Source organism: Eptesicus fuscus, chromosome 3 (assembly GCF_027574615.1).
Source record: "Eptesicus fuscus isolate TK198812 chromosome 3, DD_ASM_mEF_20220401, whole genome shotgun sequence".
In the NCBI taxonomy this organism is placed as follows: Eukaryota; Metazoa; Chordata; class Mammalia; order Chiroptera; family Vespertilionidae; genus Eptesicus; species Eptesicus fuscus.
Genome location: NC_072475.1, coordinates 21449326 through 21737683, shown reverse-complemented (window position 1 = coordinate 21737683; position 288358 = coordinate 21449326). Strand labels below are relative to the sequence as shown.

Here is a 288358-nt window from a genome sequence, read left to right as displayed (position 1 = left end):
TTTTCAATTCACCAGTGTAGCATGAAGACTTAATAACCACAGAGCAGCATAATTTGCTGCCCAGGGTACCTCTGAGCCTGGCCTCTACCGTTTTACCCGGTGCAGCAGCCTAATCATCTCTGCCATTTCCTTCTCAATTAATTCTTTGGAAAAGCCAGCCATGGACTTGTGAAACATCCCACGGGAGAAAAAATAGAATCGAATCCTCATTGAATAAAAAGACTGTTTTAAATAAAGGGTAACAGGTCAGTTATTTTTTTCATCTCCCATAAGGATATTAGAAAAAAATTTTTAAGAGTAAGACTTTAAGATAGCCATAAAGATGAAATAAAATCGGTACTGAAATAAGTGTGTGTGTTCTTTCCATGTAATAGAAGAGACACGTCTATCTAGGGCAGTGGCTGGCAAACTCATTATCAACAGTACAACGATTGAAATTTCTTTTGAGAGCCAAATTTTTTAAACTTAAACTTCTTCTAACACCACTTCTTCAAAATAGACTCGCCCAGGCCGTGGTATTTTGTGGAAGAGCCACACTCAAGGGGCCAAAGAGCCGCATGTGGCTCGTGAGCCACAGTTTGCCAACCACGGATCTAGGGGAATTTGAAGAGAGACACTGAGGACTGAGTAACATGCTTTCTCGCTCTTTTCCGACATTTCAGAAGGTGCCTGGTCAGTTTTAAAGCCTATAGTGCTAAATTCACGTTGTCCACTAGATGGCACTAGTACATATTAACTTCCTTTAAGCGGTGGAGCATTTATTCCCTCAATGAAATAAAGTATGGGCAGATTTAATTATGTGTGTGAATAAAGTATGGGCAGATTTAATTATATATGTGATCGGAAAACCGTGCTGTGATGATCTAAAACGTTTAATAATAAAGAATTGTATCTGCACAGAAACTCCATTTCTTTACCCTCTTTCTCCTTCCTGTCTGTCCACTCCTTTCCTTAATCATTAAGTCCCCAGCACATCAGATTCTGATCTACATCAAACTCTCTTAGGAACAAAGCCTCAGGCCCTAGCCGGTTTGGCTCAATGGATAGAGCATCGGCCTGTGCACTGAAGGGAAGGGTCCCCGGTTCGATTCTGGCCAGGGCATGTACCTGGGTTGCAGGCTCAATCCCCAGCCCTGGTCAGGGTGAGGGTGGCGGCAGCCAATCCAATCCATGGGTCTCTCTTACATCAAGGTTTTCTCTCTGTGTGCCTCTCCCCCTCTCCCCCACTCTCTCTAAAAAGAAAATCAATGGGAAAATATCCTTAGGTGAGGATTAGCAATAAATAAAAAATAAAATAAATTTAAAAAGAACAAAGCCTCAGGTGTTTTGCCTCAGACACAGAGTTTCCCTCAAACTAAAGATAACATCTTGACTTCAGTTGTGTTCCAGCCCCAGGTGCATGGAAGTGGGAAGACCCTACGGGCCGCGCCCTCATGAAACCAGACAGAATGACGCCATGGCTGACATCAGGACCTACACAATAATCAACGACTCCCTACCCTGGCCCCCACCCTCTTAATCACCATGATTAATAATGTTTCCTGTATATAACCTGTCCCCGTGCAGGCCATCAGGGAGCCAGGTTTTAGAGCACTAGCTTACCTGTGCCTCCAAACTTGGCACTGTTTCCTGAACCCATAAACCCCTGATTTCTTTGCTGCATACTCCTGCTAGAATTTTATTGGGCTTTGATGCATACAGGCAACCGAACCCCTTTAGTATGGTAACAAAATTATTAGTTATCAAAAAGATGGAGAATTGAACTCTCCCATATGCCCCTCAAAAGACAGAAAAGGGACAGTGCCCTCGGCGGTCCCGGATCTGTCTCTTGCTTCAACAGCGTTTGGACCGAACAGACCCAGGGACGCCCCTTCTTCCAGCCTCCGGCCACTCTCCTGCTGCTTAGCCAGTCACCACCTTCAGAACCACCTCTGAGACCAACCAACATCATTGTTTTTTTCTACCCTAACTCATAGCTGAACAACCATGAGCTCCCAAAATCGTCAGAATTATTCCACTGAGGTGGAGGCTGCGGCCAACCGCCCATCCAGCCTGCCACTGCAGGCCTCCTGCACCTACCTCTCTCTGGGCTTCTGTTTCCACCGGGGCGATGTGGCTCTTGAGGACGTGGGCCATTTCTCCCACAAGTTGGTGGAGAAGAAGCACATGGGTGCTGAGCATCTCTTAAAGTTGCAAAAACAGCGTGGTTGGCTGCATTCTCTCCAGGACATGCTGAAGCCTTCCCAAGAGGAGTGGGCAAAACTCAGGACGCCATGGAAGCCGCCCTGTCCTTGGAGAGGAACCTGAACCAGGCCCTTGTGGAGCTGCAGGCCCAGGGTTCTACCTGTGCAGACCCTCAGCTCTGTGACTTCCTGCAGAACCACTTCCGGGGTGAGGAGGTGAAACTCACCCAGAAGATGGGCTGCACTTGACTCACCTCTGCAGGCTGGCCGCCCCCCAGGCTGGGCTGGGCGAAAAGGCTCACCCTCAAGCATGACTAGGAGCCTTTGGGGCCCAGAGGCCTTTGAGGGGTCCCTCTGCATTCTCCTGGTGTCTGGCCTTTACCTGAGCCTCTTCCTGAAACTACTAGCTATTCTTTTAACCACCCTGAAGCCCTTTCCGATGCATTGGACCAAGACCAAATGAAACAATAAAGCTTTTTGCAGCCAAAATAAAAGACAGGAAAGGAAAGGAAAAGTTATAAATCCACAAGGAAATAAAAAGTGGGGAGAACAAAAAGATCACATTTTTAGAAAACTGGCAACCAATGGCTGAGTGTGACTAACCTAGGAAAAAGCTAAACCCAAGCATCAACAGAGGGGCACAAGTGAGAAACAAGCCTATTCCACATCAGAATTCAGGGGGAGAAGGGAGTGGGGTGGTGACTCAGAGATCAAAATAACCCCCCACCCCAGCCCCTAACCCCCACAACTCCCTGCCTCTGGGCCTGGAAAGGCAGGGGCAGGGGTGGACTGAAAATAGAATAAAAATGGGAGAAACCTACTGGTCAATGTAAGAAATACCGAAACCTGTGGAGAATTTGTATGAGCGTATTTGAGCCAAACTGATGACATATGCCAGCAAGCACGATCTCAAATGCTCCAGAGAATACATTTTGCAGCTTCTTTAATGCAGCTGAAATTAAGGAGGAAATTTAAGGAAAATTACATGGCGGTGGGAGAAGCAAAGTGGGGACTGGATTATAAAATATTTAACAAGATTTTGTGCTCTTTTGTTTTTTTCCTAGATGTGTCAACCTGGATGCACAGAAATAACAGACAGAGGTTGCTTAAGGCAAAGATAAACCTTTTACTAAACAGGTATAGTCTTGAGGCATGACTCCTCACCGTACATAACCTGCACAGTTGGGAATTTATGATCAGATCACCCTGTGAGGTTACTCTCCATAGAACCCCGCCCCCCCTTTTTTTCACTCATACTACAAAACAGTATGTAAGGCCTCCCAGTCTTTTTGCCCACGCATTTCCCAAAAAGCTGTCAGACCTGGTTGACTTGCTCGTTCTAAAGCTAGAAAGTGGTGGATCCTCTGAGTGCTAACATTGGGCAAGCCCACGAGAAGTCTGCTCACTCCTAGCTTCTTAATCCTCCAGTAAAACTCACCACTCATTAGAATTCACCCTTCCCACCAAAATCAGATTTTTCAATGCTCACTCTTAAATACAGACAGCCAAGGGTCAGCAGATATTTTAGGAAAGACTCCAACATAAGAGACACAGTCCGAACAAAAAGGAAAAAAGTAATCTTAGAAGAGAAAGAGACAATGCAGACAGACAACAGGAGAAATTTCAAAGAAACTCACTAGTATCCTCTGAAAAAGAAGAAAAACTAGTGGACACATACCACTAGAATAAGGTGTTATTAAAACTTTTTTTTTCTAAGAAGCAATCAGAAAAAGAAAGGGCTTTTGGAAACTAAAAGTATAATAAGTAGAATAAAAACTATTTCAATAGAAAGGTTAGAAGGTAATTTTTAAGACTTCTCATAAAATAAATCAAAAAACAAAAGGGAAGAAAATAAGAAAAAAATGATAGGAATATTAGGAGATAAATCCAGGCTCCCCACCAGTACAGTAATAGAAGTCTCAGAAAGAGAAATGAGAATAACACAAAGGGAGAAAATTATTGAATAAATAATAAAAGAACATCCGCCCAAACTGAAAGAAATGAGTTTACAAGGCATATTATTGTACAATTTCAGAATATGAGGGATAAAGAAATAATCCTAAAAGCCTTGTGGAGGCGGGGGACACAGTTATACACATAGAACAAGTAATCAGAACATATGGGAGACTGATATAAACCACATTGCAAACTAGAAGTCAATAAAACAATGCCTTCAAAATATTAAGGATAAATTATTTTTACACCTGGAATTCTAAATCCAGCTTACCTCTCAGTAGAGTTTGAGAGTAGAATAAAGGTCTTTTCAAACATGCAAATTATCAGAAAACTTACCTTTAATGCACCCTCTTCCACAAGGAGCTACTGGAGGAAGTTTTCTACAAAAACAAGGAATTAAATCAAGACAGAGGGAAACCTGGGATCCGGGCCACATGGAATCCAACCTAGGAGAGAGGGCGAGGAAAGTCTCAGATGGTGATGAAGGGAAGTGCAGCGGGAAGCTGTGCAGATATCCCATGAGACACAACTTGTTTGGATAGAGACCTTTGAGAGGGCACCTCCAAGAGAAAAATAAAAGTGGAACTGATAGATTTGTTACCAGAACTGCCCAAGTCAAAAGGGGTTCTCCCCTTCTTGGCTCTTATCATCTTATGAGAAAGAATTCAGACAAGTGACAGACAACAGTGTTGAAGCAAAGCAAGAGAATTTATTAGGGAAGCAAAGCAAGCAGATTTATTGAGAATACACTTGGCAAAAAGCACAAGAGGGCAACTCGGTTAGTCTGAATGTTCCACCAGGTGGGAGTGCAAAAGTTTTATACCATTTCCCCCTATAGGTTTCAAGGTTCCCCTTTTACATTGTTGCAGCTTTCCTCAGAATTTATGAGAAGGTCTGGCTATTTTATCTTGGCAAGTCCCAAGGCTGATGACTTCTTTCTTCAATGAGTGAGATAAACTCCCCCCTTTCTCCCCACTTCCCCCACTCCTGCCCTAGCAGCTATTTATTCTGTCTATCATTACGCCCTTAAGTGATACCACTTTGGGGGTTTCTGTTATTTGTCCTCCAGACTTTATCTGTCCTTGGATGTAGCTGGCAGAAATGGCATTAATTGGGTCTTTGTTCTCTATTTTCCCAGACCAGAGTGATTTAAGCTATGTATTCTCTAGCTATGGAGGAGAGGTATAAACCACTTGCTCTCAAGTGTCCTTGGTTGGGGAAGATAAGGGCTTGTGATTCACAAGCTGGCTGCAAACTGTCCAAATTGTTTGGCCTTGTTTAATTTTTTTGTATCAGTTTCCCCATTCCACTTGCCAAGTAATTTTCCTAGCTTCTCACTATCCTGCCACAGATTTTCTCATTTATTTGATCTTCTGGGAGGATATTTTACTCTTCTCTTGGAAATTATAGACATGAGATAGTGTAGTGATCAATGCATTAAAAATTAATCAAACTTTAAAAACAAGATAACATGTGATCCTAATTAGATCTTGGATTTTTAAAGAAATTAAGCCATAAAAATGTACTGGAACAATTGGGGAAATTTGAATAGGGGCTATATACTAGCAAATATTATTTCAAGACAAAGCATGGCACTTTTCCAGTCATTCAACAAATATTGGATAAGGGCCCACTATGTGTCCAGCACAGTCCTAAAGCAGTGCGATTACCAGCAGTAACTGAAGAGACCAGCCTCCCTGCCTTTGAGGGGTACCATTTAATGGTGAGTGTGGAAGGAGGGATAGAAGAAAGGGGCAGATAATAATGGTGGAGAGAGCCTTCCAGGTAGAGCGAACTCCCTGCAGAAATATCCTGAGTGGAAGTACTCCCAGGTCTTTTGGGAGCATAGCTGGGAAGGAGACAGTAACAGAAGTTTCCAGAGTTCCTGAGAAGTCAGTTCAGGGAGGATTTTAGGACATGGTATGGATTTTGGATTTTATTCTGAATTTATTGAGCAAAGGAATGAATTGAGCTGATTTTTGGTCTTAAAAGAATCACTGTGGCGTCTGTGTTGAGAATAGACTAAAGGGGAACATGGGTACAAATAGGGAAGTCAATTAGGAGGCCACTGTGTCGCAGCTACTGGTAGGTCAAGAAAGATGAGGTGAGAGAATTAACCAGTATATGGAGGTCATCATGACCTTGACAAGAACAGATTCCAGGGCCTGGCAAGAGTGAGACCCAGTTTAAATGGGTCCATTAAAGAATAGAAAGTGAATTTGGAGGACTGTTTGGTTGTTTGCTGTGAAGGAGAGCAGAGAGATGGAGCAGTAGCTAGAGAACATGTGAGAGAAATTTGTTTGTTTTTTAATTTTATTTATTGATTTGAGAGAAGCAAGAAACATCCATTTGTCGTCCCACTTATTTATACGTTCATTGATTGATTCTTGTATGTGCCCTGACTGGGGATCAAACCCACACTTCAGGGTGTCAGGATACACTCTAACCAACTGAGCTACCCAGTCAGGGCTTGTTTGTTTTTTTAATTAGACAAAGAACTTGTTGTGTATTGATGAAAAATAATACTATATAATAAAAGGGTAATATGCAAATAGACCGAATGGCAGAACAACCAAACAACCAATCAAAGCATAATATGTTAATTATATGCTAAGGCTGCTCAACCACTCGCTATGACATGCATTGACCACAAGGGGGTCGACCAGTTGCTATGACATGCATTGACCACCAGGAGGCAGATGCTCTGACCGGTAGGTTAACTTGCTGCTGGGGTCTGGCCAATCAGGACTGAGCAAGATGAGCCGGACATGCCCTGGAGCCCTCCTGTGGTCCCTCCCCAGCCTGACTCTGTACCAGTGGGGTCCCTCAGCCTGGCCTGCACCCTCTCACAATTCAGGACGCCTCGGGGGATGTTGAAGAGCCAGTTTCAGCCTGATCCCACAGGCCATTCCCCTTGGGAGGGCACCAGACGCAGGGCTCATGGCTGGCAAGAGCTGCTGTGGCAGCATGAGCCTCTCCCAATCAGGACTCTTTTGGGCGAGAGCCCACGGCAGGCACAGTGGGGCTGGGATGAGCGGAGCGGCAGGTAGGAGCTGCAGGCAGCATTGGACTGCGGGTTTTGGCCCGATCCCTGTAGGCCACCCAGAGGGACCCCACCCATGCACAAATTTGTGCACCGGGCCTCTAGTTCATCTATAATAATAAAAGTGTAATATGCTAATTAGACCGGACGACCTTCCGGATGAAGCCAAGGCTGTGAGGGAAGCCCGGGTTCCGGGTGCCAGAGGGAAGCCGGTGCCAGCAGCCAGGGGAAGGAAGGCCTACTCTTGCACGAATTTTGTGCATTGGGCCTCTAATTGATTGATAATTGTATTAACTGATAGTGTTAAAGAACAAAATTCAAGCAAGTAAATTTGAAGATCTAATTAACTTTGTTAAGCAATTCATGAACCAGAGGCATCTCACTCAGCAAGTATAAGGGACCTCTGAGGGTTGAGCGGTTGTACAAAATGGACGGCTTTTATAGGCAGAAAGATGGTGAAACAAGACAGTGAAAAGACAGTGAAAAGGGTGTATTATTTCAGGCAATGCCATCTTTCCTTAGGGGAAGCAAGGGGGTTTATAGGACAGATTACTTCACTAGTATTGAGCAGGAAATTCTAGACTGATTGGTTTAAAATTCCACTTCTGGGAGAGGCTGAAACTTTGGTGGAGCTTAGCAAAATGACTCCATTTTGGATCTAGTGTTTCTTTCTAACTATTGGTAATTGATCTTGGGCACAGCAAAATGACCTCCCTTATCTGGGAATGTGGACAGTCCATGCACAGGAATGGGAGGAAAGGCTCAGTATTTGGCCCAGATGTGGATGGAATGGGGCCATGGTGGTGAAAGCAAGGAACATTCCATTTGGATTGCTTCTGTTTTGTTTTTTTGTTGTTTTTTGTTTTAAGAAAACCAAAAGAATGAGGAAGAGAAAGGTATAGGTTAGAAGAAATAAGAGATGATATGAAAACAAGTTATCTACAAGAGTGCACATGTTATCCAGAAGGGTTATCTAGAGAGGGTGAATGTTCCAGGGAAATGTGTAGTTGACAGATAGAAGAAAAAGTCCACAGAGGGTTGAGGTCATGCATTTAGAGTAAGCCCAGTTGGCATGCTGGAATGTGTTTCTGCAGCTCTGGTATGCTGAGTGGGTTTAGGTTGGGAGCTGAGAGTTATGCAAGGGAGTAATTATAATGACTGATCATGACATTCAAGCCAGGTAAGGGGAATATGGAGAAATCACGTGGGGTCAAAAGGACTAGGAGAAGGAGTTACCTGCAAAGATTGGAGACATAGAGTGAGACTGAGATTATGGCTAGGATGTGATATGACAAAGTCTAGAGCAGTTCCATGGGAGCTGAGCAGCTGTTAAAGGAAAGGGCATGAATTTTGGAGGACAGGTCAAGGATCCATGAGACCCGTCTATTGGAAAGATCACCCACTTGCATGTTGAAATAAGGAGTTGCTTCAGAGAATGGCAGTGAGCCCTCAGATAAAAATCTTCAAAATATGAGGGGGAAGAACCCAGGGGTCCATAATGACTGCATTATAAGAGGCATAGAATAAGGTATTGTCTGATGACCTAAGACTAAACATGGGAGGAGGAGTACAGAGGAGGGGAGACGTGGTCTGGAAGTGGCCAATAGGAGAAAAAAAATCCTCTCCCTACAACCCCTAACCCCTACCCATCCTCCTCCAGGCCCGGGGTGGCAGGAGGCCTTTGACCAGCCACACTAGGGAGACCTGCAGGGAACAGTGTCCTTCTGCAGAGCAGGGTTTCTGTGATAGCAGGGAGGTGAAGGGAGCATTTAGAGATGAGAGAGAAGAGAAGGAATTTGCTTAGGGCAACCAAGTTTAGCAATACCAAACATCAAAACATAATGTCCACGTTGTGCTGACAACTACAAAATTATCGATAATCATTGGGCTTCCTGAGCCCAAATATGCTTGATATCTCAACCTGTAACAAAATCACAACTCTATTTTCAAAGCATGTCATGTTGAACGTAATATTCTATAGGGTTATCTACAAACCATGCTGATAAAGACCTGTGAGCTCTGGTGATCCAGAATCATCTCTGAGGTGGAACCAAAGGAAACGATGGGGGAGAGGGAGAGACTAGCAGTGAGACACCTCTCAAGTTCTTGTTGGGGGTGCAGGGATGAGCCCACCAATAAAGGAGACAGGAAAAGAAGTCAGGAAGACATGAATACTTCAGTTAGATACAAGTTAAATTTGAGATGCCTTCAGACTAACTAGTTGGAATGTCCAGAAGCCACTGCAAAAAGGAGTCTAGAACTCAGGAGAGCAGTGAGGCTTGAAAGAGAGATTTTGGAGTTGAGTTGTCAAGTAGGTATGTGGAAGGAAGCTGAAGCAGGTGAGTGGGTGAAACTTCTCAGGAAGAATGCACAGAGGAGCCTCCTCAGTCTTGGGCCCCAGAGCTGATGCAATAGCAGCTCACCTGGCAGTGGCCGGCCCATGCTAGTAGCTACTGAAATGGGGGATGCCATGCTGAGCTATAGTGGATCCTGAGGCAAATGACATAATACCGATGCTATCTGTAGCGTTAAACTGGTATCTCTCAAAAATTCCACCCAGAGCCTCAAAATGTGACTTTATAGGGAAATAGGGTTTTGCAGATGCAATTAAAAGTTGAAATCATACTGGATTAGGGTGGCCCTCAATCCAACAACTGGTGTCCTTATAAGAGGAGAGACACAGAGAAACACAAGGAAGAAGGCCATGTGAAGATGGAGGCGGTGACTGGAAGGATGCAGCTTTGAGGCAAGGAACATCAAAGATGGCAGCAGTCACCAGATGCGAGCAGAGAGGCATGAGGTTTCTCTGAGAGCCTCTAACCTCCAAAACTGGGAGACAACATATTTCTGTCATTTTTAGACACCAGGTTTATGGCACTTTGTTACAGCAAACAAATCACTAATTATTTAAAATTCTGATATTTTATTATGTACTGCTTGACATTATTATCTTTAATATTGCATTAAAACACTTGTCTTGATTACTGAGTGTTGTGACGCCCCCTTAAATTTTGCAGCTGCAGCTACTGCCTCAATTGCTTCACCCTAATCCAGGTCCAGGGGCATGTTTTAACTACTCTCATTGAAGTACTAATAGACAAGCTTCTGCTCAGTCTGTTTGCAGAGACATATAGGTATAGCCGAAGAACAAACAGCAACAGCAAGCAAGCATGGTCTCTAAGTAAAAGAGTTGATCTATTCAATGAGGGATGACTTCATGTCCTCCCTCACTGCAGAAACAGAGCTCACTTCTTGGAAAGGACACACAGATTGTTGGCAAGCCGTGTTTCAAAACAGTAGGCACACGCTGGTCATTCCATCTGCTTCCCTTGAGAAAGAAAAGCCATCACATGGTTTCAGTAGCCGTGGCCCCATGCAAGGCATTTTATGAATATGCTGTATTCACTTTCAGAAAATATCTAAAGGGGAAATTTTGCCCTAACCGGTTTGGCTCAGTGGATAGAGCGTCGGCCTGTGGACTGAAGGGTCCCAGGTTCGATTCCGGTCAAGGGCATGTACCTTGGTTGTGGGCACATACCCAGTAGGGGGTGTGCAGGAGGCAACTGATCGATGTTTCTCTCTCATCGATGTTTCTAACTCTCTATCCCTCTCCTTTCCTCTCTGTAAAAAAAAATCAATAAAATATATTTAAAAAAATAAAGGGGAAATCTTTTCAAGTTGATCATGAGTGTAAGAGAATTGGATATAGAGTAAGTGGGATGTTTAGAATATGGCCCCAAGTCTCTCAACACTCCTCTCATGGAGAGATGAGGGAGAGGGTGCCTGTGGGCATGCTTCCTGACTATAGGCAGCCTCATGACTCCTTCGGCTAATAGACGGCGGTGGACCAAATAGTAAGGTTGGGTATAAAAGGAAAGGCAGCATCGGCTTATGCACTAGAACACTCTAGCTTGGAGCCCTGAGCTGCCACGCAAAGTCTAACTAGCCTGAGACCAGTAGCTGTTCAGAAGCCAAGCCACATAAAGAAGCCAAGTCCAAGAGCTCCTGTCAGCCACCCTGCTCTTGACCAGCCCAGCCCAAGGGACGAGACCTGAGACTTCAAGGAGGAAAGATAAACCATCCCTGACCCACAGAATCTGTTGGGTCAATTTATTATGTAGCAGTAGTAACTGCAATAAACTAGGAGGGTCAAAGATCTACCAATGTGCCCTAGCCGGTTTGGCTCAGTGGATAGAGCGTTGGCCTGTGGACCAAAGGGTCCCAGGTTCGATTCTGGTCAAGGGCACATATCTTGGTTGCAGGCTCCACCCTGGCTGGGCCCTGGTCAGAGCTCCTGCAGGAGGCAACCAGTCAATGTGTTTCTCTCACATAGATTTTTCTCTCTCTTTCCCTCTCTCTCCCACTCTCCCTAAAAATCAATGGAAAAATATTCTTGGGTGAGGATTAACAAAAAATGTAAATAAATAAATAAAATGTTCTATCAATGTGAATGAATAATTATTCAAAAATATTATAATCATTTGATGTTCTAATCAAATATTCCATGCAGAATGGAGGTTTACAATAATTTGGAATAAAAGTTTTTCCAAATAATCTGAAGTAATCTTTGCACGTGTGTGTTTTCTACGATAGCGTTAGCACTGGATGGTGTGGCTCGGTTGGCTTTGTCTCATACACAGAAAGGTTGTGGTTCAATTCCAGGTCAAGGTTGCAGGCTTGCTCTCCAGTAGGGGGCATGCAAGAGGCAGCCAATTGATGTAGCACTCTGGCACTGATGTTTCTCTCTCTCTCTCTTTACCCTCTCCCTTCCTCTCTCTCTAAAAATCATTTTTTACTTATTATAGCTTCAGAGCAGTAAAATATATAAAGCCTTGCTAATGCTTTGTTCAAATTGCTTAATTGTGAGAGCCTCTATTGTTGTATGACATAAGGATTACAATAAGCAAATATAGCCCTTTGAGCCTCCATTTTAAATTTTATCCCAGAAATGCAGGTGTTGTTAGTAAAATGCATTTTCAAGCTTTCCTGGAAGAGAATTGATTAGTACAACTTTTCTGGTTATGACATGATTTCTTATTAGTATGTTTAACAGTTCTAGCAGTAAAAATGTCAACATGATTGCTGACTTCTTAAAGACTAACAAATCATGATTTTTGTTTATATTTTAGAACCACAACAATAAAACAAACCCCCACAATGCTTTCTGTCCTTAAAACACTGTATATGGTAAAAAATAATAAAATCCTATAATTAGACAAAATGCTATTTGGACCAAGCAAGCTTTGTGCTTTACCATTCCAGGATCCAGGTTCCCAACTTTACAGTAAGGTATAAAATATATAGTTTTTTACTTCTTTTTTTCTTTCTTTCTTATTTTTACCTAGATGGTTCATGCATGGTTTGCTCCTGGGTCATTGTCCGCAAGAATCTGAGAGGCTATAGGAATATGCAGGACAGACTCAAGGCCCAGCTTTCTCTTCAATGGTGCGGAAAAGGCTGTGCATCATGGGGCAGAGCCCTATGCTCCCCCTGCACCACCTGGGAGCCCCAGGGAGAGAGACTTTCCAGGGTATCCACATTGCAGTAAGGTATCTATATATATAAAAGCCCAGTGACCAGAACCAGAACTACCAGAATGACCAGAACGACCAGTGGCTATGACACACACTGTGGTAGCCAACCAGCCTGATCTGGGCCCCAATCGCCCGCCCCCCAGCTCGGCCCTGATTGGCCCCCAACACCCCGATCGGGGGTGGGGCCGACTGGCCAACCGCCCACAGCCCCTCCCCCCCACTGGCCTGGCCTGATGGGCCCCCATCGGGGCAGGCCGGCTGGACCCCACCCATGCAGAATTTGTGCACCAGGCCTCTAGTAAAATATAAAAGTTAAAGAATCACTACCCCGGAAGGTAGAATTTTTGGAGAAAAAAAAAAAGAATAATATAGAATAATTACTTCTGTGAATTGTAGACTTCAGGGTAGACTTATAACATTACACAAACAGGGGAATAATTTATCCCAACATAAGTGTTTGGACTGAAGATCATAGAGTGTGTCATTTTTTTCTGTTTTTACTATCCAACTATAAAATGTCATTAAAATGAACATTTTTTTCTTCCCCTCTCCCAGATTTTTATTGAGATATAATTGATATATTACATGATGTAAGTTTAAAGTGCCCAATGTGATGATTTGACACGCATATATTGTGAAATGTTTACCACAATAAAGGTACTTAACACATCCCTCACATGATTACTATTTTATTGTTGTTGTTATGTTGAGAACATTTAAGATCTCTCTTATTGGGAAAACTGGTTAACCACATGCAAAAAAAAATAAAGCTTTCACCACTCACAAAAAAATGACCTGGAAATGGATTAAAGACTTAAACATAACACCTGAAACTGCAAGATTCCTAGGGAAAAAAACAAAAAACACACAACATGGGACAAAAGCTCCTTGACATTGGTCTTGGCAGCAACTTTCTGGATACGACACCAAAAACACAGGCAACAAAAGCAAAAATCAATAAATGGAACTACATCAAACTTAAAAAGCTTCTGCACAGCAAAGAAACAAGCAACAAAATTAAATGGGGAGGTATTGGTCAAAGGATACAAACTTCCAGTTATATGTTTAACATGTTCTGGGGGGTCTAATGTACAGTGTGGAGATTATAGTTAGTAATACTGTATATTGAATATTGCTGCGAATACATCTTAAATATTCTCACCACAAAAAAGAAATGGTAATAATGTGGCAGGTTGGAGGTGGTAGCTATTGCTATGGTGGTTATATTGCTGCCTATAATCACCACCATGTACATTAGATCCCCAGAATTTACTCCTCTTATAACTAAGTTTGCACCATTTGATCAACATCCCACCCCCTAGACCCTGGTAATCACTATTCTACTGTCTGTTCCCATGATTTTGGTTTTTTTAGATTCCACATATGTCAGATCTTAGAGTATTTGCCTTTTTCTGACTTATTTCCCTTAGCATAACGCCAAGGTTCCAATTATTTTTAAATTAAGGAATGTAGAACAGTGTAACTTCTTTCAATATTGGGAACTAGAACATAAACCAAACTTCAAGTGCTTTAGCAAAATACAAAACATTATTTCCAATCAATTTCTGCTAGTGACTGTTGACCAAGTAGAATAAGAAACAGAGAAAGATGAAGTGGTAATGAGAGAGCATACTTCAGTCAGTTGGTATTAGCACGTTTTAATGAATTCTATTATTGATTTAAAATTGGACATTAGCCCTTGCCGGTTTGGCTCAGTGGATAGAGTGTCAGCCTGTGGACTGAAGGGTCCCAGGTTTGATTCCGGTCAAGGGCACATGCCTGGGTTGCAGGTTAGGTCCCTGGTGGGGAGCATGCAGGAGGCAGCCGATCAGTGATTCTCCTCATTGATGTTTCTAACTCTCTCTCCCTCTCCCTCCCTCTCTGGAAGCAATAAAAATATATTTTTAAAATTAGACATTAATTCCTTATTACTAGACATGTTCACTCAGAGACCGGGGAATTGGAAATAGCAGCAGAAACTCTGCCTTCTTGGAGGTTTATATTAGGTTAGTGACTCTCTGTGCTTTATCTTCCCAAAGTGTAGCGAGAATAACATCCACTGGTGGAACTGAGAACAGGTGCCACCACATTGAGAAGCATACGGGGTGGCTATATAGCTTGGAAACACTGATATTTTATTATTTCACAGATAGAATCCCTGAATTACTTCTTCTGGGGCAGCTAGAGCTCCAGGTTTATTCCATGAAAAACCAAAATCATCTAAGGAAATGCCTCCCAGAGGCACATGCAGGGACTGATTGGAAATGATGTGTTTCTTACGTTTTATAGAATCTGCAGCTGTTATTTCTTTTTTTTAAATATATTTTATTGATTTTTTTTACAGAGAGGAAGAGAGAGGGACAGAGAGTTAGAAACATCGATGAGAGAGAAACATCGATCAGCTGCCTCCTGCTCACCCCCTACTGGGGATGTGCCCTTGACCGGAATTGAACCTGGGACCCTTGAGTCCGCAGGCCAATGCTCTATCCACTGAGCCAAACTGGTCAGGGCTGTTATTTCTAATTGAGTTTTGCATCTTTTAGAGTTTATACAGATTATTTATTTATTTATTTATTTATTTATTTTGGTTTCTGATTCTAAACAGCTTGCCACACACTCTCTTCTACCTCTATCTCTTCTTCACCATTCACACACACACACACACACACACACACTCACACACTCACACACTTTCACTGAGCACCTATGAAAACAGAAGACAGCTTTTACTTGAGGAAATTTTATATCCATCTATATCAGTGATGACGAACCTATGACACGCGTGTTAGCACTGACACGCATAGCCATTTCTGATGACACGCGGCCGCATGCTGAGGATGAAACATTTGCTGCTCCTAAGGATGAAACATTTGCGACTAGAGTCTTGGAATAAGTTTTTTCTTCAAAGTGACAGACTACCCGAGTTATGCTCAGTTTTTTGGCGAAGTTTGACACACCAAGCTCAAAAGGTTGCCCATCACTGATCTATATGAACTCCACCCATCCCCAAAAAACCTTAAGACACTAAAATAACCATTATGAAAGTAAACTTTTAAAATTATCCTATTCTATTTCCTTTTATGGTCATTTTTGGGAGAGATTTAAAGAAAAGGAAGTTTCAAAGGGGGGTTCAATTATCAAGAAAATAGCCGAAACAGGTTTGGCTCAGTGGATAGAGCATTGGCCTGCGGACTCAAGGGTCCCAGGTTCGATTCCGGTCAAGGGCATGTACCTAGGTTGCGGGCACATCCCCAGTAGGGGGTGTGCAAGAGGCAGCTGATCGATGTTTCTAACTCTCTATCTCTCTCTCTCTTCCTCTCTGTAAAAAATCAATAAAATAAAAAAAAATGAAAATAGAAAGTTAAAGAAACAGAGAAAACAAGAGGAGAACTCTGGACGGGAACCAAAATCATGGAAATGGGGGTGAGGGTGGGGGAGTGAGGAAGGCGAGAAAGGAGGCAATACCTGTCCAGGCCCAGCCTGTTCCAAAGACAGCCTTAGGCAGCTGGTGGGAGCACTGCGTGGTGAAAGCAGTGGCCTGAATTCCAGCCCTCTTGGGCAAGTCCCAGCAACCTTTGGGCCTATTTCATTATCTGTCAAATGTAAACAAAACCTTAGCCCTTGGTAAGTTTAATTCTTATTTTATTTCTCATACACCTTGATTTCCATTTGGGCCTTAAATAACTATAAAAACAATCACTCTTCTAAGCTCTTAAAGTGCTTTCAACATGTAGCCTTTCAAGATGCCACTCCCAGGTAATTCAAACGAAAACTACATTTAAACTAAATTAAAATTACATGAATACCCTCACGTCAGAGTAGATATTGCTTATTTCTGTCTCCATATACAAAAGCTGCCATTTTATGGATGCCATCCTTCCAATTACACGCTAAGAGAACACATAACAACAAACAAAAGCTCCCAGGTAACACCGAGTAATGGCGTATTTTGCAGTGTACTTTTTTTAAAAAACATGTTTTATTGCTTTCAGAGAGCAAGGGAGAGGGGGAGAATGAGAGAAACTTTAAGGAGAATCATCCATGGACTGCCTCAGCATGTCCCCCACCAGGGATGGCACCCCCGCTGGGGACCAAGCCTGTAACCCAGGCTTGTGCCCTGACGGGGAATGGAATGGTGACCTCCTGGTTCACAGGTCAATGCTCAACCACCAAGCCACAGGGCTGGGCTGCAATGTACTTGTTTTTTCTGTGTGTGTTTTTTTTAATTGACTTCAGAGAAGGAGAGAGAGGGAGAGGGGGAGAGAGAGAGAGAGAAACATCAGTGATGAGAATCATTGATCTACTGCCTCCTGCACGCCCCCTACAGGGGACTGAACCCAAGACCCAGGTGGGTGCCCTCCTGGTCAATGCTCAACCACTGCGCCACACCGGCCGGGCGGCAATGTACTTTAAACAGAACTCCCAGCTTGGAAGGAAATGAGCTAGGGCGAGGGCTGCCCTCCTCTTCACCCTTATTAGGAAACGGGCACAGTTCAAAGCCTTCTCTTGAACTGTTGGGAAATGACAAAAAGACCGGAAAGGACCGAGAAACCTCCCTATCCGGCCCGCCCCACGAGCCGCAGAGCCGGGCTCAGGGGGGGGGAGGACCCTGTTGTGACGTCACAAGAGGCCGGCGCCGCGGGGCAAAGGGCGTGGGCCAGCTACGTCACAGCGGACTGAGCGAGCCGGCAAGTTAGATCCGGCCGCTGGCGGAGGGAGCCGCTCGACCGCGGGCCCCCCCCCCCCCCGCACCCCGCACGGGAAGGGCTCACCGCGCGTGCGCAGGTGGCCTGATGGGCAGTTCTTCCGGCTTGTGAGCGGCCTTCCCGGCAGCCCCTGCGGCCTGAGAGGCCTGAGGCTTCCTAGAAATGACGGGGGACCGGCCTCCTCCCTCTGGGCCGTTGCGAAATCCTTTCGCCCTCTGGCAGCCCGGCCAGACCTGGCACGAGCTCCGTGGCAGGGCCGAGCGCAGGTGCCCCCGTGAGGCTTGCGGGGGGGGGGGGGGGCGGCCGCGCCTGGGTGTGGGCACCGGGTGGAAAGGGGAAAAGGACTCCCAACTGAGCAGCCCCCTGGGGTCCTTCTCCCCACGCTGCACCCTCCCGGGAAGCCCGCCCCGAAGGCTCCCTTTCGGCCTGTGGGGACTGATGGACCGCCAGGGTCCCTGTGTAAATGTTGCAGATGTCCTGATACCTGTGTCGTGAAATCACATCGAGCAAGCAGGGTGTTCGTGAGGTGGCTTAGTGAGAAGGAGCGGGGCCAGCCAAAGGCAAATGACAGCTTTGGAGACGAGCGAGTGTGAGAAGGGAGCGTCTCCAGCTTCTGTTTTCCCCGCAGCCACTTTACTTCTCCCTGAATTTGCTCAGCCCCAGGGAGAGACCAGGCTGGGGTGTCAGTGTCCACAGAGCAAAAGAAATCACATGATTCACCAACAACAACGCCTAACACAGCTCGCCTCCAGATCCAAGCTTTTACGTTTGAAGTAGCGGGTCGTCCCGCTGGGACTCGAGGAATGAATGGAAACTAGTGAGTGAACATGTGTTAAGAGGATTCTTACTTTCTGTTCTGAAAACTAGGGGTACACTAGGCCAGGGGGTCCTCAAACTTTTTAAACAGGGGGCCAGTTCACTGTCCCTCAGACGGTTGGAGGGCCGGACTATAGTTTAAAAAAACAACAACTATGAACAAATTCCTATGCACACTGCACATAACTTATTTTGAAGTAAAAAAACAAAACGGCAAAAACACCCGCATGCGGCCCGCGGGCCGTAGTTTGAGGACGCCTGCACTAGGCATTCTTAAATCTAAAGACAAACCAGTAATTCAGTCGACATCTCACGCTGATGCCTACTTCTCACGGGAGGGAGTAGCTGGGTTGTTTGCAAGGCTCCGGTGATCCATAGGAAAACACTGTACGCAGGAAAGGCAGGCTGTGTCAGCTGCAGATAGCTTACTCTCGGGAGGTAGGAGTTCGATTCCTCTGAAATGTATTTGTGACTAGAAACACATTGTACTGTGATAGGCCCAAGGTGTGGCAGATGAGCCATATCCGGGTGTGTGGTGTGTAGGTGTCATGGTCGCTGGGAGGACACCTTTTCCTTGAGGCAAAAGTAGACTGGGTCTCAGAGAGTTTAATGTCCCCAATGGACATGATTTTAGTCCATCCAAGTAACATGTCCTCTAAAGCACCCTCTGGTGGGGCTGGAGACAGTGTGTGCTTTCAGTTACAGAGTGAGATGAGTCTCATGGATTGTTTTCACTGATAACAGATGTTACACCCGTCCCAACAAATGCTGCGCCTGTCCTGTGAACCGGTATTGCAACAGAGCCTGGGGTGCTGCCATGGAAGGAATACCGACTGGGCATCAGAAAACTAGTTCTAGCCCTGGCTGGTCTGGCTCAGTGGATAGAGCTTTGGCCTGTGCACTGAAGGGTCCGGAGTTCCATTCCGGTCAAGGGTACATGCCCAGGTTCAGGCTCGACCCCCCAGTAGGGGGCGTATGGGAGGTAGTCAATCAATGATTGTCTCTCATCGTTGATGTTTCAATCTCTCCCCCTCTCCCTTCCTCTCTCTGAAACAAATAAAAAAATAAAGAAAAATAGTTCTAAAATCTTCGTCAAGTCACTTTATATCTCTGAACGTTCCTTTCCTCACAATGTGGTTTTTGCGACTCTCCTGGGTTCTGTGGTATTTTCCCCCTTTCTTTTAGCATTTCATGGACTCTGTTTAGCATTTGGTATACTCTGTTCAGTCTTCATCACTTTAGTCTTTTTTTCCCCTATCCTCAGATGTTTCTTTCTAATGAGTTGACCATTACATTTCCGAAGTTCTAAAATGGCCAACAGATCACAGAAAGACATTTCTTTAGGCTCCTAGCAGTTTGGTCTTAACACCAAGCATAAGTGTTTACTGGGTACGCACTAGAGGTTTGTGGGAATAATTCTATCGCTACAGGTTTTCATTATGGACAGTTCTTCTTCTTTGAAATAATGTGGGTAAGATCTGTTATTAAGAATGCTATTTATTGTGAAAGAATCATTCCACGGACTGTTTATTAATTACAAAGGTGTAAAGGGACCTTTTTAATGGATAAATCTAGTGGGCCCCACAGTAACCAAATGACCAAAATTAACCAAAAAATTGGACATTGTGTGCCCCTTGATGTGAAGCTTGAAGAAGGATACAACATCATTCCTGGGAAAATGTTTAACCTGAATCTCATCATAAAGACACAATTAGACAAATCCAAATTGAGGGACATGCTGCAAAAGAGTTGGCCAGAAATCATGAAAAGCATCATAAAAGACAAAAACCCTAGGGAATTGTTCTTGGGCAGTGGTTGGCAAACTGCGGCTCTCGAGCCACATGTGGCTCTTTGGCCCCTTGAGTTTTTAGCAAAGGCCAGCTTAGGAGTACCCTAATTAAGTAAATAACAATGTACCTACCTATATAGTTTAAGTTTAAAAAATTTGGCTCTCAAAAGCAATTTCAATCGTTGTACTGTTGATATTTGGCTCTGTTGACTAATGAGTTTGCCGACCACTGTTCTAGGGTAAAGAGACATGATAACTCTTTGCAGAGGACTTGATGAGAGGCTCTTCTATTTTTTTTTAATTGAGAATTCTTTTTTAAAAAATAAAGATGTTTATTGATTTCAGAGAGGTAGGGAAAGAGAGATAGAAACATCAATGATGAGAGTCATTGATAGGCTGCCTCCTGCACGCCCCCCACTGGGGATCGAGCCCACAACCTGGGCATGTGCCCTTGACGAGAATCAAAACCAGGATCCTTCAGTCTGCAGGCCAAGGCTCTGTCCACTGAGCCCAACCAGCTAGGGCGAGGCTCCTCTGTTTTTGTTTTATAATGTGCACACTGGCTAAATGTGATCCTCAGGTTCCCAGTTACTTCCTGTTCCTGCTGAGAAAACTAATTGTGTAGGACGCTTCAGAAAAGCTGGTTCTTATTATTCCTAAAAGCTTCTGCACTGAAAATCTGCTTGCATTGAATTTTTATTGTAAATAGAAAAGAGTACTAAACAGGGTCAGCTACTTCATTACTCAAAATTAACTTTCAATCCTTAAAAGGAAGATGGAATAATTTTCTAAAATGTTATTTTCAGGAGCCTGCTTGGTCCTTTCTACCTTTAATTGCCTAGCCCCAATCAGAGCAAAACCATAACAAAAATGAAACCACTAGAAAAGCTTGAGGAAGTTAATGTTCTTAATATTAGAGCTTCTTGTTGGGGTAATCACTACTTTACACCCTCCAGAGCTCCTGGGAGCTGGGAGCCCCCCAGAAATGAGGGCCTGTTTCTCAGCCCTTCATATTCTAGCTCTGCCTCCTTCTGCAGCCACACACACACACACACACACACACACACACACACACACACGCGCGCGCGCGCACACACAATATTCTATCACTCCGTAATATTCCTTGTGTAAGTCTTTTAGTTGAGTTTAAGAGTAAATGAATAAAAAGGAAGTTATTTGTTTATGAAACTGAAAATCCCAGGGATGGAATATAGGATATGGCTGCATGCAGGGCCATAAATGACGTCACTGGGTTGGGTTTCTATCTCTGTTCTGCTTTTCTTCTCTGCTGGCTCCATTCTCAAACTGGTCCTCTTCTCCATGCAGTCTGTAACTCTGAGCTTACATCCTCCTCTCAGCAATCCCAGCAGGAATAATTACTTCTCTCCCCAGCCCTGGCCAAGGTTCCAGCAAAAGTCCTGGACTTGTTTGCCATTCTGAACTAATCACTGAGAGGAAGTGAAGGGGCTGGGCGATGCTGATTAGTTCCTGAGCTGGGGAAAGGTCAGCCCCACCCAAACCACCTACACTAAGGACAGAGAAGTTATGGGTCCCCAAGGGAAAACAGAAGGGCGAATGAATATTGGGATAAAACAACAGATGTCCCCTATATTTCTCAATACCCCTAGCAACCTCATACCTCCCCCCTGGCTCCTGTTTCTCCTGCCTAAGATGCTCTTCCACATTTATTCCTCTGACAAATGCCCATGCAGTCTTTAAAAGCCAGATCACATATCACCTCCTTTTTTTTTTTGCCACATTGTTTGCTTGTTTACAAAATTAACCCATCCGAAGAACCATTTCTGTACCTTGAACCTACTTATATTATCAGACTGAATTGGGAAAATTAAAAAAAAAATTAATTGCAATTATAGTTACACACACACACACACACACACACACACACACACACACACATTATTTAAAAAAAAAATTCAAAGAGATGCCTGACCAGTGAGGTCAAAGTTTGATTCCCTGTCAAGTCACATGCCTGGGTTTCGGCTCAGTCCCCAGTGTGAGGCATGCAGGAGACAGCTGATCAATGATTCTGTCTCATCATTGATGTTTCTATCTCTCCCTCTCTTTTCCTCTCTGAAATCAATAAAAAAAAAAAAATATTCTTTTTAAAAAAATTCAAAGAGTAATACCACTCAAAGGGTGGCCCACAGACTGGCACCCAACTTTGTTATGAGTCCTCAGTGAGGTAAGTACGGAGATTGAGAGTAAATATCTAGAAGCTGTTATGACAATCTGACACAGTAACTGTATGGCCGCTGGATCTAATAATAAGCATTTCAGGCCTGCATTTGCAATATATTTAAAATTTTTATTTTAGTGACAATTCATCTTTATTGGATTATATAGAAGTACCATTCCGCACTGTGTTGGATATATATAGCGTGCTCCCTTTTATATGAAATTAACAATATGTATATATTATATAGAGAAATGTATGTATCTGGAAGGAGAGACATCATGCTGTTACCTTGGGGAAGGTACTTAGATAATTTTGGTGAAAGATTGGGGGTACAAATAGATAGGAATGGGGCCTTTACCTTTTACTTTGTGTAGTTCTCTATTGCTAAGCTTCTCAATTTCTTGGTCCATGTCAGTAGTTGGTCAACTTCTGACATTAAATATTATAGGGTGAATCCATTCAAGGACTGGCTTGGCTGGATCATTTGCCATTAGCAAATATTGTGTATCTACTATTTGCAGTGTCCTCTTAGGACTTTAGTGTCCTTGTATGAAAAAGAAGAGGAGAGATATTAACTTTAAGCTAGCTCCCAAAGCAAACCTGGGGTTTTGTTGGTTTTATAATTTAGCTTATTAAATTGGCACTGCCTTAACTCTTAGTCACACATGCCTGATTTCTGGACACACCTCCAAAAACCGTCCCAGAGCCTATGTCCACATTCAGACACAAAACTACTTCACTGTATTGCTTTTGGTGAACTCCCATTCCCCCGCAACTCTCTAGTTATAGCAACTCCAGCCGGCCTCCTGTTCTGCAGCCCGTGCCGGTATAGAACAGACGTGGGCTATTTACCCAGCCCACCGTGAGGACAGGGATTTGAGCAGAAGTGGGAACATGGCTGCTCTGTTACAACTGCTGCAAAGAGAACAGGATGCTGGGGACCTGCAGCTCTCTATTAGGGAGAGAGGGCTGTGTGGTAGGATGAGGGTGAAATGGGCCCCTGGACGGAAAGGAAAAGGCAAGACCAGGCTGCCAAGCAAGGCATGAGGAGAAAAACATACAACTCAGTGCAAAAGTTTTAAGTATCTACCATATAGTAGTGTCTACCAGGTTCTGTAGAGAATACAAAATAAACCCCAAAATGGCACTGTTTTAAAAAATCAAGACACACACCATGAAGTGGTCAAACAACAATGCATAATAGTATGGAATCGTGTGTCAAAATGTATACTAGAGGTCATAAATACTTTGAGAGCACCCAAAGACAGAAAATTAATGAAAGCTAGATTGGGTGGGGAAGGCTTCTGGCAAAAGGTAGAACTTCATCTGGATCTTTAAAAAATGGTAGGATTTGATTGACAGGAGAAGAATGTTGCAGGCTTGAGAAACAGAATGAGGGAAAGTGTGAAATCAGGAAGCAAATGACATGTCAGTGAGGAGACAGGTCTGGCTGGTGTTGGTTCAGGCAGAGACATGAGGGGGAGGGAGGGAGATAAGGTGAGGTGATAATGCAATAAGGAAAGGAATGACAAGGTAAGTTGAGATTGTAGAAAGCCTCAACTTCCAAAAGGTGTCTGAGCGCTATCTTTTATCTCCAGAGTTTTTAATTTGAGGAAGTGGGGTAAAGAAACTGATATTTTGATAGTTACCAATTTCCCAGGATGAAGGAGGGATGGGAGAGAATGGCGGCAAGATCGTTTAGAAAACTGTCGTATGCCCTGGCCGGTATGGCTCAGTGGACAGAGAATCAGCCTGCGGACAAAAGGGTCCTGGGTTCGATTCCAGTCAAGGGCACATGCCCAGGTTTCGGGTTCAATCCGCCGTGGGGGGCGTGCAGGAGGCAGCAGATCCATGATTCTCTCTCATCATTGATGTTTCTATCTCTCTCTCCCTCTCCCTTTATTTCTGAAATCAATAAAAAAATATATTTTTAAAAAAGAAAGAAAACTGTTGTAGTGGTGCAGGCATGAAGTAATGGCAGATATGGCAGAACAGACCGAACAGGCAGATTCAAGAACAATCTCCTTAGAGGAAGGAACAATAGGACTAAGTAACCAAAATAGAATGAAGAAGAATTAGGAACCAAAGATGAGTTTAGGTTCAAGATGTCTGGATGACCAGAATTCAAAAGAATTTTAGACCCTCAAGGGGCCCAGTGAAACTTCAAGGAATGAAAACTGGTTGTTGAAAGTCTTAGAACCAGTTCTCGGCAGACCCAGCAGCACACTGCCCAGGCAAGTGCAGCCATGAGATTTTCTGAGCAGTATATGCCAAGAGTGAATTACACAGATGTCATTTTCAAAACGACTATTTCTAATGACGAGAGCAACTAGACCAGAAAGTGATAAAATAACCGCCACCGGACTAAGTGAAAATTAGTCATGCAACTATATGAATAGTTCACAAAAAAGTCAGATACTCTGATATCTGCTGTGAACAGACACTTGATTAGTAATTTCTCCGGTTTATATAAATTCTCCCTGATGACATTAACCAGGATGACTTACCCTTTTTCTGCTTTTTGCACTTACTGGTCACCTTGACGTTTGTTTTTATGTGTACCATCCTCTTTATTAAGGTGAAGATTTGCCCTTAGCCAAAATTACAGTATTGCGCTATTAAATTCTGGTGGTCTACTGATGAATAACTGATTGTTGAAGAAACTAATAAAATTATTCCAATTGTGAGTTTAGAATTAAAGAACCAGAAAGTTTAGATAATGGAAAACATGCTCCCCAGAGAGGCTAATGGAATGAGAACTGATTTAAGCATCAGGATGCCCTATAGCCGGTTTGGCTCGGTGATTAGAACATCGACCCTTGGACTGAAGGGTCCTGGGTTTGATTCCGGTCAAGGGCACCTACCTCGGTTGCAGGCTCCATTCCTGGCCCTGGTCTGGGTGCATGCAGGAGGCAACCAATCAATGTGCCTCTCTCTGTCTCTCCCCTTCCCTTCCATTCTTTCCAAAAATCAATGGAAAAGTATCCTTGGGTGAGAATTAACAACCACAAGCATCAGGAATATCATTGTTTGTCCCTTTACTATCTGAAGCCTGCAGGTCTTGAAAGAGAAACACAACTTTAGTTATCATCACTGATTTCCTTTTAGGCCTGGGTGAACTAAGGGCCTACTGGTAGGACGTCTGTTGAGAAAGAATACTAGTACACAAATTCTATTACAGACTTTCCATTTCATTTTTTTCTTCAAGTGACAAAAAAAATTCAATCATTTACCTTCCCAATGGAAGAGTTTCGCTTGCCTGAATTCATTTCTAGTACTATTTTTAGACAATTAAAACATATGCTTAGTTTTCCTCAATTCTGGACCCTTTATAACTCTGAATAGGTCTTAGTATTTCAGTATTTCTCTCCACCCCTCCTTTTTTTTTTTTTGTTTAATCCTCACCTGAGAATATTTTTTCCATTGATTTTTAGAGAAAGTGGAAGGGAACGAGGTTGGGAGGGAGGGATGGAGGAAGGGGAGATGAGACAGAGAGAGAGAGATGGGAGAGAGGGGGGGGGAGAGAGGGGGGGAAGAGAGAGAGAGAGAGGGGAGAGAGAGGGGGGGAGAGAGAGAGGAGAGAGAGAGAGAGAGAGAGAGAGAGAGAGAGACATCTATGGGAGAGACATTGGTTATTTCCTGCATGTGCCCTGACCCTGCGGGGGCTCAAGCCTGCAACCCAGGTACATACCCTTGATCTGAATCCACCCAGAACCCTTCAGTCCTCAGGCCGACACTCCAACCACTGAGCAACCCGCTAGGGCTCAGCCAGCTTCTTTTAAAAACTCCCCAGAAGGTACAACTGTGCAGCCAGGGTTCAGAACTACTGGTCAGTCTTTACTAAGTAGAGTTGACAATGCTTTTTCAAAAGTGAGTTTTTGAGTATATTTTGCCTTACTGACATCATTGCCAAAACCGAAGTGTATTCAAACTCCCTTCGCCCTACCGATCCAAGAGTCAGGGCTCTTTTCATAATTAAACGAAGTAAGCCTTAAAACCTAGCTATGTACCGAAAGGGAACGGGGCACCTCATCCCCGGACAACGTCTCAGAAGTTCCAGAGTGGGATAAAAAGATGAAGTGAACCAAGATCAACTCTAGACGAAGCAGTTTGGCTCAGGATCATTGTTGTGACTTCAAATTTTAAGAACTTTTTGGGAATTGCTAGCCAACATTAGAGAGGAAAAAAAAAATATGAGACTAACTTCTCCCACTCGATCTAATTGCACTAACCACCCAGGAAGACACAGGCTCTCCGGGCACAATCAGATTACCTCGGTAAAATTCTCATCCCCAGGCTATTTTTGGAAAGAAGGGATTTTCCAGATTACCGAGGGCTGGGCGCTGCTGCCCTGTGGGCCTGAGTTTCGCAACCCAGGCAGCGAAAGCAGCCGCCCTCCCGGTCATCAAGCCTTCACCCTGCACCCTGCACCCTACCACGCGCTCCTCCACGACCAATTTTTTGGGGAACCGATGCGGTTCAGATTCCTTGTCTCCTAAAAACGCCATAAAGCACTCCTCTCCTGATTCCTCGCGGGTCGTTTTAAATTGCAAGCGTGTCTGTCCCTACACATCTGGGTTAGCCCTCCCCTAGGGCTCCCCTGGCACACCGCGCCCCGCAAATGCTAACACTCGGGAGAGGGCGAGTGAAGGGAGCCCAGGGACGCAGGTTCCACACAAATTACCCAAATCGCGCAGAGGTTGTAACTGTTGCCAAGTCTCACTTGGGGGGAAGGTAAGCTTGTACAACGCCCGCATTGTTATCGCGGCTAAAAACACTACAGACAAGGCAGTCTGGACCTATTTTAGCTAAAAAGACCCTGGGGCCACCCTGACCACTTTGGGGGCCCCAGCAGACAGGCCACCCAGTTCACTCCAGGGTCCCACACCTCTGCCGCAGTTCCCGGATCGCGGGGGAGGAGGCGCCGCCGGCGGGGGCGGGGTGGGGGCGGGGCCTGGGGGGCGGGGACCTGGAGGGACTAGTTGGCTCGCACCGCTGGGCGTGGTGACGTCAGAGCGGAAGCGCACGCTGCGTAAAGCGGCTCGGAACGCGGCGGTCACGGGCACATCCGTCGCGCCGAGGACGCTGGTTAGTTTCGCTCCGGGTTCCGGCTGCGTCGGGCGTGCGTGCAGCTCGCGGAGACTATGGCGTCCGGGCCTCACCCGACAGCGACCGCCGCCGCCGCCGCCACCTCGTCGGCCGCCGCCCCCAGCGCGGGCGGCTCCAGCTCGGGGACCACGACCACGACCACGACGACCACGTCGGGAGGGATTCTGATCGGGGACCGCCTCTACTCGGAAGTTTCTCTCACCATCGACCACTCGCTGATCCCGGAGGAGCGGCTGTCGCCCACCCCGTCCATGCAGGATGGGCTCGACCTGTTCAGCGAGACGGACTTGCGCATCCTGGGCTGCGAGCTCATCCAAGCCGCCGGCATCCTCCTCCGGCTGCCGCAGGTCAGTGCTCGGGCCCGGGCCGCCGGGCGCGCCTCTCCCCCCGCCCCGCTACCCACTCCCTCGGTATCCCCTTCCCACCAGATGCCGGCAGGAGGGGCGGGGAATGGCCGTCTCGGGCCTCTTCTCGTCGGGTCCCAGCCGGAGCCGGGGCGGGTGGGCGGGGAGGCGAGGCTCCCCCGGTGCTCGCGGTGGGGAGGGACGGGGAGCGAGCGGCGGCACAAAATGGCGGCGGCGCCTGGTGCGGGCCCGCCTGACCCTCGCGCTTCCGCTCTTCTCTCTTGTCTGCAGGTGGCGATGGCAACGGGGCAGGTGTTGTTCCATCGATTCTTCTACTCCAAGTCTTTCGTCAAGCACAGTTTCGAGGTAAGGACGGCGGGGGCGAGTGAAAAAGGATTTCTCCGTCCGGAAATGGGGGCGCGGGGGCGGGGGAGGAGGGGGGTCAGTGTTAGCAGCTAGCTTTCCCAGAAAGAAAGTGGTTCCTTTAAGCCTTTGTACCTAGTTCTCACTCCGCAGGAAGTAGTAGGGACTTTTGGAATATGTTCTAGGTCCTAGAATCCAGGAAATGGATCTAATCAATAATTAGAATTTTCAGCCGAATTCGAAAGTCCTATGAGACTGGGCTTGACTCTGGATTCAGAATGGAGGAATTAAGCAATTAAAATAAATCACAGTATTAACGTGGCCCCCGAAGCTTATGGCTTGGAAATGTCATCTTAATTTTATTTCACCAGAGGTTGTCCTAATTGTGTCCTCCTAAAGTTTTTTCCTCAAAATAAGTTCGTTAGATTTTGGGAGGAGCACTTTTTCCTAACTGCAGGAGATAGAGCCATCATCTAACAGCGTTTTATTGGATTATTCTTTCAGATTGTTGCCATGGCTTGTATTAATCTTGCATCAAAAATCGAAGAAGCACCTAGAAGAATAAGAGATGTGATTAATGTATTTCACCACCTACGCCAGTTAAGAGGAAAAAGGTAAGATTGGCATTATTGAGCACAACATCTCTTGCTGCTACTGTACTGTGCACACCAATCATCAAATCAAAACATTCTTTCCTCTCAAGTTAAAACCCACGCACAGGAAAACTTATTTAGGTGTTGAAATTCACATAGGAGCACACTGATACTTAACCAAAAAAAACCCCCACAATTAACCAGCTATCTAAAGTTTGTAGAGGCAGTTGCATTTATGGACAATCCTAACAGTGCTGTGAAGCAGTCCTGTGGCTTAAGATTAAACAAGAAAGGGAATTCGTTTGGCTCAAGTGTGAGTGTATTCTGTAAGTTGTTTCTCCTCATCCCTCTCTGGAAGACTGAAGGCTGGAAGTTTAAACTGCAGTTCAAGTTAATAACGTGGCACAGTTTTGTGTAGATTGTTTCTCTACTCGGAAGTCCCAGTTAACACTTGATCAATTGAGGTTGGCTTTTGTTAGAGTACTTCAACATTGAACTACGATATACCGGATCTGAAAGGACTGCAGGATGATAAAGTTTGAAGTCAAAGGGATTAAACAGGTATTTTGTCTTGGTCAGATAAGTCCCAGTGAGTGGGTTAGAAAAATAACTCTTGATTGATTGGGTTATATTTAGATAAGGCCCATTTAATTTCCTTTGTAAGAAAATAGAGACCAAAAGAGTGCCTTATAGTTGTTGTGGCTACATCATAACACTGTATGTGGACTTACATGTTCATATGAGGCAGTACCAAAAATGTTGGTTGCAGCACTTCAGGTGACTTCTAGTACATGCTGCAGAAGGAGATAGCTGGAATAGATTAGGTCTTTTCACTTTTTAAGAAATTGTGATGTTAGATAAACTTGTATGGAGTTTGAAAGGAAGTTATAAAAGGATTTTAAGTTGTTTTGGGGATTGGGTGTTGGTTAGTGCCAATTACGTAGCCTATCTGAGTGTTTCTTAATCAGCTGAATCTGTAGGTTGGCATAATAGAACTATTCAGAGACAAGCAAATAGAAAAGTAACCTTAAAGCGATTAGTTAAAAAGTCTGAAACATTGCTCTTCAGATAGTTTTCACAACATTTTTTTTTTTCCAGTTTTCTTACATTTTTTTTTCTGCCATCTTTCTTCATTCACCCTAACCATATTCAGGGATAGACTAATTTTTTATTTCATTTTAAAATGTCTTTTAGCTTCTTGGTGAGGAATTCCTGGAAATTGGGGAAGATTTCAATTTGGTATTTAGTATGGTCTGAGCTAAAATTTACATTTAGATACCTCGCTGATTCTTCAGGGTGATTAAAACACAATAACTCTAGTAAAAAGGCTCTTCAGTGAAAGGATTCTGTGCTGGCTTAAAGGAAATAGCTTTCTATTCTTTGAACCATTGAGCCAACTCTTATCACTTAATAATGATTATCTACTTTGAAATTTTTCTGTGAGCCTTAGAGCATTCTTCCTCCATCTCAGAGAGTAGTTCTTAACCATAAAAATCTTGGAATGTAAAACATTTCACCTGACTTGTGTCTGTAACTGGTTTTTTTGGGGGGTCATTACGGAGAGACTGATTTTTGTCTCGATCTTAGAAGTGACTATAGCATGAAATTTAAAAGGAGTTAATTGCATGGAAGCCTTTTTTTTTTTTTTAAGCAGGATGTAAAAGTTTCTATGCATATTACAAGTTTACTCAGACATGTAACTTGTATATGTTATTAACTTCAACTCTTTTTTCCCTTGCAACCGACTATACAGCGACCAGCTACATTTACCAAAGCCTGGGTGATGTGGAGTGGTACATAGCGATGAAGCTGTCGTCATGGCAACAGTGAGTGAAGTATGGAAAATCCCCAAGGAGAAGCCAGTGCTCTGAGAATAGGTCACTGGAATCGGGGACTAACAGGTTGGCCACTGCTGAACCATTTAGAAAAACTCCTGTTTCTTGTTATAAGCTTTAATCTTTGCTGTCCAAGTTATAATTGTAGCTTACTTAATATTTTCTTTTCATAGATTATTGTCATTAGAAAGTATTATCAGTATTATATTTAGTTGGTAAAATAATGTCAGTTTATTTTAATGTTAATTTATTTTAATGAAGTTTATGAAAGCTTTATTGTAGTGTGAGCTAGAAAATTACAAAGGAGGAATCATTTTTGTAGCCTTTAGATCATTGTTTTTCAGTCCTGGCTACACGTTAGGATTACCAGGTGAACTTTTAGAAAGTACCAATGCCCAAGCCACATTCTGTATTATTTGACTGTTTTCCCCCTTTGACTTTTTTGGTAGTTTGGTAATTGTCTTTTAAACTCAGAATAAATGGCTGAATTTAATAGTTTCCAATTATAATTTGCTTTTGGGGTGGAACATATTCACAGCAAATAGGGTTTTCTGTGGTTTCAAGGAAAGGCTCAATAAACGTGTAATTTACAACTTGCAAAGATAAGGCTTGTTTGTCTAAAAGAAGACATCTTCAGACTGGTGCAACCACTCTCATTGGTACATATGGTGTGGTATTTTCAACATGTATATAGATTATGGATGAAAGTTGGAAGGGTCCTAAGTCCAGCCTCCATTCACAGTTTTATGTTATGGCTCTTATGGTGGTCTTCATTTTGTTTTTAAACACTGCTAAAAAAAGAATGTTCCTTTGAAGTAGTATTGCAGATTTCTGTGTATTGAGCAGGAGTCTCACTCTTTGTAAACTATAGTATAGTTCTTTGAAGAACTAGTTTTCATACTACATGAGTGAAACTTAACCATGTTTGCATCTCCTGATCCTAATTTCTTTTTTTTCAAGGTGTATGCTAATAGAAATATAGCTGTCCTAAGAGGGCAGATAATAAACTTCCAATGACCAAAGCCCAAGATTTCCTACTAAGACTAAAATTTGAAAATTGTTCTTTTTATATAAATCAATTTGAAAAGTATGACAAACTTTTAAAGCTGGGAAGGTAGTGTTAGATTTGGTTGTTAGATGACAACAAAATTTTTTTTTCCTCTCTTAATAGATCATTTCTTTTTTAAGAGATATTTTAAAATGCCACCTCTTCAAACTTTTATCAGAAAGGAGATTTAACATAATTGGAGAGGAAGACATTCTAGCAAACCTTAATAAAATTTAATGTGCTTGTTGCTACAGAAAGTACTAATTAATACTATGTTAATATAAGGAAACCACTTGCTTAGACAGTTTTCTTGAACCTTTTGTTTATCCGAACACGTTTCTTCTACAAAATATAAGTTTTAAATTACACATTTATTGAGCCTTCCTTGATTTGTGAGGTAATCCCAATTCTGCACAAAAATGAAGGTGTTAAATTATACACCCACTAAGTTAACTTTGAAAACTGTAGGTATTAGTAAGCCTAAGCAAAAAGTTGAGTATGTAGTTGAATTAATAGTGGATAATGGATTTGGTTTCCTTAATCATTTGATGTTATTGGAATGATCCTTTGAAGTAGTATTGCAGATTTCTGTGTATTGAGCAGGAAAATAGAGGGAAAGTAAAGATTGTGGCAGAGTAGATGAAAATAACAGGTGGTTTAAGCAGAATTGATAATTAAGCCTGATTTACCACCAGAGAGTAGCCATAATTGGAACAAGTGTTTAGCTGGTTAATTATAAGAAAAATGAATTTTAACAGAATTTGAAGGAAACCTTTAAAGCAAGCTTAGTAAGATGTATAAATGAATTTACTCAAAAGAAATGGGAAATGAGACAAAACTGCTTTTATATGGTTTCTAATGGTGCAGTTTTGCTGTCCCAATTGCAGTGGGTTAAGAGTTAAAGTTCTGGGTGCCCCTGTAACACTGAAGGTCTTTCTCCTAATGCCTGTTGAGGGAGACATTAGTCTGAGGTGGATTTAACTTCTAAATTTCCTGTCATGATGAAATCTGAAAAATAATAAACCTTAAGTTGTTTGAGATATGCTTTCATGTATACATTTACTGCTCTTGGGGTAAATTGATTTTTCCCCCCTCCAAAGAATAGTTAATTTGTAGCCTATTGTCCTAATAAAAATGGATTCATTGATACTATGTTAGAAATCGGCCCACTCTGCAATTGATGGCCTCATTCCTCATACCTTTTATATCTGTAATAGGAATTGAACTGAGTGAAGGCCATTTTCAGCATTGTTAATCTTAACAGCTATTTTCCATTTTGTCAGCTTGCCAGCTTTTGTCTTGTTTTATATAATTTGACTAAAAAAAATTGAAATAGCCTAGCAAGCATTCTAGTTGTCATCGTTTTAAATGTGAGAAAATAAGTGATTTCTACTCTGATAACGTCACTACAGGGGTAGTTAATGCAGCTTTTTTCACATTGTTATCTAATCTTCAAGTGGATGTATTTAAATTGGTTTTTGATTTTAAAGTGTTAGCTTACATCTTTCTGGATTTGCTGTGTGTGGTAAAGGAGTTGTGAGTTGGGGTAATATTCAGAGTTATTATTATTATCTTTTTAAAGTAGATGTTGTGTTCTGCCCAGGACAGAAACTCTTGAATCTTTTGGCTGATAATTGAGTATGGGGAAAATATTTAAATATCCTACATATATATGTATGTATCATATAATCAATATTTTAAATAATATCTTAACAAAAACATATTTTTTGTTGGTTCAGTCTAAAAATGTGTCAAACAAAGGACACTAGGACATTTTATGGGCTTATAAATGAAAAGTCCAAGACTTGACAAAAAAAAATTCTCAGTAAGAAGCTAATTTTGAACATAAGATTTAAATAAAAGTAAGAAACCGGTTTTTCATTTCAAGACTTAAATAAGATAGTCTTTTAATTGAATGTGCTGTTTCTAAAGCATCGAACCCCTGATTGATAGATAGCCTTCTGTATCATAACTTGGGAAGCTATCAAACTTTAATCTGGCACAGAGACCTTGAGTGTTGTCCTCGTTACCTCATTACGGTCTTGCCCTTCTCTTGCATTGCTAAATATACTGCCTAATAGCTACAACTCAACCAAATTTAGGCATGGTTTTTATTGATCACTTTGAATTTTTAGTCTGATTTAATTTTACAAACTATTTTGGTAATTAAACTAAATCTGTAGTTTCCAGATTATTTTCTTTAACAGAAATAGAGTCTTAGAACAGTTTGCTTCAACAAATTGCCCATTTTCAGGAGAAATCTGGATTAAGCTACCCAACATTTTTCCCTTAATTTTAATTTTGGCCATAAAGTAACCAAGAGTTGGTATTTTATAAAATGAGTAAAATCACTATAATCTTGCAAGGTCTTATAGTAAATATTTTCAGGAGCACATTCGTTTGTCATTGCAGAGTCTGGAGACTGATGGGATTTGTGATAAGCTGTCACTGACGTTAAGCAACATATATACCCAAAGTATCCATATGAAAGAACCAAGGATAAATACAAGAGAAGTAGAGTGAAGTATTTTCATTGCAGGGTTGAGTTAGTTTCTATAGGAATTTAGTCTAGAAAGTATATACTTAATTAGCATAACTTGGACAGCACAAGATTAATGCCTTAACTTGTTTGCAGGAGTTTAAAAAGCTGGTTTCTGTTGCCAATAGTTGGTTGGAAGGGAAAACGGAGATGCCACAAATAAAATTTTTTGGATGTGCAAAACAGTTTTGATTTTATTTCTTACAAACTATAGGACTCCAAGCCCCCTCATCCTTGATCAGAACTACATTAACACCAAAAATCAAGTTATCAAAGCAGAGAGGAGGGTGCTAAAGGAGTTGGGATTTTGTGTTCATGTCAAGCATCCCCATAAGGTGAGTTACAGAGTACAGAAATTATATTCGTAAGTATTAGGGTTTTCTTAAAACTTTGATTTTACATGAATATATGTTTATATTTGAGAGTTAACCTTGGTTTTTAAATGCGACCTTTTGGATTTTGAAATTTATCAGAAAAATGGGAGTAAAAAAGACAGATTCAAAACTTTACTATTGTGTAGGCATTGATAAATCCTTTTTGCCTCTATGGTTAACCCAGTTTTCCCTACCTAGAAATGGAGTTTATGAAATCACTCATTCCAAGGAATAAATTCTATATATATGTGTGTGTGGGTGTGTATATATGCACAAAAATGTCTGGCATGCTACCTGTTGTATAGTAAAATGTTCAGGCTGTGTTGGCTGCTTACTGTTACTGTTTCTGAATGTTCAAAGGTTTCTCTAGCAAGTCTTGGCTTGCATGTGACTGACATAAGTAACAGCAAAATAGTTACAAGAATGGGTACCCTAAAAGCAGAACTATCTGCAATAGGAACTTGTCTCTGCCATTAGCTGTGTGACCTTGGCAGATATCTCTGTTCTTAGATCTCATATCTCTAAAATTGAAATACAGTTCCTAAAATACCTCATCTGAACTGAGGTAAAGCTACTTATAGTGTGATAAACTTCACTATAGAAATATTCAGTGTTTGATTACTTACTATAATACCCACTCGGAGTATTACAATGTATCATGCCCATTGTATAACTTTTAAAACATAGTGTTTAGGGTTTGGGACACACAGAATTGTACCTTGGGAAATTAAATGCTATAATCTTGTTTGCAGGACATAGTGCCTGCCACTTAGTAGTCATGAAAAATTAGTATTGTTTTTTATTGAAATAACTCCCAATTTTTTTCCCCTGTACAGTCTTGAAACATTTTAAAACAATTTTTATGGAATCTAGTAGTGTAACAACCCACATTAATTTAGATAAATTTTAGATTGGTCTGTATTATTTAAGTAGTTTATAGAAGAATTAAAACTTGAATCTAACATTTCAGTTGCTTATATGCATTGAACTCTGTACTCTGAAAGAACCAACGATGTGCTAAACTGAGTTTTTTTCCCCTTGTCCTTCAGATCATTTTTATGTATTTACAAGTCTTAGAATGTGAACGTAATCAAACCCTGGTTCAAACTGCCTGGTAAGTTGTTTTGGTGTTTTTTTTTACATTTTTTTCCTAGTCAGGAAAACAGAAGCAGAAATAAAGTAAGTTTCATTTTTCCCTTTCCAAAATAATGAGATGAGTTTCTTTTGGTGCTTTTTGTTTTTTTTGTTTTTTAATCAAAAGGTAAATAATGCTTATTTCTGCTTCCTGTTTTCTTGGCTTGACTAATTATTTTTAATGGAGAACTCAATTTAACTTTGTTCTTTTTTCTACTCTTTAATTAAAGGGTAGTCCATGATGGTAAGTCATAGAACTCTGCCCTCTGCACTTCAGCCCATGACCTCAGGATGGCCTGATTGGCTGCCCTGCTCTCCAGCCAATCCAGTGCAAGCTCTCATCCGAGATTCACTGAAGTGGTCCATATCCATCTGGCAGCATCTTCTAGTTCTGTCGGGGTGTCAAAAGGATTTGTATATTTGCTTCTAGAAGTAACTATTCAACATGCCTATGTATTGAATGTATACCTGTAACTATCAAAATGAATAGTTCATTTTTGATAGATTGTTATCCGACCATTATGAATTAAGTGATTTTTTTTTTTGTTAGGAGTTTGACTAGATTTCAATTTTCAGTATGTATAGCATGAATTCTACCAAAGGAAGCTACAACTTGTAGCTTAAAGTGGGCACCATTTCCATTCTGGATGAATTTCTAGCTGCTGGGCTATTGCAGACAATAACAAAATTAAGTACTTGATTTTTCAAAGCACTTTATAACTTGGACTTTTGAGATACAGATATGTGATTTGGAGTGCTAGCTTATTTAAAGGTAAAGTAAAACAAGGATTTGTGGTCCAGACATCACTACTGTCTCAAAGACAATAGGTGTACAGGGCTTAATTTTTATGTTCTGGACTTATGACTGCCATGCTTCTTTTGAATTCAGTAAATATTAATAATGGAAAAGTCTCACTGCTTTTATAAAATGCATGACACTTTTAATTATGTTTTGTAAAACAGATTTTAGCAGTTACAGTAAGGATTTTTAAGAAACAACCTTGTAGTTTAACCTTTTAAACAATTTGTAAAATTTTTTCAATACTTCAGGAATGTTGTGGGGGGGGTTCACTACTTAAGAAATCAAGAGTTTATTAACTGAAGTAGTTAATTGCTTTTATTTGTACTTAGTCACAAAAAAGGTATATAAACAAGGCTGTTTTATATATTTATTGCTCTTCACTTGCCTGTTTAGATTTTCTGAAGTACTTAGTTTTCTTAATATAACTTGGTGAGTGCTTACCTTTTTACCCCTGTCACAGTACTTTGAATTTTTTGAAAGAACTTGATTGACACTGCTTTTTATTGTGGATAAAGGAGAGATGGTCAATAATTAATGGCTTGAAGTATTGTTGGAGTGGTTTATCATTTCTGAAGCTAGTTATTCAGAATTGACTTTTAGAGCATTGATTTTCATAAAAATATAGTTTAAAATTTTACATGTATGTTCTATTTGGAATAATAAGAATTACTTTAAAGGAATTTAGTCATAGGAAAGCTGAGAATTGTTCTAGTGTTAAATTCTTATCTCTCTGATTTTTGAGTTAAGAATTGTTATTTGCTAGAATATGAAGAATGAGAAGAAAAAAGAATAAAGTAGATTGAGTCTCCAATTTTATGTAAGCTTTAAAACTGGTTTATGTCCAGAGCTTATGATTAAAATTTTTTTCAGGAATTATATGAATGACAGTCTTCGAACCAATGTATTTGTTCGATTTCAACCAGAGACTATAGCATGTGCTTGCATCTACCTTGCAGCTAGAGCTCTTCAGGTAGGTTTAGATAGCCTGTTTTGTTCTATGGGATAAATTAGTCCTAATAAAAAACAACATTTTATCCTAAACCACACTCTTTTCCTGTTTTAGATTCCATTGCCAACTCGTCCCCATTGGTTTCTCCTTTTTGGTACTACTGAAGAGGAGATCCAGGATATCTGTGTAGAAACTCTTAGGCTTTATACCAGGAAAAAGGTAATTCTGTTTACTCGTGTTTGTGCTAATACTTTCTCAGTGGTAACACTCTAAACTGTGAAGGAGAGATACTAACTTCATTTTCCTCCAACAGCCAAACTATGAATTGCTGGAAAAAGAAGTAGAGAAAAGAAAAGTGGCCTTACAAGAAGCCAAATTAAAAGCAAAGGGATTGAATCCTGATGGAACTCCAGCCCTTTCAACCCTTGGTGGATTTTCTCCAGCCTCTAAACCATGTAAGATTTATTCAGAATTGAAATGAGGTGGGCACTGAAGGTGTGTGGTTGTTAGAATGTTTTAGCATTTAACATTTGCAAGGAAACGATATTAAGAAGCCATTACTATTTTCTCTTGACAGTTAACTAAAGACATACTTGAAAGCGTGATACTTGAATTATATGTACGAACAACTTTTGACCCTCTGTTAAATCCAGTAGTTAACATGTCTTTATTATGTTTGTTTGTTTAAGCATCACCAAGAGAAGTAAAGGCTGAAGAGAAGTCACCGATCTCCGTTAATGTGAAGATGGTCAAAAAAGAACCTGAAGACAGACAGCAGGCTTCCAAAAGCCCTTATAATGGGTGAGTATACTTGAGTTAGAACTGGCCCCAGGAATCTTATATGTGATTAATTTCTAACACACTAAGTACGTAACTAATATACTGGGTTTTTGTTTTGTGTTTTTTGAAGTGTAAGGAAAGACAGCAAGAGAAGTAGGAATAGCAGAAGTGCAAGTCGATCAAGGTCAAGAACACGATCACATTCTAGATCACATACTCCAAGAAGACAGTAAGTAAATAGTCTCTTAGAAAAACAATCTTATTTGGAGTGTTCAAAAAGTTACTCTATAAAAAAAGTTGAACAAATTAGGTGTGAAAAAATTTTCTGTCTGATTTCAGTTAGAAAATGGACTATTTCATTAATCACTTATTAGTCAATAAATCAACCGTAGCCAAAGAATCTTCTAATTAGCTTTATAATTAGATTGTGGCTCTTTTTCATGTATGGAAAATACTTAATAAAAAGCATAGCTATCTAGAACATCCTGTAAAACTTGCTAATTACTCTCCTTGGCATATAGACATTATTTACATTTGTTTAAGATTTGTCTAATACAGGCTCGAGGGAAGGTAGTGAGGGAGAGAAATTTAATAAAAGTCTTCAGTCTGGCCTGTTGTCAATACAGGCCTGATAGTTTTGTTTTGAACCTGTTAACACCACCAAGATAATACGTTTCCAGCAAAAATTGAATCTAAATCTCAACTTTTTATTATCTAAGTTACAATAATAGGCGGAGTCGATCTGGAACATACAGCTCGAGGTCAAGAAGCAGGTCCCGCAGTCACAGTGAAAGCCCAAGAAGACATCATAATCATGGTTCTCCTCACCTTAAGGCCAAGCATACCAGAGATGATTTAAAAAGTTCAAATAGACATGGTCATAAAAGGAAAAAGTCTCGTTCTCGATCTCAGAGCAAGTCTCGGGATCACTCAGATGCGGCCAAGAAACACAGGCATGAAAGGGGACATCATAGGGACAGGCGTGAAAGATCTCGCTCCTTTGAGAGGTCCCATAAAGGCAAGCACCATGGTGGCAGCCGCTCAGGACATGGCAGGCACAGGCGCTGACTTTCTTCGGTTGAGCCTGCATCAATTCCTGGTTTTACCTATCTGCAGTGTGATGTATGGACTCACAATCAAAACATTAAAAGCAAACTGATTAGGATTTGATTTCTTAAAGCCCTCTAGGTCTCTAGAAACACTGAGGACATTTTCTCTTGAAAAGAACTATGTTATTTTTTTTAATTTTCTTTTTTTTTTTTTTGCACATTAAAATGCTCTAGCAGTATCTAATTGAAAACCATGGTCAGGTTCAATTGTACTTACTATAGTTGTGTATTGTTTATTGCTATAAGAACTGGAGTGTGAATTCTGTAAAAATGTATCTTATTTTTATACAGATAAAATTGCAGACACTGTTCTATTTAAGTGGTTATTTGTTTAAATGATGGTGAATACTTTCTTAACACTGGTTTGTCTGCATGTGTAAAGATTTTTACAAGAAAATAAAATACAAATCTTGTTTTTCTAAACTGCTTCAAATATTTTATTAAATAAATTATTTAAATGAGCAAAATTTTATTAGTAAAATGGCTGTACTGATTTTCTGGCAAACCTATTCTTAGCTAGTTTGAGATTATACAATTCTTAAGTCTTCTTTGTATATATGGAAAAAGAAAATGGAGTGTAACATTAAATGATAAGTCAGTTTTAAGGACTATGTCTAAAGTGAACTGTCCTCATGATCAAACCCAAACTTTAAACATGACGGTGAGTCAGACCCAACTATTGAGCTTCAAAGTTTTTTTTTTTTAATTTATGTATTTAGTGATTTTTGTCTAGGCTAGGATAATTCAATAATGAGGTGAGGCCCTCAGAACCTGGTTGGCTGATAAAGTAAAATCTGGACACCAGGAAAATGAAGTTTTGAAAATGCCATTGTTGTGTATCCAAATGAATATTTTTCAAATTACTTACATTGAGAATTATTTTCCCAATACTTTGGAAGCGAATTTAGAGATTTTAAAAGGCTGTAATAAAATGTTGCAGTATTTTATAGTTGCACTAGAGGCCCCGTGCATGAGATTTGTGCACTGGGGGTGGGGTTCTCTCAGTCCGGTCTGTGCCCTCTTGCAGTTTGGGAGCCCTAGGCAGACATCCTTAGTGCTGCTGTGGAGGCGGGAGAGGCTCCTGCCACCACCACTGTGCTCTCCAGCCTTGAGCCAGATTCTGGGGAGTAGAGCTCCTCTTGTGGGAGTGTGCTGACCACCAGGGGGCAGCTCCTGCGTTGAGCGTCTGCCCCCTGGTGGTTAGTGCGTGTCATAGCGACCAGTAGTTCCACAGTTTGGTCGATTTGCACATTCCTCTAATTATATAGGATTAGGTTTTCCATTACATTTTTTTCACCCACCTTGGTTACTTGTCCACTATATATGGCTCCAAATGATTTGTTGCTGTTTCGGAAAAATCAAATACACCCACAAAGGGATGAAGACTTAATGCCATTAAGGATGTTTTCTTCTTTTTAAATAAATAGTTACAGCTTCTGAAGAAGATTCCAAAGGTTTTCAAACTTTTTCACCAGTGGCAGGCAGTAGAGCTGGAAAAAGTAGAAAGCTTCACAAAGCAGCTACATTGAAGGAAACAAGATTCCTTTGGATATAAAAATTGGGTATGCTACTCAAATACGTTCTGTTTCAAACTAAAAACTAATTCAGCCTAGCATGAATGAGTAATTTCTGAGAGGGTAAAGTGTGTTTTACATGTTCTAATAGTATTTCTGTAGAGCTTAAACTTAGACTGCCTCTAAATAGTGAACAATTTTTCCTTTACATGGCAGTCATTGAAGAAGGGCAAAGGCAAATGTCAACAAAGTTCCTATTTAAGAGATTAATCTTTTAAAATATATATATATATATATTGATTTCAGAGGAAGGGAGAGAGAGAAACATCAATGATGAGAGAGAATCATCGATCGGCTGCCTCCTGCACACCCCCCACTGGGGATCGAGCCTACAACCCGGGCATGTGCCCTTGGCCAGAATCAAACCTAGGACCCTTCAGTCCACAGGCCAACACTCTATCCACTGAGCCAAACGGGCTAGGGCAAGAGATTAATCTTGAATTCTCAATTGTGATTTAAGTTTTTACCTACCTTCTTGTTTTGAAATAACTATGGATGTGTGAAATTCCACTATTATAAGATGGAAGATGTGGAGGTACACCTGCATGGGGGTTAAGGTTTATATGTCAGAGGTAGCTTTGCCAAGGATATCTCCCCCTGTGCCCTAATTTTTGTCTTGTGCTATTAGTTTTCTCGGTTCTTGTAAAGAGGTTTACAAACTTACACCACTCTACCTGAATTAAAATATATTTTTTTGGAAAGATAATTTTAAGCTTTATGCTGGGAAATATCAAGTAGAACTAGTAGAGGACCCATTTCTCAGCTCCAAAAACAGATCAAATCGTGGTCAGCCAGCCTTGATTATACCTCACCAATTCACTCCACCTCCGCCCTTACTTGGAAGAGAATCTCAGATAAATGACTTCATCCCCAAATATTTCAATTCAAGAGAACGGTAAGAACTTTAAACTTAACCATAGTACTTTTATTATTATTTAAAAGGTTAACAGTAATCTCTTACTATTCAGTTAGATTTTCCTTTTTTTAAATATATTTTTATTGATTTCAGAAAGGAAGGGAGAGAGAGAGAAACATCAATGACTAGAGAATCATTGATCAGCTGCCTTCTGCATCCCCCCACATTGGGGATGGAGCCCACAACCTGGGCATATGCTCTGACCTGGACTCAAACTGCAACCTTCTGGCTCATAGGTTGATGCTCAACCACTTAGCCATGCCAGCCGGGCTCCTTATTATCTCTTAATGATTTGTTTTTATAATTGGTTTGTTCAAATAACATCTATATATGTGGCTTTGCTTTTAGTCACAGATTCTCCATCTTTTTTACCGTGTAATTTAAAGAATTGGATCATTTGTCTTGAGGAATTTTCCATATTCTGAGTTTGCTCATTGTAACCCGATGGTGTCACTGAACATATATTTTTTGTCCCCTATATTGTAAACTTATATATCGTAAGTCTGCATCAAATTTAGGTTTGAAAACTTTTTATTGGTCCACCTTGACAGCCTTGTATATATGTTCCCCAATTGTATCGATATGTTCTTATACCTTTGTTTCCTACTACGGCTGTAAACCTAATGCATATAAGCTGTTGTTTAGTATTTGTCTTAATGGCTTCAATCTTTTTCTTTCCTTTTTTTTATTGATATTAGAGAGGGGAGAGATAAGCATCAGTTTGTTGTTCTACCTATTTATGCATTCATTGGTTGCTTCTTGTATGTGCTCTGACTGGGGAATCAAACCCACAACCTTGGCATGTTGGGGTGACATTAACCATCTGAGCTACCTGGCCAGGGCATGATTCTAATTCTTAATACAATTCCTTTAATGTTATAAAATGTTACCTTTGTCCTTTGCAATTGGTAGCTTTTTTGTTTGTTAATCCTCACCCAAGGATATTTTTCCCATTGATTTTTAGAGAAAGTGGAAGGGAGCGGGAGAGAGAGAGAGAAACATGGATGTGAGAGAGAGACATAGATTGGTTGCCTCCTGCTCATGCTCTGATTGGGGCTGAGGATTGAGCCTGCAACTGAGGTACATGCCCTTGACTGGAATGGAACCCATGGCCCTTCAGTCCACAGGCCTATGCTCTAACCACTGAACATACCAGCTAGTGCTAAAATAGTATCTTAATCCTTCAGGAAGACCAGTGAAATTCCTAATCAGTTTTCCATTTTAAAACAAAATGATCATAAAAACGAGTACCTCTTTATCGAAGTTCTAGGTTTTGCTTTATAGTTGCAAGTAATGTCACTGTTACCATCAGAAATTAACCCCATTATTAATGCCCACAACCTGCATCAAAAGTCTCATTTAAAAATTTGAAGTTAGCTTTCAGGAAAGTTTCCAAAACAAGCTAATTTTTTTAATAGTATGAGCTATTTCTTAATTCACTTTGGGCTGTAAAAAATAATTGTGAAGATTGGGGGTGGTGGTGTGTGTGTGTGTGTGTGTGTGTGTGTGTGTGTGTGTGCTTTAATCCAGATTGTTAAGAATTATGTTAAAAGCACAGGCATATTGAGATCTTAGTTTAGCTGTAGAGACAGAAGGTACATGGGGGTTGATAAGGAAAACCATCACTTAACCCACTGGGAAAATTGGAAGGGGCGGAGCCTTCATTGTGTGGGCCTTGATCCCCTTGTATCTCATAGAATAGCTATTTGTGTGGCTGGAAGTCACAGCTTGGCAATATTTGTAACCATTTGAACTTGGTCTGTTTCTGGGATGAAAAAACATGGACTTGCATGTCAGCTCAAGTCATTCCTCTACTAAGGTAACTTGGCAAGTCATTTAACCTCTTGTCTGCAAATTGGTCCTTACCTCGCAGCATTTTGTATGGTATATGTATTAGACAAATATAAGGCAGTTCTATTTTTACCCCTGCCATCCAAACAATTCCTATTAGGAAACATTCAAGTATTGCCGGTGTGTTCAGTGGTTGAGCATTGACTCGTGAACCCCAGTAGGGGGCGTGCAGGAGGCAGTTGATCAATGATTCTCATCCTGGATGTTTCTATCTTTCCCTCTCCCTTCCTCTCTCTCCAAAATCAATAAAAACACACATATATAAAAAGAAAACATTTAAGAACTTAAGGTTTAAATTGTTTCCTATAGACACAGTTCTAAACACAGCTGTTTCAGAATGCTACTTCAGATTAGATCTGACTTCTCACCAGTGTGCATTTCATCAAGCATGGCCGCACCAGGCACTTTGGTTCCAGGTGTCCTCTTGACCTTTCTGCTTTTGTCACCTCTGCACAGTATAATTCTAACCTAGTTCTAAGTACAGAAGAAATTCCTACCCAGCCTGCTTTTATATGTCATCAAATTCCTTCCCCCTGTATCAGCTATCACCTCAATAATATGTGTAGTAGCATTTCTATCTACAATTCTCCAGACAGTAGCTAATCTATTTAAAAACAACCACCTGTTCTTTTTTTTTAAATATATTTTATTGATTTTTTACAGAGAGGAAGGGAGAGGAATAGAGAGCTAGAAACATCGATGAGAGAGAAACATCTACCAGCTGCCTCCTGCACACCCACCACCGGGGATGTGCCCGCAACCAATGTACATGCCCTTGATCGGAATTGAACCTGGGACCTTTCAGACGCTCTATCCACTGAGCCAAACCAGTTTCGGCCCACCTGTTGTTCTAATACATAAACTTGATTGTTTCCCATTTCACTGCATAAAATACAAACCCCTGACTCTGGCTGTTTGTGAGCCGACCCTTGCTAGCCTCTTCTATCAACTAACCTCTCCCTCAAATTCTCTTCCTAAGTAGTTGCTGTTCTCCCTGGTAGGGATGCTTTTGCCCCAATCTTATGTGATAGCGTCATCATTCTGGTCCCCACTGTAAAGTCATGTCTCCAAAGAGGTCTTTTACACCCAGCCGGTATGGCTCAGTGCTTGAGCTTTGACCTATGAACCAGGAGATTGTGGTTCGATTCCCGGCCAGGGCACATGCCCAGGTTGCGAGCTGGATCCCCAGTGTAGGGCGTGCAGGAGGCAACTAACTGATGATTCTCTTTTATCTTTGATGTTTCTGTCTCTCTTTCTCCCTCTCCCTCTCTGAAATCAATAAAAATATAAAACAAAGAGGTCTTTTACACTCTTAACTAAAATAAGCCCTTTTAGACACCCCATCCCATTCTATTCCTTAGCATTAGTTTTTTCATAATTCTTATTATCTGAAGTTATTTTAATAATCGACTTTCTTATTCATTAGAATGTAAGCTTTAAGAGAACAGCAGGAATGCAGTTTATTCACTATTGCATGCCCCTCACCTAATCCTACAACAGTGCTTTGCTGGTATTTGGGTATGCAATCTATATTGAGGAATGAATTTCACATACGCTAATTTCTTGACACTTTCAAGCCCGCCTCACTCTTTCAAGTGTGAACAACTGCTGTTCTAGGTACCTGGAGCTCACAGTCTAAAGGAGGTAGATCAAGCATGTCAAACTCAAGGGCTAACACAGGCCAAATAAACAAGGGTTAAGTTTATGTGGGCTGCAAAAAAAAAAAAATAAAAGCTTCAATTTTCATAGAAATGTAAATTTATTTCAATAGAGACATGCTGAATACAAAGGGCTGAAATAAATGAGTAATCGTTAACATAAAATAATAGAACATTTTAATAAAAATTAATATTTTTTTCTTGAACATTAACTTACCAGACACTGAATAACTGCACAAATTAATAAGCACAATGCAAATAAACCTATTCTTCCTGTTCTCCGAAAGCGAAATATTTCCTGTTTTGCACGCCAAACAAGTCAGTACGAGACTAATGACATGGCAATCAGCTGCTAAAATATTCGCTGCTAGTATTAGTGGAGAGAAATGGTGCATCTGTGCATAAGGGAAATGAATGCAACACAATTATAGTAATCAGTCATTAGCAAACGTTGTAGTTCATTATTAATAACTAGTGGCCCTGCACACCAATTCGTGCTTGAGTAGCTCATTGCTGCTTGCTTCAGCTGGCCGCCCCGCCCACTGCTGCTCGTAGCTCTCCGCTGCACGTAGCTCACTGCCACAGGTAGCTTGCTGTGCTGCCCTCCTGTAGCTCTCTACCTCTTGTAGCTCACTGTCCCACCCTCCTGCTGATAGGTCGTTACGTGATGGCATCCCGACCAATTTGCATATTACCCTATTATAAGTATAGATTATGTATAACAGGATATTATAAAAATTAAGTTATGAAATTTTTATTAAAATGTTTCTTACATACCATTATATTGGCTGTGCCACAAAAATATTCATTGTGGGCACATGTGGCCTGCAGGCTGCCAGTTTGACATGCTTGGACAACAGCCCAGGAGTAACAAACTTGTGAGCTATGGGCCAAATCCTAGCTTGCATGTGCCTTTGGATGTGCAATGCCTGTTTTAAGTGAACTAGCTGCTAACAATTTAAAATTGGAAATAGTAACATAAAGACCTAGACTTCCAGCTTCTTTTTAAAAATGAGAAGACATGAGATCTATAATCAGTCCCTCAAGGCAACGATTGATGCCCCAAGTAGCCCCAGGTTGGGGGGTGTGCACTCCAGTGCATTACAGTTCCTTCTACTCCCTCATAATCAAAACACTGAAGGCAAGTGTCCATTTGCATTACCAGTGTGCTGATAAGGGTATTTTTCTTGAGTAATGCTCCTTTTTGTTCAGTGATGTTACCTGCCTGGCCCTTGCAGTAGACCCCTGACATCTCAGAAGACAATCAAGACTTAATGAACCCCTCATCTGTGAATGTGGTATTGTGTGTATTAGGCTCCTGGGTCAGTTAAAAATCAAATTGGTTCTTTGCCCTACATCTCCTTGTTAACCACAGTATAATACAGTTAACCTTTTCAAACTGTTTGAGTAGGCAGCTAGGTAGATAGGAGCTGGGAGAGGTGGTAGGTAGGGCTTGGAGGGGATACGTGTGAGATGAGACAAACCAAAAATAGACAGTGGAGGCACCAGGCCCCTGGGTGAGAAGAAAAGATGATTCAGAGCCCCTCCAGGATGTGGTCTAACCAGTGGCATAACATCTAGGACAGTGGTCGGCAAACTCATTATTCAACAGAGCCAAATATCAACAGTACAACGATTGAAATTTCTTTTGAGAGCAGAAAACCGACTTCTGCGCATGGGCCACGAAGTTTCAATTGCACTCTACGTGCGCGCCTGCACGTGGTATTTTGTGGAAGAGCCACACTCAAGGGGCCAAAGAGTCGCATGTGGCTCGAGAGCCGCAGTTTGCTGACCACTGGTCTAGATGAAGGAGCCTTTTATTTTTGGCGGGTGGGGGTGTGTGTGGGTGGTGGAAGTAGGAGATGGGGAGACTCACTGAGGGGCGTTCCAACTTAGGGGAATAGATCCTCTGAACTTCCAAATAGCGTGGCACTTCATTTGGTTTTGGCCAGCTGAGTTGCCTCCTCAGGTTCTGAATGTATTTCCTACCTACAAATAAATCCTTGCCTGCTTTTGCTATTATTTGTTGTTTCTTGTTTGAATTTTTTCCTATAAGTAGGACAAAAATTAGGGGCTCAGAGTGCTGTCTCTGGCCAGGGCTATCTTTGGCCAGAGACCACTCCAACCACCACTGACAAAACTGGCATTTCTCCCTCGAGCAGCTCTTGTATTGCTGGAGCACTTGCAGGAAAACTCCACAAATGGACTCCTCCTGTTTTTATAGAGACCATATGACACATCAGATCTTTGTGCAGAAAACAAGGCACATCATAAATCTAAGCCACCAAGAGGTTTAATATTTCACGCTAAATTATAAAACTAATTTTCTCAGTATTTATTATTTTCTTGGCTCTTATCAAACAAACCAAGTTTTATTCACTTGATAATTACTGCAACATAGAGTAACAGTGAACAGAGCCATGCTGAAATTTATGAGCCAGGCTCTCCGTTCCTAGCTGACCACATTTTATGCACAGTTAATATTAAGAATCAGCAGATTCACTTTTGACTAACTCGAAAATAGTCAAATTGCAAATGTTAAGTGTCTACTATAATTGCGTGTAACCTGATGTGGGCTGTCATGGAAGTGATCTACCTAGAATAAGTGAGTTGTGGAAGAAGTGAGCCAACTGGGCTGTTTGGACTCCGGAACCAAGTTACAGAGGCCAAAGAAGGGCCCTAGGAGCTTAGGAAAAAGAAAGGCAGAGAGAATGCAGGTGGGGGAAGAGAGAGTGTGTGTGCACCTGGGGCACGAAGGGGGTGGGGAAAGGGGTGGGCTTGAGAGACAAGAGAGAATGAGAATATGAAGTGAACATTTAAAAAGAACTTTAATTTTGAGTAATTTATATATATATATATATATATATATATATATATATATATACACACACACACACACACACACACACACACACACACACACAAAGGCCTACGCAACCGTTATGACCGAACGACCGGTTGACCAGTCGCTATGATGCGCACTGACCACCATGGAGTAGACGCTCAACACAGGAGCTGCCCCTTGGTGGTCAGTGCACTCCCACAGCCAACCTCCCGCAGCTGGCCAACCTCCTGTGGTCCCTCCCCCCAGCTGGCTAGCCCCGATTGGGACTGGGCGAGATGGCCCCGATTCGCCCTGATTGCTGGCCAGTCCAAGGGACCCCACCTGTGCACGAATTTGTGCACTGGGTCTCTAGTTTCAGACATAAAATAGTTGCAAAAATAGTACAAGAAACCTATATATCCTTCACTCAGAGTCCCCAAATGCTATCATTTAACCACACTTGCTTCATCACTGTCTCTCCAAATATCTGTGTGCGTATACGTCTTGAGTTTTCTGATATTTTTGAGAGTAATATGTGGTCAAGATGTCCCCATTACCTCTAAGTATGTCAGTGTATGCTCCCTAAAAACAAGACATTGTCTTGCATATCCACAATGTACCCTTTTTTCCGGCGTTTAAGATGACTTTTTAACCCAGGAAAATCTTCTCAAAAGTCGGGGGTTGTCTTATATGCCAGGTGTCATCTTATAGGGCGGGTATATCCCAAACTCTATATTTTAACTAGAAAAGTTGGGGGTCGTCTTATACACCCAGTCGTCTTATACGCCAGAAAGTATGGTAATTATCCAAGTCAAGAAATTAACATATTGACCAAAACTATAATCTACTGACCTTTTTCAAATACTGCCAATTTTCCTACTAACGCCCTTTTCTGGTCCAGGCTTCTATCTAGAATCACATGTTGCCTTTAGTCAGTCTCCTTTGATCTGAAATAGTTCCTCACTTTGTCTTTCATGACCTTGACATTTTTGTTTGTTTTTTGTTTGGGGGAAGTTTATTTTTCCCAATATTATAGTTTAATAAATTTCAAATCTCTTAAGGAAACTGCGAGAGTAGCACAACCAATACCCTTATATTCATTACCTAAGATTCATTAACAGTTAACATTTTGCTTTATATCTCTTTTGATATAAGTATATATATGTGTATATATACACTGAGTGGCCAGATTATTATGACCACCTGACGTTTGTAGGCAAATTAGTCGTACACTGCATCGTATGGGATATGGAAGCCAAAGGCCTGTTCGAACACCTTTGCTGTCTGCAGTTACCAAGATAAAACGTCTACAATTCGCACAGGAACAAAAGGATTGGACAGTCAAGCATTGGGAAAAAGTCATGTGGTCTGATGAATCACGTTTCCAGTTGCATCATGCAGATGACAGAGTGAGAATTTCGCAGAAACAGCATGAAAGCATGCACCCCACATGCATGAGTACAGCCCTTCAAGCTGGTGGGGGCAGTGTTATGGTTTGGGGCATGTTTTCCTGGCATGATTTGGGCCCTTTAATTCATGTGGAACAACGTCTGAATAGCACAACATACCTAAGTATTGTTGCTGATCAAGTTCATCCTATCATGTTGGTGGCGTATCCCAATGGAGATGGCTTCTTCCAACAAGACAATGCGCCATGCCACAGTGCTCGTATTGTGCAGGAGTGGTTTCAAGAACATGAGGGAGACTTTACCTTGCTTAGGTGGCCCCCACAATCACCAGATCTCAATCCAATTGAGCATTTGTGGGATGAAGTTAAAAGAGCCATCAGCCAGCTGGTTCCACAACCATCAAATCTCACAGAACTGGACAGTGCTATTCATCAGGCACGGTGTCAGATTCCTCAGATCACCTTTCAACATCTTGTGGAGTCAATTCCAAGAAGAATCACCGCAGTATTGAAGGCAAAAGGTGGTCCAGCAAAGTACTGATGGGGTGGTCATAATAATCTGGCCACTGAGTGTATATTTGCTTGTTTTTTGAACCATTTGAGTTAACGTTACCCCTAAATATTTCAGCATTTATTTTGTTGCTCAAATTATTCCAGGTGGGGCCAATGGGAAGGAATCCCTTGAAGCTATGTCTTATGTCCTTTGAGATGAACATTTATCCTATGTCCTTTGAGATGCTGTTCTTCACCTGTGGTACTTTCCAAAAGATTCCATTTGTGTGTTCTCCAGAAGTGTATAATGAGAAGCTGATGGGCTTTCTCACCAGGACTGGCTTTAGAAGGGATGAAATGACACTGCTAATGTATAGGGCTTCTTGTGGCTATAGTTTCCTTTTGGTCTGTCTAGGACAATGCATGATCAGTTCCCATACTCCTATAAACTGCTCTCTCCTGACAAGAGCCTTTCAGTCTGCAGTACAAGATAGTAATAATAATTACTTGTGCCACTAGAGGTCACTGTTCAGCTACATGTAATAGAAGATCTTTCACTAAATCTCTCATCAGCTGACTGGCAAGCCTTATTCTGAACACAGTAAGGATTTGTCTGTTTCCAAAGGACCATGAGTGTCTTCAGACACGCCCACTTAGGTCTCATTTAGGTCTTAACCCAGGCTTGAACCTTTGATAATTCTAAAGGTACATATCTTTGCTGAGTTCTGCTGACAGAAAAATACAGACAGCAACCCCTACTTCACATAAGATAAGCACTACGTTCCAGGTGCCATTCTGTTTCATATATATATATATATATATATATATATATATATATATATATATATATAACATTTAACATTTCATATATATATATATAACATTTAACATCTTTTTAAAATGCTATGGTAGGGGGGAAGTGCATGAGGAGTTGGTTTCACATACCTAGTAAGTAGATGAGCCAGGATTGAAACCCAGAGCCCATCCACTTACCCACTACATTGTGTATCCACCTGCAGCACGGCTTTGTAACCAAATCCTTCCATATCCAAGCCTGGGATCCCTGTCCTCTTTATGAAACGTCCACGTAACGAGACCTGAAGTCGTCAGAGGTCTTTTCTCCAGGGCAGTGGGTGCTGCTCACCAGCTGTGAACCATGGGGAGCTTGTCCAGCAGTCATGCCAGTGCCCCAGCTCGGCTCAGCCTGCCTGCTGTGCTTGCAAGCTGTCCACGCCCTGAACCCAGCAACAGCGTGACTTCACTTCCATCTGTCAGAGTTGTGCTCAGACAACCTGAGGCCACCAGCTTTTCCCCGCGGCATCCTTGCTTCCTAGAAACATCTGTGGCTTGCTTTGGAAGCTGCTTCAAATTCAGCCCCATGGTACCTGGTAAAGTCTGAGACCTTTCCTCCTTGGCAGGGGGGTGGAAGAAGCACGGATCTTGGACTTAGATTGACTTGCAGTCTTCCTGCTCCGTGCTGTGTGGCCTTGGGCAGAATTCTTAACTCCTCCGAGCTTAAGTTTCCTCATCTGTGGGTAGACACTGATGACACTCCCCTGGCAGGAATGTTGCGAGAATTAGTGAGATACATAAAGGACACTGGCACAGGGTAGGAGGTACTTGATAGATTTCACTATTATCACTTCCTTAAAGGCACAGCCCCTTTCCCACCAATCAGAAAAGCTGGCCCAGATGTGGTATCCTCAGTGGATCTGGCCTTTCCCCCAAACAATGGTGCCTCTTCCTGCCTGTGTCATTCCTTGAGCAATGAAAACTCATAGGCTGACAAGTCTCTTATCCCTGCCTAATTCTCTAACTTGACTCCCATCAGAGCTGAGACTGGCCTTTGTATACAACTCTTTATAACCTGTCTTAACCAGGGACCCAGAAGAGTAACTACTCAGCAAATGACTGTTGATCACAGAGACTAATTGGAGTCATTTCACAAGTATTTATGGAGAATCTTCACCAAGTGTCGGCAATGGGCCAGGCTCTGGGAACAGTGAGGTGATTAAAACCCAGCCCCCCCTCCCTCCCCCGCCACCACCACCACCTACAGGAGCTCCTACTCTGACTAAAAGTTTCTGCAAAGGCCTGGAGCAGTTCATGCTCCTTCCCAAGCATCTAGCTCCCAGGGGCTGGCTTTCTTTGTTGAGGCTGTCTGCTCCCCCGGGTCTCCAGGCCAAGGCCAAGTCCACAGCCCAGAGCCATGTCACCCTGGAGAGTACATAACCGGCATTCAGTGCCCAAGGACCAGGAGGCCATTCAGGCCCCCACAAGCTGTTTCTACCACTCGCTCCTTAAGACCAGCCCTGCAGCCCCTGCTCTCACAGGGGGAAGAGATGGTGAGTGCGGGAGCTGACCCATGCTGTCCTCACCACAAGGGGACAGCGCAAGACCGCGGGTAGCAGAGAACTCGGTCAGGGACAGGCCCCTGGTGACTCACTCCAAGCAGCCCAGTATTTGAATGATTTGTTCTTGGGTGGAGTGGATGAAAGGGGGAGAATGGGTCGGAAAAAATGAAACCATCTGTTGAGTTCACAAGTTGCCACAAGTCATGAGTTCAACCGATGTTCAAGTGACTAAGTATTTTTAGTGCAAAAAAATAAGGTAATTTGAGGGTTCTAGAAAACAAGCACTGTCTGCAAACCCAAATGATAACTGAAGAAATGCTCTGCATTAGCAAAAGTTTTACTCTTTCATTTGCAAAAACAGCATGACATTTTTTTTTTTTCCAGGAAAAGGGAGGCTCTCAGAATTTAAAAGAAACAGAGTTTACCGACTCAACCCTCTCTGAAACAGAATAAAGAACCTTTCCTCTTATCTGGGTTCAGAACTGGCAAGCGACCTTGGTGTGGGCACTTCATAAATATTCATGGGTGATGCAAATGTGAAGATGCAAAGAAACCATTTTGCCATTTCCAGAATCCACCTGAAGTGCCAGTGATTGAAGCAGGATCTCAACTGTCCTTTGCGGATCTTGCACAAGAAAAAGCCCAGTTTGGCTGGTCACATGGAAAGAAACAGAACCAGGGCAGTGGATTAATCTGGCCTGGAGTCTTGGGTGGTGACTACTTACAGGGAGCAGAGCAAACTGAAGTAGTGGGTAGGATTTTTGTTTTTATTATTTTCATTTTTGTTTGTTTGTTTAATCCTCACCCAAGGATATGATTTTTTAAAAAATTGATTTTAGAGAAAGGAAGAGAGAGAGAGAAAAACATTGATGTGAGACAGAAACATTGATCAGTTGCCTCCCATACGCATTCTGACTGGGGATCGAACCCGCAACCTAGGTATGTGCCCTAACCGACAATCGAACCCTCAACCTTTTTGGTGCATGGGACAACACTCCAACCAACTGAGCCACCTGGCTAGGGTTCTTCTTTTTTTTTTCTTCCTCTTTTTTTGTTATTATTCTGGGTAGGATTTTTAAACCACCACTCCCAAAACATCCAAGCAGTTGGGATTCAGTGACTCCACTTGGTTGAGAAAACGCCCTTGGTTCACCTTCCCTTGGACGGGAGGCTGTGCCTATAAACAGGAATAAAGTCAACGCAGGGAGTGGCAGGCCATTTCAGTCATCTTAATCCGTCCTGATCACGATGTATCAATTGAGCTGAGGGACATTCAGAAAGAACATGGTGAACCAATACTTTGGTATGTTGCCCAGTCAAGGTCTGCTCGTTTTGGCCCGAGCACACCTGACCTTGACCCTTGTCATCTTGATAAACAGAAGGGAACGCACCTCAGTAACCACTGCCCAGACAGCCAGCCTGTGTTGTTGCAGCCAGGTTCTGGCTGAAATGTGCCAGGATGGCTTGGAGACCATCAAGGGAGCTGGCCTCTGTCTGCCCCTACAGCCACCTCTTTCTGGGTTCCCAGAAACATTTCATCTGCCAGTAGGTTGACTCAGGCCAGAGCATGGGTGCGGTGGCCACTGCTTGGGTATGGGCCTGGGCTATAATAAGCCTGGAACAGAACAGTCCTATTTCCATATACCAGCCCCCCACACTCCACACCCCACCCCACACTGCCACCCCCAATGAGCAGCCCTGGTCCTTTCTCAGCACTAGAGCAGTGTGTGTGTGGGGGGCGGGAGGGGAGGGAGGGGGAGGACAGGGAGAAGGGGGGAGGGGCAGGTGCCTCCTCTCCAGTGGCTTTACAGTCTTCCGGGGCTCCCAGGCCTTTAGTGAGCTCCGAGGCTAACACTGATATAGGGGCGGGTGGGAGCTGAAGCCAACATCCTAGAACCAGCCCCAGTCAGTGACAGCTTCAGACCTCGGCCTCACATTCACATATCTATTTCCCGTGCTCCCCTTCCTCCTGCCGCTCACCTTAGCACAATCGGCCCTTTCATTCATGCCTCAGATCTGGCTGAGCACCTATACGTGCAAGACAGACCTTGGCTGAGACAGGTAGGCTGTGGCTCTCTCCTCTCAAATCTAAAAGGCCAGGAAGGAAAAGAGCATTACTTGAGTCCTTGCTTTGTGTCAACTTTGTGTCAGGAGCTTTAGATGATCTCTCTCAATCCTGCCCTCATACCTAAGAGGGAGGCCTCAGCATCCCCCTAAGAGCAAGAACGGTGTAGAGGTCAAGGGACGCTGCCACCGACGGCTGAGTTCAAAGTGCAGCTTTGCTCCTCACACTCTATGCGACCTTGGGCAGGTGATTGACCTACATGCCCGCCTCACGGGGAAAATGGGAATCAGGCTATGGTGGGCATTTAAATTAGTTAACTTATGTAAAAAACTGCATAGAGCAGCCCTACGGAACTGTCAGTTGTCCCTATATGTTGTTGTCTATTATACGTTAAAGATGAGAAAACAGAGGCCACGAAACCATGTGCAAAGCCTGATTCTAATGGGCTCCACACATGTTCTTCCCTCTTCCATTTTGCTGCTCTTTAGCACTGCAAAGTGCCGTCCCCTCCCAGGGGTGGTTACGTTTAGCTCATGACCAGAGCCTTCAGTGAATTTTAGACCAGTGTGTGAGAATTGGGGGAACAGGGGCCACCCGGGTCTTGTTTGGGACCCCCAACATGGTGTCCCATGAGCTGAGGGTTGCCAGCAACCAGCAGCGGCCCGTTCCTCATCTCTGGATGTTCTGCAGAGAGCTGGCGCTGGCATCTGCCCTTTACTCAGATGCTGGCTGAGGCCACACCATTCTGACTTGAACCTCCTTGTCCCCATCCCCATCCTAAAATCTGGGTGGTTTTTCCTGAAACTATGGCAGAGCTGGAGTTTAAACCCAAGCCTGCCTGACTTCACAGCCCATGTTTTCTCCCTTCTTATCTCAGTCCGCTGCCCCACAGCTGCCCAGACAAATGAGGCCACAGGGCCTGGCACAGTCACGACTTGGCCTTCCTGTGCGGTGGAGGAAGGGGACAGGAAACTGGGACAAAGGCCAACGATGAGTGCAGGCGCACACATGCATAGCTGAGTTATGTGATCACTCCATTTGTAAATCCGACCAACAGGAAGGTCAGATGCACCCACCTCACATGCTGAGGGACTCCCTTCAGGCCCCAAGCAGCCAAGTATCCAGACGTGCCTTGGGTCAGGTCAGCTACCTGCAGTGTTTTCTGGAGCTTACATCATACCCTCCTAGTTAGCTTTGTGCCTTTGGCCAAATCTCTCAGCCTCTCTTAACCTCAATTTACTAAAATGTAAAGCAGGACAAAAAAGCCCAACCTCACAGGTGTCCCTAATGGTGAAATGAGGTGCCATAGGCAAGCATGCCAGGGGCTTGCACACAGGAGATGGTGACGAAATGGGAGTCTTCCTAGGCTGTGTAAGAACCCCAGAGACAAAGATCTGGGAGCAGCCTCAGTGGATCAAGAAGCAAGCTTCTGTCTCACTTCACTGCCCTGTGGGTGCCAGGGGCCCTTCTCAGGAAATCCAGACCTGGATCCAGCTGTGTCTGTGATGGGTCGTCAACTGTCTCTCTGCGTCCCTATAGGCCTCTGTGACACAGTTGTCCACATGCCCCTCCACTTCTGATACATTTTGTTGATTTCAGAGAGGAAGGGAGAGGGAGAGGGAGATAGAAACATCAATGGTAAGAGAGAGCATTGATCAGCTGCCCCCTACTAGGGATCGAGCCCACAACCTGGGCATGTGTTCTGACCGGGAAACTAACCATGACCTCTTGGTTCATATGTTGATGCCAAACCACTGAGCAACACCAGCCGGGCTGCCCCTCCACTTTTAGACCCTCCAAACTTTTCCGAATTGTGCTCACTGGTTTCCTTAAAGCAAGGTGATACTTGCCACAGGTGCACCCAGTTTTCCTCAGTTCTGCAGTGAGTGTCTGGATGCCCAGCATCCTGCCCGCTTAGGACGGGGAGAGCAAGGGCCCTGAGCTGGAGGGGGGCACGCAGGGGAACCTCCAGCCGTCTGGCAACCTTTCATGCCAGTCCCAACGCCAGGAAGCTGAGTCTCAAAGGAGGCCCCTCGGAGGCTGGGGAAAGGCCCGTGAGGGGAGTAAAGGGATATCTGGCATGTTGAGTGCTCGGTAGGAATCTGTCCCACGAGAAGGGAAACAGAAAGTAGCTGCCCAGATCAAACAGCATTCGTTTCAGTAGATTACTCACCATGCCTAGGGGATGACTGTTGCCTGGATTATTTATTCCACAGGTCTGAAGGGAAAGGCTTGTTAATTTCTTTTCTTTTTTTTTGCAGTGTTTCTCCCCACCACCAGGCAGACTGTTCTCATTCTGCACTTTCAGAGTCCAGAGTGCTAACCGTGACACAGTGGCACCTCATTCTTCCTTCTCAATCAGCAGGCCCAGGGTCATCCAACTCCAAGCATGTCCGGGCCGACCAGAATGTCCTGGTAGAAGGGGCGCGGTGTGAAGCCAGATTACCTGGGTGCGGGCTGTTCCCCTCCCTCCAGCATGTGACCTCTGGAACCGAAAGCTGCTCATCTGAAGAGAGGGACGGTTGCTGTGGGAGCAGTCTGTGAGAGCGTGTGCCTCAGAAACAGGAGGCCTCTCCTAAAGAGGCAACAACGCAGCAGTTCCTGGTCACTTGTCATGAAGTTAAATAGCAGGAACTCTAATTTCTCTCCAGGCCAACATCTCTGGGGATTTTTAAAGGTCTTAAAGGCTGAAGAGCAGTTAAGTGCTTTTGGTTTCTCACCTGTTCCTCCATCTTGTCCCCATTCTCTGGGGGTGGGGGGTGGGGGGGGGGAAATACGGGCCCTATGGGGGACGCCTTAGCAAGTGACACCATCAGGCCTCAGCCAGGCTCCCTGCAGCTCAGAGGAGCAGCCCGGGAGAGAAGGGTGGCTGGGCCGCACTTCCCACCTGGGTCCAGGCTGCACTGTACACTTCTCCTTTTGTGGGCCACTTCCTCTGTTAAAATACATACATATTTAAAGTTATATTTAAAAATAAAATGCATTTTATGACTGCATGGGTATACAAATAGGTAGCATCCAGGCTAAGTTCATTATTACATATTCATTTAATTGTTCTGATGGTGGTTATTGAAATGAAATGGGAGAGAAATGAATGACGGGGAGCGGATTGGCCGCTAGGGGGCAGCACCAGCTCACCAGAAGCTCTCGGGCAATCTGGGCGGTAGATGGTGCGGAAAGACTGAGCCAGGACTCCTACCGCTGACTCACCAAAGGCTTGTGCTTCTCCTCCCAGCGTTTCCTGGGAGAGGGCTGTGTTTGCGCCGCACACCAGCCCCGCCGAGCAGGCGGGCGGGGCAGCGGCGATTGCCCCACTCGCGGAAGAGAGGAGAGGCTCACGCTGGGAGGCGCAGGCTCGTGCGGGTCGGGGTCACCCAGGCAGAGGCGGGCCGACCGGCACGTCCTGGCTCTTCCTGCGGAGCTTCTCCCCCAGAGCCTCCGCCGAGCTGGGTCCTCCGAGCAGACCAGGGCAGGACCGGGGCGGCCAGACCCACCCTTGACCATGTGGGCAATGCCGCGCAGCCCTTCCACATTCCTGGCCGAGGGGACCCCGCATTCCAGGCCGGCCCACCCCCAGCCTCCCTGGGGCCAGGCATGCCTTTGTTCACTCCGCCTGCCTGCGGCTGCTGCGTGACCCACCGCAGGCTGAGTCTGCAGGTGGGAGACACATTCATCCCCTCCCTCCCTCCCTGGAGAACTGATCAATGTCCAAGGCACCCAGGAGGCATTCCCTGCGCGGAGGGTAAGGGGGTAGGCGCTCCGTCTGCGTGGAGTGCCCGGGCGAGGGGTGCAGCAAGGTAGGAAAGACCAGAAACAAAACAGCACAGAGCTCGGCAGGATCCATCTCGGAGGCGGCTTTTCTGCCCCCCAAGGGGAACACCCAGCACGCTGCCTGGTGGCCTGCGAGTGCCCGCAGGAACAATAGGCCCCTCTCTCCGCAGCTCACCCAGGCGGAAGGGCGCCTGCGGAGGAGACTGAGTCTGGGCGGGGGACTTAGGGGTAGCTAGTCCACACAGTTTCCTCCAGCAGTGATGAGAAGGGTGCACCAGCCCATGTGAGAAATAGAAGGCAGGCTGTCCCTTGCTGGATGAGCAGGGAAAGATTGGGCATGTGTCAAAGGGAACCGTGAGACGCCAGTTGACTCTTGACATGGATGTGGCGGAAAGCAACCCTGGTAGTTGGTACTTTCTGAGAGCAGCTTTGTGGTTCAAAGAAGCCAAGAGGGTTCTGGGAGCAAGGAGCCGTTGGCCAAGTGTGGCCAGGCCTGAGGCCAAGTCATGGCATTACACAGAGGCCTGGAGAAGGGGATGGGTGGGTGGGTGGGGCCCCTGGGCGTTCCAGATGCTCTGGGGACAGAGGTGACATCCACCCACTGAGCAGTGCCCGTCCTTGGGGTTACCAACGGGCAGGAATCTCTTCCCACTCACACAGAGTGACCCAGTGCTGGTCTGGTTAGGCAGGCCCGACAGAAGGAGGGATGCTAGGCCTGTCACATGGATGAAGAATTGGAGTCACCGTTCAGTCTCTGCATCTCCACAGTCCCACCCCTGACCCCCCAGGAGATTGGTGAGTGGAGGTGACAGTCTAGTCTAGGTTGGGAGGAGGGACTGGGAAGCCTGTGCAGGCAGAGTGCCTGGGCCTTCCGGAGGCTGGGGATCCGGTGCCTCCCTGGGAAGTGATCCGACACGGCCGTTGCAACCACAGGTCAAAGCTGATCCAAGGAGGGCTTTTCCCAGGCTGAGCCAGAACCACGCATCCGGAGCTCTGGGACAGAGGAAGATGGGCTTTCAGACCCGAGGAGGACTTTGAGGGCGACCTACTCCGATCCCCTCGTATTGGCACTGGAGGGACTTTGGAGGAAATAGAGTCAGATGTTTGCCCAACAGGATGGTGTGACTGGCTGAATGCCCGTGGCTGCTCAGAGGACAGGAACAGGAAGTCCTGGTTTATGGCCCAGTGCTCTTGCTGGTAGATGACATGACCTGGAAAATGGAAGGGAAAGGTGGCTCCTGAGGAGCTGGGTGTCTCTCCGAGGTCATTGGGCTGAGGTGGAAAGTGTACCTTAAATTTAAGGCCAGACCAGACAAGGAACTAGGCCACGAAAACAGTGCGATTTATCAGAACAGCTGGACCAACAAAACACACAACCAGCTCGAGGTCACATGATGGGAAGGACAGTTATGACATGGTATCTGAGGCTCCTTCCACTTCATGTTCTATGACCTGCTGTTCTATGATCCTGAGGCTCCAAGGAGATCAGAGGGAGTCTGTGTGCCGACTTGAAGGAGCAGGCCCAGGGCAGGCTGGGGGTGGGGGGGGGGGGGGGTGCAGTTACTCATTCCACTGGGGCTTCCCTGGACCACTCGGGCAGTGCTGAGTCAGCAGCTGCTTCTGAGACTGGCACCATCGCCCAAGGCCTTCAATGGTGATTGCCCTGCGTGGAGAGGCCTCTCACGGGGAACCGCGCACCCGTGCCTTCTGTGGACCTCCCCCGCCTTTGGGAAAGCAGAGGGCTGCCTGCCTTCCTCCCTGCGGCTGTCAGAGCCTCTGGCCCAGGGCGGGGCTGGGGGCTGGCCGTGTGGCCGGAAGCCAGTTTGGTTTCTTTTTTTTAAAAAATATATTTTATTGATTTTTTTACAGAGAGGAAGGGAGAGGGATAGACAGTTAGAAACATCGATGAGAGAGAAACATCGATCAGCTGCCTCCTGCACACCCCCTACCGGGGATGTGCCCGCAACCAAAGTACATGCCCTTGACCGGAATCGAACCCGGTACCTTGCAGTCCACAGGCCGACGCTCTATCCATTGAGCCAAAGCAGTTTTGGCCAGTTTGGTTTCTTGAGTTCAGCAGCCAGATTTCTTCAAATGCTTATTTTGCCAAAGAGAAAGGGCGCCTAGGGTTTAGATTTGGAAGACACTTCAGAGAACAGCCAATCCTGTAATGTCACAGATGAAGAAACAGGTATGAATAGATGATGTGCTTTTCCCAAGATTAGACAGCACCTCTTTCCTCGAGGCCACCGTTACACCTGGCTCCAGTCAGCAAGGGCCAGGCGCTTCTCTGAGAGGTGAGCCACAGGCCCAGCCCCTGTGCTTGGGCCTGTCTGTGGCAGGCAGAATAATGCCACCCCCCCCCCCCACCTCCAGATGCCCACCTCTGATCCCCAGAACCTGTGACTATATCACTATGCATGGCGAAAAGGACTCTGCAGATAAAGTGAAGGAGCTTGAGGTTAATGGGATTACTCTGGATTATCTGGGTGAGTCTTATGCAGTCACAAGGGTCCTTATGAGTGAAAGATGGAGGCAGGAGAGGCAGAGAGAGCAAGGGCCCTGAGCTGGAGCAGGGGCCTTGATTCAAGGCATGCTGGAGGGCTCTAGAAGCTGGGACAGTAAGGAAACAGAGTTCTCCCCAGGGCCTCCAGAGGAAACGACGCCCTGCTGACACCTTCATTTTAGCCCCCTGAAATCATGCTGGACTTCTGACCCCCAAGGCTGTACTCTAATGAACCTGTGGTAATGTATTATTACGGTAGCACGAGGTAGCTAATTCATGTCACCTTACCTCTCCACCCCACTGCTCTTTAGTTTGTGGTCTGCAAGAATGTGCTTGAAAACTAATTTGCCACCCTTTGATTTCCACTTAATGAGATATAACAATAAATAATTCTGAAAGTTACAGTACAAATACCAAGTTCCTTTCATTCAGTAACAAAAGCTGTAGGTGCTGAACAGTTTGGACTCAGTTGGGTATAAAAACTAAACCACTTCATTTTTCTCTCATCACCAACTTCTGAAGCTCCCTCTGCTGGATTATGCTTCCACGTTTGGAGGTGAAATGCTAGGCTATCCTACAGCTTTTCTGTCCACTTTCAGGTATTAATAAACATCTCATTTTTAGGTATGGAAAGTTCAGTCTAGTCTCACAACAAAGCTTTCATCTCTCATTGAATATATAGCTTCTCCCACCCTCGTTTGGGCCCGAATAAGACTCTGAACCGTGCAGAAGAGCAGCGGGTGTGCTGGGGAGAAAGGTGGTCAGCTTCTTGACCAGTTTCCTACCTGATTCTCCCACTCCGCTGCACTCACTTTGCGGGCTCTGGCGCCTCCAAGGTGGGGAGGAAAGGGGCAGATGGGGCCGACTCTGAGTGGGGAAGATGTCCTAGTGATAGCTCCTAACTCATGGAGGATTTGGGAGATCTCCAACCACACAGTTGTCTACCAAGGTGTCCCTACTACTGGCTGCCTCCTAAGAGCTCTTCCAGCAGCGCCTCCACAACAGTGCACCCCGTAAAAAAGCCACCTCTCTGTTAGGAGCACCTCACTCCATCTTCCTGGGTGGGGTCTCTTTCATGGTGACATCTTCCACAGCCTCCGTCTGACCCCCGATGGAGGCACCTCTTTGCTCTGCCCGCCCCGCTCACCCAGCCTCTTCACTCTCCCGTCCCAGGCCACTCCAGCCCGAGTCCCACCTTTGGATTTCCCCAGGTAAGTTTCCGTGTTCTGTACCATCCTAGCCCACTTCTGCCATTGGATGGTTAGTGGGAGGCAGCTGCCTCTGGAGCATGGGCAAGGGTACAGCTGAACACACACTCATGGCATCACCCTGGCTATGTTGGAGCCTTTCAGATCACATTGCAGACCTCATTACAGTGGGGCCCCGGCCTCTGTTCCCCTCAGTTCCCGGGGGACACAGGTCAAGCCCTCCTAAGTAGCCTCTCCCCACATTCTGTCTCAGTCCTGCGATGGCGTGGGACCAGTTGCCACAGCTTTGACCAGCTGGGAGGTGAGATGTTCCTCTCCTCCTAGGAGATAGCCCACCTGGTCCTAGTGGTTCGCTGGAAGCTCCCTCCACTTGGCCTGAGGTGAAGATACACATTCTCAATGTATTGACAGCTCTCCTCAAAGAAGTCCCCGCTCTTCTCCTCCTCCTCCTCCTCCTCCACCTCCTCCCCTCCTCTCCACGCCCTGTGGCAGGTGATGGGTGCACGGTAGCTGGGATGGGTTTTATTTATTTTTAATTTCTTTATTGAAATTTATTTATTTTTAATTTCTTTATTGAAATTTATTTATTTATTTATTTTTAATTTCTTTATTGAGTTATTACATGTGTGTCCTTATTTCTTACCATTTGCAACAGCATGGATGGAACTGGAGAGCATTGTGCTAAGTGAAATAAGCCAGTCAGAGAAAGATAAATATCACATGATCTCACTCATTTATGGAGTATAATGAACAACATAAACTGATGAACAAAAACAGATCCAGAGACAGAGAAACATCGATCAGGCCATGGGCTGGGTTTTATTGATCACTGCTTAGCAAGCTCTGTGTGGGTGGTCTGGCTCCCTCTTTAGAATGTGCAGGGGCCACATAATACCCCTAGTCCTCAGCTGACATTCTGTCGCAGCAGGAATGGCCCCCTTATCATCCTGCTGCAGAGCAGTGGAATGTGTCAGGTTTCCCTTTTTGTCTTCATTGCCAAGGCCAAGTTTAATACCTGTCTGAGAGGCTTCTCCTCAGCCTAGACTTTAAAAATATATATATATATATATATATATATATATTTATATATATATTTTTATTGACTTTTTACAGAGAGGAAGGGAGAGGGATAGAGAGCTAGAAACATCGATGAGAGAGAAACATCGACCAGCTGCCTCCTGCACACCCCTCACCGGGGATGTGCCCACCACCAAAGTACATGCCCTTGACCGGAATCGAACCTGGGACCCTTCAGTCCACAGACCAACGCTCTATCCACTGAGCCAAACCGGTTTCGGCCAGCCTAGACTTTTGAATCGTTGGCTCTGTCTACCCTTCTGCTCCCTCCTCGCTCCCTCCCTGTAGCTCCCTTTCTTCTTCTCACATCTCCTTTCTTCCCTGTGCGTTTGCTGCTGCCCCGTTGTTCTTTTCTCTTGCTTTGGTGATTCCGTCCACTTGCTTAAAGCTGAGGCTGAGTCCTCTAGAAGTAAATGAGCTGTTTTTGTTTCACTGTATGTTTCCCAGGGGATGGTCACGTGGGGCATGAGGAGACCATGGGTGTTTTTCCTGTGCAAAGTCACAACACCCCAAAACACACAGCTGGTTTTGGTTTCACTAGAAGTTACAGTGGCATTTCTCTTGAATCAGGTGACGGAAGATACATTACATGACATTGCAGAAACAACTGGCCACAAGTGCCACAGGAGAAACATTGAAAGGCAAATGTCTAAAGCAAGTATGTCTTTTTTTTTTTTCATTTCTTTATTGATTAAGGTATCACATATTTGTCCTCATCCCCCCATTCCCATCCCACCCCTCCCCACACATGTCCCCACCCCCCTGTTGTCCTTAACCACTGGTTAGGCTCATATGCATGCACACAAGTCCTTTGGTTGATCTCTCCCCTTTACCCACACCCTCCCCTACCCTCCCTCTGAGGCCCGACAGTCTGATCCATGCCTCCTTGTTTCTGGGTCTGTTCTTGTTCATCAGTCTATGTTGTTCATTATTTCCCCTAGATGAGTGAGATCATGGGCTATTAGAAATACACTTATAAGAACCTAAAATGAGAAAAGCAATAATGGTTATGCTGACAGGCAAATGAATCAGTCTGTAGTGAGTTTCTTTCTGGGCCAACAGTTCTTTTGAGACCCAATTTCAATGTCAAACAGTTCCTTATGTGTACATGTCAGCAATGACATTTCAGTTCTGGATGGTGGACAAATGGTGGTAATGTAGGTCCGACTCTCTCTGGTTTGGTCCTGGGCAACCTTCAGTGACGCACAGCTAAAGCAAGTATGTCTTATTTCCAAAAGAGACTAATGATGGCTAAGGGAGCAGGCACGAGACACGAGTGCTGAGGAATGGCAAGGCTTGGGAGAGTTGCTCTATCAGAAAAAGAGGGAACTAGATACCCACGTGTGAGAGTGTCAGAGTGCCACATCAGGGCTCAGAGCACAGTCAGGCAGTCACTAGAAGGGACAGAGTGGCTCTGTGGCCTGGAAGACCCAACTAAGACTTCCTGAAGCGTATCAGTACAAGAGAAAGGCTGATGATTATGAGAGAGGGAGCCACATGGTGGGAGCAGAGAAAAAGGAGAGGCACGAAGGCCAGGGAGAGCTGTGCCTACCCCACGGTGCCCAGCAGAGAGAGGAGAGGCGGTCTCAGTGTCTGCCGGTCTGCGTGGGGCTGCTCTGAGTGAAGAGATGCAGGTGGGGCGAGTAGCCAAGGGAGTCTGGACAACATGGGCTCGAGGGATTTAATATTTTGGTTGATGGTTTCCTGATCCTCGTCGTGAAATATACAACTCGGGCTACCTAAGCTTGATGTGCTTCACCATTTGATGTAGAGACTTCTGATGAGGACCTGCCTCTGCTGGGGCTGGAGAGGATGGGCTGATGGAGCCCCAGCACACTGTGGCTCTGGGGAGACTAGCACGCTTGCGGTTCACTGTTCAGTGTAAGCCAATAGATGAGCGCTCCAGGTCCGCCTCAGTCCTTAGGCCTTGTTTTTAGGATAAAGAGAGCTCTCAGGGCATCGCCTTTCCTCAGAGCAATGACTCTTACTAGGCTGTCATGGACATCAGGTCACTCAGAGGACTTCCACTGCTGAGCTGTGCTCCCCGAGTATCTGATTCAGTAGGCCTGGGTGGGGCAAGCCCTGTGGCTATACTGAGCTGTAGTCCGGGGACCACACTTTGAGAACCACTAAGAGTCTCTTCCCCCCATGCCTAGACTACTCCCCAAACCATTGCATTACAATCTCTAGAGGGGGACACAGCATCAATATTTTTTTAATCCCCCTGGGATGTTCCAAAGATGATCCCAGCATCAGGTCTACTATTCTATGTGAATGATTTCTAAGTGAAAGACATTAAAAAACCATCATTTGGGCAAGAAAGCAGCATTTCCTGTCTTGTAATAACACAACACTGGGGTATAACTGGAGAATGAGAGTTCCCACTTGTTGAATACTGATGCTGTCCCAGGATTAACTAATTTGTTCCTTACAACTTTCCCCACTTTATGGAGGTACGAAACAGGCGCCCAGTGAAGTTAAGTAACATGTCCCGAGTGACAGGGCTGGGATTTGAACCCGGGCACCCTGGTTTCAGAGTCCCTGAATGAGGCCTACCCTATGGGGCCCTGTGTGCTCAGTTCCTGGGAGTCTATTAACAGCTTTGCTCTCTGTGAGCAGTACTTCGTGTGAGCATGGAATGAGTCCCACCATCTATCAAACTAGGTTGGAATCCAGGATCCACCATTTCATGGTGATGTAACGTGAGCAAGTCCTTTAGCGCTTCGGAGTCTGTCTTCTCATCCGGAAGATGGGTGTAACTGTGTCTACCTCAGCTGCCTGCTGGGAAGGGTTACAATAAACGAGGCAAGTCCTTGGCCCAGTGCCTGACACAAGGCTGAGGTTCAAGAAATGCTCACTGTCTTCCTCTTCTCCCTCAGCCTTTCCTCTCACGGTCCTCAGAGCCCCAAAGAGTTTTTCCCAGTTGCTTCTTGAGTGACTGCAAACACTAGTTTCCTCACCATCGGTAGACAGGTTTGACCGAACGAATACATTCTGGGGAAATGAGAAAGTCTCCCTGCTGTATGGAAGGAAGCGCAGATGTTAGGCTTTGTTGAACAATGAGTGGGACACTCCGGACGCTTGAAATGAAGGAAATGTGCGCTGCTCCTGGAGGGAACAGACGGCCTGATTCACCGGCTGTAGTGTCCCAGCACATCCCAGAGCAGCTGCCCTGCACCAAGGGTCCGGGTGCTGGGTGGGGCACCCACAGCCGCAGGGCGTGCTGCGAGTCAGTTGTTACTAATGAAAAAGTCCTGCAGCTCCTGAGTGACTCACTCACCACAGTCAGACATTAGACTAGATGCGCTTTCTTGAGGGGAGAGAGACAGGCAGAGCCTAGCTCGCCGTGCTTGTGCACAGTTCTGGGGTAGGCAGGCTTTTGGGGTCTTACCAGTAAAAGTCACCCAAAGCTAAAAATGATTGCACATGCTGTTTAAGACATTTTTAGAGAATCTAGAATAACTAATTTTTATATGCACTCACTTCTGGGAAGTTTTGAGGGGGGTCATTAAAGGAGATGGAGGTACTTTAAGCGAAAATGGGATAAGTAAATCAGAGAAAGGAAACTCTGCTGGTGGTTGGGGGAAACAAGAGATAGAGAATGCGAACTCATCTAAACCTAGGCGAGAAGGGATCCTAGACAGTGAGCAGAAAATAGAGTTCAGAGGCTCCTGGCAGTGGAGGCAAAAAGAACCGCACAATGCAGTCTGTGGCTTTTCTGTTTTCACTGATTGAAAAGAAAAAAAGAAAAAGAAAGAAAAAGCACAGCCAGACTTTATCCTAGCACTGAAGTCCAAGTGGAAATTGTCTGCAAGGTTTTTTTTGGTGGTAGTTTTTTTTTTTTTTTTTTTTTTTAACATTAATCAATGAAATGAATGTCTATGGCAGTTTTACAAAGAATGTAAAGTTGTTCTTCGCCGCCCTAGCCGGTTTGGCTCAGTGTATAGAGCGTCATCCTGCCGACTCAAGGGTCCCAGGTTCGATTCCTGTCAAGGGCACATGCCCAGGTTGTGGGCTCGGTCCCCAGCAGGGGGCGTGCAGGAGGCAGCAAGTCAATGATTCCCTTTCATCATTGATGTTTCTATCTCTCTCTTCCTCTCCCTTCCTCTCTGAAATCAATAAAAAAAAAAAAAAAAGTTGTTCTTCGCCTGACTGTTTCTTCAAATGACACGGGATACATGTTCTGAGAAAACAGCTCTACTGAGCACCAGAGTAACCCAGTCCAGAAGAGAACGTTACATCCTGAGAAGGAAAACTTTAGTTCCTTGCATATTACCATTGCTGATTGTTTGGGCAACATCTAACGGCCCTTCCCCTTAAATGCAAAGAGAAACATTACTGGAGAGCGCCATTTACTCGCTCTTTAATAGGAGTGTGTTTAACGGTGAACAATTTGCTGTGTAAGCCGGACATCTGAAGTGCAGCCTATGGAAGGCAAGGGAATTACAGTTTTGTGCTTCTGTGTGAACAATAAAGGTGTTGAGGTGAAAGGCATTTGTGCAAATTCCAAGGAGATTTTCAAATCTAGAAAAACAAAGCCTCAACATTTGGTTAACTTACATTTCAAACAAAAGCTGGAATAGCTTCCTTGGGTTTCTGAAAGTTAACAATAGCAAAAAGGGGGCCTGTTTTGAATTTCAAAGAAGCAAGGTGAGACAGGAGTTAACAGGAGAATCGCCTTAGTCTTCCTAAAGGCATTCTCATCACTAAATGTACCGGTATTAGCTTCTTAAGGGTAAGACAGCTTGCAGATGGTCAAAATTCAGATAGTCACTGAACTGTGGCCCAGCACACCCTTCATTGTTAAGCTTGGCCTAAAGAAGCTTCAGGAACCTTCAGAGTCAAGGGCAGAACCCGGGGTTCAGCCCAAGTCACCAGAGCGACTCTAGAACCTCCTGTCTTCCTGAACGCGTGGCCTCTTATCCATCCCACAGCCTGGAGCCCACCTGCAATCTTCCCGATGCTGCTCAGATCACTGAGCAAACTGTTGTTTGCAAAAGAACAGGTTCAGTTTGTAAGAAAGACATGGAACACCAAGCACCCAAGCACAAGGGCACAGGCACGAGGCAAGGCCAAGGCCCACGGGCGAGCTGCGTGGGATCCGAGGCGCTTAAGCTCTCCCTTCCTCTCCAATGCCCAAGGCTGCATCAGGGTGAGGAGGCCCTCTGGGACCCAGGGTGCAGGGACGGCCCTGGCCGCAGGCACAGAGCCCTGACCAGCATCCAGTGGACCCTGGACAAGGGCATGTGTCCCTGAGACAACCTGCCACAGGTGCTGTGGCTTCAGGCTGCTACACACATACATGAGCTGCTTCCCGGGTTGTGCGTTCCTTGGATGTGTGGTCTGTCCCTTGCATGGACAGTCTGTAACCCTGAACACACCCGGCCAGCAGAGGTACCACCTCATCCAGAGCTGCCACCCACAGGCTTGGCAGGGCAGTGGCAGGAGAGAAGGGCGCTTGGGCCTTGGCCACACTCGTCACATCAAGTCAGACACTCGGCTTTCCAGGCTCATTCCTGTCCTGTGAAATGGGACCAATACTGCGACACTAAGTTTCCTACCCACCTCCCAGGGTAGGATCCTATGAGGCAACAAATACGAAAAACACGTTGAAAATAGCAACCTTGCTTGTCATAAATGAACTCACTGTCAATCCCATTTCCTTCTTGATGCCTTCCTAGAGTTGATTTTGGCCTTTGGGTTTTCTTAGTTTGTCTTTCCTTATAGTGACTCTAATTTTAAATTTATCTTTGCTTCCCACACCTAAAAGAACCACTTGACCTGCGGTTTCATGTTTCTACTCTGCTGTTTATAACTCCTTGTCTATGCAGGTTTGGAGGCCCAGGCCAGATATAAGATTTCTCTGGATGGGGCCTGTTTCACAACCACTTTTATATTTTGTTCTTCAAACATTTAGAATTGGGTTGATGGTAAAAATAATTTTAGATATTTTAACTTTTGCATAATAGTATTTTTTCTATGTATTAAAATAAGTACATAGTTAAGATTATTCAACTCTATGTAATTTAAGTCATAGACTAACTCTATATTTTTTTCCAGCATTATAACACATGTTACTATTTTTCCACAGCATTTAAAAGTGTATGTAAATATAATTCGTAATAGCCATTTCTCCATTTAGTAGGCTGTAACCTATTTTACTAAATCATTCCCCTACTGTTGGACATATGAGTGGTTTTCAATTTTCCACTGTAATAAATAATACTGCAATGAACTTCTCTTTTCATAACACTTTTTCTGCTTTCTCTTTGCTTCCTTGGAATAAATTTCTGTAAGAGGAATTCTGGGTCAAAGGTTATAAACATTTTCTAAAGACTTTTTGATGTGATGATGTAGAGCAGCGGTTGCCAACCGGTGGTCCACGGACCACTGTTGGTCCGTGAGGTCCGAAAGGTTGGCGACCGCTGATGTAGAGGGTAGCACTAAAATAGTTTGGAGCGATAGGATTTCACCAAATAACTATGACTGACCTGAAAAGATGACAGAAAGAGAAAAGGATGGCATGGGGAATCTTCTAGAGCCTTAAGGCCTTGTTCTGAATAAATATAAATTTTCATAAGTAAATGAAATAATTGTATGCTTTAGAGTGAGCCTTACCCCTAAACATTTCACCAGCGTCACTGATAGCCTACACTTACGTAGAAAGTTGGGAGAGCATCTGGCAGTGGGGGTGACAACTGCGTACTCCAGATGAAAGTAGCAATTGGCCCTATACTAGTGTCACTATACTATACTAGTGTTCTGGTGACTATAGAAGTAGAAAGGATCTTAGATATGTCCATCCATTCCTCACCTTGCAGTTGAAGAAACTGAAGCTTAGCTCTCCTAGGACAGTGGCTCCTAACCCTGGTGTGTATGATAATGACCTTGGGAGATTTTTAAAAATCCAGGTTCTACTCCCAGATATTCTGAATTCCTTGGTCTGAGGGGGGCCCAGGTATCAGTGTTACACAAAAGCGCCATAGGTGGTACTAACATGACCTAGGTTCAAGAAGTACTGGTAAAGTATGGGCTTCAGAATGACTAATACTAGATCTGGGTCAAATCCCAGCTTTGCCATTTACTGGCTCTGTGATTTTGAGCAAATTAATGACTTCCTCTCAGAGCCCTCATTTGTACATCCTAAGATTGTCATGAGGATGAAATGAAATTACCTATGCAAAGTGTACTTTGAGGTTCCTGGCACAAGGTTGGCATTCAAAAGTGTGGGACCATAGCTAGTTACTAGCAGAATTAGAGGGCCAGTCAGAACCATGCTATGCACCCAAGGAATGCTTGTTGGAGTTCTTTTTATAGGTTGATCTTTGAACATGAATATGCATGTAACTGAGCAGTTCAAACTCCACTCTGAGTTGATGTTAGTCAGAACAATAAGAGAGAGATTTATCTCATTTGCTAGGTATTAATTTGCACCTTATTTTTAATTCTTCAGCTACAAAGGCACCCATTTTTACTCTGATAAAACAATTCATTACGACTAAACTCCTGCTAGAAAAAAGCTATACTTTTATAATTACATAAATGTATGAAAATGTTTATGTAACTCGTGTGATAAGCTAAGGTTATACCAGTTCAAATGTCCTTTAAAAAAATTGCCATGAAAATTGTAAGTAAGACCCCTCCAGCAACAGGCTAATACTACTTCACATTTCACTAACTTCAGCCTATAGGTTGTTAGCATAATATTTTCTGTCTCCATTCTGGATGGCTGGATGGACAGATAGATAGACAGGTCGACAGAGGACAGATAGATAGGTGGGATTTTGTTTTAAAAGATTGAGGCCTGGCTCTGTCATTCATGGTGTATAAACCCCGGGAGTCATTTTTTCTTTGCTCTTTTGCCTTCTCAGGAGTAAAATGAGGGCTTTCATGCCCTGATGAGGCTTTAGCACAAAGTGAGTCTAGAATTGTGATGCTGATCAGTAGGAGACAGTTGTTAAATATTTATTAAGCGCCTGCCGCGTGCCCATCACTATGGCAGGAAGTCCTGTGGGAATTGCAAAGCCCTAGGCCTTGATGGGGAGTAGCTTGGAGTCTAGCTAGGAGAGAAAAACCCCACATATGAGGAACAACGAGGGACCAATTTCCACCTGAGCACTGTGATAAGTCCAGCCCAAGTGACTCATGCAAGAAATAAATGGGAACATTTAACAGATGACAATCACCGAGAAATGGAAAAGCGGTTGAAATTCAATTTCCTGCCTCTTAGCGCTTTATTTTTCTTCAGTCTCTGACACAAAGTCCTGCAGAGTAATAACCTGAAACAAAGCTGTTTTAAGCTCGTTGGAGCCAGGCATTTCCTAACAGCACATTCTAACCCTTTGTCCACATTCTACGTCCCTGTTACTTTGCCCGGTTTCCAGCAGCCTTCGCCAGCCCCAGGCCTACCCCCGCCCCTTTGCAGACCTTGTGTGCCTCAGACAGCTCTGGACAGAGCCCATACTGTGCAGAGGACACACAAAGGGGGCACAGTATGCAGATGGCCGTGTAGGAAGTGTGGCAACAGGAATGTTTGAGCCGTGCCATCTCTCAGATGGCCACTGGGAGGGCAAGTCCCGAGCTGTGAGTCACCCACCGCCCTTGGCAGGGCAGAGCAGCTGATGGGACTGGTGGGCATTTTTGTCTGACCCCATTCTGAGCAACTCCCCAAGCGCTTCAATTACCCATTTGTAACAGTCTCTCCCAGCAGCCAGGAAAGCAACAACAGTGGCAGCCTATACATTGAGTGGCCAGATTATTATGATCTCTGAACGCATAATCTGGCCACGTGTGTGTGTGTGTGTGTGTGTGTGTGTGTGTGTGTGTGTGTGTGTGTATTAGAGGCCTGGTGCATGAATTCGTGCATGGGTGGGGTCCTGTCAGCCTGACCAGGGGGAGGGGACATGGGCGGTTGGCCTGCCTGCCTGCTGGTCGAACTCCTGGTCGAGGGGACAATTTACATATTAGCCTTTTATTATGTAGGATATACACTGAGTGGCCAGACTATTATGCGTTCAGAGATCATAATAATCTGGCCACTCAGTGTATATCGAACCTCAAAAGTAAAGCTGTCTGGATTATGAAGATAGGAGAGGAAGTTTGAGAGACTCGAAGTGGACGGGTTTAACAAGAGCTGGCTGTGAAAGTGTGGATTCAGGAACTCTCGGAGCCTTGGAAATGACTTCCTTAACAACGGAAGGAGAACTGACCAGGGGCACGAGTGTTTCATTTTTTCACATGAGGGCGGCAGCCTTGCCAGGGGACCGAGAATGCTTGCTGTAGCTCAGGGCTTTGGTCTCAGCGCAGCCACGGACTCCCTGCGTGTTCTTGTGCAAACCACGTCATCTCCCTGGGTCTCAGTTTATCCATCTGTAAAATGACGGGTCGATCCAGGTTAAATCGCAAGGCCCTTCCTGACAAGAACATCCTGATTCTATGCAAACCCCTTGGGGGTTGCGAAATGATTCATTGCTCCGCCCAGAGAGATCTAACTTTGTGCAAGAGATGAACAGAGCATATTCCCTGACGCTCTGACTAAGTGGGCTGGGGCACCTCTGTGCTGCCGTGCTGTGCACGCTGCCGCCTGCCCCTGGGAAGAGAGAGCTATTTTGAGGCAGGGCTGATTAGAGATAAGGTGTCTCCTTTCTTCACAGGGCTCTGGCCCTGACTCACCCGGAGTTCTTGGGTTTAAAGCTTAACCCTTGATGGATGGATGTAAGCTCACCCCTCTGCTTGCCTATGTAAACGGCTCCCAGAACACGGCTGCAGAGCCCCGGCTTTATCAGTGTCCCTAAAGAACATTCTTTGACCTCAACTTGCTTAGAGAGCTTTTCTGAAGTGCAGCCCTTGCTTGTAACCTCTCTCCTTGACATCTCTTGTTTGCTCTTTCCTGTTATTCCCAGAGTCTTCTGGGTTATATAAAGGGAATGTCTCAGTAATCCTCTTAACAGCACAGAAATCCGGCCACCCCCGGTTGGGCTGGGGGATGGGAGAGTCACAAGGTTCTTGAAAGAGGCACTGGACCAGAGTTGCAAAAGTCTTTTGCATGGAAAAGCTGGGCACACAAAAGACCACTAGAGTTCTGCTGCTCTGAGTGCCAACAGCACACTTATCCTAACATTTTAACTTTAAAAAAGTTTTTTTTTTTTAAATCAACATATGTATTTGATGTTACAAATGCTTGAGATATTTTCTCCCCATTTATTCCCACTCCTGGTGTGTTATCTTTAATCGATTTGTTTATTTTCTGGCTGGGGAATGTTGAAAGCACTCTTGTGACACGTGACAGGACAGGACTGTGGGGCCGTGGCTCGGGCTGTGCCTGACTCTATTCAGTCGCTCGGTCCCTAACAAGCTGGATGCAGATGGAATTGCTAAAAACTGACTCATATTTCAAAGACACTTGAGAGAGTTCACCTCTTCTAAAAAATGTGCACCAAAGCCCTTTCTAATGAGAATAATCACTTTTCTGTTTGTTTTTAAAATTGAGCTTTTTGAATTTTATGTTTTCTTGGCATAAGGGAGATAACCCAATGTGGAAAACGCTGTCTGGAGAGAGCGATGGAGTCACCATGACCCAAGGTCATGGGAAAGTTACAGTCACCTCTTTGAAGTTCTTTCTTTACCCGTGAAAACAGGATTGTGGGTGCGTGCTGAATTCACAGATATGGAGTGGATGGTGAAATAAAAAGAGGCCAGTCTGGGCTCCAGAGCCCGAGTTCCCTCTTAGGTTCTGTCCTTAACAACGGACAGAAAGGGCAAAGGGACAAGCACCTTGGAAAGGTGGCTTTCTTTTCCGTACCTTGGTTTCCTCATCTATAACAGGAGAAGTTTGTACAAAACCGAGCAGCTGTAGGGAGCTCTCAGTTGCACAGAGGAAGTAGGCACATGAAAACTCATTTTAAGAAACACTGCCCTAGCCGGTTTGGCTCAGTGGATAGAGCATCGGCCTGCGGACTGAAGGGTCCCGGGTTCGATTCCCGGTCAAGGGCATGTATCTTGGTTGTGGGCACATCCCCAGCAGGGGGTGTGCAGGAGGCAGCTGATCGATGCTTCTCTCTCATCGATATTTCTAACTCTCTATCCCTCTCCCTTCCTCTCTGTAAAAAATCAATAAAATATATTTAAAAAAAAAAAAAAGAAGCACAAACTATTGCCCTGGCCAGTTTGGCTCAGTGATTAGAGCATTGGCCTATGGACTAATGGGCCTCAGGTTTGATTCCTGTCAAGGGCACATACCTTGGTTAGCGGCTCAATCCCCGGACCATGTGGGAGGCAACCAATCGATGTGTCACATCCATGTTCCTCTCTCTCTGCCTTTCCTCCTCCCTTCCTCTCTAAAAAAAAAAAAAAAAAAAAAAAATCCATAGAGAAAGTATCCTTGGGTGAAGTTTAACAATGACAAAAACACATAAATTATTTATATATTTAATCTATTAACTTCTCAGATTCTTTATTTTGTAAAACACTTTTATTGAATTTATTGGGGTGGCATTGGTTAGTAAAATGAGGTAAGTTTTAGGTGTACAATTCTATAATACATCATCTGTATAGAGAGACCACGTCAAGTCTCTTTCCATCACCATTTATCCCCCCTTTACCCTCTTCTACTTCCCTCCACCCTCTTTCCTTCAGGTAATCACCATACTCTTCTCTGTGTCAATGAGTTTTTTCTTTTTTGTTTCTTTTTGTTCAATCCCTCTAACCCCTTTACCTAGCCCCCTCCTTAGACAGTTGTCAGCCTGCTCTCTATGTACGAGTCTGTCTCTATTTTGCTTGTTAGTTCATTTTGTTCATTAGATTCCACATATGAATGAAATCATATGGTACTTGTCTTTCTCTGACTGTCTTACTTCACTTAGCATAATGCTCTCCAGGTCCATCCATGCTGTCAAAAAGGGTAAGATTTCCTTCTTTTTTATGGCCAAGTAATATTCCATTGTATAAATGAACCATGGCTTAAAAAAATTACTTTCTCATCTATATTTTTTTCTTTTTAAATTAAATTTAATTTTTCCATCACCTTTTATCCCTTCTATGCCCTCTACCTCCTCTATCCATTCCCTTCCACCCCCCAAATCACCACATTGTTGTCCATGCCCATGAGTTCTCTCTCTCTCTCTCTCTCTCTCTCTCTCTCTCTCTCTCTCTCTCAATCCCTCTTCATCCCTGGCATCCCAACTGGCCCCCCAGTGCTGTCTACGTGCTCTCTAACTGTGAGTCTGTCTCTATTTAGCCTGGTAATTCAGTTTGTTCATTAAATTTCACATATGAGTGGAATCATATGGTACTTCTCTTTCACTTAGCATAATGTTCCACAGGTCCATCCATGCTGTCACAAAGGGTAAAATTTCCTTTCTTTTTACAACCAAGTAGTATCCCATTGTGTAAATGTACCACAGCTTTTTATCCATTCATCAGCTGATGGACACTTGGGCTGCTTCCAAATCTTGGCTATCCTATATAATAAAGAGTAATATGCAAATTGACTGTCACTCTAACACACAAGATGGCCGCCCCCATGTAGACACAAGATGGCCACCACAAGATGGGCAGCAGGGGAGGGCAGTTGGGAGCAACCAGGCCTGCAGGGGAAGGCAGTTGGGGAAAAACAGGCCTGCAAGGGAGGGCAATTGGGAGGGACAAGGCCTGCAGGGGAGGGCAGTTAGGGGCAACCAGACTGGCAAGGGAGGGCAGTTAGGGGTGACCGGGCCAGCAGGGGAGGGCAGTTAGGGGTGACCAGACCACCAGAGGAGGGCAGTTAGGGGTGACCAGGCCAGCAGGAAAGGGCAGTTAGGGGCAGTCAGGCCAGCAGGGGAGCAGTTAGGCATCGATCAGGTTGGCAGGGGAGTGGTTAGGGGGTGATCAGGCTGGCAGGCAGAAGCAGTTAGGGGCAATCAGACAGGCAGGTAGGCGAGCAGTTGAGAGCCAGCAGTCTGGCTGGGCTGAGGGACACCCCCCCTCCCCGCCCCGTGCACAAATTTCATGCACCAGGCCTCTAGTTATAAATAACACTGCAATGAACATAGGGGTGCATATATTCTTTTGAATTAGTGTTTTAGGTTTCTTTGGATAAATTCACAAAAGAGGAATCAGTGGGTCATAAGGCAATTCCATTTTTAAATTTTTTGACTCCATACTGCTTCCCACAGTGGCTGCACTGATCTGCATTCACATCAACAATGCACAGGGGTTTCCTTTTCTCCACATCCTCACCAGCACTTGTTGTTTGTTTATTTATTGGTGATAGCCATTCTGACAGGTGTGAGGTAATATCTCATTATGGTTTGAATTTGCATCTCTCTGATGATTAGTGATGTTGAGCATTTTTTCATATGTCTACTTGCCATCTGTATGTTCTCTTTGGAGAAGTGTCTATTCAGATCTTTTGTCCATTCTCATATTCTCAATTATAAAATTATATACCAAAGAGACAGTTTCACCCCACCCCTCAGCATTCCTCAGCTTTATGGCCAAACTTGTTTAATCTGCACCTTCCCTCAACCCTCATGCACTGTTGGTGGGAATGCATATTGGTGCAGCCACTGTGGAAAGCAGTATTGAAGTTTCTCAAAAAATTAAAGTGGAACTGCCTTATGATCCAAGATTCCACTTCTGGGTATATTTCTAAAGAAACTCGAAACACTAATTGGAAAGAATATATGCACCCCTATGTTCATTGCCACGTTATTATTATTTACAATAGCCAAGATATAGAAGCAATCCAAGTGCCCATCAATAGATAAGTGTATAAGAAAGCTGTGGTACATAAATATACAATGGAATATTAGTCATAAAAAAAGAATGAAATCTTACCATTTGCAACAGCATGGATGGGCCTAGAGGGAATTAAGCTAAGTCAGTCAGAAAAAGACAAATACCACATGATTTCACTTATATGTAGAATCTAAAAAACAATATAAACAAACAAAACAGAAACAGACTCATAGAGTGGATGCAGAGACATGGAAGCATGAAACAGAGTGGGGAATCTCAGAGGGAAGGCAGGGAGTGTGGGTGGAACAAGAAAGAAAGAAAGAAAGAAAGAAAGGAAGAAAGAAAGAAAGAAAGAAAGAAAGAAAGAAAGAAAGAAAGAAAGAAAGAAAGAGAAAGAAAGAAAGAAAGGAAGGAAGGAAGGAAGGAAGGAAGGAAGGAAGGAAGGAAGAAAGAAAGAAAGAAAGAAAGAAAGAAAGAAAGAAAGAAAGAAAGAAAGAGAGACTCATCGATACAGAGAACATACTGATTTGATGGTAGCCAGAGAGGAGGGGGATTGGGTGAAAAAGGTGAAGAGATTAAGAACTACAGCATAGGAAATATAGTCCATAATATTGTAATAATATATATGGTACCAGTTTGGTACTGAAAATATTAGGGGGAACACTTTGTAAAGTATATGATTGTCTAACCACCCTAATATTGAATGTAAAGTATAATTGAAAAAAATAAAAAAATCTGCACCTTTCCTCAACGTCAGATTATTTTGAAGTGAACCCAAGGTTATCACCACATCTGTAGATATTTAAGAATGTATTACTAAAAAACAACGGTTCCTTTTATTATATTAAAAAGAAAATGCCTGCAGTGGTCTGTTCCTTGATCTGCAGGCTGGTGATACAGGTGCTTTCCCTTTTAAGAAATTCATTATCTGTCCACAGGAGGAGCGTCTACGGGTGCACACACACGGAAGGGAGTGAGGGGTGGCCTCAGAGCGTGCAGCCTGTGGTAAAGCTCTTAGACATTGGGAACAGGAGAAGTTCTTAGGGCTAGCTGGGGACCCTACGTGTCTGGGTAAAATTGGTGGAGGATTTCCGTCTGCCAGAGAAGGACTGGCCCGGGTGCTGAGCACTCTCAGAGCTGCTCCAAGGTGGGACCCCTCAGAGCCAGGCCCAGGACGCGTGGATGACTCGAGGCTCCCAGGGCACACAGTCTGTGCATACATGTGGACATCTGAGTGGTGAGTGAGCAAAAAAGGGAATCTTTCTTTCTCACTGAGTTATTTTCCTTTGGATGGTACCACGCGCGCTATATGTTTTTTGGTCTGGAATCCTTGGAAAGGCTCCCTTCTTATTCCCCACCCTCAGAAGCTCTGTTGTGTTTCTGAAACAGTGAAGTAATTTACATCTCCCAGCCACCACCACCCAACCCTTGGATTTTTCACTGTGGAGGCAGCTCCCTACATTTCCTTTCTTCTCTGCTCTCAAAGAATTCCTCAGGGCCCAGCATCTCCGCTTGGGGCTGCCCTGGGGCCCCACTCAGCAGCTGACCCTCTGGGAACAGCACCCTCAATAAGGCTGCTGTTAGGGCCAAAACAGTCCCCTCCCCTTCCAGGGTAGTTGGGAAGATCAATGGGGATGATCAAGGCAACACACTTACCATGCAAGGAAGCCTCAATCAGTTTGAATTTTGAATATTTAGTCCTTTTAATTCTTTCTATTTTAAAAAATATATATTTTATTGATTTTTTTTACAGAGAGGAGGGGAGAGGGACAGAGAGTTAGAAACATCGATGAGAGAGAAACATTGATCAGCTGCCTCCTGCACACTCCCTACTGGATATGTGCCCCCAACCAAGGTACATGCCCTTGACCAGAATCGAACCTGGGACCCTTCAGTCCGCAGGCCGACGCTCTATCCACTGAGCCAAACTGGTTAGGGCAGTCCTTTTAATTTTTTACCGTTGCAGGAAATTTTAACTTTTATGAAGTAGAAGAGTACTATTGAATTTCATGCATTCATTACTCAGCCCCAGCAGTTATCAACTCAGTAATCTCATTTCACCTATATGCCCCTCTTTCTCCTCTCCATCACCCATCTCCTTCAACACTGAATTATTTTGAAGCTAATCTCAGAGCATGTATTTTAATTTTTAAAAATTGAGTTCTTTCTGAATAGGTAATATTGACATGGCTCAAATTTAAAAAGTACAAAGGGCTAAAAAGAGAAAAAGTCTCTCCCTCCCTGCCTCTGCCCTGCCGTATGGTAGATTAAAACCAATGACCACTATACTTTGCTGCTCCTCCCAGTAAAAAATGGAGTCCATTTCTCCACCTTGAATTTGGGCTTGGTCGTGTGAATTGCTTTGGTCAAAGGCATTACCATTGTAATTAGCTAGTTATTAATAATTGGAAAGGAACAAAGAGATGGCCAGATAGTATAGACACGTCATTTGGGCAGCTTCACCAGGAAGCTGCAATTTCACATTCTCCAGGAGACACTGACCTATTCCCTGCAAGACGTTGGGGGAAGGGATCCAACAAAGAGAAGATAGACACATGCCCAGTAAAGTCGGGGTGACTGGAGGAGGTGCTTGTCAGTCCAACCCGGGGACAGAGATGGTTGGTCAGAATGGGCGTGGCCACTGCAAGTACCTGAACATTTGGAAATGCACAATCCCACAAACAAAGGAATTCTCTCTGTTGTTGCTCTTGGCCTGCTTGGCTCATGATTCTTGTGACTCTTGGCTCACTTGTGACCTTGGCCCCTATGGCCCACGGCCATGCCCACCCCACAGCTATGGACTAATGGACAGCAGTGGGAAGCTAGCCTGGTGCTGGACTGGACCCGGCTCCAATATGGAAAGAAAACTCTGGACACTGGCTCTGATTTTAGCTCTACTGAAGCCCCAGCTACACTTCTTCAATGCCTGGACTAAGAGGGAAATGGGACTTTGGAAACCCAGGGGTGTAATTCCACGGAAATAAAGCTTTCTACCATATCTCACCTTCCCATGGGGGCCTCTGGAAAATCTTATTCTGGCGGTACCCTAAGAACCCCAGCCCCATGAGCAACTGGGGGAGATGAGCCCCTCTCCTATCCTCTAACAAAGGGACTTTAGCAAACACCATGCAAGCAAAGGCTTAAAAGTGTGTGTGTGTGTGTGTGTGTGCACTGGGCTTGCTTTCTTGCTTCTGGGGACTCTGACATTTCCATGAGAAGAAGCCCCTGCCAACCAGCCAACCCACAGAAATGTGAGCTGGATACAATGGTGGGTTTTTTTCCGGCTCCCCTAAGGTTGGGCTGGGTTGGTATATAGCACAAGTCAACTGATACCCTAGCAGCTCCCACACCCACCAGGTACATTCCCTCCCAGGGGGATACAATATTACCAGTTTGTGAATCCTTCCGAAGACAGTCCTCCCTTCCCCACACCCCTTTTTTAAACACACGATAACACACAGTTCGGAACCGAGTTCTACTTGTTTGATGCAACAAGGTATTTTGGAGGTCACTCCCTACCAGCGCACGGGGAACGTCCTTTATAGTGTGCCATGGTAGGCACAGACCGTAACTTACTTTCCCGGGCCTTTATTGATGGCATTTAGACTGTCGCCGGGCTTCTGTTACTCCCAGCAATGCTTTAGGGAACAGCCTTGCACTTCTTCATCTGCACACACGTGAGGATTTCTGCAGGGTGAGTCCTAGAGGTGGCTCACAGGGTCCGAGTGCAGTGGGCCCACACAAGGACTGTGGCCTGTAGGGAAGGAAATGCTTCCGGGGCTCCCCCTTTTCTCTGGGCCACACTTGTCCAGCTGCATATTCCCACAGTGGCCCTACGTGTCTCCTGTGCCGACCAGAGGGAAACAGCCAGTGCTGGCATGAGCCCTCTCAGGTTTGCCCAGCTCGCCTGGCCCTCACCGCCTCAGGATGGGCCCGGAGCTCCAGAGACTCGACGGGGTGGGGTGGTCTGACCCCTGCCTCCTCCCAAGCCCTGGAGGGTGAAACCACTGATGTGTGAAGCTTCTAGCAACCGCACATCTGCGATTCGGGGTCAGTTCTAGTGCGTTATCATTTACGGGCAGACACTCACAAGGCCAATGAAAGGCAAGAGTCGCTGCCGTCCAACCAAATGCTGGAGCAGCAGAAAGGGGCCTGTGTGGAATAAATTCTAACTGAATGCCTACGTCCACCCCACCCCTAGCCATTCACCCCAAGGCGTCCTCTAGCTGACAAACCTAAACAAGCCAAACAGCAGTTGAAACGCAGTGTCCTTGCCCACTGTGCAGTAAGGGTTGACAGAGCAGCTGGCACAGGTGCCAGGGACCCAGGAGCAAAGGCCCATGCCCACCTCCCTGGTCCCCAGCCAGCTCTCTCACGGCCTGTTTTAGTCACTGCAAGACCCCCTTTTCAGAGACCGTGCGCCGCTAGCTCTCCCGGCTCCGTGGGAGAACCAGGTCCCCGAGGATGGAATTGCCACGGTGACCCGCTGTCCTTGGCTGTGCCCCCTGGGGGACCCACGCTGGGGAGCTGCTGTGTTTCTCTGGCCACTGTCCTCCCTCTCTCCCGTCTGGCCCAGCGCAGCCTCTGCTCTGCTCCTGGTTCACACTTACGTAAACCTCTAGCTTCCTCCCCGATTCCGGGCCTCCTGGCTGCGCTCGCAGACCCCTGGGCCTGTGGTCACTCCAGATTTGGCAGGTGACCGCCATGCTCAGTCCCAGAGGTGCCTGGCCCTCCTCCGCCCGCCCGGGAATGGGAAGAATCCTGGGCTTGGAGCTCGCAGGGCAGGGGGATGACGCTGTCCACACCTGATAAGACTGACGCCGAGGTGAGGTCAGAGTCTGGTGAGGAGGCGGCCAGGCCCAGCGACAGATAACCAAGGATGCTCTGGGTGCTCGGTGGCTCTCAGGAGGGCAAATACCTGCAGGAGCGAAAAAGCAAACTCCCGGGAAAGGAGAGATGGGAACGGGGGTGGGGTGGGGAGGAAAGGGGGGCGTGGAAACGAGGCCTGTGAAGGGGACCCGAGATGTGGCCTGGGGGTCTTGGCCAGGGGGTCTCCGCGGGGCCTCCATCTGCCCACACTCATACCCTTTATCTCCCAGGGTGCAGACACCGCGGAGCATGCTATCTCTCACTCCCCGTATCTCGGATGCTGGCGCTGCTGGAGCGTTGCACCGGGCCACGGCCTCGACTCCCTGCCGAAGTCCTCATTCCTGGAAGGGGTGGGAAAGGTTTCTCTCCATCTTCCTGCTTAAAAATAGACCTCTAATAAATACGTGTGCATTCATGGCTTAAAAGGAATCACGGCTCCACTTCTTGGGTTGGAATTTAGTTTGGACAATAATAAATGGCTACTCTTGACTGAACATCGTGGTACTCGTTATGCAACCAAACCTTTCTGTGGGGTTGGCATAACCTCCAGTTAGTGGGGGAGAGAACGCAGCCTCAGAGAGGCGTGCCCAAACTCACACAACTGGCAAGGGGTTGGGCAGGAGTCTGAGCCCGGTCTGTAGGCCCCTTTCCCTTAGCACCCACATGCTGCTTTGAGGTTGGGGGCGAGGGGTGGAGGGTGGGGACACAAAGGTCAGAAGCAAAACACTGCCGGGGACCAAAACTTCCTCTCCTCTCTTGGTTGTGGGCCTGTGACGGGCGCCCGCACCAGGGCCATCTCCATGCACTGGGCGGATGGAGGGCGGGCATCGGGAGGCCACTGGCCTTAAGTACAGAGCGGGGCCAGCTGGCAGGCGGCTTTGCATATACCAGCTTCCCCCAGAGCTCACTGGTGGGGGAGCAAATGGGTGCAAACCCTTTCCTACTCCCCTGGCTTAAACGGAAGCACCTAGCATGTTCTGGATTTTTTTTTTTTTAAAGTATGTATTTTTATTGATTTCAGAGAGGAAGGGAGAGGGGAGAGAGAGATAGAAACATCAATGCTGAGAGAGAATCATTGATCGGCTGCCTCCTGCACGCCCCCTACTGGGGATTGAGCCCACCACCCGTGCATGTGCCCTTGACTGGAATCGAACTCGGGACCCTTCAATCCACAGGCCGACGCTCTATCTACTGAGCCAAACCGGCTAGGGCTGTTCTGGATTTTTATGTGATTGGGAATACTTGTGGTTTTTAAGGTAGTCTTTGTAGTTAAGAGTGAGGCCATAAACCCGCTCCCCTCCCCCCCCCCCATTTTTTTTAAAGCATTAGCTTCACTTTAACTCCTGTGAAGAGAGCCCGTGACTTGCTCCCACGGGAAGTTGTGGTGTTGGAATTAATAATAAAGATCTGTTAATTCTCCGCCTTTTCCCAGGCTGCCTTCCAAGATGTGACGTGGTGTCCTGACGTTTCTGCTCCGGATAAATCAATGGTAATCTGCAGCCCAGTGAGGCCCAAGTCCCGGGGACGGACTTAGGTGCCAATGGGCCGCTGTAGTCTGGGTTCTTGGAGCCCATTTACAAGAGGCTTTGAATTCGCCAGATTGCTTGCTGAGCCTGAAATACTGCACACATGTGGTGACCTTGACTTGGCGGCTCCCATGAATTCCCTTTTCCCTTAAGCCACTGCCGACATTTCCAAGTCACACGGCAGGGATCCGGCTTCAGTCTCTGTCTTTCCACTAATGACCGTTGTCCAGGTCTGGCCCATTCTCTGTGCCCCACTCACTTCCTGGCGTTGATTCTGCTCTGAGGGGAGCCGAGAGGACTGGGCAGGGGAGAAGGAGGGAGGCTGCACGGGCCCTGTGCGGGCTGATGCTTCCGGATCTCTCCTTGGCTCCTCTGGGGTAAGCGTGGGACAGAAGGACTTTTTCTCCACCTCCGTGCACTCACCCATTTGTTTATTCCTTTGTTTATTCGTCCACTTATTGAACATGCAGGAACTGAGTCCCTGAGAATGGGAGGCATTGTGTGGCTGAGGGGGGAGGAGGTGAGATTTGGACTTGGCTTTTTGTTAAAAAAAAGGTTTTCATTGATTTTTTTTTAGAGAGAGAGGAAGGAAGATAGAAACATCAATGATGAGAAAAACACCAATGATCAGCTGCCTCCTACACGCCTCCTACAGGGCATTGAGCCCATAACGCAGGCATGTGCCCTGACGAACCGGTGACCTCTTGGGTTCATGGGTTTACCCTCAACCACTGAGCCATACTGGCTGGGCTGGACTTGGCTTTTGAAGAGCCGAATGCAGGCAGAGAAAAGGGGCCCCCAAATGCCATCAGTGACTATCTCCAGGTGGCAGAACTGAGTGATTTTTTTTCTTCTTTGTGGCTGTTTGTTTAGAATTTTTCCTTCAATGAGCGTACATGAGTTTTTGTAAAATGAAAGTTATTCAAAAGTTGAGTGCATGGGAAACAGGTGCTCAGTGCACAAGGGAAGTGCATATGAAAATACTTGAAGAGGCCCTAGCCAGTTTGGCTCAAAGGGTCCTGAGTTCGATTCTGGTCAAGGGCATGTACCTAGGTTACAGGCTCCTCCCCGGGCCGAGCCCTGGTCAGGGCTCATGCAGGAGGAACCAATCAATGTGTTTCTCTCACACTGGTATTTCTCTCTGTCTTTCCCTCTCCCTTCTACTCTCTAAAAATCAATGGAAAAATATCCTCGGGTGAGGATTAAAAAAAAAAAAAGAAAGAAAGAAAGAAAAGAAAATACGTGGAGAGTAGAGAGGAGGGAAGTGTTACTTTCTGCCATCACTGGAGAAGGTCATTGTTGAGTTGGCCTTGACATTGAGGAAGACCTTGCAATGGACATTGTGAGATGGTCTGCCCAGCACTCCTCTCCTCTCTTCTGACCATCTCCCCTGTCTTCAGCCCACAAGGAGCTGCCTGGTTATCAGATGACCCTGCCCTCATTCCCATGGTATCACATTGCTCGTTAAGAAAGGTCGTTGTCTGAGAGCTTGGAAGGGCTCATCTTGGAAGGAAGCAGGAAAGCTAGAGGCACAGTTCAGAGGTGAGGTGAGAGCCCCCTTTCCCCCATCCTGCCCTCTCATTCTATAGATGTCCCAAGTAATACAAGGACTGGCAGCTGGAACTCAGGTCTCCAGCAATTTCAACCTTGTCACCTACTGACAACCTGCACACTCAGGTAATTTCCATCCCTCATCCTCTGCCTCCCATTCCACCCCACCTTCAACATCTTGTCTGCCCAGGGAGGGTGTTTAGAGAATATTGACTGCCACAAGGTTCAGACATTTCTCCTGGGGGTGAGGGTTGGGGTGGGGGGTAAGGGGGGAACGCCCTATCCCAAACACACGCTCAGCAGGAATCGATCAACCTGACTATGGCTCTCAGGGTTTTGTCTGGCCACGTGGGTGGAGGCGGATCACATGGGCTGTTTCTGTTTATGCTCATCCAGTTACCTTAGCAACCGAAAACAAAAGGAGACAAAGCACCACCTACCACACTTCGATGCATGGGGAGTGGAGAAAGCACTGGCCTGGGTGTCAGGAGGCCAGGATCCTGCCTGGGCTCTGCTGGCCATTGGCCAGCTGCCCCCCAACAAGCCACCTCCTCCTTAGGCCTGCTCTAGACAGAATGAGGGCTGGGGCTCTCTGGATGGTTCAAGGATGGAGTAGAAGAGCACAGTCCTCTGGGGAGAAGACCTACTGGTTCTGCTTGCGGTGGCTTCGGGCACAGGAGCTGTATTGGAGCAACTATTTGCCAGCCAGTCTCCTGTGACTTAGCTTGTCATTCACCTCTTGTGATGTAGAAATGTTTGTGGACCAAGCAGATGATTGAGCCCGAGGAGGCTGGCACTTGGCAGGTGTACCCTGATGGATGTTTCTTCAGCTGGAGTAGGAGGTACTCCTGGTGCATGAGTGTGCAGAAAAAAAAGAGATCGAGAAAGTCAAATATAATTAGGAGCTGTTCAACCCTACAAATACTTGTAATCCTATCTAATAAAATAGTAATATGCAAATTGACCATCACTCCCAACACACAAGATGGCTGCCCCATGTGGTCAAAGATGGCTGCCCCCATGTGGACACAAGATGGCCACCACAAGATGGCCAGTAGGGGAGGGCAGTTGAGAGGGACCAGGTCTGCAAGGGAGGGCAGTTGGGGGCAATCAGGCCAGCAAGGGAGGGCAGTTAGAGGTGACCAGGCCGGCAGAGGAGGGAAGTCAGGGGCGACCGGGCCTGCAGGGAAGGGCAGTTAGGGGTGACCAGGCTGGCAGGGGAGCAGTTAGGCATCAATCAGGCTGGCAGGGGAGTGGTTAGGGGCAATCAGGAAGGCAGTCAGGCAAGCAGTTGGGAGCCAGCAGTCCTGGAATGTGAGAGGAATGTCTGACTGCCCATTTAGGCCCTATCCTACTGGGATTAGGCCTAAACGGGCAGTCGGACATCCCTCAAGGGATCCCAGATTGGAGAGGGTGCAGGCTGGGCTGAGGGACACACACCCCCGTGCATGAATTTTGTGCACCAGGCCTCTAGTAATAAAAATAATACATTCAGCATGGCCTTTAAAAATTTCAGAGACCTTTCCCATCTGTTCTCTTGTGAGGCAGGCAGAGCAGTCATCATGTCCCCTGTGTCGCCATGGAGGACACTGAGGTGCAGAGACCCTGGGGTCTCTTAGACTGTGGCCCAGCTGGACCTGGACTTCTGTCCTCTGCTTCCTGGTCTTGGACTATTTTGTTGGACATGACAGATGAGAGCTTTTATGAAGCCGAAAGATTTACCAACCTTGTTTGGGGCCATGATTCTTGGACTTAACACATGTCAGACACTTTTCTGAAGAAGAAAGAAAACCAAGATCCATTCATTCAACAAATAATTTTATTGAGCACCAACTATTTGCCAAGCTTTGAACTAGGCACGGAGGATTCAAAAGTGAGAGATGTGGTCTCTACTCCTGAGCAGCTCCACCCATTAGGCACTCTCACTTAACTAAATCTCCCATGTTGACACTGGATAGAATCACCAACCATGAGGTCCCCAAAGTGACACCTTCTACCCTGCAACCATTTTTTGTATCCCAACAGAATTCCACCAGGCTGCGCCCATGCTGGGAAAAGGCACACTTCTAAAAATTGATAGGGGCAGGGGGCAGAATAACCAGATACAGGGAGCAAAGGTGAAAAGCCTTAAGCAAATGTTAAAGCCACCCTGCTCTGGGGCAGGGCCTGGGCTGCGGGGAGACAAGAGAGGCCCATTGGCTTGAGGAAAAAGTGCTTCCAGGGAAGCAGTGGGGACAGCCTCCTGGCCAGCTGGGGCTGACAGGAGCCGAGAGGCAGCCTTGACAGCAGCAGCTGCAAATGGGTGAGAGGCAACCTGAATTCAACCCTTTCTTTGAACACACACACAACCATTATGTTCCTGTTTCCACAGATGGGGTTCGGGGCCACACCCCATCGACAGCAAACCATTTTCCGAATTGATGTGCAGAATCTGAAAGCCAGGCGCCTAAATGTCCAAACCAGCTCGACAATGGAGAATCCATGACGACAGCCTGAGGAAAACGGCTTAGCATTTTACCTCTCCCTGCACTGGCCCAACTGCGCCTTGTTCGAGAAACAGCAGAAGTACTCCGCAACCTTTTAGACCGTCTTACAGCAGCTTTCATCTGCTCAGTGAAATGACAGGAAGGGAGCACATTTCCACTTGAAGAACCCAAACTTTCCAGGCCTCAATCAGGCGCCAGTAGCATACTCTTACCTCCCAGCAAACTACCTCTACCTTCGATTTCTGCTTTTCTCTGCAGCATTGGTAGCCCAAACATAAACGGTGGGTTAAACGCAGCAGACCTGAAGACACTTGAGTCTTCAGGTTCAGAAAGACCCACGGCGAGTGAGGTCATGACACAAACAGGAACACCAGAAGGCAAAGTAAGGCCCACACGGTTTCAGTTTTAGTGTACAGGGGCACAACCCACAACGCAGGAGAGGAAGTTCCTTGCTTTGTTTTGTTCAGCGGATGCAGACCACCTGTACATGCGCTCGTCTTTAAAACAGCGGAGAAATGCTTGAAGACTAGACCAGGGGTACACGTGACAGGGGAGTCAAAGGATCCTCATGTTCAATGGAATGTTAGACCTGGAGACTGGGAGAGGCCTTAGAAATCATCGAATCCACCGAGGACATTTTTCCGAGAAGAACCTGAAATCGCCGTTATAAAGATAGTGAGATAACTGTTGTCCCGAGTGTCCCACGTGGAATCTAGGGTGGCAGTAACCAAGCACCACACTTGATGGCTTGAACACAGACATCTGTCTCCCAGTTCTGGGGCCAGAAGTTCAAGATCAAGGTGTTGTCAGGGTTAGTTCCTTCTGAGGGCTGGGCGAGAGGAACTGGTCCACGCCTCTCTCCTAACACCTGTGCTTTGCCGGCAATCTGGGCGTTCCTCCTTCACTCTGGTCTCTGCCTTCATCTTCACATGGCCCTCTCCCTGGCTACATGTTCGTCTCTGTGTCCAAACTTCTTTTTAAAATGAAGACAATAGTGATCATTGGATTAGGGCCCATCCTAATGAACGCATCGTAATTTAACTAATTGTTATCTGCAATGACCCTATTTCCCTATAAAGTTATATTCTGAAGTTCTGGGTACATCCACATATGAATTTGGGGGAGGGGCGTGGGGAGGGATGGGACACAATTCAGCTCATAACACTACTTCAAGAAAGGAAGTGAATCGCCACTGATCCCAAAGGCATCCCATACATTCGCTGGCTTTTTTCTGCCCCAGTGTTTTTCAAAGTCTGGCCCAGGTGCCCCTGCAATCGATTCTCCTGGGACCTTAATAAAAATAAGGCTGCTCAAGCCCCTGAGTCAGAATCTGGGGGGAGGGGGGGGCGGGGGGCGGGGGGCGGGGGGCTGGGGGAGACCTCAGGACCCAGGTATGGAGTTTGCTTGCTTTTTACATTTATTTAAAGGTTTAGTTTAATTAAGGGGAATCAGGAAAAGACACATAGCAAGGTGACCCCCTAAACCCTCACCCCCACACACACCTCCCTGCGAGCCCCAGGTAAGGGCCGGTGGAAGAGGAGCAGGAGAGAGGGAGGGGCCTGTGGGAAGTCTGAGTGGGAAGCAGAGTTCATCCCTTGGCTCCCCGGGGTGGTTCACTCTGGAGGTGACAATAGAAGGTACTTTCTTGCTCAAAGCTAGCATCTTGGTGCTGATGAGCGCCCCCTTCAGCGCAGATCTGCAGGGCTTGCAGTGTCGATGCCCGCAGAGGAGGCCGCCAGCCCTCCCAGGCAATGCCAGGCTGTGGAATGCAGCCCGAACAACGGGCTCTAGTCACTTCCCCTGGGCAGCATACCCACCGCCCTCCCCAGCTCCCGGCAGACCTTGAAGTCCCCCTGCCTCTCAGGATGGCATAAGACCGACGCCCTGAATCATGCTTAAGAGCCTGCTGATGGTGGCATTTTCCAGGGCCAGATGCTGAACCGGGAGCAGAGGTTGAGGCGGTTCAGGCCTCACTGACTCTGCTCCCAAACTTCCATGTGATGCCATGGGAGGTGGGGGACTGGCCAGGCCATGTGGCTCCCTGCAAGCTGATCTAGAGGGAGCAGATTTGCCATCCAAAGTGAGTTATGGCCTTTTAACCGCAACCCAAACAGCCAATGGCAGCCTGTGGAGTGGGTGTCTGCGTGCACTACGCCTGCATGGGTGTGTGTGTGTGTGTGTGGGGGGGGGTGGTGGTCCACCGGCCTCCCAAGTCAAAAACCCCAGCAAAACAGCGGCGAGCGAGACTCTCACTGAAAACGATTCTCCCAGCACCGTGGCAGCAAGGAGCCATCAAAGCGAACGTCGATCATCCATCCTTCACCTTTCTCTGCCTGTTCTGGCTTAGATTTCTCGTGTCTTAAAATACTTGCCTGGCTGCGAGCGCGCTGACTCACCTGGCCTGGCATTGAGCAGAGCAGGCAGGAGGCGCGTTCTTCGGAAGAACTGTCAAGAGCCAGCACAGAACCTGTTCGTGTCACACATTGTTCCTGTCAAGGGGGAGACGCATTTCTTGCTCTCTTGTCAGAATTGGAGTTGCCAGAGAAAGTAAAGCAGTTAGGATGTGTCAGACTCGGGGCTTGTATTAAACAGCGCGGAGGAAATCAGGCAGGTGCGTGAGAATCTCCTCCGCATCCCCTTCCCAGAGAAGATGGGGGCCCCATCTCTGATAGGCCGCTGTCAAAGGTGAAAGTCCGTCCGTAGAACCACTCAGCTCTAGCCGGTCTGCTGGCGGCATCCCGGCCGGCGCCCGGTTGCAATGGTTGGGATTCCATGAAACCGAATATAGCAATGATCTCAGAACTCCTCTGATGAGGGTAATTCGGAGACTGCATGGTTTCTAAACTTGAATTAATAAAAACTGGGGCCAATAATTTTACGGTCAATTAAACTATGTGTATTGGTCCTCTCAGTTTCATCCGAGTTCCACTATACATTGTAGAATATTGAAAACTCTGAAGTCAGACCTGGATTGCCTCCTATTATGCCGTGTGACTTTGGCCAAGCTACTTGACCTCTCTGACTGTCTCTTTCCTCCACTGCCAACGTGGAAATGATACCCTCTTCCACATTACACAGCAGTGAGTGTTAAAAGAGGTCACGGATGTGCAAGGTGCCAGTATAGCATCTGGCCCATAAAATCTCATTTCTTTTCCCGTCTCTTTTGTTGTTTTTATCCCCTGCAATTTGAAATGAGCACCATTCCTGGCTAACAAATGTTGGCACATTTCCGCATGTGGCTGTGCCTACGTTTAGGATGTCACAGATAATACTCCAAGAAGAATCAGAAATGATGGGGTTGCAGACCCCGAGACCGGCAGTCGCCGAAGTCACCAGAGGGGATTGTCGTGGCCCAGAAAGCCACAGGAGCAACGTCTCTGTTGACTTTTGGAGACGTGGGGAAGTGGGTTGCATTTTCCTTTCGAAAGGCCCACAAATATTCTCTGAAACGTGACAGCAGGGGCAGCTCCAGGGGCACAGGCGAGAGGCCCTGGGAGCCCACCCCCAGGGCCGCCTCTCTCCTGCACTGCCTCCAGCCTTCGCCCTCTGGTTAGGGTCAGCCCCGGGCCCAGCTGGCCGCTTCCGATGGCCGGCCACAAAGACCTGTCTTCTTCTCTGGCTCTTCCCATCAGAGCTTCACGCTTTAGCATTTGCCGAGTTTCCCCCGCACCCTGGCATTTGTTTGGTCTCAGCTTCCCATCAAAGAAAGAGAACGGGTTTGAGTCCAGCTTCACCCTCATTGGTTGGGAGATTATGGGTAAATTACTTAACCTCTTGGACATTCAATCTTCCCATCTATGAATGGGGCTCCCACATTGTTAGGTTGTTGTGAAGACTAATGTGAATAAAGTGCATATTAAAGTATTTTGTAAACTGTAAAATACTGAGGAGAAAAAAAACACAATGAAAATCCCTCTCAGCACGTATACCTTACTGACACATAGTAAGTGTGTAAAGATATCTGTCAGGCTATTTTCTGATCTTTGCTGTGACAATGCTGTTCAAGCCCCAAACCCGCTAGGGGGTGTCCTGAGCAGTCCTCCAGGGGCACCAGTCGGTCCTCTAGTTGGCTTCTGAGGAGAATCTGACATTCACCATGTACTCACTCCATTGAGGCTCATGCCTGCGACCCTCATTTGATCCCCATTGACCTGGCATTAACCAAAATTCCCTGACTTGTGTGGGGCAAAGGAAGCCAGGTCAAAACTATTCATCCAAATGATAGTTTGTAAGCATCATCTCTCGGTAGAACTTCATCCCAACAGAGCACCTTCCCCCTTGCACTTTTGGGGAGCCCTTGGGGTAGGGTGTCTTATGTGTATTTACCCAAACCACTTCCCTGGCGCCAGGCACTGCCCCTCTCCCTGCTCTGCCCTCTCGCTCTGGCACAGCTGCCCCATGGGGAAGATGCCTTGCTCTCCTCTTAGGCTCGTGTTCGGTGACCCTGTAACAAAGTGTCGAACAGAGCATTTGGCAAGCGATCCCGTTAGCTTTCAGTGACAGCGCTGCCCAGGAGCGGATCCAACATGAGGGAGGGCCAAGGACAGGCTGGCCACAGTGTGCTCCAACGACTCCCTTCTCTGACACGGACACTTTGCCACTTGGTGAGCTCACTGTGCTTGGCTCCTCCAGAAAGGCAGGGCCCGGCCCGGGGGGTTCCCCACGAGCTCACCAGACGTGACTGCATCCTGGCGCAGACTCCAGTGTGTACCCTCCCACTCCACAGATGAAGACACGAAGGCTTGGAGGGTCAGGTAACTTCCTAGTACTCAAGGTCACACGGCCAACAGGTGGCAGAGACAAGAGCCAAGCCCAGAGCGAAGTCCAAAGCCCAAGTTCTTGCTGATCCAAATCCCATGATCAAAGTGGCAACGTGACATGTTGTTCTGACCCTGGCGTCCATACAGAAGGGCACGCTGTGCCGGTCACTGTTTACCTTACGCACTTTTCTCCTCCCCAGCAGCTTAAGTTACTTTCTGACTGGTTTCTATTGGGAATTGCGCTTTAGTCATAAAAAGTTGGGATCCCTTGCCATTTCACCTTCCTCCCCATCCCTAACTGCCCTCCCAAATAGACCTACAACTTATTTCAGTGTTGTTTGGCTCATGGCTAAAAGCACCCTGGTGTATACACAGATGACACAACAAGCAAGTCTTGGCTGCAGCAAAAAGCCAAGGGCCACCTTAGCCAGTGTTAGTAGATCTGAGAAAGGCACAAATCCCTTGACTCGGTTCCCAAAGCCCCTACAACCTGACCACCCTACACCAACCCTCTGCCCCTGCCTAAATGCCCTGACCCCGAGTTCTTTATTCTGCCCCCAGCAGTGGTTTGGGGTCTGTGCCCCCATGTCCAATGACCTGGTGTCTGCCCCCTTCCTGATTGACACTCCAGTTTCCAGAGAGGGCCTGAACCCAGTCCTGGCTCCACCTTCTTGGCCAGGGCCTTGACCTTCTGCCATGGCCTTGCCAAAGCTCTCCATGGGGAGCTGAACAGCCTTCTCCCCCAGATGCTGCCAGGAGACCTGACTATACCTAAACAAACCCGCCCTCTCCCCTCTAGAATAAATGACCCCATTTCCTCTCCAGGCATGAGCTCCAGACTCTGGCTGGACTAGCTCCACTCAGCCGATGAGAAAACCCTCTGGGGAGGGGCAGGCACAGCAGCCTGGCTTGGCCTGAGCTGACCACGTCCCAGGAACTCTGGGGTCAGTGCCTTGCACTTCCTTTGGCAGGCCCCTCAGACACCACCAGCTGAGATTCTCGGGGGCTCAGGGGACTGGGGGAAGTGAGTCTCAAGCTGGATTTCTCAAAGACCCTATTTTATACCATATAACCCCACCCCACATCCCCTGTCCTCCCATTTTTGCTTTCTTTTTCTCCAACGCACTTACGGCCACTTTGATGTACTGACATACTCCCTGGAGTTTACTCGTCGTCTGCTTTGCTTGTACAGCGCCCGGCCCGTGGCTGGAGCTCAAGAACTATCTGTTCGATGAATGACTGGAAGGCCCAGGGCCTTGGCAGGCGGTGCCAGAGCACACATACCGAGGCGTGGGGAAAACCAGGAGTTCTCATTTCTCAACTGTCACGGAGCCCAGCTGCCTCAGGGCTGCCAAAGAGGATTTCCAAACTTCCTCATCTTAGCAGGGCAATAAAATGTCTACAAGTGCTTCCCCAGCACAGCTCTGGGCACTGCGAGAAATGCCAAGCCTTCGGGCTGCTTATTATCCCGGCCTCCTCTGAGCCATCCACCCCACTGAACCACCGACGGCTCCCCACGGCAAGCCCTCAGTGTGCGTGCACACTGTCTCCTTCCTTCCCAGACATGAGTCTGCCTTACTCATCTCCACATCCCTGGTGCCCAGCGCAGTGCAGAGAAGCTGTAGTGTGTGATAAATAGTTGGTGACTAAATGAATGCCTGGATCCCACATGCAGACAAAACCAGCCCTTTCTGAATTAACTGTGTGACTCACACACCAGGGCCTGATGAGTTTATGTCTTCTTATTGTGATTAATGACTTCTTTGTTCCAAAGAATCTTCAATTCGGAGAGATACGTTTGACAAATTGTCAATTTTAAGATATCTCCTATGGAAGAATACCATTGACAAAAAGACACAGCAAAATGCGTAGAGTGAAATGGATTAGGTTTCCTTTCCCCAGACCTTAAATATCTGTTTTTACTTAGGGCTGACTTTTTTATTATTATTATTATGTGGAGTGCTTTATGATATTGAAAATAAAAGTCTGTGGAGAAGAGCTGATGCTGCCTTTATCGTCTCTCCTGGAATAAACTTCGTTTATTACAAAAAGCTTTAAAAAAAAAAACAGGCAAAAACTACCTATCTAGTTTCTCTTGGATGTAGGAGAGGGGGCTTTATTTAAAAAGAGGAAATAATACAGAGAAAAAGTAAGACAGTTGTCTTCATATTTGCAAGAGGAGAGACTGAGCATTTTCCAAATAAAACTGCTCATGGATTGCACTAAGCTTTAAACCAGACTGGACATTGAGTTGATTATATTCCCCAAATTAAGTTATTTAAACTAATTGAATCAGTGCGATAAAAAAAAATTAAGAGGAGAAAAATTCCGCTTTGATTTATGACTTTAAACAGTATGTATCTACACTGATCGACTTGTGGGTCAACGCCTTGGTGCCAATCTCTTCAGGCCGATGGACGCCTCGAGTAGACTAACTTCATGTGCTTTGAAAGGCAAAAGAGAAAAACACATTGAAAATTTCAAAACCTCATCCTTATTATTCCTGACAGCATCTGTTAAGCATTTGAAATCTAACCAAGCCTAAAGCCAGTCTACCCAGTTTAGCAAACCAGTGGATTCCGTTTTTGGTTTAGCTGGTTAGAGCTGGGTTTTAGTCACTTGCTACGTGGAGTCCTGACCGACAGGGTAATGACAGCATCTATTTTACATAATTTGTGTGGCCTTGGGCACAGCCCCACGTGCAGATGGGGCTAATCAAACCCATTGGATGGTCAGATTGCTGCCAGCGCAAGATCCTGACACTTGTTTTGAAGAGCTCCCCGATGTCCGTTCCTAAGCCTGCCAAGTGCATTGCCTCCTCTCACAGGATAGAAGGAAAAGAACAAAGGAAGAGGGATCCCTCCTCCAGGTTGTCTGGGGTCAGAATGCCCTCTCTTCCCTTTCACCCCTGTGGAGGCTGTACTGAGACCCCATCTTAATCCTTCCTGCTTCTCTAGAAGCGTGTTTCAGTTTCTCACAATAAAAAGACTGACCAAAAACTCAACCAGCCTCCCAGCTGTAACTTCCCCTTCCCTGCCCAGCCAACTCTTCTGAAGCACTGGGCTGTGCCCCTTACCCCTGCTGCTCATCTGTCCTGACGCGTACCTCTGACCCAGGGTGACTTGGTTTCTGCTCTCAGGTCCCCCGTCGAAACTGGGTCACAGGAGTCATTAGTGGCTTCTTCATTGTCAAAGCCAATGGGCACATTCTAGTGACATTTTTCACTGCCGACCACTTTCTTACCCCAGAGAATCTCTTCATTTGGACTGCTTCATGCCGCCTTTTCCCCTGTGTCCTCTCCCCCTCCATTTCGTTGCCTGCCTCTCGAGATCCCTGTTTTATCCTTAGAAGCTTGTGTCTGTCGGGGTTAAGTTCTCACCCATCCCACAATCTTCTCATCATGCCCACTCTCTGGGCCATCTCAGCCCCACCCCAGCTCCAGTGACCACCTCTAGGTTGACCGTTCCCTAACCCAGGTCTCTCTCTCACCCTTGGCACCCATGTTCCTAACTGCCTCCCGGAGGTCTTCTCTGGAAGTCCCACAGGCACCTAGCGAGTGTGTTTAAACACACCGTCTTCCTCTCAGGTCATCTGTCCCTCAACTTGCTCTCACAGTAAATGTTACCATCCTCCGTGAACCTGCCCGGAGAACCTGGCAGTCCTCCTGGATGCCTGCGTCCTTTCCCTGCTCCCTGCTCACAGGCACAGCGCCTTGTACCTGGCAGGACATAATGCATCACTCAAAGCAGTGTGTGCGGACAGATGGACGGATGAACTGTGAGAACACGCAACACCGGGGCTTTTACTTGAGTCTGAAACTGGACGACGTTTTACCTTTCACCGTTTTTTCACGTCTTCATTAACATGAGGGACATCATTGTCCCAGGTGACCTTCAACTCTGAGGAACTGCCATTCCAGACTACTCCAGCCTGACACCTCAGGCGTTTAACCATTCCTTCTTATCTCCTTAACCCCACTGCTCCCCTTTTTGCGTGTGCCTGTTCTGCCTTGAAGAAAGGAGAGAGGCCCCAGTGATAAAGTAGGACATGAAACATTAATGACACCACCTTGCAGAGCATTTTCACCCTGATAAGAGCTCCCCATGTATCTCTGCAGCCGCCATGAGTCACAGTGAGCATTGGGAGGGGAGGAAGGGGAGAGGGAGGGGACAGGGTGGGAACAGCTGAAGGAAAGATAAACCGAGGCCATTTCCTCCTTTCCCTGTCTTGCCAGGTCATGCAACCCATGTGAGTCTGCCCAAGGGCTGCGCACGGGAAAGCACCTTCCCCCCCCCTCCCGCGTGACTTGTGCCTGGTAATGAGTATACCGTGGTTGTCTCATGAACGCCCATGTGCTGAGCACTTTCTACTTCTCAGAGCATCGCACAAGTATTTGAATGACTTCTACGCGCAGGCATTGTGCTAAGCAGTGTGCATTTGACCTCATTTAAGCCCAGGGACCCTAGCAGGTAGGTCCTATTTTTATCTCCCATTTACAGACCAGGAAACTAGGGAATAGAGAGGTTAATTGCTTCACTGAGGCCATCCAGCTGGTAGTGTAGTCCTGCCAACCATCAGATCAAACCCAGGTGCGCTGGGCGGCCATGGTTACACTACTTCTGATGTACCATGGTTAATCTCTTGGGCCATACACACATTTAGTGCGTGGCACCCAGGGGCCTGATGCATGTGCCGAAACCACGCCAATGCGAGTTGGATCTGATCCCAGCTGCCAGAATCCAGAAATGCAGCATTGGATCGTTCCTCTTGCTTCTTTGGACCTCAGTTTCGTCATCTGTAAAACGGAGGGATAAAGCAGGTGTCCTCTGAGGAGCCTGTGCCTTTAGCATTCTGTGACTCTCTTCCAGTAGTGCAGTGTCCCCAAGGAGCTGCTAGGAAACCGGACAGAGAGCAGAATTAAGATAGCTGGGTTCTCAGCTGGGGGCCCCCTCCTCCAGCGCTGAGACCCAGAGCAGAGGCGGGCCCTCTCCGCGCCTGCGCATGCCCCGGCCACCAGGCAGGAGCTGCGTCCCACGCGTCCCCTCCCCCTCCCCGGGGAAATCAGTACCCGGGTAGGGATGGGGTGATCCTGCCAGGAACGAAACGGACCCCGCAAAGGAGGTGCCTGGGCCTCGTTAGGAAAAGCCAGGGCCTGTCCCAAGGCCCCTGGGAAAGCTGTGGGGTGCCGGAGAGCGCGCGGGGACGTGCCGGGCAGCACGGAGCGGCCAGCGGTCGGCCTGCAGGGTGCAGGAGGGGAGGCCCCGCAGCTCTGGCTCGGGAAGCCAACCCGGGGAGGATTTTCCTCTCCAAACGATCCTGCTGATCAAAGTGAAAACTTCTGAGGTCACTGAGGACACTCGTCCCACGGGTGGTGGGAAGGCGAGGTCTGAGGCGTCACTTGATGGTGTGAGCAGCTAAAAGGCATGAACACTGCAGGGAGGCCCACCATCTCCGCTGCTCAGGGATACAGAAACCTGGGCGGCTGCTTTTACACCGAGGAGCACGGAGTGTGCGCTCGGGAGTGTGCGCGCGCGCGCTGGCGGGGGTGGTGGGGGCGGTTGTGACGTGGGGAGAGAGCACTGCAGCCTTGCCCTGCTCACCCCAGGATCTTATTCATCTTCCTGCTGTGGAGTTCCTCCCCAGAACTTAAGATTGAAAAAAAAATATATATATATTTTTTAATCAGGGGAGAAAAAGGATGCTAATCAAAAAGTCCCCTGCATGGTGCATGGAAATGAGAGGTCAGCATTCTGCGTTTGGCACCTTTCGAACACCCAGGTCAGAGGTGACTGACCTGAGTTCTGTGTTCCCTGCTCCGGAAGGGAACACAGTCCTCCGGGAAGTCTGGGCCAGTGCCGGAGGAGACAGAAGGAAGGAGAGCCCTCCCACCAACATGCCACTCAGTTCCTGCTTTTGGTCATCAGACTTCGTCCTGTTAGGACTTCAAGTTCTGTCCTGCAAACAGAGATATTTTTGGTCCCTGTAAGCGGTGAGAAGGCAGAAAGTTGTCCAGAAAGGGTGGCTGCTTAGAGTTTCAGCTGATCTGGCACAGCCAGGGCCTGGGCCTATGCTTTCCTCTGTCAGAATAAGTGGTGCTGAGCTCACCACTCCAGGAGGTGCGATGGGGAGAGAGCTGCTTCGGGGGGGGAACCATTGCTGACAGCAACTCGTCTCAGATCACTCAGGTTACTTTGATTTCACTTCCCTGCGTTTCATGTTCTCCCCAAGCCCCCAAACATCTGAAAATAACGTTAAAAATTAAAGAAGGCATGAAATAGCCCTTCGAATTAAAGTGAATTTGTAGAGATTCACCATCTTAAGGGTTTGCTTAGGTGACCATTTAGCAGTCCCCCTTTTGAGAATTATGGAGGCAAAAACCCCACAAAAACCAAAGGCAACCTTCACCGAGGAGGAGGGGCCCCCGGTAAAGTCCTTGACGTGTCACCTGTAAGGTTCGCCAGGTCGGAATGAGCACGCAGGGTGGGGATGCGTGGGGTGGGTGGGCGTCCATGTGCTTCCTCTGTGACTGACGTCCCCAACAATGAGAGACAGTAATGTGTGCCTCCTGCAAAGGGCAGTTGGAATTCGAAGCTGTGGGGAGGCCTCCTAACCCGGAAGCCAGGACAGCCTCCTACGGTTTCAGCACAGCTGGGCCCTTACACGTCCATCCACTTCTTCCAAAGGCAGGTCAGAAAAGAGGGTGTTTTATTTTTTTTATTTATTTATTTATTTTATATATTTTATTGATTTTTTTACAGAGAAGAAGGGAGAGGGATAGAGAGTGAGAAACATCGATGAGAGAGAAACATCGATCAGCTGCCTCCTGCACACCCGCCACCGGGGACGTGCCCGCAACCAAGGTACATGCCCTTGACTGGAATCGAGCCCGGGACCCTTCAGTCCGCAGGCCGACGCTCTATCCATTGAGCCAAACCGGTCAGGGCAAGAGGGTGTTTTAGTAGGGAGATAACGCAATCCAGGAGCTCTGTCAGAGCAGAAAACCCCAAACATCCTCATCATCTGTGAGCCAATTCCTTCGTAGCCAAGTTTAAGGGGAGACCCCCAAATGAGCATTATTGGTTTTTTGTTTTTTGTTTTGTTTTGTTTTCATGTGTGTTTGTTTTGCTTTTAAAAGTATAGCAGAGCCGAGACCTGTTTGGCTCAGTGGATAGAGCGTCGGTCTGCGGACTGAAAGGTCCCAGATTCGATTCCGGTCAAGGGCATGTACATTGGTTGCGGGCACATCCCCGGTGGGGGGTGTGCAGGAGGCAGCTGGTCGATGTTTCTCTCTCATCGATGTTTCTAGCTCTCTACCCCTCTCCCTTCCTCTCTGTAAAAAAATCAATAAAATATAATTTTTTAAAAAAGGTATCTCAATTAAAAAAAAATAAAAAAATAAAAGTATAGCAGAACTTCTATGTCCAAATGGATGCCGACTCCCAGAGCTTTCAGACCACCCCAAAAAAGTGGGAGCAGAGCCGTCCACATACACCCCAGGGGACAGTTCTAAGCCAGCCCCCTCTCCTCCCCGCCCCACCCTGCCCGACAGGTTACTAGTAGATGATGGTGCCACGTGGTATACTTCAAATGTGGGCAAGTTGCCCTTCCACTCCCACCTCCACCCCCACCCCCAGTCACCTTCACCAGCCTGTCACTCTACAGCCACAGCAACTAACCCAGGTCTGGACAGCAGGAAGACAGGCTCCTGGAGACATTAGATCCCACAAGATAGTAACCACAGTATCCACAGTCCGCCTTGGTGGATCCATCAGAGAGCATATTTATTGGTACAAAAAGAAATCTAAACGGAAAGAGTTGAAACCCACTTTCTTTTCTGTACTACAGTACCGGAGGAAAATTTCCGGAAGTGGCAACTTCATTTGTATCTAATTTTGGCAAAATAATTGCAGCCTGCTTCCAGCTTGAATGAGCAGCGTGGTGTGGCTCCCAGGAGTTACTTATTTTAGCAGCCTCCCTCGGGATGAATGCCAGCTGCTCTCAGTTGCGTGTGGGGAAGCCAGGGAAGGCACTGCCTCGCTGCGGCAAGTTGGCATCGCGGGCATGAGCTGTCAGCCGTGACACTTAGCTCCGCTCAGACTCCCTTTTCAGTTGGCGTGTGACCTTTTTCTTTATTCAATCTGGGGTCCCGATCACTTCCTTCCTCTGCCTCCCTGCCTTCCTACCTGTCTCTACCCACCCAGGCAGCTTTCGGCTGAAACCATCTGATCAAAATAGCACGCGTGCCAAGTGGGTTGTATCAAATCCTTGGGGAGAGATGCGAAATGAAGCACGCTGTTCTTTAGGGCTCCTAGGGACCAGCGTGTACCCGTCCACAAAAAAACAAACTAAACTGCGGTGGAATCACACGTCTCTCTACGCTTCATGCAGATGGGGCAATGCCAAGATCGTGACTTCAAGAGCCCTGGTACAGGGGGTAAGTAAGCCACCTTCACAATGACCCCAAGGGTCGCCATCTGCTAATATCACACCCTGGGCAGACCCTCCCTCCCCCTTTGCATGTGGGCTGAACCTAGGGACTCTCTAATGAAATAGAATAGAACAAAAGTGATGGGCTGTCACTTCTGATATTAGGTTACAGGAGAATATGCCTTTATCCTTTGTATTTCTCTCTCATTCTCTCTATCTCGGTGCCAACTGCCATTTTGTGAGCTGCCCGACAGAGCCCCAAGTGGCAAGGAACCGACGTCCGAGCACTGCCAACCGCCACGTGCGCGAGCCGAGAAGGTGGTCCTCCCTCGGGCCGACCCTGAGGTGACCTGGCTGTCCCTGGCCTGCAGCCTGGGAGACCCCGAGCCAGAGGCCCACTACACTGTGTCGGGATTCCCGATCACAGAATCTGTGAGGTAACCCGTCGAGTGTTTTAAGCACCTAAGTCTTAGGATAATGTCTATACTGCAATAGAAATACTAACAAATACGAGTATCCCCTAAAGCAGGAAGTTAAGAACCTCCAGGGACCCCACCAGAGCTCTGCCTCTAGTCTGACCTCCAGCTACCGCCCCGCCCCATCACCCCGGGGCCACTCTTGGACCACACCTGACTCCTATGCTCCTTGGGGTCTTTGTAAGTGCTGTTCCTTCTGCCTGAAACAACCAGGCTCCTCTTCTCCGATACATTCCTGCTTACTTACCCCTTGACACCTGCCTCAGATGTGGCCTCCGGAAAGCCTTCCTGACCAGCCAGGCCGAGCTCTCCCTGCCCTGGGTCCCCGCAGCACATTGCCTCTGTGAGTGCTGCCACATAGCACATATCACACCGTGCTGTCCTGCTGGTAGACCTGAGGGGTGCAACTCCTGAAGGGCAGGACACTTTTCTACGTCTTCCAACCCCTGGTGCCTGCCCAGCACAGCAGGGAAATACCAGTCCTGGGACGGATCAATGGCTGTTTGCAGAAGTAAGGGCCTCAGGCAGGACACAGCATGTGGCAGCTAGTTTCACTTCCAGCGGATGCGGGGAATCCTGCCGCGGCATCCTCTCAGCGTGTGGTAGGAGAGTCCTTGGAGTAACGGGGGCCATGCATGAGTTCTGAGCACTCAATCAGCAGATCTGACGCTGCTCTGGCAGCCTTGGGGGTCATGAGGTTCACGCTGGTCCCCACGCCTCAGCCTTTCGGCTAAGGTCACCGGAGCTTGGAAGTTGACAGTCTTGTCATTGGAGTTGTTATCATCGTTACAACCCATGACCTTTGAGTGCCAGGCGTCACAGACATCCCTTCCTTTTCATTTTAGAGAAAGCTAGAAAGAAACCATGAAGGCATCCTCAGAGACAACCTGAAAGAGGGGAAAGTCGTACTTGTGTCTCAGCTAGCCCATGACGGGAGGAGCTCATGGTAGGGGAGGTTGTTGGAAGATGGTACAGGTATGGAATATATTGGAAGCCTATGTACTCATCACCATGTCCTGGTAATTGTACCTCCTTGATAGAACCTTCCCATTTCTCTCCTCTGTTGCTCTTCTCCTAGTCTTTTTATTTTTAAATATTTTTAGAGAGAAAGGAAGAGGGAGAGAGAGAGAGAGAGAGAGAGAGAGAGAGAGAGAGAAACATGAATCAGCTGCCCCTGCACACCCCCTACCAGGGATCGATCCTGCAACTTGGACATGTGCCCTGACCGGAAATTAAACCTGAAACCCTTTGGTACATGGGACAATGTCCAACAAACCCAGCCACACACCGGCCAGGGCACTCTTCTCCTAGTCTTGAACTTGCCTGTAACAGCTTCCTAACTCATCTCATGGCATCCACTATGACCCTTTCCAAGCGTCTGTCCACGGGAGGCTGGAGCAATCTTTCTGAAAGGCACATTGGATCACTTAAACACCCAGGGACTCTGCGCCTGGTCTGTCTGAGGCCAGCCTTGCCGAGCATCCTGCCCCCTCCCCCCTCCTGAGCTTTGGTTACACTTGCGTCTTCCACAGCCTTGAAGACGCAGGTGCTGTCCCACCACGTTGATGCAGGGGCTGGCCTGACCTACTTAATCCTCCTGGTCCTCCAGATTCCATTTCACTCATCATTTCCTCAGAGGTTTCCTTGACGTCCATTATCAAATCAAACCCCTTCTTGTGTACTCAGGGCACCACGCACTGCAATGTTATGTTAATACGAGTGGGTATTTTATCCAGCTCATCTCCTTCTCTACTGTGTAAGTTCCGCAAGGTCAGAGACCATGTCTGTTTTTGCTGACATGGTGTTCTTGCTACGATATTTGCAGAGTGAATGAATGAATTATGGGTGCCACTGGGGGTACATGGTAGGAAAACAGAAATGCAGGAAGACTGAGAATTTAATGGAACCCAAAGCTGGGGCACAGGGAGATCATTGGAATGTACACGCTCCTCAAATAGGATCTTGGAGTTTCCTTAGACTAATTACAGAATTTGCAGAGTGCACACCAATTTATAGAGATATGTAACTCCCCTTCCCCCAGGCCACACAGCCCCAGGGAAAGCCAAGGATTTTGTGTCAACTCCCAGAAGCCTTTGTTTCTGTCTCTCCCACCGCCCCCCAGCCTCCCTGGGGACTCAGGGCAGCTCTCCTCTGCCGAAGGGGAAGGGCCCAATTGGGGCAGAGCCCTCCTGGGTCCTTCGTAGGGGCTCTGCGTGTCTGCATTGCTGCCACCCCCTCAGGGCCCTGTGGCCTTTATCCAGGCACTTTCAGCTACCCACCCACAGCCCCCATCTTCTCTGCCGGGGGTGTGATGGCCACACCGCTGTGGCTGCCCCTGAGAGTACCACTGCCCCCCCACGGATTTGGAGTGATGAACCACTCGCCTCTTCTCTCCCCGAGGTGATTCCCTCCCTTCCTTAACCATCATCTTCTCTCGCAGCAGTTTTGTAGCCAGCAAATCATTTCCCCTTATTAGTTCCAGCTTCTGAAGTCCAGGGGTCTAGGGCCTGCGGGTTGGTCTCATTCCCCAATCCCTGTTTCTTCCACAGCAGAGGGGGCCGGACAGGACTGGAGGTGGCAGCCATTCATCCCACAAACGTCAACTGCCTCAGGGAGAGATGAGCAGGGTGGGGCCTCACCCCGGGAACACGGCACCTGCTGGGGCTCTTCGCAGGGACTGTGAGCCCTGGTGAGGTGTTCGGCTGTCAGACCAGGACTCAGAATGCGTTTTCCCTGCAGTGATTTTTGCCAAGAGCCAGGGGTTTAGAAGAACATGAACCTGGTTTTCTTCCAGCTTTTGCTACCCAGATGACAACATTATTACCCTCAGCTTTTAATGTGCAAGTCTGTACACAGAGCACAGAGGCCAGGAGGGCTCCTGAGTCATTGGAGATAATTCTCCTCCCCCGGCCCCCACCTTTCTGTCTAAGTCTCCCATCTCTGTGAAGCAGCGGTGTGGAAAGTGGGGGGCGGGGGGCTTCAGGAAATTTAAGGGAGGCTTGAAGTGAGCAGAGCAGAGCCGAGTGCTGGCAGGCGCTGGGGCTGCCACGGCGGGACATCATGCAGCGACTCATCCAGAGAGCGGAGGAGATGCCTGCTCCTCGGAGCAGCATGCGCACCGGCTGGGGCAGTCAGATCACTGTGCCCTGGGCAGGGATGGAAACACCCGCACAGCCAGGGTGTTCTGGAGGCAAGCACTGTCAGGGCGGCCTGTGCCAGCCTCATTTAGGTTCCTGAGTCACAGTTGCTGGGCTAACCGTGTGGTGTCAAGAATCCATAACAAATCCAAATACCTCTTCTCCCACCGCCCTCTCTCCCGCAGCACAGCAATGGCTAATGTCTTGTTAGCACCCTGGACCTCACTCATCACACGGCAACTGATGGAGGATCTGTCCCCTCTGGGCTGTGAGCTCCTCCAGGCAGGAACCTTGGCCCAGTTTCTGCTGCCTCTCCAGGGTGCGGCACCTAGTAGGTTTCTATGAGTAAGTGAATGTATAGGGATGTATAGGGACATACACTGAGTGGCCAGTTATTATGAATGCATAATAATCTGGCCACTCAGTGTGTGTGTGTATGTGTGTGTGTGTGTGTGTGTGTGTGTGTGTGTGTATATATATATATATATATATATATATATATATATATATATATATTTTAGAGGCCTGGTGCATGAATTCGTGCATGGGTGGGGTCCGGCCAGCCTGGCCAGGGGGAGGGGACATGGGCGGTTGGCTGGCCTGCCTGCTGGTAGAACTTCTGGTCGAGGGGACAATTTGCATATTAGCCCTTTATTATATAGGATATACACTGAGTGGCCAGATTATTATGCATTCAGAGATCATAATAATCTGGCCACTCAGTGTAATAGGAGGCCGAAGAGACTCCCATATGGAAACGTGCTCAATAGCGCAGCACGTTGGTTCTCTACAGTTTGCAGGATCCAAAGCAGGAATAATGTGTCCTTTCCAGAGAAGGTATGTCTCCTGCAGGGACTGCACAAGGGCAGGTGCCTGAAAATTGGGGACCAGGGCCGGCAGTGGTAGAGGAAGGCCCCAGAAAATGACACAGGAAATGGAGGTGTTCATCCTAGATAGACTCCAGCGCATCGCAGGCAAAGCCCCGATTCTCCAGGAACCCCACAGACAGTGCCTGGGAGCAGGGCTCAGGGAGGCGGGCTCAGAGGGACTGGTATTTCAATCCCTTCCAAGACCCGCAGGTGCACGCCCACGCTTTCCCATAGCTGACCACTAGGGGGCAGGCGGAGGCCGGAGAAGAGGTGAGGCAGCGGCCAGTGGGCCCTGGGCTGGTCTCACCAGGCCCAGCAACTCCCAGGCTTGCAGCCAGCACACTGGGCTGTTTGTGTGACTCCAACAAGGCCCCACCTCTCTTCCTGCCTGTCTTGGCCCCTGTGATTTTATATGGTGTGGCCTGTGACATCAGATACCACACACCCATGGTAACCGAATTACACAGCTCAGTGTGAATATTAATAAACAGGGGGAAAAAGGATCCTTGTTTTTCTTATTTAACTCACCATTTGTATGTGTTTGTTTTTTTTAATTTAAAATTTTAAATATTGTATTTTTCACCTACAGTTTCCATTCACTATTATTTTGGATTAGTTTCAGGCGTACAGCGTAGTGGTTAGATAATCATACTTTACCAACTGTCTTCTCCCTCCATCCTCACCCCCACCCCCATATTTCCAATACCCACTTGGCACCATACCAGTACTGTGGTTTTTCTACTCATGCCTCACGTACCCTTTATTATCCCGAACACTCGAGGTGTACCCGAGTGCCACCAGGTTTTGTGTGTGTTTTTTTAATGAAAAGATCGATGGGGAACGTGTGCATTGGTCTCCTGTTCATCTAGCCTTGAAAACAGCAATCCATGTCCTCATGTTCGAGTCACCACTTCCTCTTGCTATCCTGCTAACACTCCTCGTGTGCACTACTAGTACACATCATTTCAAGAGAACATTACTTTCTTGATAATTTCCACACCCCTTGAAAAGTCATTTCCTCCTAAAGAAACCCCAGCAGATGGGAACCCTCCATTGGTTTAAGTTTTTCTAATCCTCAAGGATTCACTAAAAATAGCACACTGTCCTCCTATACAAATCACCCCCTTTATACACATCATCAGCACCATAGACTGAGGCCCATAGACCTGGGCCTAAAGTGAATTAGACTGAGCATAAGGGAATAAACGTGGTACCAGGCCAGACCACAGAAATCAAAGTCTCTGTGTAGAAATAAGAGTTGCTTCACACAGAATCAGAGAGTTTGAAAGTAGATTCCTCCTGCCTGCTGAGAATGTCCGATTAGAAACCCACCAATGCTTGATAACATTAATAGAAAGCTTTGCCTGAATGAAGTTAAAGACTCTTCAATAAATTGCATCTTTAATTGGAATGAGAACAAACCAACCATATGACGCCAGCCAATGGGGAATGGCAAAACCATCCTAAAAGAAATGGATTTCTAGTGGAATCAGAATACTTAGGCGAACCTTTTCATGCGGCAGACTTTTTTGAATGCCACCCCTGATTTCATTCCAATCGTAATCATGGCTGAGAAATATCTTTTAAAGCTACAGTATGATGTCAGGTTACTTTAATGGGTTGCAAAATACTCTCAAGAGTTCCCTAACTATGCATTTTCAGTGATGCCCTAGATGTGTTCGTCTGAAATGGTTTGATTTTCAATTAAAAACATAAACAGGCTTGGCTATATTTGGACACAGATGTTGCGGGAGTCTCCAGATTCATTGTTTAAAGGTATGCCATAAATATGACACAAAGTGTGGCGAAGGCGTCCACCTGATTGGGTATTCAGGCTGACAAAGAAAGTAATTACAGGGCCGGAGACTGGGAGTCAGCCCTCATTCATCAAAATTCCCTTTCTCGTATCAACATAGCTTGACCTTGATTTTTTTTTTTAGATGCAAGTAAATGACATTGATGTAACTTGAATAAAGCTGTCTTTCAAGCACACCAAGGAACCTGAAATCAGAGATGACAGATTGACAGAAGTCTGAAGAAATAACCGACTCTTAGGAGTTACAGTGGTTTTACAAACAGTGTCTTCCCTTCTTACTGAGCCACATTTTTGTCTTCCTTCTAGGGAACGTTTGTTTGCCAGGTCCTTTGGAATATGCCCGGATGCCAGTTTCCCACTCCCCCCTTCTGTTCTTTTTTTTTTTTTTTCATTTTTAAATATATTTTTTGTTGTTGATAGTATTACAGATATCTCTCATTTCCCCCTTTCCCTCCTCCTCCCAGCCCCTACACTGTCCACCCCCCCAACCCCCGCAGGTCTTCACTACCCTATTGCCCGTGTTCATGGGCTATGCATACAAGTTCTTTAGTTTATCTCTTCTTGTCCCCTCAACCCACATCGAGGTATGTCAGTCTGTTCCACGCCTCCCCGCTTCGGCTCTTATTTTGTTGGTCAATTCATTTTGTTCATTAGATTCCACAAATAAGTGAGATCATGTGATATTTGTCTTTCTCAGTTTGGCTTATTTCACTTAGCATAATATTTTCCAGGTCCAATTCTGTTTTTTTTTGTTTGTTTGTTTGTTTTGTGTGTGTGTTTAATTTTAATTTTAAAAAAATCTTTGTTGTTGAAAGTATTATATATATCCCCCTTTTTCTCCCGTTTTCTGTTTTGAGTCTCCCCACTGGGCCCCTGTGGTCTGCTAACGTGACCTCCAACCTTCCTCGCCTTTCTGAGGGCAGGGGCCGCACTTCGCCTCCTGACAAAGCACTTTCAGTCAGCTCTGGGGTTTCTTCATGGCTGATTAAACTGTCTGTGTTTATTCAGGACCCTGCTCCGCGTTCTGTGTCCGGCTGCTGACCTCTCCGTGAGTTCATTGCGGAGGAGAAAGCTCACAGGGCCGGCCATCTGACTGCTTGCTGGCGGCTCTGGTGAAGATTGGATGCCGGTAAATGTTTAGGCCGTTGAAATATTGGTACATCTTTAAAGCATGTGACTTTTTGCCCGGTTAGTTTTCTGAGTACGGTGACGGGGCGAGGCCAGAGGCACGTGAAAGGCAGCAGCGCGAAGTGGCCTGTGAGTTATGACCACCAGCATCTCCCTTGAACTCGCCGATGTCGATCATCTCCTCATTAAGCTACAGGGCTTCAAATGGGCTGTGGTTCCTTTTTTTTCTTTTGCAATTCCAGTTGACATTCAATGTTATCTTACATTAGTTTCAGGTGTGCAGCGTAGTGGTTAGACATTTATATGACTTACAAAGTGATCTTCCTCCAGTAAGTCTAGTACCCACCTTTCACCAGGCATGTTATTACGATATTATTGGCTATAACCCCTAGGCTGCACTTTACATCCTTGCAACTATTTTGTAACCACCAATTTGTACTTCTTAATCCCTTCACCTTTCACACCCAGCCTTCCAACCCCCCTCCCATCTGGCAACCATCAGTTTGTTCTCTGTATCTATGGGTCTGTTTCTGTGCTGTTTGTTCGTTTATTTTGTTTTTTAGATTCCATACATAAGTGAAATCACGTGGTCCTAGTATTTCTCTGTCTGACTTATTTCACTTAACACAATAACTTCTATGTCCATCCATGCTGTCGCAAATGGTAAGATTTCATTCTTTTTTAAAAATACATATTTTTATTGATTGCAGAGAGGAAGAGAGGGAGAGAGAGATAGAAACATCAATGATGAGAGAGAATCATTGATCGGCTGCCTCCTGCATACCCCACCCTGGGATTGAGCCCACAACCTGGGTATGTGCCCTGACCAGGAATCGACCCATGACTTCCTGGTTCATAGGTTGACGCTCAACCTCTGAGCCGTACGGGCCGGGCAGATTTCATTCTTTTTTTTTTATGGCCCAGTAATAGCCCATTGTATATATGTACCACATCTTTATCCACTTGGCTAATGATGGGCACTTGGGTTGTTTCCATATCTTGGCTATTGTAAATAATGCTGTAATGAACATAGGGGTGCACATATCTTTTGGAATTAGTGTTTTTGGATTTCTTCAAATAAATACCCAGAAGTGGAATTGCTGGGTCATAAGGTAGTTCTATTTTTACATTTTTGAGGAACCGCCAAACTGTTTTCCGTAGAGGCTGTACACGGTCCGTGGTTCTTAACAAGAGCAGGTCTGGTCTTACTGCTTGGAAAGGGGAGAGAGAGAGAACGAAGCACAGAGAGTTTTACTGAGTGACCGAAAGACAAGCCAGAACAAATGCCTTAAGCCAGAACCCCCCTGACAGAGATTCTTGTCTTGTCAGCACGACAGCCAACCCCTCACCCATAAGCCTGGTCTGGGGCTCTCAGGCGAGCTCAGCGCCCCCCCCCCCCCATCCCTCCCCCCCAGGCACCACACTCCAGGGCCCGGGTCAAATGCAAGTCCTACCGTGTGCAGGCGATGGTTCCTTTCACTGTAACATGTACTTGCTGTGCCTCCCAGAATCACATTCTTCTAGTTTGCTTATTTGTGGAGGAATCTTATCCGTCTGACTTGACTGCAAGTGCTTGGACGTGGGGACCGTGCCTTGGATCTGTGCATGCCTGGGAGCACGCGGTGCATATTTCAGTGAAAGTAGGGATGAATGAGGTGCAGATGGACGCTCTCTCCAGGCCTTCTCTCACATTCCTTTAATGCCGCCCCACTCACCTGTGATACCTCGATCCTCCCTCCCATTTCTCAGAATCCCTGCTGCTCCCACTGGCACGACGGGAGTGGCCTTCTTTTCCAGTTTTCTCGTTTGCCCCCTCACCCTTATATCACTGCCTCGTCTTTACTAACCATCTCCTACTGTAAACCCTCAAGGGGCTGGGGGCCCGTTGAACTTCCTTTGCTTGTCACTTGACGATAACACAGTCAGTGGCTTGTCGCTCAAGGGACCTCAGAATGCGATGCCATAATCAGAGAATCACTGGAGCCGATCCCTGGTCCTCTTGCGATCAACGTTTACTGCTCCGGCACTCGGTGTATGTCCTCCGTCTCTATTGTGATTGTCTCCCGCAATGCGTCCCACACACCCCTGTTGTTTGGCGTAGCTGCAAGTGAGATGGTGAGAGAGGAGGAGAATCTTGGTCCGAAGGCAGTGCTTTCAACGGTGGCACTTGGACATCTGGGGCTGGAGAATTCTGTCATGGGGGCTGCTGTCCTGTGTGTCCTAGGGTGTTTAGCAGCATCCCTCATGTCTACCCCACCAGATGCCAGGAGCATCCCCCAGTCGGGGCAACTAAACAGGCCTCCACTGGGAGGGACAAACACACTGCCTGGGAGGCACTGCCCTGAGGGCTGGAGGCTGGAGGCCCAGCCACAGGGGGAAGGGGTGACATGACTAGGTTTCTTCCTCTCTTTGGCAGGTGTGTGTGTGTGTGTGTGTGTGTGTGTGTGTGTGTGTGTGTTTAATGTAACCAGCATGGTATTCTGCCCTGTTCGGTTTAGGGAAGAGTCTCAAGATGCACTTAAATTACATAGTACTCCACCACTTAGCCCCTTTCCACCTTAGGGACCATTTCTCCCCCCTCCCCCCGCCCCCACCATTGCCAATGGACCGAACTTCGCTTTCTGTGGATTGAGTCCATCTTGTTTGAAGAATCCCACTGGCTTTCAGAGAACTCTGAGGGGCACACGATGAACCGATAGGAGAGGCAGCTGGCTGGAGGGGCCCCGCAGAGCGGCCTGTTGTCCCCAGGCCTGGACACTGCGCTGCGAGGACACTGTGCTGGGGGATTCGCTCCTCCACTTTGCCATCCAGGAACTAGATCTTTCTCTCTCTTCTGGGCATTCAACAGCCACTGTGAGCAATAATTCACACAAACGGAACTCCCCAGAAACTAGGCTACAAAGCAGACTGCGACAGTCTGGCTTTACAATGCACACCTCCCCAGAGCTCTAGCTGGGGTTTGGAAGGCGGGGTGGGCAGCAGGAAATGTGGTCCAGAGGACACGGGGAGGGGGGGGGGCCCAGGCCAGCGGGCTCCAGCCCTGGCCGGGTGTCTGGCTCCTTCTGTCTGTCCCAGCTGCCAAGGGAGCTGACGGGGGAGAGAGAGCGGAGGCTGGGATCTGAGAGGACAGGGAGAGCTGAGAGATGTGCACCGTCTTCAGAAATCACTCACAGTTCCCGCTTCATTTAAATGTCAGTGTCCTGAGGCCGAGGGGACACCTTTCCAGCGCGGGCTCCTGTCACCAGGGTGCCCGGGAGGCTGCAATAGCAGAGGCAGATGTGGACCCGGGGCACAGGGAGTCGGGGCCTCACGGGACAGTCTCTCCGGGCTGTGGGAGAGCCTGAGGAAACAGCCCTGCTTCTGAGGGAAGCTCGCCTCCGGGGGATGGGAGTCGCCCCGCCGCCCCAGGGGAGCGGCCCTGGCAGGAGGCCAAGCACCCCTGGCAGCTGCGGTTCCCCATCTCCATTTTATTTTATTTTTTTTGGTTAATCCTCACCTGAGGATATTTTTTCCATTGATTTTTTAGAGAGACTGGAGGGGAGGGAGAGGGGGGAGAGAGAGAGAGAGAGAGAGATGGATGTGAGACAGACACATCTAGTGGTTGCCTCCTGCATATGCCCTGGAACCTGCAACCCAGGTACTTGCCCTTGACCAGGAATCGAACCTGCGACCCTCGCGTCGGAGGGCCAGCGCTCTACCACTGAGCCACACTGGCCAGGGCGGTTCTCCATCTCTTTGCCCTCCTCCCCTGTGAACCCCTCTCCCCTGTCACCACACGCTGTACTCAGGGTCTGGTCACCGCGTTGGCTAGCACAGCGTCTCGGCATTCTGTGCACAGCTTCTAGAACCCAGGGGTCGGTAGGGATTTGTCCTGAATGGAGCTGCAGCCCCATGGCTGCCCTAGGCCGTAACCCCAGGCCAGACGTGTTCTCAGGCTTGTCCCTGGCCAGACCCTGTGGGATACCCCTTCTTAGGAGATGTCTTCTTGAGCGTAGTCTAACTTGGATCGACATTTCTGCTGAGTGGACAGTGAATGCCATTGTCAAGTTCATATTTGTCCTAATAGAGGGGCAGGGGAAAGGTAGGGACATTTCGGTCTCCATGCTTTCAGCCAATGGAAGCAGAATGCCATCTCTCCGTCCATGCCCTCCAGGTGCCTGGAGCTGTCTTCTGAGCCCCGGGTCCTGGCCGGGTCCTGGCCGGGCGTGCAGCTCCGCTGGGCTGGCAGCACATCCCTCGGGTGAGGAATGCAAGGGCTCCACCTGCTTGCTGGTCACGAATCGTGGGTGCAATCCACTCACCACACTGAGAAGTCCTTTTTGCCACTTGAGTCATTCCCACTCCCATTGCTGGGCCTCTGTCAGAGAGTCCTTTGTCACCTTTGAGAATGTTATTTCTAGGAAATAAAAGCACCGTATGGCCATGGTGAGTGTCGCTGGTGAGTTCTATTACTTGAGGCACGCTCACTGTAATAGAAAAATATGAATCTGATGAGTGTGTTACAAAGCCTATCACTACCACAACCATCGTCTTTGTCCCCAAACACCACGGTACCTGCACTTCAAAAGCATGTTCTTCAAAAGCCATTGTGTGGGGGAAATGGGATGAACAGTGCCTGTATGATGCTGGTTTCTTTTAAAAAGGAAAGAGAGGAGAATGAAAAAAAAAAAAGCCACGCAGTTCCTACAGGGCTCTCGGCAGGTGTATCCCCACTGGTCTGGCTCGTTGCTGGTTTGGTTAGACGTGGTCTGTGTCTTGTCTATTTCATCCGCGTGGCTTCTTGTTCGGCCAGGTCTAAGTCAATGCCCTTCACCCTCGCTGAGGCCACACCTGCCTCTTCCTCTTGCAGGCGTCTCATCTCAGGGCTTTCACACTTGGTACGAAGAGCCCGTAAGCACATGAAAAGCACACGGGGTCCTGGATCCTCAGCATCAGTATGGAGCTGCTTTGGGGATCCCTCATTTTGCTCACAGACTTTTGGGAAGTGTTTTTATATTACACTAGAGGCCCGGTGCACAAAATTTGTGCACTGGGGGGTGATGGTGGTGTTCCTCAGCCCGGCCTGCACCCTCTCCAATCTGGGACCCCTCAAGGATGTCCTACTGCTGGTTTACAGGGATCGGGCCTAAACCAGCAGTCAGACATCCCTCTCACAATCTGGGACTGCTGGCTCCAGCCACTCACCTGCCTGCCTGCCTGCCTGCCTGCCTGCCAGCCTGCTCGCCCCCAACTGCCCCCCGTCGCTGGCCTGCTCATTCCAAACACACCCCCCCCCCCGCTGTCCTGATTACCTCCAAATGACCCCCAATGACAGCCTGCTCACCCCCAACTGGCCCTCCTGCTGGTCTGCTTGCCCCCAACGGCCCCTGCCATCCCATCCTGGCCTGATCACCCCCCGGTGACCCAAGGTCCCAGCCCCTCCTTTTTTTTTATTCAGCGCCTCCTTGAGTGGAGGCCAGGGCCGGCTGGAAGCAAGTATCTAGGATTAATTTATCTTCTATAATTGAAACTTTGTAGCCTTGAGCGGAGGCCAGGGTCAGCCAGGCCGGGAAGCTTGGCTTCCTCCATCACCAGGGGCAACCCAAGCCTCCTGTTCAGCTCCAGCTCCATGGCCACCACCATTTTTGTTGGTATTTATTTATCTTCTATAATTGAAACTTTGTAGCCTTGAGCAGAGGCCAGGGCTGGCCAGGGCAGGAAGCTTGGCTTCCTCCATTGCCAGGGCAACCCAAGCCTCCTGCTTGCTTCAGCTCCATGGCCGGCCTCCATCTTGGTTAGGTTAATTTGCAGACTCACTCCTGATTGGCTGGTGGGCGTGGCTTGTGGAGTGATGGTTAATTTGCATGTTTCTCTTTTATTAGTGTAGATAGCGACATAACAATGGAGTTGAGTGCTCAATTGGCGTGACTTTGAAAGATAATGCACAAGGCTTCAGAACATATTTTATGCTTCTAGCACGTGCCATAGCCACTCCTTCAGACTCCTGAGTGGGTGGCATTATGGGTTAAATTGTGTCCCTGCCAAATAAATGGAAGACCTAGCCCTTGAACCTCAGACGTGAACTTATTTGGAAACAGGGTCGTTGCAGATGGAATTAGTTGAGATGAGGTTATGTTGGAGTAGAGTGGGACTTGTAAAAAGAGGAAAATTTGGACATAGACATAGGGGGAAGGCCTTGTGAACACGGAGGAAGAGATGGGAGTGATGTGTCTACAAGCCAAGGAATGCTGAAGTTTTCCAGCAAACCACCAGGAGCCAAGGGGAGAGGCCTGGGACAGATCCTTCCTCACAGCCTCCGAAGGAACCAACCCTGCTGATGCCTTGATCTTCTTTTTTTAAAAAAATATTTTATTGAATTTTTACAGAGAGGAAGGGAGAGGGACAGAGAGCTAAAAACATCGATGAGAGAGAAACATCGATCAGCCGCCTCCTGCACATCCCCCACAGGGGATGTGCCCGCAACCAAGGTACATGCCCTTGACTGGAATCGAACCTGGGACCCTTCAGTCCGCAGGCTGACCCTCTATCCACTGAGCCAAACCAGTTTCGGCTTGATCTTCTTGACTTCTGGCCTCCAGAACTGATTGGCAAGCCGTTTCTGTTGTGTAAGCTACCCAGTGAGTGGACTGTGCTAGGGGAGCTCTGAGCAAACTCATCCAAGGAGCCAGTCTGCTTTTCTTGCTGAGGGTTTTCACTGGCAGAGTTGGAGAACTGTGTGGTGGCAAGAGCTCAGTGTCAGGGTCTCACAGACCCAGCTGTGGATTCTGGCCTTGCCACCTACAAGTTGTGTAGCTTTGGGCGAGGATCCAAATGTCCCCACGTGAGGATTAAACAGAGGGTGGGACGGGCAGCCCTGTGGGTTCTCAATAAGATGTTGTTCTTGTTTTCCCTTTCCCTTCTGACTTCCTGTCCTCAGAGGTCATTTTGTCTGAGAGACGAGGAACTCAGAGCCTGGAGAGGTAGATGACTTGTCCTCAGTTACACCACCAGCTGGTGCAAGGCTGGGTAGCAAGTCCAGGCCTCCGGCTCCACACCTGTACTGTGGTTCCCCATGAGGTTGTCTTTCGGGGAATCCCCCCATTATAAAATCCTCCATACACTGTCTCCCACAAACAGTTGTAAAGGCGACGACATCGCTGAGCCTGTAGGCCCCACCTGGTGAGAAGACCTGCTACGGAAAGGTTCTTGCACTACCCAGAAAGCCTCCCGAACAGAAGAAATGCCTGCTACTTTATTGTGTACTTTATTCTGCTTTTGACATAGTCTTAACATGCAATTGTTAGCATGACGTAATTATTGCCTCATTGAAAAGGGAGTGTTTTATTCAAAAGTGTTTTGCAATGTTCATTACAGGAAATAAAGGCTTGGGCCCTTTAAGAAGGACCTAGTTAGAGTCGGAGGACCCATAGAAGCGGTAACCACTGCGGAGGCCTGTCCTGCAGGAACACAGCCTGCTCGGTGATCAGAAGGAATTGACAGGCAAGACGATGAGCACATTGGATGGTGATGACTAATTCCCGGCACAAGATGGCCCAAGTTCTTCCCCACAGAACAAAGGCGTGGGGGAGAAATGGGCTTGCGGATTGAGGAAGGCCGCCTAAGCTTTGACTTAGTGCTAGTGAAGATCACGCGCTGAAGATCCCAGAGCCCGCCCTCCCGCAGGAACTCAGGCACCCTCCGGAGAGAGCCACAGGCCGCCTCCCCATAACGTGCCCGGTGCACCTCTGCTCACAGCATTGCAAACAAGCACAAGGGTTTCCCTTCTTCCTGTCACTCTGAGGTCCCCAACCCCAGGTGAAGAGCCATTCCCTTCTACCTTAGTGGGCCCTTGAACAAGCTAAGGGACACTCATAACTTCTTTTCCTATTTAATGACTAGAGGTCACTTGAAAAAAGCTGTCCGGCCTGGAGTCAAGACGAGTTATTGGTGTACCGGTATTGGTGGGAGAGACTAAAAATCAAAGTTTACTGAATGAAAGGAACAGTCCAAGTCAGGAAACCTGGTCGGGTCAATGCACAGTCATGTGGCTCTGAGTCAGTCGCCAAGCCTCGCTCAGGCTCAGTGTCCTTGTGAGCACTCGGGGAGAGGACAGTGCCCCCCTCACAGCTCCCATGGGAGCAGCTAACAGGATAATACCCTGGATCGCAAATCCCTATGTAAACTGTCTATGAATAGAAGGTGGTATTAATATAAAAAAATAGACGTAGTGACAAGAATACCTAAGCAATAATACTTTTAGAACTTCATTCTGAATTTGGAGAATTTTAACACAGTCTAATAGAAAGTATATTTCACAGGGGAGGGGGGGGTTTGGGGGGGTCCTGTTCTATCCTATGTTTGAATTTTTATATCTAGTGCAAAGCCTAACCTAGAAGTTGCCAGCCAGCCCACAAACATGTGTTATTTTGTCTGCAGCGTGTTAAACAAGTTTTGTTTTGTTCCTTTTTTAAAATCAATTACCAACATTTAAAACCAGATTTCCCATAAACAACAAAACCTAGATCTCAGCTTCTCTTGGGAAAGTAGACACAGAGCTGCTTCTGCTGGCAGAGCTGGTTGGGGTTTCCTCACTGCTCCCCACTCCTGGGCAGATTGCTCCCCCACAACAGCCACACCCAAGGTGTCTTTTTCCCACTGGGAGGCCTAGAGTTTCAAATAGCAACTTCCCTGATGGGTGTTCACACCGGGGTGTCTGGTCTCCTACCTGTAGCTGAGTCTTCCTGGCCCAGGGGTGGTGAACTTGCATTGCTTTCTTGTAAAATGAGCACAGGATCCTTGTGTGGATTCAATTAGATGACACAAGTAAACACCTTGCAAGAATCAACCCTTGGTTGTCAGCACATGTGAGCTCTGAGCAGGAGCATTCCAGACCACTTAGGGCATCACAGAGATTCTGATGAATAATCCACAGCTCAAATTCCGAGAGTGATAGTCACAGTCAGGCATGAGGTCCCTATAGCAGCTGAGCTCCTTAGAGGGTCAGGCTGAGGAAGGAGGCTCTTCCTGATGTTATTGTCATAATTAGATGGTTAATTTTAACAATAGGAAAAGAGCAAAGGGGAGGCCAGACATTATAAGCATGGTCATCTGGGCAGCGTCACCAGGAAGCTATAGCTTCATGATCCCCGGGAAACCACTGGTCCATTCCCTGCAGATCAGTGGGGGAAGGGAACCAACAAAAGGGGAGATGGGTATATGCGCAGTGAAGTTGGGGTGATGTAGGGAAGATGCTTATCTGATGGTCTAGCCTAGGAAAAAGATCATTGGCAAGGAGGGTGGTATCACGGAAAGAGGGCAAAATCTTGGAAAGTTAAAATCCCCAAGAAGTTCCCTCTCTCTTGCTTGGGCGCTCACTTGCTCTTTCTTGCTCTGTGACCCACATTCGCCCATGCACTTGCCTCCACAGCCATGTGGCCGTCAGCAGCCTCATGGCTCATGGCCATGCAGACTCCACATGCAGGATGCTGGACTGGACTGGCCGGGACTTTCATACGGAGCAGACATTCTGGGCAGTGGTCTTATTCTGGGCCTGCTGAAGACAAGACTGGACTTTTCCCATGGTGGGATGGATGGTGATGGGACCTGGGAGGGGAACCCCCTCAATTTTACATCATCAATAAAGCTTTCCATGAAACTCCACCCTCCCATGGGGGCCTCAGGAAATTCTTTTCCTCGAGGAACCCCGAGAACTCCACTTCCACTGATAACACTGAGACCATGGCTTCTGAGAACCTGTTTGTAGCACCCCTCCCCCTCCAGACTCCCACAAGAAGACCTGGGACCCAAGGTGGAACAGACCCTTAGCCATAACACAGATGCCCTGTGCCTTCACGGAATCACGTCAGTGAATCACTGGGAGTGCTAGAAAAGTTGGCAACATGTCACAGGCCAAGAGATGTCTCTTTGTTTGAACAAGGTCACATGGAGCAGATTTGATAAGTCCCTGCATCTGCTCCAATGAAACATTAACCAGCGGCAGCTTGGTGCATTTGTTCTGAGCACTCACTTCCTGTGCAAATACACAACTGACTTCCTGCAGAGAGCCAGTGGCCAGGAGCCTGCAGACTTGGAGGGTGGCCTTGGCTTCTGGAGGGTGAGAGGGAGGCAGCTGCCGGGCATTGCTCTCACCCTGATTGGCGTTATCTATGAGGATATCACCAATACCTAGAAGCCAAGCCCAGGAAGGAGCTCGCCACTTTCTTCTCCCTGCCAAGGTTTGTACCCTGGCCTGTTTCGTAGGAAATTGCCTTCTTTCTTCTGAGCAGAAGGGGACCCATCCCTGGGTCCAGCAAAAGATAAGTAAATGATTACTGGCTGCCATAAAAGGGTCTCATAAAACATTGATGTGGTACCACAAAAAGCATCTGTCTTTTACGCATCTGTCTTTAGTTCATTGGGTGCATGTAGAAGGTTGACTTTGGGGTAAGGCTTGCTGTAGGAACTGGGCTAGCTAAGGATTTGGGATTTCCCCATAGTTTCCGCCTTCATCTCCTGACCCGACGAAAGGAACTCTCCGAGTCACACATCAAGTGGACTTGTATTGGGGAAATAATCCAGTTGCTATGATAACCTAGGAAGGTCCTTTAGAAAGAAAACCAGGGCTCTCTCTGGGGGCAAATGATGGAGTGCCGACCCCACATCGGAGATGTTGAAATGAAAAGAGGTGCATTTTTGCCAAGGAAACTCAAGGTCCTCTCCATTCAAACTGTAGCCAAAGGCAGAGATTCTGAATTGGGTGGGAGGGCCCCCAGGGAGCCTGGATTTAGAGAAGTCTGGGCTGGAGCACTTGGAAGACTTGGTGGCCACAAGCAGTGAGGGTCCCTGGGGGAGATCCCCACCACTCCCACCAAAGGGAAGCTCTCTGCTCTGCCAAAAGGCCCGAATTTCCTAAAAGGAAATTAAACATTCTCCAATATTCAGGATGGACCCAGTCTCTAAAGAGTCCCTGGGCAGACACTCTCTCCAGATGGACTTTGACTTCTGACTATTAGCCATCTTGAATCTTGTCCACATCTGCTTCTAGGAAACCTCACTGGCTTGGATCCCTCAACTGGTACATAAATGAGGACACCTCGCCCCCATAAATCCTAAGCTTGAATGGCTTCCTATTGCTTTTTAGACTTGCTTACACACACACACACACACACACACACACACACACACACACACACACACTGCTAAGATTACCCCCTTGTTCTCTGGACAGTCATCTCTGGGAAGAACCGTTTGGACAATGGTTACTGGCCCACCCCAAAATCTGGAGAACTGTACCCCTTAACCAATGCACTGGTAAAAAACATCCTGCCATTTAATATAGGCTTCTTCTCTGTCTGAAATGTGCAGACATGTGATTGTCTCATGTGCAACATGGTGGTAACCAAAGCTTATCTGGCCAGACTGGACAAAACCAAACCTTAGCATTTCTTTTTATTTATTTATTTATTTTATTTATTTATTTTTATTAAGATATTATATGTGTACATATCTTACCATTGAAACCTTAGCATTTCTTGAGGTCTCTCCCATCCCTAGAATCTAAGATTTTGAGATCCTTCCAAATATGTGAAGTGTGGCTCACATGAAATTACTAGTGACTGAACCAAGTGCAGGATCTTATTTAGTTCGGGCCCCAGGGGGAACTTTATAATTTACTTTTTGGGTGAAAACTCTTCTCCCCTTTAAACACTGCATCGAAATGGCAAGATTCTCTACTGAATGTTAATGTTACCACCGCAAAGGAAGGGGGAGGCTATGAAAATCAGAAATGGAAATATGTGGTGTGTTATTTAAAGAAAGTCAGTGCAACAAAAAGAAGAAGTCGGCCTCATCCTCCATCCTGGTGCACCATGCAGCCCAGGGCTGGCCACCAGCACAGCCCCTTCGGTCCTCTCACACCCTGCAGCCTTTGTGTGTCTTTGCTCAGTCTTCCTCAAGCCTTCAGTACCACCCCCCCCGACCCCGCCTTTGTCAGCTGAGGTTTCTTTGTCCATAAAGTCCCTACAGTGCAAATCCTCCTTTGGAAAAACTCTTTGCAGCTGGGAAACTCATTCATCTCTTCCTCCCAGGTCCTCAGCCCTTCTTAGCTGAGACAGCTCTCTGGCTTATGTTCATTACGTTGTGTAGTTTGTACATGGCGTCTGTCTCCACTGCTGGACTTAAGCTTCTGGAAGGCAGAGATGCTATCCTAGCTGCCATTGTTCTCCCATGGGCACTTGCATGGGTTAGACACATTCCATACATTTTTGCCAAGTTTAAGCGAAGAAGGGTGACAATTCCCCCAGTCCAGATGTGTTTGTGTGTATGCCACAGATCACTTGGAATGTCGGGTGGTGGTGGGAGCGCCTTATTTGATGTCATCAGGGTTTCTCACCTTGGCACTGTTGACATGTGGGCTGGACCATTATGGGTCTGTCCTGCGGATTGGAGAATGTTTAATAGCATCCTACAACAGATGCCGGCAGCACTCCCCCACCTCCCTAGTTGTGATGACCTAAAATGTCACTTGACATTGTCCATGTCCCCCTAGCGCAGAACTGGCCCCAGCTGAGCACCTGATGAAGGTGACCCCCGAAGGAGGCTGAGAGGAAGTATCAGACACCTTGCCCAATGAGGATCCTACACACATGTGCTCCTTACTCCAGTAATCATCATGTGAATGCATCAGCATAAAGCAGCTACTTATACCATCTGGCCAGATATTTTACCCTGACAGCTTGTTATAGTGGTCGTCAAACACTGAAATTTCCTTAAATGGGGTGGGGATAGATAACTGGGTAAGGCTCGTCCCCTGGGAAACACAAATATCTTTTTTGGGGAGTTCGTAGTCTTGGAGACAGCACAACGTCTACTAGGAGGTGCCTGAGGTCAAAGCAGGAAGACCACAAAGGCAGAAAATAACAACAAAAGCTAAAATAAAACAATATATTTTTTCTTAGCAGGTCCTGGGGGATCATCACTGCTTAATAAATGAACACATACAAACCCGAGGAAGGTGCACACTGATTTTGGCACAAGCCCTGGAGCTGTGGGAGTAGATGGTTTGAATATTTTGGTGTGCACAGAGGTAACCCCCACTTATCGTCACCAGTCTCCTGGGGTTGGGGCCATCCATCAGCTACAGAGCATCCCACAGGCAAGTGGAGCTGTGAAGAAGGTCATTTGCTTAAATATGGCAACTGGTGTTTGAGCAAACCCCTCCCTCTCCCCCGCCGGATTTTCTGTGAAGCTATTACACTCTGTCATGTCTGTGAGCTGAGTCAGAGTGATGCCCAAGTGGCCAAAATAGACTCCTGGTCCAGGGCCTGGGGGAGCGGTAGGATTGCTTTTTCCCTCATTGAGGCAGTAAAGATTGATTTTTCAGGCAGTGACTGAGGCATTACGCATTAATGACTACACAGGGACTTTCGCTTCACATATTGCACTCTGACAGTGGAAACTGGGTCTGTTATGTAAGGCGTTGGCTCGATGCCCTTCCATGCCTGACTCCTTCCTCATCTCATCATTTACCTGCCCGAGGCGCGGCCTGCAGAGTCCTGGGAATGGTTGAGTAAGGGCCCGTGGTTTGGTGCAGAGCATCTCAGGCCGAGATAGAAAAGGACTGAGGCAGCTGCCGTGGTGAGGACGTCTGCCTGCCATGGTAATAGCCATCTGACCGCTCTCACCTTTAACTTTGTGTTGGCTGCGTTGGAGAACCAAATGGGGACCTCTGATGAGAAAAACCAAAGATGCGAGGCAATAAGCAGGTGGTGGGTACCCCCTTCTCCTCTCTGACGCCGGGAGAGGAGTTCTCAGTTGAGCTTTGCAAAGCACTGTTTCATCAGAAGCCAAAGGTTGAAGCAAGGGCAAGAATGACAAGAATGGCAGAGTCTGCCCTGACACCCGGGTGTTGACAGAGGAGGCATTTCCCACATGGAGTTTGTACTTCTAAGGACAAATGTGCAACATACGTATCAAAGGAGACATCCAACCTGCGCAAGACGCCGCAGCAATTTGCCGCTCAGAGCAGCCTGGAGGAGTCTCTCCCAGCCAAGGTCACATCCCCACAGCTTCGGCAGCTGCCTGGCCACATGGTTGAAGAACCAGTTTTAACAGGGGCTCTTCGCCTGGAGTCCATGTCTGGACAGCTTACCCAGGCGCGGCGAGGCCCTGACATGAGCGTGAGCTAGTCTGTGAGCTTTTATGGGCATCTTTCCGGGGAGAGGGTCGGCACTCTCACTCTGTTCGCCAAGCTTACCGTCACTCTTAACAGACTGAGAACCTTTGCTTTAGAGCAGGGGATGGGGAACCTTTTCTCTGTCAAGGGCCACTTGGATATTTATAACATCATTCTCGGGCCACACAAAATTATCAACTTAAAAATTAGCCTGCTCTATTTGGTCAAACATTTAATGAACTCACCCTTAATGCCTTGGCAGGGCCAGACCAAATGATTTCGAGGGCCTTATATGGCCCGCGGGCCGGATGTTCCCCACCCCTGCTTTAGATAATGTGTGAACCTGATATATAACTGTGAACATGCCCAAATTAAGCTATTATCAGCAAAGATTTGGAGGGAGAAAGGGGCACAGAGGAGCACCTACTATGTGTTCCTGACTGCACGGGGCAGGACTCACAGGGCAGTAGGCAGACAGGAACTTGGCCTCCTGGAGCATGTAGACAACGTGGGCTAAGAGGTCAGAAGAATTTAAGTGCCTCCCCTCCCCTCTTAAATTCGGAAGTGGGAAATGGACTTCCAGCGGTTCAGGTGGTAGGATTTAGGGCTGGGCTGGAGGGAGGGCGGCTCTCCGGGGACAAGGGCTGGCTGTGGGCAGAGCCTGCAGGTGTGCGTAGACACCCTGGGATGTGGGGACCCCTGAGCAGCACTGAGGGTCCTGGAGGAGAAGAAGGTTCCCGAGGTGACAATCCATCCCGGGTGCCCCCTTGGACACGTGGCCAGCTCTTGGTCCTTCAGCCCTCATCCCCCCACATGGGGCGGAGGGTTCTAGTGGGGAGAAGGGAGCCTGCCGGGACAGACACACTCGTGTCTCTGGAAGACAGGCCTCTGACTCACAAGTTCAAGGCAGGAAGCCTGCGCCTCTAGGCTTAATGTTCCTGTGGTGCGGCCAGGCTGTCTCCGCACATTAGCCAAGCCCCTCTGATGGGGTCTCATGGTTACCCCCTCTTAGTTACCCTAAAGCACACTGAGCAGACAAAGCACTGGGACATTGGGACTAATCTGATATTTCAGAACAAATGACTGAAGTGTCCAGCATGGGAAAAATCAGAATACATCTCTGCACTTATCCTATGGCTGCAGTCTCTAAATTCTGCCAGGGGTGGGGCCACTGTACCCCTTAATGTGTGGGGCTCCCTGGGGTCCTGCTATGACCGTGGCCTCACTGATGGCAAGGCCAGGGTCCTCAAACAAGTGGGCCTCCCCATGCCCTTCCAGGCGCTGGAAGGCCTTTCTTAGGAGCTCTTGGGGTCTTGCCGGGGCCCTGCAGATGTAAAGATCCCATAGTCCTTTCTAGAATGTGATCCCGATGGCAGAAGGCGACTAGTGCAGGACCACCCTCCCCACCAGGTACCCCAACGCCCACTTCCCCCATTTCCCAGGGGAGCAAGCCTACTTTCCGATCTCTCTCTGGAATTTTTTGATCAGTCCCATCTGCCACACCCCAAGATGATTCCAGTAAGGGGAGCAAGGGGACCTGAGACCAGGGCTGCTGGCCTCTTTCCAGAAAGAGCAGACTCTGCCATTCCCTGACCTCCCTCTTGTCCTCATGGCACCTCCTCTTCTGTATGACACTCTCCCACCCAAGGAACGCCTCCCTGGCCCCGTGGCTTTTCATGTTCCCCAAGTGCAATGAGGCTGTTACCTTGCTTCTGTCCCTGAGATTTGCCTACCCCCTTTTTCACCCCATCACTGCCTGGCTGAATGATGGAGGTCTCGGGGAGAAGTTCAGGGCCAATGGCCTTATTTTGATTCACTGGCATGAGGAGTGACTCCTATCTGCTGGCAGGGAAAGACAGGGATCTCCGCTGGGAGATCACCAAGGAGAGCCAGCCTCCTGAACTTACCCCATGTCCTGACCTATGTTCAGTATTCCCCTCTAATGAAAACTGGTGACGATATTTTTTGGCTTCTCTCTCCTATATCACGCTCACCCGGTGGAGGAGGTGAGCTCAGAAGGCAGCTGGTGGGCCCTGGCTCTACTTCTCATCAAGACTCCTTCCAGCCCAGCTAGTGTGGCTCAGTGGCTGAGCGTCAACCTATGAACCAGGCGGCCATGGTTTGATTCCTGGTCAGGGCATATGCTGAGGTTGTGGGCTTGATCCCCAGCGTGGGGCATGCAGGAGTCAGCCAATTGATGATTCTCTCTCATCATTAATGTTTCTGTCTCTCTCTCTCCCTCTCCCTTCCTCTCTGAAATCAATAAAAATATATTTTTAAAAAATACTACTTCCAGTCCACTTGCTCCCTGGTTGTTGTTAATGAGTCAAAGCCAAGAGTTCCAGATGAAAAAGAAGGGGAGAAGTGAAGAGCCAAAGACTCAGTGCAAGTTAAAGCAGGATTATCTATTTTAATGAGTTATTCATACCTACTTCCAGCGTAGCACCTTACACATCGTGGCTCATGTTTAGTTTCTCATTCATTTCTCGTCAAAGCCTAACAGTCCCTGGTTCTCTATTCATTCCCACAGCACCCTACTTCGGTGGGGTGGGGAGGCAGGGGTTCAGTAAGGCAAATGAATGTGGGCTCAGGGATTAACAATAGTTAAGTATTTGTGCACCTCCCCGGCCAGGTAACATGGTGGGTGTGGTAGATGGCTTTTTATTTGGGCTGGCTGTGCCCTGATTTACCTCTGAGAATTGCTTCTCCCACATATGAGAAGCGGTTACAGTGCCTGTCTGTCCCTGGCCCAAGGGGAGGCATGAGAAACTTTTGAGGTCCATCAGACCCACCTTCCCTGTCATCTGAAATTTGAGCAAAGTCATCACAAGAAACCTATTGCGCTCATTCGTTATTCACAGCGCTGTCTCCAGGTGACCCCGGGGAGGAGTTCTGTGTCTCAGACCCTTCACTCGGTGCTGCTTCCTGCCCATGGAGCTCCCAGTTCCTGCCCGTTCTGTCCTGGTTGCTGAGCCTTGCTCCCAAGCCACCGAGAAATCAGTGCATTTCTTTTTGGTCTACATTAGCCAGGGTTGGCTCCTCTTGCTTATCACCCGAAGAGCCCTAACTCACACCACACTGCACCCGTGTGTCTGAGTGTCCCTCAAGTCACACTTGGTTTCAGGATGTTGCCCCAAAGCTGTGCTAGAAGCCACCGAAGTCTTTCCTTTACCCTGATTCTGCAGTAATTATTTCCTAGAATCCGCCTTTTTGGTTGCCAAGCCTATGTGGTCATTAGTTGATTGTGGTTTATAACATGCTTTTTGGCTCCCCCCCCCCCCCCCCCAGGATCTTTTAGTTCAATTCAGACTGGGCCAATTCTCTCCACCCTGGACCTGGGAACAGCCTGGCTTCCCATGGGCTCCGCTGCCTGACGCTCCTCACACACTCGCTGTGGAAATGCAAACGGGGACAGCAGTTTTGCAAACCAAATTGGAAAACTATAATCAAGAGCTTTTAACATTTTTTTTTTCTGAATTGGTAATTCAGCTAATTCAGGAATTTATCCTAAAGAGTTAGACAAGTTTAGAAATGTGTAAGCATATTTATTACAGTATTATTTTTGTAGTAGCAAAAAGTGTCTAGCCACAGGGAAACAGTTAAATAAACAATGGTCCATTCATATGATCCATTACAAAAAACCCAGTTTTGTAGAATATTTAATGCTGTGAAGAAAATTCTCACACTCTCTTGTGTACCAGGGAGAAACAAACAGCACACTATGTACAGGCTAATCTCCATTTGTTTTAGTCAAACTAGACAGGACTGCACCAAAATGACAGTGATACCTCTTGATGGGGTGTTATGGGTAGTTCAGTAGTTTGTAAACAACCTGAGGGTAGGAACCGTGTCTTAGGATTATAGCTTTAATTCCTAGCTCAGGTCCAGGCACATAGCGTTCCCCTAAAATAACGAATGAGTTTATGTTTTTCCATAGAATTGTTTTAAATAATGTACATTCCATGTAAAATCAGAAAAAACAACAACACTGTAGGTAATAAAGCTTTAGTGCATGAGGCTCATTGAAAACCTATTCATGCTTCAAGGTCCTGTGACAATTTTTGTTGTTGTTGTTGTGTGAATTCTCACCTGAGGATATTTTTCCCTTGAGTTTTAGGGAGAGTAGAAGAGAGAGGGAAAGACAGAGAAATATGGATGTGAGAGAAACACATTGATTGGTTGCCCACTGCACGAACCCTGACTAGGGCCCAGCTGGGAGGAACCTGCAACAGAGGTACATGCCCTTGACCAGAATCGAACCCAGGACCCTTTTCCACAGGCCAACACTCTATCCACTGAGCCAAACTAGGATGTTTGGTAGTTTTAAAAGGTGGCAACAAATATTTGATTACTCCTTTCAAAGAGAGGTGAGGTCTGTGTCCCTTCCCTTTATATGGAACTGCTTCCAGCAATGAGCATGGTGGAAATGATGCTCTGTGACTTCTGAGGCTAGGTCAAGTAAGTCTATGCAGTTTTCACCGCTTTTGCTAAGAGCAAGGGTGTGAAAGCCCTGACCTCCTGGTAAAAGGTCCACCATCTGAGGCTGCTGTGCTGCAAAGGCCATCTGGGGGCGCTCTGGTCAACATTCCAGTTGAGTATGTCCTTCATCCCTGGCACATGAATGAAGAAGCCATCTGGGCCCAGCCACGGCGGCTCAGTGGTTGAGCGTCGACCTATGAACCAGGAGGTCACGGTTTGATTCCTGGTCAGGGCACATGCCCGGGTTGCAGGCTCCATCCCCAGTAGGGGGCGTGCAGGAGGCAGCTGTTCAATGATTCTTTCTCATCATTGATGTTTCTATCTCTTTCTCCCTCTCCCTTCCTCTCTGAAAGCAATAAAAATGTATGTTAAAAAAATTTTTTTTTTTTAAAAAGAAGCCATCTGGGAAGTGGATGCCTTTAGCCCCCTGTCCTTTGTGTCATTCCCAGGCAACTGGGGTTCAGACAGCATGGAGCGGAGGCAAGCTGTTCACATTGTGTCCACCCAAATTCCTGACGCACAGACAACCTGAGCATTATAATACGGGGTGGTTTTATACCACTAAGATGGGAGTGGTTTGTCAGACAGCGGTAGATACCAAAACAATCTTACTCAAATTTCTCCCTCTCTGAAACCAGCCCTGATCCTTCTTGTCTTCCCACAATCCTAAGCCCAGAATTAAAATTAGTCATTCTTGTCTGCAAAAGCCATTTTTTTTACACCAATGTCAGTGTCCTGACTCATCTTGTCTTTCTCTAGACGATGCATTCCTTAAAGGAAGCAACTCCTTGAGTCATTTTTGTGTCCTTGGAGCACCCAGCAAAGTACCCAGCACGGTGAATCTGATTGAGGGCCCTTCTATTCTTTTTATGCTACTAGCATAATGCACAAGAGAGATGGACATTGACAGAGAAGCCGAATTGGTGTGTACATCAGGCATTCATGGAATTCTGGCTGTCTCCATGTTTCTGGGCTGCAACTGGATACCACGGGGGGATGGCATTATGCCTGCAAACCATCCCAATGTCTTCGTCCATTTGGGCTGCCAGAACAAAATACCACAGACTGAGTGGCTTAAACATCACAAGTTTGTTTTCTCACCGTCTGGAGGCTTGAAGCCCAAGATCAAGGTGTTGGCAGGGTCGATTTCTTCTGAGGCCTCTTTCCTTGGCTTGTAGTTGGCAAGTCTCCTCACTGTGTCCTCACAGGGTCTTTCCCCTGCACATGCACGTCCTTGTGTCTCTGCCTCTTCTTTGGAGGACAGTAATCTTATTGCATTAGGTCTTACCCGGATGACCTTATTTAAATGTACCCCTTTAAAGGCCAGATCTCCAAATGCCGTCACCTTAGGGATTAGGGCTTCGACATCTGAATTTGGGGTAGTGGCGGGGCACCGTCAATCCATAACACCAAGGGACACAGTGAATTCTTGGTGATGTTTACTGTCCCTGTCGTTGTAGATGTCAGTGAAAGAAATTAATGAACACAGTGATCCAAATTCTATCCACAGACACGTTCCTGGTTGCAAATTCCGGGCTTATGCCATGCTTGCTCCCATGCCCCTTTAAATAACGGCCAGCTTAGGTAATAGAAGTCTGTGACAACTCGCCCTTCTCGACAGCCAATGACAAGATCTAATTTCAGGTGGGTTTTGTTTGTTTGCTTGCTTTTTGTTTGGTGTTCAAGGAAACCTCAAACAAATCTTCTTCAGTGTTATTGTCGGCCACAACACAGCGATGATGGCAAAGTGACGCAGGACATGTCTCTGTGTGCAGGAGGCATTCATCCATCACAGCTCCGCCGGTTTACTGGAGCTGAATAAAGTGCATCGGGAAAGGAGCTTGGGAGAGAAATTGCTGTAAGCAGTGGGAGGATGATTTAAGGACACGCAGGAGTGCCAGGAGCTAGGGTGACTAGTAGCTGCTCTTTATAATTTTCTTATCAAATTAATTCCTAGCAACTTCCTTTTTCGTCAATGTCTATTTTTATCATTTTATATCATATTCTGAAAACGAGAGAGAGAAAGAGAGAGAGAGAGAGAGAGAGAGAGAGAGAGAGAGAGAGAGAGAGAGAGAGAATGAGAAACACAATCTCCTACTGAGTCTAATTGGATTGGGGACTATTTTATGCCCATATCTGTGAGCTACATGTGCTGAATAAAGCATGGAGCAAATATTCAAGGTCACACATTTACCCTTTGGAATTCAAATTCAAGTGCACCTATCTTGCATTTTTTGCCCCTTGTTTTCAGCTGGTCTTTGTCACACTACCTTATTGTCAAACCAGCCCTCCCCCACCCCTCCCCCCACCTTATTTGACTTATAGTGAGAAAACATTCCTTGTTCAGATTCATGAGATCACTAATGCGCACGCTCCACACGGATCCATCAGCTCTCATTTTCACATAATGTAGCACATTGACACAATTACCACCGGCCGGTGTAGAGTGTTCGAACATTAGAAAGTTCTTTAGGTGAAAATCAGTTCTGAAATACGTTTTATCTGCCAGTTGAAACTGGAAAGACTTCGGTTCCAATCTGTGAGAAGTCTCTATCCCTGCTCAACACTCTAAAGCCCTTAAGATTTTATCTTTCTTGAGTCGTCTAAAGGTAGGAAGAGATCCAATTTGCTAAAAGTCCTTGTCTTTGACACAAAGACAAATACCCACTCCTGCGCTGTACTTCACCAAGCAATGATTCATGTTAAAAAACCTGTCAGGATCATGAATTCTCCAGATAAAGTGAACTTTCTTCATTCATTTCAGTGTGTTCTCTCTCTGCTGCTGCTTCACTTCAGAAAAGAGGTATAATTACTATCGTTATGAGTCAGACTCACAGCCCTGCACCTGTTAGGAAATTAAAAAATACTTCCCCCACATCACATTACAAAGGGAGGCCCATTGTTTTCAGCAGTTGCGGGTGTTCACTCCTTTGACAAAATGACTATAGTGGAGGCTTTAAAAGCCAGAGTGATAATGAGAAACAGTGATAGAGACGTTTCCAAATGCCAATACATAAAGATAGTAACTTGAACTTGGTAAACTCTGATTTTTATTTTTTTTAATTGTTCATAGATTAATAAAAGAGGGTCTGTTTCTCCCAAGCATGACAAAGCAGAAGATGTAGGTAGTTCAGAATTGTTCTCTTGGAACAGACCCCAGGGAGTTCCTTTGGCATTAGATATGGAATTCAGTCCATGCTAACTAAGGAAGGAGGTTCAATACGTTTGAATCTGTTATTGACATAAAGATTAAAGAATAACTGTAAGTAAAACTGACATCATGACTTAAAAACTATCCGGCTCAGGAAGGGGCAGGGTGTGATAAAAAAAAAATTACCCAGTAATTTCTTGTCTAAATGCTGGATAAAGAGATAAAGGTCAAAATACTATTGTTCTGCCGATGACAGATGTAGTGTTTGATCCTGATTCCAAACAAAAGACAGCTTTACAGTGTCAACGCTCTCAACCCAGCCACACTTTCCCCATGACTTCAAAGGGTGTTTCTGTATGAGACTAACCTGAAATGCAATTTGAGTTAGAAATACATGTTGCACAGGCACAGGTTGCTGGGGTGCTGCAGGGAGAGCTCTGCTAACCCTCACCCCCAGCCCAGCTTACAGGTAACATTGCCAGGCCTTCCATGCATAACAACAGGGAAAAGCAACCGGGAAAAGCAAACTGGCCAATGGTGGCAGTATAAGCGGAACAGAGTTGGAAATGCCTAGGAAATTAAGGATAGTGATACAAGTTTTGTCCTTTTAATGTAGGCTTTTTTGAGTGACTTTTTTTCCCTAAATGTTTTCAATCTTTTTTAAAAAATTAATTTTATAGAGAGAGAGAGAGAGAGATTGAACCTGCAACTTGGGTACATGCATGATCTCACTCATTTGTGGATTATAATGATCAACAAAACCGATGAACAAAAACCGATTTAGAGACAGAGAAGCATCAATCAGATGCTCAAACCTCAGAGGGAAGGTGGGGGGGGGGGTAAGGGGGAGAGATCAACCAAAGGACTTGTATGCATGCATATAAGCCTAACCAATGGACATAGACACCAGTGGGGTGAGGGCATGAGTGGGGGGGGGGGTCGGGGGACAATGGGGGGATAAGGACACATTTGTAATACCTTAATCAATAAAGAAAAATGGGGAAAGTTGATTTTACAAAGAGGGAGAGAAGGAGGGAGGGAGGGAGGAAGGGATAGGGAGAGAGGGATAGAGAGAGAGAGAGGGAGAGAGAGAGAGAGAGAGAGAGAGAGAGAGAGAGAGAGAGAGAGAAACATTGATTGAACCTGTAACTTGGGTTTGTGCCCTGATCAGGAATTGAACCCCACCTTTCAGTGCATGGAATTTTATACTCACATCTTTATAGGAACTCTTTGAGACCTGGGCTGAGATTGCATTCTTCCAGAAACAATTGGCATTTGCTCCTCCCAGTTGATCATACAAACATTCTGGGAGCATAAAAACATACATAGGATCACACTGCTCCCCCCTCACCCCCAACAGCACACACACACACACACACACACACACACACACACACACGGAAATAAAGCACCATGAGTACTGGCAGAAACAGTAGGCAGCAAAATCAGATCTGTAAAGATGATCAGACACAGAATGTAAAATAAGCATGTTTGATATGGTAAAGAAATAAAAGTTTGGGAACAAGGAATAAGAGAGAAATTTTTTAAAAATCAAGCAGATTGAACACAAGTTGAATAAAATTTTCAGAAATGAAAAATGCAGAAAGATTATGAGGCCAAGTGGAGGAAGATCTGAGATGCAAGAAGAAATGGTGAGCAAAGAAATTGATAAATATGTTGGGTAAATCTAAAGAAGTGTTTACTACATATAACAATAATAATAACAATGTCTAATTTGTGAGGTTACACAAGCAAGATGCAATTCAAATACTGGTCAAAATACAATAGAAATTGGAACGGGGTGAAAACTGTCGTTGAAATGTTCTAAGCTTCTTGCATTGTTTGGATGGAGCATTGGAAGTGAAGTCAGCACATGAAAATGTCTAGGGTAACTCCTAAAAATAGACATAGAGATCATTGTTTCCAAAGGAGCAGAAATAGGGGAGAGAGAAGGAATAGTAAGCAAAAGAAGAAAAGAAAAAAATAACATCCATTCACAAGTGTGGGGGGAGGGTAGAGAAATGGAGAGCACACAATATGATGGAAGAGCAAAGATGGTATTAAGATCCTCTTCTCTCAAACAAAACCATGGGAGTTTGTACTCTCCAAAATGATGGGTGTTAATTTCATCCTGATATTAACAATGAAAAGTGACCTTTGAGAATAAAAGGCTTTATTCCACAAAGCAACTGTAAGTTTTGAAGACCCACGTCTCAAAAATGGACTTTTGTAAGGCCATTTCTAGGAGCACTCTTATGGTGACTAAATTTAGAACGTGTTTTTATTCTTGCAGATTTTGGCCTTTGGCTTCATCTGGAGAGTGTTTTCCTTGTGAACTGCTGCATCATTTGTTCTTTCTCTGTCCTTTTGTACCAGTCTTAATGCTTTTCCTCCTTTGTATTTAGAAGGACCTGCTTTTTAAAGGCTACAGCGAGGACACCATCTTCTAGAAATAAATCAGAAAGCACAGGACCTAACGACCTAATACAGGAAATGACACATTTTAGAAAAGGGTTATAATATTCTGCTTCTGCAGGATGCTACATAGCTTCCCAAAGCATCCTTCTCAGATTCTGCATCCATCCTTCACGCAGGTCTGTTTTGTTTTCCTACATGCTACTTTCCTTCCTTCGTTCTACACAGTGTAATGCTTTATCTATAGGGTCTAAGCTGGGGTTTCCCCTCTTTATTTTCCCTTGGTTGCTCATCTTTAAATGAGGCCAGATCTTAAGGTCAACAGGGTGCAGGGACATCTCTCAAGTTTGCTGTGGGTTGAGGGTCACATCCCTTCTCAGAGAGGCAACTGGAGGGCAAGGTCATGGGCCTGGTCCCCAGTCCAGTTCACAGCTAGTGGTGTCTATTCGCCAGTCGAGGTTTTGCCCCTTCTTAGCTCTCTATACCTCAGTTTTCTCACCTGTAAAATAAAAGTAATAAATACACCAACCTCATAGGGTCTTGGGAGGATTAAAGGAAATGACTTTAAAGCCCTTGGCCCTGTGCATTGCCCATCAGACAAAATAAATATCAACTATTATCACTGTCGCTACTGCTACATTATTGCTGTTGCGGCTGCTGCTACCAGTACTGCAGTGAAAGGTACCCTTCTCACAGGCCGCACTCTGCCGGTGCTGCCGGGCACTGATCCACGGAGCCACTGCTGCCCCCGAGAGAATTCCTCTTTCCAGCATATATCCCCCCACTGCTCTCTCTCCCTCCCCCACCACTCACTCACACAAGCTGTAGGGAGCGGTTATAGGGTTAAGCCTCGGACTGACCTGCTGGCAAAGCGGCAAACAAGTCCCAGCTTAGAGGGCACAGCCCTCTTAGCATAATTAAGCTTGATCTTGTGACTGCTCCCTAGATCTTTCCTGGGTAGCTAATGGGCTGTGGGAGGGGCAGCAAGTGCTGCCAAAGCAAGTGAAACTTACAAGAACATTGTAAATTACCTTGTTTACCTCTGACTACAAAATAAAGGCTCAGCTTGCAGTCTGGATCTGTTCTGTGGCCTCAGCCAGGCACAGAAGATCCACCTAGACCCAGCTCATTCTCTTTGTCTGTCTTTTCTTCATCCTTCGCCGGTCCTCCCTCAGGCTCGCCGAACCCTTGGCTGTGGTGGCGTGGCACACAAGCTCCTTCTTTAGCCTTGTTTTAGGACCTGTCATTTCAGAACGTTCCCAGCAAATTGGCCTTGAGGGGTAGCGTCCATGCTACACAGCAATGGGGGTCCGGGTTACTGTTGTGACTTTGTTCCCCGTGTGCTATGTATATGTGACTTTTCTTTTCCTTCACAGGGTTTTTGAAGGGATATTGGAAGGGCCTGCACCAAGGCCTGTTAGTGAGATGACACACCATTTTGCACCAGAAATCTAGTTCCTGCTTTTAAACTGGGAACACGAAGTGAGGGCATAAGCCTGATGCCTGTGAAGACGCATCAGGCAAAGAGAGCTCCATACCTTTTTATTCATGCCCCTTGGTAATGAAGGAAAGTCCCTCAGTCTGACCTGCAGCGAGACCCTGACCCTAACCTGAGTGGGCTAAGGAAGTATAGAGCCCCATTTTTACCATATTTAGGTAAGTTGGAAGATCTGAGGTGAAATTACCCCCTCAGGAGGGTTGAGATCAATCTAAAAATGGCCAAGAAAAATGCTGAGACAATATCCTTATTATGTTTTCAGGAAAATTCGGAACCTTTATGGGAAGAGTTGTATACAGAAACCCATGGAATTACATTTGGACTAAGGTTGTATTAATCCTTTAATAACTGAGTTTCAATAGCATATGGATACATGGTTTCTCCATTAACATCTTTTACACTAAGGAAGGCCAAAAGAGGCATCTATACTAATAAAAGGGTACTATGCTAATTAGACCGGATGTCTTCCAGACATCCTTCCTGACAAAGTCGGGGTCTTAGCCAGCCTGCAAACCGCCCCCGGCCCCTCACCCAGGCCGCCCCACCCCCCAGTGAGGACCCCCACCCCGATCAGGGGCATGGCTGGCCTGCAAACCCCGTGGCCCCTCACCCAGACCGTCCCCATGCCAGCAGGGCCCCCCACCCTGATTGGGGCAGGGCTGGCCTGCAAATCCCATGGCCCCTGCCCCAGTGGCTCCCCCCACCCTGATCCGGGATCCCCTTCAGAGCAGGCCAGCAAGCCCCCACCTGTGCACCAGGCCTCTATCCTATATAATAAAAGGGTAATATGCAAATTGACCCTAACAGCAGAATGACCACTGGACCAGTCACTATGAGGCACACTCACCACCTCTTGGTCCCTTTCCCCAGCCAGCAAGCTCCCATCATCTGATGGCCACCCACTGTGGGGGGGGGGGCGGTGAGCGGGCGGGAACAGCTGACCTCTCGGTCCCTTCCCCCAATCACCTGAAGGCGAATGGGGAAAGGGGGGCAGAGGGGGCAGTGGGGAGCAGGGCCAGCTGTGGGCAGCTGGGAAAGATGACCCTGATCACAGGCCAGGCCTAGGGACCATACCTGCACATGAATTTTGTGCATCGGGCCTCTAGTACATAATAAAAATAAATAAATGAATAGTTCATAAAGATTTTGTGGGTGAGATATAGTTAGGATCATACAATCAGGTCACGTGCCTTCAGACCCATTTGGATACGCACCCTTCCCTGCACCCTTCCAACAGCTGTTCTGCGTTCCTCTAGGCATTGGGGATGGTTGCAGGAGCTATGGGTACTCCTGGGCCATTCATAATTAAGAGTGTACCTATGAAGTTAGCATCAGAAACATTAGGACTTCAGTAACTAAGAATGGTAATATAGAATATATATATATATATATATATATATATATATATATATATATATATATATATATACACACACACACACACACACTGAAATGCATCATGACCAATTTAAAGTATCAAATTAAAAAATGGTTTGACAAACATTTTCAAGAGCCTTTAATCCATAAGTGAAACAAACTCTAATACTGGTTAAATGACCAGTACACTGGGATGGAGAGATGGCCTTACATATTGGAAGGTTATATTTTTCCATGTTTTACTGTTATTATTCATGACTCAGATATAGTCAGTAAAAATTATCATTTTGCTTCATTTAAAAATGTTTAATGTTTTCTATCTCCTATTAATAAAAAGTAAATAAGACCAATTATTTTTTACTGCATCTATTTTTTTTGTTAACTGTAAAAGGAAACATTAAAGATTCATTCATCTCATCAAGAAATGCAGTGTCAATACAATTTAACTTTTATGCTTAATAATGGTCAAAGTTTGTAATATATTTATGTTTTAAATAGTCATATATTAATAATAACTAATAATAACTCAATCCAGAAGAACTTCATAAAGTTATTCATGTGTTTTTATAGTAATTTAAAATAAGAGATCAATAAAAGGTTTACAATCATAAAAATATCTTAAAGTAACAGTTTTATTTTCAAATATCCATATTCATAATATACTGGTTATCTTTACAACATCCTTTGCAGCCATTTAAATTTACAGTGAAATGTTTTAGATGTCAACCTAAAAATGTGGAAGAAGTACGTGATTAAAAAATGTGTTTTCAGGGCACATTAGCAAAAATACTGACAATTCTGGAGGGAACATGTGGATGAAGCCCTAACCTAACAGCTTATTAAATGAGGTAGTGGGTCCTTTTCCCCTGACCCACAGCTCTCACTAACCTCACTTCTATACTGAGTACTGTGCATCCCCAGGGAGAAGAAAAACGATTCTAGTTTTGAGATCCTATGAGAGCCCAGCTTCAACCTCAAACATTTTTTTTTAATATATTTTATTGATTTTTTTACAGAGAGGAAGAGAGAGGGATAGAGAGTTAGAAACATCGATGAGAGAGAAACATCGATCAGCTGCCTCTTGCACACCCCCTACTGGGGATGTGCCCGCAACCAAGGTACATGCCCTTGACCGGAATCGAACCCGGGACCTTTGAGTCCACAGGCCGACGCTCTATCCACTGAGCCAAACCGGTTTCGGCTCAAACATTTTTTTTATAGAATTTTTTAAAAAAAATATCCTACCTAATAATAGACAAATATGCAAATTGACCGCACCTTCGCTATGCCCAAGCCACGCCCACCAGCCAAGCCACGCCCACCAACCAATCAGGGCGAGTATGCAAATTACCCAACCAAGATGGTGGCTAATTTGCATATCAAGACAGTGTAGAAAGAAGCCAAGAGCTGCAGAAGGGAGCAAAGCTGCAGAGAAGCAAGCAAGCCCGGGGGGAGGAGAAGGGAGGAGAGAATGGAGGAGCAGAGGCGGGGCCGGGGGAGAAGGAAGGAGAGCAGGTGGCTGGCCGAGAAGGCAGGGTGGGGGAGAAGGGAGGAGCGGAGGCGGGGCTGGGGGAGAAGGGAGGAGCAGAGGCGGGCCCAGGGGAGAAGGGAGGAGCAGAGGCGGGGCTGGGGAAGAAGGAAGACGAGCAGGTGGCTGGCCGAGAAGGCGGGGCAGGGGAGAAGGGAGGAGCGGAGGTGGGGCTAGGGGAGAAGGAAGACGAGCAGGTGGCTGGCCGAGAAGGCGGGGCAGGGGAGAAGGGAGGAGCAGAGGCGGGGCCGGGGGAGAAGGGAGGAGCAGAGGTGGGGCCTGGGGAGAAGGGAAAAGCAGGCTGGCTGGCGGAGAAGGCAGGGCAGGGTAGAGTGCAGCAGGAAACCCTATTGCAGGATTTTTCCTGCAACGGGAACGCTAGTATCTTTATAGATGTCAGAGAGGAAGGGAGAGGGAAAGAGAGATAGAAACATCAATGATAGGAGAGGATCATTGATTGGCTGCCTCCTGCACACCCCCTACTGGGGATCGAGCCCACAACCCGGATATGTGCCCTTGACCTGAATCGAACCCACGACCCGTCAGTCCACAGGCCAAGGCTCTATTCACTGAGCCAAACCCGCTAGCGCCAACCTCAAACATTTTAAAAGTCTAGTAATAGAGAATGGAAACTTGGCTGCCCTTGTTATTTAGAAATTCTGCTTTAAATCCATGAAAAGAAGTCACTTGAATCTTGGCAGTAACCTTAATACCTTAAAAGTTTTAGGTTACAGATAAAACTTTACAACTTTAGAATGTATTCACTTAAAGAAGACAGAGGGCAGAAGGTATCTCTTTAGATTAATGTGTTAGACCATATCCAACTCATTGGGAGAAAGGTGGGTGTATTTGACAACGTATACAAAGCCAGATGTTCATATTTTTCAGAAAACATATATGCCCAGTGTTAAATCTTGTGAAAGCCTCTATTTAAGAATATTTCAATATTCTAGATTATATGTCTCTTTAATTCTTGGGTTTGGATTATTATTTATGAGAATAATTAATAGGGGTAACAAACAACCATACAAGCTAAATATCAGCAGTAAGTATGATAATAAAAGGTATTAAAAAACTTTTTAGTCCAATCAGCAGGACTCAGTAGTTGAGTGTCACCCTATAAACCTGGAGGTCATGTATGGTTCAATTCCCAGTCAGGACACATGCCTGGGTTCCGAGTTCAATCCCCAGTGTGGAAGCGTGCAGGAGGTGGCCTATCAATGTTTCTCTCACATTGATGTTTCTATCTCTCTCTTCCTCTCTGAAATCAATAAAAATATATTTAAGTATATATTTTAGAAAACTTTCAATGAATCAATCACTTTTATAATTTTCTGAATTCAAAAATTTTAAAGAATGTGGCTGCCCTGTGGTATGAGATGAACTGACTTAATGCTCATAGACGAGTCAGCATAATGTCTTGTGTTAAATACAGACTTTGAAATATCTGAAACAAATTCACATTCAATTGCTTTTAGTTCTACCTTTAAAAAAATAAATTGCTCTAGGTATAATACTGTAAGCTACAGTTTTCTATTTAAGTAAGTAAGAACTACGTTTAGGGGGAATAATGGTACTCTAATATTTACTTCATAATTCTAACAAGTTATCTAATGTTCTAAGTTTCACAGGCCTCAAAAGACAATCAGTATTATCCAAACTTCTTTTGGGAATTGGATATCCAAATATGTACCTTTATGAGATTAAAAATTGCAATTATTCAATGAGTTGCCAATGAGCAAAATGAATTTTTAAAAAAATCCTCACCTGAGGTTATTTTTCCTTTGATTTTTAGAGGCCATAGAAGGAAGGGAGGAGGGGGGAGAGAGAGAGCATGAGAGAGAAACATCAATGTGAGAGAGACACATCGACCACATGCACCCTGACATGGGCTGGGGACTGAGCCTGCAACCGAGGTATGCTCCCTTGACCCGGGAATTGAACCCACAACCCTTTTGGTCTGTGGGCTGACACTCTAACCACTGAGAAAAAACAGCTAGGGCACAAAATGCATTAAAAATAAATAAATCTCCAATTCTTTGCAGGCTCAGAACCTTGAGTGATGATATAAGGTATCATGAATATTAATGGAATGTAGATTTCCTTGAATTCACTAGTTTCCTGGAGAGCTGCAGATTCACCGTCAATAGCTGAAGAGATAGAATGTGAGTGCTTGGGGAGCTGAGGCGTTGAATGGGCCTACATGTGGGGGTGGGGTAGGGTCTCAGAGCAGCACTTGTTTCAGTTAGGCATCAAGCAAGGCTACTTCTGTTCAACGCTAATGCATAGCTCTTATCGGGCCAATGGCAGGGCCAATGGCACCACTGTGAGCAGTGATTCTCATACTTTAATGCATACGCAAACCCCCTGAGGATCTCATTAAAATCAGATTTCATCCAGTGGGTGTGGGCATGAGGCCTGATGTTCTGCATTTCTAACAAGCTCCCAGGAGACGCTGGTCCTGCTGGACCGCCAGGAGTAGCAGAAACTTAGAGCACTGACACGGTTCTTCCAGTCTAGCAACGCGATGTGCGACCAAGAGTTGGGGGCCCAGGCTCTCTCAGCTAGTCTGCTATTAAGCAGCTATCAGATTGGGAAATTATTTAACCTCTAAGAGACCTATTACCTCCTGTAAAATTACAGGTCTGCACCAGGTGGTGTGTCCCTTCAGAACTATACAGGATTCCTTATTTTTGCCTCAGCTGTTATCTTCTATATGTCCCCTCATAAGTGGTTAACAAACATCAGAACATTTTATTGCATTGTATTATTCCCCAAAGTCACAGCTGTGCTTTGTGTTTTTTGACACAAGATGATAGCTGTTTTTTATGTCACTTTCCACATTCTTTCCCCATAATTTTTAGAACACTATTCAGATTTGCATGTTCATTTAACTTTAAGGAGGTTTTTAATGAATACTGAGTCTGTGAGGTTAGTTCTCTGTTGCCCAAATGAGAATGTAGTTCTTGTCATTTCACATTTTTTCCGAGAAGCTGTAATATTCTTAAGTAGAGGGTGATCCTTAATTCGAGCCAATCTCCTACATTGCACCCCTGCTAAGGGCAATGGCTGGTAATGGTTTCAAAGCATTTAGCAGAGAACAAATTCTTCCCTTTCTCTGAATTGAATTTGAGGCAGCTGCTTCCTGTGTATTCCCATTACCAACACTTTATTCAGAACTTGATTAATTCTTGTCTGGACTACTGTACTAATCTACCAACTGGTGTTCCACTTCCAGCCTTTCAACTCTATAATTATTTCAATACATTCCTGCCAGACTGATGTTTCCAAATGTCCACAAAGGGCATGCCACTTCTGGTCAAAATCCTCTACGGGGCCCTTATTCAACACCTTTATGCTATGGGGCCAACCTACCATTTCAGGTTCCCACTACTTCCCATAGCCAAGTATTTTCTACATTTCCCATTTCCATGGCTGTTTATACATCTCCTCTACCTGGTATACCTTCCTCTGTGAAACCCCACTCCACTCTTCAAGAGCTCTTATAAATTCCAATTCTTGCTTAAAGTGTTCCCTGATTCTTCCAGCAAGAAGATGAACTCATAAACACCTTGCTTTTGATTCTCTTCTCTACTCAACACCTGCTGCCCTATATTGTAATTTCTTCGTATCCTTCCTTGCTGCCATCTACTGCACAATTCTTAGGCATCTGTAGTGTGTTTTAATTATCTCCGTAGGTCGCACAGTGCTTTTTAAATTTTTTGTATCTGTTGAAGAAATGAATGAATGTATAATGAGCTTCAGTATTAATCTACAGATCAAATGTTCAGAAACTGCAGAAGTTTAAAAATTATTCATCAGTCTTATCTAGAATTTATTTTGGGCAAATTAATTTCTGTGGCCCAGTATTCTCTCTATATATATATTTGGGGGGATATCTAGTAATTTTTTTTTTTTTTACTCAATGAATAAAGCAGTATGCTATATAAATTCTGGAGAAGGGAGAAATCTTTTGACTTTCTGGATCATGGTAAATATTGTCATAGGGTATGTGTATTTCAGATTCAACTACTGTGTTGTTGAGAAAATTTTATATGTGAATTCAGAATATACAAACATGATATACTCATATTTAAGATTCTAAAGATTTAACTCTATTACACTGGCTTTACAATTTATTACTACACAGTGTTAATATTTCAAAAGGAACAGTAGAACTTCTTCCTTAAGGTAACATGGGCACTGCCTTGGGAATTATCCCATTATTGTCTATCATGGTTCGGGGACCGCTAAAGGTATACATTAATTATTTTCTTAAAACACAAAAGTAAAAAAGTTTTAAAAATCCACAACTATTATAGGATTTGTGAATCTTGGGCACATACCAAATTGATTTCCAAATGCCCCATAAGATACAACATGATGACTGGGAATTTTCCGCTGCAGTGTATTAACCCTTTAGGATACGAGGCTGTTCTACCAGTGCAATGCTGCAATAGTCATATGAACTGTAAAATTACAGCGTGAGAAAACATGTTCCATAATCAACAAAATTAGCTATAATTTATCTGTTATGTTACAAAAACTTTTTAGACTAATAGAACATTAAAAACCTTAGTTTGTGCCGAAACCAGTTTGGCTCAGTGGATAGAGCGTTGGCCTGCGGACTGAAAGGTCCCAGGTTCGATTCCAGTCAAGGGCATGTACCTTGGTTGCGGGCACATCCCCAATAGGGGGTGTGCAGGAGGCAGCTGGTCGATGTTCCTCTCTCATCAATGTTTCTAACTCTCTATCTCTCTCCCTTCCTTTCTGTAAAAAGTTTGTGATGAGTGAAAAAGGGGAAGGGATTAAAGAAGTACAAACTGAAAAAAAAATTTGTAGCTACAAAAGAATCATGGGTATGTAAATGTACAGCATAGGTAGAATAGTCAATGCTACTGTAATAACTATGTATGGTGCCTGGTGGGTACTAGAAATCTCGGGGGCGACCACTTAGTAAAGTATGTGACTGTTTAACCACTATGCTGTACATCTGAAACTAGTACTAAATAATATTGAATGTAAACCATAATCTATACTAATATAGAGAAATACGCAAATTATCCATTACAGCGTCACATCACGACTGGATCAGCAGGCTGCGTCCCCGCCCTCTGCTCAGGCAGCTGCAAGGCCAGGGGTAGGATAGGATACGATAGGAGGGGATAAGAAAGGAGAGGGAGAGGAAGGCAGGTCTGCATGCAGACAGGCCGAGAGGAGAAACAGAAACACAGAAAGGGAACAAGAAAAAGATGCAGGAATGGAAAAGGGAAGGAAATGTGGGGCAGCATGCAGGAGGAGGTGGTGACTGCACAGGGGGTGGGGGGTGAGCAGGTGCGCCCGTCGAGGGTCAGGGCGGGATCCCCGTCCAGACGCGGGAGGAGGGCGGTGGTCCCTGGTGTGGGCCGTGGGCGGGGAGGTGCCCACAGGTCCGGGACAGAGTGGTGGACGGTCCGAGGCCTTCTGGGCAGAGGCGCTCCTGCTTCACAGCAGCATCAGTACCTGGGCCACGTGGGCCTCAGCCGCCCTCGCTGGGCCGGCATCCCGGGCAGGGAATGGGAGCAGGTCAGTGGCAGGGAGGCCAGGGAAGGGGGGGTGGCAAACACCTGGCCAGGGCTGAGCCCTGGGCTGGGGGTTAATGCCCCTCCCTCCGAACAGAAGCTTTAAGAAGGGAGGGAGAGAGGGAAGAACTTTATAAAGGAGTCAGTAGAGAGCAGAGTTAAAGAAGGAAAGAGGATGTATGAGTGAACTGTAGGAGCTATAATGAAAATCAAGTATAGTTGTGTACTGGGGACAGATTTTAAAAGTAGGAGTCAGAAAAGAAAGAAAAAATGATAGTGAATAATTAGGCAGGTAGATAGATAGATATTAAAACAGTGGAAGTAGAGAAGAACGTATGGGAAAGGTAGGATGAGAGAGAAAGAGGGAGGGAAGAAAAGTTTTAAAGGGGAGCCAGTAGAGCTTAAAAGAATGGGAAGAAGGAAGAAATGGGGGAGGGAACAAAGCAAGTCCGAGGGAGGAAGTGAAGAAAAAAATTAAGGTGGCAAGGAAGGAAAGGGGGGAGGGGAGAGGGCAGGGGTAAAGATAAAGGAAAGAAAGAATGTGGGGAGGGAGGGAGGGTAGGAGAAAGATGGGAAGAAGGATGATGGAACAGAAGTAGGAAATAAGGAGGAAAGAAAAGTTTATAAATGATGAGTCAGTAGGAAAAAGTGTTACATAAAGGAGAGAGAAAAATTGTGTGAGAAGTTAATAGAGGTGACCAGGCCAGCAGGGGAGGGCAGTTAGGGGGATCAGGCAGGCAGGCAGAGTGGTTAGGGCAAGCAGGCAGGTGAGTGGTTAGGATCCAGAGGTCCTGGATTGCAAGAGGGATGTCCAAGAGGGATCAGGCCTAAACTGGCAGTTGGACATCCCCCGAGTGCTCCCGGATTGGAGAGGGTGCAGGTTGGGTTGAGGGACCCCCCCCTACCCCCACCCCTGTGCATAAATTTCGGGTTCGTAGTTGAAAAATAAAATTTAAGTAATTCAAAGCTACTTACAAAGTGAAAAAACAAGAGTAGATAATGGTGGGTGTGGAAACCTATGAATCTGAACATTGTTTCACATCTGAGCAACAAGCTAATCATTTACCAGCTTTGCTCCCACAGATGTAAACTACAGTATTTTTCTCTTTAATCTTGGAGTATAGTTTTATTTGCTGCTAAAAGACTTTTGATTTCTTCCACCGACTTCTTGTTAGAGTGGCACTAGTCCTCAGTAATGACTGAAAATAGAATTGCAGGAAATATGTAATTCACAAGTCTGTCTTACTAAACTACCTCAAGTTGAGCTGTGTAAAAAAAAAAAGCAATTAATGAAAAGGATATTTGAAATCATTGAAAAATACTAAAAAATCTTAGTCTTAACATAATTTTTAATATTAATGTGTCTTGTAGTCAATTCCATTGCCTGAAAATATAACTTTAAAGCAGTTCTGACTAACTATAAATATAGTAATTTAATTCAAGACTTTTAAAAATTGCTTTAAAAATCTGTTAACTATGGAGCTCTCCCATTTTTGCCCAACAATATTAGGGTTACACTTCTCTAATAAATATTTTCTATAATATTCATTTTTTGACACCTATAAATCCTTCCATTGAGGTCATGGAAAATGCATGTCTACAGAGAAATTAAAACTTTTAGACTTACTATCCATTATATGCATTTGAGAGTCTTATTTTGCCATAATCACTACTTTCTTAGCATTGCTGATACTGTTTCATGCTTGGATTTTGTTCATCATGATGAGAAAATTAAGGAAAATTTGAATGTGTTCCTAACCCCCAGTTTACATACTGTAATGTTTTTCTTGTTTCTTTAAGTGTCTTTCTTTAAAAGGTATAAACACAGTTTAGACTGTACCATTCAAATCATCTAGGCTGAAATAAATGTAAATCTTGTCTCTCTATCATGGAATTACCTCTCTGATACACTTGTGGAATATAACACAGCCTTACTTACTGCCGATCATGACGATTCTCAACAATTATTTACAGAATTACTCGTTGAAAAGCAAGAGTGTATAATAACAACAAACCAAGAAACCAGGTTTCACACTGATAGTCTTTACATCGCTTTAGAAAAGCTTGTGTGTGTCTTTTTATTTACAAATTTAAATATAATCATAATTTAGCAAAGTGTGTCCCTACGGCTCCTGAAGAGAGAGCTACAATTGCACAACTGGAAGAGCACATTAATTGAATAACAAAGATTGTGGCCCCAAATATTCTCTTACGCTTTTGCTAAAGCTTTCACTAGCTCTTGCCATTTCCCTTAATGATGAGCATTTTCAATATAAACAGACAGACACCAGATCAGAAACACTGAGGTTTAGCGCAGTGGTCTCCAGAAGTGGCATGACTACTGCTGACATCATACAAGGTAATTTTAAAGGTATACCAAATAATATTTAGTATTTTAATAGACGCACATTTATTTTAAGCATATTAGAAAAAAAAAACTTAACTAGCAAGTCAACCTCATTACTTTCAAGTTATTCTTCCTCGGGTCATGTTTCTTTTTTACATACATTTAAAGTTTAAAATGTGAATGCATTTAAAGAAAACATTAGGTAAATTCAGTGTAGGTGTTTCTGACAACAGTCATGATGGAGTCCAGGGAATCTCTGGAGAGTGGAAAAGTGAGGGGGGAAGGTTGGGGTCAGGTAGCAGTGGTTCTGGTTCCAGCTCTGTAACTAACTAGCTGACAAGTCAGACCTCTTTGGGCATCTAAGGCCCACCCCAGCACCACTATTCTATGACGCTACATTCTCTTGTCAAATGCCATTATAGGGAACACCAATCTCTGTACAACAAAAATAAGCATTCTAAGCTTTAACACAAAATGTGCTCATTTAAACAGGTCAGGGAAATTAGAGGACTAATGTCGAGCTTTCTTTGAGGTTAAAACAAACAAACAAAAAAATCTACTACTGGTAAATTAGACCAATCTTTGAAAGGTTGGAGATAAACTTGATTTTGCTTAGTAACTTTAGTTTTTTTGCCCAGGGAAGGGATTTCAAGTACCCCTATCAACATGAAATCCTATCAACATGATAGCCAAATACCAGAGGGTTTTGCCTGCCATATTCACATGTCATATACCATTCTAACCTGGGATTAAGAAGCCTGAATATCCATGATGCAGTCCGACGGAGGATTTAAGTAAAACCAGTCTTGGAAGAAAAATACACTTCTGTTAGATGGAGAAAAAGATAGATTAACACTAGCTTAAGATAAAGAGTTGTGTTTTTAGAAACAGGTAGAGCCTGAAGGTTTAGGATAACTTAAAATAGCTTGTCTTGTTTCTGGTTTAAATTTTCACTCTGGAAATAGAAAACATATTAACCAATTACCCATTTTCAGGGGTAATAAAATTGGAACCTCTATTAAACTGTCTTGAATTAGTTCTCTTCTCAATGGCTTGAGAAGACAAGTTCAAATCAAAGCCTAACTCTGATGCCAAAAAGCATTCAACGTAGAAAATCTCTATGGAGCAATTATTCCATGGCCAGGATTTCTATGGTCTAAACTAATCTCTATAGCTTGAAAAGTAAACTAGTTTTTCCTTGAATTGGAGTTGCTTGCCCCTTCCTTTTTTTTTTTTTTTTTAAGATCCCCAGACTCACAGAGAAGAATGTCTTCTTAAAGGTTACCTGTCATTTCTTAAAAGAAATTAGATTACAATTAGACTGAAAAGATGATGATGATGATGATGATGATGGTGGTGGTGGTGAAGAACTCTGTGAATATTTGAACTAAGCATTTTGGAATTTATCCAATTAAGGACTAAAGTACTTTTATTTTCTATTTGGAATACTAATTACATCTATTTAACCTATTCAGCTTAGCAAACAAATGAAAGAACAGCAATGAAACTACTAAAACCTATTTTTTTTTTTGTGGAGATATCTCTGCCTAAAATGGTGCAAAACAAGAAAAAAAGAAAAGATGTTCTGGGTGAGAATTTTACCTATGATCTCTGAGAGGGCATATTTGTAGGGCACATCTGAACATACTTTCCATAAATATAGAAACTGGCCTCTGGAATCACAACAATTTCATTATTTGCTGAAATTTCAAAGGCCTCTTGGAAAATATGGCTTCCCAGCTCCTTAGGGTGTTTTTTTTTTTTTTCTTCCCATTCTCTTGTTAAGAATGTCTATGGACGCATTCTTGATCTGGGATAGCCACGTGATCTTTGTCATCCTCAGCTGCATGCACGCTGTGTGGATCTATCTGCTCCTGACTCCGGGTCGGTCACCGCTGATTCAGTCTCCTCCGCAGAAGGGCGGCCAGTCTCTGTCTGGTCTCCTTTACTGAAGATGCCTGGCCCCTGGGAGGATGCGGTTGGAGGAGACTGGGCAGACCTGAGCTGTTGGCCCTCTTGGGCTGGGCTGAGGTTGGAGAAGGGGTGGGTTTCGGCACGATGTGCAGGCCTGGGATTTTGGTGCCCTTTTCAGAGTTCGGTTTTGCAAGGCTTCTCTCTCCCTGATGACCGGCTGCAGAGGCGGTGAGGCTGCCGCGGCTGAGGAAGCGCGGGGTGACCGGTAAACTCCCACTGAGCCTCCTGAGCTCCAGGAGCTGTTCTCGGGCCTGACTCAAAGCCTCCGTCAGTTCAAAGCGTTCTTCACACTCCCTCCGCACGGTTTCCTGAAGAAAAGTGTTCTGAAATGAGAAAAAAGGGGGGGAAGCATCCCTGGCTTTATACAGTGTGCCTATGGATAGTTCTTGGCAATCAATATAAACAGAACTGAACTGGAAATCAGGGGTCTGGGTTCTTTGACTATCTTTGTGGATACTCTGCCATATGGGACGGAAAAGTAAAAAATGCAAATGATTTGTGAAGCTGGAAAGAACTTGAAGAGAACATTCATTCAACCCCTGCAGTTTGCAGATGAGGAGCAAAGAACCAGGGTCACAGATGATAGAGGCGGGGCTGGGGCTGGAACCCAGAACCCCTAATGCCTACTCCAGTGGGGTTTCAACTTCTCTGGGCCTTGTGTCTCAGACACTCTGTCCTACCTATGTGATGTCTCACAGTTAATATCTGTAGTGCCATTAAGTGATTGAGCATTGACCTATGAACCAGGAGGTCATGGTTCAATTCCTGGTCAGGGCACATGCCCGGGTTGCGGGCTCGATTCCCAGTGTGGGGCATTCAGGAGGCAGCTGATCAATGATTTTTTCTCATCACTGATGTTTCTGCCTCTCTCTCCCTCTCCTTTCCTCTCTGAAATCAATAAATATATATTTTTAAAAAGTTTGAAGCCTCTTAAGTTTGAGCAGAGTTGCTTTTTATGTCCTTAAGATAATCTGGAGCCAAGGGTGGAAGCCATGGGATTTACGTCAAGCAAGAATTTGAATAGCTAGAACTCTGCAGAGGATACTCTGAAGCCAGCATGTCAAACTCACGGCCCATGGGCCGCATGCCTCGTGTATTTGGCCCATGTTAGCCTTTGAGTTTGACATGCTTACTCTGTGCTTACTCTGAAGGGTCGAATCTCACCTGACTGGGATATATCAGAGCACATTTAAGATTCACATGTGTGACTGGACTAGAGATCATTAAGGCCCTTACAAATTCTGAGGCTCTACATTTCTAGCTGAGGAGTTGCCCATCTTTCATCTGAGGAATTCACCACAATTACTTCAAGGCCCATGGTAAGAATTAGGTCGTGGATCAGCCTAATGCCCTGACATTTATGTCTGCACGGTGTAAAAAAAGAGTCTAAAAAGTAACAATTCAAAGTGGTATGTGAATAAGTAAACACAATTAAAATGATTGTGGCATGAGATTCTTCAACTGAAAATGAACTTCCGTCAGGTTAGCTTGTTTGTAAAAACAGCCCGAGTCTGACTCTCAGTGGAAAGCATCCTCCTAGGGGTTTCATGACTAATCTGCTGTCAGTGGAACTAAATAACAGACCAGCAAGGAAAGTGCACCTTCCTGTATTTGAGTTTCTTGTGATTATGGTTAGAACACCATTCAATTCCAAATTTGGTAATCAATAGTGAGGAATGTGGAGCAATTCCAGATTAACAGTTGCCCTGTCATCTTCTATGAAGTCAGCATCATGCCTGGGCCACACAAAGCCTCACATGTACATACTAGTATATTATTAACACATGTACAGGATTCATATATGCACATATTTTTTAAAACCATGAGGGTTCATCACTTGCTTCTAGTTAATTTCTTTCTATTCTATTTTTTTTTCTTTGAGAGACAGGAGACCAAGGACTGTGTTTGTGGCATTATCATCTCGGTCTCATGAACTCTACCCGAAATACTTGTTGAAAAAGCAAGGCAAGGAGGGATGGAGAAGATTAAGACGGTCCTCCGTCGGGTATCACCTCATTTCCTGCTCCCAAGGACTATGTTTGACAAAGACACTGAAGCGCACACTGGTTATGTAACTTGCTGAGAGTAACCCAGCTCCCAGCGGCCTATGCCTAAGTTAATTGTCAAATTAATTATATCAACCATGCAGGGGCCATTTTGTTCCAGGACACTGAAGCAATAAAAAACAGTAAGACATTTAATTTGGTTTTGCCCAAGTTTTCTAAACTTCATGTAAAATGATTAGATTTACAAGTCATTCAATAAATTCGTATAAAAATTTCTTGATTAAGGAAGCTATGAGAGTTAATTTTATTTGACAGTAAAATGATAAAAAAATGGATAGCGGTTAACAATGAGGCCAATAAATTGGTGAGATGAATAATAGGTACACTAATATGGACAAAGTGATGGGTGATGTGATGACAAGAGTTCTCATTTAAAAGTAACATGAAATTTGATCCAGTTACTAAAATTAAATTCAGATCTTAAAGGAAAGGCATAGTGCTCTACAGAAAACATCCATAAAGTAAATCACTTAAAAGCTATCCCAGGCAAGTGACACTCCACCAGAGGAGGAAGTAGAAAGGCGAAATGAACCCAAAGATGTCCCCATAGCAAGTATAATGGAAGCAAAGTGCCCGTCAACTCCATCTGAACTTGGAAGGGCTGCTGGCCATCCCAGTTGGGGGCCCACTGCTGTGGAACTCATCCTTCTTCAAGGCTATCAGCTTCCAGAGAAAAAAGGATGAATTCTCGTTCTCATTTCCCCAACTGGGAGGACCTCTGAATGGAAAACAGGATCCAAAGTTAGGACTTTTATTTTTATCTGTTCTGCAAACACTGTGAAATCTCAGGTGAATCCCACAATAGCTGCATATCCTCTGCCACCATTACCTCCTCCTTTAAAGCTGAGATTACAATTCCATGTTGTGCATCAAGCAGCTCATATATGATCATTTACTCACTCAGAGCTCATCAAGTTTAGGGGATTGCTATTTCAGGGGTGGAGTGTGTGTGACAGGGCATGACCAGAGCACACGTGGATATGGCCAGAATCAGTAAGACCACATTAATGGAAAATTCCATCATATGTGGAAAAGAATCATTCACTCGTGGTTAGATGGTTTTCAGCAATCGAGGAAAAATGTTTGTCTCTTTTTCAGTTGTCTTTTCGGAAGGTTGTGTTGTAGCAGAATTTTAATATGTGCTTTTTATTGAACAACATGGGAAAATGTGTGAGATGGAATATCTTCAGTAAGCTTGAAAATCATGTGCAAGCATGAGAATGATCAGTGAAGCCATAGCATTCTCAGTGTTTCAGGCAGAGTTGTCATTGGCCATATTTTAGCGTGATAAAATAGCATAACTGGATTGCAACTAAATGGAGTCAAGATGAAAAGGGAGGCATGAGGGAGGTGAAGAAGGGACGGTGGGGTTTTCGAGACCGAGTGAGCGTGAGTACAAACACCTGGCAGTGGGAGTGGGAGAGGCAGGCTTTGGGATGACACATGGCTTAGAATGACTCAACTGCAGAGTGTGCAGGGGAGGAGAGACCAGGACTGAGGCAGGGAGGAGTGAGCAGGTCAGATCAAGCACAATTTTGGTAGCGTGCTAATACTAGAATTTTGTTTCACATGGAATCACCTAGTAGTGTCCACAAATTCCTATACCCAATGCCAATTAAGTAAGGATCTCTGGGGTAGGGCCCAGCCATCAGTACTTTTTCTTAATTCCCTAGATCAGTGGTCGGCAAACCGCGGCTCGCGAGCCACATTAGCCAAACTCGCTCTGTTGACTAATGAGTTTGCCGACCCCTGGACTAGACTAAATGTTACCGTGTAGTTGGAAGCTGTGAGGATTAGGCAATTGTGGCATATTGTGTGCAAAGAGGTAAAGGGTAGTATATACAGTGGTCGGCAAACTCATTAGTCAACAGAGCAGCAAACCGTGGCTTTCGAGCCGCATGTGGCTCCCGAGCCGTGGTTTGCTGACCACTGCCTTAGATGATTCCAATATACTGATACTTAAAAATTGTTTTAATTGATTTTAGAGAGAGTGGAAGGGAGAGGGAAAGAAACATCTTGATGTGAGAGAGATACATGGATCAGCTGCCTCCTGCACACCCCCTACTGGGAATGGAGCTGGAAATCTGGACATGTCCTTTGTCCAGAATCGAACCTGTGACCTTTTGGTGCACAGGAGGATGCCCAACCAACTGAGCCACACCGTTCAGGGATGATACTAGAGTTTTAACTTAATTCTGGGGGCCATTTGGAGTGTTGAAAGGTTGATTTTAAGCAAGGAGCTGGCATGATCAAATTTAGATTAAAGGAAGATCCCTTTGCCAACTCTGTGGAAAATGGCCTCGAGTGAGGCATGATGGAAAGAAGCGGGGACAGAAGGAGGCCAAAGTTTTCAGGGAGAAGGTTCCTACCCTGAGTGGCTCTTGGTTAGGGGAGGGGGAACTAGCATTCCTGGGTCATTAAGCTGTGTCGATTGGTGGAAAGCATTATCTATACATATGTGTCCAACATTTTCAGATAAAGGCCACTTTGAATGAGCTTAAAAATATGGCTCAATTGTACTCCTACTGGGCAAGTAAATGTCAAAATAAAAATATAAATTGGCTCACCATCTGTTGGAAATTTTTAATATGGCCAATTTTCTCCACTCCTTGCAATGTAAGGGTGGTTTATTTTTATGTTTGTTTTAATTTTTATCCATAGAGACAGCTGGATTGCTTTCAACAGTGGAAGAAGAAAGAGAAGGCTTTGCTGGGTAACTTGATCATTCTGAAGGTGAGAATCCTGTTTGGGATGAAAATCGGCTACATCTGGTGTAACTTGGGGAATATGCTAGGAAAGCAAGTCCTCAGTGAAGAAAAGCACAGATTGGCATCTTTGTTTATGCTTTACTAGAGGCCCAGTGCACGAAATTCGTGCACGGGTAGGGTCCCTAGGCCTGGCCAGAGATCAGGGCCAATTGGGGCCTTCTGGCTGCTGGCCGGGGCCTTCCTTTGTTCCGTGCCTCCCCCTGGTGGTCAGCACACATTATAGCTAGTGATTGAACTTCTGGTCTCCTGGTTGAACTACTGAGGGGACACTTTGCATATTAACCTTTTATATATATAGATACCCAGTGAGGTCTGAACCAGTCAGATTACAGTTTCCACCAACCCAAACTAGATATATCGCAGGGCTAGTGGATGGCCATCCAGCTGGGTGGGGAGCTGAGGTGAAAGGAAGCTCTGTGAAAAAGGTGTGGAAATCAGAAAGATGAGTAGGAGTTAGCAAAGGATATGCCCAAATTTCCATTTAAGGCTTCTGCTCAACTAATCTGATCAGCCCAAAATACTGCAAAAAAAAAAAAAAAGTGGAAACTGCCCTTTGGTAAGGCAGGAATGAGAATCTGAATAGATTTCCAGGAGAGGAGGATGATGGATGTCAAGAAAGTTATTCTTAAAATTGTATTTGTGTGCTTACAAACATAACTAACACTGTGACATAACTATGGCAGACTACCAGAAATGGCAATAATCCTTGGATAGATCTGTTTAAGTTTTCTAGGTGTTGATTACTAACTTTTTACCTCTCAACATGTCTCAGCACTCCATCTAATCTATCAGTTTTCCTTTGGTCTTGGAGACATACTTCTAAAAACACTGCTTTCTTTTGCTGAACCCATCCTGGTTCTCTAAATCTGTCTCACTGTTGTAATCCTTGGACTTCCTACCGTGGGCCTGCGGATTCCCTCCACCTCTTTCCTGTGTTGGACGGAACTCATTTTCTGATTCCTATCTCTTCTTCTTTCTTTGCTTACTCCCTCATTGCAGTGTCATATATCCTTTAAACAGCTTCCCAAGTAAGGCTGCAAAGGAAGTATCATTTTTGAGGAATCTATGTCTGAAAATATCCTTACTTGACCCTTGTACTTGATTGATCCTTTGGCAGGATATAGAATTCTAGGTTGCAGATAATTTTCCTTCAGAATTTGGAAGCCATTGTCTTCTAGCTCCTATTGTTGCTGTTAATAATTCTGATGCCATTTTTATTATTGATCCTTTCTAAGTGACCGTTTTTTTTTGTTTCTGGAAGCTTTTAAGTAATTACGTTTATCCTGAAGGTACTGACATTTCATGATGAAGTGCTTTGGTGTGTTTTCTTTGCCATCCATTATGCTGGGTGGGCCCTTTCAGTATAGAGCTACATGTCCCTTCTGTACTTGGAAATATTCTTGAATTAGTTCCTTGATAGTTTCCTCCCTTCCCTTTTCTCTTCCTGGAACTCCTATTAGTGGGGTATTAGATATCCTCACTTGATCCTCTAATTTTCTTTTCTTCTCTTTATTTCTTTGCTTTTTATTATACTTTCCTGGAGATTGCTTCATCTTTATCATCTAACCCAAATGTTGAATTTACTGCTTCAGCTCAGTAATCATGCTTGTTCTTTTTCATAGCCTCCTGTTCTTGCTTCATGTATGCAATATCTTCTCTTTTCTCTCTAAGGATATTAAGTATGCTCTTTTTTGAAGTTCAGTTTTGCTTCTCATGTTGTTTTGTATGTGCTTCACCTAAGTTCTTTTTTACTTATTTGTTTGATCCCGGCTTCTGTCTTTCATATTAGAGGTGTTCCTCAAATGTTTGGTGATTCTTGCCTTTTTGAGTCTCCAACATGTTACTGGAAGTTCTGTGTACATAAGGAAGGCCTTATTGAACAGTATACTTCTCAGTGAGTAGACAGAGATATAGCCATTTTACTGGGAGACCCCACTTGTTAGTATCTATAATTCTTTTCTTTTGATACAGCTCATTTCTCCAGAGAGGGCTCTTCCATTTTCCTGGCTATTGATATGTAATCCTGGTTGTCTGTATTCTGGGAAGTGAGGGGGCAAAGTAGTACTTTAATATACGTACTTTCACTCTAGCCTTATCCCATACTCTGCTGTTGTCTATCCTTAGGTCTAAAGGCCCTCACATTGTTTTTCTAGAGTGTAAGCCTTTGGTACCTGCCAGGACAGTGGGTAGGGGCAACTTGGGTTTAGGGAGGGCATCTGAGCATCTATCTGTTCCTTTTATAATCATTCAAACAGTCCTATTTTCAAATCCACTCTTCTCTCCCTCTTTCAGAGGTATCTGGTGTCTCTAATCCCGGGGCCATTCCACTGCCATGGCACGTAATTGGGTTTGCTCCTCTTAGTATTTCACCCCATTCCCACACTCTGCAGAGGCATTAGGTTTCAATGTCCTACAGTCTGCTAATTTCCTTTCCCCCATACTTTGCTTTCCATTTCCCAAAATGTAGTTGACATCTAGAGTCAACTCCTCTCTTGTTTTCCTTTCCTTATGAATTTATTCACTTTTTATTAATTTGCTGTAGTTTTAGTGGTGTTTTGGGATAAACTAGAGATAAACATATGTATTCAATTCTCCATGTTTAACAAAAGCATTCCTTTCTCTTTTTTAATATCATTCATCGTCATTAGATGGCACAGGAACTGGTAGAATTTAAAACTTCTGCCCCTTTGTTTTCTTTATCTATAGCCTTAAGACAACAAAAATATTGAATTCTCTGTACTGTTTTTCCTTTGGTTGTTATACGTGAACTGGGTTTTTTGTTTTGCTTTTTAAAATTTACTACATTCTTTTTCTGGATCACAACAAGGCCCTTAACAGTGGGGCCACACTGTCCTGACAGGACTCACATGGAGCTAGTAGGAAGGAAAACTGGCAGCGAAAAGCATGTGCTCTATTTTAACCTGCTTTTAAATGGTAATGTCCTATTCTCTAACACTTTATGTGTTGTTGTTGTTTTTTCTGACTTCCCTTTCTTTTTAACATTGTGATTTTTTTCATTGTGAGCCTGCACCCTCTGAGGAATTTTCAGGGCCCCCTTTCACATTTACATTTCCTATACAGTTTTATTTTCCATTTTCTCTCTTCTTATTGACCTGTAGCTTTGTGGCTTCACCTTCCTGACCCTTGTTTCTGTGGCTGCTCTCCCATAATCCCCGCTCCACACAGGAATGCCCATTTTGCCCTTTAGAAGCGAGGGCTTTCCTCCTATCCTTGAGAACTTTCTTCATACAATGAAAAGCAAAGTCCACCCATTCTCTGGCCTCTTGAGCGAGAGCAGGACGTTCCTCTCCTTAATTAGCTTTCTTATTAGAGCACTAATTTATCTTCATTCTAAAGGGAATTTGTTCTCCACTTAAATGTGGCTTTTCTTCTCTAGGACCTAAGAAATTTCAAGTGTCTGGAATGCATGGCCAAAATAGTGGTGCTTTTCACTTTATATGCTGCAACCTCCATTCTTTCTGGCCAGGAACGCCAATCGCTTTTATTGGCTAATTTCCCATTTTTATAAGAAATTCTGGGTGTTGGCATGCTTAATCAGAGAAGCAGCCTTAATTATTTACTCTTACTGTTTGGTTATAATTATTTAACTTCTACTGGAAAATCTAGCCTCCCCTCCCCTCTCCTCATCCCAACAAAAGGAAATTTGCCCTCCTGGCATGTCCTTACTAGTAGATAACTTTCCCTGTGGGATGATCCCTCCCTACTCCCCAGTAATGATCTATAATCATTTGTAAACCATCTTGGCCTCCTGATCTTTCAAAAGTCTGCTTTATATTGTTTAAAATCTTTATAGTTGAAAGTATTACATATGTCCCATTTTCCCCCTTGACCCCTTTCTAGCCCGCCCCACCCTCGGCCTGAGCAGCTTCCTTTTACAACTAATGAGCAGGAAGAGCTCCAAATGTAGCTCCTTTTGTCTGAAAACGACATTCACTGTTCACTTTTAGTCATTTCTCTTGCCAAAATTACCTTCAGGGGCCCTGAGATTGGGAGCCCTAAAATGGCCCCCTATGCCTGCCCTCCTGCTATTCTCACTCATGTGCAACCCCTTTGCTCTGACTGTGGGCTGGGCTTATTGACTCGTGTATGATGAGTAGAATACAGCAGAAGCCATGGGATGTCACTGCCGAGATTAGATTACAAGAAGACCGTGGCTTCTCTCTTGGGCACCCTCTTTTGCACTCTCTCATTCTTGCTCACTTGCTTGTTCTGAGGGAAGCCAGCTGCCCTGTGGAGAGCTGCTCTGTGGAGAGGTCTATGCTGTAAGGAACTGAGGGAGGCCTTTGACCTCCGGCAAGGTGCTGAGGCTCTGAGCCCAAGAGCCCATGAGGAAATAAATCCTGCTCACAACCACAAAGTGAGCCTGGAAGCCAGTCCTCCCCCAATTGAGCCTTTGTATGAAACTGCAGCCCCTGACAACCTACCAACCTCATGAGAGGCCTTGAGCCAGGGACACCCAGCTAAGCCACATTCAGATCCTTGTCCTAGAGAAATTATGAGATAATAAATGTTTGTTGTTTGAAACCACTGAATTTAAGGCTAGTTATTGTGCAACAATGGAAAACTAATATAGGCCCTTAAGGACAATTTTTTAACTTTAGTCTATGCTTTTTATATGATAAGTTTCTGTTTAGGCCATTCTTGCCTCTTGATGTAAATTTAATTACTCAAATAAAACTTTCTTTAAAGTCCTCTTTGAGAGCAGAGAATGGCTGTGTCAGTCTTGTTCATAATGGAAGATCTAGTACCCAGCACAGGGTCTGGCACCTGGATAGATGCTCAATATATTTTGTGAATTTGATCTGTCTATCTTTTTCTACTTGTCCTAGTTTATAAATTGCTCCTCACTTTCCACTTTGTCATTTCTTTGGGGACTCTTACAATTCTAGAGCCTGGGAAATTAGAAAACCTGCTGGTCTAGTTGCCTTGACCTTTCTCTCCTTTAACACGTTAAGTGCGCAGCCTGTTTTGTCTTCCGGACGGAAAGTACAGTGTCAGTCACCGGTGACTGACTGGGCGCTTAACGTGTTAACCTGCTGTCCCTCCTCTAGAACTTCAACACTCCTGTCTCATTTGAAGCAAAATTGCATCACCTCTCTCCCTCTCAGGGTTTCTCCAGCGGAGCTGAGTCCTGAGTGCCTCCCCTCACCCCTGCCTGCGCTGGTGAGGCGGCTCCTTTACTAGGGACATTGTCCTGCCCTCTGCCAACAGGAGACACTCAGTCATCTGACCTGCTAAGCATCTGGCAGAATAAGTAGTGTGTTTACTGTCATTTTAAAAGTAAAAAAAAAAAGAAAGAAAGAAAGAAATGAGGCTTGGAGATGAATGCTAAGACCAGGGGACACTAAACTACTTAGAAGTGGAATCGCTATAACTCAGGCTTCCTGAAAGAGGAAACACTGTTATCAATGAATGTTGGCTCCACCATGCTGTGTGACCTTCTAGAAGGGATTCAACCTTCTTGAGTTAGTTCTTCATTTATAACACGGAAATAATTTCTACTTCTTAGGGCTCTTTAGGCATTGCTCTTGACCCAGCATTCTGTCCATTCCCACTTTAACTTATTTTAATAACTCCTTTGCAAAAAATTCACTTTACAAGTATAATGATGGCATATACATTTTACTTTGCTTGATAATTTAAATACAGCAAGAACATGGTATATTAATAATCAATGTTATTATTAGCACTTTCTTTTTATTCCTTTATTAAGATGCCCAGAAAACCAACAAAAGTATTACTTGTCATTAACATTCAGAACCTTCCTCCATTTGCCTTTATTTGCTATACTGTCATGCATGGGGTCACATATTCTGATGTGACGTAACTTTGGTGATTAGAGAGTAGATTAATTGCTCAACTGTCTTAGTCAGTGCAGGTTGCTATAACAAAGTACCATAGACTGGGTGGCTCAAACAACAAATAGAATTTATTTCTCAAAGCTCCAGAGGCTGGGAAATTCATGATCTAGTCACAAGCAGATTTGGTGTCGGTTGAGAACTTGCTCCCTGGTTCACAGGCGTTCTCTCCCATGTCCTCACACGGTGAGAGGAATAAGGGAGCTCTCTGGTTCTCTTTTTCTAAGGTAACTCATCCGTTCATGAGGGCTCTACCTTCATGACTTAAATACCTCCCAAAGTCCCCGCCTCTAAATAATCATTACTTTGGGGCTTAGGTTTCATGACTTTTTAAGGGACATACACATTCAATCTATGTTTGTTTCTGCCTAGCAGTTCAGAAATCCGACTTTTGTTAGAAAAAAATTTAATCAAAATATGTCTACTCCAGTTTAAATAAAAACATTGCTAAAATAATTATGCATACATAAGAAAGAAGACCAACACATGTAAATTACCTTATAAATGTGGATTGACAGAAAGATAAATCCCTAAAGAAAAATCACATGTAAGATATATTGTCCAAACATTATCTGAACTAAAGCAGCAAGTGCTAAAAGTTTTTTGGTTTTTTTTTTTTGTGACAAAGATTTAATGTCAAAACCAGCAAGACATATAAAGGTGACTAGTCTCAGATGTTTTAAAAGGTCGTTTGCAACTCAGTAGAACTGGGTGGTGAAAAAACCTTAGAGATTACTATGTAGTTCAATATATTCATTTTACGGAAAAGGAAGCCAGGTCCAGAAAGGTTAAGTGACTGTCTAGTTAAGGACAAAACCAGGATGTGACCCCAGGTCCCTAACAGTCCAGAACTTTTTGCATGACACCAAGCTGCCTATTATGTGTTTGTTTGTTTGTTTGTTTGTTTGCTTGCTTGCTTTTTGAAGGAACATGTGCTCTTTCTCTAACTGTCCTACCTCTTGCTGGGACTGCTGAAACTGCTGTGTCAGCTGTGTCTGTTCCAGCAACACTCTTTCCAGTTCATCGGACTTCTGTTTCATTTCCTTCCTCAAGTCCTCTGAAGCCAAGTCACTCTTGTCAATTTCCTTCTTCAAGCGAGACTCAAATTCTGCAACCAGATTTTTAAGGTTTTCAATTTCCTTCTCCTTTGACTCAGACTCTTCAGTATATTGGACATGAGATTCATGGAGCTTTTTTTCAAGAGTGGCCACTTCCAGCCTTAGATCTCTAGTAGCGCCTGCGATTAAGTCTGATATCTGTAAGATAAATCTTGTATTAGTTTTTAGGCAGTATCTCTAGGTAGACACAGAGTTCTTATGGTTTTAAGAGGCTTATTCTAAATAATCAGTGTACTCTGCTGATCAGAGGAAAACAAATCCTATGACATATGTAGGCCTCTGAGATTTTCTTTTTAAAAGTTAAGCCTACAACTTTTATTTTTACCACCTTGAATGGATTGCATTAATCATTTGGGCATCCTTGGAAATATATAAATCTCTGTAACTGAATTAAGCTACCAAGAATAGCTTAAGTTTTTATCTGGATTCACTATAGGGTGACTTTGTAATTAAAAATGCCCAATGCTTGGGGATACACGTCGGGGAACACAGCCATTATATTTTATTCATTATCAGACCAGTAAGTTTTCCTTTGAGATTGTTTTCTTTCTTGTCTATAATGACTGGAGGTAGCTCAGAAACTACACCTTCTAGAGCAGCAGTCGCCAACCTTTCGGACCTCACGGACCACCAGTGGTCCGCGGGCCACCGGTTGGCGACCGCTGTTCTAGAGCATTACTGCCCACTAGAACTCTCTATGATGATAGAAATATTCTGGGATGTCCAACAGGGTACCCACTAGCCACTGGTGGCTATTGACAGTGGTGTGCTGGTAAATGTTTAACAACTGACTCTCAAGCACACACAGCCAGGTCTTATCTAATCTCCACAGCATAAATACCCTCACCATGACCAGTTCCAAGCTACCAAAGGGGCATCACTGATTGCTGAGCCGGAAAGAGATGTGCACAATAGGCTCTCGCTTGCCAGTACCACCCAATGAGCATTGGAAATGTGGCCAATGTGACTGAGGGACTGAATTTTTCATTTGACTTCATTTTAATTAATTGAAATTTAAGTAGTCACATGTGGCTACCATAGTATACAGTGCAGTTCTAGAGGACACCAGAATACTATAAAATATACTGCTTTTCAAGGTGGTGCCTGCAGATAAAGAGAAGAGAGAATAACTTGGGGAAACTTCTCCTCATAGTCATGAGAGTCTTTAGAAGGGAAGAGACTGCTTGTTTTCTCTCGCCTTGAAAAACAAAACAAAGAACAGAAAACAAAGCAGGAAGAGCAAAGCTGCTTCTGATGAAACAGATCCTTATTATTTATGCCACGGATATTGTCAAGCAATACATATTAGGACAACAAGAAACCAATCCACGGAGAATCTGGAAAACATTCAGAGACTCAAGTTCCAAGGGTTTTGTGAACTATTACTTAAGGATTAAGTCTCCAAAATTTGTTTCAAATGTTAAATTTACATTAAGAATAACTTCTTCAAGAAATCTATTTACCACACTTAGTAATTGTATAAATTAAATTAATATTCCATGATCTCCAATTAATCCAGGAAGGAAGAGGGTCACTGCTAGTCCTGGACAGTAGTTTCCATCACCCCGAGGAGACATGGCACCGAAACAGAGCAGGCTGTCCCTGGCAGGAAGGCTCACATGGCCACAAATGTGTTCTGATTTTTTAAAAAGGGAGTCAACATTTAAAATTCAAAACGTTTACTTTAAAAATCTGGACTTACGACTTCTCTTGAAAAACTGAAACCCCTGGCAAGTTGGGGCCTGCCTTTTGACATTCCCCTGCAAATGGGACCCTGAGACAGTAGTCCTGAGATGAGGGGTGGGGGGAGAGGACGGGAGGGCATGCCAAGGGGAGCCAGTGGTGACCTAGGGTGCAGGGGATAGGGGCTGGGAAGCAAGAGGCCTGCCTGGGAGAGAACCTGCCTCGGGGAGGCGGAACCTTGGGTGAGCCAAGGCTCCAAGTTCCCCGCAGTCCTAGTTCCAATAGGACTTCACACAAATTGAAAGATAAAATTGAAGAGTGTTATGCTAAGGGAAATAAGCCAGTCAGAAAAAGACAAGTATCACATGATCTCACTTATATGTGGAATCTAATGAACTAAATAAACTGATGAACAAAATAGATCTGGAGACACTGAAGCATGCAACTTCCTCTGATGAATTTCAGAGGAAGGAGCGGGGGCAGGAAAAGATTAACCAAAGAACTTATTTGCATTTGAAAATCGTGCATTGCGGGGGGGGGGGGGGGGGCGGAGGGGGCGGGGGCGGGGGGCTGGGAGATGTGGGCTCAGCCTGCCTGCACCCTCTCGCAGTCCAAGAGCCCTCGGGGGATGTCCAACTCACAGCTTAGAGTGGGCCTAAGCCAGCAGTCGGACATCCTTAGCGCTGCCACTGAGACAGGCGAGGCTCCTGACACCACCACTGTACTCGCCAGCCTTGAGCCCGGCTTCTGGCTGAGCGGCACTCCCACTGTGGGAGCTCACTGGCCACCAGGGGCAGCTCCTGCATTGAACGTCGGCGCGTCATAGTGACCGGTGGTTCTGCTGTTCGGTTGGTTTGCATATTAGCATTTTATTATATAGGATATGCATAATCCATGGACAGACAATAGTGCAGTGAAGGCCTAGGGAGGGGTGGGAGCCAGGTGGAGGGGGAAATTGGGGGGAAAGGAATATCTGTAACACTTTCAGATATAAAGGGAAACATTATTAAGAATTTCAAAACAGCATCTGCAGAGCATTACACCCAAAGCATGCGGCCTTTCTGAGTACGGGGCCCTGTGATACTGCACTTATCACACAATCTTGTAGCCGGGCCTGCCTTTGAGAAGGTTGTACCATATCCCCTGTACACCAAGCAGAGGCCATCCAATCCCATTTGATGCTTACTTTACACAGACTGTTAATGATATTATTCAAAATATTGCTTTTCCCACTGCATCTTGGTTAATACATACATACACAGACACACACACAGACACACGAGCACATGCATACTACTACACTCAGGCCTTATAAAAACAGGGGAACCTTAACAAAACTTTAAATTATATTTAGGATACATTCTTTCAGAAATTATGGAGGTGGTTCTATTTTAAAAATATTTCCCTTCATTCAAAAATATTTAGAATTGAAAATATTTACAATTAAAGAAGATAGGCTTTAGTTGTTAGAAAATTTTTAATTATGTAAAACGCCTCATTATCTTTTGATGTTTGATATTTGATGTGTTGGAATAGCTAACGATGCTAATTATTAGTTACATAATTTATGCTGTTTTAAAAAATAAGTTTATTTTTATTTTAAAAAATATATATATTCTATTGATTTTTTACAGAGAGGAAGGAAGAGGGAGAGAGAGTTAGAAACATTAATGGGAGAGAAACATCAATCAGCTGCCTCCTGCACACCCCCTATTGGGGATGTGCCCACAACCAAGGTACATGCCCTTGACCAGAATCGAACCCAGGACCCTTGAGTCTGCAGGCCGACGCTCTATCCACTAAGCCAAACCGGTTAGGGCATAAGTTTATTTTTATAAAAAATTCCATACATAGTTGGATTACATGCTTATATAATTTATATCAGCTATTCATTCTGGAGAATATGAATTCCAAACCATTCTACCTATGTGGCTAAAACCAGGCACAGTGACTATGACAAAAACTGCTGGAGCTATAAGTACTGTAGTGCTCTCAGGAGGAAATAACCAACATCCATAGTGTTAAACCCATTAAGTAATGGTGATCATTAGAATGACAGACCTTCGTTTGTAGCTCCTCTTGTTCTTTCTTATACTTTAGGATTATTTCTTGGTGTTTTTCCCTTTCAATATCAAGTTCCAGTTTAGCTTCTTCCTTAAAGAGAAGAGCTTGCTCTTCAAATTCAACTAAATGTTGGGCTCTTTCCTTGGCGAGTTCAGCTTCAATCTAAAAAATAGCATTTAACACTCATATTAAACCATTTTACCTTAAAATAAGTAAATTAATCTTATTTTCAGACTCCAACTTTTTTTAATCCTCACCTGAGGATATTTTTCTATTGCTTTTTAGAAGGAGGGGAAGAGAGAGGGAAAGACAGAGAGAAATATTGATGTGAGAGAAACACATCAATTGGTTGCCTCCTGCATGAGCCCTGACCACAGCCTGGTCCAGGGAGGAGCCTGCAACCAGGCATGTGCCCTTGACCGGAATCGAACCCGGGACCCTTGAGTCCGAAGGCTGACGCTCTATCCACTGAGCCACCCTGGTTGGGCCAGACTCTAATATTTTTTAAAATTTTAATTCTAATTCAAAAATGTAATCTAATTTTTAAATTCTAGTATTTTTTAAAAAGTTGACTCAGAACTTAGGCCAGAAAAATTGACCTTGGGTCAAATATTTCAAGATCTAAGAGCTGAAAATAAGTAGAAAAGTTAGAACAATATATGATTACAATTTTGAGAAATACTAATAGCTTTGTCTTCTGTACATTTATACTGTAAACACAGTCCTTGCCAGCAATCCTATTTTTTAAAAAAATTTTGAGGCCTTTAGACTAAGTTCTGTTGAAAGCTCAGAGGGGATATAAAGTACAAATGTTGAGTTTTTAATGGTCCTTTCTTGATGGAGACCATAGATGATCATTTTAATGTGATTGTGGCCAGAAGGCTGTTTAAGGAAAACATGGGTCAGTAATGCCTGTATCCATATTTTGACTCAGATAGAATCACAGTGCTGGAAGGAACCTTAGAAATCCCTTAGCTCAATTTCACAAGCTTCTATGAATAGTGGAAAGAATAAAAAAAGAATTTTGGATTTAAATAAAGTTGAGTTTAAATCCTGGTTCTGACACTTTCTACTTGTGTGATGTTATTGTGACTACTAGTAGCCCGGTGCACAAAATTCGTGCACAGGTGGGGGGTGTCCCTCAGCCCGGCCTGCACCCTCTCCAATCTGGGACCGCTTGAGGGATGTCCGACTGCTGGTTTAGGCCTGATCCCATGGACATCCCTCTCGCAATCCAGGACTGCTGGCTCCTAACCGCTCACCTGCCTGCCTGATTGCCCCTAACCACTCTGCCTGCTGGCCTGCTTGCCCCAACTGCCCTCCCTCCCGCCAGCCTGCTTGCCCCCAACTGCCCCCCCCTGCTGGCCTGCTCGCCCCCACCTGCCATCCCTGCTGGCCTGCTCGCCCCCAATTGCCCCCCCACCGGCCTGCTCACCTCCAACTGCCCCCCCTCACCGGCCTGATTGCCCCCACCTGACCCCCACTTACAGCCTGCTCGCCCCCAACTGGCCCCCCCTGCTGACCTGCTCACCCCCAACTGCACCCCCCTGCTGGCCTGATCACCCACAACTGCCGTCCCATCCTGGCCTGATCACCCACAACTGCCCTCCCCTCTTGGCCCCTAACCGCCTCTACCTTGGCTCCGCCACCATGGCTTTGTCCAAAAGAATGTCTGGAAGGTCTCCTGGAAGGTCTCCCAGTCTAATTAGCATATTACCCTTTTATTAGTATAGATAGAGGCCTGGTGCATGGGTGGGGACTGGCTGGTTTGCCCTGAAAGGTGTACCGGATCAGGGTTGGGGTTCCCTTGGGGGGCAGGGTGGCCTGGGAAAGGGGCCTGTGGTGGGTTGCAGGCAGGCCACACCCCCATTGGGGTGGGGGTCCCCACTGGGACAGTGCTGGCCTGGGTGAGGGGCTGGGGCAGTTTGCAGGCCAGTCATGCCCCCATGGGGTGAGGGTCCCCACTGGGGGGCCTGGCCAGCCTGGGTGAGGGGCTGATGGCTGTTTGCAGGCTGGCCATGCCCCCCAGCGGGAACCCTCATCCCATGGGGGTGTGGCCAGCCTGGGTAAGGGGCTAAGGGCCATTTGCAGGCCCCTCCCTTGGTGGCCGGCCCGGGCGACGGCAACCCAAGCCTCCTGCATGCCCAGGCTGGCTCCGTGTCCTCTGTTCACAGGCCCCTCCTTCGGCAGCCGGCCCAAGCAGCGGGAAGCTTGGCTTCCTCCATTGCCAGGGGTGACCCAAGTCTCCCGCTTGCTCTGGCTGGCTCTGTGGCCCCCGTCAGCTTTGTCCCACTAATTTGCATACTCACTCCTGATTGGCTGGTTGGTGTCGTGGAGTGATGGTCAATTTACATATTTCTCTTTTATTACTGTAGATAATTTCTCCCGGTGGGGTTATGACTAAAGTTCCCTTGGGGGTCCTTATGAGGATGAAATGGGATGAAACATCTAAGTGAAGCTGTAGCATGAGCAGGGTTATAATAGTCAACAGAGATTACTTCTATGCCCCGACCCCTCAGTCTCTACCATGGAATCCACACCAAATGATTGTCTGCTCTGTGCCTCTATACCACCAGAAACTGTAACTCACTCCTTTCCCAGCAGGCATTTCCATTTTCAGACAGCACTAAGCATTAGGCACTGCTTCCTTTAGCTGAGCCAACATCTCTCTCCCTGTGGTTTTTAACCATTGGTTTTGGCTCTGCTACTGGAGCAAGAGAGAGAGTCCTGGATTCCTTCAGGCCTGGGAATTCATCTAGTGAGATTAGAGAAGAGATCCCAGTGACAGGCTGGCTCTGGATTTACACTGTGCCATGATTATAAATTCTCAGGGGGAGTTAATGCCAGATAACTTGGGAGAAAAACTGTCAAACCTGACTTAGTGAGACTCTGTGGTTGAGGTCACCGTAAGAAGAGGAGAGATGTCAATCTGCATTTCTCAAGGGAACACTGAAACCAGATTACCAGGAAACAGAGAGATTGCTAAGAAGGTTTGTGGGAAGCCCTTTAAATGAAATAAAGTACAGACAGAAGCCTAGCTCCAGTGTGGGGTCATTGGGTTTATTGTACTGGGTACAGGCCTGAGCATTTGCCCCAAGGCCAAACAATTATATTTATATTCACTGCAATAAATTCTTCTGGCTCTCTCAAAATAAATTTCTGGATTGTTTAGGGGAAAGGATGCTGACGATCATTTAGAAACATATAGGGTTGTTCAGATGTGTTGCTCTTGGACTACTAAAGACAAGGAACACCTTAGGGGCACTCAGAAAAAAGAACAGATGTTCTTATGAATTCCAGGTACTTACATCCACCTGCCTCCTGCCATTTAGGAACTTCACAGGTGTCTCAAATAAAGTGTCTGAACCAGAAATCCTGATACAAAAACCTGTCTCCACCTGTTCTGCCCCCAGCCCTCCCCATCTCAGGACTCAGAACCCCCATCCATCTAGTTATTCAAATTATTCCCCTCTCTCCCTTACCCTCCACACCCAGTCCAGCATTAAATCCTGTTCATTTTGCCTTTACAAAATAAAAATTGGATTCTCTTATTCCCTCTTAGTGATTTCTCAGTGCATTAGTGTAAAATCAAAAGGCCTCTTACATGATTTTCTATAGGGCCACACCACCAGCCTATTATGACACCTTCATGTGAATCAACAAAGCACCCCTTCCTTAGATGAATTCAGCCTCATGCCAGGCACAGGACTTGGTGAGCAGAGCACAGGCTGGATTGCAGGCCCCTTCTCTCCCTTGGCCTGTGCTACTGTGCAGGGCACAACCCAAACGCCGTCTCTGACAGCCCTGGGCTTCTCCAACCTAACTTTCACCACTTTCACCACTTGATCACTGTGCTCCAGCCACACTGGGATAGATAAGTCAAGAACATATGAAAAAAAGGAAATCAAAAGCTAAACATTTGGAAAGATTACAAGGTGTGACTTTAAGAGTTAATGGCCACAAGATACCTTGACAATATTTTTAAAAACCCAACTAAGTAACATTTTTTAGAAGCTCAAGAAAAATGTTTAACTATTTGTTTTTTAAAAGATCTCTGTACTATTTAAAACTAAGTCAAATTAGTATTCCAGCTATAGGAGATTTCTTAATTGCAGAATTTTCACTGAATAGTAACACATTTGTGCATTTGGGGCCAATTTTAAATGTTCAGCATGCACATTAATTTCCATTCTTCACATCGAAGCAACACTTCAAGTAAACAAAAATCCATGACAATTAGTAAACATATAGTTATTTTCAAATGTGCCATCCTTGTTGCATAGCAACAGTTGATTTTGTTATGTGCTTTTTACGTACTCTAAAGTAATTAAGCACAGGCACAAATGGCTGGCTACATTTTTTAATGACAAAAAGCACTTAAGTTATGTTTATTCTAATATGTGTATTATATATTTATAAAGGGAACACTACATTCCTACGCAAAGGCACAGTGACCCAAGAAAGAGATGACAATGTCATATTAGTGATTCTTCTTTCTCATGAGAGGACTTTCAGGGAACTTTTTATTCACAGCTTCAATAGCTAACACAACCAAGACATAATTATCATATCTTGGCTTTACTGATCTGGATCTTGATTTACTGCTAAGCTAAATGATAAGATTTATTAATAAGAAGTCATGCCCTCTCAACAAAATAAAATGTTATAGAAAATTATACCTGCCAAAATACACCTATGATGTAATTAATTTATTAAAAAGATATCATGGTCTTAGTAAGAACTTACAGAATCCTATGCAGGTTTATTTTCACCATCAAATTAACAGCATAAAGCAAGAACATAATACTCTTATATGGTCAGATGCTAACACTACCTTGGTCTACTGGCTGGGTTAGCACCTCAGGGACAGAGCACAGTGTTCAGTAATACTAGAGTGGATCATGAAAGCAAAGAGTTCACGGGAGATTGTATCTGAAAGTCCTTCCTGGGATGTGGCTGAGGAGATGAGAAACATACACAAGCAAAGGCAGGAAAGTTCACTCTATCAGTCTAAGAGGAGCTAAGGAGCTAAGGGAAGGGAAGGATCTGTAAGTCCCTATATTACTTTCATGAGTTAAATATGGGACATTTACAATATGTCTTCATACATATCGCCAAACTGCTGTCCAAAACATTGCTGTAATTTCCAGTCCCATAAAAAAGATGAAACACTATCTCACTAGTCCTTCAGTGCAGTGCAAAAACCACTCTATCAAGTGGATGTGTGGAAAAAAATCTCTCATTGTTTTAATATGCTTTTAAAAAATTTGTTAGTTAAGTTGATCATCTTTTTGGTTTTTTAAACATGGATCGGTAAAGATGGGGGAATGTGAATAAGAATAGATTCGCCAACTGAGGACACTGAGACTAATAAAAATGGGAAATAATTAAAGAAGTATGAACGTTAGAGAAGAAAAGAAAAAGACCATGCTACAAAATGAAACAAAATAAATGAGACACTTAGAGCAACTTTAGTTCATATTCTCAAATTCAATTGTTGCCCATATGAATCAATTTAAGTCATAACCAGACAATCAAGGCAGCGGTTAGTGCTAGGGATAGGTACCAGGTGGGGAAGAAAAAGAGTTGGGAAGGCTTCAGTGCACTGTGCATTGTGCATTGGTCTAGGAAATTCCAGAAGGAACCAAATGTGTGCATAGAAGCAAAGAAATCCATTTGGAATAGTCTTCTGGCAAATAAACAGAACTTTAAAGAAGCAAGTGAGACACATGCTGATGAAAGCTACATTATCGTTACCTTTTCCCTCCAGTTAGCATCATCCAGCCGCTTCTGTCGAAGGGCTTCCTGCAGCTGCTCAATGCTCTTCTGATGTGAAATCAGCATCAGTTCCCTGAAAACCATAAACCTGACAAATGAGTCAAGTCTCATCAAAGAATATAATTTCACAACTTAGTCTGTTTATTCTCCTTAGCAATAGATAGATGATCGATAGATAGATAGATAGATAGATCCTACTAGATATTATTTTTACTGTTAACAATAATTCACAAACACTGCATAGTAAGGATTTTCTCAGGCTTAATTTTTGTGTAATAAATAATGCTATTTTTGCATGAAATAGTAACAACATACATGGATTCAAAAATATAATAAAATGTTATACGTTGTGGTTCTAAAGTTTATGAATAAATTCTAACACTAGACAATATTTTGCTTTGCTTTGTTTTTTAAAGGAAAATACATTGGGATGTGCCATAAAATCAGCATGTTTGTGGTTTCTGCTAGATTTATTTTTCTTTTACTTATCTCAAATGCTGATTGGAACAAACCAAATTAAGTGGAGGGTAAAGTCTGAGGTGTGATATGGTATAGTACAAAACATCAGAAAATTTAAAACACAAAGAACATTTAATATTTTAATCCACATAAATGGATCCCAAAGCTTAGTTTATGATCCTCGGGGTGGAGGTAATGTGGGTGATTCATGAGAACCTTTCCCAGGGGCACCAAAATTAGCATTTGACTATCACAAGTAGTGGCAAAAGCATGCTTGTTGCTTAGGGCTCCTTCCTGTTTCTACAATCATGACTCTTCTTACTGTCTATGTAGGAGATTCTTCTCCGTTCCTTATTCCTCTTCCTAAGCCCTTTGTTTTCCATCACCAACCTCTTCCTTTTACTCTGATCCCTTTTCTCAAACTTGTGACTTCCATTTATAACTGCTGCTGGACATCTGTATCTTGGTGATGCATCAACACCAAAGATTTCACACATCAAAACACAAATTCACTGTCATCTCCTGAAATCTTGCCTTTCCTTTTGACTTCTGAAAACTTTTCTTTAACAATCAAAATCTTTGTTTGGAATTCCCGAGTCATCTCCAACTCTACCTTCTCCTTGTTCTACCACATAAATTCAATAACAAGTTCTATGTATTCCACTTCCTCCTTGTCAAACTATTTCTTCCCTTCCTTTCCCACTACCAACAACCTCATTAAGCTTCTTGACTTTATCTTCCACCTAGAGTATCGTAATAGACTCTGTCTATCTCTTAATCTCTATTCTAGTCTCACTCATTGTATTATTTAAAAAAAAATTTTTTTTTTACTGTAGTGAAAATAGTGCCTACATTTCTAGTCTAGAAAATTTTAAGGACACAAACATAAGAAGACACATTTAACTTGGTAACCAGAAGTATAAATATCACTTGAGGGAAAGTGGTTGAGAAAACAAAACTTTCCAGGCTTCTCTTTCCAGAAAATGTGTTGGACAAGGTATCTTTACACTTTTCTACTAAAAATAAGTAAAATTCTTTTATTTATTATAGAAAATATAAACATTCATCAATTAACTGGACAAAAAGTGAGAAAGATAAAGAGGACAAAACTCAAGTGAAAGAATGGACAAAGTATCAGTGGAAAACTACTGAAATCTGAATAAAGTCTTTTGGTTAATTACATTATACCAATGCTAATTTCTTAGTTTTTTACAGAAAAGTGGTTATGCCGTGGTTAAGAAAGATAGGCTAAATGGAAAACATCAACTCTCTGTACTGTCTTTGTGACTTTGATACAAATATAAAATTATTCCAAACGAAAGGTTAAAAACAATGAAATGAACTGGAAGAACCCCAGCAATAAGTAGAGCACTGAAGCTAACTCTCATCTTGAAAGTACTTTCCAAATATGATGAACTTGAGCTTTAAAATTTACAGCCATGAAGGGCACAGGAATCAGGAGACAAAGGAAGAGTCTCAGAGGACACTCACCTGAATGAAGTTGCATCTCAAAGAGCTACTTACAGTATATGTGTGAAATTCACACTCAGTATGTGTAAAATAAAAATAATATCTCCTCTCAAGGTACAAAAAGGAAACAACTGGCTTTGAATTTTGGTGCTAAGTAGAGGGGAAAATACAAATACCTCATAAGAATTTGTAGACACAAACCAACCCTAATGCAAATTTGTATCCTGAATTCATATTACCTGAGTGGTCCCAAACACTTCATGTTGAAACGATAACTTAAAGTGGTGCTAGGTTAACCTTGCCTCCAGATGCCTGGTAGGAAAAACACCAATATTTTGGGGAGAAACCTATCTTAAAACTGGGGCTCAAAGAATTCCTACCGATAAAGATATAAGACCTATGAGATTATAGTGTTAAAAAATCACAAAACTATTTTTTAAAAGCCAATGAGAGGAAGAATGAACAAACACAAAGACAGCATAATCAAACTCACAAATTCTAAAGTATTGAATTTTCATATACAGAATATAAAATAAGGATGTTCAATACAGTAAAAAAAGAAATAAGAGTGATTTAAATGACTAAGTTTAAAAAAGAACCAAATTGAATTTGTAGAAATGACAAATATGGTAGCTGAAATTGAAAATTCTGCGGATGGCCATGTAGCAGATTATTCATAGCTGAAAAAATGAAGTGATAAGCTGAAAGGGATATTCAAAGAAAGTACATAGAGTGTGGTACAAGGAGTAAAAAATATAACAAGAGAAGTGGCTATATGGAAGACATATTGAAAAGATCATATATATATTTTTTTTTTCTTCACTATTTCAGAAGCAAAGGAGAGAGAAAGGGAAAGGAAGAAATATCTGAGGAGAATATCCCATATTGATGAAAACAAAAACCCACAAATCTAGAAGCCAAATGGGTTCTAAGTAAAATAAATCTTACATCTGAGCACCTGGTAGTGGAAAATTAAGAACATCTAAGTTAAAGAGATCTTAAAAGCCAAAGAGAAAAAAACTACATTATCTTCCAAGGAACCCAAATAAAATGAAAGCTTATTTTCCAACAGAAACAAAAGAAACCAAGGACAGTAAAATAATATGTTCAAAATCCTATGAGAAAATAACCAGCATCCTAAAGTTGGGTACCCAGCAAAACTATCTTTAAGAATGAGACTGAAATAAAATATGCTCAGGTAAATAAAAACTGAGTGTTTAACACTAACTAAAGGACCTTTACTAAAGGAGCATGAAATAATATGCTTTGCAAAAAGGAATATATTCAGAAGCAAGGTCAGACATGCCAAAAGAAATAGTGAGCAAAGTAACTGACAAGCACACAGGTGTTAACTGTAGATGCTTTTTTATTCCTAGTTTGCTGAGAACCACAAAAAGCAGGTTGGCGGTTTCCTCTGTGGGAGGATGCAATGAAGTGGAATTGGGGAGAAGCACGAGGGACTTCAAAGCTAATGGCAAGGTTCTTTTTCCTAAACTGAGTGATTGATACATAGATGTTCGTTGTGTTGTACTTCTTCATACTTTACACCTACATAAACCTTCTATGTATCTACTCAATATTTATAAAAACGAATGCTAAAACCTGAGTGTGGAGTAGAATGTGTATGTGGAGGAAAACTAATTAAAGGGAGAGACCAAGGTGAGAGAAAGGCAGGTTAGTAGTACGGTGGGGTTTACTGACCACTCTGCACACTATGAGCAAGGCGGCGTCATCAGGCCTTGGAGGGACAGAGGTGACTTGGGAAGGTAGGGTTCCTGTCCAAATGGTGCCCAAAATCCAGCAGTGCAAAAGGAAGCTTTATCTTTGAAAGCGTGAAGCAGACCACCAGGTTCTGATGCTTGCTCAGCAGTCTGTAGGCTGGAGAACAGCAAGTGACACAGAAGGAACAAAGGAGGAGGACTCGGCCATTCCTGTCTCCTCTGCAGACTCATCTTCTTCTACTTGTCAATTAATATTTGTGTTCTCAGCACTTTGTTCTGGCCCTTTTTACTTTCTTTCTTCTCTTTCTCTAGGTCAGTGGTTCTCAACCTTTCTAATGCTGCGACCCTTTAATACAGTTCCTCATGTTGTGGTGACCCCCAACCATAAAATTATTTTCGTTGCTACTTCATAACTGTAATTTTGCTACTGTTAATGAATCGTAATGTAAATATCTGTGTTTTCCGATAAAACACAGATATTTACATTATCGGAAAACACAGATATTTACATTACGATTTACATTATGTAATTTACATTACGACTCATTAACAGTAGCAAAATTACAGTTATGAAGTAGCAACGAAAATAATTTTATGGTTGGAGGTCACCACAACATGAGGAACTGTATTAAAGGGTCACAGCATTAGAAAGGTTGAGAACCACTGCTCTAGGTGATCTTATCTACCCTTATAATTAAAATGCAATATAGATGCTGATAGCTCCCAAATTTTATCTCTAGCTCATATCTGTTCCGATGCATCTGACTCATGTATCCAACTCTTCACCTCACTGCTCTAATTTTGTATTTCAGAGACATCCAAAACTGAACTTGTTGGTAATCTCAGAGGCTTACAGTACTAGTTTACTTTTTGCTTGTTAGGTGGCATCTGCTGCTCTGCTCCACTTTTTGTTCCAGGATGCAGGCCAAGGAGCAACTCTTACCTGGGAATGTTGATTTTGTGGTTTATAGAAAAGAAAACTTACCAAAACATAAGACCTGTTAAAGCTGCTGCTTAGAATTGATACATATCACTTCTCTGATATTTCAGTGTCAAGAACAAGTCAAACGGCCATGTGTGATGTCAAACAAATGTGGATGGCATAGTCCTCTCACTGGGAAGTGCACAGTAAGTCATCTGGCACTAGGTGGAGTCCATCGCAACTCTGAAATCCTACTGGAAGACGCTATGAGGATTCCCACCCTGGAGGTGGGAAACATTCTTTGCTTAGTCTATGGTTCTTTCATGTGGAAGTGATTTCTCAGTCCAGTTTTCTCCATGGCTCCTGGCTTTCCTCTCTGATATGCACTGGTCTATGTTGACCACATTGGAAGAGGGCATTAGAGATTCTGCCCTATTGGGAAACAGCTTTCTCAACTTTTATCCTTTCCATAGACTATTTACCTTATATGGCAAAAGGGACTTTGCATATGTGATTAAGGATCTTGGGATGTAGAGATTATTCTGGATTATCTGGATGAGTCCTAAGTGTAATCACCAAGGTTCTTTATATGAGAGAAGAACGCTAATGTGGGGGAAGGTGGTGATGTGACGACAGAAGCAGAGATTGGATTCATGGATCCAGGACCCAAGGAATGCCAGCAGCCTCTAATCTAGAAAAGGCAAGGAATGGGTTCTACCCTGGAGCCTCCAGAAAGAACCAGTTTTCCTGACATCTGGATTTTAGTCCCTTAACACTAATTTGGTTTTCCAACCTTCAGAACTATAAGATAACAAACTGGTGTTGTTTTAAGCCACTAAATCTGTGTTAATTTGTTATAGCAGCAATAGGAAACTAATACAATGGTCTGCCTTCAAGTGATATTACGAAACTTCAGATATAAGATTAGTATCTATAATAGTAAACTTGGTAAAAAAAAAAAAAAAAAAAAGGAGCAGCGGTCAATGGAAATAAAGCAGCACTTCACCTGGTTTCATAGAACGTCAGTGTCATAGAATGGATGTGGCTGGCCGTATGCTTGTTAGGAGTAGCCAGACAGCAGAGTTCTGGCCATTTCATTTACTTTTATTTCCTAAGCCAGGTTTCCTATTTGAAAAGAGGTCTTACTGATGAGAAAATTCCAAGAAGCATTTTCAGATGGGTGCCTGTGAGTACATTGTAAGTTATCTTTATTATTAAAATGGATGATACTGAATATTTAAGATGCTTGAATTTCAGTCTCCCTGGAGATAGTTATAATTTTTTGTTGTTGTTGTTAATCCTCACCCGAGGGTATTTTTTCCATTGATTTTCAGAGAGAGTGGAAGGAGGGGGTTGAGACAGAGAAACATTAATATGAGAGAAGCACATCGATTGGTTGCCTCCTGCACACACCCCGACCTGGGTATGTTCCCTTAACCAAAATCGAACCTGCATCCCTTCAGTTCGCAGGCCAACACTGGGTATGTACCCCGACCTGAGGTATGTTCCCTTGACTGAAATCGAACCTGCGACCGTTTAGTTCACAGGCCCACACTATCCACTGAGCCAAACTAAGATAGGTTTGATAGCTATAGATAGGTGAGATAGCTATAATTTTGATACCACCAAAAAGTAGAATCCACTTCATATACTTTACTCTGATGAACCCAGTACAAAACACCCCACTGTTAAGTGTATCCTTTTAGAACAAAACTGGGAAAGTCTAATATATTAAGGAAGCTAAATTATAGTAGGCCAAGGTTGAAATGATGTTAATGAAGTATAACTATTCACTGAAGTTTCAAAGTATTATTAAGTTCCTTATGACTTTGTGCAAAATATAAGGTGTTTTGAGTGAACTGTTATAAAAAATTATAAACTTGCATCTGTGATGGTAAGTTTGCTTGATATGACTACAGAAATAAAGATGTTCATATGTCTTTGATTCCTTATAACTCCAAAAGCTCTTCAGTGTGAGCCTTTCATGGGACAAGGCAGAAAGAATAATTCTATGTGATATTACAAACACTTAACATGTTGATTAGCATGCATATATGCATATAAATTTCCTGGTTAACCTCTCCCTACCCACCTCCCCATCCCCTGGACAAGGTGCAAGCTCTTCCATAGTGTACTATGTAAGTGTGGTTTTTATTCTTGGAATCAGGAGTACCTTTTTCATGCATATAATCATCTCTGTATGCACTAGTCAATGCCTATTCCATGCTAATCAAGGGTGGGTGTGGGTGGAGCGGGGTCAATGGGGGAAAAAATCCAAAGGGGGCATCTATAATACTTTCAACAATAAAGATAAATTTTAAAAAAAAGAAAGACACTGATAAAGAAAAACAATATTGTGCTGAAAGAACCTGTAAAGAATCAACTTGGACTCTAGTGAGCCTTTCTGCTAGATGTGTAGAGGAATGATAAGAAATGAAACACAATTGTTAGAGACATATTCCATCTTTTCCACGTTATAAAAAGCTGAAAATGTGCAGCTATTTTTGGATGTCAGGCAGCTATCCAATTTCCTCTTTAGAACCACTTCTACAGATATTGCTGCTTTACGTTTACAGGAAACAACACAAAATTGGGTCCTAAATTTGGATTGACTAAGAATCCAATCAAGAAGATTTTCACGAGAATACAGAATTGAACTCCCAGCTCTGATTTTTAGCAAGTCAGAAACTCTCTGAACCTGAAACACTGGGCGCTTCTGAGTTTTAAACCCTGTGATCAGTAGTTTGATTGGGATTAAATTCATTCCCATCCATACAGCCAATATTTATTGACACCTGATATATCCAGGTGACAGGCAGTTTTATTCTCTAGGGATATAGAATTTTTTTCTTGCCCTTCTTTGGAAATAATTAATGCAATTCCCAATTTTTAGAAGAAATGAAGATCCTGAGTGGTCAGTGTCTTTCTGAAGTGGCCTTATTCACAGGAGGTAGAGATGGGTCCAGCTCGTACCAGCCTAGGACTGTCTACAGTATGTGATGGTGCCTTCACTTTTCATATTTGGGAAGTGGCCATCTGTAGCATTCTACCCTGCAATTTCACCAGATATATTTTAAAAATAATGTTTTAGGAGTTGGCACAATAGGCAAACTAGTATCTACTCACAATTAAGATGATTTATTTTTTAAAACTTTAACTTTTAAGTTCTTAGACGGAAAAAGGAAATGAGAATCTAATTTCTTGCATACACGCAAACATCGAGATTCCCTTAATTGTAGTCAAAAACGTAACTGCAAACAAATGTCAAACCATAATGCCAAATGACAGCTTTCAGTTCTGTTTCACAAGTTGTTCTAAAGGAGATGTCTTCACATTTTCAATCAAAGAGATAATTTTGATTTTGTCACAACTCCTGCCTCCGTTAAAAGCAGTAAGTCTGGGATATAAGAAGTTAGCCTCTTGCTCTGAGAGCTGTTGATGGAGAGGAAATCAGAGAAAGAAGTGAGTCTTGGGGGGAAACCCCGATAAGGTTTGTTATTTTGGAATGATATTCCTGAGGACACTTCATTTCATAATCCTTTACACTAATAGGATAGCATCCAAATGGAATCACTCCACGGACTAATCATCTCTGTAACTGTAAGAGTAAGGCAGATAATCATGAATTCAACAGACACTTACTGAATGTCTACATCACCACTGCAGGGTATAAAAATTAATAAGATATGATCTTTGAGGGGTTAGCAATGTAAGGAACGATGATAGGGAGGGAACTAATACATTTGAGCACCGACAATCTACCAGGCAAAATACTAGATACGTTAATCTTCACAAGAAGACAGCTGTTACTATGCCCATTTTATAGATAAGGAAAATGAACCTTTAATGGTTAAGTTGTCTAAACTTGAGACTGGTCAAGATGAAATATACACCTATGTTTGCTTAACTCTACAGTCCGTTTTAAAAAATACTAAGCCACACTACCAAAAGCTCACAAACCTTAAAACATTGCTTCCAGCTCCCTTTCTATATTCTATGCTTCTTATTGCTTCTAGCCTCCATGAAAATAGGACAAGCCTCAATGCACACAAATCTTCTCTTCCTCTAGAATGTGCTGTGAAATGTTTGTATCATATTTTCATTCTGAAGAGATAGCTCCACTTCTGATTTTGCCTGAGAGTAGAAGACAAAACTCACCATGCTATATTTATTTATAGTGAGTGGGAGAATCCTGAAGGAGTGCAAGGGTGGGGGAAGAAAGAGAGGGGTGGGGGGAGAGGGGACACAAAGGAGGCACCCTGTATTTTTCTGCTTTCTGCAGGGCTGGGAGGCCCCTGAAGACCATATTACAACATGGTTGAGAAACAGTGCTCACATGGACAGAAGCTGACAAAATCGGGCCTTTTAAGGGAGATGCTGAGGGAATTGTGCAAACTTTAGGAGAGGCAACATGGGTTATAAAGGTTAGACACACGGACCCTGAGCAAGAAATTTACCTCGCTTAACCTATTTCCTTATGTGGAAAATGTGCAAACTCACACCTGCTTCACAGGTGAGGGCCACGGCTCTGTGAGCCAGTGCAAATTTAAAACTGACTTCCCCTCCGGGTTGGTGAATTAGGAAAAGTGTTCCTTTTTAGTTTGATGTAGTCCCATTTGTTTATTTTTTTCTTGTGTTTCCCTTGCTCAAGGCGATATATCAGAAAAAAATATTGCTATGAGAAATGTCCTAGATTTACTGTTATGTTTTCTTCTAGTATTTTTATGGTTTTGAGTCTAACATTTAATTAAGCACCCAGCCTGTTTTGTCTTCTGGATGGAAAGTATAGTGTCAGTCACCGGTGGCTGACTGGGTGCTTAATCCATTTTGAGTTTAATTCTTTTGTATGGTGTAAGACGGTAAGATCTAGTTTCATTTTTTTTTGCACGTATCTGACCAATTTTCCCAACACTGTTTATTGAATAGACTATCTTTACCCCATTTTATGTTCTTGCCTCTTTTGCCAAATATTAATTGACCATAAAGGTGTGGGCTTATTTCTGGGCTCTATATTCTATTGGCAAAAATATCTAGGAAGGTTGGATGAATATGTTTCTTAGCATCCTTGATACTACCTCAATACCAGAGGTAACTGCTTATGGCAAGTCCTCAATAAGAGGTGTTGACAAATAACAAAGAGAAGAAAAATAGAAAGCAATAAAAGAAAAAGTGGTATAAAAAGAGTTTTCTCTACTGGAAAATGCCAGACTCCACCAGTGATTGGTCCAAGTAAAATTCAGTAAAGTATCACATGTGGTCTTTTTAAATATTTTCAATAAAAATCTAACACCAATATGGGTTCCAACTCTACTTTCATTAACTAACTGTATGACTTTAAGAAATTTAACCAATTTAAGCTTTAGTTTGATCCCTATAAAGTGAGGTCATTGGATGTAATAACCTTTCAGGTGAAATACATCTTTAATCCTGGGATTTCAGAACCTTGATGTTTCAAATATATATGGAATACTGACATAAACATTAACTATTTTTGGAAGAAATTATTCTTGACTGCACCTTTCATTTTTCAGTGTTTTGACCTCTTCCTTTGTCTGATTCAGAAGAGTTTTGGTGGTCTCTAGTTCATTTTCTGCAAGGTTAATACTCCTTTTTATATCTTCTTCTTGCCTTTCTTTTGCAGTCAGTTCTTCCTGTAAAGTTTTATGTAGTTGCTGACAAGCTATTAAAGAGTCTTCTTTCTCTTTAAGCAATCTAGTATGCCTAAAAAGAAATAGAAAAAAATTCCATCAATGTGTATTAGATACTATATTTTCATGTTTATCAAAGGAATGGAAATTTTCATTTGAAATTATAGACTATAACTTTAACTTATAAAAATTAAGAATGCTAAGGAAATAGATAGTTCTGTTATTAAAATTTTCCCATATACATAGAAGCAAAAGTCAATAAACAGCTTCAAGATATTGTATACTTGAATTAGGTAATATATATAAACAATACAATAAGAAAGCCAAAGTACATATTAAATAAAATGTTATTTAAAATGTGGTTTCAAACTCAAATACTAAAAAATATTAATTAAAATATTTGCAATGTATACCTTGATTCAGAAATAATGGATTCAAACTTCAGTTTTCTAAGTTCTCTTTGACAGTCATCAGCTTCATTAGACTTTTTCCTAAAAATAATACAAAAGTGGTACAAATATTTTATTTCAAAATAGTTAAAGTATAACTGTTTTCCCTTTTTTAAAAAATCCTTACCCAAGGACATGCTTAGAGAGAGGAAAGGGGAGGAAAGAAAGAAAGAAAGAAAGAAAGAAAGAAAGAAAGAAAGAGAAAGAAAGAAAGAAAGAAAGAAAGAAAGAAAGAAAGAAAGAAAAGAAAAGAAAAGAAAAGAAAAGAAAAGAAAAGAAAAGAAAAGAAAAGAAAAGAAAAGAAGGAAGGAAGGGAGGGAAGGAGGGAGGGAGGGAGGGAGGGAGGGAGGGAGGGAAGGAGGGAGAGAGAGAGAGAGAGAGAGAGAGAGAGAGAGAGAGAGAGAGAGAGAGAAAGGAAGGAAGGAAGGAAGGAAGGAAGGAAGGAAGGAAGAGGAAGGGAGAGAGGAATCCATGTGAGTGAGAAACATGGATTGGTTGCTTTCACTCTGCTTCCTGACTGGGGATCAAACCCATAACCCATGTAGGTGCCCTGACTTGGAATTCAACTGGTAACCCTTTGGTACATGGAACAATGTTCAACCAATTGAGCCACTCCAATTGGGCTGTTTTCCTTTTTTAAACATGTTTTTCATTTATTAATTTTCTTATCTTCATATTCTATTTGTGGTTATATATGCAGATTTCCTTGAAATTAGAAATATATAGTCTAAGGATTTTTCTTTGCCAAAATAAATCTAATCTGTTAGTCTGACTATAGGGTTTTTCTTTATAATTATTTTATTTAGAAAAACATTCTTACTATCTTCATATTATTTCTACTTTTATGGCCAAGTAAGCTCCTATCAGACTGATCTCCATTTAAATAAAAGTCTAAACTTTGGATAACATTTTTTGAAAAAATGAAAAACCCCTTTGTGGAAGGTATTGGATTGTAACCAAGCAGGCAGATTCTGGAGGAATGTTAACACTCGGAGTGAGGTGACAGCATGGTATCAGGTTTTTACTTGTTTCCTTAATGATTTTACTCTTGAGAGCAGGCCCCAGTCTATACTCACCATGTGGGGGAAACTAAAATTCTGATAGAAAACTGGTAAGCAAACTCACAGTCATTCTGGCCTGAAGAACTAGAGCACAGTGTTTGGGGAAACCACAGCTGCTATGAAGGATAAACCCTGAGTAGGAGAGAGCCAGAGAGAAGGATCCCAAATGCTGCATAGAAACTCTGCCCACATGTCTGGCTGAGCTCAGGACTACATGTGCACAGGGCATATTCCAACCCGCCTAGTTAAAGATAAAAGAATGGAACTATGAGGCCAAAGTAATTGTCTGATAAAGCAACAGCATCCTGCCATTATTTGGAGAAATATAACAGAATCTAGAATCTCCATAATATAACATTCACAATGTCCAGAATAAAAATTACTCATATAGGAGAAACAGAAAAGCATAGCCTGTTCTCAACAGAAAAGATAGTTAATAGGGACTGACTCTGAATTGAACCAAATATTGAAATTCATGAAGATTGTTAAAGGAGCAATTATAATTCTGCTCACAGAATCGACTCTAATTAATGAAAAGATAAGGAAAATCTTAGCAGAGAAATAGAAACTATTGAAAAGAACCAAATGAAAATTCTAAAACTGAAATAAACATTTGTCTTGATCTTATATAATTGGTTTTGTAACAATACTAAAAGTTAAATTATGAAGAATGATTAATATTCCAATTTAAGTTTATATAAACTGTTCATCAAGTCATTATCCGAATGTACCTTAAAATAGCTTATTCTGAACAATGAAATGTTACTTAGATTATCAATGGGTTTGCCCTACTTGCAGAATGACTTAGTTTCCAAAAAATAATTTTAAAACATCATGCACACGAATAACATTCATTTATTTTTAAACCTTTTTATAGCAAAATATGATAAAATTGTAAGATATAGGAAATTACATTTAAAATACATAATATAACAAATTATTATCAAGAGAACATTCTTGTAACTACCATCCAGGCCAAAAAATAAAACTTTACCAGCTACCCTAGAAGCTTCATATTCCTGGTCCCAGCAAAGTCCCTTCACCCTAAAAAAAATATCCTTGTGAATTTTATGGTTATCACTTTGATTTTCTTTGGGGTTTTATTACCCAAATTTTATTCCTGAACACTAATATGCAAATTGTCCCCTCGGGAGTTCGACTGGGAGAGCGGGAATTTGATCGCTCGCTATGATGGGCAACCAGCAGCAGCAGCAGGGTGCTGAGGGAAGGAGGAGGCGGGGAGGCAGGGAGGCCTAGGGACCCTACCCATGCACAAATTTCGTGCACCAGGCCTTTAGTTTCCAAATAAAATGTTAGGAAAGAAGGAATCAGGAAACGATTAACATGCCATTAGTAAAGTGCGCAAAAGCTCTGCTTAGGCAAGTCACTAAGGAAAGAATACCAAAAGGCACATATGCAGGGATACAAGTTTTTATCAGTTAAACTAGCAACTGTTTTTTTGTTTGTTTGTTTGTTTTAGTTATAATACCTAGTGTTGGTTAGGAGAGATGGGCATTTACAAATACTGCTGAATTTGAAAGTCTGTATAACCTTTCTGGAGGGCAATAAGTCATTATGCATTAAAAACCATAAAAATATGACATTTGGTTCTAGCAAAAATCCTAAGGAAGTAATTGTGAGTAGAAAGATTTATCTATATGAATTTCTAAAAAATTTACTTATAAAAGTGAAAAATTTGGGAATTCTAAAAAACAAAGGATTAGTAAGTAAGTTATGGTTCATATGTAGATTGAGATACTATACAGCCATTTAATAATAATCAATAAATGTATCATGTAATGACGTGGGAAAGATCATAGATCACTAAGGAAAAATATGTTTAAAATTACATTATTTAGAAAAATGAACTATAAGGCTATATCATAATATAACTACAATGTTCTTTTTTATATATCCCTGTACTTTCCAAGTTTTACACATTTGATTTGAAATCAAACAAAAATGTTACTTCAAAAAATGCTTTGAGACTCATCCGCCCCACCATGACTTTCATTCTGGGTTCAAACTCTTTTCCAAATCCGGAGGCAGGGACAGTGCAATTCCTTTTAGTGGTTACTTTATTAACTATGTGGACAATTGATCTGGGCTGCATTTTTTTTTAACGCCTGCTCTTTAGAAAGCCTATCATCCCAATAACTCCCCTCACCATGGTCCACTCCCACTGCCACTCCAGTTAAGCCATTCTTTCTATGGTCTACCCTTCACTACCCAATTGTTATCTTCACCTTCATTAGGATGGGAGAAATTGGAAGGACTAGAAAGAATGCCTACATCTCTTTAAACACTGCATTCCTTCTTTTACTCTCAGCAAATAGTGTTAATCCTTTCTCTTCAAGTGCTTTGAATGAGCCTTCAGAAAGGCCCCTGGTGCTCCTGCCAATCAAAGCAAAGGGAATCAGATGAAATAATTGGATATTTTCCCCTAATCTGAGAGGCAAGGGTCAATACCACTCCATTCCTTTATATGAAATAGCCCTTCTCAAACTGCCTCCTTGATATTTCTACTTTGCTACCAAAAGACATCTCAAACGTAACAAATCAAAAGCATTGTTTTTTTTATTTCCTTCGCTCCCATATCCATATCTCTTAGAGATTTTCTCATTTCAATAAGTGGCACCAACACAATAATGATACTGAAAGGTAACACCTTATATGTCTAAGGTAACCCTCAAAGCAGCCCATTTTCCCTTCTTAGAGTTGAGAAAACTGAGACCAGAGAGATAGGTATCGTACCCAGCTAGAAGTGCTGGGATTTGAACCCTAGCAGTCTGGCCTGGAGTCTAGGCTCTTAGTCACTATACTCTACTGCCTCTCAGCTGTCTGCCCTGTTGCTGAAAAACCCCAAACACCATCTTTATTTTCACCTTTCCATTCTAGTTCCCTTCTTCCACAGCCACATCTACTCCATCAGTAAATCCTGTCAGACTGACCTCCAACATAAATTTCTCTTTGTCTCCACACTATAGCTTTACACTAACTACACCAGTCACTTCTCACTTGTATGAACGCACAGCTTCCCACCTAATCTCCCTGACTGCTCTTGTATTCCCACTCCAGCAGCCATGCTGACTGCTTAAAACAAATCAGATCAATTCATTCTCTCATACAAAATTCTCCAATAGTTTTCCATTGCCCTCTGAATAAATCCAAACTCCTCACTAAGCACTGTACATCCTGGCGTATTAATTTCTTATTGCTGCTGTAACAAATTACCACAACCTTAGTGATTTAAAACCACACAAGTTTATTTATCTTACAGTTCAGAGGTCATAAGTCCTCAAATCAAGATGTCACTAGGCTGTGTTCTTTCTGGTGGTTCCAAGGGGGGAATCTGTTTCCTTCCCTTTCCAGCTTCTGGAGACCGCCTGCATTCCTTGGCTTGTTGCTCCATCAATTACATCACTCCAACCTCTGCTTCCATCCTCACATCTACGTTTGTGACTTTGACCCTCTTGCTTTCCTCTTATAAGGACCTTTTCTATTACACTGGGCCAGCCCAAATAATCCAGGATAACCTCCCAATCTCAAACTCCATAATTTAATTACACGTGCAAAGTCCTCTTTGACATGTAAGGCAATACTCAGAGATTCCAGGGATTAGGACATTAGTGTGTCTTTGGAAACCATAGTGTGTCTACTACAACTGGCCTCCTTCATGTTTCTTAAATTTGTAAACTCACTCCAAGAATTCAGGGCCTTTGATCTCTCTGTTTTCAGATGTTAGCATTTTAGTATAGCCAGCTCTTTCCTGTTACTCAGATCTTAACTCCCAGGCCATCTGCTCAGGGATGCCACTCCATCAAAAGTATACCACCATCCCCATTACTCACATTCTAGTATGCCTGTTTTATATTTTGTAGTCCTTAACATTACCTGAAATTACCTAAATAGCTCCACTGGAGCTTGTCAATCTTGTTACTCCAATATCTAGTGCCTGCATACAACTGTCATGCCACATAATCACCACTCAGTAGCATCTTGCATTGAGTGAATGAATAATGAATAATGAATGAATGAATGAATGAAGTAAAGTTAGCCTGTTCAATTTAGGATCATGGGAAAAGCAAATCTATACTCTGACAGACACTGGATGCCACCAGGCCACCTATTTGGGAGGCAAAAAGTTTTCAGGAATGACCAGAGAGGTAAGAGGAAAATCTAGGAAAATTTTTTCTCACTTTTAAGGAGACACCAGCAAAACAGGCCTGTCCTGCCTCTAGGATGGTTACATATGGATGTGGTACCTGGAACTGCAGATACTTCGTGGTCACAAGGGACCCAGCCTTGGGGTGAAGCCAGGCTGAGGGCAGCAGGATAAAGATGGAAGGAACAGCAAGATCTTAGAGATATTGCTGAGCTGCTGGACCGACTAAACTTGAAACCACTACCTCTGTCCCTTGCCCTTGTAGCCTAAAGCATCCTAACTGATAAAATTTGTTTTCCAATACATAATAAGTTCTTATAAATCTTGGAAAATAATTTCTTATAAACCTTATGTAAAAGAGAACCTCAAGTTCATCCATTTAAAAACTGCCTCTCCCCCTTAAGTAAAAATACACAAAACATATAAAAACATTTAAAAATCTTTAAATGACAAAAGAACCATCTTAAGTTGGATATGTGAAACCCATTCCTACCCCTATCCCTCACAAAGGGTGAGGACTGAAATTTTAAATGAAACTGATTTCACAGCACCTTCCTTAAACATCCAATTCATTTACAAATTGTATGTCAAAAATTTTTAGTGAATTCTTTGAACTTCCAACTAATTTATTATAAAACAATGGCCAAGCCACAAATCTGGCTTTAAGCTACAAATAAAATAGTACTTATATGTGCCTGGGGATCTCCTGAGCTCTGAGCGCCCTGAGCAGTCCCAGGCTCTGATCCTAAATGCCCACTCTACTGCACTCCAGGGGTGAAGGAAGGTAGATGGCATAGAGATGGAAATGTTGGGAACAGCCGGCAAGGCACGAAGAGAGGTCTCCAAAAGTTGGGACCATTAAGTGGCTCTATCTTTGATAACTCAAATTTTCTAAAAATGGATACTCTTCTTATTCTCTCATTTTAAGAAGTTCTTATGTAGGCAGGAAGCACACATTTTATAAATTGAGACAACAGCATCAGCATTTGTGCAACTCCAGGTAATTCATTTGATGGACTTTGGTGAGGTTATATATTTCTCCCTCCAACTCTAATCTCCTCTGACTCTTACTATTTCTCAGCACTCACATTATAAATTATGTTAGAAACACAATGAACAAAAAATACCACCACAGCATGTGTTCATATTAAGTGGGCAGGCTCCTTGAATATATAGAGAATTCTGTGCACACTTATTCGGTAAAAATCAATGCATGTCACAACCAATTAGTTTTATTCCTTTTCCTCGGTATATTTATTTCTGTGTTTATCTTCTCTACTAACTTCCCAGGACTCCACTCTGTCTGCTGAGTTTGGTTTGTTCATAAATTCCCTTTTAACTGGTAGGTACCAGCTCTACCTCTCTGCTCCTGGACTGTTCTCTCTTCACTTCATGAGGTCCAAGAAACCTTCTTTCCACAGGAGGCATCCATATGGCCAAAGCCCTCCCTGATGTGTTACATGAGGGTGGGGAACAATGATTTTTTTTTCTGGCAATCACTACCTTGTGTCTCTTTTTTGTGTTTATTCTCACCTAGAAAATTACTTCCTGTATCTAGGGAGCCAAGGACCCCCCTGTCCACTCATTCCTTCAATCTTAGCCACCATACACAGAAATCAAACTCTTGTACTTACTGTGCTATTAATCACAATGTTATAAAGCACGAATGTTTGTTTTTTCTTATTTTACAAAAATAAATTATTTTGCTACAAAGAATCCAAATATACATTAACTTGCATTTTTAAAATTTGTTTCTCCTTATGTTGTTAAGAATTTTATTAATGAGGATTGGATTAAATCTGTATATTGCTTTGGATATTTTAACTATGCTGATTCTTCCAGTCCATGAACATGGGATGTCTTTCTATTTCATTGTGTCTTTTTCAATCTCTTTTAATAATGCTTTATAATTTCCAAAATATATGTCCTATACATCCTTTGTTAACTTTATTCCTGGGTATTACATTCTTTTTTTGTTGTTGTTGTTGTTATAATTGCAAAAGAAATTGATTTTTTCAATTCTTTTTCTGAAATTTCATTCTTTTCATTCTTAGTATATAGAATACAGTGAATTGTTGTGCATTGATTTTTATGGCCTTAACTTTACTATTTTTTTTATTGTTTCTAATAGTGGTGTTTTTTTTTGAGTCTTTAGGATTTTCTATATAAAGAATCATGTCATATGGAAAAAGTGACACTTTTTACTTCTTCATTCCCAATTTAGATACCTTTTATTTCTTTCTCTTGTCTGATTGTTAGGAATTCTAGTTCTATGTTGAATAGGGATGGTAAGAGTGGACATCCTTGTCTTGTTCCTGATCTTAGAGGAAAAGCTTTGTTTTTCATCACTGAGTATATTAGCTGTGGGTTTTTCAAAAATTGCCTTTATTATGTTGAGGTACTTTCCTTCTATACTCATTTTATTGAGTGTTTTAACATATTGTTCTTAGGAGTAGACCATGGTCAATACAAAGCATCTGGTTGCTAAGCATTCTAAATATTTATATTTCTGATGAGGTTCATCCTTCTAAAACATCGGAACTGAAAACCAGAACTATCAGATTATATACCACAAACTAAAAATATTTACTTACTCTAAAAGATTACATGAATTCTATTTTAGTGTTATAATTATAGATGTGCTATATTTATACTATAAAGTAATTTTTGAAATTTCTAAAATTCATTTTTAAAATCTCTTTTATCTATTGAATTTATTGGGGTGACATTGGTTAATAAAATTATACAGGTTTTTTCCCCAAAATATTTTTATTGATTTCAGAAAGGAATGGAGAGGGAGAGATAGAAACATCAATAATGAAAGAGAATAATTGATCAGCTGCCTCCTACACTTCCCATACTGGGGATTGAGCCCGCAACCTGGATATGTGCCCCAACCAGGAATCGAACCATGACCTCCTGGGTCATAGCTTGACATTCGACCACTGAGCCACACCAGCCAGGCAAGATTATACAGGTTTCAGGTATACAATTCTATAATACATCATCTGTATACTGTATTGTGTGTTCACCACCCAAGCCAAGTCTCCTTCCATCACCATTTAACCCTCTTTTACTTTCCTCTACCTCCCTCCACCCCCTTTCCCTTTGGTAATCACCATACTGTTGTCTGTGTCTATGAGTTTTTTTGTTTTTCCCTTCTCTTAATCCCTTCACCTTTTTCACCTAGCCCTCCAACTACTCTCCCCTCTGACAGCTGCCAGTCTGTTCTCTGTATCTATTAGTCTGTTTCTATTTTGTTAGTTTATTTTGTTCATTAGATTCCATATACAAGTGAAATCATATGATAATTGTCTTTCTCTGACTGGCTTATTTCACTTAGCATAATGCTCTCCAGGTCTGTCTATGCTGTTGCAAAAGATAAGATGTCCTTCTTCTTTATGTCTGAGTAGTATTCCACTATATAAATGTACCACACCTTTTTTATCTACTTGTCTATTGATGGGCACTTGTGCTGCTTCCAAATCTTGGCTATTGTTAATAACACTGCTATGATCATAGGGGTGCATATATTTCTTCATTTTTAAACGAAATAGTGCTCTGAATATTTTACAAGGGCACTTTCTTATCATTTATTTGCCAATTATTTTATTTATTACTTATATAAAACATAAGTACTCCAACATTTCAAAAATTTTCAACTATCTTTTGGAACCTAAAATTGGTAATTTTGTTTGTTTGTTTGTTTGTTTTAAACATATTTTTATTGATTTTAGAGAGGAAGGGAGAGGGAGAGAGAGATAGAAACACCAATGATGAGAGAGAATCATTAATTGGCTGCCTCCTGCACACCACCTACTAGAGAACTAGCTCACAATCCGGGCATGTGCCCTTGACTGGAATCGAACCTGGGACCCTTCAGTCCACAGGCTGACGCTCTATCCACTGAGCCAAACCAGCTAGGGCTAAAATTGGTAATTCTAAGAAACCATTTCAATATTGTTTCTTCTGGGCAGATAATATAGAGACAACACTAAGAGAAGAACTTTGGAGACAATTTCACATTAAGTTACTAATTTGAGCGACCAGGGAAAGCTTTAATACATGGATGGATAGGTAAATTTCTTACTGAGGGAAAGAAACATTTCATGTACTTAAAAATATTCACAGGTCCTTCGATATACAATCTAAGCCAGAAAAATAGCTGAGAAGAGCAGCAGGTGACCATACCCACACAGCCAGATCCCTGCAGAGGAGTCACAGGGAACCCTTGGGGGGCGTTCTAAATTCGTACAGGTGGTTTAAAGTTCACCATCTTACATGAGCTTTTCTTTATAGCCGTCCAGCTCGGTCACTGCCTTCTGAAGTTTTAGCCCGAGTCCCTCTACTTGACCTTGCAAATCTGAAATGACACAATATATTCATCTGATTAGGACCATTTTAAGTGTCCAGATAGTTTCATAGAGTAAACCATATTCCTTTGGAGTTGCCACTCAGCAGCTCCCAAAGAATCAGGAAGTTAACTGTTGATTCCACTTTGCCTGGATGACCACATGCAGCTTGTCCCTACTCTAAAACCCCATGGAGTTAATGGGTTTTGACAGATCCAATTTATTGGCCTCTGTTTGCTACAACATCATGCTTATTTCCGAACAGATAATAGGCTGAATTTTACTAACGTTTCCCAAGGAAATTTATGTAGCCAACACACATATGAATTCCTGATCACATGACTCACTTGTGAAACACCTGACTGCCTAACCTCCTCTTGTGGCCTGGAACTGAAGATATTGCTGAGGCCTCCTGGTAGAAATAGACAAACCATGTGCAAGGCTCCAGGTAAAGCATTTGTTAACTCTGGGTAGCATCTAATAGGCATTTTAATGACTTTAATGACTTTAAAAGCCAAGGAAATGCAAGCAAGAAATTGGCTTCCACAGTCTTGAAAAGCAGAATTCAAACAGAGTTTAAGGAAGATTATTCAAACAGCCGTGTCTAACATGTCTGTGGATGCAGAACTGAAACTAAAGCACAGGAACAAATGCTTGAATCCTCCGAGTCCTGCCATTAGGCTGTGTAAGGGAACTGTGATCTGAATCCCAGCCTCAGTGACAGCCCCGCTGGCACTCTCTTTTTTAAATCCTCACCCGAGGATATTTTCCCATTGATTTTCAAACAGGGTGGGAGGGAGGGAGGAAGGAGGGCGGGGGGAGGGGGAGTAGAGAGAGAGAGAAACATCAACATCAGAGAGACATATTAATTGGTTACCTTCCACAGCACCCCAACTAGGGACTAGGATTGAACCCACAATAGAGGTATATGCCCTTGACCAGGAATCGAACCCTCAACCCTTCAGTCTGCAGGCTGATGCTCTATCCACTAAACCAAACCAGCCAGGACTTGTCAGCCCTCTTTTTGGGAATAAGGTGAAAAACAATATGGAGCAACTGGTTTCTATGAAAAACAGTATTTAAAACACTGGAATGATAAAATTCCTATGTTATATCTTCTTAGGTATTTTAATAACATTTTTAATAATAAACTTTGAAGTCTTTATGCATGCATACAAATACATTATCCTATCTAATAAAGAGAGGACATGCTAATTGGCCCTCACGCCATCACAAAGATGGCAGTGCCCACAGCCAATAAGGAGGGAATATGCTAATTGACTGCCACCCCCTCAAAGATGGCAGTGCCCACAGCCACAAGATGGAGGTGCCCAGTCCCTTCAGCCCCGCTGAGGCAGCAGGCACGTGGCAAGGCCAGGCCCGCCCCCAGGTGGGCCTGGCTGCTCCATGCGCCTGCCTCTGGAGTCCCCTAGTCCCCTCAGCCTCCCAGCCACCCAGGGCCAGTCCAAGGCACAGGCAAGCCTCAGATGTCAGCTGCCCAGCCGCCCAGGGTCGCCCGAGGCTCAGGTAACCAGGGCTAGCTGAGGCTTGCGCTGCCGGCAGTGGCAGCAGCAGAGGTGTGATGGGGCATCACCTTCCCCTGATCACTGGGTCAGCTCCTGCCCCTGAGGGCTCCCAGACTGTGAGAGGGGAAAGACTGGGCTGAGGGACACCCCCCCGTCCAGTGCATGAATTTTCATGCACTGAGCCTCTAGTGTGTGTGTGTGTGTGTGTGTGTGTGTGTGTGTGTGTGTATATATATATATATATATATATATATATATATATATATGTATATGTATATCTTCAATCTGCCTTGACTTTGTTTTAGAAAGGAGAGCCATTTTCTTAAATCAGAAAGTAAATTCACTCCAAACAAATGTTTTAATTAGAATTTATCAGATATTGGCATAAATTTTGTGTACCCAGTACTTTCACAGACAGTATTTAATTTTATCCCTGAAACTGCCTTGAAGTTGCTAATAGCCCCATTTTCTGAGGAGGAAAACATGAGACCCTCTGTGATTCTCTTGCCTGGTATCTTACAATGAGTAACTGCATTAGCCTACAGAGAAACTCAGTAAAGATTTTAAACTATGCTGAGGCATTAATTTGAGAGGAAATAAGATTCAACAGGACTCACTTGGTAGATAGTATTTGTGGGGTACAACTTTCCCCACAAATTTATCAAGTGATAACATTATATGAGAGAAAAGATAAAATAAATGGAGAATTTACTTTTTAGTATAATCCCAATTTGGAAACATAGCAATCTCATAAATGTTGTGTAATGTGTTTCCTTATTATTAAGCTCATGTGTGCTTGCAGAGGGGTTCTAGTCACATGGGCACAGCTAAGAGATTTGGACCCATCCTCTGAAGAATACGCAGAGAGGAAGGTGGTGACTGTTGGTGGTGTTCCATGTCCCGGCACAGTGCAGAGTGCTTTCTCCTGTATCATTTCATTCACAGTCGCAACTACCATGACAGGCAGCTACACGTTTTATTTTTACCAGTGAATACTCCGAGGATTAGAGTAATTAACTAGCTTATCAGAGGTCAGACAGCTGGTTAGAAGTGATCTTGTGATTCAGACTCAGGTTGGCCTCATTCCACAGCCCTTATTTTTCCAACTCTCTTACACTGACTCAAAATACAAAAGCTAGAAGGGAATATAATATTTGTCCATGAAAGTGTGGGCAGAGTAGGTATTGACTTGCTTAGCATATCCCAGAATCTCTAAAGAGATACATTTTAAGGCAAATGAAAAGTATTATTTTATATAAAATATATAGTAAGTCAGTGAAATTTCTAACTCCAACAGGTGGTTTATATTTTAATTCTTGAAAGTTTAAAAATTAATATAATTAAGGAAGATATTAAGACAAAGTGGTGTCATTATTACCAACTTTATGAGACTAACATTTATGACTTCCTGTTAAATGTCCCTTGGTGGTTTTGGCAGGATACAATCTTAAACTAGATGAAGCATGGGTCTGAGGCCATGTGACAAATTTTGTTATTACTTCTAAATGCTATTGTTAAGCGGGAGAATTGATTACCTTAAAAATCCCAAAGAATTGATACTTGATATGTGACTTTTACACAATTAATTCTCAATTACATGATAATTAGAATAGACAGTAAAATTGGCAGATAATTCAAAACCATTTCTGTAACATTGGAAGTATCCTTAGACTCACATTTGAATATACTTGGTCACCACAGTTCCAGAATTTACTGGATTTAATGGAAAATAAACTACACAATCATACCCAACTCCAGGGAAAAAAAAAAACCTATTATACTCTCCAGTATTAATCTCTCTATATACCCACCTATATTTCCCTTTCTCCCTACTTCAAGATAAACATAGATCACTTAGTCTTTAATTCACAATACCCAATGATTGGAGAAGCCGCTTCCTGCAGTTTATTCACTATGTTTTTATAGCATCTCTGAGTAAAAATAAGGAAAGCAAATAAACATTTTACTTCAAAACACAGAAACCTCTGAAGAGACTGCCATGTGAAGTAAATAGAAACAGGAAATATAAGTAATGTCATCAAATAAACCATATAAGTAGAGAAGATATCACAGATAATTGAAAAAATTATTCATTATGTGGATGAATATATTTTCATAGCTCTTTCTTTCTTCTTTCTTTCTTTCTTTCTTTCTTTCTTCTTTCTTTCTTTCTTTCTTTCTTCCTTCCTTTCTTCCTTCTTTCTTTCTTTCTTTCTTTCTTTCTTTCTTTCTTTCTTTCTTTCTTTCTTTCTTTCTTTCTTTCTTTCTTTCTTTCTTTCTTTTACTTTTGGTTACATTTTTTCCAGTAAAGGAGGGCTAAGAATTGTATTAAAAATACATAGGCCATATGTTTACTGTTCTGAAAGAGGCAGTAAGCATCCTATTGGTTTATAATTGGTTCTGGTAGACTAGTAGGGTCCTTTTGTTTTTGGAAGCCGAGTGCCCAGTTCCTGTCCTTAATAAATAAAGGAACACAGTTAGGATAAGCAGCAGAGAGATTAAGCCACCTGCACTAGACAGCTCCTTCAGTTCCCGAGGCAAGGAGTTCTTAAATAAGTGTATTGTTCTGTGCAGTCCTCCTCTGTAGTTAAATAAATTCAACTTCAATTTTCTGTCATTCACCATGACATTGGATTATGAGGCAAAAGGCCCTGAATGCCTACAAGAAGAAAAGAAGCACTGGCTTTAACCACCATGCAGATGTAAGGCGGAACCCATGGAAACAATCCAAAATTCACAACATCAAACTCTACTAAGATGGGACGGCGCTCTTTGCAGATATTAAATAAAAAGCAAATGATTTTCAATGAACAAGACAAAAAGAGCTCTTAGCCTCTCTTCATACAAAGCCAGCTGCTTGCTGGATAGCATTACGCAGGCATCAGATTTGGGGTAATTAGTTATTTAAGAGAATCCTGTTATTCTGAAAGGTTTCTAGAACCTACAAAAATACAAAAGGTATTCTTAGTTCTTTTACAGAAGAATATAAAACTTTACAGTCATTTGGAGGGTATATTAAGTTAGTGTAATGTTTTTAAAAAAACCAATAAAGAAAATCTTTACACTGGGAACATATTTCGAACTTAAAACTTTCTGGATATTAAGAATTTAAAGCCTGATTCAAAGTGCTATGGAGGAAATGGATTTCAGGTTCAAGTAGCAGAATGGAAGAGCAAGCAGGCAGAGGACTGGTACCCAGAGATCCAGGGGAATTTTTTTCAATGAGTAGTTGAAGGCGCCATAATAATATAAATATTAAATGGTGGGAATAACTGAAGAAAAGGAAAAACAAAAGCGCACTCTTCTTTCAATACACTCCTATGACCAGATAACATCAAGCTGTTGTGCATAAATCTTAAAGCCACAATGCCTTATTTCAAATTCTGGCTCTGCTTCCTACTGGCAATGTGAATTTAGGCACTTGAGTTTCCTGCCTATACAACTGTTATTATAGCAAAGGATTGTTCTGAGAATTGAGTGACCTAATATATGTAAAGAGGAGAGGAGTAGCAGGTACATAATGAGAACTAGTCACTGCGAGCTCTTATAACTGGTGGTGGCAGTAACCACCTACCCCTGACTTCTCTGAATTTCATCACTTGTCACCTTGAGGAACTTGTTGGGGCCAGTGTCACCAATGGTCATCTTTGTATGGGAAAGAGGAAAAATGAAGGTTTTAACCGTGCATTTCTCTTTAACAATCTACAGAGCAGTTATGGCAAAACATTAAAACTAGTTAAATATAGATGATATCACACACATTTATCATATTCTCTGTATTTTTCTGTGGTTGACATATTTTACAGATAAATTATTGAGAGTGGGGTCTTGCTTGCGCTGGTCAAGGATGACAGCATGTTCTGCACTGAGTCTAATAAACTGAGTTGTGTGTGTCCAAGATACAAAAGAAATCAAGGGGCAGAACTTGGGTGCGGGGTGAGGAGTGAGCTTGAAACTAATGAAAGGCAGCCCATTTGATTCTGTGAATAGGGTGCAGAGAGAATCAATTGTAGCTAGAGAGGGATATGGCAAAAAGAGGGTTTTGTTTTTGTTTTAAAATACTGGGACACGTTCATTTGCATTTGGGAATAATCCATTCTAGAGGGCACCCACCTTTATGGATTTAAAGTATGCCTTCTAAGATGCTTCTTATGTGTGAATAAATAGTACTTTTTACAGGTGTTAAAAAAAACTGCACAAATAAATCTCACTTTAATTCTCATTTTTTTCACTACGCGTTATGTTTTTTGAGACTCATCCATATAGCTATACATTAGATATGATTCATTCCTTTCTGACATTTAATCGTGCGCATATACATTTAATTATGTGCATATACCACATTTTACTGATCTACACCGCCAGTCACGAACCTAGGTTGCTTGCAACTCTGTGTCACCACAAATGATCCTGCTATAAAGCCTTTTACTCATCTTCTGTGTAATTAGAGAAGAGTTTTTCTGCAGTATGACCTCAGAGCGAACTCCTGAGGTCACAGGCATACACATAATTAAGTAACACTAAATGATTCCAGGACGGAGAAACCCTTATCCCCCCACCTCAATGGGTGGAGGTTCCTGCTTCCCTAACACTTACTAGAAAGAGCTATTTAAATTTTTTTCTTTTACCAACCCATAGGGTACAAAGTAGTGTCTCATTGTTGTCTTAATTGCATTTTTTCTGCTTACTGTTGAAGCTGATCATCTCATTTTGTATTTCTTAGTAATTCATGTTTCCCCTTTTTATATTTGCCTTTTCCACAGTCTCTTTTCTATCCACTCCAATGGAGCTTTCTTCTTCACTCCTCCACAGAAATCAGTCTTCTTAAGGTTACGAATGAGCTTCCTTCTCTATTGGCAATTCCAACATTTAATTTGGCACACAGTATACTTCCTCTTTGATACATTACACTACACACTCTTGTTCCCTCCTTGGCTATTGCTTCTCAGTCGAAATGGATGATTCTCATTCTAAATGTTGGGAAGCATCAACAGTTCAGCCCTAAGCACCTTTCCTACTTGCATTTTCTCCTTATCTGATATCATCTAGTCTCATAGCTTTGAATAGCATTTATATACAGGTGTCTCCCATCATCATCATCATAGCTAATAAGTGTTGGGTACTTACTATGTGCTAGATACTATATTCTAAGTGCATTATACTCATTTATTTTTCACAGTGTAAACTAACTAGAATGTAAATTCTATTAAAGCAGGAACTTTGTCTATTATATTCATAGTGTTTGAGACATGGAAGGTGCTAAAAAAATAACTGTGAAAGAATGAATGCAATTTTGTAGATATTAAGTGAAAAATCCCAGCAAATAAATGTTTAAAATTGTGGTTAAACTAAACATTTAACCTAGGATTAAATTGCATGGAACATAAAGAGTTGTGCAGTTTTCATTGATAATACTAATATGATGTATTTTGGCATTATACTTCAACTATATTATAAATATGTTATTTTATTCCAGTAAGACACTTATGGAGTACCTACCCATTCTGTTATAGGTAGGGTCCATGCTAATTAGATTCAGTGTATAAATATCAATAAGATAGATTCCTTTGTCCTTAGGGAAATTATAATCAAATACCTCATTTTGCCTTCATCAATGATAAATTATGTGTTAGATAACAAACCAATACCTATTTTAAACTTAAACCTGTTTTATTTTCCATTATTTTAAATGATTTTATTTAGTCAGTTGGTTAGTTAGTTAATTATGTGGCTGAAATAGTTAATTATGTGGCTGAAATTTCTGATTAGATATAATTGATGTGAATGAACATAATATGCTGCATTTAGATTACATTTATACATTTATATATATATATATTATTGTACCACAAATTGATGAGGTTAGCCCTTTACAAAAGTTATATTTTTAAATGAGCAGAGGAAAACTTTGCAGATGTAAGAATATATGCCAATAATACAAGAAAGTTCTTTAATGAGTATTCAACTATATCAATTGCAAATTAACACATTGCAACTTCAGCCAACATTTTACAAAGCTCAGATGGTGATATAGCCATTTGGAAAATTCATTTCATTTTAGAGTTTATATTTCAGAGGTTTAATTCACATCTATTTTGAAACAAGTGTACTTGAAATACATTAACTTTTTCTGCATAACGCCAGAAAAGACTGAAATATCATTTGGTGATTTTTATAAATCAGATGCTAGAACAGGTGTGAATATATGTGCAGCTACAAAGTTGCAATTCAGTACAGATGTAGTTATATGAAAACCAGAAAATTATTAGCTTGGTTTGTGTGAAAAGAAGAAAGTGGGGAAGTGAATTAAATCAAGCTAAGGAGATAATCAGGTTCTTAAAATTTGGAAATAAATTATACTCTAATATTAAGGTTCAAGAATTTACTTCACATGCAAAAAACAAGGCTTCTAAACCTCCACTGTGTTTTTTTATTCTGAACATTAAACCAACCCACTATAACATGAAGATAACTGTTAATTTATAGGGGCTTATAAAATATTGCAAATTATGAATAAGATAGGAATCTTAATCATTTTTTACCTTCGTTACATTATTTAACCACTCTTTTCAAGTGACAAAATTAAGATAATACTTTTTCTATCTCATAGAAGCAATCCTCGTGGATTTAGAAATTTCTGAATACTTTAGAATTGTACTTTGTTTTCTGACAAATTTGTACAAATAAATTCACCTATATATATTTCATAATAGATTTCATGATAGAGAAAATGGGGGTAGAGATTATAAAACTCTATTATTCAAGACTAAAAAATACTAGAAATGGATATGGAGAACCTAGAGTTAATTAAGTAGGAAGAGACAGTGATTTATAATGAACTGAATATTAGCTGAAAATATTTACATGATAAAAAAGAAAAAGACAGGGTTATTAATAAAGTAAATAAATAAATAGTAGAGAAGTTTAGATCTAAAAGTATTTACATTTTCATATAGTCACATCCTATATAATAAAAGGGTAACATACAAATCAACCAAATGGCAGAATGACCGGTTGCTATGACATGCACTGACCACCAGAGTGCAGACACTCAATGCAGGAGCTGCCCCCTGATGGCCAGTGTGCTCCCACAGGGGGAGCGCAGCTCAGCCAGAAGCCAGGCTCACAGCTGGTGAGTGCAGCTGCGATGCCGGGAGCCTCTCCCGCCTCCACATCAGTGCTAAGGATGTCTGACTGATGGCTTAGGCCTGGGCCTAAGCCATCAGTCAGACATCCCCCGAGGGCTCCTGGACTGTGAGAGGGCGCAGGCCTGGTTGAGGGACCCTCTTCTCCCCCCGAGTGCAGAATGCCGTGCACCGGGCCTCAAGTAGCCATATAAATATCAATGGTCTTTAATGAATTGGTGTGTTTTACCATCAGAATGCTTACAGAGATCCCTGTCTGTGGACTAATTTTATGCAAAACTGCGAAGGGGATGGAGTGCACCTTCAGCCACACAGAGTACTATTCTTCTCTCTATACCTTTCTCCTTGTGCTGGGTGGCAGTAAAATAAGTAAAGGGCAAGAATTTCTTCAAAAGAGTACTTTCATGCTACAAAACTCATTTGTGCTAATTGCATTAAAAAAAAAAAAAACTCTACCATACAACTCCATAGTTTAAAAGTGTTGAGTAAAAAAACAAAAACATTTTATAATTTTAAGACTAAAGAGCTCTGAAAGCAACATGGAAATGGGAAAAGATTTAGCTGTGATGATGTTTATTACAACATAATTTTAACAGAAAAGTGAAAACAACTGTCCAAAAATTGGGTACAATTAAATAAATTATGATTAATCCAAAATCAGAACACTAGGAATGTTTTTAACATAGAAAGGTTTCATAATAGAGAAAATGAGGGGGGGGGGTAGAGATTCTAAAACTCTATTATTCCATTTTTATAAAAATATATATTCAAGCCCTGAACCTGGTGTGGCTCAGCTGGTTAGAGTGTCGTCCCATAGCCTGAAAGGTTGCAGTTTCCATTCCCAGTCAGGGCACATACCTAGGCTGCAGGTTTGAGCACCAGTTGGAGGTGTAAGAGAGGCAATGGATCCATATTTCTTTCTCTTTCTCCTTCTCCCTCCCCCCTCCCCTCTCCCTCCTCCCTCCTCCTCTTCCTCCCTTCCTCTTTCTAAAATCAATGGAAAACATATCCTTGAATGAGGATTTAAACATATATATATATATATATATTCAAAACTGAAAGTCTTGGAGGATACACATCAAATGTCTGTAACTATGTGAATGTTGGAATTTCCTAACCAATAGTAAGCATGGCTGTTTGTTTTGTGTGGGTTTTTTTTGGTAATAGAAAACAAAAGAATCATATAAAGTAGCTTAACACTGAACCATGTTAACATACCTATACCCATCTTATAGCCCACTTCATAACTTATTGATGGCTTGTTCCTGCTCAAGCTTATACTTCATCATGTGATAGGTGCCTAATTAATATTGCTGAATGAACAAAATTGATGATAGGTGATTAAATGGGCAGAAGAAAACTTATGTTAAGGGGGTGGGGAAGGGGAGTGAGGTTATATTATGCCACATGTACAGAATGGGAGCAAGAATGAAAGGGCAAATAAATCCATAGGGTTTTTCAAGAAAAAGAAAAGAAAAGGTGAAGTCTAACACTTACCCCAAGATCTTGAAGGGGATGGTGCAGTCAAAGAAACGGCAGAGAGAGCGGCAAGGCTTCGATCTAGCCTTGAAAGAGGAAAACCAGGCTGGAGGGGAAAAACAAGGGGAGGAGCGGTGGCAACGGCATGGGTGAGAAATGAGTGGAGAATACACCCGAATTACAGCCGTCCCAAAGGAGGGAGAGGAGGCTCACAGGTGAGACGTCCATCCCAAGTTGTACGCGCTCAAGATCACTGTAGAAAATTCCTCTAAGATTCAAACATTTGTAAAATGAAGATAATACGAAAATAGAAGTAACTTTACATGAAAACTTAAAGTTGGGAGCAAATAAAAAAGGAAAAGAAGATAATCTTATAGGATTCCACTAACCAAAGACCAAGCGGCTTCCTACAGGAGAGCCCTTCATTAGATCCCATATTCCAATGGCTGCCTGGTCCTATAAGTGAACTCTCTGGGTTCCAGTCAGGACTATCTGTCTTGCAACTTGTCTACTAATCTTAGGAGAACTGTGCAGTTTTTTGTGTTCCCTTGCTTTTGGGTACAGAAGCAGCAGCCCACAGTGTCCCAATATCAAGCTGGTCTCTTTCAAGGGCTGCTGATTTCGTGTGACTAAGGATCAGTACAAACTGCCTTGGTTTTCTGTTTGTAAAATCAGCACTTCTCCCTTTTTATTGGAAGCCCAAGTTACATTATCCCTACTGGAGCCCAAGGGTTGATAGGAATCATAAAAACTGGTCAATTCACCACAGTGAGCTCCCTCTGAAACTTCATACCTGCCAGGAAAGGTCACAGTGAAATTCTGTTCATAGATGCCTTTATCCACCATTCCACAGATGACGCCAATTAATCATAGCCACTCCTTTTCAACAACCTGTTCTAAGAGCAGACAGACTACTGACTGCAGCTAACCAAGGCTGACTGAAAAATACATTAGTGGAAACAATTGAACCTTTGGGTAAACAGGAATTAAATTGTATGGTTTTTGCCTGGCTGGAATGGCTCCATGGTTAAGCGTAGACCTATGAACCAGAAGGTCGCAATTACATTCTCGGTCAGAGCACATGCCCAGGTTGCGGGCTCGATCCCCAGTTGGGAGCGTGCAGGAGGCAGCCAATCAATGATTCTCTCTCATCATTGATGTTTCTCTCTCTCTCTCTCTCTCTCTCTCTCTCTCTCTCTCTCTCTCCTCCTCTCTGAAATCAATAAAATTAAAAAAATAATAAAACGTATGGTTTTCCTTTGTTATTACAGGAGCATTTAAGGAAATTCTGAAACTTTGATCCTAATTATAATAATTTGGTTTGCTATTACACCAGGAATATGCAGTATAATATTTCTATACTTATTTAGGGGTTCCTATATTTTATCTTGTTAATTCTCCTATTGCTCTAAGGTAGGTAGGGAAAGCTATCATATTTCCATTTACCAATGATGTAACTGAGTCAAAGAAATTAATAACTTGTCCAAAGGGGCTGTAAAAGGCATAAACAGGGCCAGAAAGCAGAAGTCTTTGTCTCCTAGATCAGTATTTTTTCCTACTGAACATTACTCATTCTGATTTTTTTCACTTTAATAAAGAAGCTATTAACGAAGGAATATAGTACTCATACATGCAAAACATGGATGAATCTCAGAAACTTTATACTAAGTCAAAGAAGCCAGGCATGGAAGAACACATATTGTATGGTTCTTATTATATGAAATGTCCAGAATAGGCAAATCTATAGAGACAGAAAGTAGATTAATGATTGGGTGGCAGGGGGCAGATAGGTAACAGAGCAACTATTAATGACAGTGAGTTTTGTTCTTAGGTGACAGAAATGCTCTAAAATTACATCGTGGTGATGGTTATATAACTATAAATATACTAAAATCATTGAATTATATACTTAAAACGGGTGAATTTTATGATATTTAAATTATTTCTCATTAAAGCTATTTTTAAAAATTCAATAAGGATGAAAAAATATTTTAGGCAAAATAATGTCACTAAAATATCTGCATATTACTTATTATACCAAAGAGCATACTGGGGGGAAAAACATTGAAGTTTTTTTTCACTTGGAATAAATTTGAAAGTTGGTCAAATAAGTTTTTGGACAAAAATTAATGCTGAAGTAATTTATCTGAATTCTGTCTTCTAATATTTTTGACTACTGACAAAAGTAAAGGACACTTTATTCTATGAGGTGGAAAGAAACCATTTAAGTGGACTGATTTGTGGGTCACAATGACCTCTGAGTGGAATATTGTCAACTGAGATAAATTGTGCATTTTGGAGGTTATATTAGTGTGACCTAAACATAAAATTACAAAACTTATGTAAATAAACCTTTAAAAGTAAATTTAGTCTTTAAAATTTTATTTCATGTTTATTTTCCTATGAAAAAATATTAAATTTTGACTGCTACTGACAGTCTATTATTTACTCCTAAACTAGTATTAAACCATATGCACCAGAGTTATCACTTGCATTTAAAATTTTGAGTGTCTATATTTCAAAGAATAAATAAAGAGAAAGTGTGGGGAAAACCAAATTAAAAGTTTTTTATGTAGAAAATTAATAATCATAAAGACTATATACCTGAATCAAAGTTGAAATTGTTCAAGGTTGATTTAAAATTAAAAAAGAAAAATAACATTTATTTAACTTCAGAAATGAACCAATTGTATCAGAATTACAGTGTATTAAAGCCTAAAGGGGTCTCCAAGGACTATAAATACAGTGTATTATAGTTCAACAAATCGGTTGCCTAGGTGTAAACACATTACTCATCAGGGCTGAGTGGCCTATCAGAATCATCTGGCTAATGTATGTAGGGTCATCACCTTCTAATTCTTGGCCTAGAAAGCTCTCAGTAGTACCACATTATTGGGGGCAGAGGCTGGAAGACATAAAAGAGGTATACTTATATAGCTTAAAATAGAGAAAGATATTTACTTTAAAAGTGAATTCTAAAAGTAACAGGTATGGGAATAAAATATAAATACAAAATAGTATATAAAATATTAGAACAACTTTAAAAATGTATTTGTAAGAAAACACATGATAATATAGTATTCAGCATAAGTTTAAAGTTTTAGGGTATAAAGATTATATTTCTCCAAACTCATTTTACTAGGCCACCATTACCCTGATACCAACCAGATAAGGACACTACAAGAAAAGAAAAGAATGGGCCAGTATCACTGATAAACTCAGTTAAAAAAAATCCTCAATAAAATACTAGCAAACAGGGATTTGTTCCAGGATGCAAGGATGGTTCAACATCCCTAAATCAACCAATGTGCTCTACCACATTAATAAAATGAAAATAAAAATTATATGATCATCTTAATAAATGCAAAAAAGCACTTGACACAATACAAATCCATTTATGATAAAAAATTCTCATCAAAGTTATTGTAGAGAGAATGCACCTCAACATAACAAGGGCCAAGGAGATGAGCATAAGTGTTGGTTTGCTTTCACTCCCTGCCATTTACCAGCTAGGGATGGACAGGCATGTTACCTTTCTGGGCCTTGATTCTCTCTTCTGTAAGACATGATACTTATACTTGCTTTCCATGGTCACTGTGAGAATTGACACAATTATCTTATATACAGTGCTAGCATGGTGACTAGTACACATTAGGTCCTTACAAATGTTCTTATGGTTAGTCTAGGGGCTGGGTTAGCAATAAAGACATTTTCTAATTATCTGGCTCCAATCACTTGATATTTGGAACACCTCCATTCATTGCTAATAGCTTAGTTTTGCTAAAACACTGCTTTTATTATATCATTCTCATGATTATCAATTCTCAGTGATTCCACACTGCCTTCAGGAAAAGATGCATACTCCATAGCCTTATTGCCAAGACATCCATTCCTCTGAGGTAGAGGGAAACAAGGTGCCCAAAACACAATTTTAATCTTTTCATTTGGGAAAATGGAGTGCCTGAAAACTTGGATTCACTTTGTAAACAGCATATGTTGTATTTTCCTTCAGTGCGCTAAGCCACCAATCCACTGGGATAATGACACACTAAAGTAAATTCACTTTGTTTTCCTGAAGTCTTAAAACATCTTTAATATCTCCACTTGCCTTGCCACGCTAAATAGACTAGGAAGGAATGACAGTGAACATTGATCACAGACAGCCACTGGCATAGTTACTAATAATTAGGCATATTTGCAACACAAGGTAATAAAAAATGATTTTATTGTGATTTTAAGAGAAATAAAGATTTAGACATTTATTATGGACAGTTGCTAACAACCACATACACAAAAAACCTTTTACCTAGAACATCTTTTTGTAAGTCATGGCATCTGGTTTGCAGGTTCACTTCCTGTTGTTTAGACGTCTCAATCTGCTGAGACCTCAGAATGGCTGCATCTGACAACAACTTCAGGCTTTTCAATTCCTCTTCTAGGCATACCTTACTTCTGTGGGACACTGCCAGGCTTTTATTCAGTATCTCTATTTCTGTAAAGAAAATTCAGAGTTTACAAATAGACAACACTGAATTATAATGTTCAAAAAAGTGACTATTTTCTTTTAGAAAATTAACATTTGAAAGCCAAGATGACTTTCCTGAGAGTATAATGACACCAAACCCAAAGCTTTCTTGGTTATTCTGAAAAAGAAAAAGAATTGTGTTGCTAAACTATGCATTATACCTTTTAGGTTGTTCGGGATTTTTTTGTCTTTAAGTTGTACTAAATGGCAATTTGGCCTGCTTTTTAAATACTCACATAAATGAGTAACATATCTGTGTAATGTTCTGGGTTTTACTGAAATTAAATTGTTTTCTTGGCAACATGATTCAGAAAGGTAAATTTAAATGTGCTAGCATGAGCTGGCTGGATGGCATTTCTAGAAGCGTAACTAGGATACATCTATACAAATTGCGTAAACTGATAAACAGAGAGGATCCAGAGACATGGAAGCATGGAACAGAGTGCAGAATCTCAGAGAGAAGGTCAGGGAGGGTGGCTGGGTTGGGAGGTAATCAACCAAAGACCTTGTATGTATATATTCATAACTCATGGACACAGACAATTAGGTGGTGAAAGTCTGGGGTGAGGGGTGGGGGCGGGCTGGAGGGGATTAATAGGGTGGGGGAGAAGGAGACATATGTAATACTTTCAACAATAAAGAATTTCTTTTTTTTAAAAAAGCAAATTTTGGAAAAAGGTAGTAAGGGTAGAAAGGAATAAAAAGAGGCAATGTCCAAAACTAATGAATTTATGGACATAAAGTATTAGTTAATATATTATAAAGATTTTAACAATACTCTATCCCCTCAAAATGAGACCAGAATTTCATCATAGCAATCATTTGTCATTCTCCTATCTACTTAGATCAATAAAAATAGGCCTTCACAGCATTATGTAGATTTAAATGTACTAATCTATAGTAATAAAAGGATAATATGCTAAGTAGACCGAATGTCCTTCCAGATGTCATTCCAGACGTCCATCTGGATGAAGGCAGGGCTGGAGCAAAGGCTGGGACCCAGGTGCCTGCTGCTGGCAGCGGAGAGAAGCAGCCTGGGTCCCGGGTGCCAGAGGGAAGTCGGTGCTGGCAGCCGGGGAAAGGAAGGCCTACTCTTGCACGAATTTTCATGCACCGGGCCTCTAGTTTTATATAATTTCATGAGAAATGCATGGAGCATGTTATCCTTCAGAGTGATAATTTATTATCAAGCTATCCTTTCATCAGCCTTTTTAGCAATGCTGCCTTAAATCACACTATTAAGATATACAAACACACACAATAATGATAAAATACTACAAAATTTGTACAACCACAATTAATTGAAATGATGAATACGTGAAAATCTGGACAGTCTGCTTTGCCAGAGAGTTCATTTGGCATTCCTTTCCTTGCTTAGGTCATTCTGGGCCACATGATGGGTTGTAACATGTGATTAGATGTCAAAGGAGGTTGGCTTAGTTTATTGGTTGTGGAGCCAATACAGCAAAAATAGCAGCCCCATGGGCCAGTGAGGACCAGAAGTAGAGATCAATGGTACAGACCCTGCAGCAGCTAATATGGCCAGGAAATGCTTACAGGAGAAGTAAAGCAGTGTGCTGGAACAGGGCACATCTTAAGGGAGGGGGAGGAGTACAGTCAGGAACATGGTCCAAGGAGAGAGAAGCAAAATGTCTTTCTGCGGAAAACGTTTGTCCGGAAGACAAAGCGGCATGTAAGACAGACCTAGGTCATGACCACAAAGCGTCCGGCACCTTCTGTACTTTTAATTCTTGCTCATAATGGAAAACTGGGGAAATAAATTGGCAGGAGCCATTGGGGTCTACCATATTCCAGTAATTACATAAAAACTGTTTTTCTTAAGAAAAGTAATATGCTTCTAAAAACTTACAGATGCACACACATTTGTGTGAGAAAAACTAGCACACTAGTACATAGAGCTTTAGAAAGAATGTTGTAATTTTTCTTCAGAGCTGAAAAGTCTTCCTGCGTATTCTTATAGCCATAAAGGTGGTGTCTTGTGACTAACTTGTATGTACTGTACTCTAACCATCTATGCTTGAGTCAGCATGACACTGCAGAGGGGCACACGCTGCCAGAATGATGCTGCTTAGGCTAGCAGGCTGACTGTTAGTGGGCACGACCGTCTGTCTCTAAAGTAACTACTCGTGTCAACATGACTTTCTGTCTGACATTAAAAGAATAAGAATCCGCAATGCAGATTCATTTGTCAAATATATTCCAACACATGGAAAAGTACAGCAAGATTTCAAAACTAACAAGAGCTTCAATGTTCCTACCATGGAATTAAGAGAGTAAACTCAAGGGAGGTGAATTAACTCACCCCCCACAAACCACATATCCCTGTGGCAATCTGGTGTCAAATATTCAATCCTACCTTCATCATTAAAACAATTTCATGCTTGTCAGTCATGTGTCCCAATTTGGGGTTCAGAAATTATGATCTCCACCAGACCAACCTATTCCGGTCATTGTTCCCACCTTGTGCTTTCCCGGTTTCAAGACCACCCTCTGTATTTGTCTGAATTTAATTATTAAAATTAATTTTAAAATTTAAAAAGATATTGGTCATATACAAACTCATTTCTGGAAGGCATATATCATATAACAAAATTAGGAAACTGAAGTTGTATGGTTAAAATTTCTTTTTTCTAACAAACTATATAAAAATTTTAAAACATACAGAAAAGTGGGAAGAATTATACGTGAACACAAATATACATACCATGTAGACTCTTCAATTAGCATCTACACTAATAGAAGAGTAAGATGCAAACTGACTGTACCTTCGTGACACCCACCAGCCAATCAGGAGTGAGTATGCAAATTAACCCAACAAAGATGGCGGGTTAATTTGCATATGCAGGTGCTAAGCGGCCGGGGGCGGGGCGGGACGCTTGTGTCATCGCCATGGCAATGACGCAGGTGTTCCGCACTGCCCCAGCTGCTCCAGGCCTCTGAGCAGCATGGGAAGGTGGAAAGATGGCTCCGGGCCGGAGCAAAAAGGCAGCTCTGGCTGGAGCGAAGGCGGTGCCAGCAGCCAGGGAAGGAAGGCTCATTCTTTTTATTTATTTATTTATTTATTTATTTATTTATTTATTTAAATTTCTTTATTGATTAAGGTGTCACATATTTGTCCTCATCCCCCCATTCCCATCCCCCACCCCTCCCCACAGATGCCCCCACCCCTCCCCACAGATGCCCCCACCCCCTGTTGTCCTTAACCATTGGTTAGGCTCGTATGCATGCACACAAGTCCTTTGGTTGATCTCTCCCCTCTACCCCCACCCTCTCCTACCCTCCCTCCAAGGCCCGACAGTCCGATCGATGCCTCCTTGTTTCTGGGTCTGTTCTTGTTCATCAGTCTATGTTGTTCATAATTTCCCCTAGATGAGTGAGATCATGTGTTACTAGAAATATAAGAACCAAATGTGAGACGAGCAATAATAGTTATGCTGACAGGCAAATGAATCAGTCTGTAGTGAGTTTCTTTCTGGACCAACAGTTCTTTTGAGACCCAATTTCAATGTCCACCAGTTCCTTATGTGTACATGTTGGCACTGACTTTTCACCTCTGGATGGTGGACAAATGGTGGTAATGCAGGTCCGACTCCCTCCGGTTTGGTCTCGCCTGGACCCAGGGGCGCGGCTTCACCCAGACTCAGGGGCGCCCGTCCTCACCTGGATCTGAGACCCAGCATCACCCAGGCCCCGGGGCGCGTGGCCTCACCCGGACCCAGGTGTGTGTGGCCTCACCCGGTCCCGGGATCCAGCCTCACCTGGACCCAGGGGCGGGTGGTCTCACCCGGACCCAGGGGCGCATGGCCTCTCCCGGACCCAGGGGCGCGGCCTCACCCAGACCCAGGATCCAGCTTCACCCGGACCTGGGACCCAGCCTCACCCGGATGCAGGGGCGCACGGCCTCACCCAGACCCGGGATCCAGATTCACCCGGACCCAGGGGTGCGCGGCCTCACCCGGACCCGGGGGCGCGCGGCCTCACCCGGACCCAGGACCCAGCCTCACCTGGATCCAGGGGCGCACGGCCTCACCTGGACCCGGGAACCAGCTTCACCCGGACCCAGGGGCGCGTGGCCTCACCTAGACCCAGGGGCGCGTGGCCTCTCCTGGACCCAGGGGCGCGGCCTCACCCAGACCCGGGACCCAGCCTCACCCGGATCCAGGGGCGCACGGCCTCACCCGGACCCGGGATCCAGCTTCACCCGGACCCAGGGGCAGGAAGGCTCATTCTTGCATGAAGCTTCGTGCATCAAGCCTCTAGTTTTACTATATTTGCTTTCTCACATAGCTACCCATCTATCCGTCTATCATATTTTATGTATTTCAATATAAATTGAGACATCAGTATACTTCATTCAACATGCATATCAATAATTATCACTCAATATATAAATTCCTTATTTTTTAGTATAATTTACCTACAAAAAGAAATACACAAATCTCAAATGTAAAGTTCTGAACAAATGCACCCACGGTAACCCAAACCCCTACCAAATAGAGAGCAATCCCATCATCGCAGTAAGTGCCCCGGTGCCCCTTTTCCAGTCAACCCTCCACTTTAAGATAATTAATGTTCTGATTTATCTTCCTCTGTAGAATAGTTTTGCCTATTCTAGAACAGCCTATAAATGGAATCATACAATATGTGTTATTTGTGTATGGTTAATTTTCAGGAAGTACAATATTTTTTAGATTTATCAAAGTTAACTGTATTATCAGCAATTCATTCTATAGTTCATTTTTAAATTTTCTTTATTGATTAAGGTATTACATATGTGTCCTTATCTCCCCCTTACCCCTACCCCCACCCCCAGTTCATGCCCTCACCCCTCTGGTGTCTGTGTCCATTGGTTAGGCTTATATGCATGTATACAAGTCCTTTGGTTGATCTCTCCCCTTTACCCCCACCTTTCCCTACCTTCCCTCTGAGGTTTGAGGCTCTGATCGATGCTTCTCTGTCTCTGGATCTGTTTCTGTTCATCAGTTTATGTTGTTCATTATATTGTACAAATGAGTGAGATCATGTGATATTTATCTTTCTATGACTGACTTATTTCACTTAGCATAATGCTCTCCAGGTCCATCCATGCTGTTGCAAATGGTAAAAGTTCCTTCCTTTTTACAGCAGTGTAGTATTCCATTATGTAGATGTACCACAGTTTTTTAATCCACTCATCTGCTGATGGGCACTTAGGCTGTTTCCAAATCTTAGCTATTGTAAATTGTGCTGCTATGAACATAGGGGTGCATATATCCTTTCTGATTGGTGTTTCTAGTTTCTTGGGATATATTCCTAGAAGTGGGATCACTGGGTCAAATGGGAGTTCCATTTTTAGCTTTTTGAGGAAACTCCATACTGTTCTCCACAGTGGTTGCACCAGTCTGTATTCCTACCAGCAGTGCATGAGGGTTCCTTTTTCTCCACATCTTCGCCAGCACTTGTCATTTGTTTAACACCCACAAATCAATAAACTGATACATCACATAAGCAAACTGAGAGATAAAAATCATATAGCCATATCAATTGAAGCAGAAAAAGCATTTGACAAAATCCAACACCTTTTCTTAATAAAAACCCTAAGCAAAGTGGGAATAGAGGGCTCATACCTCAACATAATAAAAGCCTTATACAACAAACATACAGCCAACATCATACTCAATGGAAAAAAACTAAAACCATTTCACCTAAGAACAGGAACAAGACAGGGACGTCCACTTTCACCACTCCTGTTCATCATAGTACTAGAAGTGCTAGCCATAATAATTATACAAGAAGAAGAAATAAAAGGTATCCAAATTGGAAAAGAAGATGTAAAACTGTCATTATTCACAGATGACATGATACTGAACATAAAAACCCCCGAAAGACTCCATCAAAAAACTACTAGACCTAATAAATGAATTCAGCAATGTAGCAGGATACAAAATTAATGCCAAGAAATCTATGGCATTTTTATACACCAATAGTGAACTTACAGAAAGAAAAACTAAAAAAACAATCCCATTTACCATTGAACCAAAAAAATTAAGATACCTAGGAATAAACTTAACTAAGAGGGTAAAAGATCTGTACTCAGAAAACTACAGGACACTGAAAAAAGAGATAGAGAAAGACATAAATAGAGGGAAGAACATACGATGTTCATGGATTGGTAGAATCAACATCATTAAAATGTCCATTCTACCCAAAACAATCTATAGATTCAATGCACTCCCCATTAAAATACCAACGGCATATTTCACAGACCTAGAACAAACTCTCCAAAAATTCATCTGGAATAAAAAAGACCCCGAAGAGCTGCAACAATCCTAAGAAAGAAGAACAAAGTAGGTGGGATCTCAATACAAGATATAAAGCTGTATTACAAAGCCACTGTTCTCAAAACTGCCTGGTACTGGCATAAGAACAGACATATAGACCAATGGAATAGAATAGAGAACCCAGAAATCAACCCAAACCACAATGCACAATTAATATTTGACAAAGGAGGCAAGAGCATACAATGGAGTCAAGACAGACTCTTCAATAAATGGTGTTGGGAAAATTGGACAGATACATGCAAAAAAATGAAACTAGACCACCAACTTACACCATACACAAAAATAAACTCAAAATGGATAAAGGACTTAAACGTAAGATGGGAAACGATAAAAATCTTAGATGAATCCGCAGGCAGCAAAAACTCAGACATATGCCGAAGCAACATCTTCACTGATACAGCTCCTAGGGCAATGGAAACTAAAGAGAAAATGAACAAATGGGACTACATCAAAATAAAAGGCTTTGGCACAGCAAAAGAAACCATCAACAAAACAAGAAAGCCCACTGCATGGGAGAACATATTTACCAATGTGATCTCCGATAAGGGTTTAATCTCCAACATTTACAGGGAACTCATACAACTTAACAAAAGGAAGATAAACAACCCAATCAAAAAATGGGCAACAGACCTAAATAGATACTTTTGGAAAGAAGACATAAGGAAGGCCAAGAGGCATATGAAAACATGCTCAAAGTCACTAATCATCCGAGAGATGCAAATCGAAACGACAATGAGGTACCATCTATAGTTCATTTTTTATTCAGGTATTTTTTTGTTTTGTTTTGTTTTTTGATAATCTATTCTGCTGATTTACTTCTGGGTTTATCCAGTTTAAGGCTATCTACACTAATGAAAGAGATACATGCAAATTGACCGTACCTCCGCTATGCCCACAAGCCACGCCCACAAGCCAATCAGGAACGAGTATGCAAATTAACCCAACCAAGATGGCTGTGGCCACAGAGCGAGCAGGAGGCTTGGGTTTCCCCAGTGATGGACGGCCCAGGCCTCCGCTCAAAGTTTTAATTATAGAAGATAAATAAATCCCAGATACCAGGGCCTCCACTTGGGACACTGGGGGGCGTGGCTGGCCTGCTAACCACCACAAGCCCCTCACCCAGACTGCCCCACACCTCAAGGGAACCCCCACTCTGATCTGGGACACCCTTCAGGGCAAACCAGCCGGCCTCCACCAGTACACCAGGCCTCTAGCCTATCTAATAAAAGAGTAATATGCAAATTGACTGTCGCTCCAACACACAAGATGGCTGCCCCCATGTGGCCAAAGATGGCTGCCCCCATGTGGACACAAGATGGCCACCACAAGATGGCCAGCAGGGGAGGGCAGTTGGGAGGGACCAGGCCTGCAAGGGAGGGCAGTTGGGGGTGACCAGGCAGGCAGAGGAGGGAAGTTGGGGGTGACTGGGCCTGCATGGAAGGGCAGTTCGGGGGGACCCAGGCCTGCAGGGGAGGGCAGTTGGGGGGACCAGGCCTGCAGGGGAGGGCGGTTAGGGGCAATCAGGCTGGCAGGGGAGCAGTTAGGCATCAATCAGGCCGGCAGGGGAGTGGTTAGGGGAATGATGGGCAACCTTTTGAGCTTGGTGTGTGAAACTTCGCCAAAAAACTGAGCATAACTCGGGTAGTGTGTCACTTTGAGGAAAAAACATTATTTCGCAAATGTCTCATCCTCAGGAGCAGCAACTGTTTTATCCTCGGTATGCGGCCGCCTCAGCAGCCGCGTGTCATCAGAAATGGCTACGCATGTCAGTGCTGACACGCATGTCATAGGTTCGCCATCACTGGGTTAGGGGGTAATCAGGCTGGCAGGCAGAAGCGGTTAGGGGCAATCAGGAAGGCAGGCAGGCAAGCAGTTGGGAGCCAGCAGTCCTGGATTGTGAGAGGGATGTCCGACTGTCCATTTAGGCCCCATCCTACCGGGGTGGGGCCTAAATGGGCAGTCCGACATCCCTCAAGGGGTCCCAGATTGGAGAGGGTGCAGGCTGGGCTGAGGGACACACCCCCCATGCACGAATTTCGTGCACCGGGCCTCTACTTTTAAATAAATCCTGAATACAGGTGCTGAATATTTTTATATTCAGTGTTTTTTGTGGACATATGTTTTCGGGGGGGTATAACATATGTTATCAGAGTTATCAGATAGAAGTCTCTTTAGTCTTAGAAAGCACATCATATATTTTTTCAAAGTGGCTATAGCATTTTATACTCTCATCAATTTGTAAGAGTTACAGTTGCTTTCCTTCCTCACATATATTTATTGTCAATCTTTTTCTTTTTAACCAGTTTGATGGGTATGTACTAATGACATCTGCATTTCTCTTATGAATGATAATCTTGAGTACATTTTAATGTTCTTATTGACCATTTGTATATCTGTCCTTGTGTCTGATAAAATCTTTTGGCCATTTTTTATTGGATTGTTTGTCCTTTTATTGTTGACTTACAGATATGTGTTTTTGTTTTATTTTGTGTGTGTTTTTTATGTTGTTGTTAATCCTCACCTGAGAATATTTTTTCCATTGATTTTTAGAGAGAATGGAAGGGAGGGAGGGGGAGAGAGAGAGAAACATCTATGTGAGAGAGACATATCATCTGTTGCCTCCCAAACTTGCCCTTACTGAGTCCTGGATGAGCCCTTGACTGGGAATCAAAACCACAAGACTTCAATACATGGGCCAATGCTCTAACCACTGAGTAATACCAGCAAGGGCTGCCTTGTTTTAATGTAACATGTACAGCAGTTTGTTGTCACATGTGTTTTTTTTCTTTATTGATTAAGGTATTACATATGTGTCCTTATCCCCCCATAGCCCCCCATCCACCCACTCATGCCCCTACCCCCCTGGTGTCTGTGTCCATTGATTAGGCTTATATACATGCATACAAGTCCTTTGGTTGATCTCTCCCCCTTACCCACACCCTCCCATCCTTCCTCTGAGGTTTGACGGTCTGGTTGATGCTTCTCTGTCTCTGGATCTGATTTTGTTCATCAGTTTATGTTGCTCATTATATTCCACAAATGAGTGAGATCATGTGATATTTATCTTTCTCTGACTGGCTTATTTCGCTTAGCATAATACTCTCCAGTTTTTTTTAAATATTTTCTCTGCCTGTGACTTATCCATTCATTTTCTTAATGGCATCTTTGATGAGCAGAAGTTTTAAATTTTGATGAAGTTTAACTTATCAATTTTTGTTCTTCTGTAACTCTTAATTCTATGTCCTATCCAAATAACTTTTATTTACTATCAATTTATGAAGACGTTTTCCTATTTCTTATTTTATAATTTTAGCTTTTATACTTATGTGATTTATGTTGAATTAATTTTTATCTACTATGTGATGTAGGGATTAAGGTATATTTTCCCATATCAGTATTCAGTTGTTACAGCATAATTTAGTGATAGACTTTCTTTTTCCCGTTGGATTATTTGGTGCTTTGGCTAAAAGTGAAATAATCACATAATCTACCATCAGCATCCTGTAACAGAATGGTAAATTTCTCATAACCAATGAATCTGCATTGACACATTATTATCACCCAAAATCCACAGTTTACATCAATATTCACTCTTGCTGTTGTACATTCTATGGGTTTTGACAAATGTATAATGACATGTATCTACCATTATAGTATCATACAAAATATTCACTGCCCTAAAAATCCTTTGTGATTCAATGCCCTAAAAATCCTTTTTAGGTCTGAGGGAAAATTACAGTATTCTTTCTTTCTAAAGTTTTATGTACTTCATCACAATCTAACTATTCATCCTTCCCTCCAACCGTGGCAATTACTGATCCCTTTTCCATTTCCATAGTTTTACCTTTTCCAGAATGTCATTTAGTTGGAATCTTATGGTACAGACTTTCAGATTGGCTTCTTTCACTTAGGAATATGCCTTCTCTCAATTTTTGACATTTTCACCATATGTGCCTAGTTTGGGTCACTCTACAGTATTTTGGGATAGTTATTTTGTCCCAAATTTATAATTGTTATCTGTGGGAAGGCTGACCTAATATGAGCTACTCAGCTATTAAAAGAAGAAAAAGTTTTAAAATGAAAATCGGTACATTTAACAGAAATAACTAGACTTCTGACTACAGCTCAAGAATAGATGTATCACAGCTTATCTTAGACCAGCCTATATTTACTGAATTTCAGGGTTTCAATAGATCATAATGACCATCTAGTCTGTCAGCCAATAACAAGTTTAAAAGTTCATCATAAGTCCCATCACATAAAATGCAATATCACTATTTCATTACTCATGATGTACTACTTACAAAAAAAAAAAAAAAGATAATTACATTCTATACGTATGTAACAAACCTGTCAAGGCTGTTTCACTTATGTATTTAATTTGAAGAAAAACTTCTCCTTTCAGTGAAGTCCAGTTTTGAAAATGGTCATATACTTCATTTTTAATGCTGGTTATTTCCCTTTTAGTAAAAGTAAGTAATGAAAGAGTCTTATTCCAGAAATATTTGTATTCCATCAATCTTTGACTGTAAGGTAGTAAAAACAAAGGATTTTTAAAATTGCAAGCATAGTAACAAATATTTCTTTGAAAAAATAGTTTTCTTTGAAAAATGGGTTTAGAGTGACTATAATCTACTGTCTAAATGGGGACAATTTTGAAAGTGATGTGCTGTTTGTATTTTGCTGAATGACAGATATAAACTGGAAACATCCCAGAAAGCCTAAGGTATATGGTTTTCCTAACTCATTTCCACTTTGTTATCATTTTAACTATAAAGACAGCTATTTTTATATGCAACTAGAGGTCCGGTGCATGAATTCCTGCACGGGTAGGGTCCAGCTGGCCCACCCCAATCAGGGCCGACTGGGCCAGGCCGGGGGGAGGGGAGGGAGGAGATGTGGGAGGTTGGCCAGACCCTGGTTGAACTCTAACTCCCGGTCGAACTCTCAGTTGAGGGGACAATTTGCATATTAGCCTTTTATTATATAGGATGATTCTATTAATCTTTTAAAATTAATTTAACAGCAAACATTAAGTGAAGAAAATTAGGTCAAAAGTGACTTAGTCACAGAGCCTAAATGAGAATGTTGGATTCTTAGATAGCATTCTTCCAGCATCCCATGATTCCACAGGCAGTTTAAGACCTGGGATAAAAATAACAAAACCTTTAAAAATGACTAATCCAGTGCTGCTTCACAAAATGCCATAGCTCAACATAATCACAGTGATTTTTTTTTTAAACTTTAGATGTCCTGGCTATAATTTACCTAAAATCAAGGAAGATGCAGATACAGACCTAGGAGTTATCACCAAAAAGATGATGAGGGAAGCCATGGGGCTGTAATTATTTGGTTAATATTTATTTCCCTGAGTAGACTAAGATCTATGATGCAAAACCATATATGTCTGTCTTGTTCATCACAATCTTCCTAGCAACTAGCACAGTACATGCTCAACAAATATTGACAAATAAATAAATGAATGAAAAAATAGGTGACTCGGTTGGAAGAATGAAGAAGTGAGAAGTGCTGAGGATAAAACACTGGACAACATTAACATTTATGGGACTTGAACAGAAAAGAATCCCTCAAAGGAGACTCAGGAGGCACAACCAGTGAGTTAAAAGAAAACCAACATAATACTATCAGGAAAGCCAGGGGTAAGACAATTTAAAGGAGAAAGTAGTGGCCACTGTTTGAGGCCCCAGATAAAGGCTGAACAGAGTCCATTGTATCTGGTATTAAGGGGGCATTAGGTGACCTTAGAGAGAGGCATTAGGCAGGAAAGAACTGAACAGTAAAGCAGAAGTGAGTAAACAGGGGGCTATGCAGTAGCTACAACTGAGAATACTGACTGAGGCAGCAAGAAGAGAAAGAGGACACTACAGAGCAGAATGGTTTGTTAGGAAGGGAGACACCTGCACGTGTGTACACAGCTGGACACAGTATGAGTGCAGTCACATAGGCTAAACCAGTGGTTGGCAAACTGCGGCTCGCGAGCCACATGCAGCTCTTTGGCCCCTAGAGTGTGGCTCTTCCACAAAATACCACATGCGGGCACACACGTACAGTGCGATTGAAACTTCGTGGCCCATGTGCAGAAGTCGGTTTTCGGCTCTCAAAAGAAATTTCAATCGTTGTACTGTTGATATTTGGCTCTGTTGACTAATGAGTTTGCCGACCACTGGGCTAAACACAGACAGGAGATGCACTCAGCTCTTGTGCAAAGTCCTAGAAAGGACAGATGTAAGTAAAGCAGAGACTAAAAGATTAGCTTTTGCCAGGAAGAACAGGGGTGGTGTGATTCTGGGTAGTAATTAAGGCCCACCGAGTGATCAGAAGCCACAGGGGATGCCTCAATCAGCAGGCAGAGCTGGGAGCCGAGAGAGATGTTGATTTCAAAAAAGCACAGAAAGAGTCCAAATAGATCACTAACTGAAGAAAGCCAAAAGTGAGGATGGGAAACCTGAATGTGGAGCAAGGAACTGGCAGAGGCAGACAAGAGCTATGAACCAAGTCAAGGTTAAGGGGCTAATGGGCCTGGTGTAAGGCAGCTGCTGGAAGCAAGCCATGTACAGGCAGGCTCTCGAGTGATACACAACAGACTGAATGAGGATGCAGGTGCCTCTGTAGGGAGAAAGGCAGGAAACAGAAAATTCAAACTTGTTCGTTAAGAGCAGTTAAGAGCAAGATTTTGTGAGGCCTAAACCTTGTATGATTGGTGGTGAGTGGAGGGAGGGCTTTCTCAAAAAAAAAAAAAAAAATACAATAAATGATGACATAGAAAATCAGGTTTAAAAGTGTGCAATTAGTTATAGAATGAGAAAAATCATTAAATTTAAAAATGAGAATTTTAAAGTTGATAAATTCCATCAATATCACAAAATAAAGGAAAACAATATAATTATTTAATAAGTAACAGTTCCACAATACTTTTGCCTATAATTGTTGGCTACATGATCTATAGCTCCTCTTCATATGAGAACCATTTTATAATAATATTTTATATGGAGAAAATGTAAAGATTATACAGCCTTTCATCTAGCATGGCCATTAACTTTTTATTATTTATAGTTTAGAAAAATTCTTTCAGCTTCATAGCTCACTATTGATAATGTCATTTAAATACTAACTGCTGTCATATTTGGAAAAATCCTTCTCAAATTTTTTTCATAGATGATTATAAGATTTTTGGCATTTCAAGTTTTTTGGAAAAATAACTAGTCTTAAATTATCTTTGAAAGAATGAAATGCACCCTAGCCGGTTTGGCTCAGTGGATAGAGCGTCGGCCTGTGGACTAAAGGGTCCTGGGTTTGATTCCAGTCAAGGGCACATGCCCAGATTGCAGGCTCAATCCCCAGTAGCGGGTATGCAGAAGGCAGCCTGATTCTCTCTCATCATTGATGTTTCTATCACTCCCTCCCTCCCTTTCCCTTTCTCTCTGAAATCAATAAAAATATATTTTTAAAAAGATGGGCTTAAAAAAAAAAGAATGAAACTCATGAACCAGTTTATCTTAGATGTCCTTGAAGTGGTATAATATGACTTTTATGTTATATTCAGTGATATTAGTAGTTTTTGTCAAATCAGCAAGAAACTTAAATGTTTCTCCAAAGTATTTAAATAATTAACTCTTCTTCATTAAATGGATTATGAAATACTCTAAGAGCTTATTGAAAAAATATCTCTCTTAATTCATTTGCTTGTGATGTAACATGAACAAGCATCATTACAATTTGTTTATGCCAGAATAATTTCTATTGCTGGAATTGCTTATTTTTATTGCTTTTATTCTATTACTTTTAAAAATTCATGAACATCCAAAATTTTAGTCTGTAATTCCTTAATTGTGCTATTGAAGCATTCTAAAATGTCTTTCTAAATGGCAGTTATAATGGAGTATTCCCAATTCATCTTTCCCTTACAGCCCCCAAATGCTTATGACTATTACAATGGCATATTGACATCAGAAGTATAGAAGAGGAGAAATCAGAGGAGAAAAAGACAGAATTTTTAACCATTTATTATCAAACTATCTTACTTTGCTGGGGGCCCTCCAAGAACCTTGAAAGGGGGTCCTGAGTAAGGGGTTCTGAAACTTAAACATTATTTCATTCACAGTAAATCTGTCCATTATGATATCCTTAATGTTCTCTGTGAAATATCAGGCAAGACACAGATCTGCTGAGAGATGTGTAGCACAGGGAAGTCTAAACAGAACAGCGAGGATTTAGAATAGTAGTATTGGAGGGCCTGGTGTTTAACAATCTGTGCATTAGAATGAAGATTGAGGGCTTTAAGGATAATTAAATGAGCAGAGGTAAAAGGAGTTGAAGTATAGTAAACTCCTCTAGGCAGAAACATCCTCTATGTAGAAACATTCTCTATGTAAAAGCATCTTCTATATCCTACACACACACACACACACACACACACACACACACACACACACACTAAAACTAATAAGTGGGTTCATCAAAGTCACATGCATACATGATCCACATGCAAAAATCAATTTTATGGCTGCATAACAGCAATGGCCAATCCCAAAAACAAATTTAAGAAAACAATACCTTTCATAACCAGATTAAAGAGAATAAAACACTTAGAAATAAATTTAGTAAAAGGAGTGCAGACTTGTATATTAAAAGTAAAACATTTCTCCGAGCACTAAAGATCCTGATAGAAAGACATACCATGTTCATGAATTAAGATTCAATATTTTTAAGATGAAAATTAAATTGATCATCAGAATCAATGCTATATCTATCAAAATGCTAGCATGCTATTTTGCAAGAATTAACAAGCTGATCCTAAAATGTATATGGAAGTGCAAGGGACCCATAATAGCCAAAAACAATCTTAAAAACAAAGAAATTTGAAGGACTTACATTTCTTGATTTCAAAATTTACTAAAAACTACAGTATTCAAGAGAGTGTGGTACTGACATAAGAACAGACATATAGATTAATGGAATAGAGTCCAGAAATAATTCCCTACATTTATAGTGAATTTATTTTAGGTAAAGCCACCAAGACAATTCAATAGGGAAAAAATAGTCTTTTAAACAAATGATGCTGGGTCAATTGAACATCCACAAGAAAAAAAGATGAATTTAGATCCTTGCCATACATCAGTCATAAAATGTAAGAGCTAAACCATAGAAGTGCCAGGAGAAACTACAGGAGAAAAATCTTTGTGACATTTGGTTAGTCAGAGGCCTTAGATACATTATCAAAAGCATAACCCATTAAAGAAAACATTGATACATTTTATTTTATTAAAAATAACAACTTTTGCTCATCAAAAGAGACTGTTACAAAAATGAAAACATTAACAATAGGCTGGGAGAAAATATTTGCAAATCATACTTCAAATAAAGGACTTCACCCAAAACATACAAAGAACTCTTACAATCCTATAATAAGAAAACAGACCATTGGCAAACAAGAGAAAATATTTTAATGGATATTTCACCAAATAAATATGCAAATGGTTAATAAGCACATGAAAAGGTGCTCACCATCATTGGTCATTTGGAAAACACAAACCAAAGCCACAATGAAATATATCATGTCACACCCACTAAGATGGCTATAATAAAAAAGACAGACAATAAGACGTGTTGGCAAGAATTCAGAGAAACTATAATCCTCATTCCTTATGGGACTATAAATTGGTGCAGCCACATGGAAAATAGTTTGGCAATTTCTTAGAAAGTTAAATTTAAATTTACCGTATGATTCAGTAATGCCACACTTAGGGATTTACCCAAAAGAAATAAAACATACATCCACACAAAGACTTGTACGGTAGCATTATTCATAAGTGTCAAGTGGAAAGAATCCAAAAGTCCACCAACTGGTAAATGGATGAGTAAAATGTGGTATATCCACACAATGGAAACTATTAAAGCAATAAAAGCAGAAACAAAGTGCTGATGCATGATACAGCATGAATAAACCTCAAAAAACATAGTGATAGAGGCCTGATGTAAAAGACCACATATGATTCCACATATCTGACATGTCCAGAAAAGTGCAAATTTACAGAAACAGGAAGAAGGTTGCCTAGGACTGGTGGTAAGAGCAGAGATTAAATGCAAATGGCATGAAGATGTTTGTGGGTTGCACAACTCATTAAGTTTACTAAAAATCATTGCATTGCCACTTAAAATGTGTGGATTTTATAGTATGCAATTAGGTCTCAATAAAGCTGCTTTTTAAAAAATCAGGTGATTTAACTACGGGATCAAGACTAGAATACAAAAGCCAAAAAATGGTTGGGAAAAATCAGAGAAAATACTGGAAACCCTAATGAGGCTGAAGAGTTGACTTGAAAGTAAGAGAGCGATGAAGAGAGATTTTTGGGAATTGGCATGAAAATTTTCAAAGATGATGGAATCTAAATAGATTTACAAATAAGAAAAAGGACAAGTACTTTATATTTCAAACAACTTTTTGTGTGTGTGCCAGGAAATAAAACACACCAAGAAATACTGGTCAAAGGGAAAATGTATTAGTTACTGTGTTTTCAATCTGAATGTCACTGCAAAATAAGAACAATGTGCTTGCCTGACTTAAATTTTATTGGTAAAACTATTCAATTGTGATAATGGTAAAAAAACAACAACAAAAAAACAAGTAAAGTTATTTCAATTTTATTCAACCACACTGAATATAGAAAGTATACTACTACATTGTGTTTGAATGTTTATAAAGCTAGTATTAAATGTTCAACCTTTATAATTTTCAAGATAATCTTACCTGAAGACCTGTGATTGTCTCTGTTTAATTTCTAACTCATGTTGTAAATGATTCAATTCTTTCTGTAATCTCTGAATTTCATTTTGCTGATTTTTTAACTGCATGCTTCCAGCTTGGATTCTAAAATATAAACAAACAACATCTATTACAAGACTAAGTATTTCCTCATGCACACTTTCTTAAATTAATATTTAAATACACTTTCAATAAAAATAAACAAAAGAAGAAAACTGTGTATCTCTATATATACTTAATGAGTGTATAGAAAAGGTATGGAGATACATATCAAACAGCCATTACCCCTGGGGAGGACAGTAAAACTGATGGGCAGTGGACAGGCAAAGAACATTGAAGGGAAGTATAACTTTTACTCTCTATCTTTTGTACTGTTTGATTTTTTACAATGAACATGTATTTTTACTTGAAATATTAAGTTAAATGTAACTAAAGAAATATAAACTTATTTTTATTCAAGTAAGACATACATAACTTAAAATGTCAATTATTAGACTAAAAGTTGTAAGAAAAAAGTGATCCTTGATCTTTACCCCAATTCCCACTGCCCAAACCAACTCCTTTCAAGTTTCTTCCTGTTTATATTTATTTCTATAATTAAGTACTATGCTTGTGCTGTTATTTATTAATATTTCATTTTAGGTACTATCTAGTGAATTACAATTCAGTTAAGATATGGTTCTGCTACATATAGCTGAGACCTGAATATGATGGCTTAAGATACAAGTGTGTATTATCTTGCATAAAACCAATGTACTGGTAGCCAGTCTAATGTTGATATGGGAGCTTTATAGTGTCATCAAGGCCTCAGGATCCTTCCAACTCTCTGTTCTACGTACTTGGTACGTGTCTTTTATTTTCATAGACCATGATAATGGCAGAAATTCCATCAATTACTTTCCCATTCCAGACCAGTGGCAGGAAGAGAATAATGGCTCACTCTGTGCCTTTTAAGGAGATTTCCAGAAGTACCATTGAATACTTCTGCTAAACTTAGACACATGGCAATAAGTAGCTGCAAGTGAAGCTGGGAAATGTAGTTTTAACTGGAAAGATTAGTCCCCAAATATATATCCACAGTTCTATTACTAAGGAGCAAGAGAGAATGAATGTTAAGGTAGGCAGCCAGCAGTCTCTACCACAATCCTAATGAAAGTTGACCTTCCTACTCATATCTACTAGTACACACCTACACTCCTGTACATACACACACAGCATTACTCTCCTCATCCTCCCAATACAGATCAATCTTTTATTTAGTAATTACATTATTCTTCACTAATGAGCCACATGTTATGCCATGATCACATTTCTTTTCTTGCACAACATTTTTTGTTGCCCCTGGAATAAAAACCATCTCCTTTTCTTCTTTCTCAGTCCTCTGTGTACCTACCACTGATACTTCTTGTGAATCTGACAGGTCTGATTCTTTTCTCTTAGTACCTGGAGGTACAGTAGATAATCCTTCCATATAATTTCTTTTCCAGGAGACAACCTTCCTAGAGCTCTCCATTCCCCTGCTCTAGTCCGGGTTATGCTCTGGTTTGACTATGCAACTGTCACCAGGGGACTCCACTCCCTTATCATTTCAGGGACTCTTTCATGTGAGATCTGCATTCTGGTTCTAAAGTCTCCCTTTTTTTCATGTGAGATCTGCATTCTGGTTCTAAAGTCTTCCTTCTTGGTTTACTCCTTTGAAGTGGAATAAGCCCTCCAGCATCTTTTTGTGCATTGGGAGATACATTTGAGACCTTGAATAACTGAAATTGTCTTTCTTTTATCTTAGACTGGACACTTGGGCTGGATTTAGAATTACAAATGAGAAAAACATTCTTCAATATAAAATTGGGGCACTGTTCTACTGTTTCCTAACTTCCACTGCTGCTTCTGAAAAGTCCAATGACATTTTAATTATTGCTGCTCTGTATAATACTACATGGAAGACCCTCCCTATTCCACATCTACCTCAATTCAGAAGCTTTGAGATCTTCCTCGTTTACTTTGTATTGTAAATTCGATCACAATATATCCTTATGCTAGCCTTTTGTCATCCTCTCTGTGCTGGGCACATGGTATTTGCTTTGAAAACTGATGTTTTTTACTTCCAAGTATGTTCTGTTAGGATGAATAATTCCCTCCTCCTCCATTTTCTCTGTTTTCTTTTTGGAACATTTTTCTCTTGTTTTGGATGTGAGATCTCTTGGAAATATCTTCTGATTTTCTTAACCTTTCTTTGCCATCTTACCAATTTTGACATTTTATTCCACTTTCATTATTTTCCATCCTGCCTAAAAGTTTTAATTTTAGCTATCATATTTTAATTACAATTCTTAGTAAGTTAAGGTCATCATTTTACTACCCCTTGTTCTTTTTTCGTGGGTACTATTTCTTGCCTTTTTGAATATATATCAAGTATAGTGTGTTTTTTTAAGTTTTCTGCAACTCACTACATCGTGTTTTTTTTCCTTTGTTTTGTTTTTGTCTTTCATATCTGAGGCTTCCCTTAAAAATCTGAAGATCCTTACTTAAATGAAAGACTTAAAACCATAAAACTTCTAGAAGAAAAAATAGACAGTAAACTCTCTGACATTTCTCTTAGCAATATTTTTTTCTGATATATCACAAACAAAAGATGAACTAAACAAATGGAACCACATCAAACTAAAAAGTTTTGCACAGTAAAGGAAACTATCAACAAAATGAAAAGACAACCTAGTAAATGGGAGAAGATATTTGCTAGTGATAAGGGGTTAATATACAAAGTTTATAAAGAATTCATACCATTCAACACCCAAAAAACAAACAATCCAATTTAGAAATGGGCAGAGGACCTGAACAGATACTTCTCCAAGGAGGACATACAATGGCCAATAGATATATGAAAATATGCTCAATATTACTAATCATCAGAGAAATGAAAACTAAAACCACAACGAGATATCACCTCACATCTGTCAGAATGGCTATCATTAATAAATCAACAAACAAGTGTTGATGAGGATGTGGAGGAAAAAAACCCTTGTACACTGTTGGTGGGAATGCAGATTGGTGCAGCCACTGTGCAAAACAGAATGGAGGTTCCTCAAAAAATGTTAAATGGAACTGCCTTACAACCCAGCAATTCCACTTCAGGGTATATATCCAAAGAAACCAAAAACATTCATTTGAAAAAAAATATGCACACCTATGTTCCCTGCAGCATTATTTACAATAGCCAATATATGGGAGTAACCCAAGTGCCCACCAATAGACAAGTGGATTTCAAAAAGTGGTGGTACATACATAAAATGGAATTATTAATTGGCCACACACAAAAAAGAAATTTTACCATTTGCGACAACATGGATGAGCCTAGAAGATATTATGATAAGTGAAATAAGTCAGACATAGAGACAAATATCATATGAACAAAGTTAATGAACAAACGAATTAAAATGGACTCAGACACAGAGAACAGATTGATAGTTGCCAGAAGGGAGAGGGCCAGGTGAAAAAAGTAAAGACATTAAGAAGCACAAATTGGTAGGTACAAAATAGTCAAAGGGATTTAAAGTACAGCATAGAAAATATAGTCAGTGATATTGTAATAGCTATGTAATAGCCAGGTGGATACTTGAACTATCAAAGGATCACTTTGTAAACTATATGCTTGTCCAACCACTATGCTGTAGAGCTGAAACTAATATAAAATAATATTTGATGTCAACTGTAACTGAAAAATGAAATTTTAAAGAATCAAAATAAAATTATAGCTATAGAAAAAAGTCTGAAGATCCTTTGTTGTCTATTCATATTTATAAATGAAGCATTCAAAGGATAATTTATCCAGTTTCTATAAGGAATGTATAAAATCAAAGGTTAGGAAAATATATACAAGACAGATGCTTTAAAATGATAAAATGTATATTAATATTAATAAATAGCAAAACATTAAATGGATCAACCCTTTCACTTTCATAAAATTTCCAATTCACCAAGAAAAATGATAATCATGAACTTTTGTGTATCAAAACATACTTCAAAATATGTAAAGAAAAATCCAATAAAAACAAGTTAATAATGATAAAGTAACACATTTCACACAGAAATGGACAATGACATGACAAATAGTTAAAAATATTGAGGATTTGAATAACCTAATTAACAAGTTTGATGTATGGATATAACTGGAACATATTATCTAATAATCATTTTTTTCTAAACAGATAATCATAAAATTGATAATATAATCAGCCACAATTGAAATTTTAATATGTTCTCAAAAAGAAAAAATATACATACCCACATTCATTGCCCACAACAAAATTACATAAAAATTTTAAAACAAAAAGGCAGTAAAAATCTATATACATGGAATCTTAAACATATATCTAATAAACTTTGGGCCAAAGAGGAAATAAAAATGGAGATTATAAACTATTTAGCAATAAATGATCATGAAAACACTATATATTAAAGTACTCAGAGGGCACTGCTGGTGGGAATGCAGACTGGTGCAGCCACTGTGGAGAACAGAAACTAGAAACACCAATCAGAAAGGATATATGCACCCCTATGTTCATAGCAGCACAATTTACAATAGCTAAGATTTGGAAACAGCCTAAGTGCCCAACAGCAGATGAGTGGATTAAAAAACTGTGGTACATCTACACAATGGAATACTATGCTGCGGTAAAAAAGGAATTCTTACCATTTGCAACAGCATGGATGGAACTGGAGAGCATTATACTATGTGAAATAAGCCAGTCAGAGAAAGATAAATATCACATGATCTCACTCATTTGTACAATATAATGAACAACATAAACTGATGAACAAAAATAGATCTAGAGACAGAGAAACATTGATCAGACCATTAAACCTCAGAGGGAAGGTAGGGAAGGGTGGGTTTAAGGGAGAGAGATCAACCAAAGGACTTGTATGCATGCATATAAGCCTAACGAATGGACACAGACACCAGGGGGGGTGAGGGCATGAGTGGGGGTGGGTGGGGGGATAATGGGGGAATAAGGACACATATGTAACACCTTAATCAATAAAGAAATTTAAAAAAATAAAAATAAAGTCAAAAAATAAAAAATAAATAAAAGCAGAAAAAATAAATAAAAATAAATAAACCTTAGTCATCCAACAGAAAAAATAAATAAATAAAAGCAATGTATGACTCCAGGTTGAATCTCAGACTATAAAAAAAGATGTTAATGGCAAAACTGATAAAATCAAAGGAAGTATGTACCTTAGTTGATAGTATTCTACTAGTGTTAATGTTTTAGTATTTATAATTGTACCATAATTATGTAAGGTGTTAACATTAGGGGAAGCTGAGAATATGGAAACTCTGTGTTATTTTTGTAACTTTCTATATGTCTAAAATTATTTTAAAATAAAAAGTAAAAAAAACACTTGTACATATTCAATGAATGATATGTACATGTAAAATGTATCTGTAGTATAAATCATGGTGTAAAAAGGTCAGTGCATTTTTAAATTTGGAAGCTATGCAATATTTTAATAGCAAAAACAAAAGGAAACAGCCTTCATTAATACTGCAGTGACACTTAAAAATTCCCAAAAAATCTTTTTGACAAGATATCACATGCTCTTCATTTCATCATTCAAAGAAAATAAGGAAAAGTAATGTACCAGTATTTATTCAAAATTCAACTTATTGCCTACCATACTCCAAGAAAATTATCAAATATTTTTCAACTACAAATTATCCTACCTAATAATAGACAAATATGCAAATTGACCATACCTCCGACACACCCACAAGCCACACCCACAGGCCACGCCCACCATCCAATCAGAGCGAGCATTCAAATTAACCCAAACCAAGATGGCTACAGCCACAGAGAGCAAGGTTTCCTAGGTAACAGAGGAAGCCAAGCTTTCTGCCTGCCCTTGCCAGGCCTAAGCCTCCACTCAAGCTACAAAGTTTCAATTATAGAAGGTAAACAAATTCAAACAAATGGCGGCAGAATGGAGCTTGAGAGAGCAGGCCAGGGTTGCCGCTGGCAACAGGGGAAGCAAAGCTTTCTGCACACCCTGGCCGGGCCCACCCACTTAAGGCAACAAAGTTTCAATTATAACCCCAACACAAATGGCTTCCGGCCTCGGAGGGAGCCCCAGGCTTGGCTCCGCTCCAGGCTACAAAGTTTCAATTGTAGAAGGAAAATAAATTCCAGATACCAGGGTCTCCGCTTGCATTGCCAGGGGGCGTGGCCCACCTGCAAACCACCACAGGCCCCTCGCTCAGGCCGCCCCACACCCCAAGGGAACGCCCACCTGATCCGGGACACCCTTCAGGGCAAACCAGGGGGCCCCCACCCCTGTACCAGGACTCTATCCTATCTAATAAAAGAGTAATATGCAGATTGATCATCACTGCAACACACAATATAGCTGCCCCCATGTGGTCAAAGATCCTGCCCCCATGTGGACACAAGATGGCCACCACAAGATGGCCAGCAGGAGAGGGCAGTTGGGAGGCACCCGGCCTGCAAGGGAGGGCAGTTGTGAAGGACCAGGCCTGCAAGGGAGGGCAGTTGGAGGTTATCAACCCTGCAGGAGAGGGAAGTTAGGGGTGACCAGGCTGGCAGAGGAGGGAAGTTAGGGGCAAACAGGCTGGCAGCAGAGTGGTTAGGGGGTGATCAGGCTGGCAGGCAGAAGCAGTTAGGGGCAATCAGGAAGGCAGGCAGTCAAGCAGTTGGGAGCCAGCAGTCCTGGATTGTGAGAGGGATGTCCGACTGCCCGTTTAGGCCCGATCCCGGACGGGCAGTCGGACATCCCTCGAGGGGTCCCAGATTGGAGAGGGTACAGGCTGGGCTGAGGGACAACCCCCCTCCGTGCACGAATTTTGTGCACCGGGCCTCTAGTTAAATCATATAAAATATAATCATCAAAATATTCTTACAGTTAAGAACCCTACATTACTTTTGGCCAGTTTTTCTGCTATTAGTATTTTCTAACTAAAATCCTGCACTGCCGTTAGGACATGTAATGTTAATATTTTTCTTGTTAAAGATCAGCAAGGCCAAACCAAAATACCCATGAAGGGAGCTGTTAACAGTGTTTTCTCATAGCAACAACCTGGCACATTGTCAAATCCACAGAGTCTGATGTATCCCATCTTCAGTTGTCTATCAAGTGTTCCCCATCATGGCCTTCAAGAGCCATGGACAAAAATTACAGTCCGGGAAGGTCTTCCTAATGCCATTCCTCCACCAGGGTCTGGAGGACAGAAACTACATTATTTCTTTCAGATTTCTCCCCTCTCCAAAATATAGAACCTGAAACCTCCCCTGACGGCAAAGGCATAACTGGGAATCCAGAGCCCCTGAAGACAGAGATTCCCCTATATATTCTGACCTTACCAGGCTCCAGTTCCCACAAAGGGCTCTATTGAGAAACGGAAGTCAGCTAAGGAAGATGTCTTCCAAGTTTTTGGATGGCTCCTCCACTGCAAATGGGAAGCAATCATTAGTAGGCCCGAGGCACTTCAAACAAGCTGACGGTCAAACCAGGCTAAATCTTAGCAATAATTCTCTCCACTCAGAGTCTCATCTGAGTCATGCATTTATTCATTCATCGAAGAACTTCAGTTAATACCAAAAGCTGGTTGGTGGGTCAACCAACACTAAAGGTAAGTACTGCAGGCATGCACAGAATTTAAGTGAGTACAGAGGCCTCAGTCAAGGAAGGTGAATGGTAAAGGATGAGTTAGGCCCTAGCCGATTTGGCTCAGTGGATAGAGTGTCGGCCTGCAGACTCAAGGGTCCCGGGTTCGATTCCGGTCAAGGGCATGTACCTTGGTTACGGGCATATCCCCAGTGGGGGGTGTGCAGGAGGCAGCTGATAGATGTTTCTCATCCATGTTTCTAACTCTCGGTCCCTCTCCCTTCCTCTCTGTAAAAAATCAATAAAATATATTAAAAAAAAAAAAAAAAAAGGATGAGTTAGGGTCAGCGGGAAACAGGAGGGCATAACAAGCAAGGGATCCCAGGAAAGTATTAGCCAAAGCACAGGAGCTTGACAGAAGATGGCATTTTTCTGTTTAATTCTTAATGGTTCATGCAAAGTGACAAGAACTGAAGGCAAATGAGATTGTGTTGAGCCATGTTATGTATTTGCACTTCTCCCTCAGTGCTATGGAGCCCTGGAGGATTTGAAGTAGGAATCAGATTTGCATTTTAGTGTGGCACGCTGGCACGGCCATGGCATACTCAGCCCCAGGGCGCCTTATATGCTGTGCCAGCACGGCCAAGGGTGAACCTGAGTGGGGACGGCTGAAAGGCTTAGAAAAGACAGACAAGAGAATGAAAGCTGGGTCATGGTGGGACACTGCTCCCTGAGAGACAGCGCCCACGCCCTGTGTCTTTATTTTATAGCAGATGTCACGAGGCAAAGTAAGGGCGTGGTCAAGATATTTACAACATTCTCGTGGGTTTCGATCCTACTCAATTACATGCACCTGATCAAGCTTTGTTTACTTGCAGCCTATATCACTTAGGCCAGTGGTTGGCAAACTCATTAGTCAACAGAGCCAAATATCAACAGTACAACGATAGAAATTTCTTTTGAGAAGCAAATTTTTTAAACTTAAACTTCTTCTAACACCACTTCTTCAAAATAGACTTGCCCAGGCCGTGGTATTTTGTGGAAGAGCCACACCCAAGGGGCCAAAGAGCCGCATGTGGCTCAAGAGTCGCAGTTTGCCAACCACAGACTTAGGCACATGGGGCCACGTGTTTGGACCATAGGTTCAAGCTTACAACTATAGCTGTTGGCTATAATTGTGCTGGACTTGCACGTGGCCACGAGAGGACTGTGCCCTCTCATCAGTCCAAGGCTTGAACCTGTCCAAACACTGGAGCCACGCCCCACATTTTAGAAAGATTGCTCCACCAGAAATTACCTAAGAGATTTCCACCAAGACTTAGGCCCAGGAACATTTGTGTCCCTGAGACCTCCCTCTCCCAATAGTCTGTTCTCCCATTGAGTCCCCTCCTTCAGAGTGCTCAATTTATGGATGCTTTCATTGATTGAGAACATCAATTACCTCCCCTCCGTATTGCAGTGCTTATTCTATCTCACAGCTATGGCCATGATTTCCCCACTTGGCGACTCAACCTCTTGCCTTTCTCCTTCTCTCTTCCCTTGTGCTTGTTAGGACCAATTCTGACTTCAGGCCCAAGTTCAATAAGCCCCTGTCCAACTCTCTGCACCAATTCATTCTTGTTGATCTTTTACCCTCCTTTAATAAATAGGCTTATGTCTTTTTTTTTTTAATCTTGTATTCTATTGGTTAGATCCTTAATATTAGATCCTTAATATTCTCTTTCTAGGCTAGGACCACAGCCTTGCAATTCAGCTTCTCTGTCACTGAGTGATTAGACTTTTGTATTCTCCAACATGAGCTCTGCTATCCATTGAGGTAAATGATTAGTGCTTTGCCTTAACTTCTCTTGTTAACGACTTTCCCAGACATATCAACCCTCTTGAAATTTCAAAAGGTGTGTGTATGGGTGGGGGTGGTAGTAAAAGACTATACTTATACAGAACATAAGGCTGAGGCTGTTTTCTTTAGCACCTGTCCTAGCCAATAGATGAGTATAATTCTAGGTTCCAGCCCCTTCCAGTAAGCTATGTACTTGTCATAAGAAATCAAGCCATGTTCAGTTGAGTTCAAGGAGGTGGTAAGTAAATTTATTCTAACAATTCTCTGATGATAACCTGGTTCCTCAAATTGATCGTCACTGACATCTAATCTTATGTTGCATGCCATAAAGCAATCACATTTTGTTTCTCTCTTAATAATCCTTTAAGAATTTTCTTCCTTTATCCAGATTAAAAAGATTCATAAATCTTTCAATTTTTCTATTTTTAGAAACTTAACAGTTTTGGGCCTGTCTTGTAGTATTTATAATTTATTAAGTATAGAATTGTGTAACCCCCAAAGATAAATGTATATACTTTTTGCTTACCCTTAAGTAATCTTGGGTTGTATTCCCAAAACGAAAATTTTCCTGGAGTGTAGTAGTGTAAGCAAACATAAAGTTGCTTATCTAGCTTCCCATAAATACTTCAGTTCTCTTTGTTAAAAAGAAGCATTGCTTTTAGAAAATAACTGCCCATATCTAAGGTTGCTGCTTCTTTTCTAACCACCCGTCTGTCAAAGTCATGCTGATCATGCTGAACTCAATTAATAGCAGAGAAGCCTCAGAGTTGCCTGGGAAAAGGAAGGTTATATTACAGTTTGATTGATTCCAAATCTACTAACAGAGAATTTCTGATAGAATTAAAGATTGAGCTAAATTTTGTCTACATTATGTGTGATGGAAATATTAAAACCTGTTTACAAGCATCAGGAAAAATGCTTAAGTATGAATTATTTGTATTTAAAAATAATTAAAAATTATAATACTAGCTTTAGGGGTATATTAAAGCAAATTCATTAAGTATTAAACCACACAGTGCTCTGTTGTCCTTGTTTTATTAATTATATGTACTTAACTGAATTAAAACAGCATTTATAAAATATTCTATCACTTAGATATTGACTATTTAGATTGCTCTTGGCAAATAATGCTGAATTGTGAGGTCATACTGCATATATTATGTCAATTATCTGCAGTTTTTAACATTTCAGACTTTACTTCTCTTTATTTTGGCATTTAAATAAATAAATTAGGTCAGCATGCAATTTTATATGATAGCATTTCATTGATATTACAATGTTATTTTTCAAGATCATATTTTCCCAGTTAACTTTTATAACAATGATAATGAAAACAACAAAAATAATAATGAACTCTGCTGAGCACTTACCAAGTGACAGACACTGTGCTTAATAATTTAGATGAGCTGTCATATTTAAACATGACCAAATCCCTATGATGTAGATCAATTGTCAGCCCCATTTGACAAATGAGGGGATGGAGAAGCAGAGAGCTAAGCAAGCTGATTGAGGCCATGCAAACAGCAAGTGACAGAGCTGGGATTTGAACCCAGGCAGCCTGACTATTGTCCTGCTACTAATGTGCAGTTGACTGTACTTTGCTCTGCCTTTGTACTTTTGATTCTTTCTTTGCACATAATTTTAGAAGATGAATTTTTATTTGCATTTTGTACTTTGAATTCTGCCTTGATTAAATTGATACTTAACAGGGATTGACAGGGATTGAGGAGTGTGGAATGGCGTTACGAAGAAAGGGAATTGAGCAGCAGTTAAAAACCACAAATGTTATGCGCTGAAGAAAAGGTAAGCAGAAGATTAACTTTATGCATATTTCCAAATATTTGTGTGTGCCTTTTAACATCCCCTCGCAAAACTCAGAGGTTCACAGAGGGAAAGAGTTCAGTGGTAATTCTCACGAACCTTTGTTTTCATGGGCTTAAAATGTTTTCACAATCAACCCCAGTTAGTCTCCGTCTTTCAGCATGGTAAGAATTTGGCATGCTGCTCCTTTCCTCCTGAGAGAGAAACCCAAATGCTTGCCAGAGCACTTAATATTCTAGCTTCCACAGCAAATCGCTTTCATCTCCTTCTAACTGCCTCCAAACTGACTTCAGATTCAGGCAAAACAGAGAAAGGCACTGAAGAACAGAAGCACAGGGGTGAATGTCATTGCTATTTTTTTTTTCCACTGAGATCAACAAAACATGCTTATAATTATGTGACACATAATTTTTATAGTATAATTCTTGCTGTCAACCCTAGAAAGCTCTCTAGTTGTCTTCTCTTCCACCATAGCATTGAATAGCAGGCCGGTATTATGGTGTAAATGAGGTACTAAATGATTAGCTTTAACTCATAGACAATTTTGAGTTTTATTTCAATAGCCAACTTTTTTTTTCCTTTAAAAGAGGACAGAAAATGGAGAAAATTATAATTTAACCTTCTAGATATAAAGATATGAGTGAATGAAATTATCTGGCCAAAGAAAATATTAATAAAGAAGTCTATGATTTTGCATTTACAAAAAAATAAACTTTCTTTTTCAGAAAATAAGAGCTATAAGACAGGTTACGCAAACAATTTTTCAAAGGCATAAATGTAATATGATATGTGTTTCAACTCATAGTCTAATTACTTTTCATTAAATTAAAAAAAGAAAGAAAAGGAAAACAGGCTTGTGTTTGGAATGTGATGATGTGACACTGGTGAGAAAGACCTAGAACACTGGATGAAGTCTGACACAGAAAAGCAATGGTGACACATATTCCCAGAAAATGTTGCTTTAACAGACACCACACAAAATAAAGACAGGCTAAAAGCAAAAGGTTGGAAGAGAAATAAATGTAAGCAAAAGAAAAGGGGCAGCAGACATAGTGCATTTAATTAGTTATCTCTTTCCCCAGGTTAGCAGCCCCCAAATACGCTGGACACTCTTTAGTAAGCATTTCAATCCTTTTGTTTTTGTTTCTTTCTGTGCGTCTCCAAAATCTTCTGGCTTAATACCAGAGAAAGCCACTAGCTTAATTTTATGAAATTATTTATTTTGCAAAAATGAAATTACTAACAAAAGGATAAGTCTCCAACCTATGTATGGCTCCGTAAGAGAGGGCTGTGGATTGGCATTAGTTCTGCTTCCAGTGTAGACTTGAGTCTTAAATATTTTCTGCTATTAGAACTGGTCATAAACACTATCATCTCTCCCAACTGTACGTTTGCGTTTTAACAGAAGTGTTGATCAACTGTTTTATTTTACTCTTTTTTCCTTTTCCTTATCTCAATCCTCTTTCCACTCCTAACTCTCCTAACTTCTTTGACCATCTCTTATGCAATCACATTCAACTGGATAGTTTCATCAGACACAGTGAAAAGCTATGTGAACTGAGACCACATGTGAGACAAAATTACATGTTGAAAACGTAAACATTCATTCCCTCCCCTGATTATATCATTATGTTCACTGTTATCATTATTGTATTTGCATGTTTAATGACAAAATATGGACTGAAGAACTCTCCTGAGTTTGTTAAAATAATAACATGAATGATAAAAAAACATATATAAATGAATATTCAAATGTCTTTCTCAAGATATACAAAGTTAGGAAACAATATCATTCATGAATGAATGAATGAGTTAAATCTTTATCTACAGAATTTTTTTAAATGATGGGGAGAGAGTAGCGTTGAGGGAGGATCATACAAAATTATGCCCCGTTTTTTTATTTTAAATCTTTCTTATAGATACAAATTACTCTAAATTAGATTGAAAATAGAATTTAAACTCATATGATTACATGAGTTACTGTTCGTTTTCCCCTGAGCAATTACCAGGAGACAGTCATCAAAATACCACTAACATAAAATGTATAAATTAATCATTCAAGTATTTTTAAAAGATAATTCATAATTCACAGCTACCATTCTGATATCCACACAAAATATCTAAAAAACCAATCCACAATATTAATGAATAGATGTTATTAAATATGAACTCTTGCTCCCTGTTTTTAAAAAAATCAACCTGTTATTTAATAATACAAAATTTGTGAAAAAAAAATGTTCTCTGTACAGTATGAGTCTTCTGAACATAAAGGGTCCTGAAGGTAAAATAAGCTTTAAAAAAGTGTTTGTTAAACTCATCTACATAATCATTGACACAACAAAAATGTATAATTATTGCAATGTGAAAATTTTTTTCCTCCTCCTCTGAGCCTTGACTATATAAAAGCTAATACCACATTTAATATGCATCTCCCTTCTTCCCAGCTTCATTGCCACACTGCCCCTCCAACTAGGGCAAGGAAAAGGTTATACACCATTTTCCATTTCTCCTCTCTCTCTGTTTCTTTGCTTCCCTCAGGCACAGTGTCCCCAGGCATAGTGTCTGCTGGCTGGCAGCAGGTGAGACACATCCCTCCTCTTCTGAGAACAGATGATTACAAAGCCCAGGAGTAATCATACACAGTGACAAAATTCAATATAAAAACTCATGTCTATTAATGGAAAAATGGAATATAAACTCCAGGAAATTATTATGATTCAATATTTTAAATTATATTTGAATGATACACTTTCCAATGTGTCTTTGACATTCATCTAAAATCACATAGAAGCAAAGCCAGAATATCTTTCACAGCTCTCTAAGCACTTATCTGCGTACAAATATTAGAGGATTTAGCATGAGGGAGGTTGCCTGCTGAGAACAGAAACTGAAATGCCAGGAGGCATATTAAAAACCAGTGTAAATGATGCAATTCATGGCAGACAGCCATCTCTAGGCCTACATGCATTTATTGTTAATAGGAAACAGAGGTGGCAGCAAGAGAGACACCATTCCACTTCTCCATTCTTGACATACATATCATTTATAATATAGAACAAAACAGAAGCGTGACACCTTCCAGGAGGTGTGTAAACATTCTTATGTTAATACAGTGGTAAAATCAAAATGAAATGTCATATGAAAACCTTGACTTCAAGATTCATTTCATATGTTTCAATCACTCAGTGTATTAGCAAACACCTACCATGTACCCATCACGGTGTGAGGTCCTATGAGTAATATAAGGAAAGATAAAGGCAGCTATTGTTCTCAAGGATTTTGATGCATTAAAAACAAAGACTTGCCCTGGCCAGTGTTACTCAGTGGTTAGAGCATTGGCCCACACACTGAAGGGTCATGGGTTTGATTCCTGGTCTAGGGCACATACCCCTGTGCAGGACACAACCAGTTGATGTTTCTTTCTCTCTCTCTTTCTCTTTCCCTTCCTCCCTTCCTACACCCTCCCTCCCTCCCTCTCTCCCTCCCTTCCTCCCTCCTTCCCTCCTTGCCTTCCACTCTTGCTGAAAGCAATGAAAAAAATATCCTCAGGTAAGAATTAATAACAACAACAAAAAAGGCAAGACTTAAGAACAAACAGAAACAAAAACATAAAATAAGACAGTACATACTTAACTGCTAAATGGTTTGTTGAAAAATGTAAGTGATATATGATATCAAAAAGATCATTATGGATTAGAGTAACTGGAGATAACATCATTAAAAAAGGAACTTAAAGAATCAAAATAATCAAAATAATCTAACCACAAATGAAGAAACAGAATGGGATAATGGAGGGGAAAACCACATATAAACACAGTGAAATGAGAATGGCCCCAGAGAGTTTTATACTAACTCAAATCTATATAAAAATTACATGGGGTGGTGAACACACAAGCCATATACAGATAATGTATTACAGAATTGTACACCTAAAACCTATATAATTTTATTAAACTATGTCATTCCATAAAAAGTAAAATTAAATAAATAAAAATGAAGTCAAAGAAAAATGTTGCTGGGAGGAATAACTAAGATAATATAAAAAGGAAGTTCACACAATTATAACAACAGAAAAAAAGATATGACCAACAAATTGTTTAACCATTAAACATTTTTGTAATTTATTGCTAAACAGAAAGACTACAATAATTTGAAGAAAAATTGTAAATGTAATTTGTCTCTTTTGACATGGAATAGAGAAAGAATACTCTCAGGCCTGGGCACAACTCTGGCTGTGGCTCCGACAGCCAGAGTGACCTTGCTTCCAAGTTTTGGCAAATTTCAAACAAATAATTCTAAGTATAAAGAACACTAAGAAATGGACAACAATGTCATGGGACCCCTGCAGGGTCAGAAAATACCTTTCAGAGGATATAACATGTAAGCTAAGACCTGAAAAGGGCAGGAGGGAAAAGATGGTGGAAGGGTGAAGAGTCCCCAGTAGAAGATACAATAGTGCCTTTTAGGAACTGAAAAAAAAGTCTAAGGTGACTAGAACAAAAAGAGTGAGGATAACCAAGGGCCAGGGATCATACAGAATCTCAAACCATAAAGAGGATTTGGGACTTTATTCTTCTAAGAACAATGCAAACTGTGCAGGTAAAGTGGTGGAGTGTAATGATCAGATATGTATTTTGACACAGTCACCTGAGTTGCAAAATAAAGAATAGATTAGAAATGGGCAACAGGTCATGTAGGGTAGGTAGATGTTCAAACAGAGAATGAACCAGGATGATGTCTGTATGGATTGAGAAACATATGGATAGACTCAAAAGATATCCAAAAAGAAGGTGATAAAATAGGAGAAATCAAGCATGGTGCCCAGGATTGATGATGTCATCATAATTACACTTTGTTATATAAGAAATTAATATATTGTATTAAATTTACATATATATGTGTGTGTGTGTGTGTGTGTGTATGTATGTATATATATATATTAGAGGCCCGATGCACAAAATTCATGTAAGGGGCTCTGCCCCTGCTGCCGCGGCTTCGTCCATAACAGTGATGGGCAACCTTTTGAGCTTGGTGTGTCAAACTTCGCCAAAAAACTGAGCATAACTCGGGTAGTGTGTCACTTTGAGGAAAAAACTAACTCCAAGACTCTAGTCACAAATGTTTCATCCTCAGGAGCAGCAAATGTTTCATCCTCAGCATGCGGCCGCCTTAGCGGCCGTGTGCCATCGAAATGGCTACGCGTGTCAGTGCTGACACGCGTGTCATAGGTTCGCCATCACTGGTCCATAAGGACGTCTGGTCTAATTAGCATATTATGCTTTTAATTATGCTTTTATTATTATAGAAGATATACTAGAGGCCCGGTGCACGAAATTCATGCATGGGGGGGGGGTGTCCCTCAGCCCGGCCTGCACTCACTCCAATCTGGGACCCCTCAAGGATGTCCTACTGCTGGTTTACAGGGATCGGGCCTAAACAGGCAGTTGGACATCTCTCTCCCAATCCAGGATTGCTGGCTCCTAGCCACTCACCTGCCTGCCTGATTGCCCCTAACCACTCTGCCTGCCAGCCTGCTCGCCCCCAACTGCCCCCCGTGCCAGTGTGCTCGCCCCCAACTGCCCCCCACCTCCACTCCCCCACTGGCCTGCTCGCCCCCAACTGCCCCCCTGCTGGCCTGCTCACTCCAATCTGCCCCCCACCCCACTGTCCTGATCACTTCCAACTGACCCCCACTGGTGGCCTGCTCACTCCCAACTGGCCCCCCTGATGGTCTGCTTACCCCCAATGGCCCTGCCCCCCACCAGCCTGATCACCCACAACTGCCGTCCCATCCTGGCCTGATCACCCACAACTGCCCTCCCCTCTTGGCCTCTAACTGCCTCTACCTTGGCCCCGCCAGCATGGCTTTGTCCAGAAGAACGTCCGGAAGGTCTCCTGGTAGGTCTCCTAGTCTAACTAGCATATTACCCTTTTATTGGTATAGATAGAGGCCTGGTGCATGGGTGGGGGCTAGCTGGTTTGCCCTGAAGGGTGTCCCCGATGAGGGTGGGGGTTACCTTGGGGCATGAGGCAGCCTGGGCGAGGGGCCTGTGGTGGTTTGCAGGCTGGCCATGCCCCCATGGGGTGAGGGTCCACACTGGGGGTGCCTGGCCAGCCTGGGTGAGAGGCTGATGGCTGTTTGCAGGCTGGTCAAGCCCCCCAGTGGGGACCCTCACCCCATGGGGATGTGGCCAGCCTGGGTGAGGGGCTGAGGGCTGTTTTCAGGCTGGCCACACCCCCTTCAGGGTGGGGGTCCCCACTGGGGTGCCTAGCCAGCCTGGGTGAGGGGCTGATGGCTATTTGCAGACTGGCCACACCACTCGGTAATCCAGGCTCCCAGCCCCTCCTTTTTTTCTTTTTTTTTTTCAGCGCCTCCTTGAGTGGAGGCCAGGGCCGGCTGGAAGCAGGTATCTGGGATTTATTTATCTTCTATAATTGAAACTTTGTAGCCTTGAGCGGAGGCCAGGGCGGGCAGGAAGCTTGGCTTCCTCCATCACTGGGGGCAATCCAAGCCTCCTGCTCGCTCCAGCTCTGTGGCCGCCGCCATCTTCGTTGGGTTAATTTGCATACTTGCTCTGATTGGCTGGTGAGCATAGCGGAGTGATGGTCAATTTGCATGTTTCTCTCTTTTTTTTTAATGAATCTTTATTGTTCAAATTACAATTGTTTCTCCTTTTTCCCCACATATCTCCCCCCCACCCAGTTCCTACCCCCCCCTCTTCCCTTACCTCCCCCCCCCCCGCTGTCCTTATCCATAGGTGTATGATTTTTGTCCAGTCTCTTCCCATACTCCCCACACAGACACCCCTTTCCCCCTGAGAATTATCAATCCACTCCCATTCTATGCCTGATTCTATTAAGTTCACCAGTTTATTCTGTTCCTCAGATTTTTAATTCACTTGACTTTTAGATTCACTTGTTGATAGATATGTATTTGTTGTTCATAATTTTTATCTTTCTTCTTCTTTTTTCTCTTTTTAAAGAATACCTTTCAGCATTTCATATAATGCTGGTTTGGTGGTGATGAACTCCTTTAGCTTTTTCTTATCTGTGAAGCTCTTTATCTGCCCTTCAATTCTGAATGATAACTTTGCTGGGTAGAGTAGTCTTGGTTGTAGGTTCCTGCTATTCATCACTTTGAATATTTCTTGCCACTCCCGTCTGGCCTGCATGGTTTCTGTTGAGAAATTAGCTGATAATCGTATGGGAGCTCCCTTGTAGGTAACTAACTGTTTTTCTCTTGCTGCTTGTAAGATTCTCTCTTTGTCTTTTGCTCTTGGCATTTTAATTATGATGTGTCTTGGTGTGGTCCTCTTTGGATTCCTTTTGTTTGGGGTTCTGTGTGCTTCCTGGACTTGTAAGTCTATTTCTTTTATCAGGTGGGGGAAGTTTTCGTTCATTATTTCTTCAAATAGGTTTTCAGCATCTTGCTCTCTCTCTTCTTCTGGTACCCCCATAATTCTGATGTTGGTTCGCTTGAAGTTGTCCCAGAGGCTTCTTACACTATCTTCAACTTTCTGAATTCTCTTCTCTTCATGCTTCTCTGGAAGAGTGTCCTTGGCCTCTTTGTATTCCAAATCTTTGAGTTGATTCTTGCAATCCTCTAGTCTGCTTTTGGGTCTCTGTATAATATTTTTTATCTCAGTCAGTGTATGTTTAATTTCTAGTTGGTCCTCATTGAATTTATCGGCCTTTTCAGGAAGAGTGTCCTTGGCCTTTTTGTATTCCAAATCTTTGAGTTGATTCTTGCAATCCTCTAGTCTGCTTTTGGGTCTCTGTATAATATTTTTTATCTCAGTCAGTGTATGTTTAATTTCTAGTTGGTCCTCATTGAATTTATCGGCCTTTTCCATGAAATTCTTGAAAAACCTTATAACCGTGGTTTTGAACTCTATGTCCAGTCGCTTGTTCTCCTCCATTTCTTTGGTTTGTGATCTGTTTCCTTGCCTTCTCATATTCTCTGCTTCCCTAAGTTGGTAGGGTAGTTTTGTGTACTAGGTGTCCTATTGGTTCAACGGGTCAGCCTCCCAGTTACTTGAGGTGGACACTCTTGGTGTACCCTTGTGTACTGTGTGTCCCCCAGCAGGAGCTACAGCAAGGGCTAGTTTTCTCCTCCTTTGCTTGGGCGGTTTTGGAGCAGTCTGACTGGAGCTGCAGTTGGTTAAGCTGCTCCAGAACAGGCCATTTATATGCAAAAGCCGCTGTGTGGAGCCGGGGCGGGTTTGTAGAATGTGCGGGGCGGGGCCTCAGGGCGGGGCCTCAGGGCTGGGCGGGGTCTCAGGGCGTCACTAGGCTGGGGCGTGGCCAACGGCGATGGCTGCCGTCAGCCGTCTCTGCCTTTCCACGTTTCCAAGTCCCTGCGCCCTGCGCTCCAGCGCAGTAAACAATGATTGCTGGGCGCACCACTGCAAAAAAGTCACTCTCACTTTCCGACCCGATGGCCGAGAGTCCAGCTTCTCCCCGTAGGTGCCTGGGTCCCCCAAGTGTCCCCAGAAACTGGATTTCAGAGTGATCGGGAGCTTGTCTCCCTGCGGGTTGAAGAAAAGCCGCGCACCCAGCCGCCCGCCGCCGGCCCGATTCGCGTGCCTCCGTACCTCAGCTTTTCAGCGATTGTGCTTCTTTCTCTTCTTAGTTGTAAATCTTCCACTCAGCCAGCTTTCCCGTGGTTCTGGGTGGTAGACGTTTTTGTCTTTTAGTTGTATTTTTGAAATTGTTGTGTGAGGCAGCAGATTAGTTGTTTAACTATGCCGCCATCTTGGTTCCTCTTTTTTTTTTTTTCGCATGTTTCTCTTTTATTAGTGTAGATTAAAAGCTTAATATGCTAATCAGACCAGACAGCTGAACAACCTTCCAGACAAAGCCGTGGTGGTGGGGGCCAAGGCAGAGGCGGTTAGGGGCAATCAGGCAGGCAGGCAGAGTGGTTGGGGCAATCAGGTGAGCAGTTAGGGGCGATCAGGCAGGCAGGCGAGCAGTTAGAGGTGATCAGGCAGGCAGGCAGAGGGGTTAAGGGCGATCAGGCAGGCAGGCAGAGGAGTTAGGGCGATCAGGCAGGCAGGTGAGTGGTTAGGAGCAATAAGGCAGGCAGGCAGAGGCGGGTAGGGTTGATCAGGCAGGCAGGTGAGCAGTTAGGGGCGATCAGGCAGGCAGGCGAGTGGTCAGGGGCGATTGGGCGGGCAGGCGAGAAGTTAGGGATGATCAGGCAGGCAGGCAAGCAGTTAGGGGTGATCAGGCAGGCAGGCAGGTGAGCGGTTAGGAGCCAGCAGTCCCAGATTGCGAGAGGGATGCCCTATTTAATACTCAGAATAACCAAGTGATGTAGGTAGTATTATTATTCCCATTTTATAGTGTAGGAAACTGAAACAAAGAGTATTTAGAAATTTGCCCAAGTCCACACCACTTATGGAGCCAAGATTCAAATTCAGGCAGTGTGATGGCAGAACCAGACTTTCAACACTATCTAATGCTGCATACTGATGATGGGGAAAACATTTCCTAAAGTTAAGAACATAAGAGTGGCATGAAAATGAAGAAAGAGCTAAGGAAATAGCTGGCATAAACTTCAGATTAAGTTTGTTTGTTTGGAGAGTCTTGAGGAAATGTTGTTGTAAAGGAAGGACTATCTAAAGAAAGAGAAGGTAAAAATATTCTAAAAAGAGTAATAATAGTATCAGGTTCCTGGAAGCTCAAGTACCAGTACAAAGAGTGTGGTTAGTTGGAGTTATCCACATTAGGGGTTTTCCAGGCTGATATGATGGAAGGATAACGGGACAAGGGACTTTAAGATATTGTCAAGGGAATGGTTGACATCATAGACCATGGAAACTAAGTTGGACTTCAAAAGAAAGTGATAACAGAAAGAGACCGAGAGATGGTAGACATCAATAGATTTCAGGCCTCAATGAAATGATCAAGTTGGAAGGTGAAGAGTATATGAACAAAGAATGGGTGCCCAAATTAATAATTTCAGGTATGGAGCCACTTTGGCGAGTGGAAAGAATTTTCCATTCTCACCACATCTTTAGTTTACTTTAAAAGCAGGCTAGTAACACATGAAGACGATTTTTGGTTGAGTTCTTCACATTGTTTCCAGAAACAGCTTCCCTAACAGTTCTGTGAACTCAACCAACCTGGCTCTTGTTAATACTGGGTGGCTTTTTGTACATTTGGGTTTCTTCACTTGAACAAGCAAGGGTCAAGATCTGGTGTGCCCTGTCCTTCAAAACAGGTCTCCACTGGATGACATGAGAGTCTTCATGCCATCGCTTGCCATAGCCACATTTGTTTGGCATCTTCAACTAATCCAAATAGTGACATTACAGAAAAGACAAAAATAAAGAATTTAATAAGCTGTGTGAACACTCTTGTTTAATCTTTTTGTTTGTTTAGCCATCTATAAAATAGATATAACAGGAGTTGCTGATCATACCTCACTCAATGAGTTCATTCATTTTCCCCCAATTTGAAACTGTTCCCATTTAGAAATACATAAATAATAAAGAATTTGAGAAAAAACAAACTGTACACTTTTTGAAGATGTATTAATTCAAACATGTAGCAAATTAAAATAACATGACCTGACTTGTTTGTTCAAGCCTGGTGGTAAGTGAAGCAGTAAGGAGGTGGGTGGAGAGAAGAGGATGGAGAGAATGCTAACAGGAAGGCAAGCAGGGGCTGTGTTCTTTGGAACCGTTTTACTGCCTCCTCAATGAGCATCAGCATGGAGCCCAGCATTAGAGAGGCAGCCATCTATTGCCTATTAAGATTTGCTTCAGATACACAGATCATGCAGGTTCTCACTAATGCCTGACTGCCCTCCAAATTATCTCCTGTAGACCTCTTGCAGATTCCTTCAGAGCTAAGTCAGCCTTGCTTACATAAATACATAAACAAATTAAATAAATAAAACACACCTCCCAATCCCTGCTCCTTTCTCACTCCTACAAAAAGGCTGTGAGTACAGAAGTGCCTGGAGTGCAGGTAAAAGGAATTGCAGGATTGACACATTTGGTTTCTTGATTTTCATCCCAACACCACTCTTCCCTTTCCCGCCTATGCTGTTAACTTTATTAAGGCCTTTTAAAATACTTCATGTCCTTTTTGGAAAGAAATGGGCATCTTCTAATATGCCAAGTGTCCCCTTGGGAGTTCAACTGGGAGACCGGGAGTTCGATCACTCACTATGACGTGCGCTGACCATCAGGGGGTGGCACGGAATGAAGGAAGGCCCCGGCCGGCAGCTGGAAGGCTCTGATCGGCCCTGATCACTGGCCAGGGTAGGGACCCTACCTGTGCATGAATTTCATGCACCGGGCCTCTAGTAATAAATGAAAAGTAACAATTAAGTTTTAAAGTTAAGCTTTCTATAACATCTCTACTCCACTGAGCAGAAACACAGGGTGTGGACCTAATCAAAGTTGGGCTTGGCATTTTAAAGCCCCAATTAAACTGGAATTAATTACTGTGGTAACACTGAAATTGGGATATTTCTTAGACCCAAGAATTTCCCTTGTGATATTAGGCAATACTTAGAGATCCAAAGTAGGTGGGAATGTGATGATATCTATGGGGGGAAAATGGTATACTATTAACCTTAGTTAACACACATGGAAACGGGGGGTTGGAAACATAACTGGATTCCTGCCATGCACAGAGTAATGTGAATATCATTCCTGTAGCTACTTCTCTGACCATTTTATAGACAAGTAACAAAAGTACAAAAAGATTTCAAGACAACATCATGGGGCTAGGCAATAGCAGGGCCTCCACTGTTTAACCATATCAAACACTGCTTCCCTTCATTCATTCTCATAATTCCCACTAGGATTTACTCCAATACAAATTGTATTTTATGTTACAGTGATAAATAATAACAAATTTTAAGTATGGAAAATTCAAGGGTAGAAGATAAATAGAAAGACTACTGAATATCTGGGACTGAAACTTTACAATGCTGATTTAAAGCTTAGGGGGGAAAGTCCTCCTTTAAAAAGACAAAACATGGTTACCAAACCTTGTTTTGGTAACCATGTTGCTATAGCAATAACATAATGATACACAGAAGGGCTTTCAAAGTTATAAAGATATACATGTATACATAGGTCTAGCAGTGTTGTTGACTAAATATCAATCTCCCTATCTAGTAACAAGGAAACCCATGTAAACATTATTTATACCAATAGTAAAAACACCTGTCAACTTCTGTTTACAGTTTGCATGTGTCCACAGAGAGAAGGCATAAAGGAAAACAGTATCCTCTATACCTAAGAACTTTGGTCTGGAACGTAATCTAGTGCTGGTGTGGGAGAATAATGAAAAGATGATAGATAAGAGGATTAGCTGGACTTATTCACATGGTGTGAATAAAACTTGCTTAGGTTTCTCAAACTTTAAGTAGTGCATGGTACAAATGTCAATATAATAAGTGCATATTTATACTTCTAGACTAAGAAAAACAGAGGCCTGAAAAAGAATGCTTTTCCAAATGGTCCTCAACCTTTTTCCTGCCTTCCCCATGTGCCCAATCACACTTGCATCAGCAGCAGCTCTCGTTTCATTGCAGAGATTCTCACTCTTCCCCAAAAGGGACAATCAGAATTTCAGAAGAGAAGTGAGGGTTTGAAAAGGTTCCCAGGGATTTGAAATGATTCCCTAAGAAGTATTTCCCACGTGATAAGAACTATACTTCTACATCAGTTCTTTGTTCTATAAAATCTTGATTATTCAAAATTCAGTTGTCCCAAACATTTTTGACATGTCTGCCTCTTACATTACTTCCGTACACAGCAGAATACTGCGAAAGTAGACAAAGCACGGCCTGGACAAAGACATGTACAAAAGACATATATTTATTTTTTGAGATACTGTTCTTCTTCCTCTCAAGGAACTACAGTAAGCAAGTACATATGATTTTCCAGAGGAAAATGTAATGGTCAGGTGAGGCAGGCCCTGGAAGCGTCTTCTTCCTGACAACAGAACCTGATACTGTTTCAGGAAGCAATGAGCCAACTCCCTGTAGTCTGTTCCCCACACTGCCCTGCAGTTGTGGGAGAGCCTTGGATTTCCTAATACAGGCCTTTCCTCCGACTCCCCGCTTCGTATCCCTGCCTTCTGGCAGTGTATGAGCCATTTTGAAATCATGAGAACCAGCGTGAGGCAGAAGGCCTACTCACTGAGAAATATAGTGAGAGATGGGAAGGGGCTGGTTCCTGGTGACATGGCTGATATGCCTATACCCCTTCTTCTTGATTCAAAAACAAATAAACCCTTGTCAATTTAAGCCTCTTTCTGCAGATTACATTCCTAACTGATATAACCGGTCTATGTGGGAAATACGTTAGGCAAGGGAAGATAATAATTAACAAAATCTGCCTTGTTTTTTTCCCCATCACCCCCTACTCTAGTCAGCTACACCTATTTCCTCCAACTCTTATTTATAAACTCAAGAGACACTCTCTGTGTTAATTTTATTCCAAACTGTGGACGCAGTCTGATTCTCTGAACTCTTAGTACCTACCTTTGCCCCTTCCATGGGCTGACTGCTCCACACTTGACTTATATGGCTCACCTGATTTGTGACAACAGCTAACTATGTCCAACAGAACTTTTACGTCTGGTTTTTCATGGACAGGTCTATCCTGCTGCTCAAATCTCCATGCACAGTCTCAATTTGGCATGAGCAGAAGAGAGGTCAAAGAGGAAATGTTTAGCAAGCATAGAGAGATGCATTTATGTAACTACTAACTTTTGTGAGCTACCTACTGACATTTGTGAGAATTTAGTCAAGTATTTTTTTTTTAACAAGTTCTTATTCAAAGCAATATTTACTTTGCCAAAAATCAATCCAAGGTCACAACCAAAATGGAATAGCCCCAATTACTCCTAGGTCCTCCCTCTTAAAACTACAAAATCCTGATCATAACACATAAGCAAAGGAAGACTATGAAAGATGGAAAGAAGGCAGGTGGCCTTGGGACTTGACAAACACCAAGGCAAGAAGATCCCCGAGTTTCCTTATTGTCTCTCATATGTCCCAGGCAGGGTCCTTCAAAAGTCTCCAACCCAGAACCACCTACAAGCCACACTAAAAACAAAACAAAACAACAAAACAAAAAACATTCTCCCAAAAATGTCTGATCTACTTAGCTTATTAGGAAAAGAGTGGCTCAACAACAGAAAGCATTCTTTGCAATATCTTCTCCAGCCAAACATCAACTGTAAACTGTACCTCCCCACTTCATAGCTTCACACATAGCTTCATCAGGGCTGCAGCTGAGCAAGGAGTTGATCTTCCACACCATACCACCCCTGCCCCACAGAAACAGGTAGTGCACCCCAATCCACCTGGCTGGTGTGTCAGTGGGGTGAGTTGGAAGCTGATTTTTCATTCTCCTATTTCAGAAGCAAGCTATGTTTCAACTCCCCAAACAGAATAGTGTCAGGGAGGCCAATGGGGAGTTGAGCCTCCATCCAACCCTGCACCAATGAGTCTAACCAAAGCAGTACACGTTGGCAGAAGTAAGTACTCCACTTTCCTTCTATTCCTTGTGCCAGTGAGGTCCAGTGGGGAACTAAACCTCCATATCCAACTGGCAGCAAAGAGGCCAAATGAAGCAGTGAAAACCAGGGCTAGCAGCACTCCTAATGCTGCTCCCCACCCATATCCTGTCAGAGGGTCTCAATAGAGAGCCTCCAGCCCTCCCTGCATCAATGAGGTAGAATAAGGTGCTGAGAGACAGAGGAGTCAACACTCTGCTTCCCTATCACTGGTGCCAGTGAGACTAGCAGAGAGCTGAGCCTCCACTTGCATCTGGCATCGACAAGGCAGAATCAAGTGGGGGAAGGCAGTGCTGGTTGGCATTTCCCATCCCTTGGTGTCCGCAGGGCACAGAGAGGAGCCAAGCTTCTGCCCCTACCCTGCTGCAACAAAACACTGTGAGTCAGTCTTCTGATTCCCTGCCTCCCTGGTGACAGCAAGCTCAACAGCAGGGAGCTGATCTTATATACCCCTGCAGAGACACAGGCAGTGTAAGCTGGTGATCTACTTTGGCTGGCAAGATGCGAATGGGGCCAAGGGGAACAGGTGACCTTCACTCCAGCAGTCTGATACAAGGCAGTGTTGGGAGGACAGTAGGAAGCTGAAAAAAACATACCCACCTGGCTATCATGCTATACCTCAACAGAGGGAGTACCTGCTAAAAATATATATATTCAGTAGGATCCAAATCACCATAGGATAACCTCCAAAATAAACAGGATTCAATGGAAAATCAATCATCATGCCAGAACCAAGAAAATCTTAACATTAATGAGAGAAGACAATCAAGAGACCCTACACTGAGATGAATCAGATGTTGGAATTATCAAACAAAGATTATAAGGCAGCCATCACAAAAGTTATTTTTAAAAGTAACTAAATTTTTTCTTGAAACAAAAGAAAACCTCAAAAAGAAAAAGAAGTTACATTAAAAAAAGAAGAAGAAGAAATGATATAACTGAAAAACACAGTAACTGAGGGGGAAAAAACCTCACTGGATGGGTCAATAGCAGAGTATAATGACAGAGGAGAGAATCACCAAACTTTAGGATAGATCAGCAGAATGCACTCAATCTGAACAATAGAGAGAAAATAGACAGAAAAATAATAATTAACAGAGTTTCATGGACCTGTGGGATAATAACAAAGGAGCAAATATTCATATGTTAGGAATCTGAGAAAAAGAGAGAGGAAGTAGCTCTAAATGATATTCAAAGAATTAATAGCTGAAAACTCCCTAAATATGACAAGAGTTATAAACATACAGTTTCAACAATCTTTGGGAAAGATTCTATTCTATCCAAAAAGGATAAACCCAAAGAAATCCATGCCAAGACACATAATTAAACCATAGACTATGATGTTATGCACCTGTATTGCAACTACTAAGAAACCTATATAAAATATACTAAAAATCACTATAAAAAATCAAGCTATAACCTTAAAAATGTTCAAGAAACCAAAATAAAGAAAAGAGAAACAGAAGAGAACCAGAGGGAACAAACTACACACAAATATAATCAAGTGGCATACTTAACCCCAAGTATATCAATAATTACCTAGCCCTAGCCAGTTTGGCTCAGTGGATAGAGCAATGGCCTGCAGACCCAAGGATCCGGGGTTTGATTCCGGTTAAGGGCACATGTCCAGGTTTCAGGCTCGATCCCCAGTAGGGGTGTGCAGGAAGCAGTCGATCAATGATTCTCTCTCATCATTGATGTTTCTCTCTCTCTCTCCTTCTCCTTTCCTCTCTGAAATCAATAAAAATATATATTAAAATAAATAATAATTACTTTAAATGTGAATGGTCTAAATACACCAATTAAAAGAGACTGGCAGAGTGGATTTTAAAAACCCATGATTCAACAATATGCTATCTACAAGACTCACTTCAAATTCAATGACATAAGTTGAGAATAAAATAATGGAAAAAAATACAATGTAAATAGCTTATTAAATATGCAGTAGTGGCTGTATTATTATCAGATACAGTAGACTTCAGAACAAAGAAAAATACCAGAGAAAATCAGGTGCATCATATGACAAAAAAAGGATTGATCCACCAGGAAGGCATAACAACTCTAAATGTGTTCACACCAAACAACAGAACTACAAAATTTGTGAAGCAAAAATTAAAGAACTAGAGAAGCAAAAATTAAAGAGAAATAGACAAACCCATAATTAGGGTTGAGGACTTCCAATACTGTACTCCTAGCAACTGATAAAATCATTAGACAGAAAATCAGTAAGGACATATTTGAACTCAACAGCAGCATCAATCAACTGAACTAATTGATATCTATGGACTACTTCATCTAACAGCAGCAGAATATACATTCTTCTCACACTCACCAAGTGTGAGAAGAATGTATGGAACATTCACCAAGGCAGACCCATTCTGGGCCATAAAACACATCTTAACAAATTTTTAAAAATTAAAAATGTATAATGTCTGTACTCAGACCACAATGAAATTAATCTAAAAATCAAACAGAAAGCTGGGAAATCCAAAAATACTTGGAGATTAAACAATACACGTTTGTGTGTGTTTTATTGAATTTATTGGTTCACACTGGTTAACAAAATTATATAGGTTTCAGGTGCACAATTCCACAACACATCATCTGTACACTGTACTGTGTGTTCACTACCCCAAAGCAAGTCTCCTTCCATCACTATTTATCCCCCCCATACCCTTTTCTACCACCCTGATTTCCCACTGGTAATCACCATACTGTTGTCTGTGTCAATGAAAATTTTTTTTTAATTCTCACCTGAGGATATTTTTCCATTGATTTTTAGAAAGGGTCAAAGAGAGAGGGGAAGACAGAGAGAAATAACAATGTGAGAGAAACATTGATTGGTTACCTCCTGCACATGCCCTGACCAGGGCTCAGGCTGGGGAGGAGCCTGCAACTGAGGTATGTGCCCTTGACAGGAATTGAACGCAGGACCCTTCAGTCCACAGGCCTATGTTCTAGCCACTGAGCCAAACAGACTAGGGCAATTTTTTTTCCCCTTTTTGTTCAATCCCTCTACCCTCCTCACCCAGCCCCTATGTCCCTAAAAGCTGTTAGCCTGCCCTCTAATTATGAGTCTGTATCCATTTTGCTTGTTAGCTTATTTTGTCATTAGAGTCCACATATGAGTGAAGTCATATGGTACTTGTCTTTCTCCATGCATGCTGTCACAAAGGGTAAGACTGCCTTGTTTTTCTGGTTGAGTAGTATTCAATTAGGTAAAAATACCACAGTTTTTGTACCCACTCACCTACTGATGGGCACGTGGGCTGCTTCCAAATCTTGGCTATTGTAAATAACACTGCAATGAACATAGGAGTGCACAGATTCTTTCGAATTAGTGTTTCAGATTTCTTCGGATAAATTCCCAGAAGTGAAATCACTGGACCATAAGGCAGTTCTATTTTTTAATTTTTTTAGGTAACTCCATACTGCTTTCTTCAGAGGCTGTACCAATCTGCATTCCCATCAACAGTGCACAAGGGTTCCCTTTTCTCCACATCCTCGCCAACATTTGTTGTTCATTGATTTATTAATGATAACCATTTTAAAAACTACATGGCTTATATAAATTACGTATATTAAATAAATATATGTATAATAAAAGTAAAGCACACTGGAGAATATGCACCAAACCATTAAAAGTGGTTTTATTTCCAGCAAAAAGCAATCAGCAGGATAAAAAGGGACTTTCTTGCCTTTTCTCCCATATACATCTTTTATTTTGTGTGTTTATGTGCTTAAATAACACATTAAGGAAAGGAAAGTGTAAATAAACACCAAACAAAAGAATCTCTGACAGGCAAGAAAACCACCAATTTTTAAATTGAATACTTCAAGTTTTTTTTCCCCACTCAAATAGTATGAAATACTTTGTTATTCAGATTTGAAATTTAAAAAAACTGTAACAAAATTTTCTTGGTAAAGAACTACAAAACATTGGACTCAATTGACATTTAATATAATTATTAAAATTTGTAATAAAATATAATAGAAGTACTTAATCCTAAGAGATTTAACAAAGTTTCTATTTTTGTAAAGACATGATGATATTCATTAAATTAATTAATTCAAGGTTTATTAACACAGACTGTTGATATTTTAAATGGAGAAATATTCATTCATGGGAAAAATGTAAAGCCATAAAACTCCAGCAAAAAAACCTTCTCTAGAAGTGTCTGTACAAGTTCATTGAGGTGTCTTGAGATAGACTAAATGGATTAGATTTGATAGTGTTAGGAACCTATTATTTAATTTTTTTCCAATTTCAGTGACTTAGAATCACATGCCAATTTTAATGTTCTGGCATCCTTTTCAAATCATAAAAACCTTATCCTGTAAATCTAAATATTCAAGGTCATTTAAAACAAAGGTTAGGCATCAGAAACTGCCAAAACTCACCTAGTTTTTGACAGACAAATCTTCCTAATGATAAAATTAAGATATACCTGGGGAAAAATAAAACTTAACCTATCTCAACTTATGGCTACTAAATTAATTGGTTTCTAATCATTGTGAGAATAAATATATGTCTAAAAGAATGCTCAAACTATAATTAATAATTACATTTATTAATTATCAATAATTAATAAAAATTAACATGTATTCAAGTATAAATTATACCTGATACAGAGAAATTCTAGAAGAACATTGAAAGTCTATTTGCTATCTGTACTTTTCTTCAAACTAAATAAATAACAGAAAAGAATAACATATTCCAACCTTTCTGTTTTGGAGTCATTGTCAATTTTGTATTGTTCAAAATCTTGGCTAAGAGAATGTAGCTTTTCTTGAAGTTTCTTTTCACGTTCTACACTTCCTTGATAAAATTTCATCTCTTTTTCCATCGCTTTCACTTTTTCTTCCATAGCTTTAAACTCATGAAGAATTAGATAGCTGACTCCACAGTACTTACAAACCTTTTCTTCAGGGGGCATCTAGAAAATAGAATATATATTTACTAAAATGGTATTTTTAAAATCTGAAGAAATGAAGTCCAACAGAAGATGTTATTGCAACTATGCTTGTCAAGTTAAGTAAATGTATACTGTACTATGTCATGGAGTGATAATTATGACATTGCTTATATCTGGATAAAATTTTTTAAATTGCCATGATATTGATTCTGACACAAAATCTTGGAATTAGAAAAGAATCTTTCAGAGTAATTATTTTCCCATGGTATCTCTAAGAAAGACTTGCTCTTGAAATATTTTCCATAAAATAAAACAAAAATGATGAAAACATCGTTACAATTCTTGTTTTAAGATGAGTTTTCCATGGAGTGGGAAGAAAGCACTGGCCTTTCACTGCCAACAGCACTATGATTCTGGAGACGCCTCTTGGCTTTCTCCGATCTTACTTTCCTCATTTATAAAATTAGGCCACTGAACCAAATGAACTCTCAGTTCCTGTTCAGTTTTAACATTTTATGATTTTTACAGAACTTTACATTCTATCATAAAACCACAAAGAAGAAAAATACTTTGGACCTAATCTCTTCTCCCTAAATTAGTTCTTTCCCCTCAGGGAGTTATGGTTGTACTCGTTTTATAGATAAGGAAAGGGAGACTATTGAAGTTTATAACCAGCTGGTAGGTGGAGACATGAGGATTAAACCCAGGTCTATTTAAAACCAATATCCATGTCTGTAACCATTTGTATCATATTTATCTACAAAGTGGATGTCAGCTAAATTCTCTTACTTTCTTGAGATATAATGTCCACATATCTCTGGACAACATTGGGGCAGTGAAAAATAGAATTTTAGTAAATTCAAAAGAGAGGTAATTATTTTTTCTGTCTCAAGTACATAAATATTTTTCAAGTAGCCTTTACTTGTCTTGCTATTCACAAAGGAAAAGAGACAGCTTCATTAAATATTTGCTCCAGGGCACTAAAAAGAAAACAACACTGGGGTTATAAGAAAAGTACTTACTCCTAATGTAACCTCCCTTAAAACTGTAGAAATGACTCCTGTAACTAAAAGTGAGGCCACCTTATCTGCTTATCAATGCTATTACACAAGACTAGGTTAAAACAAACTAATAATAAATTTTTATACAGTGAAATTTTGTACATTTAAACTTCAATAATAAAAATTTCAAATGTTAGAATGGTTATTATCAACAAGAACAAGTAATAAGTGTTGGAAAGGTTGTGGAGTGAAAAGAACTCTCATTCACTGCTGGTGGGAATGTAAATTGGTACAGGCACTATAGAAAACAATATGGAGGCTCCTCAAAAAATTAAGAATATAGTTATCTACCCCAAAAAATTGAAAACACTTATTCACAAAGATAGATGAGCCCCTATGTTTATTGCAGCATTATTCACAGTAGCCAAGACATGGAAACAACCGAAGTTTCCTCCAATATACAATGGAATACTATTCAGCCAGAAGAAAAGATGAAATACTGCCATTTGCAACAACATGGATGGATCTTGAGAATATCATGCTAAGTGCAATAAGTCAGAAAAAGTTAAGAACCATATGATTTCACTCATGTGTGGGATATAAAACTGAAAGCAACAAATGAACAAACAAGAAAAACAAACAAAAACTCATAGACACAGATAACAGTATGGTGGTTACCAGAAGGAAGGGGGCTGGGGGACTAGTTAAGGTTCAAGGGGGTAAAATATATGGTGAGGGAAAATTATTTGACTTTGGGTGGTGGGCACATGGTGTAATATACAGACGATATATCATAGAATTATACACTTGAAACCTATATAAGCTTATTAATCAATGCCACCCCAAAATGTAATACTGTAGAAAACCAATGAATGACTTCATCCATCATCTAACTGCCACTAATACTCAAGTGTAGATTTAGAAAAGAACAGGTTTGAAAAAAATCATAAAGATAACCTGGTTCAAGCCCTGGATGCGTTTACTGAGTCTACTCCAACCTAGATAAGTTTTCAACACCCCAAATGACGGAAAACTACTTTGTAAAGCAGCTTGTTGCATTGTCTGTTTGTCTGTCAGAAAATTTTCTCATGCTGACCCCAAATCTGCCTGCCTAGAGTGTCCACTGGCCCTAAACCTCCTAGTAACCACGTGGAACAACTACACGCCTCTTTCTTATATTTGAAGACAGCTATCAGGAACACTCCTTATCTCCTTTTCCCAGGTCAACTTCTAATTCCTACAGCTGTTTCCATTACGACATGGTTTTTAATTTCTTTCTCATTCTAGATAATTTTCTCTGAACTTGTTCCTGGATTCTACATCTGTCTTCAGGAATATTATGACAAAATTTGTCATATGTCTTCATAAAGTCCATATATTCTGTGTCTACTCCAGTTACTGGATCTAGTAACTCTAGAATTCATGAATAAAAAATGTTGACTATGACAAAGTTGAGGATAGAAGTTCACATCATATCTATCTCCATAGTTGATGCTGACCCATTACTCAGCATATTTCAGGTATAACTCTTCAACTTGTTATTCAACTACCCAATTATCTTTGTAACCAGCCTATATGTATTCTTATTATCTTCAGGAATATTGACAAAATTTGTCAAATGCCTTCAAAAGTTCCATATATTTGATGCCTACTACTGTCGCTGGGTCTCGTAACTCTACACAAAATGGAATAGAGCAAGGTATACCTTCTGGTTCTCTTAATGAACATACAACTGGCCCAATTTTATTCTTTCTCTAATACATTCTCATAAATCACCCTTTGATAGTATATTTTGGAATCCTGCCTGAAATTGAAATTGAGTTCACCGGTTGTAGTTTATGGTTGTTTTATACATTGAATAGCATTTGTATGTTTATCCTCTTACTCCCTGTGTGTCCTCAAAGATCACCTAGAGTGGCTCTGCAATCCCATTCAAAGGTACTGTCAGTCCCCAGGAATATAACTCATCTACATCAAGAGACCTAAACTAATTCAGAGCAGACGGATATTTTTTTGCAATCCCTTTGTCCATTGTGAGTTTTGGTTCCTTCTCATCAATTTGAAAATTATATTGCTAACTCCAAGGCACTTTCATCCTTAACCTTTTGCCTATTAATCACAGTTCTTGCCTTACTCCTGGCAAAGCACCCCATCCTTAGTCTAAAGAAAACTCTTGCTGGGTGGAGCTTCTTTGCAGCCTGATGTACAAAACAGAAATAGCATAAACTTCACAGTTGTGAAAGCTATTAGAATGTTATTCCACCCTAGCAATTATGGAAGGAAGCTAAAATAAGTGAAGTAAAACATTTTATAGAACAGGACTTCTGGAAGTTCAGCAAAGAAAGCCAAAAGATGTTATCATTATGATCTAGGAAACAAGACAATCAAATTATAAAATACTAGGCCCATATGAGTAGCCTCCAGACTTCATCTAGTACAATCTGAATCACTGAGTGATTCATGTTAAATAAGTATATTAAACAAAAGTCTTCAATGCTATTAAATTGTAAATAATTTTCTGTATATAAAACTGCAACAGGAAAAAAAGTAATAATACTTTCAAATTCTTAGTGTCTATACAGCCTAATTACTTAGGGCATTTCTGTGAAACTTGAGAAGATATGATATACTATAATTATGTTCCCAAATGAATTAAAAGTTATATTTTTTGTGAAATATAATTTGTGCTTCATCGTTATAACTTGGTGTTATATCATCTTGTTTTGTGAGTAAAATAATGACATGCTGTCATTCTTGACAAAATGGCTGTTATTAGCAGGATATCTTTGCTTTCTAGAAGATGTACTTTGGAAGAGCATTAGCAAATGCAGTATATTAGGCAAATGCAGAGCCATTGAAAAAATAAATTTTAAAATAAACTTCTCAAATGCAGTATTTGTACTTCTTAAATTATAGTTATTTAATACAAAAAATGATTCAAAGGTTAAATTATGCTTTGAATCCTTTTCAAAACTCCTGTCTGTGCTTCAACAAGAAAAGGCACTCAGTAACCCCCTGCTGCCCAATTGAGGCATTCTCTGCTCCAAAAATTATTCCTCCCTTTTTTGCCCCACATGTCCAAATGCTTATTATGCTTGGTTAAGGAGAAAAGAAACAGTACCAACAACATAAACTGTTTCCCCTTCCAAGAGGATCTGCATTACAAAGATGCTTTTACTCAAAAACAGTGAATGTCTAGCTAGAGAATTTCACTCAGATTGGGAGAACCATTTTGAGACAGAACAGTGGACTTTTTGAGCCACACAGATTACCTGACCATTTCATAAGGCCATCAGGACCCTTTTTCATCAATAAGTCAACTTGCTGTACCACAATTTAAAAATTAATTCGGTAAAAAAGCATCTACAAAAACCCCCACACCTGCATTATACTTAATGGTGAAAGAGGGAGTGAATTTTCCCCTAAGGAACAAAGCAAGGATATTCACTCTGTCTGCTCCTAAGCAACATAATGCTGCAAGTTCTAGCCAGAGTAGTAAGGCAAAAAGAGGAAATAAAGGGCAGACATATCAGAAAGGAAGAAACAAAACTTTCCCTATTTGAGATGACATGATTGTAAACCCTGAAAATCCCAAGGAATCCTGTATAATAAAAGCCTAATATGCAAATCAACCGAACAGCAGAACGACTGGCTGCTATGATATGCACTGACCACCAGGGGGCAGATGCTCAACGCAGGAGCTGCTCCCAGCTGGCAGGCCCCAGGCCAGCCAAGGCAGGTGCCAGTGGGGGGGCTCCCCGATCACCCTGCCAGTCACCCCACAGATTGGCCCTGATCGCCGGCCAGGCCTAGGGACCCTACCCATGCACGAATTTAGTTCACAATAAAACTCCTGGAACTAATAAGTTCAGCAAGGTCAATGATTTAAGATAAACATACAAAAATCAATTGTAGTTCTATATACTAACGATGAACATGTGCATGATGAAATTAAAATTACAATCCCAATTACAATTGCTCAAAAAATGAAGTGCTTAGTGTAAATCCAACAAAACTTGTACGCTGAAAACATAGATGGTAAGAAATCAAAGATCTAAACAAATGGAGAGACATATTCATACTGCGTTTATGGGTTGGAAGACACAAAATATTAAAGATATCAATTCTTCCCAAATTTATATATACATTTAATGTCTTATCAGAATTCCAGCCAGATATTTTTATATAGAGAGAGACAGGATTGTTCTCAAATTTATATGGAAAGGCAAAGAAACTACAAGAGCTAAAACAATCTTGAAAAATAAGAATAAAGTGGGAGGAATCATTTTATCTGATTTCAAGACATATAATGCAACAGTAATAAATATTGTGTGGTATTGGCAGAAGGATAGACAAAAAGATCAATGGAATAGACTAGAGAACCCATAAATAAATCTATATAAATATACTAAATTGACTTTTTTTTGGCAAAGGTGAAAAAGCAATTTAATGAAGAAAAAAGAGCCTTTCAACAAACAGTACTGGACTAATTGGATACCCATAAGTTTAAAGAGAAGAACCTCAACCTACACCTTATACCCTATACAAAAATTAACTCAAAATGAATCATGGACTTAAGTGTAAAACATAAAAATATGACTTTAGAAAAAAGTCTAGGGTAAAATCTTCAGGATCAATATGAGGCAGAGTTCTTATACTTGATACCAAAAGCATAATCCATAGGTGGAAAAACTGATAACCTAAATTTCATCAAAATTTAAAACTTTTTCTCTACAAAAACCCTGTGAAGGAAATGAAAGAATAAGCCACAAATTGGGGGAAAATTTTGCAAATCACATATCTGACAAAGGACTAGTATCTAGATTATAGAAAGAACTCATAAAACTCAACAGTAAAAAAAAAAAAAAAATCAAATTTAAAAATAGTCAAAAGACATGAAGAAACATTTCACCTAAGAGACTATATAGATGCCAAATAAGCACATGGAAAGATACTCAACACCATTAATCATTAGGAAAATGCTAATTAAAACCACAGTGAGGTATCACTACACAACTATCAAAAAAGCTAAAATAGAAACTAATGCCAAATGCTGGTAAAGTGCAGAGAAACTGGACCATTCATACATTGCTGGTGAGAATGTGAAATGGTACAGCTTCTGGAAAAGTTTGGCAGTATTTTAAAAAACTAAACATGCAACTACTGTACAAGCTAGCAATTGCACTCTTGGGCATTTATCCCAGGAAAATGAAAACATATGTTCTCATAAAAACCTATATGCAAACATTTATAGCAGCTTTACAAGTAATTGCCAAAAACTGGACAAAACCCAGATGTTCAACAGGTTAAATAAACTGTAGTACATTCATACCATGTAATACTACTCAGCAATAAAAAGAAATAAACTATTGATACATGCAATAACATGAATAAAGCTCCAGAGAATTACAGAGTGAAAAAACTAATCCCAAAAGGTTACATATTGCATGATTCCATTTATGTAACATTCCTGAAATGACAAAATTATTAGAGATCAAATCAGTGGTTGCCAGGGGTCATAGATTAGGCCTGGAGATAGAGTGGTATAGGTGTATGTAGAGGGAGGGGGAGGTGAATGTGGCTACAGAAGGTCAACAGGAGGAATCCTTGTTGTACAGAACTGTTTTATATCTTAACTAGAGGCCTGGTGCACAAAATTTATGCATGGGGGGGTGTCCCTCAGCCCAGCCTGTACCATCTCTAATCTGGGACCCCTCAGGGGATGTCCGACTGCCAGTTTAGGCCTGAAGATCGGGCCTAAACTGGCAGTCGGACCTCCCTCTCACAATCCTGGACTGCTGGCTCCTAACCACTCAACCACTCGCCTGCCTGCCTGCCTGATTGCCCCTAACCACTCTGCATGCCAGCCTGATCACCCCCTAACTGCTCCCCTGCTGGCCTGATTGATGCCTAACTGCTCCCCTGCCAGCATGATCGTCCCCAACTGCCCTCCCTGCCGGCCTGATCACCTCCAATTGCCCTCCCTTGCCAGCCTGATTGCCCCTAACTGCCTTCCCCTGCAGGGCTGAGGGGACTGGGGGACTGAGGCTGGATGAGGCTGGATGCTACAGGGACTGGGTAAGGCAGGGCTGAAGGGACTAGGGGACTCCAGCTAGATGAGGCGGGGCTGAGGGGACTGGGGAATTGAGGCTGGATGAGGCGGGGATGAGGGGACTGGGGGACTCTGGCTGGTTGAAGCAGGGCTGAGGGAACTTGGAGACTCTGGCTGGATGAGGTGTGCAGTGCATGCTGCCCCTCGGCGGGGCTGAGAGGACTGGGGAACTCCGGCTGGATGAGGCAGGGCTGAGAGGACTGGGCACCGCCATCTTGTGGCTGTGGGCACCGCCATCTTGTGAGGGTGTGGTGGTCAATTACCATATTCCCTCTTTATTAGATAGGATTGTATCAATGTTGATAGCCTGGTTGTGATACTGTAGTATAGTTTGCCAAATGCTACCATTGGGGGAAGTTGGGGTAAAAGTACATGGGATCTCTTGGTATCATTTCTTACAAATGCATGTGAATCTATAATGATGTTAAAATAAGAAGTTTAATAAAAAATAAGAAAAGTTTTAAAAATCAATCTGGGACTAAAATACCAAAGATTATTCCATAAACAAATTTTATTGAGCAATTTCAAGAAATGTTGGCTTCATACATAAACACACCTGTGTTTATCTACATATACTTCCAAAGTATATTTCCTCCAATACCTACTTTTCCACTGGGAAACCCCACCTTAGTAAACTCTGTGACCTTCCATGGCTAGCCAACAAAAGTATTTTGGACTACAGATTCACAAATGCAAATTTGTTTCAAGATTCATAACTACATTTTTTTAAAAACCGTTTTCCTAATAACCTATCTTGGATAACAATATCCAAGTGAATAGTCTCTCCAAGAATTACACAGCTTCCTACTTCTTCTCTCGTTAGGTTTTAAAACCACAACTGCTTAAAAACACAGCATACATACCCCCACACACATATACACATATCGTTACTTTTCCAGAACAATAATGTTAACATTTCTATGATCATTTTCTCATTTTTTTCTCCTCTATTTTAACTCAACACAAAATCTGACTCTAGCCACAGTGGCCCAAAATGACCTGGAAAATTAAGTTTATTTTTCCTGGCAATGACAATCTGTGCTTGGAAATATAAAACTGTTATTCTGAATAAATTTCAAAGTTTCAAAGTACTAAAATTACTATACCGAAACAGGACAAAATGAGCTGTTACTGCTAGAGAAAAGGACTGTTATCCCAGAAAGAGCAGTGTGTCTCCAATCCTTGCAGCACCACTTCTGTTTTATAAAATAAACAACTCTGGTCTCTTTATTTTACTTTGTGTCCTCCGGTAATAAATATCTTCCCTGAAGCTAAAATCCCATTACAAGTGTTCATTTTGTCACCATTTTTTAAAAAGAGAGAGAGAGAGATCAGCTTTACTTTGCAAAATAACTGATTTTCCACTCATTTGTTTAGATTTCTGTGTATGTCCCCAGGCAAAAACGACAAAAGGAAAGTTGTTCACTGCTTTTTTTCTAAAAAGAGGGAGTCCCTATGTCTCTAAAATAGGTAGACATTCGGGAGGGGAAGAAATATAGAATTATTACTTTGCTGATCTGTAAGTGTTTTAATTGTGGCAATAAAATCCTAAACATAGAACTGTACTCTCAGTACAAGTGCATTCTGCTCTCAGAAAGCTGGATGAACATTCTAGCAAAGCTGCTACTTTTCAGAGGGCAGAGACAGGTTATGAGTCAGCTCAATCTAGAGGGAGAACAGATTTAAAGATGTGATCTAAGCACATATAGAAGTAAACCGTAGAGTCTAGGAGCAGACAAAGGGGATGAGTGTGGTCTTGCTATCCAGCCCTTGGGCCTCTTTTGTGCCACCTGGGGAGATAGAAGTCTGAGATGCATTTTATGCTCAGTCAGAAATTGTGATAAAAAGCAAAAAGACCTAGGAATGGAAGTCAAAAGATTACCTTATTCTTGCTTCCCTATGATTCCCTAAAAAGATGAGATCAAGAGGTAGCTGATTTTAACAATTTTAGTCTTCTAGTCGGGTAATGACTTCTCTAATTATAGCTTATCATTGTCAGCAGCATTCTTCTCTATACTTTCCCTTCTGTGGCCATCTGCTCCACTACGTCTAATTTTTCTTGCAGGTTTTCTACTACTACCAATTTTACTAGTAATAGCTCAGTGTAGTGCAGTCATTTTCATGTCCTTTGTTAAGTACCTTTCATGTAAGTTATCAATCATCCTATTTCCAATCACATAGCAAAAATATGGAAAGAAATAAAGAGGAAGGGCTCCCCTCACCTTCTCTTCCCTGATTTCTATACTAACCTTCCTTCATTGCATGACCAAAGAAAAGAAGAAGAAGGAAAAAAAAAAAAAACACAGCAAAGGTTTCTCTAGAAAGAAAAACCAGCATAAAAACTAACACAAAAAAAGTTAACAGAAGAACAAGGTAGGGGCACTAATCCACCCACCTCATGTTCTTTTTTACCCAATAAAGAAATGGAGCACAATTTCCAAGCCACAATGAATATATATATTTGTTTTCTTCATTTTAATAATGAAGTATTAGTAAATAATTCTAATCCAAAGTATTCCTATTACCCTATACGCTATATGCAGGGTGGGCAAAAGTAGGTTTACAGCTGTGAGTACAGAAAACAGAGTTTATTCTTGTATTATTTATTAACTAGAGACCCGGTGCACAAAATTCGTACATGGGGGGGAGGGAGGGAGAAAGGTCCCTCAGCCCAGCCTGCACCCTCTCCAATCCGGGACCACTTGGGGGATGTCCAACTGCTGGCAGTCGGACATCCCTCTTGCAATCCAGGACCGCTGGCTCCACTCACCTGCCTGCCTGCCTGATCACCCCTAACCACTCTATCTGCCTGCTTGATCATCCCTAACCACTCTACCTGCCTGCCTGATTGCCCCTAACTGCCTCTGCTTGCTGGCTTGATTGCCCCCTAACTGGTCCCCTGCCAGCCTGGTCGCCCCCTACCTGGTCCCCCGCCAGTCTGGTTATCCCCTAACTTACCCCCTGCTGGCCTGGTCTTCCCCTAACTGCCCCCCTGCCGGCCTGGTTGCCTCCTAACTATCCAGAAGAAAGTCGGACGTCCAGAAGATGTCCAGTCAACCTGGTCTAATTAGCATATTACCCTTTTATTAGTATAGATTTTTGTATTATTTTCCATATGAACAATTGTAAACCTACTTTTGCTCCACCCTGTATCTATTTAACATGATTCTGTATAGAATGAAGTATGCAAGCTGACTACATAGATATACTGCCTGATCACTAGGCAATTTAACAAGTACATTATGGGCAATCTAAATAAGTCAAACATAGTTACGAAGTTATGGAAAACAAATAACTTATTCTTAGATGGTGCGTTAAGGGGCTGTGCGGTGCATGTACACATTTTGGTTGTTGTATAATCAAGTACCCAGAACAATGCCTGGCATATATAGGCACTGGGTGAATATTTGTTGTAGAAATGTAGCTAACTTAGATCTGAAAAAATGCAAAGCTGCACTTTATATTCTAAACATTCAGCAAAACAAAGGTATAATCAGAACACTAGTCCAGGGCCTTACGCAGCTGTGCTTCTCCTGGACTCACCTCTTCTCTGCATGGATAGCTGCTTGCCATTCCTGCTTTGAGAATATAACTGCAGATTTATGAAATGCTTGGTTTCAGCATCTTTAAACAATCTATACTAATAAAAGTATAATATGCAAATATGTCAGTACGCCCTCACAGTAACGACCAAACAGCAGGCTGCATGGGGTGACAAGGCCAGGGGGGGTTACTGAGGGATGACCAAACGACTGAACAGCAAGCTACATGGGGCGACCAGGCTGGCGGGGGTGAGGGGCAGTTGGGGGTGACCAAGCTGGCAGTGAGGGACAACCAGGCCGGCAGGGGAGGCAGTTGGGGGTGACCAGGCCGGCAGAGGGGGGCAGTGAGGGACCACCAGGCCGGCAGAGGGGGGGCAGTGAGGGGCAACGAGGCCAGTAGAGGGGGACAGTGAGGGGCAACCAGGCTGGCAGGGGCAGTTGGGGGTGATCAGGACAGCAGGCAGAGGCAGTTAGGGGTGGAGAGGGAGGCAGACAGGTGAGCAGTTAGAAGCCAGTGGTCCCAGATTGTGAGAGGAATGTCTGACTGACGGTTCAGGCCTAAACCAGCAGTCAGACATCCCCCGAGAGGTCCCGGATTGGGGAGGGTGCAGGCTGGGCTGAGGGGACAACCCCTGCCTCCCCCCCACCCCGTGCACGAATTTCATGCACCAGACTTCTAGTTTACTTATAAAGTACCTTAAACATAAGAAAAAACATTCTACAACTCTCATAAAAACCTTGCCAAAATAAATACATACTTTCTCATATATTCAAAATATTTAAATTGTTAAACATTCTCTAACTTGGCCAGCTTTTTCTCACCAGTAAGCTGTTCCCTTAGCCTAGCATGCTCTGTCTATAACAATACTCTGCCTTCAAGGACCAATCCCAGTTCTACTTCCTGCATAAAGCTCCTCCCTTGACTATTCCAATACTTGGGGATTCCTGTCCCTACCTCCTCCTTTCTCAAAAAAGCTACTATCTTATATGACATTTAAATTATACACTGTCTTTTAGAGTTGTTTTTTTTTCATCTCATTATATAATATATCCTCTTCCTGACAGATGATTGGAATCTGAAATATGGGAATTGTTTCTTGCAGATGGTTTTGTTTTCTTTTCATCTTTACCACACAGGGTAGTATACGGGAGGAATTCAGTTGAGGGAGAGAGGAGGGACATTCCATGTCTACAAATACATAAAAGCACCATTTCTCAGGTAAACATAGTATAGCTGAGCTCTCTTTGTGCTTTCTATCTCTTACATCTAACTTAAACGGTGAAGCAAATTAAATGCAGTGGTTGAAAAGGTTTTTTCTGGTAATTGGACTTCCCTTCCAGTTCCTGCAAGGCTGCAGTTTACATAAATCTGAAGAACATGTAGTAACAGTAAGCATCAAGTTAAATCAATGGTAACAGGAAGCCCAAAGCAACATGAACAAAGGATAAAAGCATATCTGAGAGCTGACTGCAATTTTTCAATTAAAAAGTAACAGACTGGTGCTTAAGAGTTGACTGCAGATTTACTAAAAAATCTGAATAATTAATGATAGCTAAGGTCTGAGATTTAATTCACATTTTGTCGATCAGTTTCAAAAAGCTATTTTTAAAATTATACTGTTAATAATATATGCAATGCTAAACTAAATATAGGAGTAATGAATTTGCCTGAGGACAGATATGAACTAACAGGGAGAAGAGCAAAAACCTCTGAAGAAAACTTGTTAACTAGATTAAATGAACTGATATATATGAAAAGGCTTAAAACAGTACCTCGTGCAAGATTTAAGGTGAAACTGAAATGGACCCTTATAGAGCGAGACTTCAAAACTTAGCATCATAAAAAACTACAAGCTAACTATAATTTTTGTGGTGGTTTACTACTAATTATTTGTTTTGCAAATACAAACTAAGGATCACTTAAAATTTTAAACAGACACATTAATTTCAGTTTGTTTTTTTTAAAAACCTTTTTATCTGCAAAGCTGCTAGAAAATACCTAAATATACTACCAGGCTCCACAAACACCTGGTCAAATACTGTGCTGGAATTGTATTATCTGCCTTTGTTCACAGGTCAAATACTGCACTGAATTGAATTCCACAATTCTGACCATTAGGATTATTCCCTTCCCCACTTCATCAATTCATTACAGATGCCCTGACCAAAATAAATACAGAACCTCTGAATTCATTTCCCCAAGTTTTAGAATTATCTACCTGCTAACATGTTTCCAGTGTTATTTTGTAATAACACAATATAATGTCATACCTTTTGGATTTCTTCAGGTAATGCGTGCATGGGAACGTGACGATCCATAATTTCCCAAAATATACTGAAGGAGCTCTGAAGTAAAATAACCTAAAAATATTGATGGCAATGGTCAGAATTGAATAATGTAAAAAGTTTCAAATTAAGAGATATCAATTCTTGGTAATGTTGGAAGAAGAATGGTGATAACTGTTTAAAGAGATGTTTATTTCATCAGTGTTAAACAGTACAAGTGGGGTTTTCTCAGTTAGTTATTAGGCCAATAGAACAGGAAGGACCTACAGAGACTGCTGATAGTAGCTGCAAATATTTTTTCTTTAGAGACATATGCAATACTTTCCACAATAAAGAATTAAAAAACATTTTTAATGTATACACATTTAACAAAAAAAAAGAAATTAATAGTCTAATTGTAATTTCTGTGGTGGTTTAATACTAATTATTTGCTTTGAAAATACAAAATAAGGATCATAAAATTTTAAATGTAACCATTTATTTCAAGGTTGGTTTTTTTTAAGGTTTTTTTTTTTTTTTTCTGAAAAGCTACTAGAAAAATGTGTAAATATGGTATTTTAGTTTGGCAGACAAGAAAAGCAACTGTGATATGAATGTAGTTTAAAAATATATATTATCAGATTAAATATGATATGCAGGCCCTGAACAGAAGAAACATCAAAGTATGAGAAGCCAAGTGCCAAATTTAACTAAAAATGAACACTTTTATGTAGGTATTTTACTTTTAATAGACTTTTATTTTATAATAAAAATATATATATATATAAAAATATATATATATATATAAAATTATATATATATATAAAAGCCTAAGCAACCGTTACGACTGAACAACTGGAATGACTGGTCAACCAGTCGCTATGATGTACACTGACCACCAGGGGGCAGACGCTCAATGCAGGAGCTGCCCCCTGGTGGTCAGTGCACTCCCACAGCCAGCCAACCTCTCCTGGTCTCCCCCCAGCCAGCAAACCTCCCGCGGTCCCTCCCCTGATCCAGCAGCCGGCAGGCCCCCAAGCCCTGGCCAGCAGGCCCCCAAGCCCTGGCCAGCAGGCCCCCAGGCCCTGGCCGACAGCCAGCAGGCCCTGGCTGGCCCATCCAGATCGGGACTGGGTGAGATGTTCCCAATAGGTCCTGATTGCCAGCCAGGCCTAGGAACCCCACCCGTGAATGAATTTCGTGCACTGGGCCTCTCGTTCTATATAACACTCTATCACTACTTTCATAAAACCACACAGAATGGAGGAGCATTTGGATTGTGTGTGTGTGTTTTTAATCTTTCTCAAATATGGAGGAAGAATAGACAGTCCAACTTCATGAGTGAGAGATGTTTATATATACCCAAGAAGTAAGGGTGGCAGCAGAGTAAAACGATATAGGCCTAATTCCACAGCAGGGAACAAGGCCTAAGGGCCAACAGTTGTAGACAAAGAACAATCTAGGAGTGGAGTATTAGTGAAGGCTTCCTGAGGTTGTTTGCTTTTGATCAGGGTAAGATTTTGACAGGAGAGGCCTAGAAGTCTGAGATAGCAACTCCAGCCTTGCCAAGGTAGCATGTAAATTGTATATGACAAAAATTCTTATAGTGGCAGTATTTTTTTTTTAAATTATGCAACCATTGGTAGAAGAGAGGATTCCCTCCCTAGCCTATTAGCATAAAATCCCTTGTTTTAATGAGCTGCTGTTTACAGCAAATAATTAATGATCTGTCTTCCCATATAAATATAGTGAGTGTGTGTGTGTGTGTGTGTGTGTGTGTGTGTGTGTGTGGTAAAGTTAACTGCAACTATGAGGTAAAGTTAACTGACATAGTTAACACTGGCCCACATGACCAAGTACATAATAATGTGATGTTTGGCACACTGTAACCATGATGTGGCAAGCGCTCATTATTCACAAAAGGCTCATTATTCTCATTTCTGCCATTTTACAATGGACTCACCAATAGAAAAATAAGATGGCATCAGCTTAATTAAACTCTATTGGGAGAATTTCTCCTAAATTACCAACTAAATCTCCTTTTAAAATTCCACCCACAAAATTATTTGAGAGCGTGGATCTAGTGACAGTGTAAACAAGGCAGTTTTGATTTAGAACCTTGATTGTTTGTAAATCTATCCCAACTTTGTGGTCTTATTCTACCAAAGGAGAAGTGGCCGGTTCTGAATATTGAGGAAAAATTAAAAATAAAATATTCTGCTAACCCAGAAAATCTCTCTGTAGCAGAAAGATAGTAATTTCATTATTGAATATGCATTTAACCAGACTGTGAGGCACATCACAATCAATCTGCTAATGAGATTACAGAGACAGAAAGAAATCCCACTTTTTATATAACCAGGCAGATACAATCCATTACACGCATGTTCTCAAGATAAATGGTAACTTGTCCTCAATACAGCTTGCTATATACACTCTCTAATAGTTCATTTTAAATCACCTGGTAATCCAAGTAGCCATCTATTCTAGCTAATTGCGTCTGTCCTAAGGAATGCAAATCTCTCTGACAAAGTAGGTGGTTGCTAGAAGGCACCTAAACTAAAACTCTAGGAGATATGGAAATAGGGGAGTTAATTTCCTTGATATTTACATTTTAAAGAAATGGCTCCCTGGTCCTCAAGGAAAACAATATGGGTCTTTAAAAGCTTTGCATGCATATTAACGGAATAGAGGGAGCATTCACAAATAAGAAGTTTCTCAACCTAGGGAGGGGAAAGGTCTCTCTTCCTTTGGGCCACAGGGAAATTTGTTAATTTCAATTTTTCCTTTACATTACTTTGCATGTTTTATCAAATGAGCCCCTTTTATTCTTTCACTTGAAACTCGGGTAGGCTGCCCTTTGGCAAGAGGTGCGGCGGCGGCGATAACTGGCAGCAGCTATGTAAGGTGTTCCTGACTCTGCTCTCTCTCACAGGGTCAGGAGGAAAATGTCAAAAACACAGAAATGTTCTTGACTGTTCACTTCCGATTCCCGCCCCCCCGCCAGGCTCACGACGGGCCGTTAGCTCCCGGCCCGTTCGTCAAGAACTATCCCCCCGGCGTGAGTCACCCAAAAGGAGCAGGTCAGGGTCAGGTGAAGCGGGAGCCGTCCTAAGACTTTCCTCCTGAGCGGCGGACTTTTCCAAACAAAGACCAACTACGAGGCCGGCCAAGCTGCTGGGAGGCTTGTGAAATGTGTCCCTGCCTAACCCCGTTCCCGCGGGACCTGCCGCGGCAGGAAGAGGAGGCGGGAGGCGCGGCGCGGAGGCCCGGCCACGCACTGCGGTGGGGCGGGGGAAGTGGATGCCGGGCCGGGCGGGCGGGCTCGCGGGGACCAGCCAGGGGGCGCCGCGCCCCGCTTTCCGGCCCTCTCCCGGTGCCGGCACGCCTCCGCGCCGGAACTGCGTCCCGGGGAACCGGGTGCCCCCGCGGCGCAGGAAGCCATTCGCCGTCTCTCACCTAGACCTGGACGCCGCTGGGTGCGAAACGGCTTCCCCAGTCTCCTGGGAGACCGCGCTGCACGTCGACGTGACGTCAGGGCGCGGTGGCGTCACGGCCCACGCGAGGCCCCCGGCGCAAGCGGGAAGCTCGCGTTGGGGTCCCGGGCAAATGGCTCCTCTGACGCTGAGTGCTTGAGACGCAGGACGGTGGGGAGGGGGCTGGGGTCGGGGGCGACCGTGGGACGCAGGGAGCGGGCCCAGCTCTGCCTCCTGGGTTGGGAGCGTGGCGTGTCTACCTCTGACCCTGGTCCTGGGGCCCGCGTGGAGGACGCGGCAGTTCCTGTTCCTGAGCGGAAAGGGGGGCGATGCCCGTAGAGGTCAAGGGTGTGCAGGGGACTCTCTGGTCTCTGATTGCAGCTGAGAAGACGTTGGTAACATTTTCATCCTAGTCCCGTGGTCCGCAAACTGCGGCTCGCGAGCCACATGCGGCTCTTTGGCCCCTTGAGTGTGGCTCTTCCACAAAGTACCACGGCCTGGGCGAGTCTATTTTGAAGAAGTGGCGTTAGAAGAAGTTTAAGTTTAAAAAATTTGGCTCTCCAAAGAAATTTCAGTCGCTGTACTGTTGATATTTGGCTCTGTTGACTAATGAGTTTGCCGACCACTGTCCTAGTCCAAGAGTAGTCGAAATGAAAGGTTCAGCTCTAAAGCTATCTTGGGGGAACTTACAGGCAAAAATGCGTAGCCCATGGACACAGACAATAATTTGGTGAAGGCCTGGGGGTGCGGGGTGGAAGCAGGATGGAGGGAGTCAATGGGGAAAAAGGAAGGGATATCTGTAATACTTTCAACGATACATTCTTTTTTTTGTTCATATTTTTTTAATTTAATAAATCTTTATTGTTCAGATTATTACAGTTGTTCCTCTTTTTTCCCCCCATAGCTACCCTCCACCCAGTTCCCACCCCACCCTCTGCCCTTACCCCCCATCCCACTGTCCTCATCCATAGGTGTACGATTTTTGTCCAGTCTCTTCCCGCACCCCCCATACCCCTTTCCCCCTGAGAATTGTCAGTCCACTCCCTTTCTATGCCCCTGATTCTATTCACCAGTTTATTCTGGTCATCAGATTTTTTTATTCACTTGGTTTTTAGAGTCACTTGTTGATAGGTATGTATTTGTTGTTCATAATTTTTATCTTTACCTTTTTCTTCTTCTTCCTCTTCTTAAGAATACCTTTCAGCATTTCATATAATACTGGTTTGGTGGTGGTGAACTCCTTTAGCTTTTTCTTATCTGTGAAGCTCTTTATCTGCCCTTCAATTCTGAATGATAGCTTTGCTGGGTAGAGTAATCTTGGTTGTAGGTTCTTGCTAATCATCACTTAGAATATTTCTTGCCACTCTCATCTGGCCTGCATAGTTTCTGTTGAGAAATCAGCTGACAGTCGTATGGGTGCTCCCTTCTAGGTAACTAACTGTTTTTCTCTTGTTGCTTTTAAGATTCTCTCTTTGTCTTTTGCTCTTGGCATTTTAATTATGACGTGTCTTGGTGTGGTCCTCTTTGGATTCCTTTTGTTTGGGCTTCTCTGCGCTTCCTGGACTTGTAAGTCTATTTCTTTCACCAGGTGGGGGAAGTTTTCAGTCATTATTTCTTCAAATAGGTTTTCAGTATCTTGCTCTCTCTCTTCTTCTGGCACCCCCATAATTCGGATGTTGGTACGCTTGAAGTTGTCCCAGAGGCTCCTTACACTATCTTCATATTTTTGGATTCTTTTTGCTTTTTGCTTTTCCAGTGGGTGTTTTTGCTTCTTTGTATTTCAAATCTTTGACTTGATTCTTGCGATCCTCTAGTCTGCTGTTAGATCTCTGTATTTTTTATTTCAGTCAGTGTATGCTTAATTTCTAGATGATCCTTTTTCATATCCTCGAGGGTCTCGCTAAATTTATCAGCCTTTACTAGAAAATTCTTGAAAAACCTTATAACCGTGGTTTTGAATTCTATATCCAGTCGTTTGCTTTCCTCCATTTCTTTCATTTGTGATCTGTTTCTTTGTCTCCACATTTTGGCTGCTTCCCTGAGTTGATAGAGTGGCTTTGTGTGCTAGGTGTCCTATAGGGCCCAGTGGCTCAACCTCCCCAGTTACCTGAGGTGGACACTCTTGGTGCACCCCTTTGTGGGCTGTGTGCACAGTCTTGTTGTAGTTAAGCCTTGATTGTTGTTGATATCACTGGGAGGAATTGATCTCCAGGCCAGTTGGCTGTGAGGATCAGTTGTGTCTACGCTGGGAGAACTTCTGTGCTGGAGACACCCTTATGAGACAAGACTTACCAAAGCCTCTGTGCTCAGCTTTGATGGGGCGGAGTCTCAGGGCGGAGCAGACAGCATTGGTTTCCCCATCTGCTCTGCCCTAATAGGCCCCTGTGTCTCAGTGTCCCATGGTTATCGCTGCAAGCACCTCTGAGAGAAAGCCACCTTTGAGTTCCGCCTGCTGCCAGACAGTCCAGTTTCTCCCTGAATGAGTCTGGGTCCCCAGAGTCTCACCCGGAACTGGAGTTCAGCGCAGTCGGGAGCTTTTGTCTCCCTCCCACTTGAGAAAGCCAGCCACGCACTCAGTTGCCAGTCCTCTCCGCATGCGCGTCTTAGTACCTCTGCCTCCTGCAGCTCCTCTGAGTCTCAGTGTGCTTTTCTCTTTCCTTCTAGTTGTAGAATTTCCACTCGGCCAGCCTTCCTGTGGTTCTGGATGATGTCCGTTTTGTCTTTTAGTTGTAGTTTTGAAATTGTTGTGTGAGGCAGCAGTTTAGGTGTTTACCTATGCCGCCATCTTGGTTTCTCCTTCAACAATACATTCTTTTAAGTCCACAACTTATTTCTTTTTAAAAGACTGCCCAGCCATACACGTATCTGACTTCCTTTCCTTCATTCATAAAGCAGGTATTTGTTGATAGCCCACTATGCAACAAGCACTACCTACCAGGATGGGGTGAAGCTCAGGAACTGACTAACCCAGACGGGCAGACATTGGTATGATTTGCAGGTGACTCATTCATATCCAGATCTCTCCGTTTTGAAGGTTATATGAGGTCCAAAATGCAGCTCTTCCAAGAAACAAAATATCCACTACTCGCTAACAGGGAGAGAGGCTTGTCACTACTGAATGAAGTAAGGCTGAATGAATACAAAGAAAATTTATTAGAAAGTAGATTGAGAGAAATGATCAAATGTTGCAGAACATTGCTGGAACAGGAGTCAGACTGCTGATTGATAGCTATTATTAATGAAAATGACAGCATGACGTCCTGAACACTTCCAAAAGCCTTGTTCCTCAAAGCACTAAAAGTCTTGGAAATAACATGTAGTACTATCAACAATAAAGATATAAAAAGGAAAAAAAATTAAACTCTTGGAAATAGATGTATGTACCCTGTACACTTTAACCTGACTGTTATTTTTGCCCCAATGCCTACCAGCAACTTTCTGTTTATACAGAAAGAGAACATCTTTATACTCAAAGAGAGCATATTTCTTCATCTGGGAGAGAAAAGTACAGAGGACTGAACAAAGGATTAGGAAGGCAGAGGACAGCCGATGAAGTGGTCAAGTACAGCCTGCTTATTGGCCTTGAAACCAATTTTCCTTCCATTGTAAATGTCCCTTAGACCTGCACTGTCCCATAAGATAGCCCCATGTGATTATTTAATTTAAATGAAGTATAATAAAAACTTACATTCCTTTTTGCAGTAGCCATATTTCAATCTTCAGTAATTATAAGTTGCTACTGCGCAGGACAGCACATATATGTAGAACTTTTTATCATCAAAGAAAGTTCTGTTGAACAGTTGTAAGCACTATAAGAATTTCAAGGATAAAGTTGATAAATTGTGAAGAATAGCCTTTGTTAAAGAATAGCAGTTAAAAGATCACAACACAGACGAAGAGTGTGACAGAGTGTTACAAAATAGGTTTATTAAAAAAGTAATCCAATAAGCTTCTCGCCAGTGTTGATATGTGTTTTTCTTGGCTCTCGGTTGGTGTCGGTTTCTCCCTCTGTCTGTCAAGGTTTCTTTCCCTACCCTTTTTCTCTTTCCACTTCTTTCTCTCACCATATTATTGGCCATATTGACTGAAGTAGAATTTAAAATATTCCCATCGTTGGCTATATTGAATAAAGTTTTGTTTTATCCTGTTCTTAAGTTTTTTTATTATCCTGTTCTTAAATTTTAAATCGGCAGTTTCACATTTTACTGTGACCTTTAAAAATAATCCAGCGAGAACTAAGTTACGTTTAATCTCTTCTGTGACCCTTTATTAATTTCTTGTGTGGGTCAATGACCCCTGAAAAAAATATCCCCTAGTTTGGGGAACAGAGTCTGTAAAATGACTAAAGTAGAGCTTTCCACATGATCTACAGACCTTTGTGTTTTAATGTTAAAATGTTAATACAGTGTCTATACTTTTGTTTCTGTTATGAATTTACCTAAGATATTTATCCCGCAGGGCATTGTCATTCATCTCATTCATTTTAATTCATGGTATACCCCCTCCTCTCCTCTCCCCCTTCCCTGATGAAAAACATGTGAGAGAATAGGCACTTTATCTGCAAGTCTGATAAAAAAAAAAAAATACTAGGAAAATCTACCCAAGATTGCTAATTTCAAAATGAGCCCAGAATTGTACAAAGGGAGCATAGCAAAACTACGGTTAGCTCACTTTATTTTTATCCCGTGAGCCAGAACAGAGTGCTGTCCCATCAAACGTTTGAATAAAAGGGTTGTAAGCAGGCCTTCCAGGGCGGCAATCACAGCTTCCATTGCTACTTCTGGGTTCCATCCAATGCAAGTACATAATTTTTTAAAAAAGGAACATTTATTGGGCTCATTCTATCTGCCAGGTACTTCACACATGTCTTATTTATTGAGAATACTCCCAAACATGCATAACTCAGTCAGACCCTACTTACTGCTTATGTTCCCCCAAAAGGTCGAAGTGGTCAAGGGCGTGGTCCAACCCATGCGCACTGAAGTGTACTTGGACCGAACGTGAGAGGAAGCAGAAGCCCATGGGCCTCGTGTATGGTATTAGTGGACTCTGCCAGCCAGCCAGTACCCACAGGGCATCAGCCTGCTGTGGGTTAGTAACATATGTCAATACCCGAAACGTATCTAATTCCGGAAACTTAACGTTGTCTTAGACTGACTTTCTTCATGACTTTTCCAACACAGCTTCCAGTTTTCAAAAAAGGGGTCAACTACAGGTGACCACTTGCTTTGTTACACTTACCCCAACACATGTTTCCCACCAAGACGCAGACTGGATTTTCTTTCCTCATACTCGTGTGTGTTTTTAACTGCTAATCGACATTTAAAGTTTTGGATCTCTGTACAAAGCTACTTTGTGTATTTTGAAATACCAAGTAACTGGTCTGGATGGGCTCTGGTCACAAAATACTATTTTTTTGGTTTATACTCTTTATATCCTTGAATCCATTTTGTGCGCAGTGTAAACTTGAGGACCTACTAAAATGAAGGTCAAAATGTTTAAATAGCATTTCTAAGAGTTCATATGTATTGTCATCTGTGCAGGAATGACTTGTGTAGTGAATTCTTTTTGGCCCTAAGAATATGGTTATTGAACAAATTTCCACTCTCTACCCTTTAAGCACATGTAAATTAGCCCAACTCCAGATATGAACTCAGATTAGTCGAACCCTCTGCCCTGGCCCTTTACTGGTGATTTTAATGGAATTGGCTTATGACCCAATTCTGACCAAACCAGCTCCAAGAGAAGGTTGCTGGAAGCTTCTGGAAAAGTTCTTTCTTATTAGTGTTCATCACAGTCTTGTTTATAATGTTTAAAAGCTGGAAATACCAAAATGTAAAATAAATTGGTTTATCAAACAACAAGATGTACAGCTATTAAAAATGATGATGAATGTCCCAAGTAGATTTTTCTGTGGAAAAAGCAAGTTAAAAAGGACATAATTGTAAAGTGTATTCCAAATAGCATTATAAATATACATTTTGTTAATTATTTCTATCAATGTATATTTTATTAGGATACCAGAGTACCTCACAGAACCAACAGAAATGCCGAATAAGCCCTAACCAGTTTGGCTCAGTGGATAGAGGGTCGGCCTGCAGACCGAAAGGTCCCAGGTTTGATTCCGGTCAAGGGCATGTACCTTGGTTGTGGGCACATCCCCAGTAGGGAGTGTGCAGGAGACAGCTGATCGGTGTTTCTCTCCCATCGATGTTACTAACTCTCTATCCCTCTCTCTTCCTCTCTGTAAAAAAAATCAATAAAATATATTTTTTTAAAAAATGCTGAATAACCAAGCTTCAAGAAAGCAGGAAACTGGACTGCCTTGAGAATGTCACATACGAATTCTGGAACTCTAAAAAGTCTCAGAGAGTCTCAGCCCCTTGAATCTATCACTGTATGAAAGTTGGTCTCTTCTACAGTCTCTGCACAGGGGAAGTCAGTTGGTGGTCCAGTTTTGCCACCAAGAGAAAGAGAGGAGGCTTCTGTTTACTCCCAACCTACAGTTAGAAAAAGGTCAGGAAATGGCTGGCACGTCTTGGGGAATACATCAGCTCCTTGACCAAATCCCGGAAGCCAGAAGGAGTCAGACACATGCCTCCTGACCAGTTGTGGGAACCAGGGAGGCAAGGCCACACATGACGACGCCTCCCTTTCTAATTACATGTCTAGAAAAATAGGGGCAGAATCTGAAGAAGAGGGACAGTTCTGTTCCAGAAGGAGAGAGTTCTAGACCAACATTGCTATATAAACTTAAGTGAGAATCAGCGTCAGCCAGGAAAACATTTTACAATTAAACAGCGACTCTTGCTCTCTCTTTCCACGTAAACTGGGAGGCGAACGTGTGTATTTTACAGTGTACAGTAGGTATCCTAACCCCAGAGAATCCCCCTCTTCAATAATGGTGTGTTACTTGTGTAATAAATTGTGCCTGTGTGTGTGTGTGTGTGTGTGTGTGTGTGTAGCTAGGCATTCTAGGCTTATGGGTAGTATTAGGGAAATAAGAGCATAGATCCACCAAATCAAAGTTTAAATAGAAAATAAGCCAATGTGGACTTTTTCCAGCTTTCAGTTGACCGGAGTGGTTTTGTATTATTAATCTGTCTCGGTGTTCATATTTTTGTCTCGCCCTCCAAACTTGATTTATCAACAAATCTCCAAACATTTGAATTCTATAAATAATGTGTCTGAGCAAAGTACATATTTTGTTTATGGGATCTTGCGAAGGAACTTAAGAGTCTGACACTTTATACATAACATCTGTAACTTTCTTTCTTTCTTTTCTTAATGCCCGTGGGACTCCTGCGTCGCCGCCTAAGGGAGGTCCTCCCCAGGTAGCGTGCCAGAGAACTGAGGCACCTCCGCTTTTAAAATAAAACTCCCTGGGACGTACGCTTCTGGGAGGCGTGACAGCCACGCACGCAGCCTTGACTGTTATGAATGAGCTTCGTGCAGAGCAGACAAAACGTGCGTGCCCCGAAGCCGGCAGTCTCCGCTCGGGTTCCTTTCCGTGTGAGCTTGCCACCCCGGCCGGCCGCACGCACCTGTGCGCCGCGCGGAGCGCCCGGCTGGCCCGGGAACGCTCCCCTGGCGGGACGGCTTATGGATGGAGCAGCTCTGCTTCCCGGCGCGTTTCCCACGTCCCGTCGGAGCGGGTTTTATTACCGAGCGTTGCCCACGTCCTGGTAACAAGGAGACGCTGTGTCCTCCCCGGGGAACTCACTCCCTGTCCCAGAAACATAGCGTGACTGCCCTCCCCGCCAGGTTGTAAAAGTGGAAACCGGCGCCGCCCGCCTGCACCTGCGCCTCCCGCCCCGCGGCAGCCAGGGCGGCGAGGGCTGCCCCGGGCACGAAGTGCGTGCGGCCGCCCGGCAGGCAGGTCACGCAACCCCGAGACCCCGCCCCCGCCGCCTGCTCTCCCGGCTTCCGTGCGCGCCCGGGCTCCCCCGGGGGCCGGAACCGCCTCGCGTGCCGACCCGGCCGCCTAATCCTGCCAGGATCCCAGACTCTGCTCGTGTCCCCTCCCCGCCCCTCCCCTCCCCCCCGCCGCCCGCGCGCCGCGTCCCCAGCCAACTTCAGCCGAGAGGGCGATGCCCCCAACTTGATGCCAAAAAGCTTCCACCTCCGCTGCTGCAAAGCAGACACCTCTGGGGAAGGAGGGGGGGGGGGTACGGGGGCGGGGAGACGCGGGCGAGGAATCGGTCTCGCCCTGGGGACCCCACTCAGCACCCTTGGCGGCTCTGGCGCCCGCCGTGCCCGATCGCTCCGTCGGGGGGTCCCAGGCCGGGAGGCCGCAGCAGCGTGGCAGCCTCGCGCCCCGCCCTTTTGCGCAGGAGGGGGCGCGGGCGGTCCGCCCGGGGTAGGGACACCCGGGAAGAGACCCCCCACAGCGCCCCGCCGGGGATCGGGGGTGGGGCGGCTGCCGGGAATCGGGTGCACAGCAGCCGAGCTGCGTTGCCAGGCGACTGACCCCCGCGACCCGGCGCCTTCTCCTGAACTCCGGGTGCGGTGGCAGCTGTGCTTGGGGCGAGGGCGGGGGGGGGGGGGCGGTAAGGGGCAGGGCCCGCGGGGGCTGATTGGTGCGAAGGCCACCGCTCGCGGGGAGGTGGGGGGATTAGATTCGTGGTTGGCGTCCGGGGCCGGCTAAAGGACGGCTGAGGACCGGCGTTACCCGCGGCTGAACCGGCTTCTGCTCTGCGGGCCCGGAGGCCGGGCGGGCTGCACGCAGCTCCGGGTGGGCCGGGCCGCCGGCGCCTCTCACGCTACGCCGCGTGCAGCAGAGGAAGCGCGTGTCGTGACGCCCGGCGATGAGATCAGTCTGCATTACCGCCGCGTCGGGCTGGGAAGTGCCTCCTGTCACGCAGCCGCCGCCTGGGCCGGTGCCGGCTCTGCCCGGGGGGCGGCAGCGGGCGCACCAGCCCTTCCAGGCAGTGGCCTTGGGGAGCATCAGAACTCTTCCCAGGGGCAGCGAGGGCAGGGGGTTGCGGGGGGTGGGCGGGGGGGCGGGGGAGCCGCAAGGGCTGGGGAGCCCGAGAAGATATGTGCACAATTCGACTTGCACAATTCGGGGAGTGGATTCTATGAGCAAACCGGTTTGCGAGGCTCACACTGACAATGACCCGTGTGAATCAGTGTCTTGCACTGCGCCCAGGAGTAGGTAACTGTCGAGAAAGCACTGCAACATGGAACTCAGAGGTCCTAAAATGTGCCTTCAGCTTGTTGCTATTACCTCGTTTAACAGGCGCTGCACACGGCTTGCATAGACGTGCATGAAATTGAATTTATACAGTGAAGTCTGGAGGCAGGGTCTGGCAAGAGGGATAATTGTGAATGCAGCAAGAGAGAGTACAAACAGTAAGGTTACTGAAAAGAACAAATGAACTGAAAAAAATTCAGACCGTGACACCAGGAAGCCATTACATTCATCTTTTCATGGTCTTGAACATCTTGTACGAACTCAGCTATAATACGCGGCGGAAACCTCTAATTAGACACAGAAAACGCAAGTATTTAGCTGTACCAGGCAAACATTGAAAAAAATAAGCTTTATGAACACATGATTAAGATCTATAACAAATAAGAAGTATATCTTTTTTAAAAACGTTCTCTTTCTATTTTCAAATATATTTTTATTTCAGAGAGGAAGGGAGAGGGAGCGAGAGATAGAAACATCAATGATGAGAAAGAATCATTGATGGGCTGCCTCCTGCATGCCCCCGACTGGGAATGGAACCTGCAACCTGGGTATGTGCCCTGACGGGGAATTGAACAGTGACCTCCTGGTTCATAGGTCGATGCTCAGCCACTGAGCCATGCCAGTTGGGCGAGAGAAGTATATCTTTAAATTTTTTTGTATTTCAGTCATTTCCTTAGCGTACATGTGACTCACTGGTAGGTATGTCAGTATGAAACCATTAGGATTAATCATTATGTGCAGAAAAACCTCTGCTCTAAATTTTAAATAATTGTTATGATCAATATTTTTTTTACAGATTGTAATGTTTGTATGATGTGAGTTCAGTAAGGAACTAGAGACTGAGCCTGCCTAGCGAACTACATCAGATGAATATGTTGAATGAAAGGAGGAATGAGGGAAAGAATGCATGTGTAGCCATTATTCTCTGATGGATTAGAGCTGTGAACGAAAGTGTCATGCAAGAGTAATGCCAGCCCTACCACTGACTCATGTGTGACCCAGTGTAATGGGAATAATGCTGACAGAATACCTACTTCACCAGAGGTGTGGGGCACACCTCTCCTTACTCACCAGGTGCTTTTGAGATCTTTGGAGGGAGATGATCTATTCGTTCGCTATCAATAATACATCACTGTTATGGCAACCATATATAAAATAGCAAAAGTGTAAAATAATGTTTAAATACAACTGTGTCACCACATTTTTTTTTTCATTTGTAGTCTATCAGGTACTGAAATACAGTGTGGGCGGCTGTATCCTTTCGTAAAATATTTGGCTGATAGACATTTCAATTGTTGGTGGACAAGTAGTTCATGATGTGCAATGGAAGTTTGTAAAAATAATTCTTATTTGAGTAGTGTCTGTGGTGATGGTATTTTACTAGTATAAGAGAACTGAAACCTCTGGCCTATGAAGTACCAAAGAGAAAAGTAATTGATGATGGATTCCTCATTTGATTTGTAGGATCTTGAAGGTAAGAGACCTTCTTGCTGTAATTACCTATTGCTCAATGACTGAAAGTCTAGGATTAGAGATTTACTCAATCAACATTTTAAGGGACTTACTGACTGTGTGTCAGGCATTGTTCCGGGATGGAGCAGTGAATAGACAAAACTGGCTTAATGTTTCAATGTTTTTGGTCTCTATTTCAATACAGATCACCTTAGGAATAGCAATACCTTACATACATCTTTGGTTCCTGGTCTTTCCAAGAGATCCCTTGAGAGGGAAAGAAAAAGTCACCACCCAGAGATAAGTGGTATTAACTTGAATCAAAAGGCAGTTACCATGCTTAATCAGTCTTCTTCTACTTAAAAAATCATAAGAAAACCATGCAATACTGTCTGTTTTCATCATTCTCCATATTAAAGTTGCCGCCATCTTTCTTAGTGCCCTCTGCAATCATTTTAAAGCTATAAATGCCCCCATTTGTTTGTTTTAACCAGGGTTCCATACACTTGCACAGTTGGTTGACTGTACATATGATAGTGCCTGGCAGAGGAGTGGGTAGGCATTGAACTCTAGCCCCTCGCTTCACCTACTGTCATGTGTTTTACTTAGGGCTGAGGGAGGGGTGTCTTTTTCTAATTTGAACAAAACACCACAAGGTTTCAGTGGCTCTCTTTGTTCTTCCAAGTTCTCATCTCCGGCAACTAGCTCCCACTGCCCCTTGAGATGTATCTTCCTGTTGTATTTAATAGCATTGCTGTGTTATGAGTAGTAAGACAGGGAGCACTGGGGGATGGGGAATAAGTGAACCAACCCCTATCAGCTTCCAAGATGTCCAATGAATATCTAGATAGATGAAGACTAGCCAATGCATGATGCCATGTGAAATGTTCTGCAGCAAAAAAGCAGCACTAATAGAGCAACAACTTGCCTTTTCAGTTTTAGCAAACTTGGAAGAACTGTCAACTCACAACAGCTTGCCTCCATATTGCATTGCAACTAGAGAACAGGCTAAGTCAGAGACTATGACTCAATCCATTGGCCGGGCTCATTTGCAGGATTTGATACCAGATGATTTGATATGGGATATATGTCCTGCTGAATCCTGGGGATGGCCTTGGGTATTAAAGCATTTTCCTTTTCCTGTTGCTAACTTCCCCGTGGTCTGTTGACATTATGTCATGTTGCAAACAGTGGGTGATAGGGACTGCAGTGTCAGGCTGTAGTGACCTGATTAGTTCAAACTCCTGCAGGGGAAATGTGCAAATAGATGAGCCCTAACAGGTCCTGAAGAACCATGTGGTTTTGAAATCCTGGGTGCATGAGCCACACCCTATATACACCTTAAAACTCTTGGTGCTTTGAAGGTATAATTATTGCTCAACAACTCCTAAGGCAGAGTTAATTAGATCTTTGTATGATTTGATTATAATAAAATGAGAGTTTAAATGCAATACTGAAATGTGCCCATGTGTGCAAAATATAAATATATTTTAAAACTTGGAATTGATATCATATAAGAGCATAAAAATGACCCAACTGCATTAACACCTGTTAAATATAGTTTCTTTCTAACAATAGTTAAGCAGTTAGTTTTGTAGCTTAATATATAGGTATAAAGCAAATGAAACATATGAAGGAGTATGAGCACTTTGCACTATACAACTGATCATTTCACTTAACAAGTAAAGATTCCTGTGGTATTTCTTAATTATTTATTATTACTTACAAAAGCCTTTAGAGAGTATTGCTTTGGATTTTATGCAGCTTCAAGGTGGGGAAACAAAGAGATTAAGTAAAATATTCCATAAACTGTATACCTACCAAAGGTAAGAATTAAAGCAGTTGTGGAACTTTAGACATAGAAGACATTTGGTAAATGTAGTTTATTATTGTAAACTGATTAATAACAATTTCCTACCTCAAGACGATACATGCAGCATACAATAGATGGTTTCCTGTTTGAGGACAGAAACTGCTGCTTGTTGTTATTTGCATGGCTAGTACCACCCAATACATGATGATGGTTGAATGAGTCAATTAATGAATGAGTATGAGAGAAAACCCATAAGAACTAACCTCCAGGTGCTCCACTCTAATCTATGGGCCCTCCCAGTTTCTCTGTTGCTAAATGCCTTCCTAGATTATTGATGTCTTGCATGAGCAATCAGGAAAAAGGAAGTAATCCAGATGGGAGGCTAGTTGTGGTCAGATGCCTCTGAAATGAAAAAAGTATTTGCAGATGTTTCAACAAGTGGAAGGGTCGGGCTGAGTCTATACTACAGGAAACAACTTCCACACCTTGGGGCTACTATAACAAAGGTATCATCACTCACCAGCACAGTATTCTGTTGGAAACTTGAAAAGGCATCCAGGGCTGGAATGCTGCATGGATCCAGACTTGCCCCAGGAATGCCACAAGTGATCAGAACTAAGTATAGAAATTAATGTGATTTGTAAAAATAGCAATAAGGATCATGGTTATCTGAGAATCAAATCCTTTAATCACCTTAGACAGAACTAATGAAACTAGAAGAAACCACCATTGATTTTGAGAGTCTCCTTCTAAATTAGTTGGCCTTTGGCTTTTGGAGAGCAAAGTTCAAATTCCAGTTCCTGTCTGACAGGGAAATAAGTCAGACACAAAGTAGACAGATAGTCTTTTAGACTCCAAACTGAAACAGCAGGCCATAAAGGAGGTCTGAGTCTGTTTATAGAGTTGCTGAAATCATTCAGCTAACGTGGTATTTTTCACTGTGCCTTTTGAGACTGTTCACTTTAGATTTAGCATATTGGGCTTTGTTTGGCAAATCCGTTCAAATGTAAATAAGAAATGTTATCTTTTCTAATGAAAAAGTTCTGAATTCTATATTTTGTGCGTGCCCTCATCTGAAACATGAAAATTTTCTAGCTTCACAGCAGATGTTGTTGCACCTGGTTATAAATACCAATAACTTAATAAGATAATAATAAGATACAAAGGCACCTTTAAAAAGTGCTCAGAACTAAGCTTAGCAATTTACTAGCTCTGTGTCCTGGTCATATTAGTACCTGAGCCTACTTTCTCATTCTAATATGGTAACAATTGAAGAGTGGTTTTGCTTTTGGCTTAGTGGAAGAGATTATTTTCTAAGACAATAATCTGACTGCTTGGTGACATTAGATTTGTTCCATAAAATAATAAACTTTTAGCTGGCATGGCTCAGTAGTTGAGCATCAACCTATGAACCAGGAAGCCATGGTTCGATTCCCGGTCAGAGCACATGCCTGGGTTGCAGGCTGCATCCCCAGTGTGATTCTCATCATTGATATTCATATCTCTCTCTCCCTATCCCTTCCTTTCTGAAATCAATAAAAACATGTTTTTAAAAAATTCTAAACTTTTAAAGTGAGAAAATCTTATAGTAGCATAGCTATGAACACTTCCCTAGTAGAGATAAGCTATTTATCACATGCAAATAAAAGTTTTAAAAAATTATAAGAAGTGGAAGAAAATGCTGACATTATTACTAAAATTGACCAGATTATTTGGGGAGTAGAGAAAAATTAATTAACCCTAACATTATTAGGGAATTATACCATGTTACTATTCTAATGAATTGCCCTTGCTCAACATTGGATTTCATTATACCAAGACTAAATGCCAATGCTGGCAGCAAATCCTAGTGTCTTTTTAAAAAACAAAAGAACAAAAACAGAGGTGTATCAGACTTCCCGAGTCTCCCTATTATAGAATAAAACTCATCAGAGTGATGAAGAAATTTAAATGTCATCAGCATCAAATTCCACATTTTATGGATGGCAACAAATTCAGATGATAATTAATTAATTAGAAAACGTTGTTGTTGTTGATATTATTATTACAGGTGCTATGCAAAGCACCAGTCTTGGTTCTGGGGATTCAGCGGTTGAGAAGACAGATGTGATCTTTTGTCCTGAATCACACAGTTAATGGAGGAGCTGAGACCAGAAATTAATCTGTGGATGTCTAATTAATAGAACTTCCATTAATCAAATACTGGCTCTAGACCAGGCCCCAAGTGTTTCACCTATGTTAAGTTATGTGATCTTTCCTAACTTGAATTTCTTTATATATGAGGCATGTCTTTCCACTCCTGGTGTCTCCTTCCACGTGGAGGGAATTCCACTAATGTGATAATCCTGGCTCCTCTGGCTGCCTTATTTACTCTGCCCAAGAGGAGATAAAGTGACTTCTGAGTTTGGAAAGAGTAACAGTGCATCAGTAGCCCAACCCCTTCCCTTCTCTTTCCTTAAGACTGAGCTGCCTGAAGGGAATGCTTGTTCTTTGCTCTTCCAGGCCCAAGGTGAACAGAGCAGAAGCGGGCTCTTCAGGCCCTGTGAGTAGGGAGACAAGTCTCAGACTGGGGTTCTAAATTAGGAAGCCCACTTTCACACAGGTCTCAGCTCTTTCATCCATAAAACCTCTGTGTGTATGTACAACAGGAGTAAATTAGCAAGTGTGTACTATCATATTTGTACCATGCAGAAAACAGCCCAGTTCTATCCAGTGTGCACGTCTGTGACTCACCTTCTGACCCACCTGCCACAGCATCCAGGAAATAGTGTCTTGAAATAATATCAACATAACCTTCTGGAATCACGTGTCCACGAAGCAAAACAGCTTGCACAGCAGCCTGGACCTGTTGCAGATGGCACATAACATTAACCAGCACACCTTCTAAACAGATTTGGCCCAATTTCCAAAACTGTGAAGGTTTGCTATTGGGCTTTTTTTTTGGGGGGGGGGGAGAGACAAAGTGGTGAAATGAAAAGAACATGAGATTTATAGAATTAGAAGACTTAGATTTGTGTCTGCCCTGAGTAAGACTCTCTAACTATGAACCTCTGTTTTTCCTCTAAATAACAACCCAGATTACCTTAGCGAGCTCACATGGTTGTTTGGGGCCCACAGAGGAAGTGGATGTGCAAGTACTTAGTAAACTGTAAAGAACTAAAAAAAAAAAAAAGTGTTTTATAGGCTTAAAGGGCAATTCTTTAACAGTTCTCATTTTTACTATGGATTTTCAGCTTGACTTTATATACAGGTGGTTTGGTTGTATGGTTAGATGGTTGACAGTGGTCTCAATGGTTATTTGAAGGCTGAGAACCACTCTACGTACTAAGCTCTCCCCTCTCCCAACCAGCATCACTTACTTACTTACATACTTAATGTAATTAAAAATAAAACCCTCTCTTTCATTGTCTGCATTTTTACTATTAGCCTTTGCATTTGGCACTGCCTCACTCAATGGCCTCCTTTGAATTTGGAACAGGTTTGTAAAACGCTTTCCCATTAGGAAGCAGCAGCAGTACATACAGGAATTGGAGTAGAGCTAAGAAGGGATAAAAGAAAGGATGAGGGCAGATAAAAGGCAAAGAATACTAGTAAGTTTCAACCCACTGTAAGTTTCAACCAAAAGAACTTGATAAGGGAACTGAGGAGGGAGCAGAAGGGCGCCAGGAGCAAACGAACATTGTTTCAAAGTGGCATGTTTTCCTCAGACTGTTTCAAGGCTTGCTCCCTCTGATCCATCTGCCATACCTCAACCTGAAAGTCAGAAGAAATGGATTCCAGCCCTGAGCTGTGACCATCCAGCTGTGTGACCTTGAGTATGTACCTTTGCCTCCCTGGGACTCATTTTCCTTATCTATAAAATGAAAGCTTTGGACAACTATTCTCTAAAGCCACATGAGGAATATTCTATAATGATAGCAAAACCCCTTGATTTTCCTCCTCTTTCAACATTTCAATCTTATCTTCCCCCAGGGGAAAAAATTACCTTAGAAATGAACTAAGAAATAGAGGTGTATGTGTATAGACACCAATGGTAAAGTTATGTCAGGACATCTTAGGCCAGAGGGAAGCATTTCATAAAAATTAAAAAATGAAGAGTCATCAAGCTGTTGCACACTATCATATTTGAACCATTTCTCTTATGAACAAAGAAACTCCCCAATAAGTTGTTCCAATTATAGTTGTATCCAGACATGCTCACCGTTCAGTTGAAACACTGTCGCGCTCTACAAATCATACTGGAAATACTGAAGAATGCATACCAGCATTCAAAGCAGGCCTCCATTCCAAAAGCAGGCAGGCTTCTTGACAATTGCTTCAAGTCACTAAGAGAACTAATGGATAAAATATGTACCATAGTTGCTAAATCCTCAAAACAATACATTTTTCTCCTGCGTGTGGAGGATGCACTTTCATGTTTTTCTGCATGGTGATAAGTCTGTTCACTGCAGAAGCAACTGGAATAACAGAAAGAGGTCAGCTATACGACCTTGGGCATTCAAAACAAAACAATTTGGGGAGGAGGATTCACTGGCTCGGTATTCATCATTATGAGAATCTGGTGGAATCAAAGGCATTCCTGTGTCTTTCATGTACTTTAATAAGCTGTTAATAACTTTGGTATGTATTAAATAAAATTCCACTCTCAGAACCAATAGATAGTAATACTATTGTCATCCTTCTTGTTTATACAGATGACCTATCCCAATCACTCCTTTCTATTAAAACATGACTAGTGCTTCCAGAACTAAAGACTACAAGCATGGCTATGTGGCTGGATATGGGAGACCAAGAAAATGAATAGATTTGGGGATGGAAGAGAGTACCCAGGAAAGACCATGGTCTTTCAACTGAGACTTGGACTCAAATCCTGGTTCCACTAAGTCTAGGCACTTAAGCTCTCTGGGTGTGATTTTTCTTATCTGCAAAATAGGATTAATGTGTACCTTGCAGTTGTGAGAAATCCTACTCCATGTGAAGCACCTAACAGGCTCTCATTACATAGTGGATGTTATCATTTTTCCTTTGTCTCAGTGGGGCCAATAACTCTGTCCTCCTTGTTTTACATTTGAAATCACACTCTTTCCAGGTCTTGACGCCTATAAAACTGTGCTATTTTAGGAAAATTATATAATATTCTTAAGATTACCTGGGAAAATAGTGATGGTCTTTTGAATAGAATCTTATCTTCTTATATTTAAAAAAAAAAAGAGGGGGAAGGAAAGGACTAAAGGAAAAATAAGAAGTCAAAAGAAGAAAATGAGTAGAAACAAAAGGAAAGAAGAAATATAAAAAAATGCACTGGCATTTAGCCACATTAAAGGGTTACTGAAGTCCCCTAATGGCTTTTAAGAACACCTCAAGGCTTCTCTTGCTTGACTCACCCAGATGTAATTGTCTTTTGAGTTGAAATGCCTTTTTCCAGACTATCACATTTCTAATCATTCTTCAAGGTTCTCACTGGATCTCACCAGGAGACACACTATGGGCCCAGCATCTTGGTAGGGGCTTTATTTGAGTTACCTCATTTACAATGGACAGTAGCCCTGAATAGTGGATAATATCAACCCTTGATACAAAGAGGCAATGAGGAATTTAGTCACTTAGCCAGACAAGTCAAGCCAGGAATGAATCGAGAACTGTAAGACCCGAACGTCTTCATTTTGTTCTTCTCCATCACAATGCACATGTCCCTGACCTTCTCCATCAGAATTAATAGGCCCTTTCTCCCCTCTTGTTCTGCACATGGCTAATCCCTCTATCCTAACGATTAGTTCACTCCATTTGGATTTTAACTTACCACTTTTATTATCACTTCTGCCAGTTCTATACCATTTATCAAATGTTTGTCAAACATCATTTAGAAAAATACTGGATTATATCCAAGCTCTAAGTGAACTGTAAATATATATAATTTTACTTGGCTCTTTTTATTATTACTTTGTTTTTAAATTGTGGTAAGATAAAATATAACATTTACCATCTTAATCATCTTAAGTGTAGTTTAACACTATTAAGTATATTCACATTTTTGTGCAATTGTAAATTATTTTTATTAATGTTGGGCATTTCCAAAGTGCTTAGCAAATGTGTGCTGAATGAGTCAGGACTTTGCCACCCAAAACTGCCAGTCTCCAAATTTCAATGTTCCTGAGTCCATCGTGCCCTAAGGGATCCTATGTGACTTTGTTGGCAAGGATAGAGTCAACATTTCTAAGGAAAATTTTAAAAAAATATTCCCTGCCTAAGAGCTGTCATGTATTCCAGATCTTTAATTTATTTACTAATTTTCAAAATAGGTCATAAATTCATATGGTTCAAAATTCAATAAGTATAAAAGAGTGTACATTTAAAATTCGCCAATTCACACCCCCAGCCATCCAATTTCCTTGCCTCGAGACAATCTTTATTATCCTTATTATGTTATGCATATACAAGCAAAAACACACGCACATTTGCTCTGCCCCACATTTTATACAAATTGCAGCGTACTGTCTACATTACACTCTTTGGTACCTTGCTTTTTCAGTTAACATATTTGAAAGTTATTCCATTTAGTACATTTATTTTTTTTTTACACTTTATGGATACATACTCATTAATAACATAACTTAATAATTTCCCTACCGATCAACATTCAGGTGGGCTTTTTTGGCCAATATTTTGCTAGTAGAACATTACTATAATGAATAGCCGACATATATCATTTTGCCAGTGTGCAAGTATGTCTGTTGGATAAATTTCTAGACTCGAAATTACTTGGTCAAGGGTGTGTACGTTCGTGGTTTTAGCAGACATTGCTGGAGATTTTTACGTTGCTGCTTCCCCACCCCACCCCCTAGCAGTTGAGAATTACTGCAGTGTTACGACAGATGTTACTGACAATGGCAGTGTGTGTTCCACATGTTAACAGTGTGAAGAAAAAATAGAATCACTACCCACCTGGCTTCTTTTGGTCACTACTTCCAATTCATGAAAGAGAGAATCTGCTTGGCCAGATTTGTCATGTCCAGTCAAGTCTCATCAAGGTCTCGCAGAGTCACCAGCCCCCGGTTACTTAGCACGGATCACGTGCTCAGCTACACTGCAGTCTAGGGGCTCAGGGTCAGCCTGATGAGCTGGGGCTGCCTCTCCAGCAGGGGCTGGGGACAGAACAGTATCCCTTTGGAGGGAGCCTCAGGCAGGTAACACTGGGATTAGGATATCTATAAAGGGAATGCACTGAGTGGCCAGATTATTATAATCTCTGAATGCATAATAATCTGGCCACTCAGTGTACATCCTATATAATAAATGGCTAATATGCAAATTGTCCCCTCGACCAGGAGTTCAACCAGCAGGCAGGCCAGCCAACTGCCCATGTCCCCTCTCCCTGGCCAGGCTGGCCGGACCCCACCCATGCACGAATTCATGCACCGGGTCTATATATATATATATATATATATATATATATATGTATGTATATGTATATACACTAGTAGCCCATTTGCAGGAAATCCTGCAAGCAGCAGCTGTGGCTGCGTGCGCTGCCGCTGCCGCTGCCGCCGCCATTGCAGCCTCCACACCTGCACCCATACCACTGCCGCCCGGCCCACCCCGCCCCGCCCCGCCCCGCCCCGCCCCGCCCGGGCTTTCCCTCTGGCAGCCACCTTTCTTTCCGCTTTTCCTCCCTCTTCCTTCTAAGTTGTCTTCAGTCTTCACTCCTCCCTCCCTCAGCATATGCACACACACACACACACACACACTAGAGGCCCAGTGCATGATTGAATCATGCATGTGTAGGGTCCCCTACATGCTTTCGCTTTTGATCACGGAGGAGTTGGGTGCCTGTCCGCTGGTGCACCAGGCCTTTCAGAAGCCTCCACCCTACCAGAGGCTTCTGAAAGGCCTGGTGCCTGAGCTGACAAGCACCCAGCTCCCACACTTTTGCTTTCCATTGCAGGGGAGCTGGGTATCTGTCTGCTGGTGCACCAGGCCTTTCAGAAGCCTCCGCCCCACCAGAGGCTTCTGAAAGGCCTGGTGCCTGAGCGGACAGGCACCCAGCTCCCCCGCTTTTGATGGTACACGGTGGGACGTGAGCTCGATGCCCCAGAGGCCCCTTCTGTGTCGCAGCACAGCCATGGCGCAGACGCTGAGCTCGAGCCGCCGCTGGGGATGCGAGCTCAGCGTTCAGCCTGCCCAATTGGCCACCCCGGCCACCCCAAGTCCCGCCCCGCCGCACGTCCTGGCCAATCACGGGCATAGCGAAGGTACGGTCAATTTGCATATTTGTCTATTATTAGGTAGGATATATATTGAGTGGCCAGATTATTATGTGTTCAGAGATCATAATAATCTGGCCACTCAGGGTATAATCCCTATTTTCCCAGGAAGGTCCCAGGTTGTGTCTGTCGTCTAGCATAATTATCCATCATGCTCTCTTTCATGCTCAACAGCATCCTAGTCAGACTATAATTGACTAACATTACATAAGGCAATACTTTTCATACTGTGGGGTTTGTAAAGCCTGTGGAGAGATGTTCAGAGGGGAAAGGAGAGACCAAGCAGGTGGGATTCAGGTCCCATTGCCACTGACTACTCTGACTAATAGGGGTTTAAGCTTATAATAATGAACACATTTCTACCTAATAGTAGTTACATGACTCTCAAAACTTTTAAATCAGATGCACTTGTCCTCTCTCTACTGACACAAATGTACTATTGGGCATTTATTTTCTCCACCAAAATAGATCATGGACAATCTCTTGAGGCAGTAATCCCTTGACCTCAGGAGATAAAACATCTGCACTTACTACTTATTTGACAGTGCAGATGGGGCAGGCCTTGAACTAATGGACCCCGCACGGCTTTTATCACAAGCTTCCCTGGCAGCACTTTCACCCCAGGCAGTCAGAACAGGATTCTGGTCTAGGTGAGAGAATGGGCAAGAGTGACATTGCGAGTACAGTTCAGAGATGCATTTTGATTCATTTCCGAAGCAGCACACTTCAAAAGCAAAGAATAGACATGAAGGAAGTCAGATGCAGCTTGCCATTGCCCCTTGGGTTTTTCACAGAGACACCATAAATTTGATGGTCTTGGCAGCCTGAAGAGAGTGAGACGTCTAAGAGGTCAGGGGAGCCACAAAGTGTGGGCTCACTATCTTTCATACCTCCGACCACATTAGCAACCGGAAACAATTTATGCTACCATATAAGGC

General features: G+C 42.9%; 2 protein-coding genes, 1 long non-coding RNA gene, 1 other non-coding gene and 1 pseudogene across 8 annotated transcripts; 2 read left to right on the top strand and 3 right to left on the bottom strand.

Moving 5' to 3' along the window:
• Nucleotides 1-12525: 12525 nt before the first annotated feature.
• LOC114231838 (small nucleolar RNA SNORA73 family) lies at nt 12526-12725 on the bottom strand. The gene has a single exon (XR_003617829.2). It is a non-coding gene; the product is annotated as a small nucleolar RNA SNORA73 family (small nucleolar RNA).
• A 4787-nt stretch (nt 12726-17512) lies between these two features.
• On the top strand, nt 17513-19383 carry LOC129147720 (uncharacterized). Its single transcript, XR_008554988.1, has 3 exons — nt 17513-17688; nt 18080-18239; nt 18983-19383. It is a non-coding gene; the product is annotated as an uncharacterized LOC129147720 (long non-coding RNA).
• Nucleotides 19384-19500: 117 nt separating this feature from the next.
• LOC114231844 (small nucleolar RNA SNORA2/SNORA34 family) lies at nt 19501-19610 on the bottom strand (annotated as a pseudogene).
• Nucleotides 19611-27297: 7687 nt separating this feature from the next.
• On the top strand, nt 27298-40799 carry CCNL1 (cyclin L1). 5 transcript variants are annotated; one of them, XM_054713666.1, is made up of 11 exons: nt 27298-27680; nt 27969-28043; nt 28545-28654; nt 34270-34390; nt 35479-35543; nt 37236-37335; nt 37429-37533; nt 37628-37769; nt 38004-38115; nt 38225-38323; nt 40631-40799. In XM_054713666.1, the coding sequence occupies exons 1-11, from the start codon at nt 27369-27371 to the stop codon at nt 40641-40643; spliced, it is 1254 nt and encodes a 417-aa protein (XP_054569641.1). In that variant the 5' UTR covers nt 27298-27368; the 3' UTR covers nt 40644-40799. The 5 variants fall into 5 exon arrangements, 4 of the variants coding, with proteins under 4 accessions (XP_054569641.1, XP_008140449.2, XP_054569640.1 ...); XM_008142227.3 differs by lacking the exon at nt 40631-40799 and adding an exon at nt 38814-39626; XM_054713665.1 differs by lacking the exons at nt 38225-38323; nt 40631-40799 and adding an exon at nt 38814-39626.
• A 105242-nt stretch (nt 40800-146041) lies between these two features.
• Nucleotides 146042-266719, bottom strand: LEKR1 (leucine, glutamate and lysine rich 1). Its single transcript, XM_008142226.3, has 13 exons — nt 266682-266719; nt 263229-263318; nt 250109-250323; nt 219538-219657; nt 213120-213295; nt 202210-202395; nt 187683-187764; nt 178140-178217; nt 177596-177799; nt 167486-167579; nt 161726-161890; nt 157820-158119; nt 146042-146473 (listed from the first exon to the last, which is right to left on the bottom strand). Exons 2-13 carry the CDS (start codon nt 263274-263276, stop codon nt 146066-146068), a joined length of 2076 nt encoding a protein of 691 aa, XP_008140448.2. The 5' UTR covers nt 263277-263318; nt 266682-266719; the 3' UTR covers nt 146042-146065.
• Nucleotides 266720-288358: the final 21639 nt, after the last annotated feature.

Bases quoted from the DNA above. Each gene is read 5' to 3' on its own strand.
- CCNL1 (XM_008142227.3), top strand. From the start codon at position 27,369: ATGGCGTCCGGGCCTCACCCGACAGCGACCGCCGCCGCCGCCGCCACC. The intron at 34,391-35,478 runs GTGAGTTACAGA...CTTGTCCTTCAG, and splicing joins ATGTCAAGCATCCCCATAAG to ATCATTTTTATGTATTTACA. The intron at 38,116-38,224 runs GTGAGTATACTT...TGTTTTTTGAAG, and splicing joins TCCAAAAGCCCTTATAATGG to TGTAAGGAAAGACAGCAAGA.
- LEKR1 (XM_008142226.3), bottom strand. From the start codon at position 263,276: ATGGATCGTCACGTTCCCATGCACGCATTACCTGAAGAAATCCAAAAG. The intron at 219,658-250,108 runs GTTGGAATATGT...TTTATATTTTAG, and splicing joins AATGACTCCAAAACAGAAAG to AATCCAAGCTGGAAGCATGC. The intron at 177,800-178,139 runs GTATACATTGCA...ATTTCTTTTTAG, and splicing joins TCCATTATTTCTGAATCAAG to GCATACTAGATTGCTTAAAG.